Genomic DNA, 288,358 nt, shown 5'->3' on the forward strand with positions numbered 1-288,358 from the left:
TTTTATCACCGAGTAAAATCTCATATGTCACTCATTTTACGTCTAATCTCTACCATCCATGAGCATTCCTTAGGTTTTGAGCACTCAAAGCTCCCCGATGTTTGAATTTTTGCAGTAATTAAAGAAGATCATTTGAATGGATTTTTAACATCAAAAGGTCTACCATAAGAGACAGAAAATGTGTAAGGGTATATGAAGAAAAATTCCACATATCTTTCCTTTCTCAATGTGGTATTGATCACCCAAATGAAATCATGGGTGTCTTACCAGATTGGAAATGTGAAAATCAATGTTAAAAACCATCCATGCAGGGGTTTGGGGGTATTATTTTTTCTAGCGGCTACAACCACCCTCCAAAAATTTTCCTTTGCTTTGTTTTGGAGCCTCCCTCTTCAAAATATTAGCAACATGTCTCGCACTGCTCATGTACTTGTGTTTTTATTTGAAGTTATCTTTCACTTGACAACTTGCATTTACTAACCCATCTTGTTTTCTGAGCACAAGCTGACCCCGTGACTTGGTTCACATTCGGTTCTTGCATTTTCTTGGAAAATTGCGCAATCCTATATGGAAACCAGCCTTGCTCTCGGGAATTGCATAGAGGAGCTTGGAAGTCATCCCTACTCTCCAGAAATGCATAGATAATTCTGGCAGAGAACCTTGCTTAGAGAATTTCCATAGAACATCTAGACATCGGGCTTTAACTCACGAATTACGTAGATGTAGCTGGAAGCTTGTCTTTAGCTGGGAAATTATGTAGAGCATGAGAGGCAACCAGAGCCACTCAACCTAGGAATTGCACAGAAGCATCCCTCAGGTTGTTGTCTGATGCATGTAACAACAAGTTGTCTGGTTCCCTCCAAAACTGAACAATATTCCCATGCATGCATGGCAGCCCTTTCTCAAAAAAGAAAAAAGCATCCCCAAAAAATAGGGATCTAATTTTATCACTGGGAGTTACATGTAAAGTAAATTTTAGAAACATCCCACCAAGTGTCACTTTTTCCTAGATTTGTGGCATGCACATCATAAACCTTAAATATACCAAATCTATTTAAACAATTCCCCATAGCTCATTCTACACATTCAAACTTGGAGCTCTAATATTCTTGAAGCTTCTAGGAACCTTCAACACAGTCAGAATAGATTTTCTGGGTAAGTTTTTCTTTTCAAGTCTTTTGCTGTTTTTTTCTACCGCTTTTATTTCCTTGGCTTGTGTGAGTGTTGTTTTGCATTTTTTACTGAAAAATGATGGCATTTTGGTTTTTTTTAACTTGTAGAAGTTTTTTTTCAAGTTTTGCATTGTCTTTCCTAAGTTTTCCTGCATAATATCATTTTTTCACTAACGGTCGTCGTTGCAGCGACCCTCTCCACCATCTTCGTTGTTCGTCGGTTTCACTGATTCATGCATTGGTTTTGATTGCATGCATAATAATTCAGTCCTATCTACACCATCCTTTCCTTTTTCTTTCATATCTACTTGTTTTGAAGTCACCCTTGAGTAGATATGGGCTACCTTATCTTAGATCTTGCTTTCACCGGCATGCTTTGCGTATTCCTGAACTCAAGGATCAGCCTTGGCCCCAAGAATTGCATAGAGGCTTCCTGTCACTAGCCTTCATCTATTCTCTACGCTATTCTGGGAGTTAGTTCCCAGTCTTGCCTAGTGGGATTGTGAAATGCGCAGTCCTAGCCAGCAGGCAAGCCAGAGTGAACTACGCATTGAACAGTTCCAGTCCACAATCAACCCCACTGGAATGCGCTCTGTGCAGATCTAATTAGAAGCAAGCTCACTGGTAGCTAGGAATACAAAATGCACAGTTCCAGCTGACAGTCCCTGGCCTCTCCAAGTCACCACTATGAAATATTTCCCATCAGTCACTCGGTTCGTTGCATGATCGATCCGTGAAGTGAATTGTGTTTTTGAAACTGACATTTGTTTGTCGTGAGTGTCCGCTTTGTCTCTAGGTACATCAGTCATTGAGCATTTTCTTAACAATATAGGCTTCATGGTTTCCAATAGAGCTGGATCAAAGGACACTATAGAGAGCAGCACTAGAGACATGGTTGAATATGTGCCAATAAACTTACCCATCTATGCAGACATGCAACTGTTTGTAGAGAAGGACATGAAGATCAAATGACAAAAGATAAAGGACATGTTCGCAGGCACTTTCAAGGAATATATGGAAGATTTTCAAGTTTATGTCAACATTCATAAGTCAGGCTTGTACAAGGTTGCATGTAGGTACCCCGCCTTCCCATGCACGGATATCATTCCCTGGGTTGTCTCACATTCTGATACCGAGACGATGACATTGAGCAATGCTAGTGGAACATAGTTTGCCACCTTCAGGACAAAATACTACCATTAGATGTATCACTTGCTGCAATAAGTGAACTACATGGATGCACTTTTCTTCACTCCCAACAACAATGTGAACTCAAAAGATATCTTTAGGCATTTGGTAAAAGAGCCATCAAAGTTCAAGATGACACCCAAATAGGTCTACAAGACGAAGTCACTAAGGAATGCTTACAAACTCTTCGTGATATTCACATGTCGCTTGTATGGTCAAGAGAGCACGAAGACCTTCCTGCAAAGTTGGGTTGTTAGGTTGGATCAGTTGGTAAATGAAGGAAGGCCTTCCAACTAGTCGACATGTTGTCTCTTCAAATAAAAGTGCATGTGTCGAATGCCTATAATCCACCTAAGGATGGACAAGAAAGATTCTATGCGTCTGCATACCTACTTGATGCAATCTCTGCCCAACAATAGTTCCTTGGCATGTGTTAGACATGGACACCATTAGAGGAAGTTGTGAATTTTTATTGCAGGTTGCTCTCTTAGTGTAGCTACCGAGGAGTCATAACGAGGTTGTCTTACCTCTTTATCACCTTGCTGTACAGGATGATATTCAAACAAGACCCATCTTGTATGTCCTAGGAAGCAATGCATGCATTTCTCAAGATTTCATATTGGTTTGCCTCACCCGGTGGCACCTTCATCGGGATGTTTGGAATGGATAAGCCTTCGCATAAGCTACCAAGGTTTGCCATAGACAAGCTGGTTACCCACAGGGTTATCAACAACACTGTACAGGAGGAAGAAGGCACCATGGCCTATTCTTCCTTTGTGGATTGGGTTGTATGAGATATGTACCTTGAAAGATGCAAATGTTGAGACTGAGGACTTCAAGAAGTTCGGGTTCAACACCAAGAGTTTTAATCTATATGATCCTCACTACATATGCAAGAACCATTGTTTGAAGGTGTACTTCCCATGGGTCCATGGGTCATGTCATTGGCTAGAGGAAGGTCCTTAGAGATATTGCTATAACTCATCTAGGCTCAATGAACCAATCATCATGGCTGTAGAATGGAAAGCAACACTGTAGGAAGCAATGCCATAGGAAGAAACAACAACAACAATAGTGAGTAGAAAACCGACACAAGACAAAGGCAAGAGGAAGATTCCTGAGAGTACAGAGGTTGAGAAAAGCTACCAGTTCAAAGAAGATCCACTTGTTGAGAAAGTAGCTTTGGAGATAGATGCAAAGAGGTGACAATGTAACAAGAGAGTAGCACAGAGAAAGAGGGAGAAGAAAATATTGGAAGAGATAGAAAGGAGATTGCAGGATATGGAGAAGAAGTTGAAAGCAAAACAAGAACTCAGGAGGAGAGAGAGTGAAGAAAGGTAGAAACGGGAAAAAGAAGAAGGACAAGGTGCATTGACAGAGAAAACTGTGCATATACAAGTTGAGACAAGAGAGCAGCTAGCAGATGATGAAGAGGGTGAGAATGTATAGGTTCAGGAACTTACTTAGCTGGTTGAGGTAACATACATTGATACGGAACCAGAGCTAGAGGAACAAGAGGTCGATCTCATGTCAAGGGCATCCAAGGTCGTACCACAGTCTTTGCCACCTCTAGAGACACAACCAGTCTTGAGCAAGCACGGAGAATTTGTTCTCCTTGAATATGATCTAGAGATAGATGTGTACAATCTGGCATTCGATGAGTCACAAAAGAGGATTGTATATGGATGAAGAAGGCAGTTCCAAGATTATCATACATCACCTATGCACATAGAAGAAAGGGTGATTGTACGAGATGTTAGAAGATATCCAGTTGTCATGGCCGAGGCTTCTAAGGCTTATGCAGAAGCCACAAGTTCAATGGTCAAGTTATTGATAGAAGAGAATGATCGAATGGCGAAGGACTTGCAAGAGGTCAGGAAAAGAGTAAAGAAGTTCATAGGACACATCATGACAGAGATGAAGAAAGAAATAGTGGTAGAGATATCAACTTTGGAGGTGACCATGTGGACAGTTTATAGAATATTTTTCACCGTGCACAAAGCGATTTTCCATTTATATGGCTTTCAGCAGGAGTGTGCGCATAGAACCCAAACACTAAGAGACATTCACACTACTATTCCACACATGTAAGAATTGAAAATGAGGTACAAGGGAGCCCCTCTTTACTTGCACAAGAAGATGAAGCCATAGGCTAAGATAAGAAAAGCATTGATTCAGATGTTGATACAGAACTATGAGTAGCTTCCTCCACTCATCACTAGCATTGAAGCTTCCTATGCACGGTTGTTCAAGATTCTCGATGTCATAGTGCGAACGCACAAGATCCCTTCCATCGAAACCCTCATCTAGGCCATGAGGAAGAACCAAGTCATGCTGGATATTGATAAGTACATACAATAGTTGATGTGTGTAGCAACCAATGATGACTTGCAGCTCAGCGCAAAGAACATGAGAAGGTACATCAGTGGTCCAACCACACTCAGGATAGTGTTGCACATGCTTTAGGATGAGTTGGATAAAGGTTTCAGAACCATATACCCAAAATCCATGGAGGAAAGGGTCCACTTCAACAAAGATGCCATCAAACAGTATGGGCACACAATAGAGTAGTACCAAGCTTGGTATCAGTTCGTCACTGAAGATCACTACAAGGAGGTTACCAAGTTGGTACTTCCCCAAGACCCCAAGTGATGTTGTTTGTCTTGTTAGGCTAACACAAGCCTATTTTATCCCACATGGGTATATGTGGAAATTTTATTATTGTAGATGTATTGTAAGTGAAATTCCAAGTGTCATTAGTGGAATGTGAACAGTCACTATGTAATATGAAGAGTCATGAGGGTATTCCAAGAGTCAAAGCAGAATGTCAAGGGTCACCCCACCCCTTTCTATATATAAAACCTCATAACTCATAGTATGGGATTTTGGGATGTAGGTTATAACCCCATATAGAAATTACCTGCATATGAATTCTAAAACACAGAAAATAAACAATGCGAGAGCATAACACATAAAACACATATACACGGAGATTTTCCCCTAGATCCCAAAACCGGGACTACCATATTAATTTTTCATTATGTTCCTTTCAATGTTACAATACATATTTATATATGCCGAAGCATCCAATACCATGGACCGAAAACCATTGCATCCAAAACCATGAACTGAAAACCATTGTATCTAAAACCATGTGCGAAAACTATGCACAAAACTATAGGTAGGTCCGCCCAACCTAGTATTGGCCCCCTCAAACCCCCTGGACAGGGGGGCTGCCACCCCCCCTGAGACCCCCCCACTATGCAATCGATGAAATGAAGGGGCTCTACCCCCCCTCTAACCCCCCGGTTAACTACATAGGCTAGTCGTGGAAAGAATATAACACAACCCAACATGGGGAGCCAATATTTTAGCTAGCCATTGCTTAGAGAAGGCTTGCAGAGTATTTTGACAAGCCTTGGCTTCTCCACATTGCAGAGTGAGTACATCTCTTTGGAGGAGCATGCAGTGTTGACTGTAACGTTCCACTATTGGGGCTAGTGGTTGTCAATGGTGTATGTATGGATGGAAATTTCACTTTATATATATAACAAAGCCAACATGTTTTCATGCATATGTTGTTATTGTAGTTGGACTATTCTAGTTTCTTTCGCAATGTATGTTATTTACCTTATGCATTTGTGTATGAACTATTTTGTATATGATTGTATGAATCTTGTTGAAATCGTGTTGTTGGTTTAACCCATCATTTGGGTTGTGGACTATTCTTCTTCCTAGCTTGTGATGTCATTTAGACTATGGGTTCCTTTCAGGCTGCGTACTATTACAAGCTTCTAAGGGACACACTTCATTTTCCCCTATGTGTGTTAGAACCCCCATGCATCTCACTTGACTTGCTGCAAGGTCACACACTTACTTCCAACAAAGATATCACACTTACCTCTGCGCGCTATCGTATTCAAGGCATAGTTTTACTAACCACTACAGGGACTCCTACTCCAAATGGTCTGAGGTCTAGTTGGGACTTGTTACCAGGGAGATCCCCTAACATGTTGGCAGGTCCAGCATTATCAACATATTCCCACTCATAAGCTAATGATTTATTTTGAAAATATTACCTTGTTCTTATGTGTAGAGGTAGAATTAACTATGAGGATTTCTTTTGAAAAGATTACCTTATTCTTGTTTGCAGAGATAGAAATAACTATGATGATTTCTTTTGAAAAGATTATCTTGTTCTTGTGTGGAGAGATAGAAATAACTATGATGATTTCTTTTGAAAATATTACCATGTTCTTGTGCACAAAGTTAGAATTAACTATGTTGATTTCTCTTGAAAATATTACCTTGTTCTTGTGCACAAAGATAGAATTCACTATGATGATTTCTTTTGAAATGATTACCTTGTTCTTGTGCAAAAAGGTAGAATTAAATATGATGATTTCTTTTGAAAATATTACATTGTTCTTGTTCATAGAGGGGGAATTAACTTTGATGATTCTTTTGAAAAGATTACCTTGTTCTTGTGCGTAGAGGTAGAACTAACTATGATGATTTCCTTTGAAAATATTACATTATTCTTGTGCATAGAGATAGAATTTTCCCATAATGATTTATTTTGTTATATTACCTTGGTTCTAGTGCCCAAAGCTAGAATTTAACTAATAATTGAAATAACATTGGTTAACTTTTATTAAATCAAATAATATATTCCAAGTAAAAAATTATGGTATTCTCAATTAATAATTACTATAGTTCATTAACTAGGGATATTTCAATAAACTTTCATATATTTAATAATGGAAGTAAATAGACATAGTTTTGTATAATGCATTTGAAGGATAGACAAAAAGGATGGTTGAATTTTGTAGTACTATAATAACAATAATAGTCATAGTTCATGTTGGTAAACATGGTTTTATATTGAAAGGAACAAGTGTGTTGACACCCATGGTTTTGCAATAGAAAAAATATAACTAGGAATTATTACCATGGTTTTGTGGGTTTACATCTATAGTTTTATGTTTTGTTAAATACATTAATAATATGATTTGCAATAGTAGTTATAGTATTGCATGTGTTAAAGGAAAAGTTATTATTTTGTAATTGACCATTCATTTAAAAATAAAAAGGTTAGTTGTGGTTATGAGTTTTACTTTATTTATGTAATTGAAAGGATGTGATTTCATGCCAAGAGGTATAATTATTGGTAAATATTGAATCCTTGAGATAGAGAGATCCGAATTCTCTCACATTGTATTTGGATGAAAAACTATAATTTTTGGGGTTTTTATAATTGATATGTCAAGTAATCATGACACCAGAGTTTTACTGATGATAGTGGTTAAAGGGATGAAGTCATGACTAGAGTAGTTTTAAACTAATTTCTTTTCCAGAAATTGAATGGTGGTTTATAACTAATACTATTGTAGGTGAGGAGATCATTATATATAACAATTTTTACATGCAGAGTGGAAAATTTCTAGATGCATATTTACAAAGGGAAACTTGCAAGTTACTGAGATATGTTGCTGAATTATGATGATTTGAAAATGGTGATACAAGAAGGGAAAAGAGGTTTTTGTGGTAAGTAGTCATATCATGCGGATATTGTACTCTAAGACCTATTGGGTAATGTGTTTGAGAAACATGACGACGTGTCTAATGTATAGGACTCTAGTTAATAATCTTTGAATGAAATAATATGTTTTTCTTGTAAAGTCTCTTCAATGGAAAAGGGATGGACTCCCTTGTTTCCATTTAGTGAGGGATGAACTTCCTCACGAAATGTTTAGTATTTTTTTTGTTGGTTTTTCCCTTTGGGGTTTCTAGGGTAATATTAGTGTTCATTTTTGCATTTTCCTAATTGGTTGTCTTGATAATATTGTCACCTTGCATTACATTGTAAATTATATCATTCATCACGTTTTTAATAAGGCCTCATTAATTGAGCATTGTTAATGATGCAAAGATGCAACAAAACACATTATGTTAACAAGTTACACTAATGATTATTCCTTTACGCAATTTACTCTACCATTTCTATGGTTACTTCACTTAATGATTGTGATTACATTATTTGATTATTAGATTAAAAGTATGTGATAAGTCATTCATGGGATCCTACATGTTAGTAAAACATGTAAAAAATTAATCCTATATATTTTGTAAGAGGTATACCAAGGGATGCTACGGTGTGGTTCCTCCTATTATATTTTAAAACACCAAGATAAGTAACTCGATTGGCTGATCTAGATTTATGCAGGAACAAAATGAAATACAGATTCAAACCAAAAGATAGAGATATAATGAGACATAATTTCAATTAATAAAATAACAACTGTTGAAAACTATTTACATACATAAGAGAAACGAACTAGCTTAGGCAATGGTAGCTTATCTCTAAGGAGAGATGTGATGGAAACATGTCTTTTAAACTGTGTTACAATGAGGGTAGCATGCCATTGTATCAGAAAGAAACAATGGAAAGCCCTAAACAATAAAAAACCTAGCCCTAAGAGATGAAGCGCCAAAAGTTTTGTGAGTCCCTTTAGGGTTAATTGGTACATCAACTTCTCGGCATCGTAAATTTAGCATATGATCTTGGTTTGATGCGTGTGATACCTTGTTATAAATATCTATCCAAGAAAAAAAATCAACTACAAACCCCTATTACAAGCCATGGGTTTTCCCGTTTCCAAAATAACATCATTTAGGGCCTCAAAATGGATCCCAAAGTTCAGGACCCAAAAAAACAACCAAAAATAGTAAATTCTGCTATAAATTAGGAAACTAAATGAAAATAGTGTTGGGGTTCCAAGTGGAATAGGTGGGTGGCCACCAATATCCACCTAGATCAGTCCTCCCACCTTAAGAAGCAATGGTCCCCATTGCATTGAGTGCCTCCATGAGATGGGAAGCTTCTGTTGAACTTGGTCTCGTGTGAGCCACTTGCCTTGGTGCTGGAGCTCATTCACTTCGAAAACTTGATATAGTTGGATCCTCCATTGGCGAATTTTGTTTATTTTTTTTTCCATGATCCAATTAGTCATGGTCTGTTCAATAAAATCTGGGTTGAGCTCTATTGGCGTCAGCTACTCAACAATGTCTAATGTGTCTAGAAATGGTGGAAAGTATGGCCAAAGGCAGTCTACATTGAGCATTGGGTGTAGTCCAAGGAATGGGGGAATGATAGGCTTGAAAGTATTGTCAACCACAACCTTGATGATGGTGTAAGTCCCATATTAAAGTCGTTAAAGCTTTCAATGGGTTTTGGTAAGGCGTTCTTTTAGAAAATGCAACCAAACTTTGTCGCCCACTTGAAACTTATGTGGAACCTAATACTAATGATGACATTATTTGTACTTAACATTGGATTTATCCAGGATGTCATGAACTTGGTAGTAGATGTGTTGGATGTGTTGGATTTATCAACTTCATACTAAACATGTCCATATTTTTTTTGTGTAGTTGCAAGAGGCACAACAAAATCAAGGTGACATAATGGTTTAAATCCCATGCCCACTTGAAAGGGGTTATGGCCAATAAATCTATGGATGGATCTATTATAGTTGTGCTACACATAGGGAAGACTCTTATCCCATGTTCTCAAATGCTTGGAGTTGTACATGCATATTATGTGCACTATCATCTTATTGACAACCTCTATCTAGCCATCAATATGAGGATGGAATGTAGTGAAATTGGTGATCTTAGTGTCAAGCAACGACTAGAGGCTCGACCACAATGTGCTCAGGAACCTACTATCCTGATATGATATAATGGTTTTTGTGATCCCAAAATGTACCCACACTAGTTTTCAGAGGAGTTTCACAGTGTATTTTGCTGTGATGCTCTTCTTGAAAGCCATCAATATAGCCATCTTATAAAATGTATCAACTACCACAAAAAGACAGTCATTACCATGCTTGGTAGAAGGAAGGCCAAACATATAGTGCATGGAAATGGGTTTGGGTGGTCGACTAGGAGTAGGTAGAGGAGTATACATGCCTTTCTTCTTAAGGGTTGGCTTGACGATAGTAAAGGAAGTGTAGGATCTGATATATTTTCCAACATCCTATTAGATATTTGGCCAATAAAAATAGTTCTGCAGTACTACCACTTTCTTTGCTATGTCAAAATGTCCTACAACTAGATTGTCATGTGCCTCCCAAATCATCTTGGCTCACTCACTTGAAGGAACACAAAGGTGTCCTAGATGGCATAAAAGTACATCATGGAGGAGGTGGAAGTGTGGAACTTTCTTGCCATCTATCAACATCTGCTATGTGGTGGTGAATTATGGATGATTTTTATAAAGTTATGGCCATCCAAAAATATTGTACCCACAAGAGTCAGGAGCAATCGTTAGTGCTACTACCGTGGCTGACTAGGGAAATATAAAACATTATTGGTGCTTCCCTTCTTATCCTTAACGTTCAAATGAAATTGTTGCAATTATGTGGACTGTTTTTTATGGAAGTCGTTTTGCAACTTCCCTCGTGCCTATATAAACTAAAGATGTTAGTGATCTATGTGGATGATCGTCTCCTTCCCCAGAATGTAATGTTTCCACTAATGGAAATCCTGTCCAGTCTTGCCCAGTGGGATTGTGCAATACATAGTCCCAGCCAGTAGGCAAGCTAGACTGAACTACACATTGCATAGTTCTAGTCCACAGTCAACCCCAGTGGAATGAAATTTGTGCAGATCCAATTAGAAGCAAGCTCACTGGCAGCTGGGACTACAAAATGCATAGTTCCAACTGACAGTCCCTAGCCTCTCAGATTCACCATTATGAAAATTTCCCAACAGTCACTCGGTTCGTTGCATGATCGATCCATGAAGTGAATTGTGTTTTTTAAACTGACATTTGTTTGTCGTAAGTGTCTGCTTTGTCTCTAGATACATAATTCATTGAGCATTTTCTTAGCAATATAGGCATCATGGTTTCCAAGAGAGTTGGATCAAAGGACACTATAGAGAGCAGCACTAGATACATGGTTGAACATGTGCCAATAATCTTACTCGTCTATGCAGGCACGCAGCTGTTTGTAGAGGACATGAATATCAAACGAAAAAAGATAAAGGACATGTTTGCAGGAACTTTCAAGGGATATATGGTAGATTTTCAAGTTTGTGTCAACATTCATAAGTCAGGCTTGTACAAGGTTGCATGCAGGTACCCCACCTTCCCATGCACGGATATCATTCCTTGGCTTGTCTCACATACTAATACTGAGATGATGACATCGAGCAACACCAGTGGAACATAGCTTTCCACCTTCAGGACAAAAGACTACCATCAGATGTATCACTTGTTGCAGTGAGTGAACTACATGCATGCACTTTTCTTCACTCCCAACAACAATGTGAACTCAAAAGATATCTTTAAGCATTTGGTAAAAGAGCCATCAAAGTTCAAGACGACACCCAAACAGGTCTACAAGATGAAGTTACTAAGGAATACTTACAAACTCTTCATGATATTCGCATGTCTCTTGTATGGTCAAGAGAGCACGAAGACCTTCCTGCAGAGTTGGGTTGTTAGGTTGGATCAGTTGGTAAATGAAGGAAGGCCTTTCAACTAGTCAGACATGTTGGCTCTTTAGCTAAAAGTGCATGTTTTGAATCCCTAGAATCCACCTAAGGATGGATATGTCTACATACCTACTTGATGCAATATCTACCCAACAACAGTTCCTTGGCATGGGTTAGACATGGACACCATCAGGGGAAGCTGTGAATTTTTATTGCAGGTTGCTCTCTTAGTGCAACTACCGATGAGTCATAATGAGGTTGTCTTACCTCTTTATCACCCCACTGTACAAGATGATATTTGAACAAGACCCATCTTGTATGTCCCAGGAAGTGATGTAGGCATTTCTCAAGATTGCAAATTGGTATGCCTCACCCAGTGGCACCTTCATCAGCATGTTTGGAATGGATAAGCCTTCACATGAGCTACCAAGGTTTGCCACAGATAAGTTGGTTATCCACAGGGTTATCAACAACACTGTACAGGAGGAAGAAGGCACCATGGCCTACTCTTCCTTTGTGGATTGGGTTTTACAAGATATGTATGTTGAAAGATGCAAATTTTGAGATCGAGGACTTCAAGAAATTTGGGTTCAACACCAAGAGCTTTAATATGTATGATCCTCACTACATATGCAAGAACCATTGTGTGAAGGTGTAATTCCCATGGGTCCACGGGGGATGTCATTGGCTAGAGGAAGATCCTTGGAGATATTGCTATAACTCCTCTAGGCTCAATCAACCAGTCAGCATGGCTGTAAAATGGAAAGCAACACTACAGGAAGTAGTGCCATAGGAAGCAACAACAACAACAGTAGTGAGTAGAAAATTGACACAAGAAAAATTCAAGAGGAAGATTCCTGAGAGCGCAGAGGCTGAGAAAAGCTACCAGTTCAAAGAAGATCCACTTGTTGAGAGAGTAGCTTTGGAGATAGATGCAAAGAGGTGACAACGCAACAAGAAAGTAGTGCAAAGAGAGAGGAAGAAGAAAATATTGGAAGAGACAGAAAGGAGATTGTAGGAGATGGAGAAAAAGTTGAAAGCAGAACAAGAACTCAGGAGGACAGAGAGTGAAGAAAGGTAGAAATGAGAAAAAGAAGAAGGGCAAGGTGCATTGACAGAGCAAACTACACAGATACAAGTTGAGACAATAGAGCAACTAGCAGATGATGAAGAGGGTGAGAAGGTGTAGGTTCGGGAACTTGCTCAGCTGGTTGAGTTGTTGGTTGAGGTAACATACATCGATACAGAACTAGAGCTAGAGGAATAATACATTGATCTCATGTCAAGGGCATCAAAGATTGTACCATAGTCTTTGCCACCTCCAGAACCACAACCAGTCTTGAGCGAGCAAGGAGAATTTGTTCTCCTTGAATATGATCTAGAGATAGATGTGTACAATCTAACATTCGACAAGTCACAAAAAAGGATTATATATGCACGAAGAAGGCAACTCCTAGATGATCATACATCACCTATACACATAGAAGAAAGGGTGATTGTACCAGATGTTAGAAGACATCTAGTTGTCATGGTTGAGGCTTCTAAGGCTTATGCAGAAGCCACAAGTTCAATGGTCAAGTTCTTGATAGAAGAGAATGATCGAATGGCGAAGGACTTGCAAGAGGCCAGGCAAAGAGCAAAGAAGTTCATAGGACCCACCATGACAGAGATGAAGAAAGAAATAGTGGTAGAGATATCAACTTTGAAGGCGACCATGTGGATAGTTTATAGAAGATTTTTCACCATGCACGAAGTGGTTGTCCATTTATATGGCTTTCAGTAGGAGTGCGCGCATAGAACCCAAACACTCAAAGACATTCACACTACTATTACGCATTTTTTTATAACCTATTTTGTATATGATTGTATGAATCCTGTTGAAATTGTGTTGTTGGTTTAACCCATCACTTTGGATTGTGGACTATTCTTCTTTCTAGCTTGTGATGTCATTTAGATTGTGTGTTCCTTTCAGGCTGCATACTATTACAAGCTTCTAAAGGACACACTTCATTTTCCCCTATGTGTGTTAGAACCCCCATGCATCTCACTTGACTTGTTGCAAGGTCACACACTTACTTCCAACAAAGATATCACACTTACCTGTGCGCACTATCGTAGTCAAGGCATAGCTTTACTACCCATTGCTGGGACTCCTACTCCGAAAGGTCTGAGGTCTAGTTGCAACTTCTTACCAGGGAGATACCCTAACATGTTGCAGGTCTAGCACCGTCAACATATTCCCAATCATAAGCTAATGATTTATTTTGAAAATATTACCTTGTTCTTATGCGTAGAGGTAGAATTAACTATGATGATTTCTTTTGAAAATATTACCTTGTTCTTGTATGCAGAGATAGAAATAACTATGATGATTTCTTTTGAAAAGATTACCTTTTTCTTGTATGTAGAGATATAAATAACTATGATGATTTGTTTTGAAAATATTACCATGTTCTTGTGCACAAAGGTACAATTAACAATGTTCTTGAAAATATTATCTTGTTCTTGTGCACAGATATAGAATTCACTATGATGATTTCTTTTGAAATGATTACCTTGTTCTTGTGCACAAAAGTAGAATTAAATATGATGATTTCTTTTGAAAATATTACCTTGTTCTTGTTCACAGAGGTGGAATTAACTATGATGATTCTTTTGAAAAGATTACCTTGTTCTTGTGCGTAGAGGTAGAACTAACTATGCTGATTTCCTTTGAAAATATTACATTATTCTTGTGCACAGAGGTAGAATTTTCCCATAATGATTTCTTTTGTTATATTTCCATGGTTCTAGTGCCCAAAGCTAGAATTTAACTAATAATTGAAATAACATTATTTAACTTTTATTAAATCAAATAATAAATTCCAAGTAAAAAATTATGGTATTCTCAATTAATAATTACTATAGTTCATTAACTAGGGATATTTCAATAAACTTTCATATATTTAATAATGGAAGTAAATAGACATAGTTTGGTATAATGCATTTGAAGGATAGACAAAAAGGATGGTTGAATTTTGTACTATTATAATAACAATAATAGTCATAGTTCATGTTTGTAAACATGGTTTTATATTGAAAGGAACAAGTGTGTTGATACCCATGGTTTTGCAATAGAAAAAGATAACTAGGAATTATTACCATGGTTTTGTGGGTTTACATCCATAGTTTTATGTTTTGTTAAATACATTAATAATATGATTTGCAATAGTAGTTATAGTATTGCATGTTTTAAAGGAAAAAAAGTTATTATTTTGTAATTGACTACTCATTTAAAAGTAAAAAGGTTAGCTATGGTTATGAATTTTACTTTTATTTATGTAATTGAAAGGATGTGATTTCATGCCAAGAGCTATAATTACTGGTAAATATTGAATCCTTCAGATAGAGAGATCTGGATTCTCTCACATTGTATTTGGATGAAAAGCTATAATTTTTGGGGTTTTTATAATTGATATTTCAAGTAATCATGACACCAGAGTTTTACTGATGATAGTGGTTAAAGGGATGAAGTCATGACTAGAGTAGTTTTAAGCTAATTTCCTTTCCATAAATTGAACGGTGGTTTATAACTAATACTATTGTAGGTGAGGAGATCATTATATATAACTATTTTTATATGCAGAGTGGAAAATTTCTAGATGCATATTTACAATGGGAAACTTGCATGTTATTGAGATATGTTGTTGAATTATGATGACTTGGAATTGGTGATGCTAGAAGGGAAAGGAGGTTTTTGTGGTAAATAGGCATATCATGAGGATATTGTACTCTAAGAACTATTGGGCAATGTGTTTGAGAAACATGACGACGTGTCTAATTTATAGGACTCTAGTTAATAATGTCTGAATGAAATAATATGTTTTTCTTATAAAGTCTCTCCAATGGAAAAGGGATGGACTCCCTCGTTTCCATTTAGTGAGGGATGAACTTCCTCACGAAATGTTTAGTAAAATATATTTATGTCGGTTTTTCCCTTTGGCGTTTCCAGGGTAATATTAGTGTTCATTTGTGCGTTTTCCTAATTGGTTGTCTTGATAATATTGTCACCCTGCATTACATTGTAAATTATATCATTCATCATGTTTTTAATAAGCCCTCTTTAATTGAACATTGTTAATGATGCAAAGATGCAACAAAACACATTATGTTAACAAGTTACACTAATGATTATTCCTCTATGCAATTTACTCTACCATTTATATGGTTACTTCACTTAATGATTGTGATTACATTATTTGATTATTAGATTAAAAGTATGTGATAAGTCATTCATAGGATCCTACACGTTGGTAAAACATGTAAAAAAATTAATCCTATATATTTTGTAAGAGGTATACCAAGGGATGCTACAGTGTGGTTGCTACTATTATATTTTAAAACACCAAGATAAGTAACTCAATTGGCTAATCTAGATTTATGAAGGAACAAAATGAAATACAAATTCAAACCAAAAGATAGAGATATAATGAGACATAATTTCAATTAATAAAATAACAACTATTGAAAACTATTTACATACATAAGAGAAATGAACTAGCTTAGGCGATGGTAGCTTATCTCTAAGGAGAGATGTGATGGAAACATGTCTTTTGAATTGTGTTACAATTAGGCTAGCAGGCCTTTTTATCAGCAATAAACAATTTAAAGCCCTAAACAATCAAATACCTAGCCCTAAGAGATGAAGCGCCAAAAGTTTTGTGAGTCCCTTTAGGGTTAATTAGTACATGAACTTCTCGGGGTCGTAAATTTTTCATATGATATTGGTTTGACTCGTATGATACCTTATTATAAATATCTATCCAAGGGAAAAAAAATCAACTACAAACCCCTATTACAAGCCATGGGTTTTCCTGTTTTCCAAAATAACATCGTTTAGGGCCTCAAAATGGATCCAAAAGTTTAGGACCCAAAAAAACAGCCAAGATTAGTAAATTCTGCTATAAATTAGGAAACTAAATGAAAATAGCATTGGAGTCATAAGTGGAATAGGTTGGTGGCCACCAATATCCACCTAGATCAGTCCTCCCACCTTAAGAAGCAATGGTCCCCATTGCATTGAGTGCCTCCATGAGATGGGAAGCTTTTGTTGAACTTGGTCTCGTGTGAGCCACTTGCCTTGGTGGAGGAGCTCATTCGCTTTGACAACTTGATATAGTTGGATCCTCCATTGGCAAATGTTAATTTTTTTTTTCCATGATCCAATTAGTCATGGTCTGTTTAATGAAATCTGGGTTGAGCTCTATTGGTGTCAACTGCTCAGCAATGTCTAATGTGTCTAGAAATAGTGGAAAGTATGGCTGAAGGTAGTCTTTATTGAACATTGGGTGCAAGCCAAGGAATGGGGGAATGATAAGCTTGAAAGTGTTGTCAACCACAAACTTGGTGATGGTGTAAGTCCCATATTAAAGTCGTTAAAGCTTTTGATGGGTTCTGGTAAGGCGTTCTTTTAGAAAATGCAACCAAACTTTGTCACCCACTTGAAACTTATGTGGAACTTGATACTAATGATGACATTGTTTGTACTTAGCATTGGATTTATCTAGGATGTCATGAACTTGGTAGTAGATTGTTGGATGTGTTGGCTTTATCAACTTCAGACTAAACATGTGCATATTTTTCTGTGTAGTTGCAAGATGCATAACAAAATCAATGTGACAAAATGGCTTAAATCCCATGCCCACTTGAAAGGGGTTATGGCTAGTAAATCTATGGATAGCTCTGTTATAGTTGTGCTACACATAGGGAAGACTCTCATCCCATGTTCCCAAATGCTTGGAGATGTACATGCATATTATGTGCACTATCATCCTATTGACAACCTCTATCTGGCCATTAGTATGAGGATGGAATGTAGTGAAATTGGTGATCTTAGTGTTAAACAACGACTAGAGGCTCGGCTAGAATGTGCTCAGGAACCTGCTATCCTGATATGATATAATGGTTTTTGTGATCCCAAAATGTACCCACACTCATTTTAAGAAGAGTTTCACGGTGTCTTTTGTTGTGATGCTCTTCTTGAAAGCCATCAATATAGTCATCTTATCAAATGTATCAACGACCACAAAAACACAGTCATTACCATGCTTGGTAGAAGGAAGGCCAAACATATAATGCATGGAAATGGGTTTGGGTGGTCGACTAGGAGTAGGTAGAAAAGTATACATGCCTTTCTTCTTAAGGGTTGGCTTGACGATAATACAGGAAGTGTAGGATCTGATATATTTTCCAACATCCTATTGGATATTTGGCCGATAAAAATACTTCTGCAGTACTACCACTTTCTTCTCTATGTCAAAATATCCTACAACTAGACTATGGTGTGCCTCCCAAATCATCTTGGCTCACTCACTTGAAGGAACACAAAGGTGTCCCAGATAGCATAACAGTACATCATGGAGGAGGTGGAAGTGTGGAACTTGCTTGCCATCTATCAACATCTGGTATGTGGTCGTGAATTATGGATGATTTTTATAAAGTTGTGGTCATCCAAAAATATCGTACCCACAAGAGTCAGGAACAATGGTTAGCGCCACAATCGGTGGCTGACTAAGGAAATATGAAACATTATTCGTGCTTCCCTTATTATACTTAATGGTCAAATGAAATGCTTGCAATTATGTGGATTGTTTTTTATGGAAGTCATTTTGCAACTTCCCTTGTGCCTATATAAACTAAAGAGGTCAGTGATCTATGTGGATGATTGTCTCCTTCCCTAGAATGTAATGTTTCCACTAATGGAAATACTGCATGATGGAATACATCTCTTTATTATTGGCAGGGTATTTCTGAATTGTATAAGAGAGTGTCTCACTGTGATAGGCCACTGAATTCCCTTGCAAGGTGAGAACTACACCAATGGTGTAGTCAGATGCATCTGTTTCATTTTCAAATGGTTGTTGTAGGTCTGATAATGTGAGTACTAGTACAAAGCAAAGGTGATGCTTCATCTTAGTGAATTCCTTATGGTTGGACTTGGACTAGAACAAATTAAATTTTTCGTAGCACTTAGTAACTTGACTCAAAGGCCAAGTAGTATGAGAGAATCCCAACATAAAACTTCGATAGAAATTGGCAAGGCCCACAAAGTTTCAAAGATTTGTTAGAGTGGTTGAGCTTGGCCAGCCTTGAATGACTTGGATCTTAGCCATATCCACATACACACCTTGCTCATCAATGATGTAACCTAGATATTTAACCTAATTCATGCTAAAGGTGCATTTCTCTAAGTTGGCACATAGTTTGTGTTGTCACAAGGTTTGAAGAACATGTCGAATATGTTGCAAGTTCTCTTCCCAAATATTGTTGAAGATGAGGATGTCGTCTAGATATACAACCATGAATGAGTTGGTGAAGGGCTTCAAGATGTCATCCATTAGCCTCATAAATTTTGCATGGGAATTTTTCAACCCGAATGGCATGTTAAACCACTAAAAAATGCCCTCCTTGGATTTGAAAGCAGTCTTCCATACATTTGTGGGTTTTATTGGAAGTTGGTGATAACCAAACTTTAATATAATCTTGTTGAAGTAATTGGCCCCCTTGAGCTGGTCAAGAAGGTTATTAATCCATAGGATTGGATAATTGTTCCTCACAGTGATTTTATTTAGTGCTTGATAATAAATGAAAAGTCTCTAGGTCTCATCCTTCTTTATTATGAGTACAATTGGGCTCCCACAAGGTGAGGAACTTGGTCAAATTTTCCCCTTTTGTAGAAAGTCCTAGATATGTCACTTGATTTCTCCATTTTCTGGAAGAGAGCAACAATATATAACCCCATTAGGTAGAGGTGCTCCAAGACTTAGATCGATCAAATGGTTGACCTAGAAATGCAAAGGTACCTCTATGGGTGAGGAGAAGCTGTCATTATATTCTTCCACAACCTTATCCACTTGCTTCGATTTTCTGGAGGAAACCTTCCCAGGGGCTATGGATGTGGCCATAATCTTCCCTTATTTTTAGAGGGAATCCGAAAGAAAAAAATATTCCCATTCTAGGAGATGATCTTACTGCATTGCTTAGCAGAGATCAAAGAAATGGTGGTAGGTGGGCTACCTCCAGTATCCTATATAGCTTACTACCAAAAGTAATAATGATAATGTGAGACCTGGACTCATACATAACATGAAACATCCACAAGTGTGGTTTGCCTATTCGTACATCACAAACTTCAAGGGGAGCAACATCACACAATTCCTCATCCATGAAGGGCTTGATGTTGTAGGGAAGGTGGCACTATTGTCCAACGCAGATTTATCACCCTCAGTGGAGCCATTTGATGGCGTACAGGTATGGTTGTGGTGTTGTCAGTAGGACCAACCACTTCATCACCTTATTTGAGATGAGAGTTTTTTACTTCCACTATTCACAATGAGCTATAGTGATTAAACATTCACCCACATCTATGAGTAAAAGAGACTCTCACCCTCCTTTGGCTCTTCGAGCTCAATTTTCTTGACCTTGGTGGTGGCAACAGTGGAACTAGGTTCAACATCAATAATTTTTTTCCCCTTGTCATTCCTCTTCTCAACTTTTGTCTTAGAGTCCAAACATGCATATGAATATAGAGGTTTTAGCTTAGTTTCCAATGACTGCGTAGCATGACATTCCATTGTGTTGTGGATGGGGTTCTTGTGGAACATACGCTACTTTCTGGTCTTCTTCTTTACCTTCATGGTGCTATTATTTTCTTGTGGTTTTAATGGGTTATGTTGGGTCACTCCACCTTAGCTTTGTCCCTTCTTTTGTGGTTTGGAGGTGCCTTTTCCCTGCCTCAAATTCACAGATCCAAAGTCTGGATTCTTTTGTTTAAAATTTTTCTTGATCATCACAACATATTGGTATGTTCTGCCAAGTAGGGAGATGTCGAGGAACTCCATTTCTTCTTGGAATCATTTGTGCACACAACCACGATACTTGAGTATCAAATACTGCTCAAAATCCTTGATACCCAAATTCATGCATAGAGTATGGAAAATGTTTGTGAATTTCGGCACATCTTGGTCCCTTCTTTTCTATAGTGAGGTCCACTTTATGTACTTATATTCATAGCTTTCGAAAGGGTAATAATGTTCTTTGACATAATATTGAAAAAAATTCCAAGAGAGTGTGGCTTAAAATAGTGAGGGTTTCTCCTCATCCCTATGCTCATAGTAAGTTTCCCACTACTTCTTGACATGGGGGGTGGCTTTTAGGAGTAGAAAAGTAATATTTTACCTATTGGAAAAATTATGGACTGAAAAATATCCCTCTAGCATATTTAATCATTTATCAAGGGCATTTGCGTCTATTATACCTTCAAATATAGAGGTGTCAAAGTTAACTTGTACCTTAAAGGGGGAAGCGCTTCCAAAGTGATTACTGGATGAAGATGATTTGCTCACTGATACCCATAGAAGGATTTGGGAAAAAGTGTCCATCATGTCATTCCTTTGTCTCTCCAGGGCTTCTTCAAGCAATATTTTGAGAGGATCTCTTGCTCCCTCATATTTTTTTTTCTTCTACCATGGCAGGGTGTCAGGGATGGGGAAGCTAGTCTTGCAAGGGTTCAACCAGTTCAACTCCTAAATCTTTATACCATGACCTCATTGGGGACATACACAGAAAAATAGAGAATGATTAGACTGGTATGATACCACTAACCCAGATTTATGCAGCAAAAAAATGAAATGTAGATTCAAACCAAAACACAAAGATACAACGAAACATAATTTCAATTAATTAAATAACAACTGTTGAAAATTGTCTCCATACATAAGAGAAACAAACTAGATTGGGCGATAGTATCTTATATCTAAGGATAGATGTGATAGCTGCATACCTTCTAAATTGTGTTACAGTGGGGCTCACAGGCCTTTTTATCATCAAGAAACAATGGAAAACCTTAAACATCCAAAAAAATAACCCTAGGAGATGAAGCACAAAAATTTTTGTGGTCCTCATTGGGAAAAGTTGGTACATCAACTTCTTGGGGTTATAAATTTGGCATATGATACTTGTTTATGCATACAATACCTTGTTAGAAATATTTATCCTAGGAAAACAATTTTTAACTACAAACCCAACTTGTAGGCAATGGGCTTTCCTTTTTTCCTAAAACATGTCATTTAGGGACTCAAAATGGCTCTGGAAGTTCACGACCTGAAAAACTGCCAAAAATAGTAAATTATGCTAGAAATTAGGAAAATGAAAGGAAATAGTGTTGGAGGTCCAAGTGAAATAGGCGGGTAGCCACCAATATCCACCTAGATCAATCCTCCCCCATTTGGAAGCAATGGTCCCCATTGCATTAAGTGCCTCCATGAGATGGGGAAGCTTCTATTGAACTTGGCCCCGGGTGAGCCACTTGCCTTGGTGTAGGAGTTGGTTGGATTTGACAAACCGATATCGTTGGATCCTATGTTACAAGTTTTCTTAATTTGTGTTTCTATGATCCGATCAGTCTTGGCCTATTCAGTGTAATCTGGGTTGAGCTTTGTTGTGTCAGCTTCTCAACAATGTTTGATGTGTCCAACAATAGTGGAAAGTACGGTTGAAGGTAGTCCACATTGAAAAATTGGGCGTAGGCGAAGCAATGGGGAAATGTTAATATAGAAAGAATTGTCACCTAATGCCTTGGTTATGGTGTAAGTCCCACATCAGAGTGGTCAAAGATTTCGATGGCCCCAGTATGGTGTTCCTTCTGCAAATGCATCCAAACTTTTTGGCCGACTTGAAACTTATGTGGCACCTGATGTTGATCATGAATTTGTTTGTACTTCACACTAGACTTATACATGATTTCATGAACCTACTCATGGATGTGTTGGATGTTTTTAATAAACCTGGTCACTTAATCAGCTTCATACTGAACATGTGCAAATTATATCTAAGCAGGCTCAAGAGGCATTACAACATGAATGGGACATAATGGTTTAAATCCCATGCCTAATTGGAAGGGGTTGTGGTGAGACGAGCTATGGAGACCTTTTTTTATAGCTATGCCACACATAGGGAAGACTCCCATCCCATGTTCATGGATTCTTGGAGTTGTACATGTGTAGTATGTGCATTATCATCTTGTTGACAACTTTTGTCTATCCATCAGTCTGAGGATGAAATGCAGTATACTTGGCGAGCATAGTGTCCTACAATGACTAGAGGTTTGACTAGAATCTTCTCAGGAACATTTTATCCCAATTTGATATAATGGTATGTGGGATCCCAAAATGTACCCACACTTCTTCAAAGAAGTGTTTGGTAATGTCTTTTGCTATGCTGCTCTCCTTGCAAGCCACCAAAATAGCCATCTTATAAAATATATCAATGACCACAATTACAAAATCATTACCATGCTTGGTAGAAGGAAGGCCAAACATATAGTTCGTGGAGATGGATTCCCAAAGCCAGCTAGGAGTAGAAATAGGAGTATGCAAGGCTTGTTTCTTAATGGTTGGCTTGGAAATGGCACAAACGGTGCAGTATCTAATATATTTTCCAACATCTTATTGGATATTTGGCCCATAAAACTACTTCTACAGTACCACCACTTTCTTCTCTACGCCAAAGTGTCCTGTAACTCCACTGTAGTGCACCTCCCAAGTCATCTTCACTCTCTCACTTGAAGGACCATAAAGGTGTCCTGGATAGTGTAATAGTGCATTTTAGAGGTGTAAGTCTAAAAATTTCTTTCCCTCCATCAACATATGCTATGTGGTGGATAATTCTAGATCATTTTTGTAAATTTATAGCCATTAAGAAGTCTCATGCCCACAAGAGTTGATAACAATGGTTAGCACCACAAATGGTGGCCAACTGATGCAATATACAACATTATTGGTGCTTCCCTTCTTATACTTAATGTTCAAATTAAATTGTTATAAGTATGTGGACCATTTCTGACGCTAGTATTTCTACAACTTCACTTGTTTCTGTATAAATTGAAGAGGTCGGTGATCTGTGTGGATGTTCGTCTCCTTCCCCATAATGCGATGTTTCCACTACCAGCAAGCCTGCATGATAGAATACATCTATTTATCATAGGTGGGGTGTTTTGAATTTTATTTGAGAGTGCCTTACTGTGAAAGGACACTAGATGCGCTTGCTAGGAGAGAACTACACCAATGGCATAGTTGGAGGCCTCTATTTCAATTTAAAATGGTTGTTATAGGTCTCAAAATGTGAGTATTGGTGCATAGAAAAGGCGATGTTTCAGCTCAATGAATACCTTCTGTTGGGACTTTGAAAATAAAAAAAATTATTTTGTTCCACCCTTAGTAACTTGACTCGAAGGCCAAGTGATATTATAGAATCCCAACATGAACCTTCGATTGAAATTGGCAAGGCCTAAAAAGTTGTGAAGCTCTATTAGAGTGTTCAAGGTTGGCCAGTCCCAAATGAATTGGATCTTAGCCGGATCCACATGCACACCTTGATCATCAATGATGTAAGCCAGACATTGGACTTGGTTCATGCCAAAGGTGAATTTCTTAGAGTTGGAACATAGTTTGTGTTGTCATAGTGTTTGAAGGACCTGTCAAATATATTTCATGTGTTGTTGCCAATTATTGCTAAAGATGAGGATGTCATTCAGATATACAACCATGAATGAGTTGGTGAAGGGTCACAAGATGTCATCCATTAGCCTCATAAAATTTAAAGGGTCACCACTCAAAAAGGGCCTCCTTGGATTTGAAGGTGGTCTTCCATACTTTTGTGTGTTCTATTGGAACCTGGTGATAGCCAAACTTCAAATCAATCTCGTTGAAGTACTTGTCCCCCTTGAGCTGGTTAACAAGGTCAATTATATGTGGGATTGGATACCTATTCCTGATAGTGATTTTATTTAGTTCCCAATAATCAATGTAGAGTCTCTTGGTCTCATCCTTGTTCTATACGAGTACAATTTGGCTCCCACAAGGTGAGGAATTTGGTTGGATGTGCCCCTTTCATAGCAACTCCTGGATTTTTCACTTTATTTATTCATTTTCTAGAAGAGAGTTGCGTAAATCATCCCATTAAGTAGAGGTGCTCTGGGATTCATATCAATTGTATGCTTGACCTAACAGTGCAAAGGTACCCATGTAGGTGAGGAGAAGATGTCTTTGTATTCTTCCATGACCTTATCAACCTAATTTTTTTATGTGGAGGAACCCTTCATGGGGGCCATGGATGTGGCCACAATCTTCCCTTACGTTGAGAGTGAATTAGGAAAAAATACAAAATTCCTGGTCTGTGAGATGATATTACTGCATTTCTTAACAAAGATTAAAGAAATGGTGGTAGGTAGGGCTACCTCCGGTATCCTGTATACCTTAGTTCCCAAAGTAATAATAACATTGTGGGGCCTGGATTCATACACAAAATGATGCATCCACAAGTGTGATTGGCTTAATAAGACATCACTAAATTCTTTGGGAGAAACATCACACAATGCCTCATTTATGAAGGGATTGATGTTATAGGGGTGACACCACTATTGGATTACGCAGATATCTCTCCCTTGGTGGAGCCATCTGATTTTGTATGGGTATGGGTGTGGTTTTTTTGGTAGGCCCAACCATTTCACAACCTTAGTTGAGATGAGGTTGTTTTGACTTCCGCTATCGACATTGAAAGATATAATCCATTTTCTCACAACTGGAACTGCGCCGAAAGAGTACTCCGTCCAGCAGAAGAAGGAATTGGTGGTGCACACGGCAGATTTTTCTGTCATTGCGGGGCAGCTATATAAGATGGGAAATGATGAGATACTGCGAAGGTATGTACCTGAATTTGAACGAAGACATATCCTTGTGGACACGCATGGGGGCACTGCAGGAGGACACTATGTAGGGAGAGCGACCATGCAATAGATTCTTTGCCTAGGGTTGTGGTGGCCGATCCTTCATCAGGATTAAAAAGCACATTGCAAGGCCTGTGATGTATGTCAAAGAACAGGTAAACCATCGTGGAGGGACGAGATGTCTTTGAATCTACAAATGATGCTATAGCCCTTTGAAAAGTGGGCGATCGACTTCGTAGGACCTATCAAACCTCAAGGAAAAATGGGTGTGAGATACATTATCACTGCGACAGAGTACCTAACTCATTAGGCAGAAGCACAACTAGTAAAAGATTGCATTGCTGCCACAACCACAAAGTTTCTGTTTGAACACGTATTGACACAATTTGGATGTCCAAAGATCTTGATGAGCGATCACAGTACACATTTCCTGAATGAAACAATCAGCGCGCTGACATAAGAGTTTCAGGTGTTTCACCAGAAAAGCAAAACATATCACCCACAAGCCAATGGGACAGTAGAAGCATTTAATAAAATACTAGAGACTGCGCAGACCAAAGTATGCAACGTGCAGCGAAGTGATTGGGACCTACACGTACCTATAGTATTATGGGCTTATGGGACAACATGCAAGAAACTAATGGGACAGACACCTTTTCGGTTGGTCTATGGAGTGGAAGCTGTAATGCTAATGGAGTATATCATCCCTAGTCTACGCATAGCAGCGCTCACTGGTATGACGAACTGTGGAGCCCTGGAGGATAGGCTCGTGCAGTTCAAGAAACTCAAAGAGGAATGGTTTTTTTCTAGATTCCATCAGCAGGTACAAAAGCAGCGTGAAAAGGCCGGGCACGATTGACATATTAAGTTGCACACCTTCAAGGTGAACGATTTGGTGTTACTATATGATAGTAATTTTGATAAATTCCTGGGAAAAGTCAAAATGCATTGGATGGGACCGTATGTTATTAAGGAGGTCACAGATGGAGGTGTAGTGCAGTTGGTAAAGCTAAATGGAGAACCATTCCCAGGAAAAGTGATTGGTAGTCGGTTGAAGCCATACATGGGTGGCTTGAGTGTTTGACTGGCCGACAGAAGCATAGTCTTAGCACTCCAAACAGCTGAAAGGGGGTGCGAGACTATAAACAGATGCAGGGGATGCAGGAGCAAATATAGGGAAGCAGTTCAGAAATCGTGGTCTCTGAACAATGTGTGCAGGAGATTCAGTAGGTAGCCGCTTAGTGCGCTACCGACCTTGTAGCAGTCCAAGCAAAGTTGGGCGGTCTCCGCATGAAGATCTCTGCACCGATAGAGTGACTCGAGGGAGAGTCACGATGTTTTTGTTAGGGGCCTATTGGGCACGGGATCCCCCTAAGGCAAGTTTTGGGGTTTAAAGCCCAAGTTTTGACTGAGTCTGATGTAAAGACTCTGTGATTTGTGGGCGCAGAGTGCGAAGTTGTAATTAAGTCATAGGGTTATTGCCCTTACTTTTGTAATGTAATGTTGGCTTGAGAATTCTACCCATGGTTCGTGGACCATGGGATTGTATAAATAGAGCGAGGCTCTAAGTGTAAAGAGACATCAAAGGAATCGAAGATAGAAGATCTAATGATGAATCATTGAGTCTAAGGGTAAAGTCAAGTCTTTGGGTAGTAAAGTAGGAGAAGACTCTACAACTGAGTGCGCAGAGGCCTAGTAGTCCGCAACTAAGTGTGCGGACTCCTGCAACTGAGTGCATAGGGCAGGTTGAGTCTGTAACTGATTGAAGCATTAATAAAGAGAAGTTTTACATTATTTCTGTGTATCATTTTCTATTTTATGCATTGAAGTATATTATGTATTAATTCCAAGTTACTATTTATTTGTTGCGCGAACTCATATGAATGTATTAAATAAGTGAATATGAGATAAAGTATCTGTTTACGCGAAGATAAATAATTGTTATAAGAAGATAAGTAGGATCTACGGTGTAACTTGAGGAAATAGTGTAGATCACTGCTTTGGCAATGCGAAAGCTCCTCAGCCCCTGGTTATGGCTGCGTGAAGGCAAGTATAACAGAGCGCGAAGGCCACATAGGTCAGGAAAGTGCGCGAAGTGACCTGTGCAAAGGTATTCCCAGTTGGACTAAATCGACCCCTCAGACATGTCAAGGGTGCGGAAACTTGGTTCTAGCATCCCCCCATACTGCTTTGGGTGAGACCTCAGTCTGCGCTTCGCGAGCTTTTGTCGAAAGGGCCAGTAGTACAAGGATTTGTTTGGCTAAATAACTCTAAACCTGGGTCAGGCCCACTCAAGCCAACAATATTGGTGGTGGCAATATTGGCACTAGGTTCTGCATCAATAATATTCTTCCCCTTGTCGTTCCTCTTGTCATTTTGTAGCTCAGAGTCTGAACATGCATTTGGATTGAAAGGTTTTACCTCAGCGATCAGTGACTGCTTAGTGCAACACTCATTTGTGTTGTGGGTTTATCTCTTATGAAACTCAAACCACTTTTAGGTGTCCTTCTTCACCTTTGTGGCACTATTCATTACTTTTGGCTTTAATGGGTTGCCTTGGGTTTCTCCACCTTGGCTATGTCCTTTGTTCTATGATTGGAAGGTGTTTTTTACTTGCTTCAGATTTGCAGATCCAATGTTTCGATTTTTTTATTAAACTTTTTCTCGATCCTCATAACATATCATTATGATGTGCTAAGCAAGGAGATGTCTAGGAACTCGATTTCTTCTTGGATGTATTTTTGCAGACAACCACGGCACTTGAGTATCCGATTCCACTCAAAATCCTTAATACCTAACTTCGTGCATAGGATATGGAAAATGTTTGTTAGCTTCGACACATCTTGGTCCCTTCCCTGCTGCAGTGAGGTCCACTTTATGTGCTTTCCTTCATAGCTTCCGATAGGGTATTATTGTTCCTTGATGGCATCTAGGAAAGAATTCCAAGAGGTTGTGGCTAAAAATAGTGAGGGTTTCTCCTTACCTCTTTGCTCACAAAAAAATTTCCCACCAACCCTTGACATGGGGGGTGGATTTGAGTGAAAAAGTAATAATTCCCTATCAAAAAAATTATGGAGGAGAAAACATCCCTCCAGTAGATATAGCCATCTATCTAGGGCATCTGTGTCAATTTTGCCTTCAAATATAGGGATGTAAAAGTTAACTTGTACCTTAATGGGGGAAACACCTCCAAAGTAACTACTAGATGAAGATGATTTTCCCACTGATATCTGCTAAAGGATTTGGGAAAGATTGCCCATTATCTCTTTCCTTTATCGCTTGAGGGCTTCTTAAAAAAATATTTTGAAAGGATATCTTGCTCCCTTGCCTTTCATTTCTTCCAACATGGGAGGTCGTCGGGGTCGGTGAGGCCGGTCTTACAAGGGTTCAACCAGTTCAAGTCCCAACTCCTTATGTCCTGACCTCGTTGGGGACATGCATAGAAAAAAACAAAGAGAATATTGATTTGATACCACTAATCTAGATTTATGTAGGAATGAAATGAAATAGAGATTCAAAATAAAACACAGATATATAATGAAACATAATTTCAAATAATAAAATAACAACTACTGAAAATTGTTTATGTACATAAGAGAAACAAACTAGCTTAGGCCATGGTAGCTTATCTCTGAGGACAGATGTGATGGCTACATGCCTTCTAAATTGTGTTAGAAGGAGGGTTGTAGTCCTTTTTATAATCAAGAAACAAGGGAAAACCCTAAACATCCAAAAACATAACCCTAGGAGATGAAGCATGAAATGTTCTATGGGACTCGTTGGGGTTAGTTGGTACATAAACTTCCTTGGGTCGTAACTTTGGCATACGAACTCTGTTTTATGTGTATGATACGTCATTATAAATATCTATCAAAGGAAAAAAAAATTCTACTGCAAATCGCTATGGTGGGATTTGGTTTTTCTTGTTTTCCAAAAAAGTATTGTTTGGGGCCTCAAAACAACTTTGGAATTTCAAGACCTAAAAAACTCACAAAAATAGTAAAGTGTGCTAGAAATTAAGAAACTAAAAGGAAATATTGTTGGGGGTTTAAGTGGAATAGGTAGGTGGCCATCAATATCCACTTAGATCATTGGTGGTCTAAGATGTTTTAAGAATTTGTGTACCAGCATAATTTATGTTTATATGCACAAGATGGGAATGAGTTATAAGTATCTAGTTGATATATGGTCATTTGATAAAAAGGTCTAATTTCTATTATGAATTATTTCTATATAAATATTTTGGGTAAAGTAGTAGATATTCCAATTATAGTATATATAAAGTTACCATGGTTATGGGATAACACCCAAGAGGAAACCTTCAAGTTAATCCTTAACAACATGTAGTTCCTGCTTATGTAAAAAAAACTTGAAATGAAAAATGTTGCAGAAACCTAGAAACTAGGATTCATGCAATTTAGTTCCTTTTGAAACAAGGTTCCTGCTTTGCCAAGAACTGGATAAAGGGTATCATATTGGTATGTAAATGAGTAAATACAAATTAGATTTTATGGGTGTTAGCTATCAATAACTGGAACAATGAAGCATAATCATGCAAGGAAAAAATACAAGACAAAGTAAGATATTTGAAATATATACATGCATATTATTTTCTTTAAAAAAAACCATAATATTAAAATTTCTGTATAAAGCTAGTGATATTAATAGGTATACAAGCATCTATCCTATTTTTTCTAATGAACATAGTAAGTTTTGTTCGTAAAATATCATCTATCTGTTTATATGGATATATGAAAAAATAATTTAAATCAAATAAGAACTAAAACCATTGGGAACTAGGCATTTCTTTTATATCAAAATAATATAGAAAGTATTTTTATATCAAGAATGATAATAAACTTCACTCAACCTCAGCTAAGAAAAATTAGCAGTATAGGGAAAACTCAGGTTTTATAAAAAAACCTAAAGAATACAAGAATTAAAATTGTGGTTTAATAAGAAGTAGTTGCGGACTTGTCTACCGAGATATATACATATAAAAGTTTTTAGACGTAGAAGTAAACCAGTTGTTACACAACATTTTTTCACTGTCTGTGTACTCCCCATTCCTTGATCCTGGAGGACCTCTACAGTGAACCCCGCATGCTTTGACTTCATGAAGAAACTCCCATTATGTCCCTGTTCATGAGCAGATCATTTCCCTTTTGCACCATTTCCCCTGAAACTTTTGTTTTGCCCAGTTTACAAGGTCGACGTTAATGGCCTTTGTCTCTCCCATGCCGATCAGTGCGACTGAGCTGTGTTCCAGTTGCACAGGTCTTGTTATAGAAACTTTTTTAAATTAGAGCTGAAGCTTCCAGCTCTAGAAGGTTCATAACAAAATTCAGGTAAATGGTTTGGATGGATGGGGTCGAGAATGACAGTTTGGGCTCCTTTCCGCTATAATGATGGAACTACCTCAAGGGATAAGTCCTTCTCCCATGAGAAGAGGATCCATCTCCCATCCATATTTCCTATATAAACCTCCCTTCTTCCCAAGCACAAGCTAGTTAGAGTGTTGGCTGAGTGTGAGTATACTATTTTGATTAGACAAGCAAGATATTACTAGTTGTAGCCATCTAGTCCTGTGAGGGAAAAGTGTGTTTGGTTTGGAGTGAATTCTAAAGGGAAGAGCCTTTAAACTATTATTGTTTGAAGCTATCATGGAATGCTAGAAGAAGTGTGTGGGAACTTGGTCTTGTCAGAGGAAGACTGCGACATCAAGACGAATGGTTGTAATCTTTCTTTGATATTAATATATGCAACTATCGATTGATTTCCTACATGTTTTTTAATATTACATATTTGTGTCTTGATGCTTCCTAACTCATTAAGTAGGTTGAATTGCAATTTGTCTATTATTATGTTTGTGTGTTGTTGTTGTTTACTTGTTTTAAGAGCTTGAACAAGGAAGCAAGAGATTGCTGGAGCGAGCAAGCGAGGACATTGTCCAGTAGGATAAGCAACCAAGAGATAGGCCCTCTTGATTGATTCTAACCTAAGGAAATCTTCCATAGAATGTATCTGTTGTGGCTAGATCCATTATCAAGCTAGAGGAATTTGTTCATGTCCGCACTTATAATTTTACTTCACCACAAATTGGCAACTCCACTGGGGAGATCCCATCTTTCGTTTGTTTTGGATTTCATGATTTTGTGAGAACTTTGCTAGTTTCATGTTTTCCCTTTGGTTCTGTTTCTTTTCTCCTACTTACTGGCCTAAGTCTAAAATTCATAGTAGCAGATCTGGTTTATGTTTTGATTTTTTATTTATTTTTCCTTTGTTCCCTCGGATAGCGCGTTTAGTCGGCTGACAGTCGCGCCGACTAGCACGAATTGTGGAGGAATAGTCGCACCAACCCACCTCTAGTGCTTGTTGTCAGTTAGGCAGTCACGTCAATCTCTGTAAGTGAAGATTGGGGCCGGACCCCAATCTTGCCTAGTGTGTTATGCTCTTGTGTTTTTGACCTCGTGAGCCCTTTTCACTATTTTCACCCTGATTAGGAAGCTACTTTTCATTTGGTTTTTCTTCCTTGTTGGCTTGTCATCTTGTTGTCCCATTGATCGAGCCATTGAATGGCTAGCGACATTAGGGCATCTAGCTAGTCGTCCATTTAGCAGCGTGTGGACTCATCAAGTCTGGTTGTGGGTGTGTTTTCTCCTTGAATTTGCTTTTGGTCCCCCTTACGACTTTGACCTCTTTTTGCACAAGTTTAAAAAAGTTTTGTTTGCTAGTGTGAACGTCTTTTTCTGGCATAGATTGCTTTGTTGGTCTTGTGTTTCGTAAAGTCGGTGTTTCATTGATCTGGATGAACTTCTCTTTTCATGTTTGCATCTGCTTGAAGAGCTCATAGTCTTGAAATTTTTTCATTGAAAGATTGTATGTGAAGAGTTTGTTTCGTTGTTTCATGAGAAAATATGAAATTCTAGTTTGTTGCATCATTATGATTTGCATCTCTTAAAAAACTAGAATTTCATCAGCATTTGAAAAAGGAAAATAAATTTTCTCATTTCGAAAGGACTGATAGATAAGTGCTTGTCAGGAAATTAGGAATTGGAATGCATTTTTTATTAGTTTATTTTTTTAAAAAGTGAAGTAGTGAAAGATCATTTCATTTTCAGTTGCTTGATTGTTTGCATTTGATTGAGTAGTTTCTACCCTCTCTAATGTAGGTATTTCATTGAATTGAAAGGGTCTTGTCCCATTTAGTTGCATTTTAGGCTTTTCGAGTAGCATCACTAAGACCTGAAAACTGAAACTTAACTCAAGATAAACTCTAAAATGAATTCAATTAACCTAAGGTGCATGTGACATTAACGATCATATCTAGAAGGTCTAGGCTAGAGACGTGTTCCCGCGTCTGTAAACCTAGTAGCTGTCATTAGCTTTGGCATTAGATAATTCTAGCATGGATTTATGCTCCCCATACCATCGAGTATATAATGGGAGACCCCACTAGGCTACGATCCTTTTATCGTTAGGAAGCTGAGTCAGCCTCCTTGCGAGCATGATACACCAAACACAACATTTAGGGAGATTGCCTGCTCATACTTCTTGGTTCACCAGGAGGTATTCTCCAGTTCACGGTTGCCTGGTAATCCTGTTTACCTAAATCATCCAGAGTAGTCATTTGATCTTTTTGACTCATTAAACTTTAAAGATCATTTGAGCACTTGTCCTTTATAGCTCGTTTCCAATTGAAAGTGATAGAGTCATCTTCATTTCTTTCTCGACTCTTTAAAAATGAAAGAACATCAGTGTTTTATGCATCTTAATAATTCATTGCCCATGATCCAAAACATCCTATTCGTCTTTTTGACTGAATCGCAAGTTCCCTTAAAAGGACATTTTAGAACCTTGAAGTTACTTGTTCTATTGACTAAGACAAGGTCATCATGGATGAACCATCTGGTTCACCTAATTCCTCTTCCTCTCCTCCATCTGAAAGATTGTCTGAGGAGCTATTTCTTGAGTTACCAGAGTCACTTAAGGACCAAAATGTTGAACTCGTAATTTTTTTGAGTGTTCAACCCTTGTCATCTCATCCTCCACCTACTTTCGATTCAGGGTCATCTGCTGATCTTGGCCGGGAATCTCTGGATAATCCCGTTCGAACTCCAGAGAACTCATCGACCACTAACAGTCAGCTTGGATTGGTTATCTATCCTCGAAACCCTCTATTTGGCATTGCTGAGATATCAATGCTGCGTCCTTACAGTCTGTATGACCAAACAAGCGTTCCTTTGGAACTATCCCCCAGTACACGTTCAGCCATTCATCATCGTTTGCTTTCAAACATGGAACCTGAAGGCGATGCCCCAGTCACTTCTGCGGATGAGTCTGAAGTTTCTACTCTACACACTGTTGAGGGGGAAGAATTGTAGTTACAGTTCCCTCCCTAGGGTTTCCCTTATTCAAAAGGTATTCCTGCCAGTTTTCCACTCGGCTATGTGTCTTTGGGACACTTAGTTTCAGGGACACCTAGTGCCTCATCACTTTACCATAATTCTATTTGGGCATCAGGCGTCAAGACTATGTCAGTTTCGTTCATCACAAACAAGACTTCCCAACCAATTGTTACTTCAGTCCCGGTGCAACCCACTCGAACACTCTTCTACCATCGATCCCAGTTACATGTTAGTCACAATCGGTAGTTTCAAAGATTATCTCTTCTAGTTTTTCTGTCCCAATAGTCAGTAGCCAGATTGTGCCACTACTTAGGGGGAAGAACTTGAATGTCTCTATGATGTCAAGTGCCACTAATGTGAGTGGCTCACAAGCTCACATGCTTGATATAAACCAACCCTCTTCTGGTATTATTTATAACCTTGCTGACCCTACTAGATCAAGCAATGTCTAGTACCAACAGGTCCAGAATCTTGGTGGTCCATCTGGATCGAGCAATGTTCAGTATCAGCAGCCCTATGGGGCTCAAGTCCAATACCAAAATCCTTACGTTCCATATGGTTCTCAAGGATTGGTTAATCAACCTTACACCCTCCAACCTGGGCAGTACATCCAGCCTGGCTACGGCTAGATTGAGTTTGGTAATTCCCAGGCACTGTTCAAGCACCCTTGCAACAGTAATGACAACTTTTGCAACAACCAGGGTAGCCTTTGTTACCACAAGGGAAACCTTTGTTGCAGCAAGGGAAAATTATCCCGCAGAAAGGTCACTTGCAACAACCGCAAGGTCAGCCCTTTCAACATTTGTAGTAGGTTGCGTAGTAGTAGATGCAATATGCTTTGCATACCTTTCAAACCATACCCTCGCAGGGCCAACCTATGCAGCCCCAGGGACAAATTTTGCAACCACAAGGTCATCCCTTGCAACAACAAAACTAACCCAGGCAGAAACAACCCTTGTATACATATCAACAAGGTCAACCCTTGCAGGGATAAGGTCAAGGTAAAATCCTGTAGCAGCAGGTGCATAATCCTCTTGTCTAGGGTCAATAGGTTCGGAATCCTACCGGTCAAGGGCACCAGGGACAAAACCCCTACGTCCAAGGGCAACAAGTGTATCAACCTTATGCCCAAGGACTAAAGGTCCATAACTGTCATGTTTAGGGACAATAAGCCCAACAACCCTATGTTCTAGGACAACAGGTCCCATACCCATATGTCCAAGGTCAACAGGCTCAGCAGCCTTTTAACCCATATGTTGCCTATCAGTAACCTGTGCATGGACAATTTTAAGGTATTCAAGGTCAGAATCCTCCCTATGGTTAAGGTAATCCACAATGGGGGTAGATTCAGATTCCATATGGCCAAAATCCCCCACTGTGGGGCCAAAATCCTTACCAGCAAGGATGGGCTCCTCCATATGGGCCCGCTTATCGACCTCCCATGCCTTTTAACACGCAATTACCTTTCTTGGCTACACTTGAGTTGTGAGATGTATCATGCCTTACGAATGATCCAATCCTTCATTCGCTGTACTGGCCTTTGGTGCCATCCAAGATACCAAGTGATTGCCCAAAGTTTAATGGAAAAGCTAAAGAAGATCCTTAGGCCCATGTGATGACATATCACCTTTGGTGCTCGTCGAACTCGTGCATGAATGATTCTATTCATCTTTGTCTTTTCCAACGAACCCTCATGGGTGCCGCAGCAAAATGGTACATCGAGCTACCTCGAAGTACTTTCCATGACTTCAATTTGTTAGCCATGGATTTCCTCACACATTTTCAGCTACTGGTTCGTTATGAAATTGGCACCTATTTGCTCACATCGCTTAAGCAAGACACTGCGACACACATCTTTGATCATATCCATGAATGGAGACATAGGTGTCACTTGATCAAGTTCGAGATAGCCGATCAGTTGCTCACTGAATGGTTTACCAAATCATTCGTAGCCCCAATTTCTCACGATATAGCTATGGGTGGATGTGTCACTGAAGAGCAAGCCATTGCCTGTGCCAAATACTTGGATTTGGTTTACTCTCATTCTGGCATCCTATACGAATTATTACCCAATGCTCTATGGCCATCATCCTATCCCGCAGCATCAAAGTCACCAACTATTCCTCCCGTTGATGGAGTTATTGGTTCAGTATCCCAGACCCCAGCTAAAACTTCTTCCAAACAGAAGTCAATCTTGAATGCTGCTCCTAATAATTCATCTCAAAATCTATGCGGCCCTGGTAAAACCTTAGAGGTCCATGATGTGTAGTCTACCACAGTGGAAAAATCCTTGAAAGGAAAAAAAAGGGCAAAGGAAAAGCTAAAGCTGATGCCCCAAAATAGGGTCCTCCCAAATCATTTGTTGGCAAATCTTTGCAATGGAAACCTAAGTATCCCTACCTCATTTGCGAGGAGGATCACTATACTAAGGATTGTCCACGATGATCCGAAGTTAGTTGCCTACTCAAAGGGACCCCTGTTGTCCTTAAAGAGCCATTTCCATCTCAGCAGACTCAAATGGTAGACCAACCCCGATCTGCTTCCTCTAGATCTCAAGTGTTCATGATGAGCACGCCCATTAATGTGGCTACCCAATCGAAAGATTATCAAACTCCAGCTCCAGCAGTTGGGAAAGAAAAATAAGTTGCTCCTTCTTCTTCCACCTTGAATTCTGGCCCTCTACAAATCAAGCACCCTAACCCTGATTCCGCTACTCGGCCGCCCTCTCGAGGTGTGCTACGGAAATCCTCATATAATCCCAATGCCCGAGCCACTCAACACTATAATATTGTTGAGGATTTGGCTCAGGCACCATCAGCCATGTCAGCTCTCAAGGTACTCCAAAGCTACCCATCACAACAGAAATCTTTGTTATCAGCTATCGGGGGCATCAATCCCACCTATTCTAATTTGATCTGTTTCGATCTAGAGAACCATGTTCTGAGGCTCCCCCATCAGATTGCCTTTCTTATTTAGGTAATCATTAACGAGAAGACCATCCATCGCACTGTCATAGATGAAGGTGCTTCCACATACATCATGTCAACTTCATGTTGGAAGGCTATTGGTTCCCCTGCACTGAACCAATCTCCAAACACATTGGAAGCTTTTGATGGGTATGATTCATGACCCTTCGGTGTCTTACCTAACCTTTCCATCACACTGGAAGGTAAGACAGTGCAAGTTGAAGTTGGACTCATGCCATGCATGTCGTGGCCTCCTCTATTTTTCGCATGATATATTTTCCCCATCAAGGGAATATTGTCACTGTTGATCAGCTGTCTTTCTTTGCTTCTTCCTCCTCGGATGGCAACGTTTTGTATGTCAAGCACTTTGGTGCTCCCTATGAGAGTGTGGGGTCAGGACTCTCCAAAGATTCTACATTAATGGGATTTTTTCCACTCCCACCTCCTCATGTTGCCTCTGCCAACATGGTCTCGGTCAAATCTGATCCCTGGGTCATACCTGCACTAGATCTTGTTGATGCTTGGGGAGAGGTCATGCCGCTTAGTATCACCAAAGTCAATTATGTGGAAATTGTTTTGGCTTCGAACTCTGCATCCTCTGATTCTCATATGCCGAATACCTCTCTCGATATGTATTCTCAATCCCCCTGGCTTGGCACTTTGGAATCATCCAATCCCAACTGAGACCTTCCTCATCGATGAAGGTATCATGGAATTCATGTCTCTCAAGGAACCACCATGGATCGATACCCATCATTGCTCCTCATTCCTACCTCACCCAACGGTGATGTTTACCGCTTTCGAAGAGTCCTCTTCTCCATTTCCACTACCGACTGTTACTCATGAAGTATGGTTGGAGGGAAATTTGAGTAATATTACCCAAATGATAGCGATCGACATTTCTATCAAACCCGGTGTCATTGAACATGTTCATATTGGGGTATCTTGTTCTCTGGATGAGATCAAGACATATACTTGTCTATTTCAGGAATTTAGTGATGTGTTTGCATGGTCTTATGAAGAAATTCCTATCATCAATCGTAGCATTGTGGTGCATGAAATACCAATGTATCCGCACGCGAAGCCCGTTCGCCAACGGCTTCACCTAGTGCACCCTAGGAAGGTCGCTACTATTAAGGGTGAAGTTGAAAAGCTTCTCAAAGTTGGGTTCATCTATCCCATCCCCCTTATAGACTGGGTGTCCAATATTGTCCCGGTGACTAAAAAACAAGGCACGATCCGTGTTTGCGTGGATTATTGAGATCTTAATCGTGCTTGTCCTAAAGACAACTATCCTACTCCCTTCATTGATCAAATCATTGATGAATGTGCCGAGAGTGAGATCTTTTCCTTTATGGATGGTTTTTTTGGTTATAACCAAATCAATATCACACCGGCCGACCAAGAGAAGATAACCTTTATTTTCCCATGGGGTACGTTCACATACGAGAAGCTCCCTTTCGGCCTCAAAAATGTTGGAGCCACATTTCAACAGGAAATGTCTGTTGCATTTCATGATATTCGAAACATTGTCTAGCCTTACTTGGATGACCTTCCTGACCATTCTTGTAAGCACCAAGACCACCCAGACCATCTTCGACAGATTTTTCTATGCTGCAGACAATATAACATTTGGTTAAATCCACACAAATGTGTTTTCAGCGTGGAATCAGGATGACTCCTCGACTTTGTCGTCTCCAAGGAGGGAATTCATATGGATTCATTAAAAGTCGAGGCCATTGTAAATTTACCCCCTCCATCTTCACTACACCAACTCTAGAGCCTACAAGGAAAGGCGAACTTTCTCTATTGTTTTATACCCAACTATGCTGGGCTAGCCACAAGATTTACCTAGTTGCTTAAATAAGGAACGCCCTTTGCATGGGACGAGGTGGCCCAAAAATCTTTTGATGATATTAAGGCCATCCTCATAAATGCTCCTTTGTTGCATCCACTAGACTATTATTGAGATTACTTCCTTTACCTAGCCGTATCCCCTAGCACCATTGCTATGGTGTTGGTTCAAGACGATGACAAAAGCGACGAACATGTGATCTACTACCTTAGTTGGAATCTCCTCAACACTGAAACGCATTATTCACATGTCAATAAGTTGGCTTTGGTTACAGTTCAGGCTATTCAATGTTTTCGGCACTATATTCCTTTACGTACAACTATAGTGATTTTTGAATGCAACCCTATGACCTATATTCTAACTCGTCAGTTGCTAGGAGGCAAGTATTCTAAATGGTTCATTATCCTGCAAGAATTCGATTTGGTCTTCACTACGGCCAAATCTAAGAAGTCACTTGTTTTCGTTGAATTGATTTGTTCCCTTCCCTCGAAAGCTCTCCCTACTGGTGCACGTGAAAAATTCCCAGATGAGACCCTTTTCCTGATTAGCACCCTTGATCCATGGTATGGTGATATCATCGTGTATCTCCAAACCTCTATGTTCTAGTCTGTGTTGACCAAGGATGATCGTCAAAGGATTCGACATCATTACCAACCCTACCGTATTATTGGTGATACTTTATACTGCGTCGGCATCAATTCTGTCCTTTATCGATGCCTCACAATCGAGGAAGATGAAAGAGCTCTCTATGATTGCCACTCAGGGGCATGTGGTGGTCATATGTCTGGTTATGCTACAGATCAGAAAATCCTTCGCGCTGGTTATTTCTAGTCATCTATCTTCAAAGACTGCATTCTTATTGTCAACAAGTGCCACAAATGCCAAATTTACCAATGCAAGATGGGCGCCCCACCCGCTCATCTACACCCCGTCATTACCGTTGATCCCTTTGCCAAATGGGGCATCAATTATATGACATGTAACCCTCGTTCAGCCGGGGGGGCATGGATATATTATCGTCACTGAGGATTATTTCACCAAATGGGCTGAAGCGATGCCTACATATTCGGTAGATGGTAAGACGACAACTCAATTCCTTTTTAACCATGTTATTTCCAAGTTCGGTGTACCCCAAGCCATCGTCACAAACCATGGCTCCCATTTCAAAGATTACATGATGGTAGAACTGACATCTACATTGGGCTTGTGCCACGATGGCTCGACTCCATATTACCCTTAGGCAAATGGCCAAGTTGAAGCCGTGAATAAGGTTTTGGTCACCATGCTTCAATGTACTATTGGGATGCACAAGTCAAATTGGCATCTCATGCTTTTTCAGCTCTGTGGGCCTACCGAACTTCAACCAAAAACGCAACTGGTTTCACACCATTCCAGCTGGTCTATGGTCTAGAATTAGCATTGCCGATCAAATGTGAGATTCCTTCGCTCAAGTTAGCTATTGAAATCCTCCCCAAAACATCACCTCAAGAGGAATGCATCTTATATTTAGAATGACAGGATGAGACTCGGTGTCTCGTTTCCTTGGTCATCCAAGCACAAAAGAAATGGGTCAAATCCCATTTCGATCAATCAGTATCCCCTCGCACTTTCTCTGAGGCTGATTTGGTCCTGCTATACGACCAAGCTAATGATAAGCTGGGGGCAGGCAAGTTCGAACCTATGTGGCATGGGCCCTATATTGTAAAACATGTTTTGTAGAAAGGAGCCTATAAGCTTATTGATTATGAAGGAAATCCTCTCGATAAGTCTCGAAACGGGCTTTACCTCAAAAAGTACTATGCTGAGGACATATTGCATGGTTACTTATGTACATTAGTGTGTGATTCATTTTTGTACAGCATGGTTTTTTGTGATAGTTTTCAAGCAAATTTCCTGTTTATTATGCTTTTATTGCTTTGCAGATGTCTGCAACTCCTCACATTGGTTTTGCCGATGGTGCTTGCCAAAGTACTCGGAACATATCATCCACAAAATGGGCTATCAACCACCCTAACGGTGAGTTGATTGACCTTGAAGGTATCTGCCTAGGTCATACAACCAACAACATTGTTGAATACAGTGCGGTCATCAAACTGCTGTCAGAAGCCATCGCTCTGGGCACTAGAGAATTGGTTGTCAACCTGGATTCACATCTTGTCATCCTTCAACTCAACGGGCAATATTCTGTCAGGAACCCTCAATATTACGAATGTATCTCTGCATTTGTCCATTGGAAAGACATTTTGATTATATTACATATCATCATATTCCTAGACGTATGAATACATTGACAAACGCATTAGCTAATTACGTGTTGGATAGACATTTACGAAACATGTGAAAGATAACACAAACCATTTGTACCATAATAGACAGGAAAATACAGGAAAATATAAACGTATATATATATATATGAGAATGTTTGATACATCAGAACCCAAAAAATAATATGTGTGTCTATAATAACATTGGTGGCTCGCAGGCCTTGTACATCTGTGGCACATAGGCCTCAAAAAATATGTAAGTACCGGACCTAGGAACTACTCGGCATGGTGGTCATGATAGCACGAGACAACTCATGAAACACGACTCAGTAATCACCGGAACTGATCTGACACTCCCACTGTGAGCCGTTGTACCGCTGAGGCATCTCTCCTATCCGAGCATACTCCGAGATACCATGAGTCAACCCCTCGAGGTTCCTCGCAATCTCCTCCTCGTTATCACTCCCTTCCTAATAAGGGGCGACATCATCAATAGGACGGGGGACGTGCTTAGCTATCGGGGACATCCCAGCTGGCAACTCTGGTCCAACATCTGTATAGACAATAGAAATGTTATAAGCATGCATATACCAAAAAAAAAAACATCAAAATGAAAAATTTTATTTGAACCTTCATCATCGAAGTCCTCTCCATCTCGTAAGGGATTATCTAGGTCTCCACGGAAATCAGTGTCGATGTATGGCTAGTCCTCCATGATGATCTTTTGTCATCGTAGCCATGAGAAGAATGCCAGTCGGTATGACATATGATGACCCCCAGTGATCCTGGGCATCAAACGACTCCAGCGGGCCATCCGCGAATCGCATGGTGTAGGAGGATCAACCTCAATCAATTGATACTAGAATAGTGGCACTCATTCCAAGAAGAAAGTCACAAGCAATGATACAAATCCAAATTGCTTCAGATTCCCCACCTTGGCCTTGGACAACTGGCGCTTAATATTCATCTTCATGGCCTCTGCCCAGTTGAAGATCGTAGGAGCTGTGCAGTCAATAACATAAAGGAACTTCGACTTGTTAGTCTCATGTTCTGCCTGGGACCCCACCACTCTATTGATAGTCAATAGAAGCACCCTCAGTGTCAAATCCCACACACTGGAAATTTCTATCTTCCCACTCTTGGATTTCAGGGCCTCAGGACAATGTTCGGCAAGCAGGGAAGATATGCTTGCCCTGACCGGACGTGACCCATACAAGTTCACTAGCTCACCTCTGTGAGATAGTCCAGTGATGAAGTAGATATCTGAAGTTGTCAACTCCAGCTCTTGGTTCCCAATGACAAAAATCTCGCAATTGATGTCCCAAAGGCTTATCAAGTATCGAAGCAACTCAGGCTGGGACCGCATCCCTAGTGTAAGGAAAAATTTGAGGAACCCACAAGCCCTCAAAGCCTCCAGGCAATTTGGATCCTTCAATGCCTAGGTCTCAACATATTCATGTTCTCTTTCCTTCGAATCCACCATTTTTGGCAATTTCTCTCTTGCAAAAGCCATTTATTTGAGTTAATCATCAATTTTGGCACATAAAATTCAAGCTTTAACGGTCATCTTTTTAAGAAAGATGATTTTTCCCTATCCATGGTGCCGACGCACCTATTTTAGAAACATTTTCACTTGTCGGCGTGAATGGTTATTCAAATAACCCTCAGCTGGCGCGATCCCGTGCCTAGAAATCGCGTCGACCGAGGGCGAAATTTTTTCTCAAAAACCTCCCTAAAAAATGGCTAAAAATAGAAATGAATGGCATGAAAATGGATCTCAGGGCTTCGGTTGTTACCTGGAACTGACGGCTCATTGATTGACCTCCAAAATCTCCCATAATCTGCTCTAGAAAAACTAGGGCAACATTGGGCAAAAAGTCTTCACTGCAAAGGTGAAATGGTAAATGGTAAAAATATATTTACTTTTCCCCTTTTTTTATTCATTTTTCATGAAAATATCAGGTTCTGTAAATATTTTTGACCTATTTTGCCTCAAGGTCTCGATAATACACTTTTCCTTGCTTGTGTAGCGACAGGTTATGGATGTTAGACAATGACGATGAGTCACATTTCAACTCTTTTCTTGACTCGTTAAACTCATATGAAAAGATTGCCAAGTATTTTTCCCTTTTTGACTGGTTAAAGAGAATGAAAATGGGGGGTCCACTTTCAGCTCTTTTTTAACCCTTTAAAAGCAAAAATATGGTCAAGCCTTTGTCATTTCGAACTCATTAATGGATGAAAAACATCGTGCACCCAGTATAAGTTTACCCCTTTTTTGGGCCGGGAGGCACTATTTATGAAAAAGTTACTCCTTGACTGAAATGGTAAAACAGTTCTCTAAAGTATTGTTTTCTACCTTTTTGGGCTTGAGAGACATAAATGTACGAAAAGGGACCACGAGGAGTTTTCTTTTATGTGTCTTTTTCAAACTCTCTAAACATGAAAAAGATACCGAGTTTCACCTTTGTCGAACTTGTTAAACTATTAAACGACATCAGATTCATCACCAAGACAAACACGAGCTTCTCCTTCCTAGGGCTTGTTAAACTTAATAGGTTGGATTCATCCGAAGGATGAACTTACAGTGCAAGCATATGCTATCCCCTTCAAGCTTGTGATTAAAAAGTAATTGGGGTACTCGCCAGAAATGGTGGGGGAAAATTTGGAAATCTATCAAGTCATGTCTATAGCTTACCCTTGAACATGACACTCTTTGCGTCGTGTCGGGTTGGGACATCCTCCTTTTCATCGTTGACCTTCATTGGTTTGGGCCATTCATTTTTTGCCTTCCATTTGATCTCTACCATGTCATTATGAACACCGATCCCATGTATCCAAAAGCTGCCAAACTTCCAGTTGTGTCGCTGATATGTTCAAGAGTTGTCCTTTTGCAATTACACTTACCTCTAATTCTCTGTATCATCCAAAATCATTTTACATCCTCTCGTCTCACATTGATGATGTGGGATTCATTATGGCCCTCCTTCGACACAGTTGCTTTCCATCAACTTCAACTCATTATCTGGGAAGCTAACCAAGAGACTCCCTTCCAGTAACTTAGAGCTTGCATGCCCTAATGGCAAGTTCTTCGCACTCAACAACAAGTTCACATCATTGGCTTTCGATAGATTGATTTCACAAGTGTTTGATTTCAGTTCTTGTATTCACATTCCATGAATTGTGCTGATAGTACCTTGAGGGACATCGTCATTATTGGTGGTTTCTCTCGCGCTTGTTAACGGTTTATATCATTGACTGGTAATCAAGTGACTTTCTAGCATTTTCGACGTTAACAAATCTATTCGCATGCTAGGATCTGTACTTTGATTGGGTCATGTTGGAGTGCAAGACCCTACACTCAGATCACAAAAGTCTAGGTTGCGAACTGATGTGACATGGTTATGATTATATCCATATCTCTTTCAGATGGCTGGATGCGATCAGACCATGAGTTATCATATATGATCCTCTTTAACGGATGGTTGTGCCCATACCTGGATCCATTTACATGATCATTCTCTGGATGGCTGCATCCATGCCACGATTCATGTATCATTTGACAGAGATCTCAATTTATGTATATGTATCTGTACTTACTTTCAGGTTTTCTGATGGAAAACTAGTTCCTCACACTAATTTATAAAGAATTTCATCCCTCACTCCGATTCGGCCTTCATGCTTTAGGGGCCATATGTTACACATCATTTTGTCACTGTCCCTATACTCCCCATTCCTCGATCCTGGAGGACCTCTACAGTGAACCCCGCATGCTTTTCCTTCATGAAGAAACTCCCATTATGTCCCTCTTCATGAGCAGATCATTTCCCTTTTGCACCATTTCCCCTGAAACTTCTGTTTTGCCCAGTTTACAAGGCCGGCGCTAATGACCTTTGTCTCCCCCATGCCGATGTGCAGAGATTAGCACTATTCCCTCCACCAATCGGTGCGATTGAGCTATGTTCAAGTCGCGTCGATCCTGTTATGGAAAGTTTTTTAAATTAGAGCTAAAGCTTCCAGCTCTAGAAGCTTCGTAACAAAAGTCTAGTAAATGGTTTGGTCAGATGGGGTTGAGGATGACAGTTTGGGCTCATTTCCCCTATAATGATGGAACTACCTCAAGGGATAAGTCCTTCTCCCATGAGAAGATGATCCATCTCCCATCCATATTTCCTATATAAACCTCCCTTCTTCCCAAGCACAAGCTAGTTAGAGTGTTGGCTGAGTGTGAGTATACTATTTTGGTTAGAAAAGCAAGCTATTACTAGTTGTAGCCATCTAGTTGTGTGAGGGAGAAGTGTGTTTGGTTTGGAGTGAAGTCTAAAGGGAAGAGCCTTCAAACTGTTGTTTTCTGAAGTCATCATGGAATGCTAGCAAAAGTGTGTGGGAACCTAGTCTTGTGAGAGGAAGACTATGACGTCAAGACAAATGGTTGTAATATTTCTTTGATATTAATATATGCAACTATCAATTGATTTCCTAAATGTTTTTTAATATTACATATTTGTGTCTTGATGCTTCTTGACTCATTAAGTAGTTTGAATTGCAATTTTTCTATTTTTATGTTTTTGTGTTGTTGTTGTTGACTTGTTTTAGGAGCTTGAAGAAGGAAGTGAGAGATTGCTGGAGCGAGCAAGCGAGGACATCATCAAGAAGGATAAGTGACCAAGAGGTAGGCCCTCTTGATTGATTCTAACCTAAGGAAATCTTCCATAGAATGTATTTGTTGTGGCTAGACCCATTATCAGGCTAGAGCAATTCATTCATGTCCGCACTTATAATTTTACTTCACCACACTAGCCCAAGCTTGTATTTTCCCTAGTGGGCCTGATCTGAACAATTTTTTGATAATGACCCAACATCAGAATAGGGAGAAGAAAATAAGTGATAGGTAAATAGGTACCCAAAGAGCATATGAATATGAAACAAAATAACACTTTTCCTCTAAAAACTCCCAATATGGAGATGTGTACTAACCTGCAACCCATGGGGATAAATGACTATGATTAGATACATAATTTAATAGAGGAGAAAAATTGAAGAAAAGCCTAAGACCAAATAAGAGGGTTTCCATTAAATCAATTTACTTGAGAAGGTATTAGACAATGACGAAGAATATTTTCCTTGTAGAAATTCCATTATTGTCAGGAAGAAGGGTTTTAACCTAACCCTAGAATTATAAACTATAATGAGGAAAGAGAAGAATATGAGTAACCATTATTTAGGATATCTCACCCGTTAGAGTAGGTGAAATGAGGCCGCAACCCAGAACTTGTAAAAAAGAAGGATGATAAGATTTATTATCAATATTATATGACATAAGGTCTATCAAAGTGGAAAGAGAAAGGATTTACCCTTTTAGTTTTTTTTTAAATAATAAGAGATGTCTTGGGTTATACCTGAAATTGGTGTAAAACCTAGCGCCTGGAAGTCATGGTTGAAAACACCTAATTGAAGCCTATTCAAGTAAACATAGAAACTAGTTAGTGGGAGAAATTTCAATTTTCGATAATAGAAAACATAAAACCCCAAATTATAAATAAATGTCATAAAAAGTCATAGATATTACCTAAGAACAAAAAAATAATAATAATGGAAGAGAGAAATCTCGATGAAACTACCAGAGGATCCCTGCTGGTGGATGCACTAAAGCCATATCCTAAAGTTAGAAGTTGAATACGATAACACTATATTAGGGACAGAGTAATCCTTTGGAATCAATTCTCTCCCCATAATCCTAGACCTACATCTTCACACATAAATTATGAGTCTGAATAATTGCAACAATGAAAAATTAAGGAGGAATGATGACAACATCCTCCATAAATAACTCAAGAAAAGCTCAAAACGGACTATTACCTAGGGAGAAAGACCTGCCACTGTAAGCCAGACCATTTATTTAACTCTAATAAAAATTTCCAATAAGGATAGAACCTCATATGGATAAGGTATAGCCATAAGAAGAAACACCAGAAGAAAGTTACAACCTCTAGACTATCATTTTTTCTCGCAGAGTGTTATGCAAAGAAATTCTAGAACACAAATGATGGTGGAGACAAAGAAGAGTGGGGGGGGAGGGGGGGTGTAGCTACCCTAACCACCTGACGAAAGAAATGACCACCATTAGACCCTTCAACATAGATACTGACCGTTCTTGCTTTGGAAGATCACATGGCCAAGTGAAGTGTCTCAACCAAGCCACGTTATTAGGGATGTACGCCTATCATGGTGTAAACAAGCCCATAGAATTGGGTTTTTACGTGGAAACTATAGGATCTAAAATACATGCATTACTGTAAAAAAATATAACCATAGTGATAAATATTATAATTCTAAGGTTTAAAAACTATAAATAATCCCAAGTCATAATAATAAATAACCATAGCTTGGAAATATTACTAAGAGGGGGGGTGAATCAGTATTATGAGATCAATAATTTTTTATTTCCTAAACAGATTTATATACGCTACTTCTGTGAAGTGAACTAGTGCGTACACACTACTGTGATTAGTGAAACCAGTGTATACCCAGAGAACTTGATTTAGTTGATTTATCATGTGTTCATCTATAACTAGTGCATCAGTAACTTATTAAACAATGCAGTAAAAATAGAATAAACCACCACACATAAGCAACACACATGAACACCAAGATTCAAGGTGGAAACCCAATGTGGGTGAAAACCACCTACTACTGTCATCTCTGTCTTATTTTAATAATAAGAAAATATGTTTACAATCTTGTACTAGTGTAGACTCATACCAGTACGTAGGCACCCACCTACAGAAGGCTACAACCTTCTCTTATTTTCTAGCTTCTATTGGAAGGGAGCTACAACCCCCTGGTTGAAGGGAAAATACCCCTAGGGTCCTTTGCGCTAAGACTCTACCAGACTGAAAATTGCTTATTCAAAGAAACACACACACACAGCCATCATTTTTACTTTTAAGCAAATGCTAACGTTAAGGGTACGTACCTAAGGTCCTACGTTCGAGAAGACCTTAAGGGTCCAAACCCTTCTTGGAGTTCCCTTCTTCTTTCTTTGACCTGCAAGACAAACAAATCAAAGAACACAACAGTACATGTACAGATACTTATGTATAAATCATCTTTATGCTATCAAGTTAGTTATAAAAAATCTTTAAGTAACCACTTTCATAAGAATTCAACACAAGAATCTCATAAGCATAAAGAAAGATTATTCGGGAACAAAGACGTGTTTCTTTATATATAAAGGCAAGTAAAGTACATATATCAGAAAGATATCACCTGAACACCTTCAGCAGGCTCCAAGCAAGCTTCCTCCCGGATTCGTTCCAGCCTCAAGCCTCCAACAAGAGCTCCTTCCAAGTCCTACTCAATGATGATATCAAGGATGAATGATCACCAATACACATGGAAACAAGGGTTTCCTATGCAAAAGGGGGAAAGTGCAGAATGCACCAAGGACTTCAGACCTGGTCTAAGGGAAAAATCTCAGCATAATAATCTTGCTCTCCTTTCTCTCTCTCCCCTTGGCCTTCCCTTTGATGTCTTTTTATACCCTCTCCAAAGTAGTTTTTTAGTTAGGAGTTGGTTGGGAACAGTTGGGCCACGGGCACTAACAGGTGATCCAGCAGGTAAACCCGCGATCTCCGCCTGAAAAAGAGGAATTTATTATTTTTTTAAGTGTTTTAATAGATACACGCGGGTTGGGTATAACATACCCACGTGTACATGCGTTTAACTCAGGGCAATGTCGCGTATAGGGAATAAAACACTGTTTTTTAAATTTTTGGACCAGGTCTGGAAGGATGGGTTGCCCTAGGCCATAAGTGCAGCATCACAAACCATAAGAGTGAGATTTGGAGCTATAACAGATGCCCCCTAATGTATGAGGTCAGAAGGGGAACATGATGGCCGAAATATATTAAGTAAGTACAAGGAAAGGAACTCTACCGAAAAACCGAGGAGGACTTCACCAGAATTCAGCCTGCCAAGCCACCGAAAGGAGATCAGAAAGAAACACTGTTTGAGGCGGGCATACCCATGCTCAGGAAAAGTAAAGCATGTCCGCATATCAAGTACAAGCGGATCCACTAAGTATACAAGTATAAATGACTGGAAGATACATAATGGATCATCTGATCATAATGCATAAGTACATGTCTGAATATCACATATAAAACTGTCAATGATGCTGAAAGATGCAACGGATCACTGATATCAAAGACTGATCCCAAAAGGTACCAACTGAACATGATGGAATAGGATGGTACTACACTGCAAACTCAGGTGCCAGCATATAGAATGTTGCCATGACTGACTGCAACATATAAGGTGGAGTGGTATCAACTAGCAGCAACAGGAGCAACTGTCGAGTGAACCAATGAATGCTGATACAACCTGAGGTCTTCACCGACCGCCGTGGTACATTTCTACACCATGGGAATAAATGATCTGAAGTCGACCATGTGAGAAATCGTTTGATTACCGGTCATTGAGGTATACCGTTAACAAACGCGAGACTACTCACCGATAATGATAATGAGCGTCAAGGTACCCAGTACAATCTAACAACTGTGAATAAATGAGCTGAAGTCGAACACCTACAAGAATCTATCGATCAGGAGACAATGATGGTTTCCCACTGTCGATAGCGAGGAATCTGCCACTAATGACTGCAAACCCCAAGGTACTGCCAAATGGACTCTAGATCTTTGCCCCAGAGCAATGAGTCGGAGTCGATAGGGAAAGATCTGCTAGAAGGAAGGCATTAAGGCATCCTTCATCAATCTAGCGCGAATGTAACCCGTAGGCCAATAATGTGGAAGGAATCGGACGAAAAAGATGTAGTAACCCAACCGAAGTACGTTTCCGGCGTACACAAGATGTGGCTAGTGCACGGCAGAAACCCTATGAACCAACCAATAATGAAAGCCGACACAGAGGCGAGGTATCCACCGATAGGGTCAAATGGAAACCAAGGTACTGCACGAATCCCAATGTGTGATAATGTATGCTGATGTCGAACACAAGGGAAACCACTCAGTCAAAGACCCATGATACTGATCGATGCTGAGCACAAGGTGACCTATCAATAATGAAAATAGGGCCAGGGTGCGGCTCTAGGCCTGTCCTCAGAGCAAGGTGTCGTCATCGATAAGGACAAGACCCGCCAGCAAGAAGTCAATGGGGACCTTCTCAAACCGGCACGAGTAAAGGACCAATATAACTGATGTGATGATAGACATGACACTGACACCCAGGGATGGCCGACTGAAAAATGAGTCAAGAGACACCGCAGAAAGGCCAACTCAGGCTAACTTCCCTTGAACAAAAGCATGACTCAATGTGACTATATGGCAGCATATAATGAATCTGTATAAGTTCGTCATGCAGAAGGCACGAATGAACCCTCCATATGATTGGAAGAGATAACCAATCGGGGGAGGACTGACTCGATAACAAGGTTATGGCATACCTAAGTCAAACTAAATCCCACCCATGCGGAGGAGACTTTGTTTTGAGTGCTTTGTTCAAGGGCGACACGATTGACTCTAGCTGCCAACAATAAATGGAAATAATGTCCCTGTTCTCGCTCTTTTTGGAATATTTAATTTTTTTGTCTTTTTCTGATAAGCCGGAAAAAGAATAAAAGAATGCTATAGTACAGTGGAAAGAACGAGTGTCGGTGAAACAGATGATCTAGTTCCTGGGAAAGGAACGTTCCTATGCTCAATGCAGGGAGGTGAAAAACTGGTCAGTGACACTCAGAGGTAAGTTCCTTCCACGGATTTTGGTATGTCAAGCTGCAGAAGTCAAGGGTATGCAAGGTTGATTTTGCAGACGTCATGGTCAAAAGTTGGCTCAAACACGAGTCCAAGTGAAGCCGACTATAGGCCAAAAGGTGCAAATGGTCAACATGCAATGCAGAAGTACAACTCAACACACATAGGAGCCTCTAGGGTATAAGGCCAGAACGAAGCGAAGAAGCAAAGAGGAATGAGTCTTCAACGCATAAGTCATGGTGGGACTACAGAGGACTCCCGAACCTAAGGACAAAAATCTGCATGAGTGCCAAGCGACAAAAAGGGTACTAACTAGGGCACCCATGATAAGGTAGGCTCTACCACACAAGTCATGATACTTCTAAGCAATGAGAAGGTTCCGCACCATAACTTGGTGGGGTCGATCCTAAGGCAAAATGGGAAAGGAAACTGATAAATGCACAATGCAGGCGGAAAAACCTAACCTATATGCCAGTTTCGAGAACCAATACCTGTCATAACAGACCAACCATAAACTTCCAAAGGAGAAATCTTCCAAGTTCTGTAAACATAAATAGGAACACTAGACACGAAGTTAATACATCCCACATATAAACTTCATATAAGATCTTTGTGTTATAGAATACAAAACTTGAAAATGCGTACCTCATATATACAATATGGTACAGGGACCCACGCAGCCTTGCGGCTTACGCATAATAGTTCTGCTGAACAAACCCCTTGCAGGGTTCAGGCCAAGGGCTCCTTTGGTAGTCATAACTCATGGCTTCGAAGAGTTCCTCCTGTGCAGGCAAAACAAGATCTGAGAAATCATGAGAACTACAAGGATCAAAAGAGGGTATTAAAGGGTCCCATGTCCCTATAGGAAGAATCTCTTGGTCAACTGTCGGGACCAAGTCCCAAGAAGGAGAATAATAAGTCAAAGGATCCTTCTTAGAAGCAATTGAACATTGAGGATTCAATGCCACATAATTGACCCGTGGTGGGGTAGAGTCTACTTGAACACTTGGAACAAACCAAGGGGCATTCTGCAGTAAAGTCGAATTAGGGTGGTGATTATCAGATGCAAGCTGATCAATAGTGACAATATTCCCGTTATGAGGAAAGCACATTACTCGAAAGAGTGAAGACACCACAACATTCATAGCATAGACATAATAACGCCCAAGTAGCATATTAAAGTCTAAAGGGCTATCAACCACCATCATATCGATTAAGACAGTCTTCCCACCTAAAGTGATAGGCACTTGAGGGAGAACCCCCATAGATTCACCAGGCCTTCTATCATAGGCTAACAATTGACTCTGAGCTGTCAACAACTTTGGGGAACCCAAAGCTTTCCAAGTCAAAGAGGATATAATACTTGTAGAGGATCCTTCATCCACCATACATCGATAGACATTTGTGGAATTAACTCTGACCTTTATTTGGAAAGGTGCAGCGGAAGGAAGACGAGGCTCAACAAGACTATCCCAATCAAAGGAAACACTCTTAGAACTTGGAGGGGGAACATTTGGAGAAACCGGAATGCCCCCTATACTAGAAGACTCTATACTAGAGATCAAACAGACTCTTTTGTTAGGCACTTCACCCCCCAAAAGAGGAGTGTAATCGGCCAGCGATTGCACTGGCTCTACCACATTTTCAACGAACGGTTGATGGGATTGATGAGAAACCATATCAGATCTAGGAGCAGAAGTACTTTCAGACTCGGACCATATCTTTTGAACCTCTGGAATACCAGGGCATAAATGAGTAAGATGGTCTCCCTTGCATATCTTACAAGGGAACTTAGGTTTAAAACTTCTACGTCCAGGTTTCTTATCAACCTCCATTCCGCCAACATGACTAGCAGTGGTTTGCGGAGAGTCCTGAACATGACTTGCAGAGGTCGGTGACTCTTTGCTAGTATGACTCGCAGTGACTAGACTCATGCCCCCAGCATGACTTGCAGCGGCTGAAGACTCATCTCCAACATGACTAGCAGAGGTTGAGGATGAAGTGCTAGTGTGACTTGCAGTGACTAGACTTGTGCCCCCAGCATGACTTGCAGCGGCTGAAGACTCATCCCCAACATGACTTGCAGAGGTTGAAGATGAAGTGCTAGAATTATTCTTCTTCTTTGACTTCCTCTTTCTCTTCTTTTTAGATTTCTTGTGACAAGAAGGAGGAGAAGAAGGAACCCCAGATTTCTCTTTGACAGAAGATGAACAATTAGCACCCATGTGATGCCCTTGAAATAAAGCATTCATCTGAGAAGCTTCAAAAGCATTTGGAATATTCGGAGTGGACCACAGCCAAACGGGTAGTCCAACATTCAACCCAGGAATATTCAAAGTGGCCATCAAGGGAGTACCAACGTTTCCAAAGAAAGGAAAAGCACAAGGATCCCCTTTTGGAAGGGTACCTTGGTTGGTTTCCCCAGGAATACTGGCCATATTAAATTGATCCAAACACCCTTTCCCTTGCGGGAATATAGAAATAACTCTTCAAAGAATATGGATAAGCAATCAAAACCTTTTCCCTTGAGGAGGCAACTCCACAACTTCTGAAAGAACGCCCAAAAGCCTTTCAAGATCGGTAGAGTTGTAAGCTAGTCACTCAGACCACAAAGTCCAAATGTGACTAGACAAAAATACCTAAAGCCAACTATATACAAGGAGCAAAGAGCACCCACTAGAAAGTCCCTAAAGATATTAGCCAGTCAAACAACTTCCAAGTATTTCCGCTCCGGGTGATGAGGACCGGACACCAAAATACAAGAAAGTGGAGTTAGGGGCCTTCCGAAGATAGTCTGGGATAATGACGGCCCAGTCCTATCAGCGAAGGTAACAGAGGAAGTTACGCTGACCTCCTAACAACAGCCTGCGCCGGTGCAAGCCCCCAAGCTTCGCAAGGGTGCCCTCTAGTAGTACTGTCGAGAGTGATGCAACGTCAACCTCAGGTGCCACAGGATTCCCCTCCGCAGCCACCTGTGTAGTTCCCTAGGAAGAGCAACTATGGGTACCAACTCGTCGCAGAAGCCAGGCGGAACAGTCGTGAGGTAAGTTCGGACAAGTAGGAGAGGGGGTATTTCTCTTCCCTGTCTTCACAGACCCTCGTGCTTAACTCCCAGATCCGGAGCTTTCCTGGTCTTCCTAACGCTATTGGATTTACTCTCGTTAATCAGACTCTTATGTTTGACGTTTTATGTGGCCTTGGAGAGTTAACTCTCCACTCGCCTAATCCAAGGCCCTAAAATCCTAAACTTGTTGGTGTAATAACTAAAACAAAAAGTTCTAGTGGATTTTAATTAAGCGCTTGATTTTATTAGGCTGTTCTTTAAGTCACAAGGTAATGGAAGTGAAACTAGTGGTGTTTTTTGACGCAAAAGAAGTTAATAAAACTTAGCTACATGCACATGCACTTTTGTTTTTCGATGAAAAGTAATCTCTACAGGGTTCAGAGGAAAAATAAAACAAAGTTTTTTGCTTTCTTTTCAGACTCCACACTCACAAAAGCTAACAAAGCTATGTATGCATAAAAAGGGATGCAAGTCTATCCTAATGCAACAACTATATGTGAATGCAAGATTCAAAGACTACTCTAAAAACAAAGAAGGAAAGTTGCTGCTTTACCAAATTTTGTCTTGCCACTAAAATGCTTAGATAGAAGATGATGTGTTACCAATCATTTCGTCCAAACAATAAAAACAAGTTTTAAGATAAAAACAAAGCACTTTCACTTCGCAAAAAGGAAATCAAATGGAAAGCAAGTTTAAGAAAGCGAAACTCAAAACTTTCAAAAGATTTTCTTTCAATCAAACCAAAAAGTCTTTTTCAAAGGAAAGCTCTCAAAAACTGACACCAATGATTGATAAACAAGCAACCAAACACTTTTGTGAATTGACACCTTTCAAATGATGAAAACTCAACAAAAATAAAATGTGTTCGAAATCGCTTTTGACAATCAAAAGCAGCAATGAAAGTCCAAAATATCAAAAGACAAGTTTCAAGAAAATGGTAAGAAACAACTTTCCCGAAACGAAGGAGCAAATGGTCATAAAAATGATTTCGTTAAGCAAACAAAAAGTGTCATGAAAGCAAAAATGGACACAAAGATTGAACCCAATCTTCCCACTCTGCCGAAACAGGGCAATCAAGATTCTTAAACAGAAATCTTGTGTGTCAAAAATCAATGACGCTTGCAATCAACGAAAAACAAGACTAGTACTCCTTATAACTAGAGAGAGTTCAGAACAAGATGCCCCCTATTAAACAGAGAACTGTCACTGGGAATTGACTGCTTTAAACTGACCCAAACCACCAGATAGACATTCAGCAAAAAGAAAAATTATAAATCTTGAAAATTATGGAATATACGCGCCTGCAATTATTTGCAGAATGCATGTATACGCGACTGTAACTAAGGAAACCTGCGTATACGCGGGTTCACTTAGTGAAACTTGCGTATATACGCTTCTGTAATCCAGACAAAGAGCGTATCTGAAGTCTTTCAAGAAAAATAAAAAAAACACAGACTGAAAAACTGGAAAAGCTTGGATTTCAAGAAAAGATCAGACAGTCAGAGCCAACAAACAGAGGGGCTGAGCCTTGATTGGCTTGAAGACTACCCAAACTAGGAACAACAAGAGTGTTGTCCCCAGTGGAGTCGCCAATTCTGGTTGAAGGGAAAATACCCCTAGGGTCCTTTGGGCTAAGACTCTACCAGACTGAAAATTGCTTATTCAAAGAAACACACACACACAGCCATCATTTTTACTTTTAAGCAAATGCTAACGTTAAGGGTACGTACCTAAGGTCCTACGTTCGAGAAGACCTTAAGGGTCCAAACCCTTCTTGGAGTTCCCTTCTTCTTTCTTTGACCTGCAAGACAAACAAATCAAAGAACACAACAGTACATGTACAGATACTTATGTATAAATCATCTTTATGCTATCAAGTTAGTTATAAAAAATCTTTAAGTAACCACTTTCATAAGAATTCAACACAAGAATCTCATAAGCATAAAGAAAGATTATTCGGGAACAAAGACGTGTTTCTTTATATATAAAGGCAAATAAAGTACATATATCGGAAAGATATCACCTGAACACCTTCAGCAGGCTCCAAGCAAGCTTCCTCCCGGATTCGTTCCAGCCTCAAGCCTCCAACAAGAGCTCCTTCCAAGTCCTACTCAATGATGATATCAAGGATGAATGATCACCAATACACATGGAAACAAGGGTTTCCTATGCAAAAGGGGGAAAGTGCAGAATGCACCAAGGACTTCAGACCTGGTCTAAGGGAAAAATCTCAGCATAATAATCTTGCTCTCCTTTCTCTCTCTCCCCTTGGCCTTCCCTTTGATGTTTTTTTATACCCTCTCCAAAGTAGTTTTTTAGTTAGGAGTTGGTTGGGAACAGTTGGGCCACGGGCACTAACAGGTGATCCAGCAGGTAAACCCGCGATCTCCGCCCGAAAAAGAGGAATTTATTATTTTTTTAAGTGTTTTAATAGGTACACGCGGGTTGGGTATAACAGACCCGCGTGTACACGCGTTTAACTCAGGGTAATGTCGCGTATAGGGAATAAAACACTGTTTTTTAAATTTTTGGACCAGGTCTGGAAGGATGGGTTGCCCTAGGCCATAAGTGCAACATCACAAACCATAAGAGTGAGATTTGGAGCTATAACACCCCCTAGCTCTTGTACTAGCCAAATTGTTTACTAGTATGTAGGTACTGACCTACAGAAGGCTACAACCTTCTCTCTCTTCCTCCAGGGACGACGATTCATAAATTTTCAGACTGGATGCTCCTGGTACACATCAATACACATGAAGGCCTCGTTTCATCAAATTTCATACTGAACTCATCAGAACATTCAAACTGCATCAACCAATAATCAGTTAATCTGAACAGTCAGATCACTGTCACCAAAACACTGTGTTGAACCTAGAAACCTGCATCATCATTCAAAACTAGCTACAACCTCAAAAATCATACATCAGAATATATACGCTACTTTACTGAACCCAACCTGCGTGTATACACTACTTCCTTTAATCAAAACTTCGTTTACCTTCAAAACTATTGAGACATAAAAATTTTGAATAAAGTTTGTACCAATCAACAATATACTTAACATATACTATCAATTTACAGAGCTTTACATAGGCAGTAGCAGAGATCACCCTTCTCACTTATACAATCAAACAATCAGATATCATACTCCTTATGCATTCAGTTTTTCATTCAGATCTAAGAAGACTTCATTGACAGACAACAGTAAAACAACAGAACTAATCAGATAGATCAGTCAGACCTGAAGAAAGGGTTTTTCCTTTGTATGCCCTACTTGGAAGACTAGAACTTGCATGTACACACGCTTTTACTGAGATGAACCAGCCTACATATCTACAAATATTAGCTCATAACTTCACTATTATTTCGGACTTCAGAAAAACCCAGATCATGATATTTGAAGAATAAAATAAGTGTACACAATTAGATCTGGCCCAACCAATATCAAATCATTCAATGATAAGTCAATTCAGGTCTCATGATCTTGATCCAACATTGAATTCAAGGTGCACAAAATATTTTAGATCAAATCACCAACATAGCCCCTGCAACATAAAATATACTTCAGATAGAAGTATTCCTTAGAAACCCTTTTTCTTTTCACACCTTGGCCTAATGATCTTCTCCTCCTTATATAGTTTTAGGTCTTTCTCAATACCTCGAACAAAAACCACTTAGGACCAATACCTTGGACCAAATACCTCGGACCAAATACCTTGGACCAAAACCTTGATTTTCCAACCTGTACGCGCTTTTCCTCTTGTGAGAGTGCGTGTATATGTATACACTCTTTTTGTTCTGTGTACCAACGTGTATATGTCATTTTGACTAAGTGGACCTGCGTATACTTCTTAAACTACTTTACATCAACCTTTTCCTTCACCTTCTTTATTCTGATCAGTAGACCTTAGTTCCATCTTCCTGTTCTTCTGTACCACTGCCCTGTTACCTCTGAATATTCCTGTTGTACTGTGAGTTTCCTTTTATCAAAACTGAATTGACCTGTGAGTGAGTTTCCATCAAGGACAACACTTGTATCATAATGCCAACAATCTCCCCCTTTGGACTTGATGGCAACCATGATGGTGTTGATTACTACAAGTTGTAGAAACTGTTAGAGATAACATGCAACACCAAAATACTCTCCCCCTTTGACATCAAGGGCAAAGGGCGGACCAAGCAACTTTCCTCCTTTGATATACATTATGTTGTCCATACTCCCCTTGAGTACATGCCGAGTTTGCAGAGATATGATTCAAAGGAATAACATGACTCTATAACTCAACTAAGTGAGTATGACCTCCTTATGACCAATGACTCATACATACATCAATTTGACTCATCCACCCAACCAAGTGGGGATATACCAATTGTTTATACATGACAAAAATACAACAAATATTACATCATCCATCCCATGCAAAGTGGGGATACAAATTACATCATTTGTCCAATAGGACTCATTCAAATATAGACTATGACAAAAGAAGTCATATCACACCCTATGACTTAAACAACAAATCATAGTTGAATTCAACAACCAAAATGCCAACAATGCAGAATGTGTGTGAAGGCTAATGCTCCCCCTGAACCTGTGCTACCTGTGCATTGTCAACAAGTCATTCATCAAGGCATCTTTGTCAATCAGATAAAAATCAATGAACAAAGCATATCGTCGGAATGTAATCATTAATATCAGACAAAGCACCCATATCAGAGTGCGACCCACTGCCTTTCTATCAGAAAACATATACGCTCCTTCAGCCACAGAAACCAACATGTATACGCGAATATACTTCATGAAACCCGTGTATAATAACCTTCCTCTAAAAAATGGATTTAATAGCAGGATGATGCAGCAACTACTCCCAGCTTTTGTCTAAGATATTCAAATGTTTCTCTGGGAAGTGGTTTAGTGAATATATCAGCAACATGTTCTTTGGAGGGAACATACTCCAATTTAACCTTTTGTTCAAGCACTTGTTCTTGTAGAAAATGGTACTTAATGGGTATGTGCTTGGTCTTGGAGTCCATGACTAGATTTTTTGAAACACTGATGGCACTTGTATTATCACATAGAATGGAGATGGGTAGAGTACATGTGATCTAAATGTCTTTCAATGTTTACATCATCCAAAGTAGTTGTGTGTCACAAGATGCAACAACCACATATTCTGCTTCAACTGTAGATAAGGCAATCAAACTTTGTTTCTTGTTGAACCATGACACTAACCGAGAAACCATATAGAATGCACCTCCACTAGTGCTCTTTCGATCATCAACATTTCCTTCCCAATATGCATCTACATATGCATGAAGAGTAAGGTGTACATCTTTAAGATACCATAGTCCAAAGTCCTGAGTTCCTTGAATATATTTGAAAATTCTTTTGACTGCTTGGAGATGTGATTCCTTTGGATTTGCTTGGAACCTTCCAACAATTCCTACTACATGCATGATATCAGGTCTGGTACCTGTTAGATAAAGAAAACTTCCAATAATAGATCTATAAGTTGGTTGGTTTATTGCTCGTGATTCATCATTAGAACTGAGACTGCATCATGTTACCAGTGGAGTACATACTAGTTTAGAATCTTCCATTCCATACTTCTTCAAGATCTGCTTGAGATATTTGGTTTGTGAAAGAAAGATACCATCTTTGGTTTGCTGTACTTGTAGACCAAGAAAATAAGTAATTTCACCAAGTAAGGACATTTCAAATTCTTTTTGCATTACTAATGAAACATTTTGATTCATGGATTCTTCATTGCTACCAAAAATGATATCATCAACATAAACAACAATAATTAGTAGTTTATCATTTTCAACCTTTTGTGTATAAATTGCTATCAGTAGAACCTTTTGTGAAACCTTGTTGTTGTAGATATTTCTCAAGGCAGTAATACCAAGGCCTTGGAGCCTGTTTCATACCATAAATAGCCTTTTTAAGCTTGCATACGAGTTTTACATCATTTCCAAGAATGAATCCTTCTAGCTGTTCAATATAAGCTTCTTCTTCTAAGTCTCCATTAAGGAAGGCTGATTTTACATCCATTTGATATACTTTGAATTTTCGAAAACTAGAAAGAGCAAGAAACATCCTTATGGCTTCAAGTCTAGCAATAGGTGCAAAATTTTCTTCAAAATATATACCTTCTTGTTGAGCATACCCTTTACAAAGAAGTTTGGCCTTGTTTCTAATAACTTCTCCATTTTATTCAGCTTGTTCTTAAATATCTATTTTGTTTCTATAACATTTTTATCATGAGGTCTAGGAACTAACTCCCAAGTATCATTCTTTTCAATTTGGTCAAGTTCTTCATCTATGGCCTTGACCCAACATTCATATTTGTAGGCTTCATTTACATTCCGAGGTTTGGTGGAATATAGTAATGCTAGATAGCTTGAGGTCCTTGTAAGAGTTCTTCTTGTTTGTACACCAACCCCCTTTTCTCCTAGAATTTGAGATTCTGGATGATTCTTCTAAACATACCTGGATGGAGTCTTTTCCTTATCTGTTGTATCTTCTTCTGGTGCTTCATTGGTTTCTTCTTCTATATCATTTTGATTTGACCCAGGAAAGCATTCCCCAACTTCCCCACTATCATATTCCTCTGTTGATTTCATTTGTTTTGGATTTCTGCATGCTTCAATTACAACATCAATGCTTTCAACAATTTTCCTAAGTATTTTATTATAACATTTGTATCCTTTACTTCTAGATGAATAACCAAGAATAATTCCTTCGTCTGCTCTAGGTTCAAACTTACAAAGTTTTTCATCAGTCCTTTTGATAAAACATTTGCTTCCAAAAACTCTAAAGTGTTTTATAGTAGGAGGCTTACCATACCAAAGTTCATATGGAGTTTGATTGCTATTTACCTGAACATTCACTTTGTTGAGAATAGTTACGGCAGCAAATGCAGCTTCACCCTAGAAGGTTGCAGGAGTTCTAGATTCATCTAGCATATCTCAAGCCATTTGTTGAATTGTTCTATTCATCCTTTCTACCACACCATTTTGCTGAGGAGTTCTTGTGATGGAGAATTGCATTTTTATTCCATGTTGTTCACAAAAGTAAAAGAATTCATCTGATATGTATTCTCCCCCTCAATCAGATATGAGATATTTGATTTTTTGATCTGATTCATTTTCAACTAAAGCTTTGAAGGCTTTAAAATTTTCAAATGCTTCATCTTTGTGCTTTAGTAGACCTATCCAACACATCCTGGAAAAATCATCAATAAATAAAATATTCTTCTCCACGAGGTGACTTTTTCCTTGTTGGTCCACATAAATCAGTATGGATGAGTTCAAGAGGTTTACTTGTTGACCCTTCTTTTTCAATGAAGTGAAATCTGGTTTGCTTACTCATTTGACATGGTTTTCATATGGTATATTTTGGGATGTTGATATCTGGAAGATCACGAACTGCCTTGAGCCTGCATGTTTTTCTTAATTGAGAAAAACATAGATGTCCCAATCTTATATGCCATAGCCAGTTTTCATCTATTTTTCTTAGATAACATTGTTGTTGTCCTCCTTTAAGTATATATAAGTTGTTTGGAGTTCTTGTACCCTTGATCACAATCTTTCCTATATCAAGCTCACGAACCACACATCCGTTTGATCAAAATACCAATTCATTTCCTTAATCACACATTTGACTGACACTCAACAGATTATGATTTAAACCATATACATACATGATATTTCCAGCTTTAACCTTTTATTTCAAGAAAACAAAGCCTTTACCTTTAATGATAGCAGGAGTGTCATTTCCAAATGAGACATTCTTTTCTTTTTCTAAAGCATTATATGAATGCAGTTTCTCTTTATCACCTGTCATGTGTTTGGAGCATCCACTGTCAATGTACCACTGATTTTCTTGTCCTTTTGCATACAGAGCTATGCCACATCTTTCTGATTGAGATTCCTTTCTTCTCCATATCTTGGGATTTAATGGTGTTTTCTCCTTTTGAAGTGTTGGCCGAAATTTGCTCCTACATTCAGATTATTCATGACCAAAGTTGTTACAAATCGAACATTCTATTTCATTTTCAAGAGGAAAAAAGTTATTATAGGAACTTTTCTTGATTCTTGTCACACTCCTCTGATTTCATGCTTCTCTAGTCATGATGGTTTTGTAAGCAACACATTGAGTAGCCTTGTGCCCAAAGTTATGACATGAAAAACATTGCCCATTAAAGAAATTTATGTGATCATAGTATCTTTTGGTATTGTTTACCTGTTGATTGTGGCTTCTACTAATATTCATCCTTGGAGTAAATTGAGTATGATTTACATCATGAGTAATTTTAGATTTTTGTTGACGATTTACATACTATTCACTGGTCTTTGCTACATCAAGATAGCTTCTGGTGGAGGTTGATGGCTTCTATGATTGAGATGAATCTTCAGTATATCCAAGACCCTTCCTTATTAGAGGAGAACGTTGAACTGATGATTTCATTTAAAGTTTCTGATCCTTTAGAAAATCTAAGGTTAAGAGATTTTGTCTTCTCAAGATCTTTTCTTAGACCAACAATTTCACATTCTAGATTTTCATTGTGTTTTTCTCTTTCGGCAAGTTGGTGTGTCAAAGTATCTATGATCATATTCTTTATTCTACACAGATTTTGAGTTTAGTGATTTCTTCAAGAAAGTCTTCCTCTTCTAATGCATCCAAAAATCATCATTGTCATAAGCCATGAGTAGTCTATAATCTTGTTCAGTTTCATCTTCATCACTATTAGATAAACCATCACTATCTTCATGCGTATAGTAACTCCTTCTATTCACAACCTGTTTTCTATTGCCTTTTTCATATTCCTTCCCTTTTTCATATTTATCTTTATGAGGCAATTTGGCAGCATAGTGACCAACTCTACCACAAGAAAAGCATTTGAAAGGTAGCTTACCTCTGAATCTTCCCGAACCCTATTGAAGCTTCTTGACAAAATTTACCTCTTCTTCTTCTTAAATGTGTCCTGATTCATTGTCCTCTTCCTTGTCTTTTCCCTTTGTTGATGCTTTAAATGTGACTTCTCTCATATCTGATGGACCTCCTTTTGTCATTTCAAAGGTAGTTAGGATTCCATGAAGTTGAGTCACAGTGATAGTCTGAAGATCCTATTTTTCTTCTATGGCAGACACTTTTGACTCAAATTTAGAAGACAAAGATCTCAAAATTTTCTCAACTAAAGTAACTTCTTTATCTCTTCACCCAGATTCTTCATTCAATTAACAATCTCATCTATACGTAAAAAGTAACTAGAAACACTTTCATCACTATGCATCTTAAGAGTTTCATACTGAATTCTGAGAGTTTGAAGCATAGCACGTTTTACTTGAGAGTCTCCTTCGTAGCTTTGAATGATTTTGTCCCATATCTCTTTGGTTGTTTTGAGTTGCATGACTTTGACAAATTCTGACTCTGACAGACTTCCCAATAACATATTAACAAATTTGGCATTGGTTTTGTATAAATTCTTACCTGCAGAGTCTCTAGGAATTGTTGCTGGAAATTGATATCCTCCTTCCACAATTTCCCAAACATCGGCTCCAAGCTGTTATCACTCAAAAATTTCTCAAGGTTAAAGAATGAAATCACCAAGGTAATCACAAACCTACTTTTGAGATCAGGATCTATCCTTCCTAATCTCAAAGAGGGCTCTCTCTTTTTTATTTAACTTTGTTTAGTTATTTGATTTTAGGCTAGTTATGATTTTTCTTGGGTTTTGATTTGAATTTGGGTGGTGGGATCACTTACTTAGATGAGTATATGAATGTCTATTTTCCATTGGGGTATGGAGTCAATCAGTCTTTGAAAACAAAACAACAACAAACCATAAAGAAAATGTTATAGGGCAAGATAAGTGAGCAATATCATATCTCAAAGGCTGGATGGTGAAATGATTTCCAATCAGGATCAAGGAGCAGTTAAGGATTCCTTAAACTGGATTATGAAGAGAAATGCAAGAGGTCAACCGGGATGGGAGAGCAATTAAGGGTTCTCAAATCCAGATATCAGAAGAAAACATATAAATGATCAACTGTGCAAAAACATAGTGTACTTAAACAAGTTCTATGTTATATTTCCACTTTAATTCATTTAAGTTTGGATAACATTTAAGTTTATGAAACACTTAGAAAAAGAACATAAACAAGATGAAATTTGTACTTCACTGAGATAGCTCAACACATGAATCCTGTAAAGAAGTTTCTTTATAACTTGTCATGTCTGTCAACTAAAAATTGGTACAATAACCCTTAGGTAGTAGATCATTTAGCTATATCAATATTCAGAAATCCACACCCAATACTTCAAACTATGAAGTATTTATAAAAAAATTATTACAATATATCTTGTTAACTGACTAGGATTTATTCTAGGAATAACATATCTGGATGTTAAAAGGTAGTGACACCTTTCAACTAACTGAAAATTGTCCCTATTTTACTTGATAGTTGTTATTTATCTATTTCTTTTATGCTGGTTTGTCTCTCACGCTTTCTTCTTCCTCTATCTTTTAACTGTAGTAAATCTTTCACCTGACTGCTCTGTCACCTGCTTTCATTTTTACCTTTTACTGTAAATCTTACTCACTCTTTCATGCTTCTGTGTTTTTAGTAAAAATTATTTTTACTAAAAGACACATGTAGAATAAAAAATGTTTCTTGGAGAGTAGTTTGTAAAAATATTTTGCTGTGCTGGTGAAAATGATTTCATCTCTATTTTAACATTTACTTTGTAAATTGTTTCCTTCTACTTTGCTATTGTATTAAACTTGATTTTCTCTTTGTACACAAAAATCCTGATCAATGAAGCCTTTGAATACATTTCTTGAGAATTCAAAGCAAACAGGTTTTGTGACTAGTGTCAAACCTTGTTTGTCCAATCTCTTGGCCTTGTTAATTACTTGCAAAATACAACAATTGTCAATAAGAACACAGGTTGGAAGGGAGTTGATAATGGCTTAAGGGAACAGGGAAGTCTGTGGATAGAGTTCGAAGCATGTTCGGGAGGTAATCAGCAGTTAAATTTGGTTGCAGAGGCTCAGGGTGGCATAGGAAGGCTTAGGCAGCTTTCACAGTGCGAATAAGCAAAAAAAGTGAAAATGAGCATCTTCGGCCTTTTAACCGGCAATGGTTAGAATTTTGACACGGTAATTATAAATGAACAGTGAGTGGTTTTGGCTTTTGGCAGGGAGGCAGTTTCGGGGGCCATTGCACCACTTTTGGCATTCGAGCGGTATTTCCACGAGAGCACACGAGTTCGCTTGGAACTGCCATGTAGCCAGAAAAGGGCTCAAGAAAAATAGCGAATCTCGCGTGCTCTTGAGTAGATAAAGGTCGGAGAGAGGATGAGCATGATATGGATGCACACCGTCAGATCTAGAAGTGGGTGATCAAAGGGCTATCGCACGGTGGAGTTGCGAGGGCTAAATGGGGGAGTAGGGTTGGGTTTAATTAAAATGAAATGTAATTAATTAAAGAGTAATCATAGGATTTAACACATTGTGATGGGTTAATAAAATGCAGGACCGAGGAATAAATAAATTAGGGATATAAGTTAAAAGGGTATCAGGGAGCGTTTATTAACCACACCCAAGGTGGTGGGTTAAAGGGTTTTATGTCGGGGAAACATGACATGGTGAAGTTAATTAAATAATGTGAGGGGGGGAAACAAAACTTAGGATAAAGGGTCTTTATGGATTTTTTATGGGTATTTAGGGAAATTATTAAGGGGGAAGGTGATTTTTTCCATGGGAAATGGGTTTCACACTAGGGAAAACAGGTTTTGTGTAGGGAAATGACCTTTGGAGGGTAATTTACTAGGGAAATGTGTGAAACCAAAGGGTAAGGGTCAAAATGAAGGGAAAAGGGTACTTTTATAAGTCATGAGGGGAAAATGGGGAAATTAGTAAATACGTATGTGGGGGAGGGGAATTAAATGTGGGAAAGTTAACCAAATCAACTTGTGAACATCTTTTCACATTCATAACTGCTCCTGCAAACTGAAACATACGATTAAACATGGTAAATGTGTTTATGCTTTGACAACCTTGTACTTCTGCAACCTTTCTTGTACCTACCCTTTGCTTATCCTAAAAAATTTTCTTCACTTTATTGGGTGCATTTAAACTAGTAGACCCTTTCTTTCCTTTTCTTTTAACAAATAAACTATCTAATTCTAACCTTATAACTTCCAATGGCTCAGATTAAGCTTATGAGCACATTTTTATTTCTCTACCTAACTACTGATCTGCCAAGGTTAAACAGTTTGGCCAGATTTTTATTCTCTATCTATAAACATGAAATTTAAAGCATGAATTAGTCAAGATTAAGCTATTTGACAATCATGGGCTATGGCATTTATGACAAGCTGCATACAACAATTATTTTGCACATAAAAGTAAAAGCAGTGACACTTGAATTTACACACTTTCATGATCTGTTTTTGTTTGGGATTCATATTTTTATTTTATTTTATTTTATTTTTTTTAATTTTTTTTGTCCTTTAATTATTTCTTTTAGGACATACCCTCTTTACATTTTTTAATTTTTAATATGGAAAACATTTGTAGAAAAGAAAAGGTATGTACAACATTTCAAGACTTAACATAGTCAATTCAAAATTATGATCCCTATTATTATAGGAACCTAACAATGGCTCCACATGGGGATGGCATCTCCTTGTGAGATGTCAAGAACACCATCAACTAGTGGCTTGATCCATTGGGCCAATACCAAGCTTGCACATACTTTGTTATATAATCTCTGTGACTGAAAATCTTGAACTAAAATCTTAACCTTTTCTGCAAATTGAAATCTAACACATGTTGTACTGAAATTTGATCTGAAATAAACTTGCTGCTGAAAAACTGAATTTAATCAAACTAAAATCCTACCTATTTACTCTAATCAGCTTTCCACATACTGGTTAGGTAAAATGAAACAACCAATGCAACCATTCAAGCATCATATACATTGGTGGATTTTGCTGCTTGTGCTTGTTTGAGATTAAAACTGAAGTTCTACAACCCAATATAACCTTGTCAACAAATGAGAAGATAAGGAAATACCTGATTTCCTTTGTTGACTCTAAAAACTGTGCAAAAGGATCTTCCAAAATATATACACTATTGTTCAACTGACTTAAGCAACTGCAAAATTGTTCTGGATGGCCTCCATGCCATGAAACTGAAATGTCATTCTTATCTTTATCCCCCTGCAGATTTTCAAACAACCTTTGTGATGATATTTCTACTGATCTAAATCTTTGACTGATGAAACCTTTATCATCTTGATCCTGAATCACATAGTTAGTTAATGAAGAAAAATTTTGATTGCATTCATTATCCAACATATCGACATTTTGATCATAAAATACCTAGAAGGATTGCTGAAACTTATTGCTCATAGGTTTGAATGGAACTTCATAGATTTCTACAAGCTGCTCATCCTTTTCTTTAGAGATTTTATAGCACATTTCCTTTAAAAACTGAAATGAAGCAAAACAAAGTGGTATAGAACTTTCCTGTGTCATTTGATCAAGTGTTTCAATGAAATTTGATAATTGTAATTGTGAAACCAAAGAATCCTGATTAAGATTTTCATTGTCTTCTTTGTTGTCAATATCAATACCTAAAGACTGCTGATTTTTTATTGCTGTAAAGTTTTCTCTGATGAACTGAAATGAAGCTAAACAAAGAGGCAAAGAACCTTCACTTATTTCCAAATTTTCTGCACTTCCTTTCTCATTCTCATATCTAATATGTATAGGCTGATCACTATATTTAATTTGCTGAAACTGAATTTCCTCATCCTCCAAACTAGTTTTTGATTGCTCTGTAAAGCTAGCTTGAGTTCGAAGAACATAATTATCATCATATTGATCATACTTAGGCAAATCATTAAAAGAAGGAATGTCATCAAACATACACATTAAATCAATAGATTCATCTTCCACATTTTCTGATCTATGCTAGTTGGAATTAGCAAGAATTTGTTCATGGCTATCAACCTCTTCTTTTTGTGAAATAAATGTGTCATGGTGATCTTGCACAAAAAAATTATCTTGCATGGTGATCTTCTGTATCATTTCCTCTATTTTTCTTACCAAAATGTCGAGTTTTACCTCTGCAATGTTGTTCTTCTCTGCTTTTGCTTTCAAATTTTTCTTTTTAATCAGCAGATGAACTTCTACATTTACTGCAATGTTCTGCATCTTTTCAAGAGTTGTTGGGTTTCTTTCTCTTAGCTGAAATTGTATTTCTGGATCAAATGCTTTTGGATAATGCAAGAGAGCTGAATCAAGAGGAGGTCTTATATTTGATGGCATTGAATAATAGATTTGATTAAATCTGTCAGAAAATTGTTGTATTGTTTCATTTGGTTTTCTTTTCAATTGATTATATTCTTCTATGATCACAAAAAGATTGACTTTGATTATCCATCTATCAAGAAAAGATTTGACAAATTGTTGGAAATTTTAGATGTTGCAGTAGGTAGATTCTTGAACCAACTCTTTACTCTACTTTGCAAAGAAAGAGAAAAAATTCTGACTCTAACATCATCTTCATCAATATCAAATAGGTCCATATAATTCTCAAAGCCTTGAATATGTTTTTGGGTAGTGATACTATTCTCTCCATCAAAATTGGGGAGATATTTGTAATAGTTATTAGGGAAATCATGGAGTATAGGAGGTAACATGAGGGGCTTATATCTATCAGGAACTTTACAAGGTATAGGAATATGTACAGGGATTGTAAGATTAGTCTTGATTGTTTGAGGCTTCTCAATTAGAAAATGATCATCATAAGATTCAGAAGAAAGCTACTCAAATGGATAAGGAGAATTTATATTTACAATATTCAAAGGAAAATAATAAAAAATTAATCTAAGATATTCTCTAAAATACAATATACATTGAAAAACCTTCTTGATGAGAAAGAACATGATGTCTTGGATAACAATCCAAGTTAGAAGCCTGATCTTCCCATATTGTTCTTTCAGGTTCATTCCTCCAGTGGAGTCTTGATTGTGAATTGATTTGGAGATGGAATCGATAAGTGGATGATTTTAACCTTTGTGTGTTTGATCCCTGTCCACCATCATAGATCAAATCTAGTCTTTGTATAATCTTTCTGAAGAAAATGTTCTCTTCCCCATTATGGTAACCATTATATTATCACTCATAAATTTCTCAAGGTTAAAGAAAGAAATCACCGAGGTAACCACAAACCTACTTTTGAGATCAGGATCTAGCCTTCCTAATCTTAGAGAGGGCTCTCTCTTTTTTATTTAACTTTGTTTAGTTATTTGATTTTAGGCTAGTTATGATTGTGCTTGGGTTTTGATTTGAATTTGGGTGGTGGGATCACTTACTTAGATGAATAGATGAATGTTTATTTTCCATTGGGCTATGGAGTCAATCAGGCTTCGAAAAAATAATAGCAACAAATCATAAAGAAAATTTTATAGGGCAAGAGAGGTGAGCAATATCAGATCTCAAAGGCTGGATGGTGAAATAATTTCCAATCAGGATCAAGGAGAAGTTAAGGATTCCTTAAACTGGATTATGAAGAGAAATGCAAGAGGTCAATCGGGATGGGAGAGCAATTAAGGGTTCTCAAATCCAGATATCAGAAGAAAACATATAAATGATCAACTGTGCAAAACAGAGTGTACTTAAATAAGTTCTAAGTTATATTCCCAGTTTAATTCATCCAAATTTGGATAACATTTAAGTTTATGAAACACTTAGCAAAAGAACATAAACAATATGAAATTTGTACTTCACTGAGATAGCTCAACACATGAATCCTGTAAATAAGTTTCTTTATAACTTGTCCTGTATGTCAATTGGAAATTGGTACAATAACCCTTAGGTAGTAGATTAGTCAACTATATAAATATCTAGAAATCCACACCCAATACTTCGATTTGTGAAGTATTTATACAAAAATTATTACAAAATATCCTATCAACTGACTAGGATTTATTCTAGGAATAAAATATCTAGATGCTAAAAGGTAGTGACACCTTTCAATTGACTAAAAAATGTCCCTATTTTACTTGATAGTTGTTATCTATCTATTTCTTTTATGATGGTTTGTCTCTCACGCTTTATTCTTCCTCTATCTTTTAACAGTAGTAAATCTTTCACTTGACTGCTCTGTCACCTACTTTCATTTTTACCTTTTACTGTAAATCTTACTCTCTTTCATGCTTCTGTGTTTTTAATAAAAAATATTTTTACTAAAAGACACATGTAGAATACTAAATGTTTCTTGGAGAGTAGTTTGTAAAAATCTTTTGTTGTGCTGGTGAAAATGATTTCATCTTTGTTTTAACATTTACTGTGTAAATTGTTTCCTTCTACTCTGTTGCTATATTAAACTTGATTTTCTCTTTGTACACAAAACTCCTGCTCAATGAAGCCTTTGAATACACTTCCTGAGAATCCGGAATAAACAGGTTTTGTTACTAGTGTCAAAACTTGTTTGTCCAATCTCCTAGCCTTGTTAATTACCTGTAAAACACAACAATTGTTAATAAGAACACAGGTTGGCAGGGAGGTGATAATGGCTTCAGGGAACAGGGAAGTCTGTGGATGGAATCCGGAGCATGTTCGGGAGGTAATCAGTGGTCAAATTTGGTTGCAGAGGCTCAGGGTGGCACAGGAAGGCTTAGGCAGCTTTCACAGTGCGAAATGAGCGAAAAGAGTGAAAATGAGCATCTTTGGCCATTTAACTAGAAACGGTTAGAATTTTGGTGTGGAAATTATAAATGAATAGTAAGTGGTTTTGGCCTTTGGCGGGGAGGCAGTTTTGGGGGCCATCGCATCGCTTTTGGCAGTCGAGCGGTATTTCCCCGAGAGCACGCAAGTTCGCCTGGAACTGCCACGTAGCCAAAAAGGGCCCGATTAAAACCACAAATCTCACATGCTCTCAAGATGATAAAGGTTAGAGAGGGGATGAGCGTGATATGGATGCGCGCCATCAGATCTGGAAGTGGGTGATTGGAGGGCTATCGCGCGGCGGAGTTGTGAGGGCTGAATGGGGGAGTGCAGTCGGGTTTAATTAAAATGAAATGTAATTAATTAAAGAGTAATTGTGGGATTTAACACATTGCGATGCGTTAATAAAATGCAGGACCCGGGAATAAATACGTTAGGGATATAAGTTAAAAGGGTATTGGGGAGGGTTTATTAACCACACCTAGGGTGGTGGGTTAAAGGGTTTTATGTCAAGGAAATATGACATGGTGGAGTTAATTAAATAATGTGGGGGGAAACAAAACTTAGGATAAAGGGTCTTTATGGGTTTTTTATGGGTATTTATGGAAATTATTAAGGGGGAAGGTGGATTTTTCCATGGGAAATGGGTTTCACACTAGGGAAAAGGGGGTTTGGGTAGGGAAATGACATTTGGAGGGTAATTTACTAGGCAAATGTGTGAAACCAAGGTGTAAGGGTCAAAATGAAGGGAAAATGGTACTTTTATAAGACATGAGGGGAAAATGGGGAAATTAGTAAATAAGTATGTTGGGGGGAAATGAAATGAGGGGGAATTAACCAAATAAACTTGTGAACATCCTTTCACTTTCATAACTGCTCCTGCACACTGGAACATAGGATTAAGGATGATAAACGTGCTTATGCTTTAACAACCTTGTACTTTTGCAACCTTTTTTGTACTCACCCTTTGCTTATCCTAACATTTTTTCTTCACTTTATTAGGTGCACTTAAACTAGCAGACCCTTTCTTTCCTTTTCTTTTGACAAGTAAACTATCTAATTCTAACCTTATAACTTCCAATGGCTTGGATTAAGCTTATGAGCACATTTTTATTTCTCTACCTAACTACTGATTTGCCAAGGTTAAACAATTTGGCCAGATTTTTATTTTCTATCTATAAACATGAAATTTAAAGCATGAATTAGTCAAGATTAAGCTATTTGAATATCATGGGTTGTGGCATTTATGACAAGCTGCACACAACCATTATTTTGCACATAAAAGTAAAAGCAGTGGCACTTTAATTTGCACACTTTCATGATCCGTTTTTGTTTTGGGTTCATATTTTTTTTTCTTTTTTTCTTTTTTCTTTTTGTCCTTTGATTATTTCTTTTAGGACATACCCTCTTTACATTTTTTAATTTTTAATATGGAAAACATTTGCAGAAAAGCAAAGGTATGTACAATATTACAAGACTTAACATAGTCAATCCAAAATTATGATCCCTATTATTATAGGAACCTAACACAGGCGATTGTAGATAGGCTCTAGTTCTTATTTTCCAATATACTAAGTTGCTCCCATTGAAGATTGGTCGTCTGATGGATCCCATGCCTTTATGATTATTCATCTTGAAATACCTTCCTTCAAGCGATCAAGCTTCTTCTGAAGGACCTTGCTCTGATACCAATTATTGGATATAATACTGAGAGGGGGGTGAATCAATATTATCATATCAATAATTTTTCATTTCCCAAATAGATTTATATACGCTACTTCTGTGAAGTGAACTAGCTTGTACACTCTACTATGATTAGTGAAACCAACGTATACCTAGAGAACTTGATTTAGTTAATTTATCATGTGTTGATATATAACCAATGCATCAGTAACTTATTAAACAATGCTGAAAAAGATAATAAACCATCACACATAAGAAACACACATGAACACCAAGATTTAAGATGGAAACCCAATGTGGGTGAAAACCACCTGCTGCTGTCATCTCTGTCTTCTTTTAATAATAAGAAAATTTGTTTACAATCTTGTATTAGTGCAGACTCATACCAGTATGTAGGCACCCACCTCCAGAAGGCTACAACCTTTTCTCATTTCCCAGATTCTATTGGAAGGGAGCTACAACCCCCTATCTCTTGTACTATCCAAATTGTTTACTAGTACGTAGGCATCGACCTACAGAAGGCTATGGCCTTCTCTCTCTTCCTCCAGGGACCACGATTCATAAATTTTCAAACTGGATGCTCCTGGTACACAACAATCCAGATGAAGGCCTCGTTTCATCAAATTTCATACTGGACCCATGAAAACATTCAAACTGCATCAACCAATAATCAGTTAATATTAACAGTGAGATCATTGTCACCAGAACATTGTGCTGAACACAGAAACCTGCATCATCATTCAGAACTAGCTACAACCTAAAAAATCATACATTAGAATGCATACACTACTTTACTGAACCCATCAGAATGTATACACTACTTTACTGAACCCAACCTGCATATATATGCTACTTCCTTTAATCAAACCTTCATTTACCTTCAAAACTGTTGAGACATAAAACTTCTGAATCAAGTCTGTACCAACCAACAATATATTGAACATCTATTGTCAATTTACAGAGCTTTACATAAGCAGTAGTAGAGATCACCCTTCTCACTTATACAGTAAAACAATCGGATATCATACTCCTTATGCATTCAGTTTTTTCATTTAGATCTAAGAAGACTTCATTGATAGACAATAGTAAAACAACATAACTAATCAGATATATCAGTCAGACCTGAAGAAAGGGCTTTTCCTTTGTATACGCTACTTGGAAGAGTAGAACTTGCGTGTACATGCACTTTTACCGAGATGAACTAGCGTACAAATATTCAAATATTAACTCATAACTTCACTTCTATTCCAGAATTCAGACAAACCCAGATCATGATATTTAAAGAATAAAATAGGTGTACACAATTAAATCTGGCCTAACCAATATCAGATCATTCAAGGATAAATCATTTCAGGTCTCATGATCCTCATCCAACATTGAATTCAAGGTGCACAAAATATTTCAGATCAAATCACCAACATATCCCTTGCAACATAAAATATACTTCAGATAGAAGTATTCCTTAGAAACCCTTTTTCTTTTCATACCTTGGCCTAATGATCTTCTCCTCATTATATAGTTTTAGGTCTTTCTCAATACCTCAGACCAGAACAACTTAGGACCAATACCTTTGACCAAATACCTCGGACCAATACCTCAAACCAAATACCTCAGACCAAATACCTTAGACCAAAACCTTGATTTTCCAACCTGTACGCATTTTTCCTCTTGCGAGAGTGCGTGTACACGTATACACTTTTTTTTTCTATGTACCAACATGTATATTCCGTTTTGACTAAGTGGACCTACGTATACTTCTTAAACTACTTTACATCAACCTTTTCCTTCACCTTCTTTATTATGATCAGTAGACCTTAGTGCCATCTTCTTGTTCTTCTGTACCACTGCCCTGTTACTTTTGAATATTCCTATTGTAGTGTGAGTTTCCTTTTATCAAAACTGAATTGACATGTGAGTGAGTTTCCATCAAGGACAACGCTTGTATCATAATGCCAACATAGGGATGTACACCTATCATGGTGTAAACAGGCCCATACAATTGTGTTTTTACATGGAAACTCTAGGGTCTAAAATATATGCATTACTGTAAAAAAAAATAACCATAGTGATAAATATTCTAATTCTAAGGTTTAAAAACTATAAATAATACCAAGTCATAAGAATAAACAACCATAGCGTGTTGATAACCCAAGGGTGTTAGTGTAAACATGTTATGGTATTGGCTTATAAAGAGGGTTCATTAATATTATATGTTTATATATATGTACGATAGCCTTGTAAAATGACATCAAATATTTAAAAACAACCCTTTTTAGGATCAATTAATGAGCATGGGGGATCAATGATCAAGAAGGTTTTGTAAATCCATGCAACAATAAATACTGATTTAAGATAAATTAGGTGTGGTTTCCTTAGCAATATATATCTCTTACACCTTCATAGTAAGAAAATTATTGAAATAATTGAATCGAATGTTTTCAAGCGAGTGAAATTGTGATCATCATAGAGGGAGAATCATAAAGGAAGGAAATTTGGTATAGAATGTTTTTCATACACTCATTTTCTCATGACATAATGAGACTAATGAACTGATAAAAAGAATATAGATTAAGAAAAAAATATTATGATGTATTTATTTAATGGAATTTCAAGATACATGACATATGTATCAAAGTTGTAGGTTATAATACTGCAACCTATGAGCCCAATCAAATTCGGATTTGGACATAGTAAATGCTTCTTATATGATTAGGAATAAAATAATTTTTGTGTTACACAACAAGGGAAGAGACAAGCAAATGAGTAATCTACTATAAATAATTGTTATGATTTTACTAAGTGGATAAGTTTGTAAATATATTGACTGATTGTCGTATACCTACCCATAGAGGTATGTTGGGCATCAGAGAGTGCAAGCATTTTTCTAACAAATCAATTGAGTAGTAATATATTATATAGCTAGTGAACTCTACTCCATAATTGTTTGTATATTGAGGAGATAAAGAAGTTAATAATATATGAAATCAAGAGAAAACACTTACATATCCAAGCCAAGAAATGCATACATGATTATATGTGTAAGGTAAAAATTGTAGAATTACCTATCTTACTCTGTTAAAGAGTTAGTAACAGTAGATAGATATGTTCAAGAGATAAGTTGGGATGTTTACATATGAAACTATACCTGAAAAGTCTGAAATTACATGTATGATAGTTACCTGTTAGTGTGCAAGATGTAGCATATGTTGATGAATTTATGGATGCAGTGTATTACATGTAGTATAATGTACATGAATAACCCTTTGTTGTACATTTAATATTCGTAAGATATTTTTAACTTGCAGAAAACTACTTGTGGTATATAACTTATAGGATTGATAGGCATAGATGTCTTATATTAGATATCTACTACAACCTATATTGAAGGGAGGTAAGAAAACATTAAGAGGATAATCATGGTATTAAAATATAAAATACCCAAGAGTTACACTAAAATACTCTTAGAGAGTAGTTATAGAAGTTTATGGGTACAGGTAGTCCATGACTACCTCTTTGCGCAAATCCGACTTAGAAAGGATTCCCAAGCACTAGATTTTGACTAAATGATTTAGAGAAGAAGAAAGAAATAAGGAAAGTAAAAAGGGTGAGGGAAATACTTACTAGAAAGATAAGAAATTACTAACTCCAATGAAAGAGTAATCTTGTATGTTCATGACTAAAGAGAAATAAGAAGTAATTTGCAAAGGGGCAAAGCTTACAATAAATGCTATCAAACACTGAGACCTTCCAAAATCAAACATAAATAATATAACAATTATCATATTTAAGTATGTATATCTTGGGTGAAATATATTAGAGAATAGCTATGGAATCCGAAATATTTACAAATTACATGCTTATATACTCAAGAGTTAAATCAAATGAAAAATCACATCACATATGCTAAGAAGTTCTGGTAACCTTCACTATAAATAATTTGATTTGAGATTTGTTATTGAATCGAAGGGTAACAAAGAGTATATATAGAATAAAAGGTATACTAGACACTATTAAGGTATGTATATACCAATTGGAAAAGTTCTTAGAAGAAGAGCTGAGAACCCTATAGTATACAAAATAAAATATAGCACAAAATATGATGTACTCAAACAAGTTTGTCTGGGCATACTCAATGTTAAAATTTGTTAAAACTTGTTTATATATACAAAACATCTATATTGAGGAAAAAACATATACTAACAGCATAACTCAAGTATGAGTATTCTAAGTGATATAACATATGGCTACAAATAAACTACCATGGATGATATGAGTAGGCCCAAGGTTTCATAATTGTTGAGACCTATGGAAGAATTAATGAACTAAGAAAGATTCTCAATTATAACATCTCCTCATGGTGGAAACCATAGGAAAAGTGTTACATTTGTACAATAGTTAAGAATATTGGTAAGAACCATCAAAATAGGGATTATAATAAGAACTAATGATATATAAAATCATTTGAAAGTCGTAACATTTCTTTTGTTGAGAAATGGAAACAAGAAATTCCAGTTTAATTTGTCCTTGAATTAAACTGAGAATTAAAATCAAATTCTATTCTCATAGCAACTTGTAAATAGTTAATTATGTTTGATTAACTTAGTTAGATTAGGAATTTCAAGTTGGAAATCTTTCTGTAGTCATGTATATGTTCTCCCTAAGTTTTAGGGGTCTAGTATGAGTTTAAATTGAGTTGGAAATTAGATCACTCAGTTTACTGAGTTATGTTCAGTTAAATTAGTTCCAAACTATTTGAGGAACTAATAGAGGACTACTTTAGTTAACTAAATATTCCCTCATGAGAAACTCATGCATGTTAGTTTAGAGAAAGACCCAGTTGAGACTAGAGTGCAGGGACAATATACTATCAGTTGCATTATTTACTGAAGTGCCAATATCATGCATGCATCAGAGATTGATCCTATGTTTTGATTGCGCAATTTTGGAAAAATGAATTCCCTTTAAATACAGGTTATTCATCCTAGGACCTATGTAAGAGATTAGGGGCTTGGAGACCTGCAAAATTGGCTAAGTGTTAGCCAAGAGCTAGATTGTGAGCTGAGAGAGTTGAGCATGCTTTTGTGGAATTGTTCTAGTGAGAACAAGACTTGTATCTTCACTCATATTTCTGATATATGTAATACATATAGCGAGGTTTTGAGTAGTGGATTTCCTAAAATACATCTTGTGTTATCTGCCATTGATTTATCTTCTTCTTTCTCATATTATTTTCATCGATATATTGGCTTCCGCTGGTTGAAAATTGAAGTAGATTCTTGTCCTGTGCTTTAGTACATTGCCTGAGCTTGTGAATCTATAGTATTTTCTACATGCTATCAGATCTGAGAATAGTATGCTAGATTAGATTTCAAATTTTTGAGTTTTGGGTTATAGGTGAAATTCGAATTTTCAATACATACTTTAGGATCGGCAGCTTGCATTCTACGGTTTGCATCTCAAGTATGCCTTGGAAAACAACTCAAATTTTATAGCCTAGAGGGACCAAATAGAGGTTGTGGTAGAGGATAATGGCTTGAAGGAATTCGTTGATCAAGAAATTCCTAATTCAGCAGCATCAGATGCTCAGAATTTCGTTGAATGGAAGAAGTGTGTGGTGAAAGCGAGGTATATAATCCTTGAGAGAGTTCGAGACCACATTGTCTCGAGTCTCCATGGCAAGGGAACTCCGTATGCTATGTGGAAAACATTGACGGACTTGTATCATAATAGTAGTGACCAAAGAAAATTAGCACTGAAGGACAAACTTCGAAAAATCAAAATGGAGAAAGGCGAGACGATTCCAAAATACTTGACTGAGTTCACTCAGTGTGGTGATGAACTTGGAAGTGTTGGAATCATGGTTTCCGAGGATGATATGGTGAGTCTTGCTATTCTAGGACTCCCAAAGAGTTGGCATAGTTATCATGACTCTGTTAATGGTCGGGAGAAGCTGCTGGATTAGGAACAACTATGGTTAGATTTGATGCAAGAGGAGATTAGGAGGAACACCAGGGATGACTCTTCATCAAGGACTAATGATGAAGAGAAATATGCCTTAGCGATTAAGGTGAAGAAGGGAAAAGGGAAAGATTCCCATTCCAAATCGGATTGTTATCATGGAGGTAAGAAGAAATACATGATGAAAGTTAAGTTCTTTTGTTCACATGAGTTGGGCCATTTTGCTACAAATTGTCCACTCAAGAAGTCCAAGAAGAAGTCCTCGGGAGGAGCGACCGGTGAGGCTTTGGCCTCTAAATTTGAATTAGACTTTTCCCCTATTTCATGCATGGTGTCATTAATGATGGGAAGTGTGCGGTACTTAGACAGTGGAGCTCCATTCCACATGACTAGAGACAAAGAGTTATTCAGTGACTTGGAGGAGAAAGATCTCTAGATGCATATCGAGATGGGTGATGACAGGAAGTATAATGTTACTAGATTGGGCACGATTACTTTTTAGAGGGAGTATGGGGCTCCACTCACCTTGAATAATGTTATGTATGTTCCTAGGATGAAGAAGAACTTGGTATTCATTTCCATGCTTGAGGATAGAGGCTATGTTGTGATCTTCTCGAAAGGAAAGGCGTTCCTTCAACACATAGCCACAGGTAAAATAAAGAAGATAAGGATTCAGGTGAATAATCTCTATAAGCTAGAGGTAGAGGAGTATGTTGCTTTGAGCACAAAAGTAGAAAGGGTCCAAAGCCGAGACGTTGGCAAGTTGTTGCACAGGTGATTGAGCCACTTGCATCATGGGGCTTTGAAGATATTGCAGCAGATCTCTACCAGTCTTCCCAAAGGTAGGTTTGAGAAAGTTGACACATGCAAGGGGTGTACTTTGGGAAAATACACCAATTCTTCTTCTCACGACAAAGACAGTCGAGCAGAGGCTATTCTAGAGAGAGTACATTCAAATGTGTGTGGACCATTCTCAATAGCATCCACAACCAAACATAGGTATTATGTTATATTTTTTTATGACTATTCTTGTAAATGTTGGATATTTTTCATGTAGAAAGAGGATCAAACTTTCAAAAAGTTTTGTGAGTTTAAAGTATTCGTGGAGAAATTGTCGGGAAAGAAGGTTAAATCTCTATGGAGTGATAATGGTGCTAAGTATGTCTCAAACAAGTTTAAGAACATCTATGCAGTGGAAGGGATTAAAAGGGAGTTGACGACACCCCATAACCCTCAGCAGAATGGGGTGGTCAAGAGGAAGAATAGAAGCATAGTAGGGAAAGTGAGGGAAATGTTGCATGATCAGGTCCTACCACTACACTTGTGGGCTAAGGCATGCAACACAATGGTTTATGTTCAGAAATGTAGCCCACATGAGATACTTGAGATGAAGTCACCAAAGGAGGCTTATTTCGGTAAGAGGCCAGATGTTGGTCACTTTAGGATTTCTGGGTCATCTGTATATTTCCATGTGACTAAAGATGCAAAGAAGAAACTTGAGTCGACAACAGAGTTGGGGATATTTGTGGGGTACAATGATGCACCTCACAACTATCAAGTGTATTTGTCGACCAGCAGGATGACAATGGTTTGCAGGGATGTCAGATTCGATGAGGAGAAGGCCATGGGAGTTTCCCTTGAGAGGGAGCTTGAGAGGTAGCTTCAGCTACATGCAGATGAGGAGCCTCATATTGATGTGGAGTAGCCACATGCATAGGATCTGAGAGTGGAGACATCCACTTAGGAAAATTCTTCCTAAGAGGGAAGAGAGTGCACCAGAGGTTGACATATTTTTGGATGATGCACGAGAGAATGTGGGAGAACCCACTTCTCAGCACAAGTAGAGGAGGTCACCTGAGAGGTACATTGGATACATGGATCTTATGGGCAAATGTGTTGTGATAGATCCATCTTCCTTTAAGGAAGAAGTGTAATAACAAGTTTAGGTTGATGCCATGGTGGAGGAGTATGACTCCATAGTTTGTAACAGTGTTTTGGATGTGGTCCTGATACTGGAGGACAAGTCAATGGTGAGATCCCATTGGTTTTACAAGGTAAAGAAATCTACAGATGGTAGTCTAGAGAAGAATAAGGCTAGATTTATGGCCCGTGGCTTTTCACAGGTAGAGGGGATGGACTATGATGAGACCTTTGCTCCTATTGCAAGGTACTCGTCAATTAGATCTATATTGGCACTATCAACGCAGATGGGTTGGAAGATACATCAGATGGATTTTCAAAGAAAAGAAAACATGATAGTATAAGTAATTGGAGGTTGTGAAGGAGTTGCTAATTCAAAATTATTGTTTCAAAGCATTAGAGTGATGAAAATTTGGGATAGAATATCACAATATTTTATAATTGAGAGAAAAATCAGTCTCAAAAAATAAAAATAAATGACAAAGAAAGAAAAGCATTTTGAGACTCTTAGGTTAAAAATGGCAGTGATGATGGCATCTTGGTTACACCAAGACACCAGATAAGCATGAAATCACTTAGAAGTAGTGTTACAAATACTCATAGAAATACCAGTTTTATGCTAAATTTAGTAAGTGTGAATTTAATCAAGTCCAGAGCCAATGTTGAGAACATGGAATTCCATAAGGAATTGCAATGGACCCTAAAAAGGTGAAATAAATCCTTGATTGACATATACTTGAAAGATGTGGTGCACATCAGTTATTTATGACGTTACAAATTCATATTATAGATTTTTTGAAGGTTTCACTAATTTTCCTATTTTATAACATCTTCACAAAAGAAAAGAGTTAAGTTTTCCTGGAACCAAAATGAAAATAAAGTTTTGATTGGTTGGAATGGTTTATTACTGCAACTTCTATACTTACATATTGATTTAACTTGATGCAATAGGATAAACATGAAGGATTTCAACTAGATTCCCTGGAGAAACCCACCAGAATTGTAAAAGTTTAAGGATGAGTGATGAAACCATAACTATGAGGAGAAATTCTCTTAACTTGATTTTTGATAGTTTGATGTATTTTCTTAAAAGATTTGAAAACATGCCATAAGATGATGAATGACAATATAAGTATGATAAAAATGTAAAAGATGAAATAGTGCCGAGTTGCATTTTCAGTAAAAAGATATCAAATAATGAGATGTTAGATGCATACAATAAAGAATGTGCACGCATAAAGACTGGGGAATTTTTTGTCATAACATGAGTCAGATGAATAATAGTGGGTATTGGAAAAAATGTGACCAAGAATAGGTTGACAACTAGTTGGGGAGCCAATGAAATCATTCTATGTAATCTTGATGAATCAAGGCTATGAAAAAGAAGGTGTTGATAGGAGATTGGCACAAGTGACACATATGCCTATTGACATGCATGTTGTGCCAACGTGGTAAACTTGCACTAGGTAGCGGTGTGTTACCAATTAGTGGTTTCCTAGATAAGTGTTCTAAAAATATTAATTATGACTCTTTGATCGTAGGAACATCTGATGTATTGTTGAATGTTTAGTTAAGTGCATGATATGAATATGTACCTATGAGACTAAAGGAAGGAATGATTATGTTTGAGAAAATTTTACTAACATGATGCATGTTGAGATAACTGATATGCATAGGGGTGCATAGGGAAAAGACCCCATGGTTGTTTCACACAAGAAAAATGCATGCAACCTCCATACACCTTAACCAACAATCTGTAATGCAAAAGTAAATGGAAACTCCAAGGAGTGAGTTTGGGGAAGATAAATGGATGATATGTGTGTGGGGGGGGGGGAGGTAGTTATGCATGTCTTTGTTGTTGCAATTTTATTTCTGTCTTTTGTTGACCTTGATGATGACCATGCTACTTCTTGTTTTTTCCTTTGTGTTGCTATGGTGGTTTCCTTTGTTTTTTCCTTATGTGGTTTGGTATTGATGGTTATTGGGTGAGAGGAAGGAAAAAGAAAAGGGGCTCTAGAAGGATATCTAAATAAGAAACCCAACCAAAAATGCAAGGCCTTGATCAACCTTATGTATAAAATAAATTTTAGAAGGGGGATAGAAGAAAATGACAGAGTAACTAAAGTGGAAATGATTGAGTCCACTTGAACAAAACAGATATTGATATAATAGCCATGAAAATGATAATGCATGAATGATGTATATTTGATATTGTGAAATCAAGATAAAAGCACAATGATGTTGTTTGATGTGACAAATTATTAGTTGCAAGCTATCATAAGTAGCAAAGTAAGTAATTAATCCTTAAAAATATTATTATCACTATGTGAATGGTATAAAAATGTAATTGTTAATTATCATGTCGTGAGATTGCAAAGTGAAGTCATTTAATGAATTCCATGTCACTTAGAATATCCATTGGATAAGAATACAAATTGACTTATTATTTTTAATTACTATTGATGATGTGTTTATATTAATATTTTTTACCCTTTTTGGGTGCATGAATAAAAATTTGATAGTGTACTCTTAGCATGAATGAAGAAAGGTCGGAATTGAATATGAATTTGAAACAAGAGTGAGCTTGAATCCGAAACCAAATCATTGTCAAGTTAATGTGAAACAGATGCATTTCAGCATGAGGAGGCTACCAAGGAAATGAAAGAAATTTTTTTAAAACATTTCCTTCACTTTTTAGAAGTGATAAAGGCAAAGGAAACACCGAATATGATGTTTAATTCAAGTGGGGGGGGGGGGGGGGGGGGGGGGGGGGGGGGTGGGGTTGGGGTGGGGGGCAGGTGGGGTGGGGGTGGGAGAGAGATGTGAAACCCCTGGTGAAATTTATTTTTCATACATTATTATTTATATTTACTTGTAAATATTGTGGAAGTATTGGCTATGGGGCCAAGACTAAAGTTGAATGACAGATTTAAATATTAATATATTGTTATGAATGAAATATTGTTATTCTACTTATTGTTTATTTTAAAATATAAAAGGAGCCACCACATGAGTAGTTAGGTTCCCAACTGTTAAGAAGTAGTTATGAATAAATTGTCTCCTAAGAAAGGAAAAATTTCCAGTGACAATTGTCATAGTTAAAAAAATAAAAAAATAAAAAAATCCTCTGTCTTTAAAAATATTCCTACCACCATAATGAACATGATAGGAGAGAAAGGTCATGGGTGGAAAAATAGGAAAAGAGATTGTGGGAGAAAAAAGGAAATCAAAGAATTGAGGTTCTAGTGGGAGAGAAAGACTAGACCTGAATCAAAAAAAGATTTTCAACCTAGATATAGTAAGATGTTGTTATGGCTTGAGGAGGAAATTTGTGAAAGAGACTAGTTTGGTTCTTGGTCGAAGGGTTTCTTGAGATTGGTGGTGGGGGGGGGGGGGGATTGAAGAGGTGATAATTTACTATTTTGAAGGAGTGTGGTTGGCCCTATTATATTTTCAAGCACTCCGATAAGTACTTGGATTTTTTGTTTATGATATTTTAAAAATTTGTTTACTAGGATCATTTATCTTTATATGAACAATAAGGGAATGAGTAATAAGTATCTAGTCGATATATGGTCACTTGACAAAAAGGTATAATTTCTATTATGAATTACGAGATAACACCCAAGAAGAGACCTTTTGGCTAATCCTTAACAACATGTAGTTCCTACTTATGTAACAAAACATTAAAGGCACAAAAGTTACAGAAACCAAGAGTCATGCAATTTAGTTCATTATGCAACAAGTTATTTCTTGATCAAGAACTGAATAATAGGTCTGATATTCATATGTAGATGATTAAATATGAACAAGTGTGTTAGAGTTTACCAGTGCTCTATATAGATAACTGGAACAATATATTGATGCATAATTATGTAAGGATAGAATACAAGAAAAAGTAAGACATTGGAAATATATACATGCATAGTGTTTTCTTTAAACAAATAATAAGATTAAGAGATTTGTATAGAGATAGTGATATTAATAAGTATCCAAGCATCTATCCTCTTTTTCTAAAGAACATTGACTTATGTTGGTAAAATATCATCTAAATGTTTATATGTATATATGTGAAAGAAATTAAAAAAATAAGAAGTAAAATCATTGGGAACTAAGCATTTATTTTATATCACAAGAACGTAGAAAGTATTTTCATATCATGACTAATAATAAAATTCACTGAACCTTAGCCAAGAAAAAGTAGCAATACAGGGAAATATTAGGTTTGGTAAAAAACCCTAATGAACACATGAATTAAAATTATGGTTCAAATAGAAGTAGCCACACACTTTGCTACCGAAATATATACATATAAAAAATTTCTAGAAGTAGAGGTAAACCACCCTAAGAATGGTTTGGCCATAATGGGCCTAATTTCAATAATTCAATGATAATGGCCCTACATCAGAAGAGGGGAAAATACAAGTGATAGGTAAATAGGTACCTGAAGAACAGTCCATAATAATAATAATAATAATAATAATAATAATAATAATAATAATAATAATAATAATAACAACAACAACTACTACAACTTAACACTTTTCCTCTCAAAAACCCCAATATGGAGACGTGGAATAACATACAACCCAAGGGGATAAATGAAAATGATTAGATACAAAATTAAATAGAGAATATAAAAATTCAAGAAAATCCCGGGACAAAATAAAAGGGTTTCCATTAAATTAATTTACTTGAGAAGGAATTAGACGACAACCAAAAATCTTGGCCCTACAACAATTCCATTCTTGTTAGTAAGAAGGGGTTAACCTAACTCTAGAATTATAATTAAAATGTAGAAAGATAATAATACGAGTACATATTAGTTAGGGTATCTCTCTGTTTAGGGCAGGTGAAACGAGGTTGCGACCCATAACCTGGAAAAGGGAAAAATAATAATAGTTACTAGCAATATTATGCGATATAAGGTCTAACGTAATGGAAAGAGAGGATTTATCCTTTTGGATTTTTTTCTAAAATGATAAGAGATGTCTTGGGTTATACTTGAAATTGGTGTAAAACACATCTCCTAGAAGTTATGGTTGAAAACACCCAATTCGAGCCTATTCAAGTAAACAAAGAAACTAGTAAGCCAGGGATATTTCTTTTGTCAAGAATAGCGAACATAAAACCCCCAATTATAAATAAATATCATAGCAGTTATAGAGATAACCTAAGAAGAAAATAATAATATTAATCAAGAGGGAAAACCTGGTGAAACTACCTAAGGAGCCCTATTGGTGGATGAACTAAAGCAATTTCCTAAAATTGGAAGTTCAATACGATAACCCTATATCAGAGATAGAGTAATCCTTTGGAATAAAATTTCTCCCCAAAACCTGGGACTTGCATCATCACAAAGGAATCATCAATCTAAATAATTGCAACAATGAAAACTAAATGAGGAAGGAGGAAAAAATCCTTTGTCAATAAGTTAAGAAACATTTGCAGAAGCCTGTTACCTAGCTAGAAATGCCTCATCAACACCACAATGCACATAATTTATTTCACTCTAATAGAATTTTTTAGTAAGGATAGAACCTTGTTTGGAGAATCTCCAGCCATAAGAAAAAACACTAGAAGAAATTTATAACCTCTAAACATCCATTTTTCCTCTCAGAGCATCGAGTCATGAAATTCTAGAATGCAAATGATGGTAGAGATGGAGAAGAGTGGAGGGGGGTGCAGTTACCCTAACCTCCCGACCAAATAAAAATGACCACCACTGGATCCTTCAACATAGAACTCAGTTTTTCATGCTCTAGCAAATCACATAGCTAGGTGAAGTGTCTTAATTAACCCATGTTGCTAGGTATGTACTCCTGTGAGGGTGTAAACATGCCCATGGAACCAGGGTTTTACATGGAAACTCTAAGGTTTGAAACATATGCATTACCATAACAAAACAAATAAACCATAATAATAAATGTTTGAATGCTAAGGTTTTAAAATTATAAATAATCCTAAGTCATAAGAACAAACAACCATAGCACCTTGATGACCCATGGGTGTTAAAATATGGATGTTATGGTATTGACTTATGAAAAGGGGTCATTGATACAATATGTTAATATATATATGTACTATAGCCCTACAACATGACATTGGGTATTTAAAAACACTCTTGTTATGACCATTTAATGACCATGGGGGATCAATTATCAAGAAAGTTTTGTAAATTCATGCAATAATAGATACATACTTAAGGAACATAAATTAGGTGTGTGTTCCATAGTAGGATATATATCTTACACCTCAATAGTAACACAATAATTTAAAAAAATGAATCGAAATTTTTCTAGCGAGTGAAATTGTGATGATGATAGATGGATCATAAAGGGAAAACCATGAAGGAAAGGACTTCAGTATATAATGATTTTAATACACTTGTTTTCTCATGACACAATGAGACTAATAATTTGATAAAAAGAATATAACTGAAGAAAAAAAATATTATGTATTTATTTAAAGGAATTTCAAGGTATATGACATTGATATATGTTGATCGGTGTATATCAACCACATTTACTAATATGGTTGTGCCAGGTTTTATAACATTTTGGTTTACAATATAGGGTTTATAATATTTGGTTTAATATTAAGCTTTATAATATTGGGCTTTAAATATTTGGGTTTATAAAAATGGGTTTAATATTAGGGTGTATAATATTATGATTTAAATATTAGGCTTAAAGTTTAGGTTTATAGTATATAAGATTTAATATATTGGGTTTATAATATAGTGTTTAATGTGGGTTTATAATATAGTGTTTAATAATAAAATGACTTATAATATTACAAAATTAGTCAACCATATTTACTAATGTGGTTGACTATGTTCAACTATGGTTGACAATGTTTAATAGTCAACACTCTTAAAATTTGGTTAAACTTAATAGTCTATGAATACCATTTATTAATATTAATAATTAAACATGTTTTGATGTCATAATAATACATAAATCTATCCAACATTGTATGGATAAACATTGTGGCAATGTTACATTGCATTGCAATTTCTCCAATGTCACAATGCAACATTGTAAAATTATTCAGCCACATTTACTAATGTGCTTGTGCATGTGCTTGATATGTTGGAAATACTTGGGGGGGGGGGGGGGTTGAATCAATATTCCTTAGCAATTAGCACTTTTAAATATTTTCAGAGCATTATTTAATCTTCAATTATTATTAATTTTTATGTAGTAATAACAATAAATAAAAGAACACAGTAGGCACAATAATTTTAGGTGGAAAACACCCTCCAGGTCAAAAATCACCTAACACTTTTCTAATAAATTCTTTAATCTTCAACCCCAAATGAAATGAAAGTAACAACTTCCTAGAATTCTAGAAAATAATTATTATCCAACTCCCACTGGAAGGATGCCCCAATGCCCTGGTTTCTTTAGCAATCAACTGAATAGATTCCCCAACACCCTAGACAAACCTACCACTCTGAAGTGTTCACAGGCTCGAACCTGTAGGTGACTTCATGCACCAACCTAGCACCTCCCTGCCACCCTATAATGACTAAAATGAGACAAGAGTGTGGATTCCCGTACCAGGGACAATGATCCATGATACAATATGATTTACAATGATTTTGACTGAACACCCAATCACACTATGACCTACAACCCAACCATGGCATCATCCCAACAAAGACTCCTATACCTCCCAATAATGTATTTTTGACTCTAGGCAGATTGACTCTTTTACAATAATGACTCTTCCAAAGATGACACTTTTACAAATGACTCTTTTACAACTTTACAATGATGACTCTTGGCCTTAACACTTCTTCACGATATATGGATGGTTGTCATGTCTTCAAAGGATGTCCCACTGCAATGCTTCATTTGATTTGATATTTATGCTCTTGAATTCTTGCTTGAAGTTGTACTTGAATCTTCTTCTACTTTCATGAAAAATTTTCTCGGTAAAACCAATCCCATAATAAAACAAAATACCCTTCAACTTACCTCTACCTACAAAACACATATAAGTGCATAATAATGAATAAATACAAATTAAACTTACAATGCATACCTGAAGTGTTCTTGTGAATTTTTTTGTTGACTTGTTGCAACAGTAGACAAAGACTCCCACTCTTGATATAGGCTTAGACTCTATGCAGGACTATATCCAAAACTAACCTAAAGATATATACAATAAGAATTGATGACAGACCCTCGACTTGTGACGGACCAATTTCTAAGTACAACAATAGAGACCATTCTATCAACTATGAAAAGACAAGTAACGTGAACATAAAACATCATATAGATTTAGCAGACTTGGTGTAGCATGAAGAATATGTAGCCTCAAATGTGTAGTATCAAGAATAGGACATCTGAAATGTGGTATCAAAACTAACTATGACATATAGAGACATAGAAATATAACCGAGACCCTGTATATACTTACATTGTCCTGCAAAAACATATGTCAGAGATGATACTCATATTTCAAATGTAAACACTAATCATACATACCTTGTTTTAGGACACTTACCCTTGACTATTGATGTGTGGCCCTTACTACAGCGATCCTTGAATGAATGCTTTTTCTTTCCTTCTAGGATATCGATATTGAATCTATTGTATCTACGTAATTTTAGATCTCTAGGTTCTAAAATTGCATCCTGTGGTAGCTCTCTGAGTCCCATTTCCAACCTCATAGGTTTGATCAATATGGGATTCTTCAAGGCAGAGTTATGCCCAATCTCCCATGATGACCTGATTATAGACTAGTTTAGTAGAGCGAACTTATACGAAGTGTGATGTGTCATTGTTGCGACGTTCGGCCCTAAACATGCTACTCAAAAATCTGAATTCCATCCCCTTTTAGTGACTATTTACGAAATTTGAATGCAATTATCATAGAGAAAGTTATGATGATTTTCCCAACATCACCTGTTTGACATGGAATTCAGGAGCCTGCAAAAACCCTAACTTACTCAGATCATATCTTCGCAAATATAGTAAATCAAGGTTTGAAATTTAGTCACGAGGTGCATCAAGATTTCATCTCAATTGGGTTTTAATTTCGGATTATTAAGCTTCGCAGAAAAAATGTTATAGAGACAATTCCACGATGACCTATTTTAAGCCAAAAAATCCCCACAAGAGGAGGATATGAGGGTCATTATTTATATGATTGTCTTGAGTTGAGAGGGTCCTCAATAAGTGAACATTGGAGCAATTTTAGGAGAAAAAACAAAATTTATTAATTATTGACTATTCAATGACCGAAACCAATTATGAGTGCCATGACACAACCCCATAGAGTTTTAGCCCACTAACTAGGGTTACTAACTTCAAACATGAATGTCTATCAAACCGTGAAGAATTACTTGGCATGCCATATATCAATGGAAACTTATCGACGAGTAGAATCGATCTAGAAGATACTTGACGCAAAATAGAGTAATTTTTCATGTCAAAATTCCCATGCAAGATCGAGGTATCCCCTAGTGCTACTTGGGTTGACATCAATGACAACCATTGATAAAAAATCTCCCCTTTTGGCATTGATGGCAACACAAGTACTCCCCTGCGATCATGACACATCTTCATACAGCCTTTTCTCCCCCTTTTTCATCAATCAAAAAGGGTAACTCCCCTTGAAAAACTATCATCCTACGAACCTATACACACTTCCACTCCCCCTTTATACTTAGTTAGATAAGAGAAAAATTCTAATGAGAACTTGGGAGAATCCCAAGATTTTGGAAAAGATACTCAAATGCTTCACGAGGTAATGGTTTGGTAAAGATATCAGCAATTTTTTCCTTTGTGCCAACATATTCAAGCTTGATATTCTTTTCAGTGACCTTCTCTCTAACGAAATGATATTTAATCGGAATGTGGTTAGTTTTGGAATGCATCACAACATTCTTGGAGATACTAATGGTGTTGGTGTTACTGCAAAAGATGGCAATAGTCTCATCAAACTTGACTTGAAGATCTTGCAAAGTTTGCTTCATCTAGAGAACTTGTGTACAACAAGTTGTTGACGCGATATATTCTACTTCTGTTGTGGATAACGAGATTGAAGATTTATTTTTACTTAACCATGAAACAAGACAACCACCTAGATAGAATGCTACTCCACTAGTACTCTTACGATCATCAACACTTCCTGCCCAATCTTCATCTATATAATCTTGGATAACCAGATCATTTCCTTTGGGATACCATAGATCATGTTCCGTTATGCCCTTATGATATCAAAGAATTATTTTGACGGCAATAATATGGGATTCTTTTGGTGCTACTTGGAATCTTACTACTTTTCCAACTGCCTACATCACATTAGGCCGGGAGGCTATCACATATAGGAGACTACCAATCATGGATCTATACAACCTTTGGTCCACATCCTTTGACGAATCTTCTAAGCTTAACTTGCAACCTATTATCATGGGGGTAAGGACTGGCTTGCAACCTTCCATCTGGAATTTTTTGACCATTTCCTTGATGTACTTAGTTTGATATATGAATATTCCTTTATCCTACTGAGAAATCTGAAGCCCCAAAAAGTATGTCAGCTCTCCAAGCATAAACATTTCAAACTCACTTTATTTTTGTGGTAGAGTCTTTACTTAATTTTCATCACTGCTTCCAAAGATTATATCATCCACATATACTTTGATAATTGTTAGGTTATCTCGATCCACTTTCACATAAAGATTGATGTCAACACTTCCTTTCTTGAATCCTTGTTGATGTAGATATCCGTCAAGACGAGCATACCAAGCCCTAGGAGCTTGCTTGAGACCATATAGATCCTTCTTTAATCTGCAGACATAATCTTATTTGTTAGAGAGCAGAAAACCTTTGGGTTGTTCAATGTAAACTTCTTCCTCCAATTCACCATTTAGAAAAGCTAACTTAACATCCATTTGGTAGACCTTGATTTTTCTCGAGCAAGCATAAGCGAGAAACATCCTGATAGCTTCCATTATGGAAACAGGAGAAAATGTTTCTTCAAAAATGATTCCTTCAACCTATGCATATCCTTTGCAGACTAATCTTGCCTTGTTCCTGGTAACCTGTAATCCTTCAATTACTTTTCTCCCCCTGAACTTGTAATGAAACTGCCATCTTGTTCAAACTACCTTCCTGTCAATCATAGACATGTGCCATATACTTCTGCATAGACTCCTCCTCTACAAACATTAAGGATTCAACAACCCAGATTGTTCAAAATAATGAGTCACCTAATGGGCCATCTTGACTTGAGTCATTATCTAAAGCAACTGCAAATTCCTCATGACCTTTTCCTTTTACAAATCCTTAAAGCATAACTGCTGAAACCTTGTTATTTTATTTGTCTTTTTGTACCTGTTTCCTTTTCCAGACCTTGTTATTCCTACAATCTCGAGCCATGTGCCCATAGTTATGACACTTGAAGCATTCAATGTTTTCCACAGGTGATGCCATATGATATCTGCAACTGCGAGCGATATGGCCATAGTGATGGAATTTTAAACATTCAATGTTTGGCCCATTTAGGACGTATTCTCTTTTGACAAAATCATCATGGAACCTATCTCGTGATCCTGCAAACTTACTTCTAGGGTTTTGCAGATAATGATTGTAGCTGTCAAAAACTTCACAATTCCTAGCCATATGTCCATAGTTAGCACATAAAAAATAATAACCATTAAATCAATGTGCGTACATGAACGGTTCATTCAGATGCAATGGTCCTTGATAGTTGTACCTGTCAATAACTTTACATCCTTGGCCATATGTCCATATTTAGCACATGAAAAACAATAACCATTAAATAAATGAACATACCTAGAAGATTCTTCATTCTTCTTTAGAAGCGGTGTTGTAGTTTGTTGTGGTCCTCTGTTCTTGATTGCTTTGGTATTTTTCTTTGGAGTTGAAACATTTTTCTTTGGCTTTTCACTTTGATCAACTTCCTTCTTAGAATCATCATTCAAAGATGTGGAGCTTGTACCTTCATCAACTGGAGCTTTACCATCTTTAATTTCCTTCATTTTTTCTTCTTCATCTGTCTTATCTTGTAAGTGTTCTTTTTGCAATCCCTTGAGTTTGTTGATCTCATCACGGGTTGCATCAAGTTCTTCTTTCTTTTGAGAAATACCTTCTTGAAACCATATTTTCAAGGTTTTCCTTCCTTTTTCTGCCCCCTCAACCTGTAGCTTGAGAAGAGTGGTCTTCTCTACTTTTCTGTTGAGAACCTGTATTTGTTCCTTCTATTTCTCATTTTCAATCCTGTGCCTGCTTATTTATACTGAAGATGTTTCTAATTCCTTTTTCTTTTGGTCAACAATAGATATGTATCTTTGATCAGATTCCTTCCTTTCAATTACTACTTCTTGCATCTATTGTGTGATCTTGCTAATCTCTACAAACGTTGTGCTAAGTTCTTGTTGCTTCTATTGGACTTCTCTCTTGATTTCTCATGTCACTATATTCTTGATTTCTTCCAATTGAGTTCTAAAACTACTAATCATCTTCTCAGATTCTTTATTTTCTTTGATGAGTTCTTTTGTTGTCTTCAATTCTGCTTCCAAAAGTCTTGTCTTTTCCTTTTGACTTTTGAGTTACTTATCACCTTGATCACTTGATTTTGAAACTCTGTTTTACACATTTCTCGCATTTCTTCATCATAATCAAAAGGATCCTAATTTTCAATAACATCTTGACCTAATTGCTTTGTTGAATAGATATTATGAAGCTTCTTCCAAATAGCTTTAGTTGTTGAACATTGACCAACTTTTGTTTTCACAGAATTTGGCAAAACATTCAAAATTACATTCATGGCCTTTGAATGGTACCTTTTAGCTTCGTTGGTAGATGTGTCTCCAGAAACAATTGATTCACACACTTCATGTGCCTGCAAATGTACTTCCATCCTAGTTTCCCATATCCAGTAATTATCTACATCAAAATTAGGGGTTGATACACAATACTCACTTTCTTTATATTTTGTTATACCTATACCTTCCTTTGAAATCCTTGTGACTTTCTTCTTTGAATTTCCCATCTCTATGCTCTAAAAGCTGACTTCCAACGGTTAAGCTATTAACGAGGGAACCAAGCTCTAAAACCAATTGTTGGAAATACTGAGAAGGAGGCGAATAAGTATTTCTTATCAATTAGCACTTTTAAATCATTTTAGAGCATAAGTTAATCTTCAATTATTATTAGTGTTTATGTAGTAATAACAGTAAATAAAAGAACACATTAAGCACAAGAATTTTAGGTGGAAAACCCCCTCCGGGTGAAAAACCACATAACACTTTTCTAATAAATTCTTTAATCTTCAGCCCGAACTGAAATGAAAGCAACAACTTCCTAGAATTCTAGAAAATCATTCTTCTCCAACTCCCATTAGAAGGATGCCCCAACGTGTTGTTTTCTTTAGTAATCAACTGAATGGATGCCCCAACACCCTAGACCAACCTACCACCCTGAAGTGTTCACAGGATCCAACCTGTAGGCAACTTCATGCACCAGCCTAGCACCTCCTTACCACCCTATAATTACTGAAATGATACGAGAGTGTGGATTCCCATACCAAGGACAATGATCCATATTGCAATATGATTTGCAATGATTTTGACCGAACACCCAATCACACTATGACCTGCAACCCAACCATGACATCAGCCCAACAAAGACTCCTATACCTCCCAATAATGTCTTTTCGACTCTACGCAGATTGACTCTTTTACAATAATGACTCTTCCAATTATGACACTTTTACAAATGACTCTTTTACAAATTTACAATGATGACTCGTGGCCTTGAGACTTCTTCACAATATAAGGATGGTTGTCATGTATTCAAAGGATGTCTCACTACAATGCTTCCTTTGATTTGATATTTTTGCTCTTGAATTATTGCTTGAAGTTGTACTAGAATCTTCTTTTACATGCATGCAAAATTTTCCCGGCAAAACTAATCCCAAAACAAAACAAAATGCCCTTCAACTTACCTCTTCTCACAAAGCACATGTAAGTGCATAATAATGAATATTACAAATTAAACTTATAATGCGTACCTGAAGTGTGTTTGTCACCTTTTGTTGTTGACTTATTGCAGTAATAAACAAAGACTCCCACTCTTGATATAAGCCTGGACTCTATGCAAGACTATATCCAAAACTCACCTAAAGATATATACAATAAAAGCTGATGACAGACCCTAGACTTGTGATGGACCAAGTTCTAAGTACAACAAAAAAGACCATTCTATTAACTATGAAAATACAAGTAACATGAACTTACAACATCATATAGATTTAGTAGACTTGGTGTAACATCAAGAATTCATAGCATCAAATATGTAGTATTAAGAATATGACATCCGAAATGTGGTATCAAAACTAACTGTGACATATAGAGACTGTTAGGCCCCTATACTGCTAGTGTAACCCCTTATTGTTATTAGTACAACCCCCTTATTATATCATTGTGCCCATGTAGTCCCCATATTGTTATTTTTGTGCCCCATAGAAGCCCACTATTGTTATTATTGTGCCCTTACATTATTATTGTTATATCGGCTCTAATTATATTATGACCCCTTAGACTCCTATATATAGAAAGGAGGTCTTGTTATTTGTATCATCCAAGAATTATTCATTTGTGTAATGTAAAGGAGGTTTCCCCCTCAAAGAGGCTTATTTCTAAGGCGTTGATCTATCTTTTCTATCTTTTTGTGAGCTGGTTTCATAACATTTGGTATCAAAGCTTTGGATTCTAGGGTTTCACTGCTCCAAATAGGTCATCATGGAATTTTCACTATAATTGTTTTTCTGTGACATTTCAAAAGCTGAAAAAAAACCCATTTGAGACAAAAACCCATTGAATCTCGGGTCGGAAGTTTAGATCTTGTCTCACTATACTTTTGGAGATATGATCAGAGGCAGTTAGGGTTATTGCAAGCTCCAAAATTTCATTAACAAGTCATCGTGGAATTTTCACTATAAAACTTTTGCGAAAAAATTTCAGAAGCTAAAAAAAATATCCATTTGGGAAGAATTCAGTCTTAACCTTGGCTCCAAATTTCAAATCTAGTATCGCTATATTTTGGGATATATAATCTGAGGAATTTAGGGTTTGTGCAGGCCCCTGAATTTCATTCCAAACAGGTCACCTTGGGAAAATTGTCATAACTTTCACTCTGAGCATCAGATTGAATTTCCATAAGAAGTCACAGAAAGAGGATGGACTTTAGTTGTTTGGGTATCATTTTCAGAACCTAAGCTTGAAACAGTGACCACATCGTACAAGTTCGCTCTACTGAACTTGTCTATACTCAGGTCATCGTGGGACATTTGGCATAACCCTTCATTGGTGAATCGAATATTGATCAGACTTGCAGGGTTAGAAAGAGGACTCAGAGGGATATTACAGGCCAAAATTGTAGAACCTAAAGATCTGAAATTACAGAGTTACAGTCATTTCAAGATCGAGCTCCTAAAATCAAGAAAAAACGATATGAGGAGGTTTGATAGAAAGGATCCGGTAAATTGGATACTACAGATGGAGAAATATTTTGATCTACATGGTGTACCATTGTTACAAAAGGTAGGTATTGCATCTTCATATTTAGAACTAGATCAATTTTTATGGTATAAAGGGCTTTGTTCTCGTAAACCACTTGTTATGTGGTCAATTTTCACAGAGGAAATGATAACACATTATGAGGATACAAAGAGAAACACCTTATTTAGACAATTGATAAATCTAAAGAAATAATGTTCAATGGTAGAGCACATTGAGGACTTTCAAAAATTGAATATAAGGGAAAATGATATTCCAGAGAAGCAGAGAATTGATGTCTCCAGAGGGGCTTTAAAGGATAACATTCAACATGAGGTTCATCTTTGGGAACCCAATTCATTGGAGAGGGCATTCAGGTTGGAAAGAAAAGTGGAAAGCAAAATTATGGCAATAAGGAAGTCTACCCCTCACAACTATAAAGATGGAAGTGTTTTTTCTCTTAGCCTTCCACAACCTACAAGGTTGACACCACAACAATTGGAAGAGAAAAGAGCAAAAGGGCTTTGTTACAATTGTGATAACAAATACATTAAAGGTCATAAGTGTGATGAGAAGAAATTATTTTACATTGATTCTGAAGAGGAGGAAGAAAAGGATCAAGAAACATCAAAATAAGAGGATATACACTAGGAACCAACCCCAGAGAAAGAAGAAATGAATCCAACCATATATTGTAAAGCATTGGCAAGAATTACCACTCCTCAAACTCTCAAGATAGAAGGACATATTAGGAAGAAAAAGGTTCAAGAAGTGAAATATCACATCGAGAAAGAAGAAATGAATCCTAGAACACATATTTCATTAAATTTGGAATTAAATAGTTGATCTGGGATTTCAAATAACCATAAAAATCAATTCTAGTGATGTCCTTGTAATATTTTTTTTCCAATTTTAATGAAATATCTGTTCTAGAATATCTTGTAATGCATTGGTCGGAATTACCACTCCTCAAACTATCAAGATAGAAGGACATATCAAGAAGAAAAATGTTCAAGAAATGAAAGATCACATCGAGCATCAAGAAATGAATCTGGCCATATCTTGTAATGCATTGGAAGAAATTACCATTCAAACTCCCAAGATAGAAGGACATATCAAGAATAAAAGTTTCAAGTAGTGAAAGATCAAATCAAGCATCAAGAACACGTTCTCCAACTTTTAAAGGATAACACCACTTTGGTGCAGAATCGAATGAAACAAGAGGCAGATCAACATTGTAGTGAAAGAAGTTTTGATGTAGGCAAATGGATATTTTTATGGCTACATCTCAAGCAAGATATTGATGAAAAGGAAACGTTGGCAATACTAAATGCACTTAAGAAATGGAAACCTTACCTAATGGGAAGACACTTCAAGGTAAAACTGGATCATGATAGTCTGAAATACTTTTTAGAACAAAGCTTATCTTTAGAAAAAAAGAAAAAATGGGTCACAAATATGTTAGGTTATGATGTTGAAATCATCTACAAAAAAGGGAAGCAAAATGTTGTTGCAGATGCACTCTCAAGAAAGGATGAGGATGTGGAAGCATTGTTTTGTGCTATTTCTATTATCCAGCCAGATTGGATAAACGAAGCAAGGGATGAATGGAAGAATGAGGAAGAAGTGTGGCCACTCATTCAAAAGTTGCAGAAGATCCCAATTCAAACAATATTGCTAGAACTTGACGAGGAAGGAAAAATATTATTGGAACCTAGAGTAGTCACATAAACAAGAACCCAATAGCTACGAAATTGATTAATTTCAGAGTATCTCATCAAGTGGAAGAACTTACCCGCTGAAGATTCCACATGGGAGGACAAGAATTTTATACAAAAGTATAAAGAACTACTCAAGCGTTGAGGACAACACTTTTTGAAGGAGAGGGGCATGTTAGGTCCCTATACTACTAGTGTAACCCATTATTGTTATTAGTACAACCCCCTTATTATAGTGTTGTGCCCATGTAGTCCCCATATTGTTATTATTGTGCCCTTACATTATTATTAGTATGTTGACTTTGATTATAGTATGACCGCTTAGATTCCTATATATAGAAAGGAGGTCTTGTCATTTGTATCATCCAAGAATTATTCATTTGTGTAATGTAAAGGAGGTTTCCCCCTTGAAGAGGCTTATTTCTAAGGCATTGATCTATCTTTTCTATCTTTTTGTGAGTTGGTTTCATAACAGAGACATAAAGATATAACCTAGACCATGTATATACTTACGTTGTCCTGCAAAAACATATGCTAAAGATGATACTCATATTTCAAATGTAGAGACTAACCATACATACCTTGCTGTATGAGACTTACCCTTGACTGTTGATGTGTGGTCCTTACAGCAGTGATCCTTGAATGCATGCATTTTCTTGCCTTCTAGGAGCTCAATATTACATCTGTTATATCTATGTACTTTTGGATCTCTAGGGTTTCAAATTTTGTCTTATGGTATTCATATGAGTCCTCTTTCAAACCCCACAGGTATGATAGATATTGGATTCTTCAAGAAAGAGTTATGCCCAATCTCCCATGATGACCTGATTAGAGACTGGTTCAGTATATCGAACTTGTACGAAGTGCCACATGTCACTGTTGTTACCTTCGGCCTTGAAAATGCTAGTCAATAAACTATAGTCCATCCTCTTTCTATGACTATTTACAAAATTTCAATCCAATGCTCAGAAAGAAATTTATTATGATTTTCCCAACATCACATGTTTGACATGGAATTCGGGAGCTTGCAAAAACCCTAAATTCCTCAAATCATATATCTGAAAATATAGCGAACCAAGATCTGAAATTCAGTCAAGAGGTTCATCACAATTTCAGATCAAATGATTTTTAATTTCATCTTTTGTAGCTTTGCAAAAAAAAAGTTATAGTGAAATAGCCACGATGACCTATTTTAAGCCACAAAATCCCCATAAGAGCAAGATATGAGGGTCATTATTTATATGAATGTCTTGAGTTGGAGGGTCCTTAACATGTGGACATTGGAGGGATTTTAGGAGCAAAAAAAACATTTATTAATTATTGACTATTCAATGACCACAACCAATTATGAGTGCCATGCCACAACCCCATAGGGTTTTAGCCCACTAATTGGGGTTACTAACTTCAAACATTAATATCTCTCAAATCGTGAAGAATTACTCAGCGTGCCATATATCAACGGAATGATATCGATGAGTAGAATCCGTATAGAAGATCCTTGACTCAGAATAGAGTAAGTTGTCAAGTCAAAATTCCCATGCAAGATCGGCGTAGCCCTTGGTGCTGCTTGGGTTGACATCAATGACAACCACTGATCAACAAGATATACGTTGACTAATGTAAATCAAGCACATTTATTAATGTGGTTGTACTAGGGTTTATAAAATTTGGGTTTATAATATTTTTGTTTATAATATATGGTGTTTAATATATAGGGTTTAAAATATTAGGTTTAATATATTATGGTTTAATATACATAATTTATAATATATAAGCTTTTAATATTGGCGTTTATAATATTGTGTTTAAAATATATGGTATTTAATATATAGGGTTTGATATATTGGGTTCATAATATTAGGGTTTGAAATATTTTGGTTTAATATATTACATTTTATAATATTATGGTTTAATATTAGGTTTTATAATATTAAGGTTTAATATATTAGGATTTAATATATAAGGTTTATAATATTGGGTTTAGTATTAGGGTTTATAATATTAGGATTTAATATTATGGTTAAATTCACTACCATATACTTAATAATTATTAATGTGGTTGATATAAGCATATTGGAGTATATAAACCACATTTTCTAATGTGGTTGTGCTAGTTTCTATAATAATTGAGTCTAAATTAACAAAGTAAATGTTTTCTCTGCACATAGATTTTACCTTTTAGGAGTATTTTTCATTTATGTAATTAGTTATTGGATTGATTTCAAGTTGGTAAAATTTCATTTTTTCTTCAAAGATCTTCATCCTCGGAACATTTTTCTTCAATTTTGCATTTTTTCTTTAATTATTTCATTTATGTAAATGTATCAACCATTATGTTGAGATGTAATATGTTCTTTCATAGAAAATAATTTTTTATCAATATGTGGGGGGCAGGGCCGGGGGGAGGGAGTGTAGTTATCCTAACCGCCCGACCAAATAAAAATGACCACCGCCAGATTCTTCAATATAGATCTCAATTTTTCGTGCTCTGGCAAATCACATGGTCAAGTGAAGTGTCTTAACTGGTCCATGTTGATAGGTATGTACTCCTGCCAAGGTGTAAACATACCCATGGGACCAGGTTTTTACATGGAAACTCTAAGGTTTGAAACCTATGCATTAACATAATAAACGAATAAACCACAACAATAAATGTTCGAATGTTAAGGTTTAAAATTATAAATAATCCTAAGTATAACAAAAATAACCCATAGCACCCTGATGGCCCATGGGTGTTAAAATAGGGATGTTATGGTATCAACTTATGAAAATGGGTTATTGATACAATATGTTTATATATATGTACTATAGCCCTATAACATGACATTGAATATTTAAAAACAACCCGTTTTATGACTATTTAATGACCATGGGGATCAATGATCAAGAAGGTTTTGTAAATTCATGCAATAATAGATAAAGACTTAAGGAACATAAATTAGGTGTGGGTTCCTTAGTAGGATACATATCTTACACCTCAATAGTAACACAATAATTTAAAGAAATGAATCGAAATTTCTCTAGTGAGTGAAATTGTGATGATTATAGACGGTTCATAAAGGGAGAACCATGAAGGAAAGAACTTCAGTATATAATGCTTTTAATACACTTGTTTTATCATGACATAATGAGACTAATAATTTGATAAAAAGAATATAATTTATATATATATCTATCTATCTATATATAGATAGTTAAAGGAATTTTAAGGTATATGACATTGATATATGTAGATGAGTGTATATCAACCACATTTACTAATATAGTTGTGATAGGTTTTATAACATTTGGGTTTATAATATTAGGGTTTATAATATTATAATTTAATATAGTAGGCTTTAAGTTTAGGGTCTATAATATATAAGATTTAATATATTGGGTTTATAATATAGTGTTTAATAATAAAATGGTTTATAATATTACAAAATTAGTCAACCATATTTACTAATGTGGTTGACTATGTTTAGCTATGGTTGACAATGTTTGATAGTCAACACTTTTAAAATTTGGTTAAACTTAATCATCTATGAATATTATTTATTAATATTAATAATTGAACATGTTGTGATGTCAAAATGATACATAAATCTATCCAATATTGTATGGATAAACATTGTGGCAATGTTATAGTACATTGCAATTTCTCCAATGTTGCAATGCAACATTGTAAAATTATTTAGCCATATTTACTAATGTGGTTGTGCATGTGCTTGATATATGTTAATGTAAATCAATCACATATATTAATTTGGTTGTGCTAGGGTTTATAACATTTGGGTTTTTAATATTTCGGTTTAATATTTGTGTTTAGAATATAGGGTATTTAATATATAGGATTTAAAATATTAGGTTTAATATACATAATTTATAATATAAAGGATTTTAATATTGGAGCTTATAATATTGTGTTTATAATATATGGTATTTAATATATAGGGTTTGATATATTAGCTTTATAATATTAGGGTTTGCAATATTTTGGTTTAATATATTAGGGTTTATAATATTATTGTTTAATATTAGGGTTTATAATATTAAGGTTTAATATATTAGGATTTAATATATAAGGTTTATAATACTGGGTTTAATATTAGGATTTAATATTATGGTTAAATCCCTACCATATACCTAATCGTTATTAATGTGGTTGATATATTCCTATTGGAGTATATAAACCACATTTTCTAATGTGGTTGTGCTAGTTTCTATAATAATTGAGTCTAAATTAACAGAGTAAATGTTTTCTCTGCACATAGATTTTATCTTTTAGGAGTATTTTTCATTTATGTAATTAGTTATTAGATTGATTTCAAATTGGTAAAATTTCATTTTTTTTCAAAGGTCTTCATCATACAAACATTTTTCTTCAATTTTCCATTTATTCTTTAATTATTTCATTTATGTCAATGTATCAACTATTATGTTGATATGTAATATATTCTTGCATAGACAATAATTTTGTATCCATATGTTTTATTTTATGTAATAAATTGGCATAATACCGCTCCTACCAAGGGTAATAAACTTGTTTCAACCAACATCATTAGGTAATTATAGGGTAATGGGTTCTTATTTTAACTCTTGGTTTATCTAAACTATTTCAACTTTCTTCCTAAATGTTTTAGAGAGTAGCTTCCTCAATTTATAACTTTATATTTGATTTTTTTGCATTTTTAATGCATAAAACAAGCCCACTTATTATTTGTTTATTCAAAAAAGAGTTCAAATCATAACTACAATAAAAAAATGTCTTGCAATTATCATGCAATGAAAAGCACAAATGAAATTCACACTATCTAATCCCATGGAAGGGTCAAAAAATAATTGACATGAAACAAAAGAGATATAGATAGGAGGGAGAATATTTCAGTAACTACTATCATCGTTAATTTGAAGGTAAACTCTGAGGATTGAGGATGGCCTACATATCATTAAGATCTTCCAACTCCATGTCAAATTTGATGTAAAATGAATGGAAAGAATGAAAATATTAGGGATAGTATGCTAACAACTATTATTTGCATACAAACCAAGGGAAAACTTTTGGGACCATCCATAGCCTACAAATTGCAAAGATTTAACATTATTTACATCAAGTTGTTAGCATGTGAAACATAAGTGAGAAATAACAAAATTAATGTTGTAAATAACACTGAGAGGGGGGTGAATCAATATTATCAAATCAATTATTTTATTTCCCAAACAGATTTATATATGCTACTTCAGTGAAGTGAACTAGCATGTACATGTGACCATGATTAAAGAAACCAGCGTATATGCAGAGAACTTGTGATTTAGACAGTTTTTCATGTGTTGAGCTTAAACCAGTATATCAGAGATTTATTAGACAGTGCAGTAAAAGCAGAATAAAGCATCACACATACGAAACACACATGAACACCAATATTTAAGGTGGAAACCCAATGTGGGTGAAAACCACCTGCTGTTGTCCATCTTCTTTTAATAATAAGAAAATTTGTTTACAACATTGTACTGGTGTAGACTCATACCAGTACGCAGGCTTCTACCTGCAGAAGGTTACAACCTTCTCTTGTTCTCCAGCTTCTACTGGAAGGGAGCTACAACTCCCTAGCTCTTGTACTAGACGATATGTTTACTAGTACGTAGGCACCGACCTACATAAGGCTATGGCCTTATTTCTTCCTCTAGGGACCACGTTTCATAAATTTTCAGATTGGATGCTCCTGGTACACAACAATACACATGAAGGCCTTGTTTCATCCAATTTTCATATTGGGCCCATCAACAACATTGAAGCTTAGAATAAATCATCATTGCAATACAACCATCAACTACATCTGCATCAACCAATCACTGAAACTCAATCATCACTCTCTAAATCAACCAAACTCAATCAATCACTAACAACCTCTAAACCTCTAACACAACTGAATCAACCATCAACTTCAACAAATCCACTGGAACAGATAGATCACTGTAACTAGTACACAGATCTGAACCCAGAATACTACATCATCATTTAGAACCAATTGTAACCTCAAAAACATGCATCAGAGTGTATACGCAACTTGGAACAGCTAAACCAGCATGTATACGCAACTTCATCAAAGCGAACCAGCGTATAGATCTGCAAATACTTACTTATAACTTCGTTGCACTTCCCGACTTCAAACATACCCAGATCATCAAATATAAAGGATAAAACATGTGTTAGCAATCAGATCTAGTCCATCAAATCACATAACGATTAGTCATTATGATCCTGATCCATCATTAGATCTTATCCATCATCACTGAAGAAAATCACAATCAATCAATCTGAACACTGTCACCAGAATGCAGTCACCAGAACATAAAGCAAAACCCAAAACTCTACATCAACAACCAAAACCAAATGTAACTTCAAACATCATAGTTCATAAGGTATACGCTGCTTCGATGTGTCGAATCAGTGTGTATACGTGCTTTTACCATAGCGGAACAACATACATATCTGCAGATGCTAACTTAAAACTTCACAGACATTCCAAACTTTAGTCATACCGAGATCATATCATTTACATAATAAAACATGTGTCAGTATTTAGATCTAGATTGTCCTTGATCAAACCACATAATGATAATACATTTGAGGCTTTATGATCTCAATCCCTCAACCATCATCAACCACAAGGGTGCATCCTTAAATCAGATCAAGCAACACATCAGAAGCTCATAACTTGCATATATGATCTAACACTTCAAAAGATATTCAATACTTGCACACCTGGCCTAATGATCTTCTCCTCCTTATATACTCTTAGGCCTTTCTCAATACCTTGGACCAAAACTACTTAGGATCAATACCTTGGACCAAATACCTCGGATCAAATACCTTGGACCAATACCTTGGATCAAAATACCTTGGACCAAATACCTCGGACCAAAAACTTGGTTTTCCAACATGTACACGGTTTTCCTGCTGTGAAAGTGCGTGTATACGTTATACGCTACTTTTGTTCTGTTAAACCACGTGTATACACGCCTTGGACAAATTGAACCAACGTATACCTCTCTTTCTTCATTCTTTGGAGTCTGATCTGTAATCATTTACTATTGACCTATTGTACTATGAACTTTGATATGAGTGAGTTACCATCAAGGACAACACCTGTATCATAATGCCTACAATCTTCCTGTTTGGACTTAATGGCAACAACAACACCAAGACACTCTCCCCCTTTGACATCAAGGGCAAAGGGAAGACCAATATATTCTCTCCCCTATGTTGTTCATGCTCCCCCTGAGTACATGCTAAATTGTCTGATTGAGCTCCCCTTTGTACATGCTGAGATGCACTGAAAAATGTCCATGCTCCCCCTGATCACAAGCAGAGTCTGCAAAAGTATTCTCCAAAAGAGTAACATGACTCTATAACTCAACTATGTGAGTATGACCTTCCTATCACCAATGACTCATACATACATTCATCTCCCAACCAAGTGGGGATATACCAATTTTTTATACATGACAGAAATATAATTACATCATCCATCTTATGCAAAGTGGGGATACAAATTACATCATTTGTCCAATAGGACTCATTCAAATGTATGAGAAGACATATCACATCCTAGACTTTTACATGACTTAAGCAACAAAAGGTATAAATATCTAAAGCCATAGCTAGACTCAGCAACCATAATGCCAAAAATGTAGAATGCGAGTGAAGGTTAATGCTCCCCCTGAACCTGTGCTACCTGTGCATTGTTAACAAGTCAATGATCAAGGCATCTTTCCCAGTTAGATAAAAATTAATGAATAAAGCATATCAATAGACTATGATCATCAAAATCAAATAGAGCACCCATATCAGAGCCTGCCCCACTATTTTTCTTGTCTGAAAAACATATACGCTCCTTGTCCCACAAAAACTCGCGTGTGTACACGAATCAAATTCATGAAACATGCGTATAATAACCTTTCTGTGGAAAATTTAGATTTAACAGTAGGATGATGCAGAAACTACTCCCAGCTTTTGTCTGAGATATTCAAATGTTTCTCTAGGTAGTGGTTTAGTGAATATATCAGCAACATGTTCTTTGGAGGGAACATACTCCAATTTGACTTTTTGTTCAGGCACTTGTTCACGTAGAAAATGGTATTTGATGGGTATATGCTTGGTCTTGCAGTGCATGACTGGATTCTTTGAAATACTGATGGCACTTGTATTATCACATAGAATGGAGATGGGTGGAGTATATGTGATTTGAATGTCTTGCAAGGTTTGCATCATCCAAAGTAGTTGTGTGCAGCAAGATGCAGCAGCCACATATTCTGCTTCAGTTGTAGATAAAGCAATTGAACTTTGTTTCTTGCTGAACCAAGACACTAACCTAGAACCCATATAGAATGCACCACCACTAGTGCTTTTTCTGTCATCAACACTTCCTACCCAATCTGCATCTGTATATGCATGAAGAGTAAGATCTGCATCTCTAGGATACCATAAACCAAAGTCCTGAGTTCCTTGAAGATATTTGAAAATTCTTTTGACTACCTGAAGGTGTGATTCCTTTGGATATGATTGGAATATTCCAACTATTCCTACTGCATGCATGATGTCAGGTCGGGTACCTGTTAGATAAAGCAGATTGTTAATCATGGATCTGTAAGTTGGTTGATGTACTGTTGCTGATTCATCATTTGAGCTGAGACTGCATCCTGTTACCATTGGGGTACATACAGGTTTAGAATCTTCCATTCCGTACCTTTTCAAGATCTGTTTGAGATATTTGGTTTGTGAAAGAAAAATACCATCTTTATTTTGTTGAACTTGTAGACCAAGAAAATAGGTAAGTTCACTAAGCAAGGACATTTCAAATTCTTGTTGAATTACTGAAGCAAAATTCTGACTTATGGATTCTTCATTGCTACCAAAAATGATATCATCAACATAAACAAGAATAATTAGCAATTTATCAGTTTCAATTTTTGTATATAGATTGCTATTTGTTGAACCTTTTGTAAAACCTTGCTGGTGTAGATATTTATCGAGGCTGTAATACTAGGCCCTTGGAGCCTGTTTCAGACCATAGAGGGCATTTCTGAGTCTGCATACAAGTTTTCCATTATTTCCAAGAATGAATCCTTTTGGATGTTCAATATAAACTTCTTCTTCTAAATCTCCATTCAGGAAGGCTGATTTTACATCCATTTGGTATACTTTGAATTTTTGAAAGCTAGAAAGAGCAAGAAACATCCTTATGGCTTCAAGTCTAGCAACAGGTGCAAAAGTTTCTTCAAAATCTATACCTTCTTGTTCAGCATACCCTTTACAAACAAGCCTAGTCTTGTTTCTAATGACTTCTCCATTTTCATTCAACTTGTTTTTGAATATCCATTTAGTTCCTATAATATTTTTATCATGAGGTCTAGGAACTAATTCCCAAGTATCATTTTTTTCAATTTTCTCAAGTTCTTCATCCATGGCCTTGACCCAACATTCATCTTCGCATGCTTCTTACATTTTTAGGTTCAGTGGAGGATAGTAATGCTAGATAGCTTCAGGTCCCTGTAATAGTTCTTCTTGTCTATACACCTACCTCTTTTTCCCTTAAAATTTGAGTTCCTGGATGATTTTTCTGAACATACCAGGACATAATCTTTTCTTCTACCATTATCTCTTCTTCTGGTGCTTCATTGGTTTCTTCTTCAATATGATTTTCATTTGATGTGGGAAAATAATTCCCATTTTCTTCATTGTCATAATCTTCTGTTGATTTTATCTATTTTGATTTTTGCATGCTTCATCAACTACAACATCAATGCTTTCAACAATTTTTCCAAGTCTTTTATTATAACATTTATACCCTTTACTTCTAGAATAATAACCAAGAAGAATACCTTCATCTGCTCTGGGTTCAAACTTACCAAGGTTTTCATCAATCCTTTTGATATAACATTTGCTTCCAAAAACTTTAAAGTATTTTACAGTAGGAGTCTTACCATACCAAAGTTCATGTGGAGTTTGAGTGTTGTTTACCTAAACATTTGCTTGGTTGATAATAGTTACGTCAGCGAATGTAGCTTCACCCCAGAAGGTTGCAAGAGTTCCAGATTCATCTAGCATAGCTTGAGCCATTTGTTGAACCGTTCTATTCATTCTTTCAACCACACCATTTTGTTGAGGAGTCCTTGCGGTGGAGAATTGCCTTTTTATTTCATGTTGTTCACAAAATTCAAAGAATTCATCTGAGGTAAATTCCCCTCCTCAATTAGATCTGAGGAATTTGATTGTTCGATCTGATTCATTTTCAACCAAAGCTTTGAAGGCTTGGAACTTTTCAAAAGCTTCATCTTTATGCTTGAGAATACCTATCTAGCACATTATGGAAAAATCATCAATGAACAAAATAAAGTATTCTTCTCCACGAGGTGACTTTTTTGTTGACGGTCCACATAAATCAGTATGGACAAGTTCAAGAGGCTTACTAGCTGACCCTTCCTTTTCCATGAGGTGAACTCTGGTTTGCTTATCGTTTTGACATGGTTTGCATATTGTATTTTCTAGGATGCTGATATCTGGAAGATCAAAAACAGCCTTGAATCTGTGTGATTTTCTTATTTGAGAAAAGCTTAGATTCCCAATCTTCTATGCCACAGCCAATTTTCATCATTTTTTCTTAGATAACACTGTTGTCATCCTCCCTTGAGTATGTATAAGTTGTTTGAAGTTCTTGTACCTTTGATCACGGTCTCTCTTGTATCAAGCTCACAAACAACACATCCGTTTGATCGAAACGCCACTTCATTTCCTTGATCACACATTTGACTGACACTCAACAGGTTATGCTTTAAACCGTCTACATACATAACATTTCCAGCTTTAACCTTTTCTTTCAAGAAAACATAGCCTTTACCTTTTATGATAGCAGGAGTGTCATTTCCAAATGAGACATTTTTTTCCTTTTCTAAGGCATTATATGAGTGAAGATTTTCTTTGTCACTTGTCATGTGTTTTGAGCATCCATTGTCGATGTACCACTGATTTTCTTGTCCTTCTACATACAAGGCTATACCACATCTTTCTGTTTGAGATTCTTTCCTTCTCCATATCTTGGGATTTAATGGAGTTTTCTCCTTTTGAGATGTTTGCCAAAATTTTCTCCTGCATTCAAATTCTTCATGACGAAAGTTGTTACAGATTGAGCATTCTATTTCATTTTCAAGAAGAGAAAAGTTATTATAGGAACTTTTCTTGATCCCTGTTACATTCCTTTGATTTAATGCTTCTCTAGTCATGATGGTTTTGTAAGGAACACATTGAGTAGATTTATGTCCAAAATTATGACACGAAAAACATTGCCCATTAAAGAAGTTCCTGCGACAATTGAATCTATTGACCTGGTGATTGTAGTTTCTATTGATATTCATCTTTGGAGAAAATTGAGTATGATTTACCTAAGGTTGGTTGTGGCTTCTTTTCATCCTTGGAGTAAATTGAGTCTGATTTACCTGGTGATCTGATTTATGCCTTTGCTGATGATTGTCATACTGTTCACTGGTCTTTGTTGCATCAAGATAGGTTTTGGTGGAGGTTGACGGCTTCTATGTTTGAGATGCTTCTTCAATATATCCAAGACCTGTCTTTATCAAAGGAGAATGCTGAACTTTGATAATTTCATTTAAATTTTTTGATCCTTTAGCAAATCTAAGATTAAGAGATTTCGTTTTCTCAAGATCCTTTCTTAGACCCACAATTTCAAATTCTAGTTTTTCATTGTGTTTTTCTTTTTCAGCAAGTTGGTATGTTAAGGTATCTATAATCATATTCTTTTCTTCTAAATAGATTTTTTGTTTAGATATTTCTTCATGAAGGCCTTCCTCTTCTAAAGCATCCCAAAAATTATCATCGTCATAAGCCATGAGAAGTCTGTAATCTTATCCAGTTTCATCTTCATCACTATTAGATAAACCATCACTATCTTCATGAGTATAGTAACTCCTTGTATTCACAACTTGTTTTCTATTCCCCTTTGCATATTACTTTTATTTTTCAAATTTATCTTTATGAGGACATCTAGTAGCATAATGACTGACTCTGCCACAATAAAATCATTTGAAGGGTAACTTACCTCTAAACCTTCCAGAATCCCACTGAAGATTTTTGACAAAGTTTACCTCATCTTCTTCTTCTGAAATATGTCCTGATTCATTGTGTTCTTCCTTTCCTTTTGCTGAAGCTTTGAATGCGGCTTCTCTCATATCTGTTGGTCCTCCTTTTCTCATCTCAAAGGTAGTTACGATTCCGTGAAGCTGCGTCATAGTGATATTCTGTAGATCCTATGTTTATTCTATGGAAGACACTTTGGATTCAAATTTAGTAGACAAGGATCTCAAAACTTTCTCAACTAAGGTAACTTCCTTAATTTCTTCACCCAAATTCTTCATACAATTGACAACCTCATCTATATGTAGGAAGTAACTAGCTATGCTTTCATCACTATGCATCTTAAGAGTTTCATATTGAATTCTGAGAGTTTAAAGCTTAGCACGTTTTACCTAAGAGTCTCCTTCGTAGCTTAGAACGATTTTGTCCCATATTTCTTTGGCTAATTTGAGCTGCATGTCTTTGACAAACTCTGATTGTGACAGACTTCCCAATAAAGTATTGGCCGCTTTGGCATTGGTTTCACATTGCTTTTTACCTGCCGTATCTGTAGGAATTGTTGTTGGAAATGTATATTCTCCTTCCACAATTTCCCAGACATCCATTCCAAGCGATTGTAGATAGGTTGTGGTTCTTATTTTCCAATAAACAAGTTTCTCTCATTGAAGATTGGCGGTCTAATGGATCCCATGCTTTCTTGATTAGTCATGTTGATGGATCTCCCTTCAAGTGATCAAGCTTCTTCTAAAGGACATGCTCTGATACTAATTGTAGGAAATAATACTAAGAGGGGGGTGAATCAGTATTATTAGATCAATTATTTTATTTTCCAAATAGATTTATATACACTACTTCAATGAAGTTAACTAGCGTGTACATGTGATTGTGCTTAAAGAAACCAACGTATATGCAAAGAACTTAGGATTTAGATAGTTTATCATGTGTTGAGCTTAAACCAATATATCAGATATTTATTATATTGTCCAGTAAAAGAAGAATAAAGAATCACACATAAGCAACACACATGAACACCAAGATTTAAGGTGGAAACCCAATGTGGGTGAAAACCACCTACTCCTGTCGTCTTTGTCTTCTTTTAATAATAAGAAAATCTATTTACAACATTGTACTGGTGTAGACTCATACCAGTACGTAGGCTTCTACCCACAGAAGGTTACAACCTTCTCTCGTTCTATAGCTTCTACTAGAAGGGAGCTACAACCCCCTAGCTCTTGTACTAGCCGATATGTTTACTAGTACGTAGGCGCCGACCTACAAAAGGCTACAACCTTCTTTCTTCCTCCAAGGACCACGTTTCATAAATTTTTAGACTAGATGCTCATGGTACACAGCAATACACATGAAGGCCTTGTTTCATCCAATTTTCATGTTGGGTCCATCAACAACATTGAAGATTAGAATCAATCATCATTGCAATACAACCACCAACTACATCTGCATCAACCAATCACTAAAACTCAATCAATCACTAACAACCTCTGAACCTCTGACGCAACTGAATCAACCATCAACTTCAACAAATCCACTAGAACAGATAGATCACTGTAACCAGTACACAGATCTAAACCCAGAATATTGCATCATCATTCAGAACCAGCTGTAACCTCATAAACATGCATCAAAGTGTATATGCAACTTGGAACATCTGAACCAGCGTGTATACACAACTTCATCAAAGCGAACCAGCATATAGATCTGCAAATACTTACTTATAACTTCATTGCTCTTCTCGACTTTAGACATACCCAGATCATCAAATATAAAGGATAAAACATGTGTTAGAAATTAGATCTAGCCCATCAGATCACATAATGATTAGTAATTATGATCCTAATCCATCATTAGATCTCATCCATCATCACTGAAGCAAATCACAATCAATCAATCTGAACACTGTCACCAGAATGTAGTCACCAGAACATAAAGAAAAACCCAGAACTCTGCATCAACAACCAGAACCAACTGTAACTTCAAACATCATAGTTCATAAGGTATATGCTACTTCGATGTGTTGAACCAATGTGTATATGCACTTTTACCAAAGTGAAACAACGTACATATCTGCAAATGCTAACTTAAAACTTCATAGACATTCCAGACTTCAGTCATACCCAGATCATATCATTTACAGAATAAAACATGCGTCAGTATTCATATCTAGACTGTCCATGATCAAACCACATAATGATAATACATTTAAGGCTTTATGATCCCAACCCATCAACCATCATCAACCACAAGGGTGCATCCTTAGATTAGATTAGACAACGCATTAGAAGCTCATAACCTGCATATATGATATAACACTTCAGAAGATATTCAATACTTGCACACCTAGCCTAATGATCTTCTCCTCCTTATATACTCTTAGGCCTTTCTTAATACCTTGGACCAAAACTACTTAGGATCAATACCTTGGACCAAATACCTCGGATCAAATACCTTGGATCAAAATACCTTGGACCAAATACATTAGATCAAATACCTTGGACCAATGCCTTGGATCAAAATACCTTGGACCAAATACCTTAGACCAAAAACTTGGTTTTCCAACATGTACGTACTTTTCCTCTTGTGAAAGTGCGTGTATAAGTTATACACTACTTTTGTTATGTTAAACCACGTGTATTGTTTAGTTCGAATTGATGATGTCAATTAGAGTTTAATTTAATGTCAACCCGGGAAGGTAAACTTAGAAGTGCTTATCTAAAATATATAGATTTAGAAGGATTCCTAATTTGTCCAAGATCTTAAAGTCCCCTTACAAGAACATATTCATTAAGACCTCTTTCAATAACTAATCAAACCTAGATCTAACAATTGTTTGAGATCTATGGTTCTCTTACAAGAACATATTCTACAAGATCTCTTTCAACGTTAGAACATCTAATAAGAACTTAAAAGCCTAGATCTAATAATTGTTTGAAATCTTATGGTTCTCTTACAAGAACACTTTCAAATAAGACTCTTCCAATATTAGAATATTTAACAAAAACTCGAAAACTGAAATCAAACAAAAACATAAAATAAATTATACCTAAAATAAACAAATAAGCATGCAAGTGAGGCCATGGGGGCCCTCCATAACTCCACAAGCACACCACTTCAATGGAGACTCAGGTGTAGAAGCAAAATTGAAGTATGATCCTTTATTTCAAAATCTCCATTACAAACCAACTCTAAGATTACAACTCTAAGCTTCTAAGATTACATACTCCAAAATTCTAAGATTACAAAAACTTCAAGATTACAAATGGAGGAGATTGTCTCCTATTTATACAATGGGATGAGTAACAAACTCATAATGATGATCCACTAATCTCTCTTTAGTTCCATTCATCTCTCAACCATCTAGACACATAACCCCCTTTTGTCCTTGATCTTCTCCATGAGATCATGATCTTCTCCATGAGGTTTATCTCTTCAAATTCGAATTTGATCATTCAAGGCCACATAAAGGTGTCTTGGAAGCTTCCTTGGTACCTACACATGTCACAAAAACAACCCACTTTCCATATATAAAGTAAAATATATTATTTTCTAATATTTAATCAAGAATTTCTCTTAAAAATGCTAAAAAATAAATAATATTTGGAAAATATAAATGAGACCCATTAATGGTGAATAATAGTGAAAATGAAGTGACATGGTGGTGAATAATGGGTGATATAATGGAAACATAGGTGAAAAATGTATGGTAATGAGTGATATTTGTATGACATTTTGAAGCCCAAACATGTATACATGCCTTGGAAAAAGTGAACCAACGTATACCTCTCTTTCTTCATTCTTTGGAGTCTAATCTGTATTCCTTTTTTGTTGACCTGCTGTACTATGAACTTTCATCTGAGTGAGTTGCCATCAAGGACAACACCTGTATCATAATGCCAACAATTATAATATAATAGTCCACTTGATAAATTATAAAATGTTACAACCAAAAAGTATTAAGGGAGCTAATAGAGAATGCTTAATATCTAAGCCTAGATCTAGAGAGTATGAAGAACTTGGCCAACAATGGCTTCTTTATTCACATAATAAGATAGATTACACTACAAGAAAAAGGATACAACATATGAATTTAGGATTTATATTTTACAAATTAAGATGCATATTCATCTCCAAGTGACCATTTGTATCCCAAGTGACTCTTCACTTTCCATCATTCTTTAAAAAAAAATAAAAAATCATGGTCCCCAAAATAAGAGGATATAGATATATATACAATAAAATATTCAAAATGATAAATATCATTCATTGATGTGTATGTGACCCATAAGTGTTTCCTTTAGTACCTCCAAGCCAAACAATAGCTTTGGGCACTAATCTACCTCCTTATAGATTCTCTCTTTGCCTTAAAAGTTGTGCATTCACGACTACTTTCTTTTTTCTTTAGTTTTCTTGATTGGAGGTTGTTCCATGTTTCATCCCCTTCACTGATTCTCCATATTTGAATTATATGTCTTCTTTGAAAGTTCCATATGCATTCCCTTATGCGTTGTTTTAGATTTATATTATTCCGCATTTTCCAATTAACGCTCTTCCCTTATACATGTTGTGTAAATTTGTAACTAAAATCCTTTGGTGTAGATCTTTGATATCTTTTTGACTTGACACTTCTCGGGCAATAATGGATTTTATTGTGTTATTGTTAAAATACATAATTTGACACAAGGAAAATATAATAAACACTTAATGAAATTATTTATAAGTTCCCTTCATTAAAGGCATGATCTCTAAAAATATATGGTGTCTTAAATAGAGTGAAAGTATGTGTGTTGTTAAGTTATCAAAAAGTTTTATCACTTCACACATATGATTATCCAATGGTTTTAGTCATGCCTTTTAACAAAATAGTTTTCTTCCTTATATTCTCATTAATCTTTCTAATAAATATCGATATAATACACTTAAAGGCATGTTATTAATTATGTTGTGATCCTTCACTTAAGGGAATGTTATTAATTATGTTGTGATCCTTCCTAGGGTGCAATAGGGGCATATGAGCCCATCAAAGATAGAGTATAATAAGTATGGTGGTCATTTAATGCAATGTGAATTAGGTCTATAATATTAGCTATTGTTAAATAATTCTCCATTAGGTAGTTATCATTTAATTAATTAATATGTCCTTATTAAAGAAGATACACTAGGTAGTTCAATCATTTGATAGCTATAATGAGTGTGTATGAAAACATTATTATATTGGAGCTTAGCTCATTAGGGTATTGTCCTCTCAATAGGGAAAAATGATAGGAATTGGTCCTTTTGTACAAGAATCACTATATGATGTTTCCCCACCTCAACAGTATTTTAATTCATTATGTAAAATATGTTTTATTTTAATTATTTATGTTGCTCGCAATTCATTTTTAAGATAAATGAACATTAGAAGTGCTATTAAAGCACTTTGTAAGACACATATGAGAAAAAAATATATATTTCTTTTAATTTAATATGTAAAAGAAATTTTCTTTGAATCCTTGGTTATATTGTTTGCAATTCATTTTTAAGATAAGTGAACAATAGAAGTGGCATTAAAGAACTTTGTAAGGCACATTGGAGAAAAAAATTATGTTTGTTTTTTCTATTAGTTGGATCCATGAATGACTTACATTTTGAGAAATTATTTATAGAATTTACATAAACTAATTACATATCTATATTCTCATTGAAGAAATATGTGATGTCAAAAAAAGATTGATTCAATTGGAGCTTCTATGAGTGAGATATTGTAGTTTGAAATATATTATCATTTTAGGGATTTTCGGTGATCATTGCATGTATTCAAGATTAGATATACCTTGATAGAGCTCACATATTGCAACTAGACTTGTGTGATTTGATATAGAATTTATAGGGATTTGATTTGGTATATTATATTATATATTTTGAATCAATATTTAGGGAACTATAGACCTTGTAAATTTCGACACCACACACTAGAAAAAACTAAAGAATAACATGTAAGTGTATTTAGGAGGCAATGATCAACTAAGAGAACCATCTAAAATCTTAAGGAGACATTGGATAACATCATCATCGATGAGGAATAGAATCATGTTATCATTGAGGAATATATACAAGAAATATTCTCCTATAAGGATTTAGAACAAAACTAAGGAAATATAAGAGCACATGGTGCTTACCAATTTCCATAATGCTTCTTCTATAGTAGTAGATTTTCTTTTGAAGCCACCCGTTTTTGAGAAAATTTTAAGGATGGAAAATTATCTTAAAGCTTAGAAAGCTTGGTGAATCTCACTAGTCCCTAATGTGAAAAATGTAAAATGTGTGTTGATATCCTTGAAAATATATTCAATTTTCTTATGATTTTAAATATAGTATCTATAAAATTTTGGTGATATTAAAGGCAAAATAATTACAGGCTATAAAATTTTGGTGAAACATCTTTATAAAAAATCAAAATTGGATATATATATATATATATATATATTTAGAAAAATCATGGAAAATTAACCCACCTGTGAATATTAGCCCCTAAAGTTTTCCTTGATTCTTTCACAACTCTATAGAGGATTTTTTTTCTTTGGATGGTTCTATTTATTTGGATCCATGTGAGCATGTTGGTGATTTGGAGAAAAACACTCAATAAATTGTGTAGCTCTAATATCATCAATGAGGAGTGACCATGAGCACTAGTACTTAGGTAATGAACTTGCTGAATTACTTCAACATTGAGGCAAACAATTGTACATGGGACCCTGTTTAGGCTTAGACTACTTCAGTGTTATAGTTAGCTCCCTATAAGGGACCCTGCTTTATGGATGAACCCGTTATGGGCACACTTCTTAGATCACTTCACTCTCAATATTTAGGGTATCACTTATACATGGCACCTCGGATTTTGATGTATATCACATATACAAGAATTAAGGACAATGCTTCTTAAAGTAGGATGGAACAATGGGATCCTCCCTAGGGATGAATAGGGGACTATGGACCCATTAGTGATAAGAGTAGTATATGTATGGTGGTGATTTAATGTATCACAAAGTAAGTCCATGGTGTTATTTATTATTAAATAAGACCCTCTTATGTAGTTAGGATTCGATACATATAATGTTCCCTCATTAAAGAAGGCCCCCTAGGTAGCTAGCACATGGGAACTATAAATAATAATGAATTCCACCTTACCGAGAATGTATGAGATTGATATGATATTGAAGTTTTTCTGATTGGGAGGTTTTCCCATTGAAGATGCAAGTGAACATGGGTCGATCCTTCCATAAAATAATTATTTTATGGTGTTATCCTACCTCAATGTTATTTTTATTAATGAAATAAATGATATTTTCTACTAATTCTTGGTTATAATGCTTTTGATTTATTTTTGGCATTAAGGAATATTACTAATTCTACTTGTCTTAAACAAAAGTTTTAAAATATTTCTACATCAAATAAAAACGTAATTCAAGGAACTATCATTAAGAATTCAAATGTATAATTCTTGAAATTCATGCCATAATATTCCTAAGTTTTCCAATAATGTTTATGTCAAAGTATTTTTGTAATTTTCATAAATATCTCGCATCAATTTAAGAGCCATGGTGATGGTAAAGGAATGAGGTATGGTTCTTCATTTCTATGAATGTTTATACAAATGTGTTTGAATGAGCACCTTTCCTTCATTAGTTTTGTCTTCTTGCCCTACTTTCCTCCATGCACTCCTAGCTACAGTATCTTCATCCCTTGGACTAGTATTTCTTTTCTTGCTTCTCTATCTCCCTAATCTGAGCTCTTCTTTCTAATCACTCTTATCTTCTCCTTCTCTACTATTATAAATCCACCCTTTTTCTATTTTTATCTCATTCCCCCCTTATTCTCATCCCCACTCCATTCATGGGTTTATGTTTTTATCTAATCAATATCCATACACATCAATCCAATTTCCATGAACAACATCTTGATTTGAAGTGGAATTCTAGCCAACAATATTCCTTCAGGGCCAATTTCAAAATTCCTCTCCATACTATTGAAATATTCACTACATTTAATGGTAAATTTGATCAAGTATCCTTCTTTGACTTGCCTAAACCAAAATTCAATTGTTGTGTTCCATTTTTCTAGGACATTTAGCTTAGCAATTTTTTCTTACCTCCAACACTATTTCTTTGGGTCACAATACAATATTAGTCGCTTCCTATCTCTTTATCCACTCTTGAAGCAAACAAGGAAGCCTAGTAAATAAAATTTCATGCATATCTAAACATATGTACTCGTGCTTCCATATTTTGGTGTACATTTGGAGATTTCTAGTCTCCTTCCATGTAAACTCCTCATCTTTCTAAGAAAACCATTCGTATATCTCCTTTCTTAATGGCTTCCATGTCATAGCCTTATTCTTTGAACAATAACTTAACAATTTAGGTCTAGAAAATAGAGCCAATTGTTGGTGCAACGATTCAAACCCAATGTCTGAATACCTTGGGAAAAAAATACCTTATAATCACTATAATTTTCAATCTCTAAGATTTGGAGGTCTCTCCCAAGATTCTCACAAGAGTTGTAGGAATAGAGGAGCAGAGTTCTTCATGCAAATACACTAGCATTATACTTCTACCCATTCATGATAGAGCCTATGTGAGAAATATTGGATAGAACTTCCTTAGGAAAAAAGTTACCTAAACATATAGTATTTGATTCAGCCATAAAGATGCATCCAACACCTCATGATCTCATTCAAACAATAGATTTGTAGTAATATTCACATAAAGAGCCATATTAAAGAATCCATTAATACACCATATAAAGCACTCAACATGACACAAAACACTCACAAGAGAATAATAAAATAAGAAATTTCATCAAGTTCATTCATAGAATAAATCTTTACATCACATATATTGGCCTTAAGCCTCCATCCATATGCACAGACCTGGAAAGTACAACTTAGAGCTCTCATACTCAAATATTTTTCTCCCCAAAATAACTCCCTCCCTTACAATCTTTACATGCTTTTAAAGTGTGACATTTTTAGACCAACCCTAATTTTCAATAGGTTAGTTGCAAAAATAGTTACAATTACAAAATCCCACATAAGTTTGTTAAAATAGTTGGTGTGATATTCCAACATCAATTTAATTCATGTCAGTGAATCTATCTAGTGAAAAACCTTTTTTTTTTTTTCCAGCACATCTTGTGTGCAACCCAATTCTCATGCACACAATATTGATACATTTCTTCAAAGGCATCCTTATCTTGGTGCCAACACAAACTTAAGAAGGATATATATTGGTTCATTACATATGACATGTTTCAACTCCATGTTAAGCACTAAAGTAATGATACATCTCCCTAATATAAAGGAAATATCAATGTAATAATAAACTTTTAATTTCAAGTGTGTGTTGTGTGTGTGCATAAAGTTGAAATGTAAATATTTACACCTTGGTTCAAAATGTGAGAGAGGTGTGTTTTTGTTATTTAGTCTTAGTTTGGCTATGGACTTCAATAGAAGGAAATCTTGTTGCAAGAACATGGCAAGCACTTTTAAATTAGAAATCGAACAATTAAATGGCACAAAGATTGAGTTATGGAAGTTTAAGATGGAGAACTTATCATAAATCAAAATTATGGGTTTTAATATGTATAGCCAACTAGTTATGCTTATAGGCGTATCTATATTGGAAATGGAGTTCAAGAATATAGGATTTTTAATAATAAAAAATATGTGGACAACATTTAATGATATCCAAATATTCTTCATTTTTGCCAAAAATGGAGGGATGATATCAAACTCTAACCTTAATCTTGACAATTATTTCATTATTGTTCCATTTTTTCCTCTGTAGTTTTAAATATTTTTAGTTATGCCCAAGTGACCAACTAGTTTCAAATAGACATTTGTAATATTCCATATTTACAAATGTTGTCCACATTGCATCTTTATATCACTCCCATTGCATTTTGCAATTTAGAAGATGTTGTGACCAAATGTGAGAGTAAGAGTCGGCATGTGGCGGATGGAAATAACTCCCTATAGACATTATTATTGGAGTAAAAAGTGGTTGGATACGGTTGAACCCAAATGCAATATGAGCAATGAGGAACTCATGATTGGCCTTCAATATGTTCTTCAAGCATTGAAGGTTTAAATTTTTGGTTAAATCTTCAGGTTTTTTATTTTAGTGTAAAAATTTGCTTTTGAATAATTGAGATTTTAATAATATTTTTTTAGAAATTTTAAGTCTAATACTTTCATACTAAACTTTTGTTTTTTTTAATATATTTATGATTAACTCATTCAATTTCACTTTGATATTTTTTTAAATTAATATCTCATATCAATTATGAAAAAGCTACACATCTACGTTTATATAATAAAATATGTATTAATTAATATATTTAATAGTACTATGTTAAAATTTAATTTAATATTATTAAATTATTTTTTAAATAATTAAAAATTAACTCCATATTGAACAAGCATTTTCTTTGTCCTAAATGTTAAAAAACACTTTTTCGCTTTTTCATACCAACAAGATACCTTTCAATCATATGCACATGGATGGCTACCACAGTGGATAACAATAGACATCTCATTGACACACTAATTCAATATGCACATGGATGGCTACCACAGTGGAGAATAATAGACATCTCATTGACACACTAATTCAATACACAACCACATTACATATAATTTATACGTTAGTTTTTTTTTTTTTAAGATATCGAAACCCACATTTGAAGATTATGTTCCATCAACAGTCTCATGCATTTGAATTGCTTTATATTGATTGCTATTTATTATTATTGCATGTCCACCTACCGTGCTGCTCCTCCATTCATGATCATGAAGCACTCAAGAGTACAAAGTGCACACCATCGTAATTTAGTGGTATGCATTCAACATACGTGTAATCACCTTTGTGGACAGATTTGTAGTTGCGACTTCATCTCTGCTGCAATCTTCCGCTATATAACAAATGATATTCGGCGTCGAATTCGCAGGCCCTGGACTCTCGTCTCATTTCTATTCACCAGATTGAGCATGAGAGTCGGCATGTACTTCCGCTCTGCATATATATGTAAATATAAATGCACACATGGTGATATAGATCTCATGTATTTGTCCAACGTAACCGGCAACAATTCCGTGTATATAGAAACATATATACAATTTATATATGTATGAAGAGCTGCCGTTTGCGTTGGACAAAATATCTGAGACCCGAATATCAAGTGAGACACAGGAAGAAGAGAGCACAACCAACGTGCGATTCTAGGAAACAGGTAACAAACAATTTTATTCTGGATGAATCTATTTTCGATGATTGCCAATGTCAGGGTTTCGAATCTGGAGATAGCTAAAGTACTCATTTCATTTTAAATCTTTGTGAAGTTGTGGTTGATTAATCAGAGTTTTCTAAGAAATTGTGAAGTTCTGGTTGATTAATGAGAGTTTTCTGGGTTTTTTTAATTTACTAGTCTTATTGAAAGTTTATTCGATAATAGATTTTATTATTGAATTCTATTTCCAATATATTTATTAGGCATCTTTAAATTGATTATAAATTTTCAAAATATTCTAAAATCAGACAAACATGAACGAAGTACAGTTGAGCTCGCCATTCCCAAAAATCCACAATCAACTGAAGCTCAAGGATATATACCATGAAAATCTTCGAAAATTCTCATTAATCTATTCTCAGTTATCTACTCATTTCTTGTTGTACCATATCAGAATCCCAATGCCCTCATGAAGCATAACACACATTAGGAAAATGCAACATTTCAGCAGAAGCTCGGCGTTTGTTAAAGATGGGACTCCGTGGGCATTGCAGAGGATGTTGAGGAGGATAAGTATTAGAGCTGCAATCTGTCAGGTATCTAACTTCATGTATCTATACATAGTCGAGATTTTATTCATGTTTATGACAGATTTGGATTTTGACTTATCTGCGCAGCCACATACTGCGCGATTTCTCAGCTACGTACGTAAATAAAATGTACGTGCGGCAAAAAGTTGCATCTCACAAAAGAGATTTCTTCCATATATTCTCATTAGCCCTTGTAATAAATATCAACATAATACGATTGAAAGCATGTTACTAATTATGTTGCGATTCTCCCCAGGGGTGTCAGAGGGGCATATGAGTCCAGAGAATAAGTAAAGTGGTCATTTAATGAATCAGGTTTACAAGGTTAGATATTATTAAATAAGTTCTTATTAAGTAGTTATTATTTAATTAATTAATATGCTTTTATTAAAGAAGATCTATTAGATAGTTTAAGCATTTCATATAAATAAAGATAGTGTATTCCTTATTGAGCATGCATGTGAATATTATTATATTACAACTTATCCCATTAAAAGGTCATCCTCTCAAAAGGGAAAAATAATAGGAACTTATCTCATTAAAAGGTCATCCTCTAAGACGGGAAAAATAATAGGAATTGATCTTTTAGTAAGAGGATCATTATATGATGTCTCTCTTCGAGGGTATTTTAATTCAGTATGTAAAATATATTTTTTGTAATTTTTTTGTTATATTACTCGCAATTTATTTTTAAGAGAAATGGACATTAGAAGTGGTATTAGAACACTCTATAAGGTGTATTTAAGAAAAAAATTCTACATGTTTTTTTATTAATTGAATCTATGAGTGACTTACATTAGTATTTAAGAATTTTTCTATAAAATTTAAATAAACTAATTACATATCTATATTTTCTGTGAAGACATATGTGATTTCAAAAAGAGATCAATTCAATTAGAGTTTAGATAAGTGAAATATTGTCGAACTTTTGAAATATGTTATTTTTTTAGGTTTTTTTGGTGATCATTGCATGTATTCAAGAGTAGAGATGTTATGATATAGCTCACATATTGCAACTATATTGGTGTGATTTGATATAGAAGTTTTATGGATTTGATTTGGTATATTTGATTATATATTTCTAATCAATATTTAAAGAGCTATACCCCTTGTAAATTTCTACACCACACCTTACCTAAACTAAAGAATGACCATGTAAGCATATTTAGGAAGCAATGAACCAATAAAAAGAAATATCTAAAATATTAAAGTTACACTGGATAATATCATCATTAATGAGGAGTAGAATCATATCATTAATGAGCAATATACACAAGAAATATTCTCCTAGAATGTTTTAGAAGAAGCTTGTGAACATTGGTATAAGGTTGTCATTTATGGGAAGGGAACTACTCCAAACTTATGTTTGATGACTCTTTTCCACCATATGAATAGAACAACATTAAGTAAATATAAGAGAACATGCTTCTTACCAATTTCTAGCATGCTTCTTCTACAATAGTATATTTCCTTTTGGAGCTATCCTTTTACAACTCTACAAAGGATTTGTTTTCTTTGGATGGTTCTATTTATTTCGATCTATGTGACCATGGGGGGGATTTTGAGAAAAAACACTAAATGAATTGTGTAGCTTTAATTTCATCAATTATGAGTTAACATGAGCATTAGCAACTAGATAATGAGATTCTTAAATTACTTCAACATTGAGGCCAACAATTGTACATAGGACCTTGGTTCTTTAGACTATTTCAGTGTTGTAGTTAGCTCCCTATATGGGACCCTAGTTTATGGATGAACCCTTGGAGGGAGCCTGGAGATGTCATACCTCATTTTTCCCAACAGCTTAATTCCTTTTCAATTTTTCATGCTTCACTCTTTTCAAGTATGCTAATCTTATGCTTCTCCTAGCCATATATTTTCTAGATTTCTTTAATAAACCTAATTTAAACTTTTTCTTTCACTTCCTTCTCTTTCTAGATGTTCTCACTATACAATATAGATAACTTCAAAAAAAATATTGCTAGTAAAAAACCTTAGCTATGAACTGTTTTCTTATTTGTTCATTTATCTTTCCTCCTTAAGAACATCCTCAATAAATGTGCTCAATATATCTTGAATTGCCTTATAATAATTAACATGATTTCTTAGAGAATTTATCTCCTTCTTGATGCCTTCAACCTCATTCTTTCTAGCCTTGGCCTTGTCAATGATCACATGTGAAATTTCTATCCCAAATAATAACAAATCATTGGGTGTAGCTATCTTAATATTTGGCAAAGGTTCTTCTATAGTGCACAAAATAGAAATATCCACGTGCACTCTTTCCCTTCTTTAGATTCTCTTTAAGATGGATTGCTTATGTTGATTATAAACAATAGATGTTGTTCCTACCACCTCTTCTAGGGAATTTGGAATAGGTTGATCACCCCATGATAATGCATTCAGAAGAATGAATTTGTATAGTGTATAATTTCTCCATCGCTAGTTCCTTGTGTTGATCACTTTCTTTAGGACCTACCTTTTAATATCTAGTCCAATCAATTAAATCACTAGGTGGTACTATGGTTGTTGATTTTCCACGATCTTGGGTCTAGGATAGAATGTTAAAATATTTGACTCTACCAAACTAAGAATATCAACGATACTACTTTGCACAACGGAATATAAACAATAGTAAATCACACATGCACAAAATATAGACAAATTTTTACATTTTTCAACCCAACTTCATTATATTAAACAACATATAATACAACAATCTAGGGCTCTCATACTAGGGATAGTGGCCCTCATACATTCACTGATAAAAGAATACAATCTGGGCCTTAGTGTCGGTACATTGACGACCAATCTGCCCTCAACAAGATACTCTAACCATCTAGATGATGTAGTTGACTCTCTCATCTCCTCTCAGTCGTACCTTGTACCTACCTGGTCCTTCGGCTCTCGATCTACAACTACTGCCTCTATCAATGATCTAAGTCCATCTGACCACTAAACCTCGGCTATCCAATCTTCTCACTAGTTGTGACTTAGTCCATCAAGGGCACAACACATCAAGACTCCTGTCAAATTGTTCACAGCTCCACTTGTGAACAAATCTCAACTTCCCACCACTACTCCTCAACTACTCAAGGACTTCCACCCATTATAGTCTTCTTGAGCTACTCCAATGAAGATTAACATAGGGCATGAAGGGATGCCACCTATCATTGCAAGATGTCCATCTCCCACAATGAACACGAGCTATGAGGACTACCCATCATTTGTTGTATAATTCATTCTCCACACACAAGTCTATGGCACCACAACTGCTCCTCCAGTTCATCAACCCTTGAGATCAACAAATTCCTCTCTCACAACCATCTAGGTCCATGAAGATGGTGCACACTAAGCTCCAACTTGGGCACTATCATGTTGTCCTCCAGCAGACCATAAATGCCCAATCCACATTCACACTTGGTCCACTCTCATGCTACCCTCTAACAGTCCATGAGTGTCCAATACACATTGTAGCATCTACACCTAGTTAGGGCATCTTCACACCTAGGAGACCCTTACACACAGTTGCCCAAAGACTTCTATGCATCCGTCCTTTTCTCTACAATAGAGGAACTATTGCAAAAATCTAGGCTCCAAACTTCACTGTGAAACTGCCCATTGGTTAGGTCTTATAACATGCCACGTCAACCCTACCTCCTTGGCTTCCACAAGTTGCAACAATTATGTCCACACTGGGACACCTACATCACTCCATAGTGGGATCTGCTCCTAGATGGAGTTCCTTCATGCCCAAGGCAATTGCAACAAATGGCTCCCAACAACCTACAATGTAGACTGGTCCAAAACTGATCCTGAAGTAGGATCCAACACTCATTAAGTTGCTCCAATTATGTTTGCAAATCACTTCCTTTGACTATTCTGGTTAGGGAAATTGTTCATACTGCAACATCCCTTGACACCTCACATAATAGTCCTTAAACAACCCTCAAGGACTGTGACATACCTTCATAAGAACCCTCTTCCTCCATGTTGTTGATAGGGGCACACTTCAGCCCTGAAACACTCCATGCAAGGGCTATTCTATGGGATTAGGGCCTATGGGATACCACAGGTGAGTCCTTGTACCCACGACTTACCCAAACAGAGGTTGTTTTCCTTAAATTTATACCCAAACAAACCTGTATTTGAGGTCACCCAACTCGACCTTTACAACAACGTTACTCAACCTCCTTCCAGAAACTCGGTCCCTTTTCTTAGCCCATAAAATAGTCCCTAACACTTTGCTTCTCTAGCCTTCTCTTGTCGTGGCTCTCATAGGGATAGTCCTCATCCAACGAGCTCTCTTTCTTTAGTGTGTTGCCCAAAAATGGATGAGTTAAATTTTCCTCCAACACCTTCTATTTATACACCAATAGAAGGGCTCCATGAATTGATGAAGAGACATGTCTCTTGGATGAATTCCACAAACCTACATGACTTTGACTATCCATAATTAATTGTCAACTTCAAAAATTCATATCTCAAGTTCTAGAGCTCCGATTTGGGTGATTTTCAAAGCATTGGAATCGGCATGCCAAGATCTATCACCTCAAATTTTCTCATGATCAAATTCTTCATGGTTTTGGACCAAATACCAATGGGTGAAAAACCCCATACTTGGGTTCCAAGCCGACAAGCCTACTTGTGGCGCTTTTCCGTCCAAACCCTAAACACTAGGGCTTGGAGTACCTCCCAAGCTACAAAAATCAACAATGGTATGTTGATCCCATCTCTAGAATGGATTCCACACTACTAGTTCTTGTTGCTCACTTGTTGGAATCTCACTAGTTCCTAGTCCTTTCATAACTACTTTATGTTGCAAGATTTCTTCCTCTCTCTTCTTCTCTTTTTCTTCTTAATTTTTTTTATTGCAACCTCTCCTTTTCCTTTTTATTTGATTCTTTCTATTTATAACTCTATTATTCCTTATATTTATTTTTTGTCATCCTAAAGTAACTTTTGTTCTTCCTATTTTTTATTATTTCTTCTTCAAGATTTCCTTTTAACTCATCCTCCTACTTTTTATTTTCTCTATTTTCCTTTAATTATTTCTTCCTCTTCTAAGCTTCTAAGGCTTCCATTTTCTTCTCTAGATCTATATATGTAACTTCTCCCTCTTTCCTCTTCCTTAGCTCTTTTCTTTCTTTCTTCTTTAATTTCTCCCCCTTCCTCTCAACATCTTTCCTTAGCCAAATACACTCAATTCTTCTTGATTCTTTAATCCTTTAATTAATTCCCTCCCTCTTGAATAATCCCATAGTTATCGCCTCCATTTGTTCATTAATATATAGAGTGTTAAATAATACTAAAAAACAATGTTCTTGAGTTAATTACACTCCATTATAATCCTTAAAATTTTCAAAAGGTAATTCATCTTCCTAGCACTTATGAGAGTATGGACAAGATAAACATAATAGATTACAATGTTTGGCCACCAGTACTTGAGGATAATGTATCATATATTGTCCAAATGGAACCTATAATCAAGGAGATAAATTTTCTTGTCATTAATGCTTTGGGTCTGTTAATAAATCATGGACTAGATTAAGATTATGAGTAATAAAAATATTTTTATTCACCTCTTTCAACAATGAAGCATTGTAGCCTGCTCCATATGATATCTCACCTAGAGTAACTCTATCCCATACATAATTCAACAAAATATGAGGCACTATAGTTACATTATTAATCCTAAAGTAAGTACTCCATATTAAAGGTACCAATTACCAATACAATTGATTTATTTCTTTACATCCTCCATTATCCTTGGACATTCGCTACAAAAAAAGATATAATATAATGGAGATAGGAAAAATTCAGAAATGGCTAAATATAACTTTTTATTCTTATTATTTCATATAATATAAATATATGCATGCATAGGAGATTTTGAAATATGACAATTGAGGCTAACATTTGAAAATATATTAAAAGTACACACTACACACAATAAGTAAGAAGCCATGTAGAAACTATGAACACCATTGGTCTTTGTCTTTTCCTTTTGTGCCCTTTCAGCAATAAAATTCAAATTATTAGATAAAATAGTATCTCAATTGGATAAGCTACCTATAACCCACTATGTAAGCTAAAGGAACCTAAGCATCTAAAAAATTCCCATAGTTTCTCTCTCCATGAGATACATGTAACATGTATGGTTCCCTTAAATTGGTAATAGGATAATTACCATATGCCTTGTGGAAGGATGTTACAATTTTTTTCCACCAACTTGCCAAAAATCCTTCCACATCATGTTCATTACCTAAACCATCCAATAAAAGGTTAATTATATGAAATTCAAGTTAAATAATTTATAATATTTCTCCACATCCTCGGCTAGAAAAGAGCCCACACATTGGGCCTTCTCATTCATAATCATGCTCTTCTTCAAATTTTTGTGATTAATAATGATCCATTCAAGGTCCTCAAAACAAGGCATAATGGGGGAACTTCCTACAATAGAGAACACATGAGATCTTCTTATTTTGAACATCATGTCATCCATTTTTGTGATTACAAGATTGTTGTGGGGAATTATCTTCAAGGAACCTTCTAAATGAAACTTTTGATACAAATCATTCCATGCTTAAGGGGGGATTTGTGCCTTGATGTGAGCTCCCATATAATTGTATACAGGTCATGACCAAATCTCCTTATGAATAATTATTTGAATGAGGTGCTATCGGATGAGTTTAGCATCACGCTACGTTTTGATTTTGTGCACTATGACATTTGGGTCGATACCTGACATTTCCTCATATGTCCAAGAAAAGACATCTGTGAACTCACAAAAAATGGCTCAATAAATCTTGACTTTAGATGAAGTGCAAGATGCTTCGATCTATAAATTTTTGACAATTTCTAGTTTAATCGAAACATCGAGGGGAATGGTTTCTTTGATATTCGAAAGGTTCTTTTCAGATTCGATCTCATGAATGGAAATGAAATTCGTAAAGGGTTCGATAAAATTAGGTAGGTATACACCACTGAGATTATCTTGAATGGTATCTAGGAAGGAGGAACGGTGATGATTTTTGTCCCATGGCGCACTGTCTGACATCATGATCTCCATGATGTTTTCGTCAGTAGAGAATGTACGCAAGAATGGATCAAAGGGCGTGCCATAATCCAGTGATCGATATACCCAATTAATCGAAGAGAAAGTATGGGTCGCACAAGTCTAGTATATGGATTTGTAATCTTTCCCAACCAATGGGGCTAAGCGACATTCAGTTGCCAAAAGCTTTGATGCCAATTTTATCAAGGAAAATCCATGGATCGGTCAAGATCTTAGATGATGATATCATGTTGATATAAGTAACCGAAGTGGAGGAGATGAGAAGGGGAGGGGGTAGGAGCAAAAAAGTTTGCATAAGTAATGAATCCTTCAATAAATCAACTCCAATATGTTGATAGGAATGTAGGGCTTCCCCTATGAGAGGGACACTTCCAGTAACATTGGAATCAAAGGCGAAAGAGTATAGTTGATCTATGGCCACGATCCCACCTTTATGAGGAAAGGCGGTTATGTAGAAGTAAGTTGAAATTGTGACAACCATAGCATAAACCCATGTACATCCTATTAAAATATTATAATCCAAAGGTCTGTCAATAACTTCTACTTCAACAGAGATGGATTTTCGCCCTAATTCCACTTGGAGGGAGTTCAAAATCCCACAAGGTTTGTATTTCCTTCCATCAAAGGCTTTTAATGTGGTGGTCAATTAACTTAGTTGGGGTGAACCAATCACCTTTGAGCAAGACAAGGACATGATGCAAATCGAGGCTCCCTCGTCGACAATAGAATGATGAATGTTCTTACCATGGAAAATGACCTAGATCATAAAATCAAACTGAGTTGGAAATCGAGGGGTATAGCTTTCATGAGAGAAAACCACTAGGTTGGAATCCAACATAATACAAAAGAGGGAAACTAATGTGTTTCCTATCACTAGTAAAATGTGAAATGGTGGTGACTAATAATGAGAGGCGCCTAACTTCTTGTGTAGCAAAAGAAGAAATCCATGGTTGTCCACCACGCACCTGAAAATCTATTGGATAGACTGCACGACACCCATCATATCTCTGAGAGTAGGTAAGCTAACTCTCTATTGCAACCCCATGGGGGGGCATCATGGAAATGGAGAAAATCCTCCCCTCTCCTGGATAGGCCAACGATAAAATATATGACCTCACAGGGCCTATACCACACGTCAAGACTGACATGGAAACCCAGCTCCTGGACACTCCAAGGGTGGATTAGATGGGTCAATAAGATAGAGTGTTCCTTCAAGGATGTAGCCTCCTCATAGTACTTTATGAGGCCTACATTCCTCAAAAGTGCTTGGGTCTTTGCTTTAATAAGGCAAGGGTATAAATCCATCTCCCTCTCATGGGCCTCCCATGGTTGGACCACATTGTATTGGTCTACCATTTTTTCCTTCTCCCTCTAATGACGTATTTTCTACATGATTGACATATTAAATACATCACCCTCATACATAAAATAAAATAAAAAATATTAAATGAAAAATGTATTTATAAATACTGAAACATAACTTTCAATTTAAAAGAGAAATATCCCCGGTGCACCCGAAAAACAATAATGCACCAGCTCTGGTGCACTATCAAACCCAATTGCATCAAATACAATGTGTACATACGTATGACACACCATTGTTAGTTTACATATTTAAATTTTTATCGTGATGCATCTCAAACTTATGCACCGATGTGCATGTATAACCTTTTCACACTGGTACGAAATGTTCAAGTTATCGAACGCCCAAAGATATATTTTTTAATATTATTTTTTTGGTGTGTTTGGTATATATAAATGCATCGGGCATAAACTAAAAATATACGCATTAATGTATAATTTATAGCCTTTCCTAGTGTGTTTTCATTTACTAAATGCACCACTTAGATACATAAGAAGTTTTAATTTTTTCTTCATGGATAATGAAACAATTTGACTTTTTTTTCAATGGTAATTATAAATAAAAGTTGAATTAATAAATATTTTATGGCTATGAACTAAATGATAAATAATGTTATGGTGATTAAGAGGCGTTTGCGAATTTCTACAAGACTTGGTGATGCTTTTTTATTTCCTATTTAGCTTATGTAAAATAAATATCTATTTTTATGTATTTATAAATAAATTATTTAAAGTAGAGATATATTTATCATTGTGAACGTGATGTAATATTAACTAGGAGAAATATGAAAACATGAATTTTAGTGACTATCTTGTGATAAGCATGTGGGAAAAATAATATTTCCTCAGTTGTTCATTAAGAAATAATCAAATATATTATTTTTCGAAAGTTTAAATCTAATATAGTTTGATTTTTATATTATTTAGCTCATATTTATTATTAAAAAAGTTAAATTTAAACAATTACAATAGAAAATAAAGAACCAAAATAGCACCAAAATGTTATATCTTTATTACTAGAAAAAAATTCGCTTGCCTCTTTAAGGGAGAACTTCCAATAGAGCAAATCTCCAACTACAAGTAACTTCACAAGCCTTATTTTACATTTCTTGATCCTCATCTTTAGAGAGAGAAATTTCTAATTTAAATTGGTAAGAGTTGCTATAAATATTAAATTTAAATTGCTTGAAAATCTCATAACTTTAGTGATAAATTAAATTTTATAAAAATAGAATTTTTTAAGTTATATTAAATCTAAATTAATTATAAACAATTCTGACTTAAGTTTTTTAAATTTAGCAATAAATTAAACTTTATAAACCAATATCGAATTGGTTAAATTGTATTTTTGAATCATTTACTATTAATAATATTTTATATTAAAAATTGAATGAGCTACACATTTTTGTCTTAATAAGAACTAACTAAATTATTTTACCTTTAATTATTTTTTCCTTGAGTATTGAAATATTTTACTAATTAAGTTGGAATGAATATGAATGAATTATCTAAGCAATAGAAAAATATTTAAATTGTAATTTTACAATCATAGTTTCAACCATACTAAAATTTGTAATTTATAAAAATATCTTTGCATTCTTTTTTAAGTAAGTCATTTTGCATGCAATTTCATATATAAAATTTTGATATGAGTTCACCAATACATATTCTATAATAAATATTATTTCATAAAAATAAGCATCGTGATGATAACCATGTAACAAACATAAATATCATCTAAGATACACATTCAAATTCACTACCATAATCTAAGTATATACACCTCTAACACATATAAACGTCATTAGCTAGCACACAAATCTAATAATCTAATAGGGCATCATGATCATGATCACATCTAAGAAATCACAAACATTGTAAACTAACATCATCACCACACACATCCTCAAATTAATTTACATCTCATGTCAAATAACTGCTAGCACATACACATCTATCTGCAAGCACATTAAATGGATGATACAACAAACAAGTCAAATAACTGCAATCAAATATCTGATACAACAAACGTAGTAGTCCTAGCTTAGTCTATAGTAGAAGATGATGGATGGTCAACTATTGCCTCAATGTCTGTTGAACTTTGAGGTGGAGGAGGTGGCTGGTCTGCAATAGAAGATGATGGATGGTAAATTACTTCCTCAACGTCTATTGAACTCTAAGATGAAGGAGGAGGTGGTTAGCCTGCTCTGTTAGGAGAAACATAAGGCACATCCTCTAGCTCTGGAATCTCATCATCAGGTGAATGGCAAGGAGGTCTACTATCAGAAGAATCACCAATGCCCTAACCATGATACAATGGGTTAGTACTACCAGAAGCATCATGATCACCACTCTCATTATCCTTATTTAATGGGGTAGCACTATGTGAAGGCTCATTTGACATATTTGACATTGCATGCCCTTCATCCCTCATCACTACCAGTCGCCTACTAGCTCCGATGATATTGATGCATAAGAGTCATAATCTCATGCAAATAGTCTCTCAAGAGATCCATGAACCTAGGATTTGTGTTGATGTCTCAAGCCCTTGCAAGGAAAACTCCCTTCTCAACTAAAAATCTATACAATTTGTCGTAATAGTCCAACCTAAATCCCATACTATCCCTATAGGCCTTGATTCCCATGCCCACCTGAGGATGTGCCTCAACCTCTTGGGCCTCACCCATATCCTCATCTACTCCATCTGGTGGGGGAGGAGGCATGTCCCCAAGGAATATGTTGATGACTACAAAATACATAGCACATGACAATAATTAGACAATTTCATTAAACGAATTTAATCAAACAAGCTAAATAATGTGCTAGAATAAATTTTATTCTAATTAGTTAAAACAATAAAAATGAAACTAGACTAATTTAAATAAAACACTAATATTACTTCTATCATCTACAGGCCCATCCGTTGTGAAGAGGATGTTGGGATATTGTCTTCATTCAATACCCATGTATGGAAATCACAACAAGATAAATGCATGGTCATCGTCATTGGCGTGTAGTGCTAATACCTAGGTGGAAATCCTAGTTGGATACTCCCGCAAGCCCCTCTTGGGCATCATTCGGCCCCACATGTGCATCCATACCTCAGTCATCGACCTAGGGGGGTGATGGTCAAATGTAGTCCTTGTCTCTGGAAACCTCTTAGAAAATAAACAAAAAATCTCTGAAGCAAAAGATAAGCTCATCCTCCCATGTATCATCGCATGACATCTATCTAAATCCATAAAAAATTACCTCAAAAAAATGGCATACCATCTGATACATCATGGCGCCTAAATCAAGAATCAACATAATACAAAAGAGGTCAACTAATTTGTTCTCCATCACTAGTAAAGTGTGCAATTGTGGTCACTAATAATGAGAGGCACCTAACCCCCTATGTAGCGAAATAATAAATCCATGGTTCTCCACTGCGCACCTAAAAATCTGTTGGACAGACTGCATGAGGCCCAACATATCTATGAGGGTAGGCAAGTTGACTCTTTGTTGCAATCCCATAAGGGGACGTCAGGGAACTGGGAAAAATCATTCCCTCTCTTGGAGAGTCCAATGATAAAATATATGACCTCCTCATAGGGCCTATGCACACCTCAATATCGACATGGAAACCCTACTCCTGGACCACTCTACGGGCGAATCAGATGGGCCAATAAGATAGAGTGCACCTTCAGGGATGTAGCCTCCTCATATTACTCCAAGAGGGCTACATTCCTCAAGAGTGCTCTGGTTTCTTCTCTAATAGGGAGAGGGTATAAATCCCTCTCCCTCTCACAATCCTCTCATGGTTGGACCACATTGTATTAGTCCAACATTTTCTCCTCCTTCTATTGTTGCTCCCTCTCCTGACGTATCCACTACATGATTGACATATAAAATACATTAACCTCATACATAAAACAAAAAAAATTATTAAATGAAAAGTGTATTTATAAATATGGAAACATAACTTTCAAGTTTAAAAAAAAAGGCCCCCGGTGTGCCCAAAAACCAATAATGCACCAACTCCAGTGCACTATCAAACACAAACGCACCAGATACAGTGCGTACATATGTATGACACACCATTGTTAGTTCACATATTTAAATTTTCATTGTGGTGCGTCTCAAACTTATGCACCGGTATTCATGTATAACCTTTTCACACTGAATGAAATGTTCATGTTATTGAATGCACATAGCTATATTTTTAATATTATTTTTGTAGTGTGTTTGGTAAATATAAATGCATCAGGCATAACCTAAAAATATACGCACCAAACAAAAATTTATAGCTTTTCCCAGTGTGTTTTCATTTACTAAACACATCGCAAAACTAACATTGTGTTAGGTTCACGCATTTGAGGATGGTGTACCTGTAAATTTACAGGGTGCGCTACTACCGGCGAGAGACGAAGTTGTCAAGTGCACTACACAGGAAAAAAATAAAAAACAGTGGATTTTTTTATCTAATTTGCAATTCTAATTCAGTAAAAAAATAAATTAGAGAGAAACATAGACATTACCTGGACATTTTTTCATCGGGGAGGCATTGTTGACAGGTAATTAAGAAAAAAAAAATCACCACTGTTTGAGAAAATTAGAAAGACACACGCTTAGGATGGTATGGAAATATGGTGAGAAAGAGAAGCATCGACATCAGGGTGCTTGCATGAGGGAAGAGTGGCATTGGTGTTTCATATCTCTACAACACTGGAGATGGAAAAAATGAAAATTACAACTTGGAGGTTTTTTTTATTTAACCCTCTTCCAGTGTGTTATTATAACCACATCGGTGCATTAGATATCCAAGAGCACAACTTTTTTCTTTTAAATTAAAAATACTATAGCAATTCTCTTGTTAAGATTTCATGGGCATTCTAATACATGTACCGTACTAGTGCTTTATTAGACTATAGCACCACATTTGCTTTTAAATCAAAAACTGCCTAGTGGTTCTCTTTAGAAGATGCATTGGGGCATTTTAATACATGAACAACACCGGTGCTTCATTGGAATATAGGACCACATTGTTTTGAAAATTAAAAACTATAGCAGTGCTCCTTCTATGTATGCACTGGGGCATTTGACTACAAGAAGGGCATTGGTGCTATCAAGTAGTATATGCACCAATGCTCTTCATTATTTAGTACACCATCTTGTTTAACTTTATAAAAATAAGTCTTCCACAGTGCACCATGTTCTATTCGGCATCGATGCTTATATGGAAAGTAAAGCACCAATGCGTTTGTATATTGTAGAAGCATCATCAAAAAATCATCCACTAAAACATACGCCCACCCACCTCTACTACAAATGGATTTTTGGGCTATTTTTATAGGGACTTCTACAAAATCCTCTGTTAGGTATTTTCCTTGTAGTGGAAGGTTTCAGACCCCAATTTCTCGAAATGAGTTTCGTCGGTAAAAACTAGATTGTTAGATGATTCCTCCACTTTTTCCACTATGAAATCATTGAGTTGCATTACAAACAATATAATGATCCAATCTGGATCAAGAGGGGTCTTGGAATCAAAGGTTCTTTGAGTAGCTAGTCTAGAATTCTCCCACTAAGCTAAACTGTGACAATCATGGTGCTTTCCCATAACTTAGTGTAACACTCCAATATCAAATATATTGACCTTGATACTCATTCGAGATATGGTAGCTAATGGTGTTTTTTGTATCTAATACCAAACACATTGATATTGATATCTGTTCAAGATTTGGTTGCAGATGGTTTTTTTGCGTCACTTAGTCTCCTAATAAACAACAAGCTATGGTTATCTTCACCAAATCCACCACAATGGCAATGTTTTTCAGCTTCGTAACTTATTAAGGATGTAGGAAGTTGTCATCAAGGGGGAATGTTAGTTGATGATGAATTTTGGACTTGCATTATTTTAAATTTTCTAATGTAATATTTTTTGATACAATATTATGGTTATTCATGTTCATGGGGCTTTGAATAAATGATTTTTGGGTGTACTATTCTTTTTCCATGGGAAAAAAACATAATTTTTCATTATCAAAATGAACAATTACATTCTATAGATTCATATTATGCATGCATTCCTTGCCTAATGAGGTTGACCAACTGAGAAAATAGGAGTTTCTTTTTTTAATAGAGCATCCTGTTCTTATCAACTCTATAAATAAACATAAAAAAATCCCCTTTTGAGGGCCCATACATCACACAAGTTTCCAATATTTTCAAAAATTTACAAAATTTTCATTTCATATGATGTAACTGCAAAATCTATGTAGTTGTACTGGTGGCCCTCACTGAAATGTTGCAAATCCTGTTGAGACATAATTCTTAATCTATGATGAGATCCCGAGAGGTCATCATCAATAAAAGGCCTATGGTAAAATTCAAAATGTTCACCTTCACAATCTTACTAGATTAACCACTGGCCATAAGCTTGGCGATTACCCTCCTTAGACAAGGCATCCATAAACCTATTATGCTCCATGTATATGTGGCATACAAAACTGTTGGAAATAATACTGAGAGGGGGGGTGAATCAGTATTATCAAATCAATAAAACTTTTTCATTTCCATACTAAGATACATATACGCTACTTCAGTTAATAGAACCAGCGTGTATATGCGACTGTGTCTAATGCAACTAGCATATATCCAGAATACTTATGATTCAGTTACTCCATTAAATGTTGATCTTTAGTTAGTGCATCAGAACTTAATTAACCATATGAACAGTAAGCAGGTGCAGTAAAATAGAATAGATCATCACACACAAGAAGCACACATGAACACCATGATGTAAGGTGGAAACCCAATGTGGGTGAAAACCACCTGCTGCAATATGTCTCTATCTTCTTTCAATTAGAAACTTATTTTTACAATGATTTTGTACTGGTGCAGTCCTTTACCAATACGCAGGCTACAACCTATAGAGGGCTACAACCCTCTCTCGTTTTCCAGACTCTCCTGGATGGGAGCTACAACCCCCTTTGCTCTTGTACTAGCCGATCCATTTACTAGTACGTAGGTTCCTGCCTACTGAATGCTCCAATCTTCACTCGTTCTCCAGCTACTACTGGAAGGGAGCTACCACCCCTTTAGCTCTTGTACTAGTTGATGTACTAGTATGTAGGCGACGGCCTACAATCTCCTCCCTTTTAGCTCTTGTACTAGTACGTAGGTGCCGGCCTACAATCTCCTTTCATCCTCCAGGGACCACATTTCATACATTTTCAGACTGGATACTCCTGAAGCACAACACTATAATCTGAAGGCCACGTTTCATCCAATTTTCATACTGGACCCATCAATATCATTGAAGCACAAAACAATCAATACTAGCATTATCAATCTCTAAATCACTGAAACACTGAAACCCTGTCAACAACATAGTCACCAGAACAAAGAGCAGACAACAGAACTCTGCAATAACATTCATACCCAACTGCAACTTCAAATATTATACTTCATAATGTATACACTACTATGATGAACCAAACTCGCATACATAGGCACTTTCACCAAAGCCAACCCGCGTACAGATCTATACATATTCAATCATGACTTGCAGCTATTTCAAACTTAAGTTATACCCAGTTCAGAACATTACATGTGTTAGTATACAGATCTAGAATAAGCATAATCAACCATAAAGAGATAGTTCATTTCAAACCATTTGATCCCAATCTATCCTTAGATCTTGTTCTCCATCAACCGGTGAGATTCCTCCTTAGCTCAGATCAAGCAATGCATCATAAACCCATAACCTACATACTAGATCTCATACTTCATCAGATATTCAAGACTTTTTCCATACCCTTGCCTAATGATCTTCTTCTCCTTTTATAGTCTTAGGCCTTACTCAATACCATGGTCCAAAACCATAACAAATCAATACCATGGACCCAATACTTGGGATCAACAATTCTGACGAGATACCATGGTCCAAAACCATAGGTCCAAATACCAAGGACTTAATACCATGGACCAAAACCCAATGTACGTGCCTTCCCTTGCATGAAAGTGTATGTATACGCATACGCACCTTTTGATCTATGATCCCGCGTGTATACACGACTTTGATAAGAGGAACCTACGTATACCTTATTTTCTTCATTCTTTGTAGTCTGATCATCAACTCTTTGCTACTGACCTGCTGCACTATGATCTGTCATTTGTGTGATTTGCCATCAAGGACAACACTTGTCTCATAATGCCAACAATATCCCCCTTTGGACTTGATGGCAAAGCTAACTTGTCATACAAAGAACTGTCACCTCATTCCTTTGAGCTGTCCTACATCCCATGTATTCTGTCACATCTGATATCTCTTATGTAGATTCATCTAGTTATATATAAGTGAGTTGTTCTTCTACGAGTGGGTTGCCATCAAGTACAACACATGCATCATAATGCCAACAAAAACAAAAGGTCAAATGAATCTTTTATTTTAATAACCTCTTTGAGCAAAGGCAACAAAATTTGACAGTGGCATCTCTGGATTCCTTTTAGCCAACTGATGACCAAAATGGAGTCATCAAATATTTGTAGGTCGTAACACCCTTTTTCAATTGCAAATAATAATAGTAGTGTCAAAAACATAAGCTCGACATAGTTATTGGTTCCCTCCCCCAGGCCATTTGAAAAGAAGATCTGTGAGAATTTGTGAGATTTGAAATAACACCCCCTGAGACATTCTCTCCCCTAGGATGCCTCGTCAAAGAAATCCCATGGCTTTGAGTAGTCAATTTCTTTAGCATTAATGATATTAGAGTGAGGATCCTCCCTTTTGTGGCAATTGGATGTACTATTAAGCCACTCCTTGATGTTATTAGCCATAGTCTCACCTACCTAATCAACATAACAAGTTATAATCATTTTGTTACAACTTTTACACCATACTAAATTGTAAAGCACCTAACCACTCTCAATAGAATTATTAATTATATACATTTTTCTTTTTTTCTTATGTAAAAAGAATATCAAAATTGAACCATCTAATTTTATAGGATTGGAGCTTTTTTATTTTATGACCTATCCTTCTATATTTTGTTTTATTGACATTTTAGTAGTATTTTTTACACCATTTTATTATTACTCACTCTAATTATTAATTATTAGATGTTTTGTTTCTTTCGAGGAGGAATCTAATGAATTTTAGTTATTTAAAACATTTTTCTAATGCACAAATGAATTTAATGCTCCAAAAAATCCATGGGACCCTAAAATATTATACATAACGCAAAGAAATCCTTTCCAAATTTTGATTTTTTTTAAATGTATTTATAGTTTGTAAACAATTATTAAGGTTAAAATATCGATTTCAAGTAATTCCCATATTCATCATAAAAAATAAATTAATTTTAAACTATTATATGGAGTTCAGATATTTGTCCCATGGAAACTATAACTTTTCCGATTGAACAAAAAAGAAAGAGATGTAACTGCATTATTATAGATCCATCTTAACCATGATCTTATCAGGTGAGAGGGATTAAAAGAAAGATTTTACTACATTACTATAGATCTTAAGCATGATTTTATCAAGTGAGAGAGATCAAAACTCTTGAGTTGCAAACCTCTTTTAGAGTGTAAAATTTGAAAAAGGGTTTATATCTCAAAATATATGAGCTCTTTGGACACTTTGTGTACACACACACCATGTACAATTTTTTAATGTATCAATAGATTCAATGCTTTGAAAGTTCCCTTTGGCACTTGAATTGTGTAGACTACACAACTTAAACTTACATTTCCACCAAATCTTTACTAGATTTTAAACAAAATTTACTATAAAATATACCTAAAAGAAACCAACTTGTAGAATAATAATAATACTTGAAATTAATTGTCTATATAATATATACATAGTTTTTTTTTAAACTTATATAATATAATATATAATTCTTAACCCTATATATATATATATATACATATATATATAATTCACATTGATATATTTTACTTAATATGGGAATTGAAATGTTTTATTTATGAATCACATTATCTCATTAAACTGTTTTTTTGTTATTTAATATATTTTGAAATATACATCAATATTATCTAACATAATATATTAAAATATTTTATGTATCACGGACATTATTTTATTACTATTATTATTATTAATTGAATGAATTACACATTCACATCACTGATTTTTTTTTACTTTCAATTATATTCTTTTTAGACATTAAATTTTTTTTAATTATGATTACCGTTAAAATAATGGTTTATATTGAAATATATTAGTTAACATACATAATTTATTTAATTATTTTTAAATATATTTAAAAAGCATAAGAATTATAGGTAAAAATATAAGTTGTTTTTTTTTTTTATTTATTTATTTATTTATAAAATTATGTTAATTAATATATACATCAAAATATTTTATTTGTCTAACCCAACAAACATGAGAAAACATAAAGAGATGGATGTGTAAGTTTGTATGTGTGTCTCTTCCCTTTAAAATAAAAAAATATTTTTAAATAGAAAAATAATGTTAGATATAATAAAAAAAAATGAATATGATGTAAAGTAATTAGGAGTAAAAAAATCATAAATATTTCAGCTGTACCTTTGTTCCCTTTAAAATAAAAATAAAAATTATGTTCTAAATAGAAAAATAATGCTTGCTATAATAAAAAAAAAAAAAATGAATCTTATACTTTTCAAAAATATTTCAAGAATATATTTATATAAACTATTTGAAAATTTATGTTAACTAATTTATGTCTATCAACTTCATATATATTTATGTATAGAAAAAAATTTATTAAAATAAAATATTTTAATATCTATATATATATATATATATATATATATATATATATATATATATATATATTATAAATAAAATATTTTAATATGAATTAATATTGACATATACTTAAAAATACATTAATAATAAAAAAAATCATTTTAATTTGGATGTACATGTTATGTAAAATATTTTAATGTCAATTATGTATATGTTATATATCATTTTTTTTAAATTATGTATATATCATGAAAAAATTAAGTTTTTATGGTTAAAACTTTTATTTGGTCCTATATATACTTTATTTAGTATTTAAAAATACAATTTAAATAATGAAATTTTGCACTCTAAAAAAATTTGTACATGAAGTAATTTGATCCCTCTCTCCTCATAGTATGGATCTATACTGGTTTTAAAAGACGCACATGTCAACTTGAGGTTGAACACACAAAGAATTGCACCTCCCTTACAGCCTCTTAGGACAACAACTACTTCATACAGAGAGATATAAGTTATGGACATGCCTATTTTCTAGCAATATTAAACCATATTAAATGCTAGAATTTTTGGCAAAAATCAAGTAAAATAATTTTTAGTTACATCATATTCATGTATTGTTTAAAATCTACTTTTAAATGCATAAATAAATTCACCACCCTAAAAAAGCTATGATAACACTTAAATTATAAGAGATTAACAAATTAAACTTATTATTCAAACAAATTCCAACCAAAAACTTAAAAAAAAAAAAAAACAAAAAAAAATATAACAGTTAACCTGCGGACATTTACATAAATATATATCCACGTGTGTACATATGCATGCAATTGCCCTGTGCTGCAAATTATGACACTCAAATGGTAAAACGAGGCTCTGTTACACAGAAAAAAGTAATCCAGCAAGGCTGTTTTACACATGGAATAGAGTATTATCAGGCAGCAGCACGGGTAACGAATAAACAATTTTGTCATATATACTGAATGGATAAATGTCTGGGTTTCTAATCTGAGATAGTCCAAATTACTCGTTACTGGTTGCACTTGCAGATGGTCGAACATTTTCTCACAAATAGTTCGTTCCTATAACGGACAGTCAGGCTCAGAAATTTTGGGTTTTTTTAGATTAAAGTAAATGCAGTAGTCCACTAATTATGTTTTTTTTGTTTGTTTTGTAAGTTATAGAAATTCAGGTTATATTTTAAAAAAATCTGGCAGAAATTTTTGTAAATCCAAGTGAAAGGTGTCCTATAGTTCTTGATGGCTGTGAATTCATTTCCACCATCAAAAACATGATTCAAATACTGCCTCTACAAGATTTTTTGAAATTTGTTCTCTCGAAATTCTCACCACTTTTAACATTCCTCAGCCTCCCTAAACTCTCCAAAGTAAATAAAATAAAATTCCCAATAATTTAATATAAATGTGAATATATATTGTTGATATATTCAATTATATATATTTAATTAGTAAAACTCAATAAATAAATAATTTATTTTATATTAATTCAATAATATATATAATATATTCTTAATTTTAATAAATTATTTTTCTACAAATAATTTTATTCACATTTATTTCTCTCATGTCATTGGTTATCAATTTGAGAACCCTCTTGTTTCAGTGTTATGTACGTACGAAAAACAATGAAATTCACCCACAGTTCCCTTCAGTGTTATGTACGAAGAATAATGAAATTCACCCACAGTTCTTCATTAGTCAGACAAACTACTAATTTAACAAGGCAGTGGAGTAGTGGAATGAGTCCAAATAACGAGACAGTAACCTTATACGAAATGAATTGGATCATCCCCACGGCAACCCACTCGTCTACGAACAATTTTTAAATGGCATTTTAAAATATGCGGTGGTATTTAATATAGGATGTTAATATTATATATGGTTGGTTTAATAATTGAGTTATGATAGATTTTTTGACTTGAATATTTTATTTATAATTTATAAATATTAGTTTGATCATTTTATTTGAGAATTTGCATATTATTAATATATTTGTATGGCATTTTTTAAAATTTAACTCTCATTAAAGTTGAACCTTTTCCCGCCTTAATAAAGGTTCAAATTTGTCATACAAAAATAATATAACACCATCTCCCTAAAAAAAATTACTTATTCTTTATCAACAAATAATTAGCAAAGTCTACAAGCCAGTGTATGTTGGAACGGTCAGGGCGGTCGGTTTACACGCCCCCGGGCCGGTATCGAGTCTTGTGGAGGTTGTGCCAGCAGCATATTTGGGCCACGGCCATATGTACTATGTACAATTGTGACATATATAGCTTCTTCAGTGGGGCCCCGCCTCCCCTGCAAAAAAAATAATTAGCAAAGTCTCAAAACAATTATTTTAAAAAATTTAAAAAATATTTTTAATAATTTATTTATATCATACTTTTGTGATGGTAAAAATCACATGAAATTTTTTTAATCGAGTTCTGAATCATCCATTATGGTCAATGGTTAGGATTAAGAATTTAATGATTATTATATTTTTTCAAATGATGGATATGAATCATGACCAGATTTAAAGTTAAGCATTTATTACTTGATTTTGGAATTTAAATGTTCAAAACATCTTTATGTTTATTTATTTTTATTTAAATTATTATGCAATTATATAAACTAAGGCCCGAATGTGTTACTCACTGCAGTCCTGCAAACTATATCCATCAAATTTGATAGAATCACTTATATAGTTTTTTCTCGATTATAAATTAACTCTGTAATGTATGTTTATGATGGTGTGGCAATATACATCAAGAACTTATTCCAAACTTCATGTATAAGGAGTAGGTATATATTAACTAGCCTAGATTCATCTAACTTATGATTCATCATGGGCCTAGAGGGATCAAATCCATAGAAATGTAAACATTTTCTTAAATTACTAATCCAAATTTATTAAATTTAAGAATATTAGTATTATAATATATTAATATTAATATTAGATTTAATAATAATAATATTGTTGGAAGTGATGCTTCCACGTCATGTATAGTTGTCGTTGTGAGTCTCTAGGTGTCAATCTAGAAGTAGTCAGTTTCCCATGTGTGGGTTGTAGTCATGATCTAGATGTGTCGAAGCCGGTGTGTTATGTCCTATATATATGTAACTATTGTGATGAATAAGATCATAGTGTGATTTGTGTGTGCACAATCTCTCTTTGCTCCTCTCACAGTTTCTATCATGGTATCAGAGTGCATCTAACCCTGACTCTCTCATGAGAGGGCTCAAGAACATGGAAAGATCTGAGAGTTGATCCATATGATTAGTGTGTAGATAATAAGAGTAGATTATTGCATTCTATTTCTTTTGTGTTTTGTGTTAGATTTCTGTGTGTTGTGTGAATTTCTTGCCATCAAATAGTACCAGATCGAGACATTTCTCTTCTCCGGAGAATTGGGTGACACCTTCATTCTCAACATTGTGTATCTAGAAATACCTTTTGTTGCGGTCATCATCAGTTAATGATTGATCTCGTGGAAGTGGACAAGGGCTCGCTACTTGTATATTAATCTCTCTCTTAGCCAATTTCAAGCACATGAGTTGAGCATTTGCGACGTGCGACGAGGTGGTGGAAAAATATTGGTTTAAGGCGACGAGCCAGCATGTGAGACGAGCAAGGCATTCGGTTAAATGCGCCCGGGCAAACGTATGACGATGAGTTGCGACGAGCCATTGGGAGAGTTGAAAAACTGAAAATCAGAAAATAGACTAAGTATGGGGACATGTGACGAGCTTATAAGAAGTGTCGGAACACTGACGAGTCGGTGGGCCGACGTGTGGACCGATGAGTTGGATGAACTGGCACATTTTTTATATTTTATGTGGCAACTTTTATGGTCAGTTTCGGTAGGTCGACCCACCTTACCTCTTGAAGGACACATATATATTGGAGGGCGAGGTGCAGGCGGACCGAGGACCGCAGTATCGAGCTGAGGACAGAAAACACAGGTTTTGGGTGCATTCTCAGCGAGTGAGCTGTAGGTGAGGCAACCTTGCCCATGAGAGAGCTGCAGGAGGGGCGCGTCTGAACATTAGAATTTCTGAAGGAAGGTTTGAACGAGGTTCTGAACGAAGGTCCGAACGAAGTTTTGAAGGAAGGTTTGAACAAGGTTTTGAACGAAGGTCCGAATGAAGTTTTGAACAAAGGTCTGAAAAAGGTTATGAACGAAGGTCCAAACGAAGTTCTGAATGAAGTTCTGAATGAAGTTTTGAATGAAGGCCGAATGGAAGTTCTAAATGATGGGTTCAAACGGAAGTCTGAACAACGGGTCCAAACAGAAGTCTAAATGACGGGTCCGAATGAAAGTCTGAATGATGGGTCCGAACGGATGTCTGAATGATGGACTGAACAAAGGGTTGAACAAAGGTCTAAATGACAAGCTGAACAATAGGTTGAACAGAGCAAGGGCGTTGCTGAATGGAAGGGCAACCCGGGGTGTGCAACCCTGAACGATCAGGCCGAATTATTGATTTTGGCAGAATTGTTAAGGTGAATCTTGGGGTTGCCTCGCAAAGGCTTCATATGTAAAAATACTTGTAAAAGTGTATTATTATTTTTTTAGCAGACTCTAACTAGGGAGTTGGCCCTCCCATTTAAAGAAGATTTATCCGATGTGCATATTTATATAATAATGATGATGAATGTTATTTCCGTTGTGTAAAATGATGAATTCTTAGTGTAATTGAAGAAAAATAACTTAGTGTTGAATGTTAGCACAACCCGTACTCATTAGTATTGGAGAAAATAAATTGGATAGCAGTGTCGCACCTGCCTATATGCGATTGAAAGACCACCATTGGGATAGGGGCTGACAAGTGGTATCAGAGGCCATTTGGAAAAAAACAAGTTGAAGTTGATCCCACTACACTTCGTGAGAGATGGTATCAGAGGCTTGATTCAGAGAATCGAGTTTTGAAGATTGGAGTGTTACTACTGCACTTCATGACTGGTTTAGATGAGGTGAAGCAATGTTCTTGGGCCAAGCTGAACAACAAGACATGGAAAGTTGGGAAGAATGCCAAGGGAGGCTCTTGCTGACTTATACAGGTTTAAGTTGATGAAGGAAGAGAACCCACAAATTCGAGATGAACTTGAGGTCTTGGAAAGGAATGTTGAAGATGAACTTCTTCGACTTGGTTGGGCAATGGAGTGGGATGTAGCTGCAGATTGTGATGATGAAAGAGAGGAAGTCGTGATATATGAGGATGTTGCATCTATGACAATGATGGAGGAAGAACTTGAGGCACTTCCAATTTCTCAAGTTGGACCAAGATTGTACCTATTGCAAACATTGATGTATGAAGGCACTCACATGGAGGAGCCTCATGATGAAGTAAGTATTCCTATTACTTCTATTTCATTAGAGATTTTGGAGGATGGGCCATATGCAGTGAAGGGAAAAGATGGTTTTCTGATGTGATGGACAACCTTACCATGGATTTCTACGATGAGACCTTAGGTGGAGAAGCAAAGACCATTGATTATTGCAGAGCTTGTTGGGGTTCTTTGTGACCTTATGGTAGAAGGTGAAAATTCCTGTGACAAGGGAGGAACGTGATGATCATTATAGATGATGGCTCATGCTTTAGCCATATGGAGAATTAGCTAAGTGCCGGACATGACTTATGGACAGATTGGAGAAAGGGAACACTTGAGTTTTGAGGATATGATACTTGGGTGGACTTCTTCATGGCTGAGACCAAGAGGCAGTCTTGGAGGACCTTTAATGGGAAGCGATGATGGGAGGAACCTATGTAATATGACATAATATGATACATGGTTTGAGTGACTGAGTGCACTAAATCTGATTGAGGACTAAGATGAGATGAACAATGTTGTGATGGGTCTAATTAGCTAGATAACATGAGCAGCTTGAGTCATGGACATTGAGTTGGATATATGGAGCACGACAGACACTATGCAGGGACATTATGCAGGTGTACTTATATAGATATGTCACTTATGGGAATCCAATGAGGATTACCAAGGCAGTGATATTGTGTGGATGGATGTGCTAATGTGACATGGAGATATTTTACTTATGAGCTGATGGGGATGTTATGCACATTTGCACAACAAGGCCATGGACTAGTTGGATTTGTGAGAATACTATGGGAGTATGCATACTAAATGGAGAGCAGAGGCATCATGTAGTGACCTTTGAGGCCAAGACATGTATGCTTGTCGAGATGTTGGATGGAGATGATTCATGGAGCTCATGATGACTTGAGATTGTTGCAGCCATTGGAGGCTTCATATTATAGTGGTCTTGGAGTATCGGATGCATTGAGGACCTGAGGTCAGTGGTTTCCATGATTTTGATGTAGTATGGGATGCATACTTTTGAGCACATTTATGGGTGTGCTCGGGAGAGTGACTTGATGGGGATGATTAAGATGAGACACTTTGGAGTTGATGGAGTTGCAATGATATTGATGCCTTGGTGGCAACACTTGGGTATGGGTTGAGCTGAGATTTAACCTCTTTTGATATACATGGAGACTGATGGGTTTATGACCATGGGCAACACATGGACGATGAGACAAGTGTATACTTGTCTTTTGACAGACTTGAGGGATGGCATATTACAGATGTGATGGAGGTTGCTTCATGGACCTGGATGTGGCACATTGAGAGCTGGTTTGATGAGAGAATCTCTTCATTTTGAGGAGATGGATCTTACATACTTATATGGATGATGATGTTTGGAAAGATGCGACTGATTGAAATGAAGCACATTGATGCCAACATCATGGACAACATGTTACAGACGAGATGGAGACTGCTTCATGGACCTGAGCATGGCTTACTTACATTTTGATGGAGATGGGATGGATTCTTGATCAAGTTGATGTTGTGACAGGATGTTGAGAGAAACGACTGATGATGGCATGAGGAGGTGCATTCTCATGGGTTGAGCGTGATAGTTAGATTAGCTACCCAATTAGTTTGAGTCATGGGTGTTAGCAGTGTACTAAGATATGTTTGAGTTGAGTTGGAGTATCATGGCAGCAGTTCGCATGATGATGATACATGATGGGGTCAAACACAATATATGTTGCAGTAATGGCATGTAGTTAAGTTGGAGGTACAAAACCTTCCACGACGGGACAAAATGTAGATGTGCAACAAATGTGGATTGATGATCATGGATTGAGGAGACTTCCTGTTTATGGAGACATAGACCTTGGTGGTTTATGTGATATTGGAGTAGAGATGGGCAACATGGACATTTTGGGGATGTTGGAGCTAGAAACACTTTGCGATGATGTATGATGGTGTTGTTGAGGACAACAACCATTTAAAGTGGGGGAGCATGTCACACCCACGAGCTGAGCATTTGCGATGTGCAATGGGGCGGTGGAAAAATCTCGGTTAAAAGTGACGAGCTAGCATGTGCAACGAGCGAGGAATTTGGTTAAACACACTCAGGAAAACGTGAAACAACGAGTGGCGACGAGCCATTGGGAGAGTTGAAAAAATAAAAATCAGAAAATTGACTAAGTATGGGGATGTACGATGAGTTTATAAGAAGTGTTGGAAAACTAACGAGTCGGTGGGCCGACATGCGGAGCGACGAGTTGGGTGAACTGACACATATTTTATATTTTATGTGGCGACCTTTATGGTCGGCCTAGGTACTGACCCACCTTACCTCTTTAAGGACACATATATATTGGAGGGCGAGTTGGAGGGATAAGGCATCAAGAATTTTGATCCAAAGCAAGTTCAAAACATAAGTTGGATGAGATAAGGAGAAAGGCGAACAAGGAGGGCGAGGTGCAGGCAAACTGAGGGTCGCAGTACTGAGCCGAGGAAACAAAAAACTCAGGTTTCGGGTGCATTCTTGGCAGGTGAGCTGCAGGTAGGGAAACCTTGCCCGTGGGAGATCTACAGGAGTGGTGCGTCTAAACAAAGTTATGAACAAGGTTCTAAACAAAATTCTGAACGAGGTTCTGAACAAAGGTCTAAACGAAGTTCTAAACAAGGTTCTGAATGAGGTTCTGAAGGAAGTTCTGAACAAAGGTTTGAACGAGGTTCTGAACGAATGTCCGAATGAAGTTTTGAACGAAGGTCTAAAAAATTTCTGAATGAAAGTCGTATGAAAGTTTGAATGAAGGTCAAAGGGAAGTTCTGAATGATGGGTTCGAATGAAAGTCTGAACAACAAGTCCGAACGGAAGTCTGAACGATAGGTCCGAACGGAATTTTGAATGACGGGTCTTAATGAAGGTTTGAATGACAGGCCTAACGAAGGGTTGAACGAAGGTCTGAATGACAATTGAATGATAGGCTGAATGGAGCAAGGGTGCTGCTGAACGGAAGGGCGACCTGGGGTGGGCGACCCTGAACGATCAGGCTGAATTTCTGATTTTGGAAAAATTGTTAAGGTGAATCTTAGGGTTTCCACTTTCCTCGCAAAGGCTGCATATGTAAAAATACTTGTAAAAGTGTATTATTATTATTTGGGCAGACTCTAACCAGGGAGTTGCCCCTCCCATTTAAAGAAGATTTATCCACTGTGCGTATTTATATGATGATGATGATGAATGTTATTTCCGTTGTGTAAAATGATGAATGGTTAGTGTAATTGAATAAAAATAAAAAAGTGTTGAATGTTAGGCATAGCCCGTACTCATTAATATTGGTGAAAAGAAATTGGGTAGCGGTGCCGCACTTGCCTATGTGTAGTTGAAAGACCACCACCAGGATAGGGGCATGACAGCCAGAGTGTGGCTAGCCACGAGGCACGGGACAAAGGGCATGAAGTTCTTAACCAAGCCATTTGTAATTCTTGGGCTTTTTGTTATGCTGACAAGATCCATAGATCTATTATCTGTGTGCTTTGAGCTACAAAGGTCGCTAATTTCATGAAAAGAAACTTCGTCCACAATGATACACGCATGTAGGTTCTCACGTGGTGTGCATTTGATTGGATCGACTTGCTGAAGAGTTCTACTATATAAAACTAATGTCCCTGGTTTGCTGTGAGAAGAGGATGCCACTACATATCCTGAATGGAAAGCAACAAATGGTGTGCTTAGTTGAGCACGCAATTTCTGAGATATTTCTACATTGGATTCCAAACCTATCTTTACCCTAACTATATTCAATGGGACAATCAATACAAACACCTGGACAAGGAAGGATGTGGAGAGCCGATTTCCAACAAATACATATATGCAAATTTTGGACTCAAATCTGAATTCCGATAGAATAGCATTGCAATTAGTACACCATCTTAATTCAAAGGATCAAGTTGCCGCAAGAAAGAGGTCGATGTATGTCTAGTTTGAACAGAGATCGTTCAATCAGTGAGGAGTTAAGTTGGAAGGTCAATAACATAATGATCATCATTAAAGGTTCTCATGAAAAGGAGAAGAAAACATATGTGTTTGCCTTGGGTGACAAGAGGAGGTACAATGTTAACCCATTCATATTATGACAACATCCAGCTAATAATTTCGAGTTCATGAACATTCTTCAACGGTATTACAAAGAATGAAACTTGATCTCTTAAGCATTAACCTAGCTTCATGGTTGTCGGCAACATCTATAGGATATCTACATCTAGAGGGGATCAATGTCCATTACAATGAGTTCAATGATAGATGCTATGTGCCTTGGCAGTGCAGGATGTAAGTGTAAATCCACACATACTTTACAAGAAAAAGGGTGTATGGAAATGGCATGAAAATATCATGCAAGTGACCGAAATTGATGCATACAATTCAGTTTTGTTGAAGCAGATGGGAAATCCGACGTGTTCAATGCTCAGATTTTATATAGGCCTCCCAGTGATGAATTAAAATGACTATGGTGGCAAAGGATGTCTTCTGAGGGCTTATAGTGGGTCAATGTTTTAATATGTATTTTGGGTCTCCTTTTAGGGTTTTATATGTAAAGTTATCTTAATTTTATTGTAATTATATAAAATACCAGTTAATGAATAGAAAAACATCCTTCAAGTTGATGGTTCTCAATGTTCTTTGGTGCCGAGAGAACACATCATTGACTTGGTTATGTTGAGTATGTTATATGTTAATGTGTCTTGTTATTCTTCGGTGCTTCAAGAACATTAGTTATATGTTTTCTTCATATGTATGAAAGTGTATATGTCAAAAATGTTAGTTGTATGATGGATTGTTGGATAAACTTAGTACATAGACAACTTACCTATATAACTAGAAGTATGTATTTCGATGCATACTACTAGGATGGAAGCATGTCCATAGAGATATTTAGTATCTAGGCTATTCTTCGAGGTAGTTCAGAAGCGTCAATTGTACAAAGTTCGTCAATGATGGTCAGAGACAGTTATGTTTTAAATGGAGGTCAAGTGGCAGCTCGAAGATGTGGTGGTGAAGAAAGAGCAATGTTTGCGAAATTCCAGAGTGGATGTGAGTGTTGATGAAGACCAATGAGACAGATATCATATTGTTGTTGTAATATGCGTTTTCAATGTTTCCCTGTAAGAATTAAGGGAGGGTGTTGGAATTAATGCTTCCATGTCATGTATAGTTGTCATTGTGAGTCCCTAGGTGTCAATCTAGAAGTAGTCAGTTTCTTATGTGTGAGTTGTAGTCATGATCTAGATGTGTCAAAGTCAGTGTGTTATGTCATATATATATGTAATTGTTGTGATAAATAAGATCATAGTGTGTTTTGTTTGTGCACATTCTCTCTTTCGTCATCTCTCAATTTCTATCAAATACCAATATTAATCTTAACATAAACATGATTGAAAATAATTTCCTTGTTACTCACTTGTACTATGAGTTGGTTTTTTTTCTAAATAATATTTTACTGGGTCTTTGAACTTGGAGAATAGAAAAAATGGAGTTTAGGGTTTCAGTGGAGGGTTGCATCGGGAGCGATGAAGGGTAGCAAGTAGCATCATACGAATGGTGATTAATGGCAGGAATGTGCCAACACATGGCCCCTACATGGCAGCAATGGATTCACCTGGGAAACAATGCTAGTTGGAAACAAAGAAGGATAACCCACACGGTTTCAAGGAAAAGGCTTTATTATTTTATGTTTTTTTCTCATTATGGTTACCCTTAGCAGCCCCTTATAAGGAGATCAACAATAGGGGTAGTTACAACTATCACTTTCTCCTTCATACAATAGAAATGGTCAACCTAAGGGATTGTGTTGACCTAGAGCCTGAGCCGAAAGACATCCTATATGTTTGGTGCTTGGAGCCCACTTAGAAAAATCTAGCCAAGGTGATTCTTCAAGCTAGATCCCCAACTAGCAAAATGGGAGTCACGATGCTAGATTTGAACTTTGAGGGTGGTTTAGGGTTTCTAGATGAGGGAAAACCCTACGCTTCAAAGGTGGTCTGTTGGGTTTCTAACATCGATCTATTAGGCAACTGCATTGAATTTTGCAGATCAATCTTAGGGAAGTCAATGGAGACACTGATAAGTTCAAAAAACCCCTCGGTGTTTCTAGGTTCTGGAATTTTCTCGGGAGGGTTGGAAGACATAGTCATAAGCAGTGGCCTTAGGGGGAATGAGGGGCTAAAGTCATGTTTATTTGAGGATCTACTGCCAAATTATTTGGGTATAGGTCAAATATTGAAGAGAGCCCATGCATGTAAATTACTAGTGAGTTAGAAGGCAATCGAGACTCCCAAACCCTTTCTGATTCTCAGTCTGGAAGGGGTGACAGGAGAGGGGTTTATTCAAGAGATTTTAGCTCTGAAGGAAGAAGTAGTACAAAACCTATCCGTAAGCAATGCGAAGAAACATGCTTTTCATCCCTCTACATATTTTCGAGGCTACAAGAATGAAGGTTTTATGGGGTTTGGCTCTTTGGATGTGGGGGAGTGGTTCTAAAATACTGTTCAAGAAGTGGAGGGGAAGATTATATAACCTGGGGATTTTATCTCTCGAAGTGTGTCAGCAGAGGAGTGGTTAGGGCCACTTCCTGAGGAAGAGAACCATGTGCAGGAGGGGCAGTCAATTTCAGTATCAGCCAAGAATGGACATAATACCAGATCGAAGAGAAAGAATGGGAAATTTATAAGGAAAAAATAGAATTCCAAAATCTGGTTCTCGGGTTCAATATCCAGATAGATAAGGCTATGGAAGCCTCGAAACTAATCCTGTTGGAAGAGAAAATGGAAAACACTACTGAGAAAAGTACATATCATAATGGATCGCCAAGGCATGGTTTGGGGCTCTGGATAATCAGGTAGAAGTGATCATATTGGAAAGGGGATGGTTCATGGTTAGATTCAATAAGGGTGAGACTTTGGAATGGGTACTGGAGTGCAACTGGTGCTTTTGGATAGCGCTAATCTCAAGAAATGGAATCCCCTCTTTGATGCTCAAAGATAAAAATTACAAGAGATACATGTTTGGGTTCAGCTTCCAACTTTTCCCCCGCATCTCTAGACGGAGGACATTTTCAAAGCCATAGGTAACACATTGGGTCTTTTCCTGTAGGCAAACATGTCATTAGTGGAGACAAAGAATAGGAATGTGCCTTGAATTTTGGTAAGAATGGACCTAAGGGAGGGTTTGGGTGAAAAAATATAACTTTAGCTTCAAGGGTATTCTTGTTCTCACATTATTAACTATGAGAAGCTTCCCTTCAGATGTCATCAATGCCATAAACATGGACATCTAGTGTGTGATTTCCCCCTAGGATTTAGAAGGAGAAGAAGGAAAAGGGGTGAGCTAGGGACACATGGTTAGACACATGTCGAAGAGGAGGCCAATGCACAGACAGAGGAGATAGGGAATCAACAGGATGGGGTTCAAGTGCCGATGGAGGTACAAGAGGAACAAAATGTGAGGTCAGGGATACAAATTTTTCCAGAGCAGAAACATCATCAGGAGGCTCAGGATGAGGTTGAATCCATCGATCCAGTGCCCTAATAGATTGGTACTTATTCTCATCCCCTCTCCTCTTTAACTGATTATCTTCAATCTTTGTTAAATGTTATCTTAGTCCTTCCAGGCTTTTATGATGGAAGCTCCTATTATCAGTAGTGTGCCTTGCTTCCTGGAGAGTATAATTACCTCTATCCCAACTCTAAAATTAGCTAAGGCCTCTCTGTCTGGCCCTAAGATTTCTTCAGTCCCTTTGAACTCCTTAGAGAAACCTCACTATAACCTGCCTCCTCAGGAAAAGAGGGACCTTCCTTTAGAGTCTGTAGGAGGGCTGGGGCATCCAAGAGTCCTCATTGCCTTGGAAGACTCGAGGCAGGAAGTCAAACTTATCTAAGGCTCAGTTAAAAGAAAAATTGGATATTTCTTATGGAAAACAATTATCCCTTGAAAGGCTTCTTAGAGCAGCGCAAGCCCTTGTCATGGTTACCAAATGATTATTTTGTATTTCAATTGTCGTGCATTTTATAGAACCCGAAAGAAGCTAGCTTTAAAAGTTCTATTTAAAAATTATTGTCCTGACATTATTATGCTTCAATAAACACTTGGAGCAGGTGAGATCGTTTTGAATTCCCTTAGTAAAATGATGTTGGGCTTGTCCTTTGTGACTGCTGATGCAAAAGGAATATTCGGAGGCCTCACTTTGGGATTCATAGATAGTAGTATGAGTATGTTAAATTCTTTGGGATCAGAATTAGTTTTGGGGGTTGAGGTCTACTCATAAAATCTATGCTCAAAACTATCTTTCATCAACATTTACGGGTGATCTCAAGACACGACCTCTTTTTGGAACAACCCACTTTATAAATCTTTCATGAAAAACCCCAATTTGGTGGTGGGGGTGGCTTTCAACTTTTCGTTGGGAATGTCTGAGACTTGGGGTCCTTTGGCCCAATTCGATCCTATGGCTAATTTATTTTCGAATGAAATTTGGATAGGGAAGCTTATTGATGTAAACCTGATAAAATTTAGACCTACCTGGAGGAATAGGTGTGCGGGGGAACCCAAGGTGGCGAAGAGATTGGTGGCGAAAGAGGACATGGTTAATAAATTCCCCTTTTTCAAGCAGTGGGTTGGATCAGGAGGGGAATCAAACCATTTTCCCATCCTCCTGGAGCTGAAAGGGACTAGTAGGAAGCCTGGTTCACCCTTTAAATTCAACCCTACTTGGCTCAAAGAGCTTAGTTACAACAAATTAGTCAAAGCCACCTGGAGGCCTCTGGATCAGAACAAGGATTCATCTTTAGCCCAATCTTTCATGGAAAACCTTAAAATAATGAAACAGGAAATGATAAACTAGGCTAAAGAAAAAAATATAAGGGATGAAGCTGAATTAAAAATTATTGGTGAAGAATTAGAATCCTTGGAAAGTCTAGAAGTGGATGGGTATGAGACTAAGGAGAAGAGGGAAAGGATCAAAAAGTTGGAATCTAGAAGAAGAAATATTCTTAATGATATTGAAGAACAATGGAGACTCAAAAGTAGAGCAATTTGGCTTTCAGCTAGGGATGAGAACTCAATTTTTTTTCAAAACTATGCAGAGGGAAGGAAAAATATAAACATTATTTGGGAAATGAACTGGGAAGATGGGGGAAATATAAAAATCTTTTGATGAGCTGGAAACTCTAGGAAGATATCACTTCAAAGACCTGTTCAGAGCCCTAGAAGAAGCTTCAATTGCATAAGTCATCTAGGTGGTTTAATTGTTCCCTAGATACGTGGAGGAAGAATAAAATGAGCTGCTTGTGGTTCGAGTCTCAAAAGGTGAAGTTTAAGGGGTAATTAAATCTATGTAGAAAGACAAGAGTCCGGGGCTAGATGGTTGGACAGTGGAATTCTTCCAACCTTTCTTTGAGCTAAGTGGGGAAGAGCTTACTCAGGTGGTGGAGGAATCTAAGATCATAAGTTATGTTTATGAACCTTTCAACTCTACCTTTCTAGCTTTAATCCCTAAAATTGATGACCCTTCATCCTTTGAATATTTTAGGCCTATTTCACTTTATAACTGTATCTATAAAATCATTGCCAAAATTATTTCTATTCACCTTAAACCAATCATCTCTAGAAATATTTCAAAGGAACAATTTGGGTTTCTTGATGGCAAACAGGTCCATGAAGCCATAGGGGTAGCTCAGGAATCAATGCATAGTATAAAGAGGAGCAAATGAAAATGTATGATAGTTAAAATTGATCTCTCAAAGGCATATGACAAAATTAGTTGGTTATATTTATGTCTTCTGCTAGCACACCTAGGTTTTGGTATCAACTTCATCAACTAGGTCATGGGATGCATTTCAAATGTGAGCTTTGTTGTTCTTATCAATGGTGCAGAATCCCCTTTTTTCCATAGTCAGAGAGGGCTTAGACAAAGTTACCCTTTGTCTCCTCTACTCATTTTTACTTGCAGCAGAAGGTCTAAGCTAGCTAATTATTGCCACTAAATGAAGAGGTGAGTTAAAAGGAATCAAAGTAGAAATAAATTTGTTTATCACTCATCTACTATTTGTTGATGACATCCTTCTGTTCAGTGATGGAACTAGGAGCGATATTCAACAATTGAAACTCTCTCTTGATTTGTTTCTCAAAGCTACCAGGATGTGTATTAATGCTTAAAAATCCTCAATAGTTCACGAAGGCTTTTCGGTGAATGAGGTAAACAAAATCCTCTCGATACTCCCCTTTGAAGCAAATCCCATGATGGATAGCTTTAAATATCTGGGGTTCCATCTCAAGCTAGATACCTATAGGAAACATGAATGGAATTCGTTGTTGGAAAAAAGTTAAAATTGTATTAAACATTGGAATTTTAAGTGGCTTTCGAGAGTTGGTAGACTGGTATTAATCAAATCAGTTCTTATTTCTATTTTGGTCTATTGGTTCGCTCTCACCTGGGTTCTAAAAGGCATTATTTCCCAGCAGCAAAATCAGGGTGGGGGTTATTATCAATGGATAATCTGTGGACAACTGTGGTGAAAAGGAAATATATTGATCCGGTCCCTATTGATGAATGAATGCGTAGGATAGATAAAAAAAACCCTTAAACACATCAATAATTTGGAAGGAAATTGTAGACTCCTTTAGTATCGTGGAATATGGACTTGCTTGGCACATTGGAAATGGAGAAAAGATCATAATAGGAATTGACCCATGGGTTAGATGTAGTAAGGGTTTTGTTATTTCTAGGGAGATAATGGATTTGCTAAAAAACCAAGGTTTTTAGTTCCTGAATTAGATTGTGAAAGTTGAACTATCAACGAATTGGCATTAGGGATGGAAAACTACCGAGGATCTCCACTTAAGCCCCAATGGGGAGATGAGTGGAAGAACTATATTAGAGAATTACAATTCATAAATGTCAAGATAAGGGATTGTCTAGATGAGCTTCGATGGGTACACACTCTTATAGGTGAATACTCCCCAAAGTACGAATATAGTTATCTAATGGTTAGAAGAGCATGAGGGGTGGAGGCTTGGTGGTGCAAAGTTTCATGGAAATTGAAAAGCCCAACGAAGTCAAGACTATTTTTCTAGTGCATCCTTAAGAACAAAGTTCCCACATGGGATAACCTGCAGAAGTGAAACAAACATGGACTTGGTTGATGCATTTTATGCAAAAACTCAAAAGAATTAGTTGCTCATTTATTCTTAAGTTTTCCTTTCATCGTCAAAATTTGGGAGACCGCGTTGAGTTTACTAGGGATAAGATTAAGATGGAATGGGGAAAGTATGTTGGAAGCCTCGCAAAAATGGTGGAATTCAGTATCAAATGATAGCCTAAGAAACAACCCTCTGATAATCTCTTGGGGTATATGGATGACAAGGAACACAGGCATTTTTCAGGACCTCTCAACATCACCCTTTCCAATTGCGACAGAGTGTGCTTCTATTTATTCTTTAATTCCCTTATCTTCTCCAAACCATACTACTATGATCATTAGAGAATAACATATTAGATCAAATGAGAATAACATATTAGATCAAATATACCATGGTCATACTTTGATGGCACTTCTGATGCACAAAACAAATGTGGGCCAGGGTTGGTTATTCACATCAATGAACACAAAATTTTCAAAGTTTCTATTGGCCTTGGCTTGGGAACTAAGAATTATGCAAAACTACAATCCTTGTAATACTTATTGTGTTGGCTTAAACATTTGGGGATTAGATCAGTCCAAATATTTGGTGACTCATTAAATGCTATAAAATGGTTTAATGAAGTGCAAAGATGTCAAATGACTCATTAAATGTTATAAAATGGTTTAATGAAGTGAAAGGATGTCAAAATCATATTTTAATTCCACTCATAGAAGAAATTTTATTATCTAAAATATAAAATTTAAGTGGCTTTAAACATTGGAATTTTAAGTGGCTTTCGAGAGTTGGTAGACTAGCATTAATCAAATCGGTTCTTATTTCTATTTATCGGTTCTTATTTCTATTTATGTCTATTGGTTCGCTCTCACTTGGGTTTTAAAAGGCATCATTTCCCAAATAAGGAATTTGTGTGGCCACTTTCAATGGGTTGGTTCAAAGGAGGATGTAGCACTTCCTTAGGTAGCCTGGGACAAAATTACTTGCCCAAAGGCTTGGGGAGGTTAGGGTATAAAGGATCTCCCATCTTTTGCAACATCTCTGGCAGCAAAATCGGGGTGGCAGTTATTATCAATGGATAATCTGTGGACAACTATGGTGAAAAGGAAATATATTGATATGATCCCTATTGATGAATTGATGTGTAGGATAGATTAAAAAACCCTTAAACACATCAATAATTTGGAAGGCAGCTGAAGTCTCCTTCAGTGTCGTGGAAAATGGACTTTCTTGGTAAGTTGGAAATGGAGAAAATATCAGAATAGGAATCGACCCATGGGTGGGATGTAGTGAGGGTTTTGTTCTTTCTAGGGAGATAATGGATTTTCTCAAAAACCAAGGTTTTTTGTTCCTGAATTAGATTGTGAAAGTTGAACTATCAATGAATTGGCATCAGGGATGGAAAACTACTGAGGATCTCCACTTAGAGCCCCAATGGGGAGATGAGTGGCAGAACTATATTAGAGAATTACAATGCACAAATGTCAGGATAAGGGATCGTCTAGATGAGCTTCGATGGGTACACACTCTTCCACGTCAATACTCCCCAAAGTACAAATATAGTTATCTAATGGTTAGAATAGCATGGGGGGTGCAGGCTTGGTGGTGAAAGTTGTCATGGAAATTGAAAAGCCCAACGAAGTCAAGACTGTTTTTCTGGTGCATCCTTAAGAACAAAGTTCCCACATGGGATAACCTACAGAAGAAAAACAAACATGGACCAGGTTGATGCATTTTATGCAAAAACTCAAAAGAATCAGTTGGCCATTTATTCTTATGTGTTCCTTTCATCATCAAAATTTGGGAGACCACATTGAGTTTAATGGGGATAAGATTAAGATGGAATGGGGCAAGTATTTTGGAAACGTCACAACACTAGTGGAATTCAGTATCAGATGATAGCTTAAGAAACATCCTTATGATCATCTCTTGGGGTATATGGATGGCAAGGAACACAAACATTTTTTAGGACCTCTCAACATCACCCTCTCCGATTGCGGAAAAGTGTGCTTCTATTCATGCTTTAATTCCCTTGTCTTCTCCAAACCATACCAGTAGGATCATTAGAGAAGAAGATATCAGATTAGATATACCAGTGGCATACTTTGATGGTGCTTCTGATGCACAAAACAAATGTGGGCAAGGGCTAGTTATTCAGATCAATGAACAAAAAAATTTCAAAGCTTTAATTGGCCTTGGCTTGGGAATTAAGAATTATGCAGAACTACAATCCTTGTAATACTTATTGTGTTGACTTAAACATTTGGGGATTAGATCAGGCCAAATATTTTGTGACTCATTAAATGTTATAAAATGGTTTAATGAAGTGCAAAGATGTCAAAATCATATTTTGTTTCCACCCATAAAAGAAGTTTTTCAATTAAAAATGGGTTTCGATTTTATACCTGTTTGCCACATATACAAGGAGCGGAACTCAGAGGTAGACCTCCTTTCTAAGGAAGGTTTGCAACAGGTTTTGGGAAAATGGCATATAACATAAATAGAGGAAGGAATGATCCATGTGTCGGATCAGCAACCATACAACAGATGATCTATTTTGTCTGACAGTTACTCTTTTACTATCTTATTATGTTTTATGAGATTAATTGGTTATTGGACAATTTATTGATACCTCACACATTTTATTCATACATGGTTTTTACTGGATACAAATGGTTTTGTAAGAACATGTTTCTTTGTAAGGGTAGTTTTCTCCAATAATGGGGAGGCCCAGAAAAGGGACATAGATATTTAGTTATTGTGTTGCCTTAAACATTTGGGGATTAAATCAGTCCAAATATTTGGTGACTCACTAAATGTTATAAAATGGTTTAATGAAGTGAAAATATGTCAACTGACTCATTAAATGTTATAAAATGGTTTAATGAAGTGAAAAGATTTCAAAATCATATTTTAATTCCACTCATAGAAGAAAATTTTCAATTAAAAATGGTTTTTAATTTTATATCCGTTTGCCAAATATACAAGAAGCGGAACTCAGAGGCTGACCTCCTTTCTAAGGAAGGTTTGCAATAGGAACAAAAATAGAGGAAGGAAGGATTCGTGTGTCAGATTTGACAATTTACGGATACATAGGACATTTTATTCATTATTCATACATGGTTTTTATTGGATACAAATTTTTTTGTAAGAACATGTTTTTTGTAAGGGTCGTTTTCTCCAATAAAAGAAAAGCCATAAAGGGGACATAGATATTTTGGACATAAATACTTTTTATGTATGGACCTGAGTAGTTTGTAGCTATGCTCAGTTCCTTCATGGTGGATTCAAAGTTTACAGAATGCTTAATTGAATCTACACATTCTACACATGTAACTTTTTATTGTGTTAATAAAAAGTTCAATTTTTCCTCTGAAAAAAACACAAACATGATAAAAAAAATTATAATAAAACTATACCAAATTAATATTTTCAAATATTTATGTCTTCAAATATTTTAATATATGTATAAAATATGTGTTGAACTATATCGTAGTTTTTTAATTTATATGGTTATTTTTATTTTTGTTTTGACGGGGCATTAATTTTTTTATTTTTATTTTTATTGTATTAGATTCGTGACATACTTACACATCCTTTTATACTGGGTTGTAGAATGCACTTGTCGATGCAATAATTTGTTTTATTTTTATTATCATTATATGGTAGTCATGACATACTTACACATCATCATATACTGGGTTGTAGAATGCAACTCTCGGTACAAAAATCATGGTGTAAAACTTAGATAATGCGGACTAATTTTATTCTGAAAATTATTTAATTTTCTTTCTAAATTAAAATACATTTTTAAATTTTTATTTTTTTTAAATTAAAAATATATTTCTGATTTCTTTGCTTTCATATGTTTCAACCGATCAAAAACTTATAATATTATCTTTTCTAAATAAATAAAAATTGGTTTTCTTTAACTACAATATTCTAATAATTATTTAATTTTGCAAAACATTATAATAAACTACAAAAAAATCTAATATATTTTTAAAAATTAACTATTATTGAAAAATTTCATAGAAATTGATTTTTATACTTCATGTTATTTGAGGATTTTCCATAGCCACCATGTGTAATTACAATTAAGAAAATACATTAATTCATGAATTAGTAAAACCTAAATTAATTGAATTCTAAACCTTAACACTAACTTGGATTCAATGTTTTTATTTTAATTTAGCTATATTTAACTTAAACAACAAAGACTAACTATTATATAGAGCACTTGTTAAAATCTCAATACTTTCTTAAATTGTAAAATAAAGTCCAAAATTTTAAAATTTGGAACAAATTTGATGGGCTTTTCATAAACACAAGACTTATCTAGTTTTAAAAAATCATGTCATTCATGAGGATGTTGGGATCAAGTAGAATTATTAAGATATTTTTGATAGTAAATATAAATTTATAAATTAATTTTCTCAAGTATAATATTTTTTATATATATGATAAATTCATAAAAGCTCAACTCAACTATTAAATGTTTTGTTTTTTTTTTAATTTTATTATATAATTTTTAATAAAATTTTGATTTTTTTTTTACACATATGATAAATTCATAAAAAATTAACTCAACTTACTATATAACTTTTAATAAAACTATGATTTTTTATTATGATTTTTTTACATATATAATAAATTCATAAAAGCTTAACTCAATTTACTATATAATTTTTAATATAACTGTGATTTTTTTATTATATGTGAAAATATAAATAAATACATTCCTTAAAACACATTCAAATTGTAATCTAATATAAATATAATATAACATTGAATACATGTTATTGGTATATTTAGCCATGTAAATCCATATCTATATAATATTTAATATATTATTATCAAAATTTCAATACTTTCCTAAATCATATTTATATAATATTTAATGTGTTTATTATCAAAATCTCAATACTTTCCTAGGACATAAAATAAGGTCGAACATTTTAAAATTTGAAGCAAATGCTAGGCTTTTCATAAACACAAGACTTCTCTAACTTTAAGAAATCATGTCATTCATGTGGATGTGGGCTTTAGATAGAATGTCTAAGATGTTTTTGATAATAAATTTATTGATTAAATTTTTCACGCTGTAAAATATTTTTTAATATAGGATAATTTTATAAAAGCTAAATTTAAGTATTAGATGTTTTGGTTTTTGTTGAAATTTTACTACATAATTTTTGGTAATGTTATTATTTTTTATTATCTAAAATATGTCTGTGAAAGTATAAATAGATTTATCACCTAAAATATATTCTATTTTTGGTAATGTTATTATTTTTATTATCTAAAATATGTCTGTGAAAGTATAAATAGATTTATCACCTAAAATATATTCAAATAGTATATAGTACAAATGAGATATTTCTTTCTTATTAATCAATATATTATTAAAATGTTTAGACCATTTTTTGTTACCTTGATTTAGAGGAATTTGAAACTTGAATTGCATTGTTCATGTAATACTTGATAACATTGTGATCACCAATTAACCTTTAACCTACCTTTATTGGCTAATTTAGACTACAATTTTAATTGAAATATTCTATTTTATATATATATATGTTTATTAATAATATTTTTTCTAATATTCTTTTCCACTAATTATATCTATTCAACATATTAGGAAGTAAAAATCAACCATCTATAAAATAATAAATTCATGTGTATGTGTGTGTTAACTTCAAATTAAACACCAAAGGAATTATATTTCTCTCTCGTAATTTCATATTACAAATTGTAAAAATAATCTCTCTACACAATAATAATAATATTATCTGCATCATTTCAAATTGAGTATAAGTTTTTAACAAACCTCTAGTTAGTCATAGTTCTAATTACACTAAAAAAAAGGGCAAAAAGATAAAATGTAATTGGCATCACAAATATACTTTTCTATTTAAAATCCTATTAGTTCCACTCTTTGTTCACCTATCACTTATGATCCATCCAAGGGAAGTCCATAGTGTCTCACCTACCTTTTTTAACCTCATACATCATGACCCTGGATTATTTTTTTATAGTTTGGTACTTGACTCTGCTACGAGTCAATTCTAAGTGTTCTCTTCCCTTGGACATCGTGTCTTCCTTCATGCCAATTTTAGCTAACGCATTCCAAAAGTTAAGTGATATCTTGTTTCTCATTCCCATTTATAACGATGAACCCTGGATGGAATAAAGAGAATCATCATTGCTCTTTGCTTTCGGTGGCCCTCTTGTTGTTTAAATTCAACACTCTATCATAGCACATTCAAGTGTACCTTATGATAGTTATAACTTTCAGTATTCAATTGAAGACTCTATGGGTGGAGTAGTGTTTTTTAGCCACCACTTTGAACATTTTAGTTATTTTCATAGTTATAGGAATGTTCCCATCAAAACTTCCTTTTACTCTCACTAGCACCCCAAAGGGTGATGCATATTTCTACTTCAACTTATAGGTCCCATGGAACCTCAAACAAGATCACTCGCAATCTTGTAACTCATTATAATTAAATTTATTGATCATGATCACAAACATGGGACATGCCCGCCTCATTCATATATTCTATATATATCTTTCTAATAAGAATGTTTTATAGGTAGTCTCTTCTCCATCCTGTAGAGGTCACCCTTATTTCCTTAATTTCCTACTCTCTGATGACATTGTCATAAGTAGTGTGCACTATAGAAAACAATTATGTATTTTGATTATATATCTACTCCTAACCTCATACATTAAGGAGAAATTATTATCACCTGAAAATTGCTTACACATTGTAATTGGTGATCAACAAATTTTTCATTAATTCATTAGGAAATAAGTTCCATAAGGCTATTAGTTAGAAGACCTAAAATCATGTGCTTAACTTTATAAAATGGATTTTTCTCATTTGCGCAAATCCACATTTCATCTTTTGCATAGATTCACATGATTGTTTCTTAAACATACATGTAAATCCAAAGACCTAACATATCTGCATTGAAAGGCATGGTAAATCTCACCAAAATGGGGCAGTGACAAGTATAAACTAAAAATAGGAAGGTTAAAGGTTGAACCCAATTTATGGAGAGGTACTTAGACTCCAAGACTCCATCATATTCATCCCAAATGTGAAATAACATCCACTACCATTCAATGAGACAACCACCAAGAATGCTTGGAAAGAATCTATAAATACCAATTTTGGGTGACCAATTTTAGAAGGAGAAGAAGTACATTGTCATGTTTCCAAAATCTAGTTGAAATTCTCTCAAATTTCCAAGCTTGACTGCATACACATTGTGAACTTGTAAGCTTTAATTTTTGAAAGACTTGGATAGCTTCTTAGAAGGAGGACAGAGAGCTAGAAAAAGAAGGACAAAAGGACCTTTCTATGGAGTGTATGAGAGGGCTCATACTTCTTGATGATCTGAAAATGGAATGTACTTGTTTAAGGGTGCAAGGTATCCATTTCCCATAATTTCAAATGTGAGTTATACACTCCAAGTGACCTCTAAAAATGTGAAAACTTCTTATTTCTTATACAGAGATAGACTGTAGGGGCATTCACTGGACATGTCACCTCTAAAGAGAGGATGAGTTCCAGAGGCTATTTGGCCCTCTACAGGCTCTGCCTAAAGAAATAATGAAGTAAACACTTAGAAGTCATTGACATACACATACTTGAAGTTTGATGTCTTGCGGAATAAAACAAATAACTTTCTGCAGCTAAATAGGTGATTATGTGTGTATGCAAGTTATGTATATTTGTTGTTTAACACTTTATATTAGTTTTTTTTTTAGCATATCATCTTCAACAAATAAAGACATCAAAATGATGAAGCAGTTCACCCCTCCTGGGCTACATCTGTGGGACCGAGCCTCTCAAACTAGGCTTGTCCTCTTGTATTAAAAATGCTACAAAGGCTAATACAAGAATATGAGTGTCTCAAAAGACAGATCTGACTGTAAATACAAAATCAGAAGATAGGAATTAGCTAAACATGCTCTTTCCCAAGCACTAAATAGTGAAATTGTACCTTATACAGTACTTTCCCCAATTGGCCCTAGTGGCCCTTTAAACGTGCATGGAGAATTTCGAGGTGAAGATGACCTCAATTGGTTCTGAAACCTCTGCCATTAGACTCAGAAGGTCGAAAATAGTAGACATAAGCTTTTGAATCACCAAAAATGGATGAACATAGCCCCCAAACAGCTCAAGCACTGAAATGGCCCTAGTGGCCCTGAAAGCTTCCCTGAAGCTAAATAGTGAGAAGAATGCCTCAACAGGAAAAATGAGCTGTAGAAATGGATTCAGAATACTGAAAACCTTCAGGAATGACCTTCGTTCCACATTCACTAGCTGCACAATTCCCAATGCAGCTCCCAAACTGATTTGGCCTTAGTGGCTCTTGGAACTTTCCTAAAGAAAAATCACCTGCAAACGACCTCAGATGGTTGTGAAACCTATGCCAATGGATTTAGAAGGTCGAAGAGACCCAAAATCAAAAAAAAATCGTCCAAAAAGGACTTTCCTAGCCAAAGTTATGGCCATTTACTCCCAACTACTAGTTTGTCCTAGAAAGACTCTAACTAACTTTAGTTGGAGCCAGTTAGGGCTGCCAAATATGGTGGGCCCACCCAAATCTGACGCTCCGCCAAAAACTCTGCCAGTCTGACCGCCGGTTACGGGTTGTAGTTAGTGTGCATGTGAACGTTTAATGGGTTTCGCAGTTCTGTGCATTGAATAGCGCGCAACATCGTTTGATAACAGTTGTTAGAACTGTAGTGGGGCCGCGTTTACCGTTTAATGTGAACACGTTCCACGCATTAAATTTAACATAACTTATTTCCCACCGGTGGTTATGGTTTATAGCCCAGGGTTTTGGGAATTGTGGTCGCATGGACTGGGGCTGGCCCCCTTCGGACCCTGCCCAATACCAAACCAAACCTTTCTTCAATTCGTTCCACATAAATTTCAAATTCGACCCCTGGGGTGTGTCGGTAAAGCGAGGCATTTGTGGAGAGCAGGTAGTGGGTTCAACCCTAAGAAATGCCACAATTTTGGAAATGCGCCCATAATACTTGCTAACGTCACCCTGGCCATTTTGCTGCCTCCAGGCCTGCCATGTGACAGCCTGCCATGCGTCACCCTGGCCATTTTGCTGCCTCCGGGCCTGCCACGTGGCAGCCTGCCATTCGCTGCCCAAAATAGAATATTCCAAAAAGTATTTTATGGAATATTCTTCTATTTTAATTTTTTTGAAAAAATTCAAAATTCAATGTTATTGGGCATTTCTTCTTTTTAGCATAACTTTCTCATACGACGACCGTTTTCTGAATCGTACACAGTGCCAGAATCAGGAAGACAAGCTCTATCCAGTCATTTAGGTTCAAACCAGTTCTGAGCACTTTCATTTTTGACCATTTTACAGCACTTGGTCCTGAGCTCCTAATCACTTGAATTCATTCTCCTTAGTGCCTCTTTTTTATATCATTGTCACTTCAATCAATTATTAATAAAATAGTGTTGCTTCCCATTATTCTTTGTGTTCATTGTATTTGTCACTTGTTTTCTTTTTTCCAAATGGTAGAATTGAGCAAATTTTTATTTTTAGTTTATGTTCTAACCTTTAATTGTTATATTGTGTAGGTTTCAATTTTGGCACAAGAAAAAAAATTTGGTACCTCAAAACTATAAATTCCAAACAACAATTATTCAAAACAACTAAGGATATATCTACTCTCATGGTTGGCCAAAAAATTTAGTTATCATCTAGAAAATAGTAAATACACTACTAGCCACTAGTGATTACTTATAACTCATCTCCAAAAATATATTGCTGACACCTTTCACAATTGTCTTTCACACCTTCCAAAATTGTATTTCTAAATCAACTATCCTCAAACACTTCCACAAACATAATAATTTCATTTGCTTTGAGCCAACTAAAATTTAACTTCAAAATCTTGTTACTCCTCTCATATCAATATAGGAATTTGCTTTGAGCCAACTAAAATTTTAACTTCAAAATCTTGCTACTCCTATCATATCAATATGGAAATTATAAACATTGAAAAATCATAATAATGTTCATAAAAGAAATGACGAAAAATTTAATCAATATTAAAAATTCATTATTGAATAGTTTAGCCCTCTCCTCTTTTTCAGTGTCTTTAAATTTTTTATTTATTTAAAATATCAAATCGCTTATATATTATATTTTAATATTTTTTCAATTTCAATTTTAATATTTTTCTTAACTATTTTATTCATTTTTCCTAACAAATTATATTTAACATTAATTTTTATTATATTCTAAATATTTACCTTTCTAATTTTTCTATTATAATTTTAATCTTGTATAACCATAAAATATTGAACAATTCAAAATTTTATATATAATTTATTTTCAAAAAAATGAAACAGCCTATAACTTTTTCCTTAAATAATTAAAAAAATATTATTTTTAATAAAAAATTAAAATCAAAATCCTAAAAAATAGAATATATACATTTTAGTAAAGTTAACCATGGGAGAATATCCTTGTAACATAAACCAAGGAATACACTTTGATAAAGCATACATAATTGTGGACGGATGAAGATACAAATAAATACACACTTAATTTAATGAGAGAATATCCTTGTGGCATAAACCAAGGAATACATATTGATAAAGCAGAGATAATTGTGGACGAATGGAGATAATATTCATTATACACTTAATTTGATGATACATTTCCTTGAATGGGAATATATTTCAATTTATTTGAAAATCCAATTATAGAAGTTTTCATTTGAATTTTTTTAATCTGATTATAAATTTTGAAGAATATTTAAAAATTGGATGGGTAAGAATAAAGTGAAAGATATTATACATTTAATTTGATGATACATTTCATTGAATGAGAATATATTTCAATTTACTTTGAAAAATCCAATTATAGAGTTTTTCATTTGCCTTTTTTTAATATGATTATAAAATCCAATTATAGAGTTTTTCATTTGCTTTTTTTTAATATGATTATAAATTATAAATTTTGAAGAATATTTTAAAATTGGATGGATAAGAATATATTGAAGGATAGCCTTCCTGTATCCTATTTGAAATACTTTGCAGGTGAAAATGATTTGCTCGATCAATAACAACAATCAAATTCTTGTAAATATGGTCGGTGAGTATAATCAAATTCTTTTGAAGTTGGTGATTGAGATTGAACATATAAAAACTATATGCCCATTTGGTAATGCTTTGCTTTACCGGCCTATCTATCTCCAGCTGTAGGTGAATATGATTTGCTCAATCAGTGAGAACAATCAAATTCTTGTGAAGATGGTCAGTGGGTATTGTCAAATTCTTGTGAAGTTGTTGAGTACAAACCAAACCAGACCGGCAATTCAATACTCATTAGCCATAGGGATATTCGCTGCAATTTCTTTCGTTGGGATGTGTAATAAGGCAGAGATAATTGTCCACGAATTTAGAAAATATTTTTGAAGCAGTAGAAAATATTTTCTGAAGTTTGTCAGTCAGTATATCTCCAGTCCTAGCAAAAATAATTTTGTCAGTCAGTAAGTACAATTAAATTCAGTGAGTGCGTAAAATCAAATTCTTGTCAAGCTAGTCATGAGTGTCATCTAATTCTTCTGAAGTTGGTGAGTGAGATTGAACATACAAACCAAACCCGACCAACAATTCAATATTCATTAATTATAGGTATGTTCGCTACAATTTATTCTCTAGGAATATATAATATAATGTTTATATTAATTTATTGGAGCAGTATAATGGGTAATTATTATTAAGTATTATATAAATTGACAAATAAATATTATATAATTGTTTGTATGAAGTATTATATATGTATGAGATTTTCTTGTTTGTGGGACAAGGGACTTACATTTTATATCAATTTGACTACCAAAGTTTACTAAGGTATAGTGTTTTAGGAGAAAACACAAACTCTTAACCTTTTTTTTATTTGTTTAAAATAATTATATATATAATTTATTATTGGTTGAATGTTCATGATTGATCCCAAGAAAGTCGAGAAGGAAGGGTTTCTTTGCGAGGGCAATGGCATCGATACGACCTTCCTTGCGTCTCCACAACTTCTAGTGAATCCATAAACCAACAGCGTGAATCCACACCCATACGATTATCACTGTCTTATGCTGCGCCGCTGAAAGTAGGGTTTTCTTATTCCTTGCTTAAGATAGGGCTTCTTAGAAGCTCGAAGGTGTCGTGGCCCCTCTCACGGAGCTAATAGCTCGTAATTTGATTGGCCTTAATAGTCTAGCTCTGACTCTCAGACGCGTGCAATCATGCCCTCAACGGAGTGCTCTGTGCCAAGGCTATGATGGAGATCGAAACGCCGTCCCTTTGGAGATAGAGAAGCCGCTGCAAAGTTATGCAGGAAAATACCCTGCCCTGAGCATGGATTAGATCGGGGCTATAATGGAATAGATCGAAGCCTCCACAAGAAAATGATAGATGGGTTAAATGAATCTGAGCTGATATCAATAACATGGCAATAGCCTCGGGAAAAAATGGAGACTAGGGTTTTGTCGACGGCGCTGTCTTCAGCAACTCTCGTGCCGCACCAGAGTGCCTTTGAAAATTTCTCTGCCCCCTTTTAGGTTCAAATCACACAGATCTCAGGCAAGACCATTCTGCAATGGGTATACCCTTCAGATCTGGTGCAGAATCTCAAGGTAAAACTGAAACGCCGAATCGTGATCCCCTCTGCCCTTCAGAGACTTATATTTCAAGGTAAACAACTCGATGATCCTCTTCCCCTCTCTTCTTACAGCGTAAAAAGAAATAGCTCTTTAGTGTTTTCCCTTCGTTTGAGAGGTGGCGCTGCAGGTCAATCTTCTTCTGCTCCTCCTTTCTCCTACAAAGCTGTAGTACACTCTGAGATTCCCATTTCCCTTGAGACTCCCAAACCCAAGCCTTTTCTGGTTGAAAAGTTAGAGGAGGTTCCCTCTGTTGAGATCTCCCACCCTGGCCATCATTTGCAGATTCAAAGGGCTTTGGCCACGCTCTAAGGACCTCTATGATTGGATCCATGACAACTGGACTCACCATTGCAAGGTCTGCTTCTGCTCAAAAGGATATTTTATAGTTTTGTTTGACAATCTTAAGCACTATGAACAGGCCTTAGAAGAAGGTCCTTGGTTTATGGGTACAACAGGACTCTTCTTAACTCCATGGTTCCCAAATTTTGACCCAGCATCTGCAGTCATCACCAAAGCACCTGTCTGGATCAGACTTCCAAACTTTCCAGCTCACCTATGGCATTTATCAGTTTTTAGAAGCATAGGCAACACCTTGGGCAGCTTTTTAATGGGAGACTCCTGGCGAGAACATCAAGGTCTCTACACATATGCTAGAATATGTGTGAAGCTAGATCTAAGAAAGCGACTACCAGATCAAATAATACTCAAGATCAATGACTTTGTTTGGACCCAGAACCTGGATTACGAAAACACTGCCTTCCGCTGCCGCCACTGTCACCTAACAGGGCACCTGCAGAATTCTTGCCCATCGCTCCCTGCAAAATCGAAAAAGGGCAACTTTGCAAAGACCAAACCCAAGCATTGGACCCCTTGTTCTCCACCACCAGCAGTGACTTCTGATTCCTCAAGCTCGAAAGATGAGGAGAGTGATGCAAAACTAGACCAGGCGCCTCAGACGATGGATCCGTCCACTGATACTCCTGCGCACACCACTGTCACAGCAATCTCCCAGAAACGCGTCCATGAGACCTCCTCTTCTGAATCAGATAAGGAGATCCCCCTGTTGGAGAACTCCAGTCTTCAAGTTGTTTTAGCTCATACTCCCTAGGATGGCTGGATAAAAGTCAATAAAAAGAAAGGGAAAAAACATCGTGTTGAGAACTCTGCCCCTGTGGGGTAAAAGTCAGTTTTTTGCTCTCAAGTTAATTGTTGTAGCTCCGTGAATGGTTCACCCCTTCTCCGGGACCGAGGTTGATAGTTTCATCATTTCCGGTCGGCCGATTTCTTGTCTCTCTTGATTGTACTATATTTTACTCAATAGAAATAGTTTAATTTTACTGAGAAAAAATAATAATTTATTATTGGTTTTTTGAGATCATATTAATTTAGATTGATATTAGATTTAAATAAAAGAATCAATTTTTTTATTATTTAAATTTTTTAATATTTATTTTTTATATTAAAAAATAATTAATATTAAAAAGTTACATATCAAGAAAATAATTTTGATATATTTTCTAGATGAATTTAAGTTGGTGAATGGTGGACTTGTATTATTTTAATTTTTTTAATGTAATTTCATTGAACTTAAAATTAAATAATTATTAAAATAAAAAATTGTATTTATCAATTTAGTGTCTAGCTTAATAATAACTTTAAAATTAAATAGTTATTATTATTATAATTTTTTTAATATATGCTCATGGGGTGACGGTAAATAGTGGTAGGGTGTCCATATTTTTTCTTTGCTTATGTCTGTAGTAGTCTTTGTATCTACTCCTCTTGTAGCTTTTTCCCTTCAAGACTCGGTGTTTCTTCAATTGTGATGGGAGTAGCAGAGGATGTTTTAGGTTTCCCACTTAAAGTGATTCTGGAACTCTTTCTTTTTGTGTAAACAATATACTATTTAGGCATGCTCACCTTGGGATTGGTAGGGCTACTTAGGCTTGCCAAGGTAGCTACAATTTCTTTTTCTTCTTCTTCGAAGGTGTCTGTCCTCTTCTGCTTTGAAATGCTAGCTATTGCCTCCCCTTTTCTCTTCTTGGATATAAACTTCTTTGGTTTACTGAGCTCTGTTTAGGCCTCTAAAAATTCCTACTTATCCATGTCTACGAGGTCAACCTAATGAATTAGATGATGTAGGTCCTCTGGTGTATCTGTGACAATTAATTTGATCAAACCATGATGAGCTAAATAATTGTGTTTACCTTCCTTTACCTTGGCACTTGTTTCTTTCAGGGACTATAGGAGTAAAAATGGGATACTTAGTATCTCAGTGACCAGAAGGTGGGTCTAGAACCTCAAATGGTACAATAATCTGAACTGACATGCATAAACTATACTTATTATTCCCTCACACAAGATATATTTAAGGATGTGATAAGGCACTTCATCCCAATGATTAGGAGAACTTTCTTTCCTTATCTCATTCTTGTCTTTATCAAGTTGTTTATTTGGAAAGAAAAATGCCCTCGTAGTAGTGATGGCTTCCTTCCTTTCGTCCTTGTTCCAATGTAGCCTCTTAGGGAGGGTTGTGATTATGCTAATGGAATCCTTATTGATTTAAATCACTAGCCCTTTAACTGTAATGAAAAGTTCTTGTCCTTTAGGGTTTTGTAGGTTCATGGAAAACTCCATATCTACCTCATCATCAAAACCTCTAATTTTATCAAAGAAGCCCAGCCACTAAAAATTCTCAAGTATGGTGACAATATTAAGGTATTGGTGGATTCTACTAGTGTGAGTGGGCTCTCTCCTATTGAAAATACCCCTCATTTTACCTCACAAAGCTCTTTCAAATAGGTTTTGGAGTTCAATTTTAGTTCCTTCAAAGCTCTTTCAAATAGGTCGGGATATTAGTTCCTTATGTGGGAAAAAAAGAAAGGTGTTGTGCCCATGCTACTATAGGAGACATAGTTTCTTGTTGCATCACTTCTCGAGGGTGCTTATTTTTTCTGAATCGGTACGAGTAGCGCAAACTTATCTTACCATTTCTATTAGACCAAGCATCAAAGCATGAAGAAAACTAGTAAACCCTTCCTTTCTTATACTTCACAGCTTAGACATGAAAATAAATATCTAAATTGGATTAGTGCCTTAGTTAAACACAAAACAGACTTACACTAACTCAAACAATTTTATGGCAAGAATCTAAATGGTAATTTTTGGATCACCAACCACTATAGCATATGCAGGGAGCTTTGTGAATGATTATCGCTGTGAAATTGTGTTCATGTAGCAAACCTTGTAGCAGTTCTTTAGCACTCTATGGCTTGTAGCTTCTTGTAGGTTTCTGCAACCTATAGCTTCCAAACCCTGTAGTTTCCTGTAGCACTTGGATTACTTGTGATAGCTCTTATGACTTCTTGCAAGTAAAGTTTCAATGGGAAAACTTGCTATTTGCTTAAGTCTTTCGTGACTTGAGTGAGGTTATAAATGAGAATTCAGGTGGCGGAGATATGCACACTAAGTTATCCCACCAACTTACACAATTCCCAACATGACCCTTGATCGTATGCCCCCACCTTAACCATCCATCATGAAAGATAACAACTGCCTTTTTAAAATATTGCTTGTTTGTCTTATTTGTTCCTCACATGTGGGAAGAGACTTTCGATAAAGGTGATTGTTGACTGTTAGTTTGGCTTAGGTTGTTGTCAGTTAGGTCATCTTATTTGAACCATGTTTCTACACTAAAATTTATTTTCTCCTATGCTTAAATGCATTCAAAGAGAGATTTTATGGGTACCATACCTTATGGTTACCTTTATGGGTGCTATATGCTTCTTTCTATCATTGTTGGAGGTGTCTCTAAGTGCTAGGTGCAATGGGAAACCTATCCTATAGTATCCTACAGGGGATCCTATAGTTTCTCAAGATTCCTTCATCAATTCCTAGAGTGTTTTCATGAATTTGTTTAGTTGCTGAAGGGTGAAGTCTCCTCAAAGGTTTATTTGTATGGTGAACAAATTGGGCCTGTAGGGTTTTTGTAGCCTGTTACAGGATTGTGTAGTCTCTGTAACAGGCACTGAGGCCTATCTTGCTCAATGAAAAATACTTTATGAAGAGGCATTATGGCTCGATAATTCATGGGATTGGAGGAAATGGTGACAGAGTGGGTTTTTAGATTGAATGTGATCGAAAAATTTAAAGAAGTGGGCTGGTATAGGGTGAAATGAGGTGAACATCAGGGGAGAAACCTAGTTGTGATGCTTGATAATAGAAATACCAATTGTCAAGGTTCTCTTGGGATTCTTTCATGTACTAGATGCTCAAATTTGTTTGAATTTGTAGCCTTTTTTTTTCAAACTGGTCCTCGTAGTAGTTCTAAACTTTCATGTAGTAGTTCAAGAAAGTTGGAAAAAACTCATGGAAAGGAGATGATATGAGATGGGTGATGTTGTGGGTGATTAAAATAAATGGAAGATGGTATAGGGATGCCATTTTGGTTCTTTTTGGAGCGACTGTGTTGATGAATTGGACTTTGGTGTAGGCTGGTCCTTCTAAGTTGACCAGATTCATTGTATCCTTGTTGTACCTTTACAAAAACCAATGTAAGATACCAAAATTCTCTTTTTTCTTTTTCTTTTCTTTTTTTTCCCTTTTTTCTTGTCTTTTTATCTTTTTTATTTTCTCTTCTTCTCTTTTTTTGGTTTTATTAGTTGCCTCATGCAGGTTTTCATCCAGTGAACCTGTTTCAAGCACCATGGAATAAGTTTTCATCTAGAGTTTTATTGTTTTTTTATTTTTATTCAAACTTAATAACTACCTCATAGAGGCTTTAAGCCATAGGAGTGGTGGGGTGTGAAGGATTTTATCTTCCTATAGTCTCCTCAAATATCATTACTTGATTACTAAAAAGGGCCTCAAAGGTCCCTATGGACAAGGAAGGAGGATCATTGTTAGCTGAAAACAATTGTCTACTAATAGAAGTGGGGGTTTTTGGTAGAAATTTTCATGTCTTGTCCCTAATTCTTTGAGGCATAAAAGAAAGAAATTATGAGAAATAAATAGTTTTTTTTTTTATTTTCTGAAAGGGTGTTAATTTGTTTTTTTCTTTTTGCAAAAGACAAAATGAAAGAAAGAGAAAATCAACTAAAGAAAAGGCAATACACACTTTGACACCTCCCTGACAATGACGGAAAAAGGTGATGCCCCCGAGTATTGCAACAACAATGTTGCAACTGATAAGGTTTTGATCTTTAATTATCAACCCAAGGTTCATACAAAATTAAGAGGTTTTGGCATTGTATGTGCAACAAACACTATCTTCTTCTTTTGTCAATTCTTATGTAGGTGGAAATTATTTGAATGAAGGTTAGATGCATGGAGAGAAAGTTAAGTTGTTAACCAAGCTATGTTACAAGAAAATAGATTTACATAGGTGAATTTCAGAAAAGGAAATGGCACACACATATATGCTACCTGCAATGAATGAAAACACACACTTGTTGGAAATAAAGAACTAAGCATTAAAACCCTAAACTATAGAAAAAAGAAGTACTCAGAAAATAATTGACAAAGGCATCTATGGAAAAAAAATTGATGTCCCTATACTTCTAAGTTTCATAATCAATGTCCCATAGGTGTTGTAATACATCAAGGAGGTCAAACCAAGTGTGTATTGTGAATCTAAGTGAGAAAAGACAGCTAGTTATAAGCTACTATAGGAGTCTTTGTTTTGCTACAGGAGACAGTCCAAAGAACATGTAAACCAGTTAGAATGAAAATATGAGATGAGGAAGGGAGGTGGAAATGCTAGGAAATGTTATCATTCAACTTATAAAAGCTCAAGGAAACTTGATTCAAGCTTAACCCTTATGAAATCAGTTTATGTGTGTCTCTCGTAGCCATGAAACTAGTTGTGCAACAAAATAGTGAATAGCAAAATCTAGAATAGCAATAGAAATGAAATAGATAAAGTGTTGAAATTCCATTAGTAAGTGCTACAATTGATAATAGTTACGAATATAACTTATAATGAGGATTTTTTCAAAGAACCTCCTATTTATCCATGCACAAAATCCATGAAAATGTAACTCCCATCATTTCTAAATTTGCAAACTAAACAAATGCAAAACATAATACCAACAAAATTACATGGATCTTTGAAGCTCCTAAGGTGGGCCCAGCCCAAGGATGCTCAAATTCCTTAAAGGATAACCAAGCTAAGGGTTGGAATAAAACATTACTTCCATTAATTCAAAATTTGTTCTTACATTATAAGACTACAAAACTTGCTCAAGAACACAAAAATCCTAATCTTACTTTCTACTTCTTCCTTCTTTTCTCTCTATCTCTACTGGGCTAACTCTATCCTCTTATTTATACAAAAAGTGGGGAGTATCCTCCTTGAGAAGAAGGTTTTATTTCCCTCCAAAAAGTCCTAAAAAGGGGGATATTTTTCCTAGTTCACTTAGCAACAACATGAGGGGGCATTAAATGCCCTGAACCAGTTGAGTTTAGGCCTTCCTATGACAAGGAACAAGTCCCTTAAATCTTTCCATTGCTAGATCTCTTGGAATCTACTCAATATCTCTTTAAATACTATACAATAAACATGTTAAGGAACATAAAATATGAAAACCACATTGAACTCTTCTAAGAACCCATTAAACTAGGAAAATATATCATTAAGTGCAAAAGGTGGGTTTAAACATAGTTTTATGTGCTTAGGAGTGGACTAGTGGACCTTATATTTACCTATTTTGGAGGCCCATCACAGAAAATTGGACAATGGAAAATGAATTCCAAGTGGATAGCGTGTATATCTTTGCATCAGACCAAGGAAGAGTTCATTGAAAATGGGGTCTTGTCCTAATTTGGAACCCATATTTTGTGAACCATTTCAGATTTTGGAAAGAGTGGAACTAGTGTCTTATAGATTGGCCTTACCACCCACAGTGAAAGCACATTATCCTTTTCATAATTATTTTCTTAAGAAGTATGTACGTGAGACTAATCATGTGATTGGTTGGTCTATGATACAAGTGGAATCTGATGGAGAATTCCAAATAAAACCATTGTGCATCCTATATCGTAGGTAGACCATGCTTAGAAATCTAGCAATATAGTAAGTGAAAGTGCAATGGAAACACTTTTGACCAAATGAAGTAACTTGGGAGTTGGTAGATCAAATGAGGATGCTCTACCAATTTTTGTTTAGTGTAAAACGGATATAAGGGTTGTAAATATTAAGCTCAGTAATTATTTTTGTTTTCTACACTGAGGATGGTGTTCTCTTAATGGGTTTTGGTTTGTAACAACCCTTTTCATTTCACCCCATATATGTAAATATGACTCAGTCAGAGAAAAAATGGGATCCACAGCTATCAAACACAATTGATTTTGAACACATGAAAATTAATGTAAAATTAATTGGCGTCTAATTGAAGGAGTGGGAAAAATGGATCCAAATTCTAAGTGGAAGTACCTATTGCATGTTGTGAGCAGGTCATAGCTAGATGCATTGAATTTTCCTAACACCTGGTTAACCAACCTAATGATTGGAACAAACAGAAATTATGAGATGGGATTGGACGGTATGGGCACAGGATAGGACCCAACCCAAATCCCCTTGTGGATAGAGGTTAGATGGTGACATTAGAATAATGGGAACATACCATGGAAAAGGAAGAAAATAAGGGTAAGTGTGTCAAGAGAAGAGAGAACGTGAGAAAACAAAAGAGTAGAGAGCACTTTCTCAGTTAGGGGTGACAACAAAGTAGAGAGCTGAAGAGAAGCGAGAACCCTCTCTATGAAGAGAAGTGTCACAAATTTGAATGCAAGGGACTACTAGAGAAAAAGCATGAAGTGGCATTAGAGTTATGAATGATCTCAGTTCTTGGTGATTTGGGATGATACTCCCTGTATTGATGTGTTTTTAGGCCACTGTACTTCCTATTTAATCTTGTGTGGTCAATGGGAAGATTAGTTGATGACAAAATCATTGTGGTGCTTGTTGTATGGTTATTGAACCACTTGGAAAGGATAATATGATCTAGTGTGGTGCTTGTTCGAAGAGTTTTTAAACCAACTATACAATGGCATGCAAATCCTTGTGGTGCTTGTTAGAAAATACAGTTGTGAAACCACCTAAACAATGAATTCAATCTCCTAGAACTGATAAAGAACTCCTCTGGACATTGGGTGAATCCATTTGATTGAAGCCAGAGAGTAAGTGATTCATTGTGGTTCTTACTACCAAAGAGCAGTTGTTAAACCAGTAGGATATTCAAATCCATCGTGGGTGTTTACCAAGCTTTGGTGTGAATTTTCCTTTAGCAAGAATCCCCTCAAAATTTGGATCCAAGTCAAGGGTGGTTAATTGTAAGAAAGTTAGGGTGCAAATGACCTATGGTTGGGTAAAGAGTTGAACTCCCTCCTTAAGTTACCAACCATAACAATGTAAACTTTGAAACGGGAACTGATACGACTACCCGTTTCGTTGAGGTATCAAAAAAGTCAACCGATTTTGAAAAATGGTGATGCATAATACATATATTTTTTTTTTTAGCAGTATATTTTTGACACTTTATATTTTCTTATGTATCAAATATAAATATCTGTTTTTAAATGTTAGTGATTTTCATGTTGTTTTTGAAATGTGTTGATGCAGCATCAACCCCTTTTTTTAGAGGGCTTATTTTTGACACTCTATATTTTCTAATGTATTAATTGTTGATATTTTATTTTAAATGTTACATTTTTTTACACTTTAAATTTTTTGATATCCAATTATTTTTTAAATGTTGATTACTTAACAAATTTTGTATTTGTCTTATTTCTCTTTTTTAAATGTTGATTACTTAAAAATGAAAAAATTAACAACAATAACAACAACATAACTAAATAAATCTTGTAAATGATAAAAATTTGAAAAAAAATAAAAAATAACTAGTAAAATGCAACAATTTTAAAAAACTATTAAAAAAACTTTAATAAATAAATAAAAAGAAATAAATAATAATTCTAAATTAATTTAAAAACAAAAATAAAAACAAACCAAAAAAAAAAACTGTTAAAATTAAATTTTAAATTTAAAAAAAAAATTAAAAAAATATAATAAACATAAAAAAACAAAAACAAAAAACAAAAAACGAAAACAAAAACAAAAAAACAGACAAAAAAAAAAAAAAAAAAAAAAAAAAAAATTATAATTAATTAAAAATTTAGAACATTAATGTTAAAATCTTAAAAAAATAATTATGAAAAAAATGTTGAAGAAAATGGAGGGAGGCCCTGAAATCCGATTCTGAGAATCAGATTTCAGCCCTGCCCACTTAAAAAATAATAATAATAATAAAAACAATTTTTTTTTTCAAGTGGATGAGGTTGAATTCCGATTATCAGAATTGGATCTGATTCTCAAAATCACATTTCAACCCCGCCCACTTAAAAAAGAATTATATATATATATATATATATATATTAAGTGGGCATGGCTAAAATCGATTCTCACAATCGTATTTCAACCCCACCCTCCAATTTTTTTTATTTTTTATTTTTTTGACGTTTTTAAAATAAATTTTCTTTTTCTTAGATTTTAATATTAATGTTTTACAAATTTTAATTAATTATGTTTTTTTAATTTGATTTTTTTTGTTTTTGTTTTTATGTTTATTATATTTTTTTAAATTTTTAAATTTAATTTTAATAGTTTATTAATTTTTTTTAGTTTGTTTTTATTTATTTCTTTAAATTATTTAAAATCGTTTTATTTTTTTGGTTTTTTTTTGTTTAATTTTCTAGTTTTTTTTAATAGTTTTTTAAAATTGTTGTATTTTTATTTATTTATTTTTATAGTTTTTATAAAAATAAATAAATAAAAATAAAAAACGATTTTTTATGGTTTACAATATAATTTTAATTTTTTTTAATTTTTTATGTTTTTCTTAATTATTTATTTCTTTGTATTTTTTTTTATATTTTAATTCTTATTTTTTATGGGTTATTTTTTTTTAACATTTTTATGATTGATTTTTTTGTCTTTTTTATATATTTGATTTTTTTGTCTCTTTTTTTTTTAATTTTATGTTATTTTTTAGATATATATTTTTATTTACTTTTTGTTATTTTTTTAACCTTTTTTGTTTTTTTTTTATTGTTTTTATTTTTTCTTTTATTTTTAAATTTATGTTTTCATTATTCTTTTCAAATTTAAATGTTTTTTGGAGCTGTGATAAAATCTTTTATGCCATTTTTTTCAAAATGTTGAAAATTTATCTTGAAAAAAAAACAAACAAACAGATGTTTTTTCAACATCAACACATCAACACTTTTCGTTTTAAGGATTTTTTGCACAATTTTTGCACAAAACATTGGTTTTCATTGCCATTTTTAAAAGATGTTGAAAATTTACCCTAGAAAAAAAAGTGTTATTCAAACATCAACACATTTCATTTTCGAGTTGATTTTTCATTTTTTCGTGGATTTTTTGGCTAGAGTTCTTGTTTTGAGTTTATAGTTCCCATTTCAAAGTTTACATTATTCCATCTTAACATAAGTTTATTGAAATTTTTTATTGACCTATAAATTATGATGTCATATGAATGTAAATGTTTGGTATGAGCTCATTAATATGCATGAATGTTATTGATTGCTTGGCTGGTACAGGACTTTAGTTATGCTCATATTTTTTATTCTATTCTACATGCTAAGAATTGGAAAATTGACTAAACAATGTGACTCGGGTTATGATTATGATAAATAAGCTAAATTGTGAAATGTATTCTTGCATCTTATCTGATAGTATTGGTTATGAAGCCATGGAATTGTAGCTGAAATTGTTCTTGAGTTGTATGGGGACTTGCGGTGTTCCCTATTAGCTTCTGGATCGACTAGATCTCCAAACTGAGTTAACAGGCCAATGTTATAGCTTTAGAGTTTGGCAAGAAATACCTAACTAGGATAACATGACATGGCCTAGGATGACATGGCATGAGATGATGTGGCCTGAGATTGTTGGGCTACTAATGTGTCCTTATCATTATCTCTTTTTGACGCCTATTTCATCCATTTCTACCATTCTTTATCACGTCATTTATCATAATTTATCATATAAATCCATTTTATAACTATTTATGCTCTTTTTTATGAGAGATTTTTCGGCGTAAATCATAAGATCTATCATTTGTTGACGCGTTTCGAACCAACTAGTGTGGTTCATCGTCAGGACAAGTTGAAGAACCAGATCCAGCTTTGCATGATAAATAGCTTGAGCAGAGCCTCCAACAGCTAACTAGGCCAACAGCTAAATTGGACTAGGGACCTTACCTCTAAATATATAAATAATTTAATTTAATTGGAAGTTAGTTATAATAACCTTACCTCTAAATAAATATAAAAAAAAAAAAAAATGATTTAATTGGTTATTATCTATTTAATAAATACATAGAAAAGACATGAGATATCATGCTGTAGACCGGAAATTTGGAGCTCTGTGAAGAAATGGCCATCGCCGAGTTTTTCTCCTGCGCAGGTAATGATTCCACAGTCACTGCGGACGCTGGCGGTGGCGCTGCAGGGCTGGCCACAGCCATTACCTCCCACTGGACCAGCCTCAAGAGCGTGAGCTCTGATGTTCATCGATCTGCTGGCACGGGTTTAACCATGCGACCACACACCTGGAAAATATCTGAAGCAGCAGATTACCCTCACCCAAACCATTATTTGCTGGACGGGTCAGATGTATCAGAGACGGATCTGGAAGAGAAGCTCGCCAAGAGGCTTGAGATCAGAAGTCTGCACACAAAAACGGTTTTCGGGTTCAGAATCCATCTCGGAGGCGGACAACCGTCAGGTTTTGGCTTTACCACTCATGCCAACATTGTCTCTCTCCTCGCGTCGGCTGCATGCAAGGACGGGGACCTGAGGGCTGCAGATCCGACTCATCACATAACCGCCTGGCCTAAACTCAGCAGATTTAGGACGGATCTACCTGATTTGAGCCTCAATCTTTGCAGATCTAGGTCGGATCTAACAGTCCAAGAACCCAGGAGGCAGATAGGAGGGTATTCGCATCGAGTCAACAGAGGGTTTGCAGACCGCATCATGCAAACGGGAGATCGCCTCATCAGGAGCCCTGATCGGGGAAACCCATCAGATCGGGCCAAATATTGCAGATCCGGGGTGGATCTATCCATTATGCCCAGATCCAGGCAGAAGACAGGTGAAAACTCGCCAGATCCAGAAATCAAATCCGTTAAATCGGACTTGGTCAAGGCAGACTCAGCGGATTTGAAGCAAATCTTCATTAGATCAACAGAAGGCAGACACGTTTGTGTGCAGATCCGGGAACGGATGAATGTATTGGAGGTTAAAAAAGAGATCCAGGACAAACTGGGAATTCCAGCTGCATTCCAAAACCTATTATTTTCAGGGCTCTGCCTACAGGATCAACATACACTCCAGCACTATAAGGTTGTAAAGGACTCAACCATCATCCTCAACCTACGACTGCGAGGTGGATCCAAGGGAGCTTCCTCAAAACCTACAGGTACCTATCGCGATGCAGCCAAAGGGAAAGAACCTCTAAAAGGAAAAGAACCCATAGCGGCTAATGAACCTCCAGGGCAGTATATCGTGGATCAATCGCCAGAGAGCCCCTCTATCTCCATGGATTTACCAGAGGTAAATTACCTATTCTCAGATTTAAAAAAAAATGCTGTTATTTGTAGATTTAACGGCTTTTGGCCCAGAACTGATGCATTATACCAATGGATCCACACGGCTTGGACAAAAAACTGCCAAATACACCTATGCTCCAAGGGTTTCTTCGTAGTAATTTTCCATTTAGAAGAAGAAAAGGAAAAAATTCTCAATCAAGGGCCATGGTTCTGGGGCAGTGCTGGACTCTTTGTTACCCCATGGTTCCCAGAGTTTGATGCCAACACTATGGTGGTATCAAGGATGCCAGTATGGGTTAGGCTGCATAATCTCCCGTTACATTTTTGGCATTCCAAGACCTTAATAATTATTGGGAATACCCTCGGGAAAATGTTAAAGATTGATGCAGAGAGACATATAAAGGGAATCTTTACTTTTGCCAGAATATGTGTCGAGGTAGATCTTAGCCAAGGATTACCTGAAAGCATCATTCTGAACTTCAACAACTCACAGTGGAAACAATCCTTGGATTATGAGAATACAGCCTTCAGATGCAGGGGATGTCAACAAACAGGTCATCTGTACAATGCATGCAAAAGCCTCAACAAGAGCAAGACACAACAAAGGAAGCCCAAAGGATGGCAGAATATAGATGACGTCATAAAGAAGAGAGTTCCGGAAAAGAAAGCCCCTCCGATATCAGAAGACGAAGAATCAGAAGCAGAAGAGGATGACACCATCATAGAGGAAGCTGAAACAGGGAATCAGAAGGAAAATATATCAGACAACAAGGCCCCACAGTTTCATCCAAATCAGGCAGAGAAGATAAACGATGACCAGAACATGGGAGGGATAAAGCGGCATCACCAATCAGACACATCAGATTCAGACAAGGAATCAGGCTTGCAGAAAGCTGAAACACAGTTAGTCATAGCCTCGATCGAGCCCACTCAAGGAGAGTGGCGCAAGGTCGAGAAGAAAAAAGGAAGAAAAACCTGAATTTTCAGTTTTTCTTGCTTTCACTATTTTCCTTCTCTCTCACTCTATTCCTTTCTCATCATTTTTTGCACGTTAGTCATATAACGTTGCGTCGGGTGCCTCGGCACTGGAGCCCAATGGGCAGCTTACGGAAATGCATCATGCATCTGCAATTGTAACTTTTCTTTTTTTAATAAAAAGTTACAGATTTTTTCCACTGGAAAAAAAATACATAGAAAATATAAATAATGTAATAAAACGTATGATTAACTATATATAGAGATTAAAAATTGGTTATTAAGTTAAAAAATATAAAAATAAATAAATAAATAAATAAATAAATAAATAAATAAATATATATATATATATATATATATATATATATATATATATATATATATATATATATATATATATATATATATATATATATATATATATATATATTAAATAAATAACTAAAAATAAAACTATATATTAAAAAAATAAAATAAAAAATAAAAAATAAAAAATAAATCATAAAATATTAGAACAAAATAATATTAAGTTAAAAAAATAAATAAATAAATAAAAATTAATAATAATAATATAAAAATAAATAAATAATGAAAATGTAAAAATAAATAAAAATATATATATACATTGGGATAAAATAATATTAAGTAAAAAAAAATAATAATAAAAATAAAAATAAAATAAAATAAAAATTAATTAATTAATTAACTGAAAATATATAAATAAACAAATATTAACTTGTAAATAAAAATAAAAATAAATAAAATCATATAAAAACTTGAAAAAACTAATTTAAAATAAAATTAAAAATAAAAAGAGGAGACAAGAAACAGGGGGAGGGGGGAGGAGGAGGGGCGGAAAGGAAGAAAGTGACTAGGAAAAGAGAGCAAGGACCCAACATCTACTAATCTTCCAGCCATCTTCCCTATTGAGATTGCTCGACCTCCTTTCAATCTCGAGAGCTTCCCTAAATTTCCGATGATGGAACTGTGAAACTCTAGCAATGAGGCTAGCCTCCTCAATACAAACATGATGATTGGTTTTTTCTGCATGCTCAGCTAAAGCCGAGGACTTTGATATCCTATGCTTAAGGTCAGTTGCATGCTCACTAATCCTTTGATTGATGGAGCAACCCGTCTCACCAATATAGGGGGTCCCACAGGAACAAGGGATAATATACACCCCTTTCAGATCCTTAGGATCAATAGGATCCTTTGCTGATCTAAGGGACATACAAATGGTGTTAAGGGGTCTAAAGGTAACAGGGACACTATGCATCTTGAGAATCCTTGCAATCTTATCAGTGGTCCCCTGAACAAACGGAAGATGGACACCTGGAATCTCCTTTGGTTACCTTTTAGTAAGAGAATTCTTAGCAGCTTTTAGGAAAGCCTTCTGTCCCATGTATCTACTATAACCATTCTCAGCAAAGACATCCAGGAGATAGGATTTTTCTTTCTCAAAACTCTTTTTATCTGAGATCCTTAAGGCCCTAGTAGCAAGGGTATCGAGAACCCCCATCTTCTGAGCTGGGAAATGGTGGGAACTAGCATGAAGATACTACTCTGTGTGCGTTTTCTTTTGAAAAACTTGATGGGAGAGGGAACCATCACTATTCTTAGAAATAAGAATATCAAGGAAAGGGAGGCACCCATCAACTTCATACTCTTTAGTGAACTTAATGGTCGAGGATTGATTGTTGAGATGATCGAAGAAGAGATCTAATTCCTCTTGGCCATGAGACTAGATAACATTGGTGTCATCCACCTACCTTTTCCAAAGCTTGGGCAGGAGATGGGAAGAGTTAAGAGCCTTGGACTCAAAATCTTCCATAAAAATATTAGCAACGATAGGGGATAAGGGTGAGCCCATGGCAACCCCATAGGTTTTCTCAAAGAACTCTCCCTCAAAACTAAAAAAGGTGGAAGTGAGGCTCAAAGAACTCTTGTTAAGGTTATTAATCTTTCTAGTTTCTCCTTTCCCCCTTCGGTTTTTAAAGTTTTGGGTAAGGGATTAAATTTTGCCTTAGCTCCTAGGAAGATTCGTATAGATGATATCATTTGTGACATAGAGTTTGGGATCAGAGGTTTACCTGATAAAATCAAGGACACAATCAGGCAGGATTGTGTGGTTGTCTTAAGAAAGGCTAAGCCCCCTAAGAGCAACCTGAGTAAGGAAGAATCATTAGCCCTCAGATCCTTAAACCAAAACAAAGATATCATTGTTCTAAAGGCAGACAAGGGTGGAGCTGCCGTCATTCTTAACAGGGTTGATTACCACAGTAAGATGTTAGATCATCTTCATAATAGTGGTAGCTATAAAAAGCTTCCCAAAAACCCTTTAAAAAAGGTTGCAAGGAAGGTGGCTCTTACCATTAAGTCCAGTAGCTCAGTGAGTTCCCTGCACCATAAACTCATTGAAAGCAACCCTATCACTCCCAGGATCTATGGTCTCCCAAAAATTCACAAGGAAGGAGCTCCATTAAGGCCCATTGTCAACACCATTGGAGGTCCTACCTACCTTCTTGCTAAGTTCCTTGCGTTAAGGCTTAAGCCCTTAGTTGGTCGTACGGAGTCCTTCATGAAAAACTCTGCTTCCTTTATTAATGAACTCAAGGACATTAAGATTGACCCTAGGGACATTCTTGTTAGTTTTGATGTTGTTTCCCTGTACACTTGCATCCCTATTAATGAGGCCTTGGAGGTTATCAACTACCTAACAGATCCTGACACTGCTCGGTTAGTTGAGATCTGCCTCACTTCCACCTTTTTCAGTTTTGAGGGATAGTTCTTTGAGCAAACTTGTGGGGTTGCCATGTGCTCACCCCTATCCCCTGTCGTTACTAATATTTTTATGGAATATTTTGAGTCCAAGGCTCTTAACTCTTCCCGTCTCCCACCTAAGCTTTGGAAAAGGTATGTGGATGACACCAATGTTATTTGGTCTCACGGCCAAGAGGAATTAGATCTCTTCTTCGATCATCTCAACAATCAATCTTCAGCCATTAAGTTCACTAAAGAGTAGGAAGTTGATGGGTGCCTCCCTTTCCTTGATATTTTTATTTCTAAGAATAGTGATGGTTCCCTCTCCCATTAGGTTTTTCGAAAGAAAACACACACGGAGTAGTATCTTCATGCTAGTTCCCACCATTTCCCAGCTTAGAAGATGGGGGTTCTCAATACCCTTGCTACTAGGGCCTTAAGGATCTCAGATAAAAAGAGTTTTGAGAATGGTTATAGTAGATACATGGGACAGAAGGCTTTCCTAAAAGCTGCCAAGAATTCTCTTGCTAAAAGGGAACCAAAGGAGCGGATTCCAGGTGTCCATCTTCTGTTTGTTCAGGGGACCACTGATAAGATTGCAAGGATTCTCAAGATGCATAGTGTCCTTGTTACCTTTAGACCCCTTAACACCATTCGTATGTCCCTCAGATCAGCAAAGGATCCTATTGATCCTAAGGATATGAAAGGGGTGTATATTATCCCTTGTTCCTGTGGGACCCCCTATATTGGTGAGACGGGTCGCTCCATCAATCAAAGGATTAGTGAGCACGCAGCTGACCTTAAGCATAGGAGATCAAAGTCTGCAGCTTTAGCTGAGCATGCGAAAAAACCAATCATCATGTTTGTATTGAGGAGGCTAGCGTCATTGCTAGAGTTTCATAGTTCCATCATCAGAAAATTATGGAAGTTCTAGAGATTGAAAAGAGGCCGATCAATCTCAATAGAGAAGATGGCTGGAAGATCAATAGATGTTGGGTCCCTTCTCTCTCTCCCTAGTCACTTTCTCCCTTTCCGCCCCTCCTCCTCCCCCCTCCCCTTGTTTCTTGTCTCCTCTTTTTATTTTTATTTTTATTTTAAGTTAGTTTTTTCGAGTTTTTATATGATTTTATTTATTTTTATTTTTATTTACAAATTAATATTTATTTATTTATATGTTTTTTAATTAATTAATTTTTTTTATTTTTTTTTACTTAATATTATTTTATCCCTATATCCTATATATATATATATATATATATATATATATATATATATATATATATATATATATATATATATATATATATATTTATATATATATAACTTATATCTAATATATATATATATATATATATATATATTTTATATTATTATATATATATATATATCTATATCTATATATATATATATATATATATATATATAAAACAACCAATTTTTAATCTCTATATATAGTTAATCATACGTTTTATTACATTATTTATATTTTCTATGTATTTGTTAAATTAGTTAGTAACTCTATAAATAGTTAATTATACGGTTTTTTTTTTTCTAATTTTTTCTATATTTATTAAATAGTTAATAACCAATTAAATTAAATTATTTTTATATTTATTTAGAGGTAAGGTTATTATAACTAACTTCCAATTAAATTAAATTATTTATATATTTAGAGGTAAGGTCCCTAGTCCAATTTAGCCATTGGCCTAGTTAGCTGTTGGAGGCTATGCTCAAGCTATTTATCATGCAAAGCTGGATCTGGTTCTTCAACTTGTCCTGACGATGAACCACACTAGTTGGTTCGAAACGCGTCGACAAATGATAGATCTTGTGATTTACGCCGAAAAATCTCTCATAAACCTGATATGGATCACAGAAGCCTCAACTCAACTATTTATGCTCTTATGGATAAATATTATTTTTCTCCTTTATTTTTAATAAATTGATGATTATTATGTGTGATTTTACCAATGACGGTTTATTAATGAATTTGTTGTAACATCACTCATGATTTTAGCCTCCAAGATCTTTTCCAGATTGCAAATTTGATCTCCAACTCATAATTAAATATTCCAACTTAGAAATTCACTCGAATAATAAGTGATGGTTTTTCATTGGATGTTTCAGACAAATGAAGGAGAATCTGGAAAATCTGCAAGATGGGTTTTGTCCAGAACGGACCAAATTAGATTTTGTTAAGCAGTTTTCCAAAATTATGTCTGTATTAAGAGAAAAGGAAGGTTCTTCGAAGATGATTTTCTCATATTTGTTGTTGCGGTCGTTTTCCAAATTCTTCCAGTTGCAATACCAAATTCGACTTGTTCCTGCTGAATGTTGATGAAAATATCTTTCAGATATGATCTTGCTGATCAATTTATTTTGTATAATCCAACTTTGTAATGGAAATCATTTTTTAATCAGCTGTGTTGTAACTTCCCTTTGCTCTCTGTGTATTTAAATGAAAACAGAGATCAAAGGAAGGGGGGGAGAATAGAGAGGAGGAAACTTCTTGCCTTTTTACTTCAATTGTAATTTTAATATACAGAGCATGATTTTGAAGGACACATCATGTTGTAATGATATTTGTATTTGATGAATAATACATAATTTGTGTTGCTATTCATTGGTGATATTATGAAGTAGTCAAGCAGTAGTCACTAGCGGCTTGGGCCCAGTCACTGGTGGATTTCACTGTTGTTCCTTGTGTTATATTTTTACTTTTCTTTTACTGCAAGTTTAATTATTTTGTTTTACAGCTTTACGATTGATTTACTTTCATCAATGTGGAGTTTGTGTATTCATTTCATTAATTCTTAATTCTATCGATTCATTCCATCTATTTATGTTGTGGATTGATTTAATTATTAGATAAGAATCATTTCTTGTTAATTGAAAGCCAGAATTGATTAGATCAGGTGCTTTATTTCTATGCAGTAGTTTAGATTTAGCTGAAAGAGCTCTGTTATTGCTATGATGCACTCGGTTGATGTAATCGCAATTAGAATCTCTTGATTAAAATTGAGTCTTGGTTTTGATTAAGATTGAGTTTTGATGTTTGAATGAGTTAATTTCCTTGAATTTATAAGTTGGTAGTTTATGGTTTGATCCGTTTACTCTTGTATTGAAATTGATAAGTTATCTTAAAGCATTACTCTCTATAGATATAACAATTTCCATCACTTGCACATTTTTTGTACACTCTTGAAACAAAAATACTTACCCAGGTTGATAATTAATGTGAGGCGATTAGGAGTTCTAAAAGACACCTTATATGCACCCAACATTTTGGCACTGTTGCCAGGTATAGTGTTACTAGTTTGCAGAAGTGATGTATGCTTGATATTTGTCGCTGGGAAAGAATTGGGTATTAAAAACGGAAGGTAAGAACCTACGTATGAGTAAGTAAAGTGCTTCCTCCCTTGCTTGCTTTTCAGCATAATTGCGTAGGAATTGAAGTAGAAATAAAAGTTTGATGTTTGTTTGTTGTGAAAGAAATGGGTATTAAAAACAGAAGGTAAGAACCTGCATACGAGTAAGTAAAGTGCTTGCTCATGTTCCCACTTTTTAGCAAATTTGTGTAGGAATTAAAGTAGAAATAAATGTTTGAAATTCTATGTGAATGACTAAGAAAACAAAAAAGGGTAGAAATTTTGAAAAGCAAATCTCATGATTTCACTTAAGTGGTGATGTAAGCACCACCCATTTCACTAACCAATTGACAGGAACATTTGAAGGAGGAGCCTCAAAGAAACACATCAATAACATCTTCTATCATGGTAAGAAATGGCTCACATTTCTACTTTTGAATTCCCTATCAAAAATAAAGGAGAAAAATAGTATTTATCCATAAGAGCATAAATAATTATAAAATGGAATTATATGATAAATTATAATAAAGGACATGATAAAGAATGGTAGAAATGGATGAAATAGGCGTCAAAAAGTGATAATAATAAGGACAAATTAGTAGCCCAACAAAGATGACATGACCTAGGATGATATGCATAGGATGAAATGTCCTGGGATAACATGGCATGGGGTTATGTGGCGATGATGTGGACCAGTGTACCCTAATCTCAGATGTTGGACCTAGAACCTTAGACCTCAGTGTTTTCTACTTGAGGTTGGAGTAGAGGGAAGACCAAGAACCTGATTTCAATATGACATGGCTTGGTGGGCTCCACATTGAGCATAAAAGTATGGTAAATGGAGGTCATGGGTCTTAGACCTTAAACCTCAGCATTTGCACATAATGTTGGAATGGATGTGAGGTGTGGAACCCCAATGTCAAATCCCCAAGATGACATGGACCATTAGGCTCCACCTCGGGCACCAAGCATAGTGAAGGGGAATGACAAGTCTTGGACCTCAAACTGTAGCATTACAACTATGGTTGGAATAAAGAGAATATATGAGATTTAGCTCCAAGGAATCAATATGATGGAGGTTTTGGTGTGGGAACCCTACCCATAGAGAGACTGCCCACTGCTCATTTCTTGTTACTTGTTACATCTTGTAGCTAAGAACATGGAATAATTGCCATGTTAACATAACATGGACCAAGCACTGTGGGCCATGTAGGGATGACACATTAGGTTCATGCTAGCTTAATGGAGTTGATGTGGGTGCCACATGGGCAATGTTATGACATGGCCTCTTTTAAGAGGCCAAACTTTGAATAGGCATAAACTTTGATCTGGAACTTAGATTCACGTAAATTTTATATCATCATAAAACTCTAAATGAGCTTATTACAATGGAAATGTAAAAATTAAAATTATGCAGACTCACAAAAATTAATTTTTTCCTTGGGGATCAAGTCTAAAACACAACACCTCCCACAACCTGAGTATCCTTAAGGGGGTAGGTGGAAGGGAGGGTGGTCAAATTAATCAATATATTCCAGTTGTGAGTTTTTACCCCACCAAATCACCTTTCTTTATTAAGATATTATTTATGCTTGAAGAAAACGCTGCATGATTTTTTTTTTAAATGACCTCTTTTACAAAATTGCTTTCTTTCTTTGTAAATGACCATGGAATACTATATCAATGTCCATCACTATTTGAATTAATTGAATTTTACATTTCATGATTGGATTCCTCAATGTCATACTAATTTTAACAAGTTTTATCATGTCACTCCTTCCATCTAATATTCTCCATAATGTTTTAGTTACATTCTTCCTCATATCCATTGTATTGAATAAATAAGTTATTTGTAGGTGCTCATAGTAGGGAAACCTACTAAATTGTATAGGATAAGTTTTCATTCCTTGTGGAAGCCCATTAATGCCTTGACGACCTTTATGAAACATAAATGAAATTACAACAATAAATGTTAGATGTCATAAACATAATTCAATACAAACAAAAATTGTAAAAAATTATATATTATACATAGACTAGTTATTACCTTGGTTATTGCCATTATATTCCACCTTCCATAGATAAGGTGTCATTCTATGTGGTTTTATTCTACTCTCCTTCCCATTGAAAATGTGTTTTTTGGTAGTTCAATACCTATGGTACTTAGGGAGGAATTACCTATCCTCATCAAACACTTCTTTTCTTAAACTTCTTGAACATGAGATTGCATCTCAGGGCCACAAACTGGACATGCAAATTTACCCTTTGTTTAAAGACCTACAAGATATGCATTAATGTCAATATTAATTTATACCGAGGAATTATTTTAAAAACATGCACGCTATTTTCATAAAATTATATACTATTAAAATGAAATAGTACATTACATACCACAAAACGTTGTTAGCCCTTGGGCATCATGAATTTCCATCAAAGTATTCCATGGAATTAAAATTGATTTTTCCATATTGGTCCAAAGACATCATACATAGTGATGCTATCCCATAACTTTAGTACCTCATCAATAACAGGCTCAATGTCATACTAATTTTAACAAGTTTTATCATGTCACTCCTTCCATCTAAGATTCTCCACAATGTTTTAGTTACATTCTTGCTCATATCCATTGTATTGAATAAATAAGTTATTTGTAGGTGCTCATAGTAGGGAAACCCACTAAATTATATAGGATAAGTTTTCATTCCTTGTGGAAGCCCATTAATGCCTTGACGACCTTTATGAAACATAAATGAAATTACAACAATAATTGTTAGATGTCATAAACATAATTCAATACAAATAAAAATTGTAAAAAATTACATATTATACATAGACTAGTTATTACCTTGGTTATTTCCATTATATCCACCTTCCGTAGATAAGGTGTCATTCTATGTGGTTTTAGTCTACTCTCCTCCTTCCCATTGAAAATGTGTTTTTTGGTAGTTCAATACCTATGGTACTTAGGGAGGAATTACCTATCCTCATCAAACACTTCCTTTCTTAAACTTCTTGAACAATGAGATTGCATCCCAGGGCCACAAACTAGACATGCAAATTTACCCTTTGTTTAAAGACCTACAAGATATGCATTAATGTCAATATTAATTTATACCAAGGAATTATTTTAAAAACATGCACACTATTTTCATAAAATTATATACTATTAAAGTGAAATAGTACAACACATACCACAAAAAGTTGTTAGCCCTTGGGCATCATGAATTTCCATCTAAGTATTCCATGGAATTAAAATTGATTTTTCCATATTGGTCTAAAGACATCATACATAGTGATGCTAGCCCATAACTTTAGTACCTCATCAATAAGAGGCTCAATATATACATTCATATGTTTAACTTGGTACTTACCTAATTGATTGAATTAAATACACACAATGAATATTTTGTGCATGTGTGTAGTACACATAATGACTACATTGTGTGTGTGTGTGTGTGTGTGTGTGTGTGTGTGTGTGTGTGTGTGTGTGTAAAATTAGAAATTATGCTACAAACAAGATAGGTGAAATTTTATATTCAAAAAATATTGTAAAAAAATACCTAGAACAATCATCATTGACATTGTGTGCTCCTTCTTTATTAAAATCCAAGGAGGAAAGTTATTTAAAAAAAATAAAAATGCCACATGGAGTAAATAAAGTTTACCTCTCCAAATGGATTGACATCATCAGCGACCATTGAAAGCCTAACATTACGAGGTTCTTCTTTAAAAATTGACCATGTTTGTTTGATATTCGTGAATGCATATATTCCAAGTGATAATAAAGGGGAACTATATTATGGTTGTCATTTCATAAAGAAATTGGGAAACATACTTCCAATATTTGTAAACATTTTGTTAAATGATTAGTATGCGTCCTCCAACTTTTTTCACTATGTCAAAATCCATTGTTGCAATTAGGGAAAGGGAAAAGGCTTGAGAAATCAGAAAGCGCATGTGATTTTTAGTGTTATTTTTGTGTTATTTTAACATATCCCTTAGTTCTTATATATTTTCCATGTCCCTTTAAGATTCAAAGTGGATACACAAATGATTGATTTTCCTAGAAACAATGGTTAATTTTTAGATTAATAATAATAGTAAGTTCACCATCTTGGAAAGAAAGCATTACAATCATAATAATATTTTCAAACAAGCCTCACAAAAAGATATGGAAACCAAATCATTAGTATATTGCTCGTCATGACTTGGATGATAATAACTGCTCAAATCCTTCATAAGATATCATGATTTAGGTTATGGTCATGGTAGGTCTCTAGATTTTTGTACTACTTAAGAATTGTTGAGTTGTCATCCAATGTTGTGTAAAGAAGATAAAATAGCAAAATTTCATATGGGTTCACCACTTATGTTTTTCTCAAACATCTTTAAAACAAGATCAGAATGGTGGAACATATGTGTATAACTCAAATTCAAGTAAATTACAAAGAATTTCAAAGTCATAAATGTAAAAATACATATTTTAACCCCTCTCTCAATTTTAACCTCTATTTCCATAATGAGGTAGTTATAGAATCCACCATTGGAGGATATTTTTTAACAAATGAATTATAGCTATCAAGGGAATCTAATATACCTTTGTATTCATCATCAAAAAAGAATGTAAAATAGCCTTTATTTATTTTCATTAAGGTTTAACAATAAAAGTCTAGCATACCCATATTCATTAGGGGAATTTTGAGTTTTAAAATGAGCCTCCTAAGAAAAATGTACAACCAAAATAAACTTTATAAGAACCAATAGGATTAAAGATGATGATATCAACCATGGGGGATGACTCACCAATTTTGGAGCAAAAAATTAAAAAGATTAAAAAATAATAAATAATAAAACTACTTTTTCAACTCGTAACTTCAACTTATCTCCCTAAGGTTTTACTTAAATTTCGAGCAGGAGCACTCGTTGGATGCAAAATTTAATTCCTCATCCAAGGATTACCCATGTTGCATACTTTGGATGGACCCTGCTACATGAAAAATGAGAAATTCATGAAAAAATGTGATTGCAATCACGTTTTTCATGTATTTCTAATTTTTCATGTAGTAGGGTCCATTGAAAGTATGCAACATAGGTACTTGCTGGATGAGGAATCACATTTTTCATCCAACAAGTGTTTCCACTCGAAATTTGAGTAAACCCATAGGGAGATAAGTTGAAAATACAAGTTTTTTTTTTCCACTGGAAAAATCGTAATCTTTCATTAACTTGAAAAATTACATATTGTAGAGGCACTATGCATATGCTATAGAGTCTGTCTGCCTTTTGAGGGCTCAGTATATGGTCTAATATATCTGTTAATATAACCAAAATCATCACACATGATGTTCGTTGTTGTTCTATTTATATATACATATTGCCACGCAGGGCTTCTGAAAAGTGGTGTTGTCAACTATATACAAAAAGCTGTTCAAAAAATATCATTATCCTGTTTTGTATCTCATGGGCTAGTTTCCCTATGATAATGTGGATCTATATAAAGTTGAAAATATGAGTTGAAAATATAGTTTTTTCTTTTTTCCCTCTAAAATTTGATTATGTAATCTAATATTATTTTATTATTTCCACTATTATTTTATAATTTCCTTAGGAGGCCTATTTTAGACCTCAAAATTCCCGTAATGATCCTAAATTATTGTTTCAAGCAATGACAACCCCAAAAGTTATAACAACTCAACATACAAGCTTAACTACTTAAGTCTATTTCCAAATAGCCTATCAAACATGGGTTTGGGGTTGTTAAAAGATATGCCATACTAGAACCAATTATACACAATGGATCAACATCCATTTTCATTCATCTTCCTATGAAAACCATTCATATGGGCTAAGGAATAACAATTTAGGGTTTAGTCCATCATAGTGTTGCAAAACAATTCAAGGGTGTGCAATTTTATAGTGAAGGCAAGCATGTCTCATTAAGAAGGTGTGTGTATTCCTCCTTATTATTTCAACATGCAATCTCATGGACTCGGCATGCATTTTTCAACTTAAGGCATGTATTTTACTCAATACCCTATTCTCATGTAATTCCATAAGGTCAACATCAAATTCAAAGACAAGGAGTGCATTTTTCTTCCGAGGGTGTGCATTTTGCATCATGCCCTGTTTTCATGCATTTTTGTATATGCATTCTTGTCTTTATGCATTTTTATGATTTTTTTTCATGGAAGTATGTCATAATACATTCCATACTAGCATCATCATTTCATACTGGATTAACATTCATTTTGAATATTCTTCTCTTGAATACAATCCATATGGCTAAGGAAGAATAAATTCAGAATTACATCATTATAGGTTTGCATATAATGTCAAGGGTGTGAATTTTTGTAGTGCAGGCATGCATTTATCTTTGGAAAGGTTTGCATGTTATTCCTTAACATGTACAATAACCATTCCATGCATTCAACTTTCATTTTTCCTTAACAAGGGGTTCATTTTACAACATGCCCTGTTTTTATGCCAAAAACACATCATTTCCATTTTGAGTGTGCATTTTCTTCTTAAGGAATGCATTATTCAATAACCTATATATCCATCATCTCATAAAACAAAATAACCATTTGGAGTGCATTTCTCTTAAGTTTCCATGCATTTTAGGAAGCAAAATTTAAACAATTTACCATATTTGTCCTCCAACACAATTTTTGGTATTTTTGCACAATTTTAACTTTCCAATTGCACAAAAAAATGTATAGGAGAATGTACAACTTTTATACAACCTTGTATCTCATGATATTTCCTATAGTCTTACAAAATGAAATATTATTATGTATTCTACATTCACAAAGAAGTTTGTTCTTACATCCAAACATTCAACCCCAACTTTCAGCATGCTTAAACATGCAAGCAATACATATGAAATTCACCAAGTTCCCCAAGTACAACAACTATGAGAAACATCCTACCATGATCTTTCATTATCCAACATATCGTAATGTGCACACACACACACACACACAATCAACAAATCTAGTAAAGCTAGTATGCAAGTGTACCTACATAAATCCCCTTCTCATCATACTTTTGACACTAGTTGCATCATATCCCCATTATGATGCCCTTGTACAAGTGGAAATTGCACCCCCATGTGGCACACTAAAGTGCTAATGCACATATTAAGCCCCTTAGCAAGAATAATAAGCCTCAGTGAGAATTTTTAGTACCCCAAGTGGGCATAATTAAGCCCTTAGGGGATAAATGCACCCACGAGATGAGAATTTTGTTGAAATTTCATGACAAGTTTCCATGTTTCCATAGTGGTTTAGTAGACGTGTTTTTCGAAAATTTGATGAAATGATGTGACCGATGGGAAATACAAGATTAAGTGTAAGAAAAAGAATTATTGAGTAAAAGTTTAAGATATATCAAAATTTAATATTTTGACCTAATATCAATCAAAATTTCATGTGTGTCGAACCACAGTATGTGTTGAAACCATTGTACTGGACCCTTTTGTCATTTTATTGATCGCACTACTAAAGCTACCACAATGATTATGAATATTTGGTTCAAATCATAGCATGCCCTTATATTTGGTATATTTAAATTACAATAATGCATTATTGGATAGATCATAATCATGAATTTAATTTTTTATAGGCTTATATGAAGCCCCTCATGGAGTTTTTAAGAGTTTTAACAATTGCACATGGATTTCTTTGATGTTGGAAAGGAGTTATGAAGTCATATTGTATAATTATTTTCCTTTATAATAATTATTTTTAAATAAAAACATTTTAGAAGGAAAAAATGAAATCATTAAAATAGTATACACAGTTATACATGTTTACACTTCTCCTCCGAATTTAATTATTCCATTTGTTAATTTGTTAGTGTGTATATTTACCTAGAAAATCCTGTAGTTAACCTAGTATGTTCAACTTATGAAATATTTAGAAACAACATTGCTCGAAAACATAATTCAGGGTATTATGAACATGTTTTATTTTATTTATTAATCCTTAATGAAAATGATTGGAGGATGTTGTGTAATCCTAAATCTAGGTTACAACTTATGTTGACACCTAATCATTGGGATTGGGTTAATATATGTAAAATAGTGTAAATAGAAAATAAGGAGAATAGGGATATGAAGAGACACTAGGAGATGAAGCCCAAGAGCCTCTTCCTCCATGTATATATCTATGATCAACCTTAATGGAAAATCACAATTCAGTTTGAGGAGTTACCTCCTGGCCTGACATGGTATCAGAGCCAGCTCCATTTTTGGCTTCCCTCTCTACCCTTGTAACTCTTACCTGCCAATGTTCTACATATTTTTGTAGAATTGTCAACTTTGTCCTGTAGTTTAAAAAAAAATATTGTCCTTTTCGCCTCCTCATTGTATTTTCTAGTGTTGTCTTCATTTTTTTGGGATACTGGCAAGCAAGAATTACTGGTTGATGTGAGTTGTCATGCTGTCTGGAGGGGTTGTGTGACTCATGTTTCAGATTCAATGGTGTTTTTTTGTGGTAAGCATATTTAGAAGCTTGTCTGTTCAATGATTGATGAATGAATGGTGGTGTTATATGCAAAATTTTTCTTGAGAAGTGAAATCAACTTTTTTTTATGTTAATTAAAAAAACCAAGCTTCATTATGGCACTGGGTGAATGTGTTAAATTTTTTTTGAAACACAAATTGTCAAGGTACCACACCCCCTCCTCCCACATTCATATCTTCAACACCACCAATCCAAATTACCTCCTCCTCCCTGCAACATCATAACTCCCACTACCCGACTCCTAGTTACCAACCCACCATACCACATGTCTCTGTTGCTTGAATGTGGTTGCGTTCTGTGACATCCCATAACTTAGAATATACCACTAAACGATGATTGGTATTACATTGGAGAATTACGTTAATGCCTCCCTTACATATAGCTCTTCTTTCAGTTTCTAATACTGGAATACACTGCATATTGTGTTTCTAGGCCCGAATCTGCCTCACCTCCACATTATCCAACATATAACACAGTGTGACACCACAATACTGCTGCTCGTATAACGTTAGCCTACCACCATACCACGCTTCCATATGAACGTTGATGTTATGTTGAATGCTAGCTCAGTCCATACGTTGACTATTTAATGGTTTTTAACACCACTGCATAATACACTCTAGTTTTTATTACCACTGCATACCACCATGGGATACCATTGTGGCACCACTACATATCACTCCTCTTCCATACCGTATATAATGCATACCTCTACTCCAAAATAATATTATGATTTCATATATCATATACGATTTCTCCTCCTACTTTGACCCTCCAAACTCATGGTTGGTCATTGTCCATATATCACATATCCTCGCTGGTTAATACCTCCCCCATATACTCCCTACCCCAAACACTCCCTCCCCCATATACTCCCTACCCCAAACACTCCCTCCCCCACATACTCCCTCTCCCAAATATACCCTCCCCAAAATATAACTTTGTTTTAATATATCAGAGTGCATTTTTTACACATATTACCACCAGAAGTGAAATTTCTTATAGTATATTGGCAACAGAGTACTTGTTTTACACAGTATACATATTTAAAATGCATTCATTAATATCTATTGTTGGAGTAGTTCTCACGAGAAAAGAGAACTATCATGAATGGTCAAGGAAGATAAAACACACTCTCATTTTCAATGAGTTGTGGAAAGGCATTTGTGTAGGAGAAGGAGATAATGAACTTGCAAAGCCTACCTCAAATAAGGAGATTGGCATTTGGGAAAACAAAAACAGCATGGAATATGCCTTGATTGCAGCATCTATAAATGAAGAGGTGAGTCACCATATTTCATGATTTTTAAATTATTTTGAAGCCTTACAACAGTTGAAGGAACTCTATGACTCACACTCTGAACTTGAAGTTATCCAATCGATTATTAAATTGTTCAGTCTTGAATTGAAAAATGATGAACATCTTGCTTTAGCATCATAAGTAAGATCTATTATGCATGATATCAAAACCATTGGTGTTCAAATAGACATTCCTCTCATAGCTTATGTCAAGGAAATATATCCCACTTATTCAAGTTATCTTGAGTCATTGGAAGCAAGTGGAAACCTGAGGAGCTTACCTTTGACTCCCTTGAGAAGAAATTTGCTGAGAGAGAGAAGGATTTTGGGAAGAACAAAGCTCCTCGGTCTTCTAAATAAGTTGTGTGTCTTTCACATAAAGAGAAAAATCATGCACACGATTCTTCTAAAGGAAGAGGTAGCCGAAGAGGTAGAGGAAGAAGGAATTTTAGAGGTAGAGGGGATAGACAATTCCAAGGAGAAAAGTTTGATCTTCATTGCATATGTTGAAATAGAGATGGACATGATGCATCCACATGTAAGTTTCCTTGGGACAGAATTGAGCAGGAAAGAAATGAAGCCAAAGGTAAAATAAATGACAAAGGGAAAGGTAAAGCACTCGAATTTTCTCACTATTTTGTGGCACATTGTAATATTGGAGTAACTAAAGACTTATTTAATGCTTCACTTGCTTCTTGGAAAAATGATTGGTTGCTTGATTTAGGAGAAAATTTCCACATGAATTTTATAAGATATTTTTTTAAATAATTAACCGACAATGTTGATAGAACTGTATACTTTGTAGACAAGTCAAAACTCAAGCCATCAGGGGTTGGCACAATCAAGCTCAAACTACCTGGTCTTGCGGACTTTGTTCTGCATGATGTTTTATACCTCCGAGAGTTGAGGAGAAAATTGTTGTCTTTGGTCCACATCCGCTAGCAATGACACTCCATTCATATGTTTGATGGCAAGGTTGAGGTTAGGAAAGCATCAAATCACTCACTTTTCATGATGGGGAGAGAAGAAGAAAGACTTACGAAGCTACAAGATACCTCTTCTTGTGTACAAAACTTCATACAGTCTACAATGAAGGTACATTTCCATGAAGACTTTTATGTCATGCTAGATTTGGACACTTGAATTATGACAACCTTTGTATGTTGAAGAAAAGTGGTGTTACTGGTTTGCCTACAATTCTTAGGAAACTTAAGCAATGTGATGCTTGTATATTAGGAAAGCAAAACAAATAGTCTTTTCATGATTCACATTCCAGGGCACATAGAAAACTTGAACTTATTCATTCATAATTATGTGGCCCAATGCATGTTCCTTCTAGAAATGGAAATAAATATATGATGACATTTATTGTTGACTACACCAAAATATGTTGGGTTTATTTATTGAAGAACAAATATGATGCTTTTCAAACATTCAAGAACCTTCATGCATAGATTGAAAATGATGCCCAATCTCATATTGGCTCTATTCACACTAATAATGGAAAAGAATACACTTCAAATGAATTTGAACACTATCTTCACCAACATGAGATCAAATTTCAAACAACTATGCCTTATAATCCCCAACATAATGGAGTAGCTGAAAGAATGAACAAGACAATCTTAAATATGGTACAGTCCATGATGTTTTCAAGAATGTAAAATTGATGTTTTGGGCTGATGCAATTCTATGTGTTGTGTATATAAACAATAGGTGTCCATCTAATTCTATTATAAATAATACTCCTTATGAAATGTGGTATGGCCACATTCCTTCAATAAAGCATATGAGGGTCTTTAGTTCCACCTATTATGCCTTGATACCTAAGGAATAAAGAAAAAAACTTGGTGCAAGGAGTTGTAAGTGTATCTTCTTGGGGTATTCAAATACCTCCAAAGCATACCGTCTCTATAATGAAGTTAATAAGAAGTTTGTAGTGTCTAGAGATGTGATCTTTCTTGAATCTTCCAAGGTTGACAATGTTGTTGAGAGGCAGATTGATTGCTTGGATAGATTCAAACATGCCAAGTCCTTTCAAGAATTTAATAATGGGATTCCACATCTTGAAGGGGGGATTCCTATAATGGATCAATCTATGGAGTTTTCTTCTGAAGCACTCTCTCCCCCACATGAAGCTCCAAACACTAATGACACTTTGAGTGATGTGATTGACAGAATTGGGAGACTCAATCTTGATTTAGCCCCAACTTAGTCAACTGAGCAGCCTGGACCATCTCATAGAGGTCCTCAAAAATGGTTAACAAAGAAACTTGAAAGTGCTCATCTTGATGAGGTTGGAAAGATAAGAACAAGAAATTCAACTAGGAAAAATGGAGGTGATGTAGATGATTCTGATTCACCTATTGATATGGATGTTTCCTATGATTTTGAACTGAATTTTTCTACATGTTTTGAAGCAAATTCCTTCAAAGAAGCATATTCTTATGATGAATGGAAATAATTGATGCAAAAGGAGTATGATGCTTTGATAAAGAATGGCACTTGGAAGTTGGTTGATCCTCCATTGGGAACCAAACCAATAGGATGCATGTGGGTCTATAAGAACAAGTATAAAGTTGATGGCTCACCTGACAAGCAAAAATCTAGGCTTGTTGAAAAAGGTTTTTCATAGATGGAATGGGTTGACTATGAGGAAATATTTTCCCCCACAACAAAATGAAATACCATCTAGGCACTCTTTGCCTTGGTAGCTCAGAACGATTGGAAAGTCCATCAAATGGATGTAAAAACTGCTTTCTTGAATGGAGATCTGAAAGAGAATGTTTTTATGTCCCAACCAGAAGGATTTGTTGTGAAGGGTAAAGAACATAAAGTATGCAAGCTTGTAAAATCCTTGTATGGCCTCAAGCAAGCACCGCTGATCTGAAAATGGAGCACTAAAGGCTTCTTGTCTAGCTTACAAGAACCTCTCCCACTTCCAAAGCTTAAATACTCCCAAGATATTATGATTAACCAAATGCGGAATTACTAATGCTTGAAAATAGGTGTATGCTTATGGTTGTTTTAAAATTAGTTATGTGCTTTAAGTTCACTTGCTTATGCTGATATGAAATACAGATGACAGTAAGTAAAGCAGCAAATAAGCAACATATGCATAGCAGCAAGATGCAGCAATAAAACAACACACATGACAGCAATATTAATTTGGAGTTCACCCAAAACTCTTGGGCTACGTCTCCTTGAGCTCTAGTTAACTCAACTAGGCTCTCTGGGATTATGGCAAGAAATATTTTACAAGCCCCACCCTCAACTCCATTGGTTTACACTGAACCTATGGGTTTAGAATGCCATCTTATCATGTTGGTTGTCTTCACTCTGATGACCGATCTAGGCTTCTCTGGACTCAACTCCTTTAGTCAGTGCTCTAAGCGATCTTGCTCTAGCTTGCACCAACTCCCTCAAAATCCTCTTAACTGTCTCTGGAATGCCTTCTTCTATCTTCAGCCCACTCTGGACACTAGCAATAGCTAATCATTTCGACCCTTTGCTCTTCTACAACTTCACTATGGCATCATGGCCCTTGGAAGTCTGCTTTGAGCTCGGTGGCTCTGAGGTTCTTCCTCCAACCTCTGGTGGCTATGCCTCTGTCAAGCACTCTAGCTCTATGGCGCTGGTGCTCTTGCTCTCGGCTCTAGCTCTGGCTCTTGGCTCTAGCTCTGGCTCTCACGAGCTTCTATCGGCCTCTGTGTGCATCAATGGATCACTCGACTGCCAAGCATCCCTTAGCAACCTTCCAGCGATCTTCAGTAAAAACTCACTGTTGTCAATTGAGCTCTCCGTCAAATGCTACCCTCAATTGTGCTCTCTGGCTTCTTTGAGGTATTCTCTTGGCTTTGCGGCTTCCCCAGCCATTTCTCTGTGTGTCATTACTCCCCTGCGGCTCTGTGGCTTCTCTACGTGTTGTCTATTCGACTGGCCATCTAGCTCTATGGCTCTGTGGCTTCAAATGCATCATTGTCTACCAAAAATGCCTACTTGTAGCGTGGCACAGTGGTCAGGGGACGTTACAGAGGATTCGAGGCCTTCCCTTAGGCGTAAACCTGAAAATGGAGAAAAATCCAATACACGGAGATTTTTTCGAAAACACACTATCGAGCGTGAAATCCAGACTTGAAATTCCATTAAATCACCCCTATAAACCCATTGGGTCTGCCATTTTATCGCAATTCACTATTGCATGGAAAAATGATCAAAAAACCCAATACACGGGAAATACAAAGAAATCTCGTGTTTCTGGACTTCAAATTTTATGCAATCGAGTCCATAATCCCTATCGGGTTTTGCCCTTATCGGCCTATCACTATCGCAAATCACATTAGCCCTGCTATTTGGGATCACCGATCATCAATTTAATTTGGACCTTTGATTGATCCCTGATCAGACGGTCCAGATTGCATTGCATATCGCTCTCGCATCGGCCCTTTGTGTCGGGGATCCCCAATCTCCCAACCACCAATTTAATCCTGGCCATTGATCTCATTTCTGATCCAACAGCTGAGATCGCATGCTGCAAATCACTATCGCTACAGTCCAGGGGTTCTGTACATCATCGATGCCAATCTGCCAATCCAATTCATCGCATATTGCAATCAGCTCCGCTCGGGGTCCCGACATCACATTCATGCCTGCCTCCGACCCGATATGTCGGAAATCAGTGATCGGGGGTCTCTTCCGCCTCCGCTTTAAGTCTTCCCTTTGAACCATTTGCGATGCAATTTCCTTTATAAAGCCTTTTAGGCCATTTTTTGAAGATTTTTCCTCTTTTTCAAAGGAAAAAGGGCAACTTCTTTCTGCGATAACTTCTGCATCCGAGGTCTGTTTTATCCCATTCAAATTGCAGTAGATTCAAAATGAAAATATCTACGCAATGGGACTATTTCCAGGAGAATCCTTAGAATTTCATTTTCCTCTGTGAGGAACACTTAGACTTAGAAGTCTATCCAAAATCCATTTTGGATCAACCGCGAACCTGGTGTGAGAAGTTAATGAAGAATCTTCTGAAACTCAACTTCAAACATTATGATCTTGATGATTCAACTTTGTTTGTCAAGAAAGTTAGAAAAATAGTTGTATATGTTGTGGTGTATGTAGATGATATTTTCATGACAGGGAATAATGAGAGCTGTATTGCATCCATAAAGAAGGAATTGAGGAAAGGCTTTGAAATGAAAAACTTGGGGTATGTTCACTAGTATCTCGGTATTGAAGTAACTCAACATTCAAAGCTTATATTCCTCTCTTAGAAGAAGTACATTGGAGATTTGTTGAACAAGTTTGGCATGGATGAGTGCAATCCTTTGACAACTCCAATGGAACAGAACTTAAATCTCACATCTATTGAAGGAAAAGAATTTTAGGATGCAACAAATTATAGACAGCTTGTAAGAAGTCTCAACTATCTGACTACCACCAGATCATACAATTCATTTGTTTTTGAAATCCTCTCCAGGTTTATGCAAAAGCCTTGTGAGGGACATTGGTCTACTACGAAAAGAGTTCTAAAGTACTTGAAGGGAACTCAATACTTTGGAATTAAGTAGACACAGGTGGATGACTTCAGCTTGATTGGATACTTTGATTCAAACTTTGATGGAGATAAAGAAACTTGGGTATCTACTTCAAGTTATGTTGTGAGTCCTGGATTAGGAGTTGTCTCCTAGAGGTCATGCAAACAATAAGTTCTAGCATATTCCACAATAGAGGCAGAATATGTGGAAGCAACTGAAAATTGTGTGGATTAGGAAAATTTTGGAAGATTTCCAAGTGAAACAAGTGCATTCAACCCTGTTCATGATTGACAACACTTCTATAATAAAGTTGACCAAGAACCCAAAGTTCCATGATCGAACGAAGCACATCAATACAAAATACCATCTAATTCAACATCATGTTGAGGCCAAGACAATCCATTTAAGCCATTGTTCAACAAATGAGAAGATCGCAGACATCTTCACCAAATCACTTTGGAGAGAAAAGTTCAAAAGATTCTGAATGATGCTTGGACTCACCAACAACCCTTCATATTAAGGGGGGGACTGTTGACACCTAATCATTGGTATTGGGTGAATATACGTAAAATGGTGTAAATAGAAAATAAGTAGAATAGGGATATGAAGATACACTAGGAGATTAAGCCCAAGAGTCTCTCCCTCCATGTATATATCTATGATCAACCTTAATGGAAAATCACAATTTAGTTTGAGGAGCTACCTCCTAGCCTGACAACTTACAAGTAGTGTAACTAGGTCATATACCTAAGTATACCTCAAACAACTTGTCATGCTTGGATTCGCATTTGTTATAAGCCATTCCATACCATCATCATCATCACATACTTGATTACATTGCAATTTCAATCTCCTTCCCATGAATATCATTCATGTATGGTTAAGGCTAAAGAACCAATTGGAGTTTACATCATTTTAGGTTTGCACATTATGTCAAGGGAATGCATTTTTATGGTGTAGGTATTCATTTATCCTTATCAAGGTGTGCATGTTCTTCCTTAACATGTAGAAAACCCATTCCATGCATTCAACATGCATTTTCACTTAAGGCCTACATTTTTTTCGTAACATGGCACATATTTTTCTCAATCCCATGCTTTCATATTATGCACTTTAATGGGCCTAATAACCCCCAATGTGACCTTTTATTCCCCCTAAAAAACATAATTAATCCCCTAGGGGCCAAAGGGTCCAAATTCACCCATGAGATGAGAACTTTGCTGGCATTTCATGACAGGCCACCAAATGTCCCTAGTGATATGGTAGACGTGTTTATTGCAAATCATTGAAAAGGAATCATAAGTCCACCAGTAATCATGCATAGTTGGATTTCCAACAAACATTGAGGTGTGAAGAGGAAAAAAACAAAATTTTGATAATTACTTAGTAATTTCGTACGGTATGATCAATTTTATTGATATCGTTGAAAAACCCATTAAACATAGACACCATATCTAGTAGTGAAAGGGCTTGCCACTTCATCCAAATTTTGAAGTAGGTAAGTCTTTACACTTTATTCACCATTTCCCTTTTTAAATATACCATAATAAGGTTGATGTGTTAGTGAATTTCTAGCTTCATGAAGTGCCACTCTTTCTTCTAATGAGAAATCCAACTATGTTATTTATTTCATATTCATAAAATTGGTCTTCATGGTCATGGGATTTCCCCCCATATCATCAAAACCTATGCCTTCATGATTGACCCTTGGTGCATCTAGAATGACGCTTAAGGTTCCTTGTCTTATTTTACCTAGATCTTATCCATCATATCCCATATATATTAATATTTTGGAACCAATGACTCTAGTATGATTTTCAAAAATCACCGAAATGCTATTAATAAATGTATATAAAAGGTGATCTCACTAAAGTTGAGTTGGTCATGAACCTAGCTTCAATATTGGCAATGAAAAATGGTCTTACTTCATGTCTTGTTGGATAATTTATTGGACATTTTCAAAGGCCTCCTCGTTCTCTACCAACTCTCAGTGTAGTTCAGCCATCATCTAAGTGAGCTTATCTTCTTTCTAGCTATCCAATGGAATGATATTCTCTCCCAAGTGTAAAAGCTAAATTGCTAAACTATGTGTTTATCCCAATCTGTTGTAACCATAGTGAGGAATTATTGACATTCTTCAAATCACTTTTTTTGTAATGGTGGTAGTATTTTCAATCTCTTGATGTTCTTCTCTATTTCTATCATCCTCTATTTAAACACATGGACATATTCCTTCAAGTATTAGTTCTCTTCTTGAATTTGAGTATCAATAGCCATTAAGTCTTCCAACCTCTCTTTGCTTCCTTTATCCATGCTAATTAGACAATTTTATGGCTATTGTGTCACTTTAGTGATTCAACTACTATAATACCTTGCAATTTATAAATGGGGGACTTATATCCTACTCGCTTCACCAACATGAATACTATGCAAAATTAAAGTCTTGATCTCTTTTCCCAATATTACTATAGACAGCTCTATATTTAGTGAGGTTACTAGGCCTCTATTCTTAATTAATGTCTAAATGTAACACTAAACTTGCATTTCAAATCGCTACCATGCCTCTGTAGCATGCACATAATAATTAGCTAATAATTCCAATCAATAAACCCATTATTGCTTAGTTAGAAATGTAATTGATTGAAAACACAAACATGCATTCAAATATGATTCATTTCTCTCTTTATGGATAGTTAGTTCTAATTATCACCACCAAAAACAATACACTCCCTCTATTAATGACATGGTTTCCTTCCTGTGATCACCCTCGTTCTCATCTTACCATGGACTCTACTAGCATTTGAAGAAAGGATGATTGATGGTCACTATGCCTAGCCTCCTAGATATTCAACCTACCTGTTACTTACTATATCCATTGAATTGTGTACACATAGGCTTGCTACAACTACATAATTCTCTCATCCCCTTCAATATCACTTATTCAAAATACGAACTCAACTTTGTTGGCATTATGATGCATGTGTTGTACTTGATGGAAACTCACTTGTAGAAGAACAAGTTTATGGTAACTAGATGAATCTACAAGACAGATCAAAGGTGACAGAATGATGGAACAAAGATACATCTACAGGTCAGAGATGACAAAATTATGGATAGACAAAATGCATGGCAGTTGTGTTTACAAGATGTGACAAAATGCAGGGCAGTTTAGAAGAATTAGTTCAGAAGTGATGTATGATTAAAACTCACATTATAACAAGTCTATTCAGAGGTAACAAAGTAATGGCATAGAAGAACAAGATGATGGAACAAAGTACTACATATCAAAATCATTCAATTGAGGAAAAAGAATATTTTCAGGTATGTTAAGTTGTATACGCAGGTTCACTGTACAAAAAGAGCATATACATGCGGGTTCACTATACAAAAAGAGTGTATACGTATGCATGCACTTTCACAAGAGGAAAAGCGTGTATGAGATAAAAAAAAAATAAGGAAATTAAGGTGAAAGAATACTAAGGCTCAATACCATGGTATTAGCCCATAATATTGAGCGGAGTAACGGTTATTTGATCACGTCTAAGAATACCACAGGTTCTAAGTGTTGTTTTGGTCCGAGGTATTGAGAAAGGCTAAAAATATATAAGGAGGATAAGATCAAAGGGCTAAGTGCAAAAGTAATGAATATCTTATGAAGTGTTAGATCAAAAGAAATTATGCATGCTGTTATGGGTTTCTGATGCTTTGCTTGATCTGGACTAAATCTGTACACTAGTTCACCTTGGTGAAGGCGTGTATACACGCTGGTTCGAAGCTTCCAAGTAGCGTATGCAAAAGAAAATCATGTTATTCAGAAATGACTAATCTATCTGATCAGTGCTACTATTTTACTGATGTTTGTAAATGATGTCTCCTTAGATCTGAAAGTAGAATTGAATGAATAAGGAGATTCGGTCTGATTGATTGATTGATTAAGTGAGAAGGGTGATCTTTGCTATTGTCTATATAGACTTCTGTAATTTGACAGTATATCTTCAGAATGTTACTGGTTGATACAGTTTTGATTCAAAAATTTTTATGATTTAGTAATTTTGGAGCTATACACAGGTTTTGTTAATGGAAGTAGTGTATACACGCAGGTTGGCTTCATTGAAGTGGCGTATACATTCTCACACATGATTTTTGAGGTTACAGTTGGTTATGGTTGTTGATGCAGTGTTCTGGGTTTAGATCTATGTACTAGTTACAATGATCTGTCTGTTCCAGTTGATTGGTTGAATTTTGATGAAGGTTTGAATGAATGGTTGATTCAGTTGTGTTAGAGGTTTAATGATTATTTGATGTGTATTAGAGGTTTCAGTGATTCATTCAGTTGATTCAGAGATTGATGGTTGGGCTTCAGTTAGATCAAAGATTGATGATTGGGTTTCAGTGATTGGTTGATGCAGATGTATTTTTTGGATGTATTGTAGTGGTGATTGATTTTGAGCTTCAATGTTGCTGATGGGTCCATTGTGAAAATTTGATGAAACATGGCCTTCATATTGTTTTGTTGGGTACCAAGAATATCCAGTCTGAAAATTTATGAAACGTGGTCCTGGAGGATACTAAGGGTTGGAGCCTTCAATGAGGAAGTCGAAGCTTCCTACCATTAGTGGCTGGTGATTATATCATGGGGTTGGAGCTCCCTTCTAGTAGCAGCTAGAGAACGAGTGAAAGTAGCTACCTTCTGTAGGTGGCGCCTACGTACTGGTAAACATATTGGCTAGTACAAGAGCTAGGGGGTTGTAGCTCCCTTCCAATAAAAGCTGGAGAATGAGAGAAGGTTGTAGCCTTTTGTAGGTGGGTGCTTGCATACTGGTATGAGTCTACACCAGTACAAGATTGTACACAACTTATTATTTATATTAAAAAGAAGACTAACACAACAAAAACAGGTGGTTTTTCTCACGCATTAGGTTTCCACCTTAAATCTTGGTGTTCATGTGTGTTTCTTATGTGTGATTATTCATTATTTTATTATTGCACATGGTTACTATTTAATGTTTAATAAAGTACCGATGCATTGATTAAAGATCAACATATAATGAGTTAACTAAATCATAAGTTCACTGGATATACATTGGTTACCTTAAGAACAATTGCGTGCACATACGAGTTCCCTTCACTGAAGTAGCATATATAAATCTAATTATGAAATGAAAAAGTTATTGATTTGTAAATATTGATTCACCCCCCCCCCCCACAACCCTCAGTATAATTCCCAACAACTTCCACATGGAAGATACTAATGCTACTCATGATCACTGGAATTTAGTGAACTCTCCAAAAGAGCTTAAGACTTTCCCAAATGCACTATTTTCCACTGAATGGATTCCCACTATAGGATTTAATCCATCCTTGAAACTATGCCCATCACAAATAATTTATTTTCTCCCATATTTGCATACAAAACAATTTGTACAGTTTGCAAGTAGCATTCATAAATGTTAAATTCACAAAGGTGTAGTCAATATTTTTCCTATTCTTGGAACCAATTGAGAGTTATACAAAATCATAGAGATAAACTCATTTAATTCTATGATGTACTCATTATAATTGGCACAATCTTTAACTAAAATAGCCAATGCACTTCCTTATTACCAATTCTTTTATCCTAGTTAATGAGAGGTCAACCAAACTAATGTGGAAGCCCACAATATACAGGAATCAACTAGGGAAATGAAGTTGACCAAGTGAGAGAACCAGTTTACCAACCGAAGAGAAATTAAATGATCAAAGAAGAAATTACTACATATCATGTGTATCATAATAGTATGGTCACATATGGCCTATGTGTAGTCTCTTACTCAGTAATTAATGGTCATACATACTCTGAGAAGGTGTAACGGCGTGTGGGAGGAATAAAACACCCAAGCAAGAAGAAATCAATTAAGGGAGATAAAAATCATCCCAACTAGTAAGAATTGGTAAAGATGGAGATGGTATGGTTTATAAGAGGATATGCATTGCCTATGTGAATGCCCAACAACCTTAAGGATATATGTACAACACAATACAAGAGAAAAATTAGAAACTAAGGAGTAGTATCTCTAATTCCTAGATCATTGATCTCTTGGACAACATAGATGGATGGCTTACATCTTTTCGAAAATGGATTTAACCAAATCCATGGACAAAATGACATATGGTAATGAGTTATTAGAACCAAATCAATAGTTAGCTAAATACATTACCAACATCTACGTATTCCTAAATTACTAAATTATAGGATGTGGTTCATTACTACGTGATCATAGCCATTGACATTAGCAAATAAGGGGATTAAGTAATCCACATTAGAATGTTAGTGGCCATTAAAATTAAGATCATCAAGTCATACAGTCTGAAAATTGAAAGTCCCAACTCATTCAATATAATAATGATATATCATGACACATCGAATTATCAAGTTCATAAACAATAATATACTATACATGGAAATTTAAAAAATGTAAAGAAAATATATCAATTAAAACACTCCACTAAGACAGAGACTTTACCTTAATACCTAAATGGGAAAACCATCTTGAAATGTTGTGTTCAGTCTATTTTGAGAATATTTGGTTCAATGCATCTTATGCCTCTCTCTGTGCATCCTCCTCTCTTGGCCAAAAATCCATTTGAGAATGAAGGTATAGGAAGAAATAAGGAGAGTTGGGACTAGGAAGGCCAACAAACATGAACTTTCACTTCTCAGTTCTCGGAGTCTTCTCATCTGCTATTCAATTTTAAAATTTAATTAATGGATTTTTCTTCTCATTTTGTCTTATTCCACATTACTTTGCATTTTATTTTACATAGTTTACTAACACTCATTAATTGTTGAATTAAAAAGTAGGTACTAATTATTACAACCATGCATTAGTTCATATCCATTTCGAATCAACATAGCACCTATAACTTGAAATTGTAGAATCTCAACACAAACAACAATAATAACAACAATACTATATTGGAATTGTTGTCATTGATGTCAAAGGATTAATGTTGTCATTAATTTCATATTACTACGTTAGAAGTATAATAGAAAAAAAGGTGCACATGAAAAAGTAAAAAGTGAAGGGGGGTTTCAAACCAATTGTTTTGAAAACCCATGGTATGTGGAAAAGTGAAATAAAAAGGACATTAATTATTTAATTAATGGGTTTCATGTCCTTTTGAATTATCATGTCCCTTCATTAAGGGTTATGATAAAATATAATAAAATAAAGTATTCATAGAAAGTGTGTGGTTGAAAATGTAGTATTATTTTGAAGTGGATGAGCAAATATTGAATATGATTCCAAAAGAGGAGAGTGTGAAATTGGTTTCAAGTGAGTTTGGAATTTTTCTATGTCTTAATTTCCAGGATGTTATAACTGTGAAAATTTGACAAGGAGAAGTGAGATCTTTGGGTATATGTGGTCAAAATTTATACAATGGTTCATTATAATTTCTAAGATATGCCCTATGAAAGTTTGGGTTCTTGAATGCTCCTGAAATAAGTTTCAAACAAGTTGGTTTGTAATTTTCACTATAAATTATTTTATGGGATTGTTAAAACCATGAATTTTTTAAGAGATGGAGATAATATATCTGGGTATATTTTTTTTATACTTTCTAAGATATGCGTTGTGGAAGTTAGGGTTCCTGAATACTCCTCAATTCAATTTTAAATGGGAAATTTTGGCATTTTCACTATAACTTATTCTCTACAACATTTAAGATCATGAAATTTTGAAGAGATGGAATCGACATATTTGGGTATATGTGATCAAAATTTAAAATATTGATGCGCTATACTATTGGATATATATCTTGTGGAAGTTAGCATTTTTGAATGGTCCTAAAATTAGTTTCAAACAAGTTAGCCTGATATTTTTGTTGTTACTTCGTTTCTAAGACTTTCCAAATTGTGAAATTTTTAGATATTTTGGGAGACATATAGAAGTACTTCAAGTAAAAAATTTAGATTATCTTTTCACTATACTTTCATAGATATGTCTGTAGAAATTAGGGTTTCTAAATTGTCCTGAAATTAGTTTTAAATATATCAGTTTAGCATTTTTTCTGTAACTTCTTTTCTAGGAATTTTCCAACTATGAAAATTTGAGATATATGAGGAGAAATATAGAAGTACCTCAGGTAAAAAATTCCTAATCATATATACAAAATTGGATACATGGCATACTATAAAAGTTCATTCTTAGGAAGATACCAAAAATAGTAAGTTTTGGGAGAGTCACCATAATTTCATTTGGAGATTCAAATTTTGGTTAGACCTAGTGAAGGAAAAACTAGTGAGAAAACCTAGTAAAGGTAGAAGTATTGAGTAGCCCTTATGAAGGTAGAAGTAGCAATCAAACTTGGTGAATATAATTTGAATTTTATCATTTTTTGAAGAATTTAAATCTACTAAAGAAGAGTTGTAATTGAGGGTTATTTCTCAAACAACGGGATTGGTGTATCTTATTAAGTTGTTGCTTAGTGCTGGGGATTGTTGTCTCTAGTAGGTTGGTGCCTATGAATATTTGTAGTGGTGGGGATTGGTATCTCTAGTAGGTTGGTCCCTATGAATATTTCCAACGGTGAGGATTAGTGTCTTTGGTACATTGATGTCTACAAATATATGTAAGAGTCGGATGGTTCCTACTAGGTTTTGTACTAGTGGGGATCATTGTCTTGAGTAGGTTGGTGCCTAAAAAATTTGTAATAGTAGGTTGTTTCCTACAAATAATTATAAAGAGAAGTTTTGTGGTTTTCTTACAAAAAGGTTTCCATAAAAATCTTGTGTTCTATATTCTAAAGTTAGTATATCTAATATGTGATTGTATTATTATGGTTCATTAATGTTTAAATGATTAAAAAGTGTCTCATACTAATACACTTATATTGATTCACCCTGCCTCTAAATATAAATGCGTGGTCAACAACTAGTGTCAAAGTGGGTTCCTTCTAAAATAGTCTAACTATTGGAAGGTAGATATCAAAAGTAGACATGGCATGTTAGGAAGGTTTCTCCACAAACAAATATCCATTGTTCAATGTAACAAAATATGTATTGTAGACCATAAGGGTGCAAACGTATCTAATGTCTTTTGGGTTTGATATTTGGAAATCAGTCGTAATTGGTTATACAACTCCAAAATATCCACCAATAGAATAGGATGGAAAGAAGGATAGTGAACAAAATGAAAAATCCATGAATGTTATATTATGTCGTCTATCAAATCCGAGTTTATATGAAGCAATGAGAAGGTTAAGAAGGAAAATCTCCAAAGCCATAGAAGACGATTCAAGGGTATGAAAATCAAAGATGAAGAAAATGTTGCATCCTATCTCCTCTGTGTGGATGAAATTGTCAACACCATTAAAGAACTTGGTGAAAAAGTTAAATATTTAGTGATTGTGAAAAAAAAATAAGATATTCCTACATGATATTTAATGCCAAAATTTTTTTCATTAAAGAAATTAATGATCTTGACACAGTGAATATGGGCGAATTATATGGGACCCTCATGGTTTGTGAAATGAGAACTAAGAAGGAGAATACATCAAAGTGAGAAGTGTGACACCCCTTTCATTACCCCAAATTTTGTAATGTAATTAAGAACATATAATGTTGGGGTTCCAGCATTGATGCTATGATGTTAAAATACATTATATAATTTAATGTATTTTTCTATTAATAAAAATGCTAGAGCTAAAGAAAGGGGATAACCAACAGATTATGATGCCTTGGGGAGGGGGAAAACTTGACTTAAGAGGAAAAATATACCTTGGGTGAATATTTCCCTTTGATGTGATGGTTAGTCTTCCCAAGAAGCTAAAAGGTTGGGAAGATGAAGGGTCAAGGTGTGATTATAAAAATAAGAGGGAGGACCAATCAAGGGTTTCTCTTCTTGGTTCTTAAGCTTCTAGTTTTTCTCTCTTTTATTAATCTCTCATAGATCTCTCTCTCACACTTAGAAAATCAAATTGGCATGAGAATCGGTTAAAAATTAAGTAATAGGAAATAAATGTGTTGTAGCACTTTTTCTTTGGACTAGATGGCTCTGAGGATTTGTAATGGTCCTAGATATGTGTGGCACATAGAGCATTGAAGAGGGGAGGGTCGATGGAATGTAGATACTTGAGAAGGATTCCCTTGTGATGTGGAAACTTACATGGAATTTCTATGAATGTGAGCCTAGTCAATGATGGAAAGGTTGATCACTGAGGTTTCCTTTGTGTGTGTGTGTGAAGGAGAATGACCTTCACTTTTGGTGTTAAAATATGGTCTGCATCTAAGCGTGTGAAATACCCGTAAGTTAATTTCTCCTCAAGACATTAAGATCTAGCACGGGGATGGCTGGATGTGAGAATAATTATAGCATAACTAAGCCTATGGTTAGGTGGAACGTGGCTCACCCTACTTTAGTTTCCAGTATTTTCTAATTACAATAGATAAAAGTTTATTTATGTGTTAATGATATTTCTAGCATAGATGGTTTACTGAAAGTCAATATTATTTAATTTCTCTTTTCAACAAGTTTATATGTACATACATTTACCCTTTAGAAAATTTATCATGGTTCCAATTTTTATACTATTTGGTTGTGGCTTTTTATATGTATTAAATTTGTAACAACACTAGTTGAGGAAGATTGAATTCCTAAATTCTTCTTTAAATAGGTCATTTTGGCATTTGTACTATAAATTTTGGTGATTCCCTAATTTGGAATCCTTTTTTCTCATTAAAACAACTATTTTTTTGAGTTTTTAACCCTATATAGAAATTACCTACAAACAAATTCTAAAAAACAAAAAATATACAATGGCAAGAAGAATAAATGTACACAAAAACGTTTCTCCTGGAACCCAAAACTCGGAAAACCATATTGATTTTCAATATATTCCATCCAATTTTATAATACATTATATACATGTCAAAGCATTCATAAACCCTCAATTCATTAACCCTAGATTGGAACATAAAATAGTTCCCTTGATCAGATCTACAAAATACCATGTAAAAACAATGCACAAAACCATGGGTGGGTCAGCCCACCATCCTTGGGTCCACACCACATCCTTTGGTCCAACTAACCATACTTAGGTCTACCTAAAAAAAAAATTTGGGGTGCTTCCTTGAACCCCATGCAAGGGAGCTACTGCCCCACTACAAACCCCCTGTAGCCCCTCCATAACACCTAACACAACATAACAATGCATAGGGATAGTGATGCAAATAATATAACACATACTCAACATTTTTCCCAAATATCCTTTATTCTCAATCTCTGATCACTCATATATCTCATTGTTCATGACTACTTGTATACATATATGCATTTTTTCAAGTAATTTATTTCTTTTGCTTGAATTAAGATCAAAGAGTTGTTGAGTATTTTAGTGTGTATGGCTTAGTAGAAATACATGTGTGTGTGTGTGTGTGTGTGTTTTGAAATAAATAAATGTTAGTGACTAATTAGTGTCCAAGGATATCTTGTACATACATGCTGGTTTTTTATGGCCATATCACCTCGGCCAAATGTAAATAGGGCAACTTTCATTATCATATATTTGGCCTTTTCATATTACAAAAGAACCATCACATTAATCAAGTTCAAAGGCTTTTCCACAGGGATTTATTTGTAGTCAAACATGTAAGCCAGGTTTACGTATTGAGAAGCCATAGGAATCGAGTTAATAAAGACACCTGGGCATAGCCAAACACTGAATCAACATCCGAAATTTTGGGTATGCTGGCAAAACTACTCATGCACATGATTCCTCCATATTTGAAGTGTTAGGTTCCTATACCAATAGGAGTCATAATTTTGAATGACTGAGGTTAAGCCTTGTAATATTGTACATACCTTTGCTTTATGCAAATGTTTTCCATATTAAAAAATTAAAAAATGTAAAGAGGGTATGTCCTAAAAGAATAATCAAAGGACAAAAAGAGTAAGAAAATGTCCAAAAAAATGAAAATATATGAACCCCAAAAAACAAAAAGAGACCATGAAAGTGTGCAAGTCAAAATGCCACTAATATTTACTTTTATGCATAATAATGATTTTTTGCAGCTTGTTACTCATGTCACAATCCATGGTAATCAAACTGTTTAATCTTGATTATACCATACTTTCAATTTTATGTTTATAGTTAGAGAATAAAATCTAGCCAAACAGTTTAATCTTGGCAGATCATTAGATAGGTAGAGTAAATAAAAGGAGCTCATCAGTTTAATATGAGCCCTTGGATGATATAGGGGTAGAATTAGATAATTTGGTTTGTAAAAGAAAATGATTTGATAAGGGTTTGCTAGCCTAAATGCTCCCAAATAAAATGAAGAAAAAATGGTAGGATGAGTAAATGGGTAAGTAGTAGAAAGGTTGCAGAAATATCATGTGATTACACAAAATCATTTATGTCATTTTTCTAAATGCATATTTCTAATATGCATAGCAGTAAACAAAGAAAAGACAATGGTTCACAATATGGCTTATTTAACATCTCCTCATTCATTTCACCCCTTTACTTTACTAATTTCCCATAAATAAATTCTAGTACTTAAATCCCACAAGTCAAAGGGGCTCAGAGCATTTCTCTGACTTTTGGAGGGACCGAACCCTCGACTTGATGACTTATGGACAATAAGTACTAGAACCCCCTTCATAAAAAAATCATCTCCCTTCATTTCCCCTGATTTCCCTAATAAAATCACACTTTCCTATGGTTGACATCATTTACCTAGGAAAAGTGAATCACCCCCATGTAAATATTGTTTCACCAAAAAACCCACAAAAAACATTTTATTCTAAGTATTGAAGGTATGAAAAGTGTGCAAACGTGACATTCCACCTTTTTACTTAGAAAAAACCCACTCCGCCCTTTATATTTCATATTAATTTCTAATTGTATTATATAAATTCCCCAAAATCCCATTATCCCGTATTAAATTAATTCCCTATATGAAATACCCCAACCTTTGGTTTTAATAAAAACTAATAGAAATTACCCATACCTCGATATAGTCTCACTTAGTTTGCCTAATCCCGGTAAACTTAAGTTAATCCCGGTATTAATATCACCCAACTCCCTAATCCCTCATTATGACTGGCCTGATCATTTTAAACATCCGATTTATCCCTAAACTAATCTCGAACCACTGTGATTAAATCCCTTGGCCCCCCATCAACTCCCGTCATTTTCCCCCACGTAGCTCTTCAGCCTGACTACCGTTGATCATCAACCCCTCCTTATCCAATGGTGCACAATCATATCGGCTGTGCCCGATGGCTGAATGTTAACCACCTGATAAAGTGGTTTTCCCCGACCCCACAGATGCTACATGTCAAACATTGTATCGCATCAGGTGACCCCTCTCGAATACTGCCCACGCCACAAGAGCGGTGCGATGGCTCTCCAAAACTACTTCCCCCACTTAACCGAAAAACCGTCAACTGTTCATCCGAAATTGAACCCGCCAAAATTAATCATTTTCTCTATAAAAGGCTGCGAAGCCCTCTTTTTCCCTTTTTTTGCGCATTCTCTATGTAAACTTTGTGAACCATTGCAATCCCTGCGAACACCAAATTTACCATTAGACTTCCAAGTTTGCTCCAAAAGACACTTGAGACAACCCAGCTGACCTTTCAATCTGTACCAGGACTATGCCAACCACTGCAGCCACCGAGAACCATCAATTTGAAGCCAATTCACCCAATTTCTAGGTATTTCACCATAGAATACCATTCCCTGTGCAAAATTGAAAGCATTTAGCTTGTTTAAGATTCTTGTTAGGTCCAATTAATTGAAAAATTACTTAAAATCACAAACAGCTATGGCCATAACCCTTTGAAGATTCCAATTTCTATTCTAAACCTCAAAGTGAACCCCCAGAGCCTAATTAAAATCCACAAGAACTGAATTATGGCTACCCCTATTGCCATGGACATTAGACCCATTACCACTCCACATTAGACCTAGACCACCTTCCCCTGGCTAACAAGGATTTCCAAATCAAGGACACAACTTCAATAGAGCTCCTGCTAAAATTCATTGCTTAAGCAAAGACATACACCTGAACCATACAGATGATATTGGCATTTGGGAGTCCAATTTACCCAGATACCAGTTCCCCCAAGTTCATATCTCTCCAAAAATTGTTCATATGTGCTATACATGCTACGTCCCCAGCCATAGAGCCATAATGTCTCATGACCAGAAGGTTCTATTCACTATCACAGCTGAGTCCATTAATGAAATGTTGTAGTTCCAACCAGGGCCAAACCTAACCCCACTTTCAATTGGATACTTTTTAGACTAGTATCCCAAGCTAAGCCCATCAAGATTGGCCCAGTTATTTCAAACCTTCATTAGAGAGGAAAAACACATCCCTAAGGGCCCCCCTCCATATGTATTAGCTATTTTCTCTCAATGGGGTCAGTACATTGTAACCATGATATCATGTGTTTTGGGTTACTTTACCAGTGAATACATTGATGAACTTATTCTTGCTTTCATGTCCATTTATACCCCAGGGAAACCTCCTGCAATCACATATGACTTTGCCAAATTCATAGCCGATAGGATGCATGAGCAGTTCACAAGAATGGGCAATGAGAGAGTATTCAAATACTCCTCTGTATGGTACCAACTATTTTTGTATTATCAGTCGGATAAGTTTCCTTTTACTCTCCAGAAGCTTGACACCAAGGGTCAGCCCAGATCTATCATTTTTGGACCCCACTTTTCCGTGAGTTTATATCCCCATATACATACTCTGACTTCATAGATTCTTTTGTGTATCCAATCATGACTATGCTCACTGGAAATCCTCCACCTAGGATAAGTCCAGAGATAAAAAGAGTCCTTTGGCTTTCCAAGCAAACCAAAGTGGGAGATTGGTACCTTTACCAAAACAACACAGAAATCAGAATATATGGTTGTCTGCTTGCACCATATAAGTTGCCAAGATACCTCCCCATGAGGTTGTTTGCCTTAGAATATTACAGACAAATCATCAATGCAGATGAGGTCAACTTTGTCAATGCCAAGAAGAAGGCCAATTTCAAAATCAAAGACCATTTAGGTCCCTTCATATACAATTCCAGATAGGTAGGGAAAGAGGCAGACTTGGTCCTGCAAAGCTTGAAATTCCAAAGGAGTTTTGTATGGAGATATGACCCTTTAGAATTCATTACCAAGAAAAGGCAAAAGGTCAAGCTAGGACCTTTTATCCACCACCCCATACTAGAAATAGAGGCATATGCCAATCAGACAGAGTGGGTGGAAAATACCTTAGTAGACAGCGACAGCACAAGGGTAGATGTAGAAAATGCTCTGATTGATTTGGAAAAGCAGCTTGATGAGAGCTCTTTTCTGTAGGAACCAGAAGAGCAAGAAAAAGCCATGAGCACCCCTCTAGTCATATAGACTCCTCAGAATGAGAAGAAAATTCCAAAAAGAAATAGAGAGGGATCTTCCACTTCAGGGATGGACACCTCTAATCTGCAGCAGGAAACAAGTCATAGCAAGAGGCAAAGGCTCAATTCGGCCTCTGAACAGGAATATACAGAAGGATCAACACAGGTAACCAACACAAAGGTAGATAGAAGCAGGCCCACAACTCCATCTGAAGACATACAAGAGCCTTCCACATCACAGACTCAGATGTTGGAAAGGCAGCTTAGTGTGGAAGTGTCTTCCTTTAGTAGGCCTGCTCACAAAGACCAAGACATAAAGGACAGGTATAAAGAAATTAAAATGAGGAATGAGAAACTCAAAGCTCAAAATTATGCTCAATACCTAAAGGTCACTCCCACAAATCAAACAAGGCTAATGTCAGCCTTTGACATCAAAGAGGGAAAGATACAGATGTCCTTTATCAAACCTATAGCACAGCAACCCAAGACATCATCAAATTACAAGAGGGTTGACTTTGAAGTGTTGGCAAGGGATATTCATCCCATAGACCAAATAGAATTGCACAAAAAGGTTGGAGAGATGATATACTCCACCCTAACAGGTAAAGCCATAGCTTCCCATCAGCTACAAAACTTAGTAAACAACATCTCAGCACAGTTTTAGTTGGAGAAGGCCTCCTCACAGGCCAAGGATACAAGGATTAAGTCATTGGAAGACTTGGTTATTGAGTTGGGACATGATCCCAAAGATATAAAAGCTACTGAGCAGTTGATAAAGAAGAAGAATGATGATATTGTTGCACTGAAGAAGCAATTGAAAATTCCCCAGCTACAACATCCTCAAACGTTGAAAGTTTTGGAGAGCCAAACCAGACATGAAGAGTTGATGGACTTGGTCCTAAAACTCAATGATAATCTAAAGGAAACAGAGAAGAATTGGATAATTTAATCCAAATGAAACAAACTGACATTGCATCAACTTCTGCAAATGCCATCCCTATAGTGTCTACAGCAGTCCCTTCCATGCTGGCAACTTCACTTGCACCAACAGCTCCACCTGCCACATCATTTCCAGTTATAGCAGAATCTACAACAACAGGTACACCAGGAGAGGATGTAGATAAATTAGTCAAAGCCATGAATGAAATGTCCATCCAATCCACTGAAATGAACAAACTAAGAGAAAAGGTGGCAAGTTTAGAAACTGATTACAAACTTGCCCAAATTATGCAAAAAGAAGAAACTCAGAAGGCCAACAGATGAATGAAAGGGTCAAAGCCTTGGAAAAGGACCTAACATTAGAGAAACCCCTTGGACAGGCCAAGGAACTGTTATGGGCCAATATCATTGACTTCGTCAAGGATATTTGGCCATCTATTCAAGTTATTTTTGAGCAGACAGAACTGATAAAGATAGCTACAGTAGCTATTTAGAAAGTTAAGGAGGAATTGGGTGACATGCCAGAGGATGCCAATAGACTCATCCATTTCCTTAATAGAAAAAATAGATATGAGCTTCAGGAGCTAAATATAGAAGACAGAACTGAAACTATTTTGGAAATAAGAAAGGTTCTTTCCAAGAGGAACCTAATGCTAAACTTGGAGGAAAAGTGCAAGAACATGCAGGTGGCCATTGATAGATTCATGGCCAAATTCCAAATTTTGAGGGAAAAAGGATTGCCCAGTCCATTGGTCATCAATGACAAGCTTATGACACAGCAAGACTATGACAATAGACTCAAGAAGTTGGCTAAAGAACAAGCTAGCACTTCATCTATTAAAGCCTTGCCAACAGGCAAAGTTTTATATAACACTTTTGAGAACCTATTTTTTCTCCAACATGAGGTAAAACACTTATTCATCACCAAGCCCAATTTTTCCAAGTATACTGAAGCTGATGAGATATACCGAAGGATGATGAATGTCAAATTACCTGAGGCAGAATGGTGGGAAAGCATGACTGATTTACTGTGAGAAATTTACAGTAAAAAGTTACTGCACAGTAAAAATAGAGCAGCCAAGTAAATAGATGAAAACATGACAACAGGGTCAAAGAGTATCAGGTGAAAGATAAAATACCACAACAGCAAGCTAGCATAAAGGGCTACAAATCCAACCATAAAAGCCAACAGTACCACATAAAAAGGGACAACATGAAATAGCTCAATAGCTGTCTCTATCTTCTTGCAAGAAGATATTTGTATTTCCTAGATTAAATCTCAAGTATTTTTTGAGATATTTTGTAATAAATTTTGTATAAATACTTCACCATTCAAAGCATGTAGTGTGGATTCTTAGACATTTCTATAGACCTTCTTGATCAAAAGACTGTAAGCTATTGTATCATTGATTGGACCAACAAGCTAGATTAATGAATAAAGACAAGACATTTCACTGCATTCATGTGTAGAGCGAAGTGCAGACAAGTATTTTCTCTTGTATTGTTATCTTTCTTTCAAAGCTTTTACACAATCTTTAATGTATCTGAATTCTGAATGCTATAATATGGAATGATGTCTCAGAATTTGCTTCATTGCACTCTGTTTTAACTATTATGCATTTTAATGTTTTATGCTAATTATCTAAATTAAGGAATTCTTGATTGCTCCTTAGTCTAGGTAGTCTCCCTGTGGTCTATAGCAAAGGATTCTTAATTGCCCTTTGTTCATGATTATCCTCTTTTCCTCATTTTAATCCCAGTCTGAGAATTCTTGAGTGCTCTCTCACTCTAGTTAAGATCATTTCACCCATCTGGCTTAAAGACCTACACTTTACTCTGCTAGTTTTCCCTTTGAACACTCCCTTTAGTGAGTTAATTCCAGTTCTGATGCCTTCCTGTGACTCCATAGCCCAATGGTCCAAAGACATCAATCTATCCATCTGTTTTAAGGATTCCACCATCCAACCATTCAATACAAATCAGAACCCCCTGAACCTTCAAAACTAGCCTAAAATCCCAGCAAACAAAGCTAAATCATATAGAGAGAGCCCTCTCTAAATCATAGGTTGGCTAGAGCCTATACTTAAAAGATTGGTTTGTGGTTACCTCGGTCCTTTCCTTCTTCTGAAAACTTCTAAGGAAAAGTTCTAAGTGATAACACGAAGGTTGTTATCACTTCATTGGATCATTGTTTTATAGCACAGATGACATCTCATATATTGTGACCGAGTGATAGCATCTTGGTTAGTTGTGTCTGTAACATATATACAGAACTAACAGTTATACCAACTTTCGAGATTCCACCATATCATTGGCTCAATACACATGTGTTAGAAACCATGAATAGCAAGAACCATTAACGTGATGTCGAGATTGTTGGTTGGATGTTGATTTCATTTCTATTTTCACCCTTGTTTAGTTCATGAGAAGAATGATTTTTGTTCCTCATTCTATGTTAAGCCTCATGTTTTTGTTTAAATATGTTATTGCTTTGAAGCGCAGTGACAGAGGGAAGACCATATACTATGTTATCATTTTTCCTTATTAATATATATTGCTCTATGTGTTTATTTTCACCATTACATTGTGTTGTTATATTTCATCTAAGTTTAGAAGGTTAATCTTTCACCTATGTTGAATGCTTAAGTGCATAGAGGAACAGGTTGGCCTTAAGTAGGGAGCCAGTCAAGGTACGAATTTGTGCTAGTAATTTTCCTATTCAATATGTATGTAGCTTTATGTTATTTTGTAGCAGTTTGAATTTAGTTGATTTTCATTTCTAGTAAATGTGATATTTCATTTTAAAGTGTACATGTGTTATTTTACTTTCAAGAAAGTGTGATATTTTATTTCCAAGTATGTGTGGTTGCATGATTTATGGTTTTCCTGGCTTAGTAGTTTATGGAATTTGGTAGCTTACTCTCTGAGCAAAAGATGTAGAATCAAATGTTGTATAATTTCCTGAAATATACCTGGTGACATGGAGCTCACCCCTAGAGAAAGATTGGGTGCTTGAGGTGCCATGTAACCATGTTGTGTATTGTCAACAAGTTGATTCTCCCCTTTTGTCACAAATTCCCATGCATTATCTTGCTTAGGTTGTCCAAGTCAATGTGAAGGCTTGTCTCTTGTGCATATAGTGCAAAGAGCATCAAAAGTTTACCAAACCTTATCTAACAATTAAAATGACCCATGTAGCCTAAAATTTCACTGAAATTATCAATAATATAACTACACCATCATTTTTGGCTTCAATTTTGTGGAGGAACTCAAAAGATTCGAGAATCATCACATAATCAATATAAAATATATCAGAGCTAGAAGCGACCGAAAGGGTTTTTAATTACCCCTTTTAGTAACCTAGATCCCAACTATATTTTTGTGTTAGGTCATGCATCAAAACGTCAGAGATAGAAAGAATAAATCTATTAAAATCCCTTGTGGTGTAGTAGGAAACACTCAAACTAACATTTTGGAAAGTGAGAAGGGAAGAAAAAATCCTTTAAAGATCACCTTATTTCTAGATAATGAAGTAGGAAAAACACCAAAGGGAGAAACACCAAAAAGGGAAGATACTACATTGGATGAGAAACTAGTAAGTTCCAAAGTTTCCAATAAGAATCGTGAGTCTCCAAGAAGGGAAAATATGGGCGATGAAGGAGTAAATGGGCGTAGATGATAGGGACATGTTACTTTTTGAATTCCCCATCCAAGACCTTGAGGTGGTGGTCCAAATGAAAAGCATTCCTCTTTTTGACCTTCCAAATTTTCATGGCCTTTCAAAGGAGGATTTGGATACCTTTAAGGTTGTGTTTGATGTTCTTTGTCATAGTTATGATTACTCTATGGATGCTCAAAAATTGAAACTATTTCCTGCAGCTTTGAAATGTACAACCCTTCGTTGGTTTATGGGACTTGGGGGAAATACCATCCAAACTTGGGATGATATGAAGAAAACATATTTAAAAAAGTATCAGGACTATTATAAGGTATGAGATATTGAATATGAAATCTTCAAAATGTCCCAAGAAGAGGATGAAAGTCTAAAGGATTACATGGAATGTTTCCAATATAATCTACAAAGAACAAAACAAAATACCCTGGACCTAGAAACCATACGTATCCTTTTTATTAAAGGTATAAGAGAGGACTATCTTGAAACATGGAGTATGCAATGTTGCTTTGTTATCTTGTGAAGAGATTTGTGACTTGTGCAAGCGATATTCTATGGGGAGGCCAAAATATGGAAAGAGTTATCGAGATGCGATCTCTAGGGTTAGTAGGTCAAGAAAATAAAGGGTCACTAAATATGAGTTGGGGAACCTATTAGATAATTTTAACTGATATCCCCAGCACACCTAGTTCCCAATTAGACACCCTACAAGCTAAAAAGAAGAAGGAAAAGGTGTTATATAGTATTTTGTCACACTCCACGTCTTGTATCCGAAAGTGTCAAAATGACCAAAGTTGTTAGTGTATTCACCATTAAACATGTTTAGAAGCATCCTTGAAGAAAAGAAGAAGACTTTCCTTGAAATAATTCTAAAGAAAATTGTCAAAAAACCTTGTTTCCAAGATCAGCGTGTTTTGCATCACTAGTGACCCGTGCTAGTAACTTGTTGCACTATACTATTCTAGCACTCCCATCGTGGATTTTATCGGAAAAACCTGCGCTGAACCTCTTCAGACAAATTTTCCTAAAGTGGAGGATAATCTTCTCTTACGAGAAGTCTCGAGAATGGCAAGCGAGGTGAAGGTGAATGAGGATTGGAACGAGACCTCCCATTCCTAGTCCTTGATCCTACTTTTATGGATCTTTCCCTTGAGATGTGGAACCTATCCCTCCTTTTATGGATCCTTAACTCCCTCTCCTTCCCTATAAATAAGATCCCTACTATCCACTATTGGTTGGCTATTGATTGGTTGCCTTCCTAATGCTGAACTATGCCAAATGCTACCCATTTTACTAAGGATAAAGGAGTGCTTGAAGGTTAAGCGTAGGACTTGGAAACTCACCTAAAGGAGGCTTCCAACAGGATTAAGTGGTTGTAATTCTCTCTTTACCATATATTAATAATACATTATGTTTTTTCTTTCCATAAATGTGTTAATCGTTGCTCATTTAGTGTAATACTCCTTGATCTGTTACATGGTTTATATTGGAATGAATTTTGCTATGTATGTGTTTTGTGTCTCCACATTATCTTCCTTGCGGGTGTTCATCCATAATGATGAAGAGGATATTGAGCTTGGAAGCGAAAGAATTAGGGATGACACTAACGGATGTTAGCATCATAGTGAGGTAGGTTATCTACCCTCCTTTGTGTTTGCTAGTATAAACTAGAAAATTTTACACATATTTGTCTTCGTTTGTTGCTAGATCCTCCCATAGGGCTAGAGGGATCGTTTATGTCCGCAGAAAGGATTGCCTTCACAAAAAAATGGTGACTCCACTACGGAGCTTATAACCCTTCAATTTTCATTTTTATGTTTGGTCTTTTTTATTAGTTTTTCCAACCTCCTAGTGATCTGTAATTCAGGTTCATTATGGATCCAAATTTTGAGTAGTATGTCCTTTAAAGTGTCAAGTTTGGATATCTCTTTCAATTTATTTTTATTTTCTTAGCTCTTTCTTTCCCAATGCATTTTTTCCATAAACATTCACACTGTCAGCGCTGTTTTTTCCTTTACAGTCATGTTGAAACCCCTCTTAGAATGGGTTTTTACCATTACAATCATATTAATCCATAAAAATTGATAATTTTTAGGGTTTCTACCAGAAATGTCTAGTGTGTCTTGATCTCTGAAGTGTCCTCCTACTCTGTGTGCAAAGGAGTTTCCATTATTTTTGTTGATTTCTTCTTGGTTTGCAAAAGTCCATCCCATTTCTTGAAGTAGTGAAAGTGAATTTTGGTTGAGTCTTTAGGTCTTTGGGTCAATTGAATTTACTATTTGTTGCTTGTATGTGTGGAAGGAATACTGATTTGTTTTTGGTTAAAGCATTATTAGTTCTTTTGAAAACCATAAAAGAAATTGCATTTGCATTTGCTTAGCTTTCATCTCAAGATTTACTTTTCGAAATGCATTAGATAACATTACATTGAAAAGTCATTTTTGGAGATTATCATTGAGCATAGATTACATTGCTTAGTGTTGAAAGTGGAAAAGTGCATTCTCGTTCATTGAAAAGAAAAAGTGAAAAATTCATGTAGGTGCATTTTAGTTGATTGAAATCCATTTTACTTTTGGTGGGTGCATAGAAATAGCGAAAGTGAAAGATCTATTTAGGAAGCTTTGTTTGTTTCATACTTATTTGTTGTATCAATGTTTGAAATTCTTCCTTATGCTAGATAACTTTCATTGAAATGAAAAGAATCATTTTCATATTAGTTGCATCATAGGTGTGTTCAGGTGACATCAATTTTTGAGCCTTGAAACTGAAACTTAATTCAAGATCAACTTTAAAATTTACCTCAATTAACCTAAGGAGCATTTAGAACAATAACGAAAACATTTAGAGGTCTAGGCTAGAGATGTGTTTCAACGTCGTTAAACGTAGGATTTGTCGTTGTTTTCCATCGTTACATCCAGGGGGTGAAATCTCATTCCACGTACATAAGTGTATAGGATTGTTCTCCACATACCTTCATGTATATTGGACGACGCTCCATGCATGAAAAGTATAAAGGAACACTCTCATCGAATGGTTACGCATTAGACAACATTACTATAGACTACATTCCCATGTACCATTGAGTATATTTTGGAAGTCCCCTATAGGTTTTTATCCATCCATAGGTAACCGAGTCTACCACCTTATATACCGTGATACACCGAACACAGTGTTCGGGGAGATTGGCTGTCGTATGTTAAGTCCTTGGTTTTCTAAGGTGTATATTGTAGTTCACAGTTGCTTGGTAAACCTTTATTCCCAGTTACCCCTTTTTGATTTATTTTTTGTTAAGTTCTAAAATTAATTTACCGCAGAACAACATCCTTCCCGTGGAAATACTTCTTAGTTGATCTTAGGTTGAGACTAATGGCAAGAGTTCTTGGGTCCACTAATCAAGGAAACCCCTTTGACGAGAATCATGGTCATTTTCCTTCTTTTGGAATTGTTGGTGCTCCTTATATGGCAACGTTGTCCCTTCCCATATTTACCATTGGTTTGCCAGTTTGGCTATTTTCAACCCCTATGGTTCTAAATGTCCAAACTACTTCTCAACTAGGTTCTCCTCCACCTAAACAATATCAACCTCCCGTTGATCCTAAAGTTGACTCTTTGAATTCTTCGTTTGGTGAAATATTGCAAGCTAGTAACCAAGTGGATCATAAGAAGAAGAAAAGGAAGATTAAGAAGAAGAAAAATAAGCAAGGGGGGAACCAAGAAACCATTTTAATAGATGTGACTAATGTGGAGAAACCTTCCAATCAACCCCGCAAAGTTAAATTCGATTGCATATTTTGTAAGGGTGATCACCTTCTTAGAGATTTTCCTAGTATTCCCAAGGTATTAGAAGTCTGGTCTACAGGCTCACATCGATCTTCGCCATCAGCCTATGGAGATCATGATGGTGACAAACCCTCAACTAGTGATAGTACTTGGTCCATAGGAAAAAGGGTAAAGTCAAATTTCCTTGTAATTTATGTTAATGGAATCATCCTATTCACCTTTGTCCTTATATGGATGAAGCCTCAAAATTGTTGAACAACCATACAACTTCTCAACCTTGTCTTCCAACTAGTTATCGAAAGCTTTCCCCTGATCCTCTGCTCGTTGACCAAGTGATTGATCAAAATTCATCTCTATTCAATGTCACTCTCTCTGAATGTGACTCCCATGAATCCATTCCTGACCAACCATTGGTTGAGGAAATGGTTAACCTAATTCCACCTTCATTCGATCATACCTTTCCTGTAGAGAGTGAAATTTGTACCGCTTAAGTTCTTCTTGTTTCTTCAAATTCCAATGAATTAGGGGGGAAATCTCTCATTCCCATGGTACAGGGAGGTGATCCTCCCATTCCGATAATGCAAGGGGGCAGTTCTACCATTTCTATGGCACCCTGTCCAAGTAGTATGGTCACTTCCTTTGATTGGAGTCGACTGGAAGGATATCGTCTTCCTTCTTACGTGCCCTTTCAAATCACAGTACAAGCTTATAATATACCTGTACCTGTAACAATCATAGATGAAGGTGAATCTGGAAGTATTATGTCCTCAACTACTTGGCAAGATTTACGTTCTCTCTATCGTATTCCCATTACCCAAAATCTGTTGGATTTTAATAGAGGAACCAGTCAACCGTTAGGGATCGTTCCTAAGTTTCCTAATACTTTGGTAGGAAAAGTCATCTATATCAATGTGATGGTTTTCTAAGGCCCTTTGAATTTTAATTTACTCCTTGGTTGTGGCTATGTTTATGTCATCAAAGCTCATGTATCTTCTCTCTTTTGTGTGCTATGTTTCCCGCATGAAGGAATAATCATGGCCATTGATCAACTTTCTTTCGTTGGTCCTAATTTGACTCCTAATCAACCATATTCCCTAAATGGTCCTTGTATGCAAGTGGTATCACCCCTGCCACAAGTTAATTATGTGGCAACCTATTTCATGCCTACATTTATTGATGATCTAGTCAGTGATATAGAGCATCATGTACTGGGGCCATTGGAGTCTGATCTTTCTATTAGATCCCTTGACATGTATCCCTTCTAGAGCGTTGTTCTTCCATATGATGAGAACCTATTGGAAGAAATGGCCTCTTATGGTCCTGTTGAAGGCTCAAAAATCTCTGCCTACAACATTATAAGAAATACCACCTGGTCGGGAACATAGAGAAACTCCTTTTCTATCAAAATGGTGGTTCCGACTCATTAAAATAGGTCCAATTACCTTCTCTCTATCTCCACTGGCTTAAAATATGACTTTCACCTACTAACAGAAAAGAGACATTAGATCAACTCTCTTGTTGATTGACCAAGAAAGTGATCCTTAAGCTAATCCAGGGCTCATCCAAGCCACAACTAAATTTTTCCTCTTTGATAAGAGGACATCTAGAAATGTAGAATTAAATCTATATGTAAACTAATCCTAAAATGCAAACAAAGTAAAAATATCCTAAGCCTATCTCGATTAGGAAGATGTAGATCTAACCCAACCGAGAGAAAAATATTTAAATGATTTGGGATTTAAATATGTCTGCTTAAAATGAATATCAAGCTAATGAAGTAGTTCAATTAACTAATATTATGAATACCAAAACACGTTATGTTCAATATTTATTAACAGAAATAATTAATCAACAACATTTAGGAAGTAGTTCACAGAATGATGATGATTATTAAATCAATAACTTGAATGATTAAACAATAAAATAAGGAAATAGTTCAGAAAATATTATTGTTTGCTAAATCAGAATTAAAAGACTGATTTATGAGTAAATAGCTACTCAAAAATCATAGTTCGGCACACAAGAGAAGAGATAAATAACAACAGATTATTGAAGAAAATTACTCATATCGACAACAGTGCCCAAATATGAATGAAAATGACACATTTCTGCTATTATAAAATGAAACCATTGAAACCATTTCTCTGGCTCTGATCTCCAACAGTCCTTTACAATGCTTGAATTCTGCTCTTAAAACAAGAGTTGCAATAGTGCAAGCTCTGCTCTCCATACATAGTTCAAAATGCAAAAGAAAAATCTCAATAATCCCCAAATCTGAGTTTGATCCTCTCTCTACTTACAGTCTGAAATCCCTATTACAATAGTGCTTTAAGAATTACAAAATTGTAGCAGAGAGAATCCATTTGCTTATTCTACAAACTACTATTTATAATTTACAAAAAGAATTCCAAATAGGACAGTTGTTGAAGAGTAATTTGGCTCCAACATTTTTCATTCGTCCAAATTCTTTTTCTTCTATTGTTGGAGCAATCCATTGATTGAAATTTTCTTTTCCTCGTCTCTTCAACTATTTTTCTGTCAAAACCAATCAAAATTCAAAAACACAAATTCAAATTAAAATACCAAATATGGACATAAAATATCTCCAATTAAAACTTAATAAATAAATAAAAGAACATATGAGCTTTCTATTGATCCCTGTAAATATCTAATTGGTATAGGATAACATAGTTGAATGGATCTGCGTTCATTAGAGGCTATGAGAAAATGAAAGTGCAGAAAATTAAACTCAAAAAATTAATTTTGTTTAAAAATTCGGAGCTTGATCTTCTTCTTAATTTTAGACTCATTAAATGATCAAATATGATTATGAAACCACTTCAGAAATATTTTCAATGATTTAATCTATCCAACAAGTCATTCTGAGCCTTATTTGGCCAAGAAAAACTCGACTTATGAGCTTCCAAAGTTGAAGAATTAAAATTGCCAGAATTCTGGAAAATTTGTTGCCTAGACCAAAAATAGGAATATTTTAATTAAAATCTAATCCTAACTTAAATTACATTTATTTGTTAATTAATATCGGTTTAATTGTAATTACAAACTTAAATTAATTAATTATAAATAGATTAATTATAAACAGAATTTAATTAATTAATTAACTAAAAAATTATTTAAAAGTTTATTAAAATATAATTATATTATAATAAGAATATATATATATGATTAAAATCATATCAACCCAAAATCAAAAACAAACTCATGTGGTATTAAAGTTAATGGAGGAGGTAGGAGAGGTATGTAGGTGAGGTGAAGGGATAAGGAGGTGAGGGTGAGGTAACTGTGACATGGGAAAGATGGAGCAGGAGACTTAAGGAGGTAAAACAAAAACTTTAATAAAAAGTTTAGTCATGGTATAAAACTTAAATCGTAGATTAGAGGAATTATAAATCACAATTTTCGAAATGAGCGCCACATACAAAACGTTGATACATCGATATTCCGATATCGGAAATGAGAGCTTTTTTAAAAATAGGAGGTTTCAAAATCGAAGATTTCAAAATCAAAAGTTTTATTTCGAAAGGGAGGAGGGAAGGTGAAGTGGGGTCCACATGGAATTAAAAAATCTACAAAATGAACTACAATCACTTTGCAATTTTGAGATTTTGGGTTTGGTAATTTCTTTTAAAGTTAGAAACTGGAACAAATTACCGAGATCCTGACAACGCATTTTTTAACTTTTTTACAATTTGGCTGGGTGATTTTGTAGGACCGTTAGTGAAAAATAACAAATTAGTGAAAACTAACTAATTACAAAATATAAAATAATATACATTTTGTACATTTTTTAACCAAGGTGATAAAAATTATTGAACTTTAGATGAGCACCATTTGCAAATCGTGTAACCAAATGAGACGAAACTAGTACTGATGGTAATCTAGTGAAAAGTTGAACTCCATGAAGTGATTAAAATAGAAAGATGATGAAAATGAAAAAAATGGAAAAATTGTAGGATGCTTAACCAAAAGAAAATATCAAAAAGGTGACTTAGCCGAAAACTAATGGAAAGGGTCCCCATTATTTGAAGTAGATAAGTAAAAAGTGGTGGGGGTGTTGGATTTTCACTACAACATTGGCGATACACTCAGAAGAACCGATTATCTCTGGTTAAAGATAATGAATTTTAATTTACTGAAAGGTTAAAAATAATGGAGTTCACATAATCGTCTAACAATAAAATATTTCCATGGGTCCCACTTAAATAGATTAAGAAATATGATTTGAAAAGATAAGTACTAAAAGAAGACTTGAGTAAAAGTCATGAATCCAAATTTGGGAAAATTTTATTTTAATATTACCTCGTATGAGAAATAGAAGAAGGTATAGATAGGCATTTTTTGATAAAGCATATATACATTGTTATAAATGGTATCTCACATCGCTTCATTGCTAGTGCATCTGAACAGTACCCTGACGAAGTTTTCTTTCATTCTATACAAGCCTAGCCCTAATTCCAATGAGCATCCATAGCCCTGATGGGTTTACTTGTATTTCCCATGCTTCTTCTTTTGATCACCCTTTTGATAAGTGCATTTTTTAGATTTTTAGTTTATGATGTATTTGAGTAAAAGAGGTGGGATGGTAGTAGAGACTTATGTTAATGGGTATAATACTTTCACAATGTTGACTCCAAATTATTTCCATGCGATTATCTATCAGAGGCTTTTATAAAGTGGAGGGGTGGGAGGGATTTGTTGAGTTGAACTCAAATCAATAATTTCCTTGAAAAGGCAAACCCTATCACTTGGAAAGTATGTGTGTTCCTCCATGAGAGAGATTAAAGCAAGAGGGTTTTATGGTTCCATAAAGATATACCTTTAATGATAAATGAAGTTCACTGAAATAGATAGAGTAAAGATTTCCCATGTATGCCAACCATTGTTGAGTGAAGAAAAGGTCTTCCACATAAATCATGGTGGAGTTACCAAAATTAAACCAAAACTGAAAGAAAAAGGAAAAGAACTCCAAACTGAAGTAAAAAAGAAGTCAACAAACTCTAAAAATGTAAAAAATGAAGAAAACGAAAGCTAAAAGAAAATTCCAAATTTAAAGAACCAACTCCAACAAGTTTTAACGATACAAATATCTCAACAAAAGAGTAAAAGAAGATAAGCATGTTTATGTTTCTTTTTATATACAGATTTTAGATTTTTTATCATGTGGAGTTATAAGAAATGAGGCTCTCAAAATGGAAAGGGTGAATAGTAGTGTTGAGAGATAATAAGCTAAATGATAAATTTTTGTCTCCTGCGAATCTTCTTGTTTCAAATAAAAACTTGCATGAAAGCATATTAACCATTTTATGATAAAAGCAATGCTCAAGAAACAGAATAAAGGTTTAGAAACTCCCTAGTTTCGCTGATTTGATAAGGACCATTATTGCTTCTCCCAAAAACTTGAAATCAAACCAAACAGAGGAGAATGAGCTCCAAATCTGATCTGGTAGAGGTGTGAAAATTTTATGGAGAGCTACAAAAATAGAGTCTAAGATCAACAAAGACTAAAAAAAAATCAGAACCAAAAGTAAAAAAACCAAAAGCAAGAAAATGAATGAAAGTGGGTGTATGAAACTTACCATTGGAGAATTTCATTTAATCTTACCTAAGAGATATCATTTTCTCCAATAAAATATAAATTCTTCTTTTAATTAGAATTAAAATCATGAAGGAGCTAATTTTTTTTAAATCTCATTGACCCAAAATCATTATTTATTAAATCTAACTAAGGAAAGCAGTAAACTAGAAGAAAACAATGTTTTATGTTCAAGGAATTGGAAATAAACCAAATCCATCAGAAATGAGAATGAAGATATCCTTCTTTATGAATTGCAGCGAGGATTGTTCTCATAATTTTACAAGTTTCATATCGACTCCATGATTTTCATAAATTGTCCAGAATCAAGACCAAGTCCAAAAATGTAATATATATGTGTAGATGGAGAGGTCTTGAAATTTTGTATGCTAAATATAGAGTGATATATCAAAACTCAAATATAAGAGAAATCAAAATGACTTAATCATGTTCCATTACCTTTACCTGTTCCAAATTCCTTTTTTATTGTTGCATTAGCATAGTGATTGCTCAAGAGTGCCTTGAAAAGCAAATGAATATGCTTATTAAAAGATGAAAAAATGTGCATCTAATAATGAGTCAAAGGAAAAAATGTAAGTGAACCACAAGTGATGAAATTTCTGATCAACAAAGCATATTGTCGAGAAGAGTAAAAGAGGCTCATGTGTATACACCATGTAGAATGAATGAATGAATGAATGCTTGGATTTGATGAAATTATGATTAAAATGCATCCAATCTTTTGACCACAATGATAACATGAAAATAGCATATGTATACAAAGATAATCAAACAAGACTTCATGTGAACATAGTGAAAGATCAGAATGAATTGATGAGAGACTTACGAATATTATTTACCCAATATTTTGAAGTTACGAGTTTCTGAGAGAATCAAAGCGAAAGGTAAGAGCTCAAGTTTTCCAAAAATATTAATGAACAAAACTCTGATAAATAAATACTTTGCTTCATAACATTTCTGACGACATCTATTTTCGAAAGTTTAATTAAATTTCACCTCTGATATAAGAATCCTTGGTATTTAGAATATTAAAGGGAAGCAAGATATTGGAATAAAAGTTTTTTGTAACTTTCACAAATAAAACTTACAACAATGATCATGCCCGATAATGGATGCTTTTAAAATGTATAATGTGGGAAATTTGTCTTTCTAGTACATCAAACATTCATGTATCGGAGGTAAAAGTTTCGTAAGAGTTTAAAAAGTAGTTGTGATGAATTTCATTCCGATAATGAGATAATTTGAAGTTTTGTAAAAAATTATTATAAGATCACTTATATTTACCTGAAAATTAAGCTTCTAAGGAAAGGAGTTCGAGTTTTAATAAATATGAGAATAAATTGGGTGTCAATGATATCAAAAACCCTTTTTAATCCAAAATCAAATTACAAAACTTTGAGACCACAAAACTCCAACAAAGATAGTGAAATAGGGGCCATTTCCTTTACTGAGTATAATGGACATGATAGTGGAGGAAAAGGGAATGTGGATCTTGGAGAGGTAAATCTCATAATTTGTTTTAAATGCTTCTAATATAATGCAAATCCAAGAGTCTAATAAGAAGGCAAATTTGAAATTCTTAGGAAAAATCTTAGAAAAATGAAAAGCAAAGGATCAAGATTCCAAAATTCACCAATTTAGAGGCTCTAAGTCCCTTCGGAAGAAAGGAATATGACTAAAGGGAAACCAATTGGCGAGTGTGAAGCAATGGTACAACTCATCTTGGAAATTATAATATTTGGAATAGGCATAGATAAAATCATGGATAAGATCATTTGCTGCAAGCGTTTTGTGTAAATTTTCCTATGTTTGTAGAAAATTTGAGCAATAAAGAGTGTAAGCATTTCATTTCAGTTATGCCGACAAAAAACAAAATATGATTATTAACTCATATCGTTAAAATTAACAAAAATTAATTCACATGGGTCTACACGCATGAGCATATCAGAAGAATAATATCGGCAAAATGATATGGTTGTATCTTTGAAACATCCGATATTCTTACCTTCCGATAGGATTTTATTATGTAATGGCTAAAAATATGACCAAAAAGGGATATCGAAGGTCCTATATCGAAGATTTGATATTGGGTGTGTGAAAGAGTAACAGTCGATCAAAGGTCCCGATATGAAAGTTTCGATATGGATAGCGGGAAGTATATCGAAGATCAGAGGATTGGGAATATCGAAGATCAGTGATCAAGGTATCGGAGATGTATGGACATCATAGTATCGACGAAGTCATCTATCAGAGGATGAGTGGGAAGGTATATCAAAGATCGAAGGATCAGAATAGTAGAGAATGGTGATATGAAGATATCGGAGGTCGGGGATATGAGGATATCGGATGATAGGAGAAAACAGATATCGAAGGATCAAAGGATCAAGATATCAAAGTATTTTGAGTGATGCTTATATGAAAAGTTTCAATATTCAAAAGGTTGATATGCTATGTGAAAATTTTGTGGGGTTGAGCCTTTTATTATTATATTTGTAAAGAAGTGCTTGGCTCAACTTTGCTTTTTAACAAAAAGCCCCTTTAATAGTTATATTAATTATCGGAAATATTAGATCAGAGAATAATTTTAGCGGAGCTTTCAAATGAGAAGATTTATGATATTATAATGTTCTGATATGAATATTCTGATACTATATTAAAGGTCTATCAAGGCTTTAATGAATAGAAGAAATATTAAAGAATCCTCAAATTCTTATGAAACAACGAATACTTCCCTGAACATGTTGCATATATAGAAATGGTTAGTTGCTTTCTTATCTCAATTCTCCAAAATCAAGCCAATGAAGATCTGCAAAAGAAACAAAACATAAATAAGAAATAAACTATGAAAAAGAGATTAACAATAGATGTAGATGAGACTCTAAAATGCATACATGGAAGACAAGAGTGGTGAAAATGAGCCTTTTTATATATACTCGTGAATAATAGATTGCCAAGCCATTGAAGTTCTTTCGAATTTCTTCATACATGATCAATGTGATGAATTTTTACAAAAAAAAATACAATCCAGCGATTCTCGAGTATCTATAATTTGACTACATAAGAGTTTTTGATGTGTTCTAATTCACTTTGCCAGCAAATGAAAGGGGATGATAAAAACTCGGATTCGTTACTTGTTTATTAAAAATATGCAATAATGAAATAAATGAAGACAGAAAAAGAATCTAATCTAAACTAATATATCCCTAATTGCTAACTAAATGGAAGGAAACATGACTAGGTATAGGCATACTTCCAATGTAACCATTCTCTCATTTTAATTCCTGAATGTATGTAAAGGTCGAATGTTAGTGACAAAATTTATACAAATATAATTAAAGTAAGAGAACTAAATCTAAATGCAGAATGTACATTTATTGATAACATACTTAAAAGAAGCAACTTATTTACAATTACCTTCCCTTGAAATGTTCCTTCCAGTGAAATTTCAATTGGATCATAGAATTCTGGATAGATTTTCATTAATGGTTGGGAGAGGTTCAAAAGAGGGGATAACAGGCCAAATTGTGGAAATTATTTTTTAAATACGATGGCCTACAAAAAAAAATTAGTCTTATGTACATATGTTAAGCTATTAATAATCTTCTGTGAAGGAAAACTTTCCAAATGTCTTTTAAATGAGTCAATGAAATATGGATGGAAGTCGGATACATTTAATATAAGATCGTTCATTGAATTAGGTAGATGGTCATATTGTGAAAATACACTCTCTTGTTGGAACTACTTTTGGGAAGAAGGAAACAATTGATATGAGATGAACATCAATTGGAATTGGAAAAGTAATAGTTCTTTATGTTCATTATTATGATTTGAAACCTCATGTTCCCATTCAGGCAATGCATTACTTGAGTGTTCAATACTAAACTGTTCAATATGCCAGCATAAGATATCTAAAAACTGAAAAATGAAAACAGAAAAGAAATATGAAATTAAACAAAATAAATTAAGGAAAAATAATAAAATTAAATCATAATTTACATTATTGTTACAACACAATTGGAATTGATTTAAAACAATTTCCCCCTAACAAGCATTGGCCAAAATAATAAAATATGAAGGATCATTAGCATCAACTTATGGAAGAGGAAATGATTCTGGACCAAGAACAAGTGTAAGAGCTTGATGATCATATGAATTGTAAATTGGAAAAGACTCTTGAATGTTGAAATCATGAAGATCATTTTTTTGATTGAGAATGAGAATTAGTTGGAACAATTTCTGAGTTAGAGTGTTCTTCATTCCCACATATGATTGATCTTTGATCATGAGGATTCAATTGAGAAGAAGACAAATCAACATCCTCAATGTCAAAATAATTATCATAAATAACTTCATGAATTTCATTGAAATTTTCTTCATTCCCATATGACAAATCAAAACAAGAATGAAAATTAAGCTCAAGTTCATCAATATTGGAAGAATGATCAATAAATAATTCTTTATCCTGATAAAAACTAATAGGGAATTTATTTGGATCAACCTCTCTACTTTCTAGAACAATATTAATGCAATGAGAAGGAAAATTACTATCAGAAAAAATATCGGGATAAAGGGAAAAATGTGAATTTGAAGAAATGAATCTGAAATATTCTTTGTTTGTATTTTCTTCAATACAAATTTCAAATTTAAGATCATTCAATTGACTAATTGTGCTTTCTTGAAGAATATTGTTTGGTTGCCCTGAATTTTGTACTTGATCAACATGATCAAATTCAGAAATTTCTGTGGAAGATTGCATATTATTGAAAACTTGAATTTTTGCCTGTACTTGCTAATCTATAATCTAATTTTCTAAATTTAATTCATAGTGATTTTTTGATTTCAACGCAATGTTTTCTCCAAGATTGTTTCTAGTATCTTCTTGCATTTGAATAGTAAAATTTTCCAAGCTTTGTGATTGAGATTCACTGACATATGAAGGTGAATCCTAATCATTATTAATACTATATGAAGTGTGCACTAAATGAAGGAATTGATCATACATGGTAGAGGCAACTTCATCATGATTAGTCTACACCTCCATATTGGAATTCTCAATTATGTTAATAAAATTTGAAGATGATCGATCAAAGCTTGTAATAATTCCACGTGGATTTTGAATGGGAGGAAGAGAGTAAATATATTCAAACCAATCTAATAATTCATCTTCCGAAGGTTTATTTTCAATTTTAAATCTCAAACAATTTAAACAAAATCTAATGGTAAAATCAATAAAAGACTCATTTTTGAACCTTCATATATCTTCAATTTCGTCACATACCTGTTCATAGTCATAGCCATCAAACTCACAAAGGAAAATTGTAATAAACTGATCCCAGTTGTGAATTGAGGCAATTGGAAGAGATTGACACCAACTTCTGGATTTTCCCAAGAATGTAAGAGTAAAAATCCTACATAAAATACCTTCATCAATTCCTTGAAAATTAGAATTTGTAAATTTTTGAATAAATTGAAAGGCATGATCAAAAGCAGAAGCATTCCTCTTACCATTAAACTTTACCTAAGACAACAGTCTTACTATTTCTGGTGGAGTATTGGTAGATGCACATCCAGATATACAACTTAAAATGAGAAGTTTAAGAGGAGCCATTGTGATTAAATAAAAATTTAGAATACAAAAACTCCAATAGACAACAAGTTTCAGGCCCTCCTTCTAGCACCAAAAATGTTGAAGGCTCAAAAAAATCTACCTACAACATTATAATGAAGACAATCCAGTCGGGAACTTAGAGCAGCTCCTTTTCCGTTGAAATGGTGGTTCCAATTGGTTAAACTAGGTCCAATTCCCTTCTCTTTATCTCCATCGGCTTAAAATATGGCTTTCACCTACCAATAGAGAAGAGACATCAAAGCAGATCTCTTGTTGATTGAGCAAGAAAGTGATCCTTAAGCTAATATGGGGCTCAACCAAGCCACAACCAAAGTTTGCCTCTTTGATAAGAGGACTTCTAGATATGTAGAATTAAATCTAAATGCAAACAAAGTAAAAAGATCCTAAGTCTATCTTGATTAGGAAGATGTAGATCTAAACCAACCGAGAGGGAAATATTTCAATTATTTGGGATTTAAATATGTCTGACTTAAAATCAATATCAAGATAAAGAAGTATTTCAATTAACTAATATTATGAATACCAAAACACATTATGTTCATAGATTTATTAACAGAAATAATTAATCAACAAAATTTAAGAAGTAGTTCACAAAATGATGATGATTATTAAATCATTATCTTGAATTATTAAACAATAATATAAGGAAATAGTTCACAAAATATTACTATTTGTTAAATCGGAATTAAAAAAGTAATTTCTGAGTAAATAGTTACTCATAAATCATAGTTTAGCACACAAGAGCAGAGATAAATAACAACAAATTGTTGAGGATTATTACTCATATCTACAATAGTGCACAAATATGAATGAAAATGACACATTTTTTCTATTATAAAATGAAACTAGTATTAAAACAATAGTATTTTAAATACCAATTTATTGAAACCATTTCTCTGGCACTGATCTCCAATAGTGCTTTACAATGCTTGAATTATGTTGTTAAAATAGGAGTTTCAATACTGCAAGTTCTGCTCTCCATACATAGTTTAGAGTGCAAAAGAAAAAATCCCAATAATCCCGAGATCTGAGTTTGATCCTCTCTCTACCTACAACTTGAAATCCCTATTACAATAGTGCTTTAAGCATTACAAAATTGCAGCAAAGAGAAGCCATTTGCTCATTCTACAAACTACTATTTATAATTTACAAAAAGAATTCCAAATATGTGATTTGTTGAAGAGTAATTTTTCTCCAATAATTTTCATTTGTCCAAATTCATTTTCTTCTAATGCTGGAGTAATCTCATTGCTTGAAATTTTCTTTTCCTCATCTCTTCAAGTGTTTTTCTGTCAAAACCAATCAAAATTCAAAAATACAAATTAAAATTATAATAACCAATATGGAAATAAAATATCTACAATTAAAACTTAAATAAATAAAAGAACATTTGAGATTTCTATTGATCCCTGTAAAGATCTAATTGGTCAAGGAGAACATAGTTGAATGGATATGCGTTCAATAGAGGCTATGAGCAAATGAAAGTGCAGAAAATTAAACTCAAAAAAATAATTTTGTTTAAAACTTGATATTCTGCTTAATTTAGACTCGTTAAATAATCAAATTAGATTATGAAACTATTTTAGAAATATTCTCCATGATTTTATCTATCCAAAGAGCCATTATGAGCCTTATTTGGCCTAGTAAAACTCAACTTATGAGCTTCCAAAGTTGAAGAATTAAATCTGCCAAAATTCTAGAAAATTTGTTGCCTTGGCCAAAAATAGGAAATTATTAATTAAAATCTAATCCTAAATTACAATTACAATTATTTGTTAATTAATACTGATTTAATTGTAATTACAAACTTAAATTAATCAATTACATCCTAATTATAAATAGAACTTAATTAATTAATTAATTAAAAAAAATGATTTAAAAGTTAATTAAAATATAATTATATTATATTAATATTACAATTAAATTATATTATGGGCCTGGAGTATACCCTAAAACTGCTTCTGCTTGGCTAAGAGCTCACCTTTCCCTGACGTAAGGAGACAGGTTAATTATATGTTGACAGTGGTGGACCGGCTAACATGTCAGGAGATCTCCCCAGTAAGAAGTCCCAACTAGACCTCAGACCATTTGGAGTAGGAGTCCTAGCAGTGGGTAGTAAAGTTATTCCTTGACTGCAATAGCGGGCAAAGGTAAGCAAGATATCCTTTTTGAAAGCAAGTGTGAGACCTTGCAGCGAGTCAAGAGAGATGCATGGGGAGGTTCTAACACACGGAGGGGAAAAAAAAGTGTGCCCCTTAGAAGCCCGTAATAATACGTAGCCTAAAAGGAACACACAAGTTGAATGACATCACAAACTAGAAAGTAGAATAGTCAACAACCCAAAGTGATGTGTTAAACCAAAAACATGCTTCAATAAGATTCATATAATCACATACAGAATAGGTCATACATCAATGTGTAAGTAAAACTACATACATTGCTAAAGTAACCAGAATAATTGAACTACAATAACAACATATGCATGAAATGTGTTGGCTCTGTTATATTCTATAAAGTGAAAGTTCCATCCATACATATAACCATGATAACCACTCACCCCAATAGTGGAACTTTACAGTCAACACCGCTTGCTCCTCCAAAGAGATGTGATTTCTCTACACTGTGGAGAAGCCAAGGCTCATCACAATACTCTCCAAGTCCTCTCAAAGCAATGCCTAGCAAAAGCTTGGCTCCGAAAAGCCTTTTCTATGAGTTATGAGGTTCTACTTATAACGAAGGGTGGGGTGACCCTTGACATTCCCCTTTGTGACTCTTAGACTACCCTCATGACTCTTTACATTACATATGATTGTTTCTATTCCACTAATGACACTTTGAATTTCACTTTACACCATGTTTACAAAATGGTAAATTTTTCACATATACCCATGTGGGACAAAATTGGCTTGAGTGAGCCAGACAAGACAACGCTAAGACTCGAATGACTGTGGAAAGACCATCTCATCAACCTTCTCTGCATGATCCTTGGTGACAAACTGATACCATGCTTGATAGTGTGAAATGGTGTCCGTGTACTCTTTGATGAAGTCCTTCTGGAAATTATCTCTTGCCTCCATTGCTTCCAAGTACATTGTCCTGGAAGCTCGGTCCAACTCATACTATAACATGCACAGCCTATTCTTGAGCATGTCCAGACCGACGATGTACATCCACATGTTATATGTGTTGGTGGTCATGAGCATCAACTAATCGAAGTACGCATCGAGCTCCATTCTAGCTTAGTTCTTCTCTTTGGCCTTGGTGAGCATACCAATCGACAGGGTGCCATACTTCCTCACCACGACATCCAAAATCTTGTACAAACGTGCATACAAATCCTCAATGCTAGTGATGAGTGATTGTAGTTCCTCATAGTTTTGAATCTAACTCCGGATGTGTGCTTTGTCCAACTCCACATGTGGCTTCATCATTTTGTGAAATTCAAGTAGGGATCCCTTGTAACTCATTTCCCATGTTTTTACATGATCAACTATGGCATGTATGTCTGCTATTGTTTGTGCTATCTTGGTGTAGTGCTATTGATAATGATGTAGGTGGAAACCTGCCTTGTACACGGTGATGAAACTATCATATAGTCTCTGCGTGACTGTCTCAAGAGCCAATACTTTAGCAAGTATGGCCATATTCATCTCTACTCTAGTGGATCCTATTGATTGTTCCTCTCTCTACTCCTCTGCTTTCAATTTCTTAGCCATGCACTCATTTTATTCTATGAAGAACCTAACACTCAAGCTAGTGGCTTCGGCATAAGCCTTTGTAGCATCAGCCAAGGAAGTTGGATGTCTCCGTACATCTGACGCAATCACCCGTTCTTCCAAGTGCACTAGGTGATGCATGCTCATCCAATGTGTGTGCTCTACATGCTTGTACAACTCTGTGTTGTGACTCATCAAAGGTTATGTTATACATTTTTGTTCCCGGATGGTCCAAAAGGAGAATGGTATCCCCTTGTTCACTCAGGACTTGCTCTATTGTTGGATTTGGTGAAGCCTGTGGAGTGACCTTGGCTACTATTAGCATGATGTCGGTATCCTAAACATGTTTTAGATGCTCCACCTCAATGTCCATTTTTTCTACTATATATTCACCTTGTAGAGCAAGTTCCTATTCCTATGACTACTCACCGTGTTCCTCATCTGCTGATGGTTTAGAGTCTTCAACTTGTATTGGTGTATCTTGCATTGTCTACACGCCTTGCACTTCCTCCTATTCTGGTCCCTGTTCTTGTTCATGCTCATGTTGTGCTTACTTCTCTCTTCTGCATAGCTCTTGTTCTTCCGTGAGCTTCTACTAGACTTCCTACAACATCCTCTCAGTGTTATAGACATTTGGTCACTGCAACCCCAATCATAAATGTCCATAAACCAAGGGCTCCTAAGTCCCTAAAAGTGTTGTTCCAACCCCTAAAAGAACAAGGTCAACTGATTACATCATCTCCCAGAAGTTCTCCATGAAAAACTACTCAGAACTGGTCAAAATTGGACCATCTCACCTGCTCCATGGTCAAAGTGCGCTGCATCCCACCTAAATACACATGGGAGGTGCGATGCACACTAAAAAGCCATTCTATGGGGTGCGATGGGCGAGAGTGGACAAATGGCAGGGTCAATCTGTGAGGTGGAGGATCATGGAATCTTCCAGAAACTTCTCCTGTGACACTTTCCTCTCTGCATTCACCCAGGGATGAGTAAGAGATCATCAATCTCCAAGTGGAATCAAGAACTATCAGAGAGAGGACACTAATCAAATCTCAAAAGCTGACTCACCCCCCTTGCAAACATCTATATATGGATCCCTCATCCCAGAGATCCAGAGGCTGGAATTTTGTATCTTGTAAGGAAGTGCTGCTGGTTTCTTGGTGTAACATCATAGTGTTGGGTGATCTAAGCTTTTCATGAGGTGAAGAAGGGCTTTCTTGCTGAGAGGATGACGTTGGGTCAGAAAAATTGGTTGTAATCCTCTTTGCTATTCTTGATTATTAATAAAGCTATTCAAGTTTTCCTCCACATTCTTGTATGATTGATGATATATGCATTTGTGTGGTCAATATATATCTGGTCCTATATTGTTTATGATAGTAGATCTCCGTTCATGGATAGTGTTATGTTGCTTTGATTCTACAGGTGCTCTTTGAAGCTGGGTAGATGAGGAAGCGAGTGGAAAAGATCTATCAGAAGGGAGAGGAATCAAGCAAGGAACCAAACGCAAGACAGAGGTTGGTCTCCTTCTTTCCCCTCTTATCTACTTCTCATAAAGGAAAATGAAAGTGGTTTTAGTTTGTTTGTTTCTAAGGTAGCTACCAGCCTTAGTGGGACTAGCAGTTCTGCATAGACACTAGATTTCCTGATAACAAAATGGCGACTCCGCTGGGGAGTGAATAGATTTTTTGTTTGTCTATATTTGTTTGCTTTATAAACTTACAGACGGAGCCTGAAGTCAAGCCAGCTAGCCTTCGAACTGCATTTTCTATGCAAGTGAAAAGTAGATCAATGTTGCTTCAGTCTATCTTCGGGTTTTGTTTATGAACTGAATAATCGATTTACAAACTCTCTAATTGCCCTTGTGGTGACTCTAGTAACCTCCTTATATCTACCCCTGTGATTTATTTATTGATTACCACTTGCTAAGCTTAAATTCCTAAACTGTGCTACAAACTGTGATCAAGAACTGGATCAAAAGTCTCGCACTGTACCATCGCACCCTCTCTTCAAGGATATCAGTATGCATCGCACTTCCCATGTGCTATAGGTGGGATGCATACTAGAATCCCTGTGTAACAGGTGCGCTGATCAGAAAGGGCTAATTTTGCCTTCAGACTTTGGTTTTTTCACTCTTTTCAGCTCTATTCAAGAGTTTTGTTGTCTGTAGTCAGTATAACTCTATTGGAAACCCCCTTCCTTGCCATTATTCCACCTCCATTGTGCAAAGAACTGTAAATGTTTTTATGTATTGTGAGCCATTTTTAGTTCTCTTTTAGAAAGAAGTAGCGTAATTCAACTGTCGTTTCTTGATCTGGAAGTGTCGCAAGTGTCGTTTTCAGTCATAGAAGAGAATCCAATTGTTCTTGATAGTCGATTACACTGTTACTCTTGTATTTGATTTGGATTAATAGTTTTTCAAGTGTCAAAAGCAAGTTTTCAATTCCCAATAACAAAGTGTCGTCATTGTCTTCATTTTGTCTTGAAAAGAAACTTGTTAGTAATGTCGCTTTGAAAAATAATTCAGATTTGCGCTTAGCTTTCTTTTTATCATTCACACATTAAGAAGGCTGAAAACAAATACATGCATGTGCATTTTCATTTAGACTGTTTGTTGGTTTGATTTAGGACAGTGCATATAGTGTGTGCTCTCTGCTCTATGTTGAAAGAATATCGTCTCTCTTTCCTTAGTAGCTAGGATTTTCATTGCAAAAAAGAAGATTAAACGATTGTTTATCATCTTAGAATGCATTTTAGGAATTGCATATCTACATCATGCGGTGAACCTGAAAGGAAAATTTCTTAAGCAAGATCAACTGTAAAATAAATTTAATGAATCTAAAAATGCTTTGGAACCTAACGCACAACATTTAGAAGTCTAGGCTAGAGACGTATTCCAGCATCGTAAAGCCTGGTAATTGTTGTTTTCATTGCTGGTTGGGTGATTCCTCCACTTTGAGACGATAAGTGCCAGTACGTACTTGTGCTCCCATGTACCGTCGAGTATATATTGGGAGACCACAATAGGCTTTATCCTTTATCCATAGGAAGCCGTGTCTGTCGCCCTATCAATCGCAATACACTGAACACACCATTCGGGAAGATTGACTGCCGTACCGTAAAAAGTATTATGCAGTTTTACGATTGGTTTGGTAATCCCTCTGTCTAGATTTCCAGAGTAGTCTCTTTCATTCCTTTTCATACTCCTTAAAGGAAAAGGTCCATCTGAGCACTTGTCACTTCAAGCTCATTAAAAATCGAAGGCGACTAGAGTCATCTTTTTTTTTTCTCGACTCTTAAAAATTGAAAAAACAAGTTGTGTCAAAGCATCTAAAATTTATTTTAATCAGAATAAACATCACCTTTCCTACATTGGTCTTAGGTTAAGAAAAATGGAGTCCACCAACCAAGGATTTCCCCTTGGAGGAAATCCTAGTCCTTTCTCCTCTTCAGGAGATGTTGGTGCACCCCATATGGCCACATTGTCGCTTCCAAGATTGAAAATCAGCTTGCCGTATGGCTCTTCTCGACCTCTGTTGTTCAGAACACCGTGATTCCTGAACAATCAAATCAACAACTAAACGATACCAGAGTTACCCCCCAACCTTCTACCTTGTCTAATTCTCCCTCTCCTCCTTCCTCTTCGCTTGATGAAGCTGGTAAAGCCAAAAATCAAGTAACTGAGAAGAAGAAGGAGAAGAAGAAGAAAGAGAAGAAGAAAAAGGAGCCAAAGGCGAAAAGGGGCAACCAGGCACCATCTAGCAAAAATCCACACACTACACCGTCCAGGCCTAAATCGCCATGTGTCATTTGCAAAGGAGACCACTATCATCGAGATTGTCCTTGCATCCCTCAGATCTTAAGGGACTGGTCTCCTCGTTTGCATAATTCGTTGTCATCAACCTCTGACGATCATGTTGAGGATACACCGTCAACTAGTGAAAGTGAAGTCCCTGGACAAAAAGGAAAATGTAAATTTCCTTGTAAACTGTGTGAAGGCGATCACATCGTCCACCGTTGTCCCTTCTTAGATGAGGCTAAAAGAGTTTTGGAGGACCATCCGATTTCACCGTTACAGCTTCCTCCTGGATATAAGAAACTCTTGCCGAATCCGTCACTAGTTGAAAATCCGGCTGACATGCCATTGTGGTCAGCTGAAGCGTCTATCATTGAAGATGAACCCTCTGAATCCACACCAGACGAAAGTCAAAAGTTCGAGGTGGCAATTGACCCGGTCTTTCCTTCAGAAGGTCCATCTTCAGATGATACAGTCATTAGAGAGAACAAGAATGACACCGTTCAAATTCTCTTCGTAAGCATAGACTCTGACGAACATGGGGGCAGTCTACCCGTTCCTTTACCGTAGGAAGGAAGTTCATCAGAGTCGTATCCGGCCGTCTATTCGGTCCCACCTCCAAGCAACCTAGTTGTTTCCTTTGATTGGAATCTACTAGGCAGACCCCGTTTACCGGCTAGTGTACCATTTTGAATCATTGCTAAAATATATAGAATGGTCATGGCCAGTACCATCATAGATGAAGGGGCTTCTGTGAGTATCCTATCCTCAACTGCTTGGAAAGCACTTGGTTCGCCATCGCTTTTGCCTGAAATGAGAAATATAATAGGCTTTGACAAAGGAACCAGTTGACCGTTAGGGATCCTTCCCAATGTGCCGATAACATTGAGAAGGAAAACCATTCACATGAACGTAATGGTAGTCCAAGGACCCCTGGATAATAATCTACTCCTTGGATGCGACTATATTTATTGCATGGGAGCCATTGTCTCCTCACTCTTTAGAGTAATGTGTTTTCCGCATGAAGGAAGAGTGGTCAAGCTCGTAGACCAGCTTTCATTCCACGGTTCACACATAGCAAATAGTCAAATACCATCCTTGAATGGTCTTTTCACACAAGGAATGTCTCATCAATCCCCAGTCCATCCACCTGATGAGCGCGAGTGATTCGGAGGACATGACTGAAACCCAGGGGGCATGCACCCTTGCCTGTTTCGACAAGAAAACCTTGGGTATAGGGTAGGTTTCCGTGAAGGATATATGACTAGTTTATGAGATTAGACTAGAATAAGATTCCTTCGTCAAATTTATGTGAGTGGAGCCAGTTGTGCCACTCACCTTTGTTTATTTCGGTAGACATCGCCGAGGAAGTGTTTTGTCTGAAGTGTGGATAGAACAGTCTTTGGTAACCTGGAAATTTTTCGCTATACCCGGGGGCATGCAAACCTTTTGGCGTACAAGCGAAGAGCGACCATTTATTTTTTAAATTTGTCGGTCCTCTAACCCTTTAAACTCGTAGGATTGGTCATTTCCTAACTTGCATAAAGAAAGGATGCGGGGCAAATCTTTGAAAAAATGCCATTTTAGATGAGACATCCTTATTATACGACTGGATCGAGCAATTTTAACGTGGAATTCAAGCTCGTTAAAAAATAAACATAAGCAATGAGCAAACGTTCCTCGAGAGTTTAAGCTCATTAAAAAATGAACCAATCTCCAGTAAATAACCATCGTGAATGCATTATCATCAGCCTTTGAAGCCTTGGTCATGTTCTCATCATCACCTCCACTCTGTATTGGCCGATCATTCACCTCCATTTGATTGTTTACCCCTTTTAAGGAACAGCTGCGAAGAGTGATCCTGTTATTTAGAATCTGAACTCGGATATTCCACAGTTTTCATCTTTGCTTTGTCGACGTTTCGAGCCTAGACCAAGACTCATCATCAGGACTTGCTTTACAAAGGATAGAGACAGTACAGATAAATAAGGTTAGGTTGAGATGTCAATTCAGAGAGCCGACCAGCCTAATGATTTGAATAAACTAAATTTTTTAATATTTTAATAACAGTCCTAATATATTAAGCTCTTTTTAATTTGTTATGACAATCCTAATATATTAAAGCTCTTTTTAATTTATTTATTTTTAAGGCTTTTTTTAATTTATTTATTATACAAGGATATGACTTTTAAAGTTTAAGTGAATTATTTGTGTAAAAATTATTTTTTAATAATATAACCTAATGGTTATGATTTAATTAATTTTAACTTATAGTAATTTTGATTAGTTAGATATCATTTTTTGGGATTCAACTGCGTTAAGTAAGTCATTCAAACGTATGACCATTTCCATGAGAGGTAGTCGTAACTGACTAATTTCTCATGATTTTTGAATAGTTCACTTAGCACTCATTGCATCGGGTGATGCTCACAGGGGTGAAGAAGTGGGATTGAAACTAGTGAAATGTGGAGAACGAATCACATAGCATCAATCATCACTTCCGGGGCTTGCACCCGGTAACCAGGACTTCCCAGGAGGTCACCCATCCCAGAACTCCTCTGGCTCAAGCGCGCTTAACTGTGGAGTTTTTCCCCACAATCAAGCCCACTTAGCTTGCTACCCCATTTGCAAAACCTTAGCAAGTATTGTGCCTCATGAACCATTCAAGTAGAGATCCCTTGACTCTTTTTGAATTTTAAGTATGGGGGATTTACGCAGTGCATTATATTAGATATCATTTTTTGGGATTCAACTGCGTTAAGTAAGTCATTCAAACGTATGACCATTTCCATGAGAGGTAGTCGTAACTGACTAATTTCTCATGATTTTTGAATAGTTCACTTAGCACTCATTGCATCGGGTGATGCTCACAGGGGTGAAGAAGTGGGATTGAAACTAGTGAAATGTGGAGAACGAATCACATAGCATCAATCATCACTTCCGGGGCTTGCACCCGGTAACCAGGACTTCCCAGGAGGTCACCCATCCCAGAACTCCTCTGGCTCAAGCGCGCTTAACTGTGGAGTTTTTCCCCACAATCAAGCCCACTTAGCTTGCTACCCCATTTGCAAAACCTTAGCAAGTATTGTGCCTCATGAACCATTCAAGTAGAGATCCCTTGACTCTTTTTGAATTTTAAGTATGGGGGATTTACGCAGTGCATTATATTAGATATCATTTTTTGGGATTCAACTGCGTTAAGTAAGTCATTCAAACGTATGACCATTTCCATGAGAGGTAGTCGTAACTGACTAATTTCTCATGATTTTTGAATAGTTCACTTAGCACTCATTGCATCGGGTGATGCTCACAGGGGTGAAGAAGTGGGATTGAAACTAGTGAAATGTGGAGAACGAATCACATAGCATCAATCATCACTTCCGGGGCTTGCACCCGGTAACCAGGACTTCCCAGGAGGTCACCCATCCCAGAACTCCTCTGGCTCAAGCGCGCTTAACTGTGGAGTTTTTCCCCACAATCAAGCCCACTTAGCTTGCTACCCCATTTGCAAAACCTTAGCAAGTATTGTGCCTCATGAACCATTCAAGTAGAGATCCCTTGACTCTTTTTGAATTTTAAGTATGGGGGATTTACGCAGTGCATTATATTAGATATCATTTTTTGGGATTCAACTGCGTTAAGTAAGTCATTCAAACGTATGACCATTTCCATGAGAGGTAGTCGTAACTGACTAATTTCTCATGATTTTTGAATAGTTCACTTAGCACTCATTGCATCGGGTGATGCTCACAGGGGTGAAGAAGTGGGATTGAAACTAGTGAAATGTGGAGAACGAATCACATAGCATCAATCATCACTTCCGGGGCTTGCACCCGGTAACCAGGACTTCCCAGGAGGTCACCCATCCCAGAACTCCTCTGGCTCAAGCGCGCTTAACTGTGGAGTTTTTCCCCACAATCAAGCCCACTTAGCTTGCTACCCCATTTGCAAAACCTTAGCAAGTATTGTGCCTCATGAACCATTCAAGTAGAGATCCCTTGACTCTTTTTGAATTTTAAGTATGGGGGATTTACGCAGTGCATTATATTAGATATCATTTTTTGGGATTCAACTGCGTTAAGTAAGTCATTCAAACGTATGACCATTTCCATGAGAGGTAGTCGTAACTGACTAATTTCTCATGATTTTTGAATAGTTCACTTAGCACTCATTGCATCGGGTGATGCTCACAGGGGTGAAGAAGTGGGATTGAAACTAGTGAAATGTGGAGAACGAATCACATAGCATCAATCATCACTTCCGGGGCTTGCACCCGGTAACCAGGACTTCCCAGGAGGTCACCCATCCCAGAACTCCTCTGGCTCAAGCGCGCTTAACTGTGGAGTTTTTCCCCACAATCAAGCCCACTTAGCTTGCTACCCCATTTGCAAAACCTTAGCAAGTATTGTGCCTCATGAACCATTCAAGTAGAGATCCCTTGACTCTTTTTGAATTTTAAGTATGGGGGATTTACGCAGTGCATTATATTAGATATCATTTTTTGGGATTCAACTGCGTTAAGTAAGTCATTCAAACGTATGACCATTTCCATGAGAGGTAGTCGTAACTGACTAATTTCTCATGATTTTTGAATAGTTCACTTAGCACTCATTGCATCGGGTGATGCTCACAGGGGTGAAGAAGTGGGATTGAAACTAGTGAAATGTGGAGAACGAATCACATAGCATCAATCATCACTTCCGGGGCTTGCACCCGGTAACCAGGACTTCCCAGGAGGTCACCCATCCCAGAACTCCTCTCGGTCAAGCGCGCTTAACTGTGGAGTTTTTCCCCACAATCAAGCCCACTTAGCTTGCTACCCCATTTGCAAAACCTTAGCAAGTATTGTGCCTCATGAACCATTCAAGTAGAGATCCCTTGACTCTTTTTGAATTTTAAGTATGGGGGATTTACGGAGTGCATTATATTAGATATCATTTTTTGGGATTCAACTGCGTTAAGTAAGTCATTCAAACGTATGACCATTTCCATGAGAGGTAGTCGTAACTGACTAATTTCTCATGATTTTTGAATAGTTCACTTAGCACTCATTGCATCGGGTGATGCACACAGGGGTGAAGAAGTGGGATTGAAACTAGTGAAATGTGGAGAACGAATCACATAGCATCAATCATCACTTCTGGGGCTTGCACCCGGTAACCAGGACTTCCCAGGAGGTCACCCATCCCAGAACTCCTCTGGCTCAAGCGCGCTTAACTGTGGAGTTTTTCTCCACAATCAAGCCCACTTAGCTTGCTACCCCATTTGCAAAACCTTAGCAAGTATTGTGCCTCATGAACCATTCAAGTAGAGATCCCTTGACTCTTTTTGAATTTTAAGTATGGGGGATTTACGCAGTGCATTATATTAGATATCATTTTTTGGGATTCAACTGCGTTAAGTAAGTCATTCAAATGTATGACCATTTCCATGAGAGGTAGTCGTAACTGACTAATTTCTCATGATTTTTGAATAGTTCACTTAGCACTCATTGCATCGGGTGATGCTCACAGGGGTGAAGAAGTGGGATTGAAACTAGTGAAATGTGGAGAACGAATCACATAGCATCAATCATCACTTCCGGGGCTTGCACCCGGTAACCAGGACTTCCCAGGAGGTCACCCATCCCAGAACTCCTCTGGCTCAAGCGCGCTTAACTGTGGAGTTTTTCCCCACAATCAAGCCCACTTAGCTTGCTACCCCATTTGATTAGTTTTTTTGCAAGATTCTAGTTACTTAGGAGGTTAATGTATTAGGTTTATATGTTTGTTAATGAATGCCTAAAAGTTTTTATGGTTATGATGATTTTTAATATTTTAATATTCATTTAATTTATTAATTTATTAATTAATTTTTTTATTATTATTATTATTTAGGATAAATTAAAGTTCTTTTAATATTATATATTATATATGTATATAAATTATTATATAGTAATTGTTTGCTTGATTATGTATTAAGTTTTGTATCTAATTGTAATTTCATGATAATTTTGATTATTTTGGTTTATTTCTATTTAATTTTGATTATTTTGGTTTATTTTTATTTAATTTTATTTAATTCTAGCATGTTTCTTAATTTCATAGGAAAAAGATGAATTATTAAAGCTGAGTTACTAAATTAATAAAGGCAAGATAGTCAAGATTTTTGGAAGGAGAGTTGCTGAATTAATATAAAGAAGGGAGGGCAAGGAGAAACAGGGAGGGCTAATTTAATCCCTGGGGGTGAGGAGAGAGGTCCAATTCTTACTAATTTCCAAGCCCCCATCCCTGTTGAGGTTATGAGGGTGTTTTATGATCTCAAGAGCTTCTCGAACTTTTCGCTTGAAATAGTGTTTTTCATTCGCAATGACTTTAGTGTTTTCAAGGCATATATGGTGGTTAGTTTTACCTGCATGTTCTGCCAAGGCTGAGGAACGGATTCTTTCCCTACGGATATCTGCACTATGCTCTTTTAGCCTGATACTGATTGATCTACCTGTTTCCCCAATATATTGTTCCCCACAGGAACAGTCGATAATATAAACCCCTTTTTGCTGGAGATGTTCTGGGATGTCTTTTACTGATTTCATTCTTTGTCTAATAGTTGTCAAGGGTTTGAATGAGGTTCTGATATTCTTTTTTGAGAGGATTTTGGCTATTTTGTCGGTTACACCTTGAATATACGGAAGGTAGGCGCTAGTGGTTGGGGAATTGTTAGTTTTGTTTTTATTGTTTCCAGTTTTGGCTTTTTGAATGGCTTTGAAGATATCTTTTTTATTATATCCTAGTTTAGAAAAAGCTCTTTTTAAGTAAGAGATTTCTTCCTCAGTGTGGCTTTCATCCGAAATTCTACAGGCTTTAGTGAAGAGGGTTTGAAGAACCCCCATTTTTTGGGCTGGGTGGTGGTGGGAATCTGCATGGAGATAGTTATCAGTATGTGCCTTTTTCCTGAACACTTTGTGACCTATAGAACCATCTTTGTTTCTAATGAGGAGGATGTCCAGGAAAGAGATGCAATTATTCTCTTCAATTTCCATAGTGAATTTGATGTCCTTGGAAATGCTATTGAGATGGTTTAAAAAGTTTTTAAGTTCGACCTCACCATGGGGCCAATCCACACTGGTGTCATCCACAAACCTAATCCAAAACTTAGGTTTTAACGGGTAGGTGTCAAGAGCCTTCTTTTCAAACTTTTCCATGAAGAGATTAGCTACAATAGGTGAAAGGGGTGATCCCATGGCCACTCCTGATGTTTGCTCAAAAATCTCCCCTTGGAAGGTGAAGAAGGTGGACCGCAGACAAATTTCAGCTAATCTTGCAGTTTGTGGGTCAGCCACCTCTTTCACAACTTGTACTGCTTCATCTAAGGGAATTTTAGTGAACAGCTGGACAACATCAAAACTGACGATTTTATCATCCGGATCTATCTTAGCGTTTTTAATGAATTCAACATATTGGTTAGAGTCTTTTATGTAAGAACTAGTCTTGCCCACTAATGGAGCTAGTTTTCTAGCGACATACTTTGCTAATTCGTAAGTGGGTGATCCTATAGTATTAACTATAGGTCTCAAGGGGACATCTGTTTTATGAATTTTGGGGGCTCCATACCTGGAATTAGTTGCTACCCGAATTTATCACTCGTTCCTCAAAAAACGAGTCTCCTTTAAGCTCTTTCCAATTGACTCGTAAAATATGAAAAGATTGTTGAGTAATTGGCCTCTCCAGCTCGTTAAAGTGACGGGAAGTGCTATCCCTCCTTTAGATTTTAATCTTTTTGGACCTGAGGGATTATTACACAAAAGATCGAGCGCTTGTTTTGTTCGGCTCGTTAAAATTACCGAAAATTCATCCCTTTTGTATTATTTTATACTTTTTCGGACTTAAGGGATTATATGACGAAAAAAGATTGTTGGAGTTTTTCTTTACGTCCCTTTCAAACTCTCTAAAAATGAAAAGGACCGAGTTATCTTTGTCGTTAAACTCGTTAAAACCGAATAGCGACAAACTTGTCCATACAGACAAGAACAAGTTTCACTGTCGCTAGGTTCGTTAAAACATAGCGATGGGTTTGCCCGAAGGGAAAATTATAGAACAAGCATATGTTATCCTCCTCAAGATTGACAAAAATAAAGAGGTACTGGTCAGCAATGACTAGGGAAAAATTGGGAAGAAAACTTGAAGAAACTTTATTGGTAGCAAGTCGCTCTTGAACACGACACTTTCACTCTGCATCCGAGTCGGGTTGGGTTGTTCCGTTCACTGGTCATATCACCATTGGTCCATCACACCATCCATATTTGGGGTTAATGCTACCAATCCATCATGTCAGTGTCACTGATATGTTCAAGAGAAGTCGCTCAGAGAATTCACCTATGTCTCATCCACTGCAATACATTTATGCTCCATTCTTTCATGACCGCCATCCTGAACCTTATGTCATCAGATCGTTTTCACCACCATTAAAATCATTTGCTCCATTCCGTGTCACTGATGTGGGATTCACTAAGGCCCTCCTATGACGAATCGCTTCTTGTCGACATTAGCTCATTATCCAGGAATTCAATCTAGGAACAACCCTTTCAGTACTTTGAAGCTTGCATGCCTCAATGGCAAGTTTCTCACTTCCGGTGACAGGTTTACATCAATGACCTTCGACCGAAAGATTTTGTGTGGTGTTCGATGCCAAGTCCCTTATTCACACCACGTGAATTGTATTGTAGTACCTTGAGGGTCATCATCATTATCGGTGATTCCTCTCGCGCCTGTTAATAGCTTACATAATTGGCTGGTAATCAGGTGATGTATTTCCATGTTCGACTCCAGAACATCTCTCACATGGATCGACTTGTACTTTGAGTGAAGATCAAATGAGATTGAAGACCCCGGATCTAGTTTCATCCATCCAGGCTGTGATATATGTTCAGGAAAATAAAGACATCAAATGTACATCATTGCTGCACAGATAATCATCCAATCCAAGGGATGATGGCTCTACCAGAATCATCAGTCTACACTCAGACGATTGTCTGTCTTATGTACATGAAAATGAATTTATAAAGTTAAGCATGGGAATGGCCGCCTCGGCTAGATCATGAACATGTTATGAAGTCAATGTATTGTATTGTATCTTATTACAGGTCGCCTTCCAGCTTGAAAAAACTTCGGATCCTCATGATAAAGCATTTCACCCAACATCAAAAGATTAACGACCTCATGCTTTAGGGGGCAACTGTTATAGACATTTTTTGGCACTGCAACCCCAATCATAAATGTCCATAAACCAAGGGCTCCTAAGTCCCTAAAAGTGTTGTTCCAACCCCTAAAAGAACAAGGTCAACTGATTACATCATCTCCCAAAAGTTCTCCATGAAAAACTACTCAAAACTGGTCAAAATTGGACCATCTCACCTACTCCATGGTCAAAGTGTGCTGCATCCCACCTAAATGCACACGGGAGGTGTGATGCATACTGAAAAGCCCTTCTATGGGGTGCGATGGGCGAGAGTGGACAAATGGCAGGGTCAATCTGTGAGGTGGAGGATCATGGTATCTTCCAGAAACTTCTCCTATGACACTTGCCTCTCTGCATTTGCCCGAGGATGAGTAAGAGATCATCAATCTCCAAGTGGAATCAAGAACTATCAGAGAGAGGACACTAATCAAATCTCAAAAGCTGACTCACCCCCCTTGCAAACATCTATATATGGATCCCTCATCCCAGAGATCCAGAGGCTGGAATTTTGTATCTTATAAGGAAGTGCTACTGGTTTCTTGGTGTAACATCATAGTGTTGGGTGATCTAAGCTTTTCATGAGGTGAAGAAGGGCTTTCTTGCTGAGAGGATGACGCTGGGTCAGAACAATTGGTTGTAATCCTCTTTGCTATTCTTGATTATTAATAAATCCATTCAAGTTTTCCTCCACATTCTTGTATGATTGATGATATATGCATTTGTGTGGTCAATATATATCTGGTCCTATATTGTTTATGATAGTAGATCTTTGTTCTTGGATAGTGTTATGCTGCTTTGATTCTACATGTGCTCTTTGAAGCTGGGTAGATGAGGAAGCGAGTGGAAAAGATCTATCAGAAGGGAGAGGAATCAAGCAAGGAACCAAACGCAAGATAGAGGTTGGTCTCCTTCTTTCCCCTCTTATCTACTTCCCATAATGGAAAATGAAAGTGGTTTTAGTTTGTTTGTTTCTAAGGTAGCTACCAGCCTTAGTGGGACTAGAAGTTTTACATAGACACTAGATTTCCCGATAACACTCAGTATATTCCATCCTTTGCTTCTCTCTCTTTCTTTGGGAAATCCTCCTATCGCCTCTTTGCGTCTATCTCCAAAGCTACTTTTTCCACAAGTGGGTCTTCCTTAAACTTGTAACTTTGCTCTGTATCTATTCCTTTGGAAATCTTCCTCCTGCCTTTGTCTTGTAGAGGTTTTCTTCTTACTATTTTCATTGTTGTTGCTCCCTGTGGTGTTGCTAGCCAGTCCACTACAATGCTAGCTAGTTCATTGAGTGTGGAGGAGTTGTAACAATATATCCATGTGTCTTCCTCTAGCCAATGACACAACTCATGGATCCAAGGATAGTACATTATTGCATAGTGGCCCCTGCATAAACCATGTGGGTCATATGGGTTGAAACTCCTTGTGCCGAACTTAAACTTCTTGAAGTCTTCCACTTCAGCATCTGCTTCTTTCAAACTCCCATATGCATACAATTCAATTCGCACAGCAAGTGTGGACCGTGGTGCCTTCTTCTTCTTGTGCAATCTAGCTAACAACCCTATCGAGATGTGGTATGCAACCTCCTGCATGACCAACTTGTTTGTGGCAAACCTTGGCAACAAATGTGGATCTTTCTCCGCATTGTACATTCTGATGAAGGTTCCCTCGGGTGAGGCATACCAATATGCAATAATCACGGGCAAGCTCATTAACCCATGTTCAATAACGTGCCCAATACTGCTCTCAGCTGTGTCTTTTGATCCTTCATTCTTGGAAGCCATTGAACCTATATAGATGAGAGACTAATGAAAAGTTGTGGTACCTGGAGACAAAGAAACACTCATGGAAAGAAAAAATCAGTTGAAAACCAAAAGAAACTTGAGGACTGACATGCAACACACCTAGTTGACTACTTGGGAATGTTATGCAGTTTTGTCTCAGAGAGGCTGGGAGACTAACAACTAAAAATGTGCAAACCATAGTCCAGGCTACTAGTGAGTTAACTATCTACTAAAACTGCGTAGAGCACAATTCAACTTGGCTTGCTGGGTACTGGAACTGCACAATGTGCAGTTTCAATCAGCATGACTGCTGCCTGGGAAAAATGCACTGCACAATCATGGGGGCCCACTGGGGCACTATCTCCCAAAAATGCATAGATCATAAACTAGGAAGCTAATGGGAGGCAAGCTCTGCGCAATTTCGGGGAGCAAGATAGAGCCTTCCATCCCAGAAATGCACAGTGCAAGTTGGGCAAGGCAAGGTCCGGGCCAAGACAGCTCAGAACTACCGTCGGGCAATCGAAAATCACTAAGGACAGAAAGCATGTGCAAGCTAGTGTGGACTTGAGTGAAATAAACATGCATGTAGTTCAAGCAAGTGCAAAAATCAATCAATCGACAAAACCAAGAAGCTCAAGAGGCAAGTCACCGAAATGGCGGCTATGAGTGCAGAAATTATGCGTGTGACTAAGGAAGGTAATGAAAAACTTGAAACAACACTTCTAAAAGCTAAAATGGATTGAAACACTAGTGGTCATTCAGTAAAATCAAGGAAACAACACTCATACAAGCCGAAAACTAAAAAGCGATTGAAAAAGCGGCAAAAGGCATGAAAAGGAAAACTTACCTGGAAAAGTTGCACCAACCATGCCGAAGGTTCCTAGATTTCTTGGAAATGCCAAAGATCCAAGATCAAATGTGAAGAATGAGATCTGAGGCATTGATTAAATAGATTTGGTGAAGTTACGGTTTATGATGTGCATGCCACAAATCTAGGAAAAAGTGACACTTGACGGGAAGTTTCTAAAAATGGTTTTGCATGTAATTCCTGCTACTAAAAACAATTACCTAAAATCTAGGGATTTTTTTTCGCATTTTTTTTCTTTTTGCTTTTTCTGGAATAGCTTCCAAGCATGCAAAGAAGAATTGTGTAGTTCTGGAGGGAACTGGACAACCTATCAGCACATGCAACGAATAGTAAGTGAGGGAGAGCTTCTGCATTGTTTCTGGACTGAGGGACCTTGGCTGACTAACCAGCTCTGCACATTTTTCTAGAGCAATGATGCTAGGCTACAATGCGCATTTCTAGAAGGCAGTTCAGCTTACCAGTTATGTGCAATTCCAGAGAACAATGCATTTGGCTTGGCTGCTCTACGCATTTCTAGAAGACAATGCAGCTGGGTCAGTTTCTGCGCAATTCCTGTAGGAAATACAACTGGATGAATATGCACAAATTTTCATAGAAATGTCAGCTGGCCTCCTACATGAAATTTCCAGAGAAATGCTGCCTAGCTTTCTCTGCACAATTTCTAAGTGCAGGGTAGATGCTAGGCTACTCTGTGCATTTTTAGAGAGGAAGACAAGTTGCTTTCCATATTTGTGCAGTTTGGCCTGACAGCTAGTTGACCGGATGTGGACCAAGTGTTGGGTGTGCTTATGGTTGACCGACGGGAAAAGTGAGTTGTACACAAGAAATGAAATGATAGATGAACTCAAATAAGCACAAGTACCTAATTAATGCAGGATACCTGCAATGATTTCGAGGAGGGAGGCTCCAAAATGAAGCGAAGGAGAAATTTCCGAGGGTGGTTGTAGAAGCTACAACGTTGGTGACACACAGGTAGAACTCCAGCTCTCTATATGGACCTTGTTCGTGAAAAGCGAGTCTAACTCCTCTGGAATTATTTTTTGATTCTTTGATCGTCATGGCTTCAACACTAAGCTTGAGTTAAATATCTAGTTCCTTACCATTCTCTTGATCGATCAACACATATTCCAAGACAAGTCAAGTCAGTTGTTTCAATTGGGGATGAGTGGTATATTGGTACACATGTAATAAATATGTTAGAGTCTTAGTTTCATCTCTAGTGTTTCTCTGCTGCCAACATGCCTAGATAGTACCCTGACGGAGTCACACAGGGACACAAGCATCACTCCCTTTCCAGCAAGCCTGGTCAGTACACCGACAGTGTTACTTGCATCACCTTTCTACGTAGGAAGCCTTTCTCTTCTTTCACCTTATTTATTTTCCATTTTTCTTTTTTTCATTTTCAAAGAATTGTGCATAGGCACTTATTTATTTCAGAGGTAGAAGCGGGATCTCGACTTATTGAGAGTAGAAGAGGTTGTCCCTTTAGAGAATTATTTTATATATACCTCTGACACTACTTGTTAAGGTTTTCGCCCTCACCTTACTCTACTTGACTGAGTTGACAAGGGTTAACCCAAAAGAACCAATTAGAGTAGGTGGTACTATTTAAAGTGAAAGTGTTGTGTTTTAACCAAGACTCACTTGAACAAAACATATTTTCCATGAGGGTATCATCGACTAAAGACAAAAATTCCTTTCATAAAGAGAGAGGACAACAGATAACCAAGTGTTAATATCAGTACAAGTCCTCTTGTACTTTTCCTTTCTTGTCTCGATAGCCACACATGGTTTCATGCAAAACTAAACCTATAGGTGAAATACAAGCAAACAAACAGAAAGCAAAGGGAAGAAATAAATGAAATCAAAGAAAGAAAACAAAGTAAGCAAACAAGCAACACAAAAAATAAAAAAAGAAAGCATGCAAACAAAGAAGAACATGAAAGAAAACACTACTCCTACTCCTAAGCTAAACAGTGCATGGGCTGACTCACATGAAGTGATATTTCCATTGCATCCATCGGTGCATTGGTTCACCCATGTTGGTGAAGGCGTGGTCTATGAGAATACTAAATGTGTAAACCAATAAACATGAAAGATATAACAGTGAAGACCAACATACTCCGAGTTTAAAAATATCCGTAGAAAAGAAAGTAATAAAATCACAAGACATGCACTCTACGCATGTATCATGGTCATGTTTCACACTACATGTAGATGAAAAACATGTACACTCTTTTAATCATGAAAAATGAGAAAACTTGAGGAAACAAGACAACTTACGCTCAGCAAGAGTGATTTCTCTGTAGGATTCCTCCAATGCATGAGAGATGGGATCATGTGATTCAAGTGGAGGATGTGAATTTTGTGAAGCATATTGATCTTCAATGAAAATAGGTGAGCGATGATGAGACTTGGGTGTTTCAACAAATTTCTGATCTAGAGTGGAATCGATCTCAAGATGGAAAAGGGCCCGACATAACCATCAGCTCGGGCTGAAGTGCCTCGCCATCTTGTGGGGTTTCCACTTCATCAATAGGTACATCATCGAAGACAGGTGGTTTAGAAAGATCAACAGTGGATGAGTCATCATCATGATTAAATGAAGGATAAAAGAGATCACGACAACCATGATCAGAAAATTCGATATGTTTATCGACATCCTCATGGTCTGATGAATTGTACAGAGGGGTTGATGAGAAACATGAATGTTCACCCTCTGCATTTTTAGAAATGACAAATGAAATATTAAGTGGGTTCTCAAACATAGATGTGTCCTCTCCGCTAAGCAATGAAATACTGGCATCCGATGTATTATGAGAATGATTGGAAGGAGATGCATCTGGGAATGTATCCTCACACGAAAAATCAACAATGTGAGAATTATGGATTTGAGACTTCTGCGATTAGTGTTCTTTGTGGTTGTATCTTCCGGATTCATCGCATCTGTTGTTTAAGTGTATCGACGTTTCGAACCAGCCTCTGTGGTTCATCATCAGGATGAGAATTTATTAAAGAAGTCAGAGATGGGATTTGGTGAATAAATAGGTGTAGATGAGAGTGCAGGACCGACAAGATTTAAATAAGAGTGGTTTATTAATTAGGTTTAAGATGAAAAAAAATTTATTTTTAATTTTTATAACTATAATATTTCTAATATCAATTATCTTTTTATTTATTTGAAATGTGTTTAAATATCATGATTTCCGTTATGAATGGACTTATTATCTTATTTGTAAAATGTTTATTTATATTTATTATGTTTTTGATATATTTATTATGTTCTTGATATATATTTATTATGTTCTTAATATATATATATTTATTTATATTTATTATGTTCTTGATATATTTATTATGTTTCTTAGAATAGTGATGTTTTGTTTATTAAACTAATTCCAAGAACTAGATCTAATGTATTAAGATGTGTATGTTTCTTGATTTAATTTATTAAGATATATATCTATATTTTGATTTATTATATGTTATGTTTTGATCTAATAAATTATTATCTTGTGATCTATACATGTATATATTGATTTAATAAGTATTTTTATTTTGTTTTATTTCTTTATATCCATAAATATTGGTGTGTGTTAATGTATTAGGGTATGTATATATTGATTGTTAAGGTATGATATATATGTATATTTTGGTCTTATGTTTTGTTTTGTTGTATTGTGATGTATATTTATTGATTTAATTTGAATTATGATTTTGTTATAATTACCTATATTGTTGTGAATATGAAAGTTTAGTAAATTTCTTTTTATACCTATTTTTATGTGTATTGGTTGATTTAATATAAATGTATGTCTTTATTAATTTAATATTGTTACGATGTATATGTCTTTATTGGTTGTTTAATGTTGTTATGATATATGTGTCTTTATTGTGATTCATATATCTTTATTAATTTTAATATCTTTATGATATATATTAAGATATATATATATTTCTAGGTTGATTTAATATGTTATGATGTGTATATCTTTATTAATTTAATATTGTTATGATATAAATAATATTTAATATATATAGGATTTTATAATGGAAATTAAATTAATGATGATGTGGAAATTAAATTAATTGGATGGTGAAGGGTCTATTGCATTATGAAGGTAAGGGAAATAGATCAGACACAGGGATGAAAGGGGATGGAAAGAGGGGACTAGGAAGAGGTGGAATCCTTTATTATTGTGGGAATCCAATTGTCGCTTATCTTCCAACCGTCGTCGCGATTTAGGTTATCCGGGTGTTTTCGTATTTCAATAGCTTCTCTGAATTTCCTATGGTGGTAATGTTCAATTTTGGCCATGACACAAGAGTCTTCGATGCAAATGTGGTGATTGGTTTTGCTTGAGTGTTCAACTAAGGCTGAGGTTTTGGAGCGGTTATGGTTAATATCCGCAGCATGCTCTTGAATTCTTGTTAATATAGATCGCCCAGTTTCCCCAATGTATGACTTTCCGCATGAACAAGGGACCAAGTAGACCCCTTTGTGGTGCTTAGGGTCAATAGGATCTTTCACTGATTTAAGGCATCTACTGATTGTTTTCAGAGGTTTGAATGTGGTTTTTATTTTATTCTTTCCTAAGATATGAGCTATTTTATCAGTGGTGCCTAGAATGTAAGGGAGGTGAACTGTACCAGCATAATCATCCCTATGATGCTTGTTCATGGGATTTTCAATTTTCTTGAAAGCCTTGATCCCTTGGTGTCTCTTGTATCCATTCTTCTTGAAGACTTTTAAGAGGTGGTTCTTTTCTTGCTCAAAATTATCATGATCTGAGATACGAATTGCTCTTGTTGCTAAGGTGTTTAGAACCCCAAGTTTCTGAGCAGGATGGTGGTGAGAATTAGCATGTAGGTAGTGTTCGGTGTGAGATTTTTTGCGATAGACTTGGTGAGAGATAGTGCCATCTTGGTTCCTTTTGATGAGGATGTCAAGAAAGGGAAGACAACCATTTTCTTCTATTTCCATGGTGAACTTGATGGAATCTGACTGGCTGTTTAGGTGTTCCAGAAATTCGTTTAGTTTTTCTTTTCCATGAGGCCAAATGACATAAGTGTCATCAACAAATCTTTTCCACAGTTTAGGTTTTAGGGGGGCAGACTCAATGGCCTTGGTTTCAAAATGTTCCATGAATAAATTGGCAATGATGGGAGACAGGGGGGATCCCATGGCCACACCACATGTTTGTTCATATATTTCATCTTTGAAGCTAAAAAAGGTGGATCTTAAGCAGACTTCAACCAATTTAGCTGTGTTGGCATCAGTGATTTTGTGTACAACTTCCATGGCTTCGTTTATAGGAATGTTGGTGTAAAGGGCTTTTACATCAAAGCTCACTAAGATGTCGTCTTGGTCTAGCTTTATGGGTTTGATTTCGTTAATGAAATGGTAGGAATCTTTGACAAAGGAGCTGGTATTTCCTACCAATGGTTTAAGCTTTTTAGCTAGATGCTTTGCGAGGTGGTAAGTGGGGCCACCAATAGTGTTGACAATGGGCCTAATGGGTATCCCTTCTTTGTGAATTTTAGGGGCCCCATAAATCCTAGGGGTGTAGGGATTGGTTTCAATGAGATTCTTCATGTTGTGCTCATTGCTTGCTTTCACCAAGTTATTGACATTCCTGGAAATCTTCTTTATGGGATTTTTCTTCAATTTGATGTAGCAACCGCTGTTGTTTAAATGGTCTAGCATCTTCTCATTGTAGTCTTCAGTGTTCATTATAACTGTCGCACCCGTTTGTCTGCTTTTAGGACCACAATGTCTGGGTTTTGGTTTAAAGTTTTGAGAGCCATGTATTCTTGTTTTGATATATTGCTTTTGGGAGGCTTGGCTTTTCTGAGTATTATGGAACAATCTTGTCTGATGACCTCTTTAATGCTGTCAGGCAAGTCTTTAATCCCATACTCTATATTGCATACGATATCATCTTTGGGGATGGTGTGCGGCGCTATTGCAAAATTCAGGCCTTTTTCGAGCAAACCTATAGTGACTTCATCAATATACGTGTTGGAGAGGTTTATTCCAAAGATGTCAGGGAAAATCGGATGAGATGCAGAGAGAAGGAGTTCATCCTTCACCATGGGTTGTAAAGTTATGCCTTTACTGTGATAACACATAGAGGTAAGCAAGATATCAATTTTGGAAGCAAGTGTACAACCTTGCAACGAGTCAAGAGAGATGCATGGGAAGGTTCTAACACACGGAGGGAAAAAAGAGTGTGCCCCTTAGAAGCTTGTAATAGTACGCAGCCTGAAAGGAACACACGAGCTGAATGACATCACAAACTGGAAAGTAGAATAGTCGAAAATCCAAAGTGATGTGTTAAGCCAACAACATGCTTCAATAAGATTCATACAATCACATACAAAATAGTCCACACATCAATGCATAAGTAAAACTACATACATTGCTAAAGTAACCAAAATAGTCTAACTACAATAACAACATATGTATGAAACGTGTTGGCTCTATTATATTATATAAAGTGAAATTTACATCCATACATACAACCATGAAAACCACTCACCCCAATAGTGTAACTTTACAGTCAACGCCGCCTGCTCCTCCAAAGAGATGTGCTCACTCTACACTGTTGAGAAGCCAAGGCTTGTCACAATACTCTCCAAGCCCTCTCAAAGAAATTCCTAGCAAAAGCTTGGCTCCAAAAATCCTTTTCTATGAGTTATGAGGTTCTATTTATAAAAAAAGGTGGGGTGACCCTTGATATTCCCCTTTTTGACTCTTGGACTACCCTCGTGACTCTTTACATTACATATTTCTATTTGTATTCCACTAATGACACTTCAAATTTCACTTTACATCATGTTTACAAAATGGTAAATTTTTCACATATACCCATGTGAGACAAAATTGGCTTGAGTCAACCAAACAAGACAACAACAAGACTCAGATGACTATGGAAAGACCAGCTCATCAGCCTTCTCTCTATGATCCTCGGTGATGAACAGATACCATGCTTGATAGTGTGTGTTGTCCCTTAGGAAACCAATTTCTAGGCTGTGGAGAAATTGTGCTTAAGACATTAAATTTTGTTATGCATGTCACTTATTTGTATAATGTATCTTCATTTGAAGGGTCTAAAGGACCTGACCTTAAACCCTTAATATTTAGCTGATATGAAAGTCTCAAGATGCCATGTGATGCTGAATATAAATGCTGTGTGAAGAATATTTTGGGAAATTAAAGACAGTATGCCGCGTTTGATAGAAACTATTATCTGTAACTTATAAGAAATATAGAGAAAGGAGTATTAAATATGGGAGCGCTACTTTAAGGAATTTTAACTTTATTCACAGAAGCAAACAAAGACCTACAGCTTCATTACCATATTTAAATAGAGGAAGAGACATAATGACACATAATAGAGAAATTACAAAATCATACCCAACACTGTATGGAAAACTCCTAATTCTTTCATTAATCATCAGTCTATCAAGTACAAAATAGTATAGTCTTCAGATTCTTCAAAATTCATACCTTTCTTCTATAATTTCTAGTCTTTTTATACATCACAAGACAGTTGGTGACTACCAAAACTGTCAAACTACTCTACTACTTTCTAACTGTCTAGAGTAAGAAGTCATTTCAGAACATTACATTGGAGGGTAAAAGACACCTCATTTTCCTCAGGAAATAAGATAACATAAAGTAAAAAGGAATTAAACTATGATTGGTGATTGTTGATCACTGTTCGAATCTGTGGCTTGAGTAGGTGGTCCTGCTGGTGTATCTTTGGTCTACTCTATCATCCATTCTTTGCATTTTCTCCACAATGGTACATTTGACTTTGGTGCTTCTTCCAATTTGTCGAGTGTTATTCTGCATGTTGTAATCCTACTATAAGTAGGCTTATCTGTAAACAAATTCTTCACCATCCATAGAAGCTTAAAATCTTTATTAAGGTAATTCACAATAGTGGCTCCCTTCAATACTATTGTCTTTTCATGAGTGTTGTCAACTTTGCTTTTTGCCTCAACTAGCAAAGTCTCATATGTTTTCCATGGAAACAAGTTTCCTTGTAGATCCCAGCAAGAGGGAAGCCTAGCTCTAACCCTTTTATCAAACAAGATGTTAAACTTGGAAACTGCTTCCTTTATCTCCTTTATCTTCTTCTCAGCAGTATTTCTATAAATATTTCTGACAATCATCTTGTTAAAATCTATTGCACATAGCATTTTGTCTGGCATGTCATGTTCCTTTAGTTCTGAAGCAGACTTAGAATTAATAAAATCTATCATTCTCTTTGCAAACTTTGATCTGTCTAAATATTTCTGCTTATTTTGCATAACCACACTTTCCATGTCTCGGATAATTGCTTTCTCATTAGAGATAATAACAAGGAATTCCTAGATGCCTCTGATAATTTCAATGATTTCATCCCATAGAATCTCCCTGGCTTGAATTAAGGACATATTGCCCTTCATTTTCTCCTTCAGTCTTTTAATTTCCTCTTCAGCCCTTAGAAGATCTTCTCTGTACTTCTTTGTGTTTTCCTTTCCATTCTCTCTTCTTCTTTGCTCAAATTCAATAACTTACAGGTTGTTTCTAATTCCCTTTGTGCTTTCTTCACATCATGCTTAGCCATTTTTAACTCTATTCCCAACTATAATACTTGTGCTACTGGATCCTCTGTATTGGTTGGCATTACTATTGTATAGACGTGAGTATCTACCTGTTGTTGCAGCTTATCCAAAGATTCTTTAAGTAAATAAACTTCTTCAGTTTTCTACAATACATCCTATAAGAACTTCTCCTTTTCATTTTCAACTTCAGCTAACCCTATAGCAATGGGATGCTCTCCTGTAGGTAGATTCAATTTATTCTTTAAAACCCAAATCTCTAACTTAGCAGATTGAAACAATTTTTGTATTGCAGGTTGATCCTCATGGTTGACACCTATTTTTAAAATCATACTCTTTAATTCATCTACCGGAGCATTTAGAGTCTTGGAGTTGGCTTTCTCCAACTTCAATTGTTGAATTACTTTATTTAACATTTTCTCTACATTAATAGCAGTTGCATTTGTTTTATGTAAATAATTTACAATTAATTACCCAATTTGCATGTGCAAATTGATCTTGTCAAGCATTGGAAGCTTATGAGTATCAATATTCAAATTAACAGTTTTGAAATTACTGGTGGACTCAACTGACATTTTAGTAGGATGAGAGAAAGCAATTTTAAGTTGACCTTTCTCCAAATCCAAGGCAGATAACAATCTAGTTTGCTCAGGAACAACTTGAGACTCAGCTTGAGCCTCCATATTTAACTTCACTTTCTAGTTTCTCTCAGCTATTTGAGCAAACATACTTTGAATCAAAGGAACCTGATCATGAACAGGTTCTCTAGAGGATGGAGAAGCTAGTGCACCCTTTGTTTCTCCCAATTGAATTACTAAACTAGGTTGTGCTGAAGACATTTCATCTAGAAGTTTAGTCCTTTTTGCTGCTTCTGATTCTTCTTCATCCAAATCAATAACATCTTCTCTAGCCCTCTTGACACCTTTTTCTAAAATACTAGGGGTTTCAATCTCTATCCCCTGGGTGTTTTGTAAACCTCCATTTGCCATTTTCTCTGTTTTTGGTCTACTCTCATGCACAAAGGCTGAATATCCATTCTCCAACCTCCTCTTTGAAATAATTTGATGAGGGTCATAAGCCCACTCAACCACCTGTAAAAGACACATGTCATTCAATAATTTCTCAACCTCTTGAGCAGCATGTCTAGTGTTCACAATGAAGGGTCCTACTACTCTGGGAAATTTAAAGAAATAGCCTTTCTTCTACGGAACAAAATGGACCTGATCCACATCCAAGCTATGTCTAATAAATTCAAGAGCAAAAAGCCTCATTGGAACAAATTTCGGTAACCTATATGGTTTGATAGAGGCTCCATAAAGTCCAATCTCTGCATGTTCTTCAAATATGAACCAGTCTCCACACCTCACATATTTACTCCATTGAAGGAATTCTTGAGCTTTAGGAAGGAATGTTGGGGGCAAGGCTCCATTCAAGATCTTGTAGGCCACTGGAAGGAATAGAGAAGTGAATTCAAACAAGCCACCATCTCTTGGATCACCCCTTATCAGGTTTGTCCAGAATACCATTGATTGCTTCTTTTTATTTATGTCAACAATATTTAGTCCCAAACCAGTAAAATGTTCAGCATTCTGATACAGAAATAAATAAGTAATAACTGAAGGAAACTTAAAGGACCCAGTAAGAGGCAAAGTCATGAATTGAGTATTGATAGTCTCTACCCAAAATGTTGGAATATCTAGTACTACTTCTGGTTTCATCATTAAAGAGAAAAATCCCAGCACTGCTTTATCAACCTGCCTAGAGTCTTCCTTCCCTAGAATTTTAGAAATTACTTGTAAGATTGGTCTTATATCTACTGCAAAGATGTCTAAAGAGAATAGATTTCCATCTAGAGAGAATAGTACAGATTTAGGAGCTAGGAATGAAGTAGCATAAGAAAGTTCCTGGGATGATAGCTTATCATAATATGAGACCAAAGACTTGTGTGGTCTAAAATGCGGATGTAAATTAGAGTTTAATTTAATGTCAACTCGGGGAGGTAAACTTAGAAGTGCTTATCTAAAATATATAGATCTAGAAAGATTCCTAATTTGTCCGAGATCATAAAGTCCCCTTACAGGAACATATTCATTAAGATCTCTTTCAATAACTAATCAAGCCTAGATCTAACAATTGTTTGAGATCTATGATTCTCTTACAAGAACATATTCTACAAGATCTTCTCCAAAATTAGATCATCTAATTAGAACTTAAAAGCGGAAATGAAGTAAACCTAGATCTAATCATTGTATGAGATCTTATGGTTCTTTTACAAAAACACTTTCAAATAAGATCCTTCCACTATTAGAACATTTAATAAAACTTGAAAGCTGAAATCAAACAAAAACATAAAGTAAATTATAAACAAATAAGCATGCAAGTGAGGCCATGGGGGCCCTCCATAACTCCACAAGCACACCACTTCAATGGAGACTCAGATGTAGAAGTGAAATTGAAGTATGATCCTTTATTTCAAAATCTCCATTACAAACCAACTCTAATATTACAACTCTAAGCTTACATACTCCAAAATTCTAAGATTACAAAAACTTCCAGATTACAAATGGAGGAGATTGTACTCCTATTTATACAATGGGATGAGTAACAAACTCATAATGATCATCCACTACTCTCTCTTTAGTTCCATAAATCTCGCAACCATTTTTAACTACTTTCCCATTATTACAAAATATGATCCCTTTGAATCCTCCACAAATCTCTCTCATATCTTGGATAAGATATGCCAACCAAATCCTCCATGATTTTCTCCTTAGGAATTGGATAAGATATGCCAACCAAATCCTCCATGATGTTCTCCTTAGGAATAGGATAAGATATGCCAACCAAATTCTCCTTAATATAGTGGAGGAGATATGGATAAGTCTCTTGGAATTAATTCTTCACATATTTCCTACATATCACAAAACTCACATATTCTTGAGATATATAAAAATATGTATATTTTCTAATATTTAATCATAAATTCACTTGTAATACAAAAATGAATAAAATGGAAAATAAGAAGGTGAAACCCAAATGCACTTATGAAAATGATATGATAAAAGGTTAATGGGATGATGAAATGTAAGGAATAGTGAAGAAAAAGGTGGATGAAAATATGACATTTCTGAGTCCCAACAAGACTCTTCAATAAAGGTGGTGTAAGTTCTAGATACAGGGTAATTCAAAGGTTGGTGAATTAATTGAGAGTTTACTTGGAAAACACTCTCCCCAGACTAATTCATTACAAAACACTTCTTGGGGTACATTGCTAAGGCTAACCACTGAATGAATTCAGGGAACAAGTGAGTCTTTGGGATAAACGCTGCTAAAACACCTGACCTAACAATTGCCATGAATATAGGAGACTTTTATGGTTCTAAGTGACTTCTTGATATAGTGAAAGGTGCTTAATTGTGCAGAGGCTATAAAAAATATCACGTTCAACGCCCATTAATGGGGTATGGATGATTGAGGAAGAAATTACTTGTTTGGCCATGGTGTCTGTAGATGAAAATTACTGATGACAGTTGTTGATGACCATTGCTGACTCAGAATGCTGAACTGGAGGGGAGGCTGCTCGTTACCGAAAGAAAATGACTAATGCAACAGGGTTTTTTACTTTTCTTTTATATATGGTAATCCAAATGGAGGGAAACCTACAATTAATGTAACGAATTAATGGAGTGGCAGATGAGGTGACGGGGTACAGTGGGTGAGGTGGACGGTAATGAATGGGAGTGATGGATGACATGGAGGAGGTGAGGTGGAGTGAAACGATGTGGGTGGTCCGCTACGGGGGTAGGGAGTGTATGAGAGGTTCATCAGGCTTGAACCCTCACAACAATCATGGGTCTTAGATCTTGGTAAACCATGTTGACGTCATGGTCAATTGTGGGGGTTGAGCCTGAATTATAATTCATGCTCATTGTTCCCCCACAGAGCGCTTTGCCCGCCTCCTAAGCTATCATTTGATCACACTTCATAGAACCACTCGAGTTTTAGCAGATGGGTCGGGCCCACTTTATATTGCTTTGAATGTCACCGATAGCATAAATCAAATCACTACTTCAGACTTTCAAATTCTCTTTTGATTTTTCAAAACTTTAAACATAATATTTTATTTTTTTTCTATTTTTGTGATAATATTAAAAATAAAATTCAAATGACAATGGATGCTACAACATCTGGCTCCACTTGGGGATAGTGCTTTTACCATAGAAGCACTAAGAACCATAGATTAGTGCCTTCACCTCGGGCATGGAGTCATATATTTCTTTGCCAAATTTAATTCTATGGAAACTATACAATGAATATACTCCAGTATCTAGAATGACAATGTATTCGTGATTCAGAGTTGGAAATAATGATTGAGGTACTGCCCATTGACAGGTAGCTATAAAGTTTCACCATCAAGATTCTTCCAGAAGAATTTATTATTTTCCCTTACTTCTATAATCCTGAATGGGCCATACCAGAGAGGATCAAACTTCCCATGTTTTCCCTTATCCTCTCTCCTAGTATCCCACCTTAACACCAGGTCTCCAGCTTTAAAATCAATTTCTTTAGCTTTTCTGTCAAAAATACCCTTCATTTTTTATTGATACATAATCAAATTATCTCTTACCTTATCTATGCTTTCATTTAACTCCACTACCTTATGCATCCTTCTTATTAGAGCATTGGGTTCTTCTTTTGCCTCTTAAATCATTGCAATCACAGGCTTCACAAGCTGACTAGGAAACAAAGCTTGAGTTCCATACACTAACTCGAAAGGTGATTTGCCTGTAGACCTTTTTGTAGTCACTCAGACAGCCCAAAGAGAAAACTTTAATTTTGAATCCCAGTCTTTCTGATTCTCTACAATGTTTTTTTTAAGAATTTTCACCAATGTTTTGTTGGTGGATTCAGCCAATCCATTCCCCTGAGGATGATAAGCTATTGAATGAGATAAAATGACATTATATTTCTGACAAAAAGCAACAAACTTAATTGAACTGAACACTTGAGCATTATCAGTTATGATTTTGACAAGGCACCCAAATCTACTGAAAATGTTTTCCTCTAAAAACTTCATCACCACTTGGTCATTTGCCTTTTTTGTAGGTACAACTTCTACCCACTTGGTGAAATAATCAATGGCTGTAAGAACCCATTTGTGATGTCCACTCGAAGGTAGATTAATTTCTCCAATGAAGTCTATCCCCCATTGTCTAAATGGTTCTTCTATGAAGACTGGGATCAATGGAAATGGGGCTAACCTCTTTTTCTCAGCAAAAAGCTGACACTTCTGACAGCTTCTGACAAACTTATATATATCACCAAATAAGGTGGGCCAATAAAAGCCTACCTGGAGAATTTTGTGTGCAGTAACCTTCCAACTGTAATGCCCACCACATAACCTTTCATGATAATCCTTAATCATCTCTATAGATTCATCTTTTGTCAAACATAGCAATAAAATTCCCACAGGATCTTTCCAATACAATCTACCCTCCACAATCACATATGGTTGTGCCTTGATTTTTAATGCTCTATATCTTGTTCTATCCAATGACTGGGGACAAGAAAGAAAACATAAATAATGAACTATGTGCTTATACCATTCTGAGCATAAAAATTTATATCAGATCTTCATACCTGGATTTGATTTTTCTTCACCCTCTTTAATTATTTCTTCATTTACAGGTGTTAATAATTTGATTCCCAGTGCCTGAAAGTTTGACTCTGTCAACATCTTCACCAATCCATGCCCTTTGACTAGTTTGGTTGGCTTTATGTCTAGGTCATATTCTTGGATCTTAGCTATCTATTTTCCTCTTTTACCTTCCATGTCACTATGGACTAAGACATCCTTCACTGCAGCATTTGGCACATAGGAAATGATCTGTGACTATAACACATAAGTCCTGAAGGCTTTTAGGGCTTTTACCAAGGCATATACCTACTTTTCAAGAATATTGTATTTGAGTTCAGCATCTCTGAGAACCTTACTAAAGAAAGCAATTGTCTTCTCTTTTCCTTCATCATTTTTCTGTAACAAAACAACATCTATTGAACTGGGTGATGCAAATGAAAATATTTTAAAGGGCCTTTGATAATCAAGACTAATCAAAACTAGAGCTGCTTGTAATGCTTCTTTGATCTTGGAAAATGACTCCCTGGCCTCCTTGGTCCAATGTACTTCATTTTCCTTCTTCAACATATTAGTAATCTCTTTCACAATTTCAGCATAATTGGACACAAATCTCCTTTAAAAAATTATTTTTCCCAGAAATTTTTTAACATATTTCTTACTTCTGGGTAGGGGTATTTTTTGTACAGCTTGCACCCTTGCTAGATCTATCTTTACTCCATCTCTTGAAACAATGTGTCCCAACAATTTGCCTTCTTCTAGAGAAAAAATAGACTTCTTAGGATTCAAAGAAAGCCCATATTTTCTGCACTTCTCGAAAGTCTTTTTAAGATGTTCCAAATTCTCCTCATATGACTTAGAGAAACCAGTGATATCATCCAAGTATATTACTACAAACTTATCACCCACAAATGCAATGTCCATAGCGCTCTGGAATGTTTCACCTGCATTCATTAACCCAAAGGGCATTCGAGCATACATGAAGGTTCCCCAAGGAGTTGTGAATGCAGTCTTCTTTTGATCTTCTTTATCAACAGCCACCTGATTATATCTGGAGAACCCATCAAGCATTGACATTTTGAATGATCTAGTTACCTTCTGCAGCACATGATCCATTTCAGGTAATGGATATTTATCTTTTAAGGAAGCTCTATTCAAATTTCTAAAATCCACACATAACCTTATTTCTCCATTTTTCTTCCTTACAGGTACTAAATTGGCCACCCAATCAGAGTATCGGAGTGGAACTATTATCTTGGCATCAAGAAACTTCTTAAATTCTTTTTCAATCGATGGCAAAAGCAAAGGGTTGATCTGCCTGAGTTTCTTCTTAAATGGTTTAATCCCTTCTTTCACGGGAATCTTGTGCTAAATGATGTTCACATCATATGTCTTGAGATCCTTATAGGACCAGGCAAAAACATTAGTGTACTTCTTGAAAAGCTCAATATACCTTTCTTTATAATCAAATGGAACTCCCTTAAACAATTTGACTAACTTGGGCTCCTTCTGGGTTCCAATGTTGTAATCTTGGATCTGTTCATCCTATGAAACTTTCTCTGAACTAACAGCTACATCATTAGAATTAAAAAGTCTTTCAAGAGGGACAAGTCCTCTTGGAAGAATATTATCTTTCAATTGAATGATTTTCTGATTAGCTATAGAATTTTTAAAATCACTTACTTCTGCACCTTCCGTTACTTCATCCCCATCTTGATCAATTTCGGTGCCTTGAAAGTCTTCAATCATTGTCAAGAATTCCTTAATCTGTTGATCATCCTTAAAAACCTGCCAGTGCTTTATGTTATATGGAACAGATGGTTTGTGCTTCATTTCGACCTCATATCTCAGTCTTGGATTTATATGAGGCTTAAAGGTATTGGCTGCCACAACCAAGGAGTCTGCTAACCTATTCCCATCTCTTGGAATGAACTGTATGTTAAAAGCCTCAAAGAAATTCTTGACTAAATTCAAAACTTCATTTCTATATGCCCTAAGCCTAGGGTGTTTTGTTTGACGATGATTTTTTATCTGCTTTATAATCAATTCTAAATCTCCAAAAATAGAAATAGACCGAATCCCCATTTGTTTTATTTTTTGAAGAGCAATGATTAAGGATTCATTACATTGTTAGTTGCCTCAAAATCTAATTTAAAAGAAAACGGGATCATGTTACCTCCAAGTGTAATTAATAGAAAACCAACACATGTTCTGTCCTTAGAGTAAGCATCATCAAAGAACCACTTCCATACCCCTTCTATTTGCAGCTCTGTATTTACACATGCTAAAGTGAGTTGCCTCTGATTATCTTGAGCCAATTCTGCATTATCATGCAACATGAAACAAGAAAAGTCATATTTTTCTTGGTTGTGCACAGGTGAATTACTTGCTATGTTCTTTGTAATTGTTTTAACAAACCTTGTTTCTCTGTACAGCCTTCTCTCCTCTCCACCAAAAACTAGTATGATAGCATAAGTAAAATCCAACTTCAGGGCTCCTCCCAATTTAGTCCCCCATGACCTAGATAGTAGCTTTCCAAACCTAGCAGGTATATCTACTACTACTACATCCATTACTAAGCTTCTAGCTGGGATTTGGGCTAACAACACCACCATATCCTTAATGACACCGAGACACTTGACTTTATTTGAATCAAAAGAATATAGGTCTCTGTAAGGCTTATTAACTTGTAAATTCAACTGTTTCATTACTGATAGTGGCATAAGGTTGTGTGAAGCTCCAGAATCAAGCATACAATTATGCAAGATGAAGTCATAAATCAATAAAGAAATGTAAAAAGGGGGTGTTGAATAATCTACCTCCTCCAAATGTGGGCCAAAAACAACTATTCGTTTATCTTCTTGTAGATTCACAGTGTCATTTACATTCATATTCTGGGACAAGTTGATAAACTCAGCAATCTCCCTTTTATAAACTGGTGTCTTGACCAACTCTGTGAGAGGTACCTGAATTTTAATTTTTTTCCAATTCTTTAGTGAGACTAAATGCATGGACCTGTTTAGTATTTTTTTCTATTTCTTCTTCACTTTTCCTCATAACTAGAATTTATTCTGGAATGGAAACGATTTTTTCTAAAGGAATTTTATCAGTTTTATCCTGCGAAGACTCACCTTGACGCATCTGAGTTTTATGATTTGTACTCTGTTGTTGTTTTCCTTTATTCAACTGTTTTGCAACCTGTGCTTCCTGTGGAGTTTCCTTTTGTAAGGGAGCAGGAACTCGCTCCTCACCTTAATTTTCCTAAACTCTAGATCTTTTTCTTGATCTCAAGTCATATTTCTTATGCAATTCTACCTGTATAAAATCAATAAATTTCTTCCAGTACTCATCAATTTCATTTTCATCATAAGTGGCATCTACTTCAATATATTCTTCTCCTTCAACACCTAGTTCATCTTCATCCCTTGCATACAATGTAGAAATATGATCATCATGATCTTTAGAACACCCTTCTGATATTTCACCAAGATCTGCCTCTAAGTAAAGTGGTGCTTGAACTTAATCTTGGTCTTTTCTTTCCTTTTGCAAAATCTGCAAAGCTTGTCTTCTATATTAGGGATTAAAGTTTCTGTTTTGTTGTGCTTACCTTTGAGAATTTTTACTCTCCAATTCCAATTTAATCAATTTTCTAAACAAATTTTTAATCACCTTGTTCATATCCTCTAATGTTTGACTTTGAGAGGATTCCTCTTTGTCCTTTCCCTTATCTTGGGTAGGTTTTACCTTTGGTGCTTTGCCTGTAGCCACCAGATTTGCTTCTATTTCTAGGGCATCAATTGGAATCTGGTCAAGGGTTGTGGATCTTCTCTCCCTTAATGTAAATCCAAAATCTGATTCAAATTCCCCTGCAAAAGTTATTTTTGCACCAGGAGGAGGGGGCTTGATCTCCATTGGAAGATTGTTGTAAAGCTTATTAAACCTTTTGATGAACTCAATAATTCTTTCATCAAATTTTCTTTTAATAGAATTGAATTATGTAAGTGAATACCCATGATCACGCTTCTCTCCCCATATTTAGGTGAATTGGTGCTCTATCTCTTCCTGTGTAGGGATAGAGTTATTAGCAAGCCCTTTAAACTACTTTCTTACTTCACCATCTAAGGATTACACAAAAAGTCTTAAAACAACATCCAAACGTTCAACATTGAGATTTTCTGCAAAATTACAAAACACTGCTGTATGCTTCTTTGTTGTTTGTTCATCTTCCCCTGAGAAATGAGGAAGAATTTTTAGGTATTCTTGAGGCATTGGATTCAATTGTTGAGGCAACTGAATAGGTGCATACCTATTCAACAAGAATGCAGGTGCTGCCATGTTTGCACCTAAACTTACTGAACCTTGAGTACTAGCAAATGTAGAACCTGTCTGAGGGGTAAATGGAGTATGAAAAGGGGGTAATGTAGATATAGGTTCAGGTTGAACAACTATAGCAGATATATTTTTAAATACTGAAAAAGAAACAGACTCTAAAGATTGTTCTTGGCAGTTGCATTCTTCAAATAAAGTGGATGTAAAAGGTAATTCTTGATCAAGAAAAGGTGAATCTTTGGATGAAATATGTGCAGAACTGCTGCCATGTGTAGATAGTGTAGGACTTGGTTTAAATGGAGTTTTCCGCTTTCCAACCCTCTTGGAAACTAATCTCTCAGCGTCTAAAAGGACTTCAGCTTTCTGCTGCGAGGTATCTGACCTCATATGAGGCATTTTTGAAGCCAGAGTTGTTACTCTTGTTCAATACAGCCAAATATTTCCTACTCACTAAACAACTAGAGGAAAATATTAAAAAACTAGGGAAAAACATTCTTGCCTTCGTTCCCCGGCAACAGCGCCAATTAATGTTGTCCCTTAAGAAACCAATTTCTAGGCTATCGAGCAATTGTGCCTAAGACATTAAATTTTGTTATGCATGTCACTTATTTGTATAATGTATCTTCATTCGAAGGGTCTAAAGGACCTGACCTTAAACCCTTAATATTTAGCTGATATGAAAGTCTCAAGATGCCATGTGATGCTAAATATAAATGTTGTGTGAAGAATATTTTGAGAAATTAAAGACAATATGCTGTGTTTGACAGAAACTATTATTTGTAACTTAGAAGAAATATAGAGAAAGGAGTTTTAAATATGGGAGTGCTATTTTAAGGAATTTTAACTTTATTCACATAAGAAAACAAATACCTACAGCTTCATTACCATATTTAAAGAGAGGAAGAGACATAATGACACATAATAGAGAAATTACAAAATCATACCCAACACTATATGGAAAACTCCTAATTCTTTCATTACTCATCAGTCTATCAATTACAAAATAGTATAGTCTTCAGATTCTTAAAAATTCGGACCTTTCTTATATAATTTTACCTCTTTTTATACATCACGAGACAGTTGGTAACTACCAAAACTGTCAACCTACTTAACTACTTTCTAACTGCCTAAACTAAAAATTCATTTTAGAACATTACATTGGAGGGTAAAAGACACCTCATTTTCCTCAAGAAATAAGATAACATAAAGTAAAAAGGAATTCAACTATGATTGGTGATTGCTGATCACTGTTCGAATCTGTCACTTGAGTAGGTGGTCCTGCTGGTGTATCTTTTGTCTGCTCTATCATCCATTCTTTTCATTTTCTCCACAATGGTACATTTGACTTTGGTGCTTCTTCCAATTTGTCGAGTACTATTTTGCATGCTGTAATACTACTATAAGTAGGCTTATCTATAAACAAAGTCTTCACCATCCATAGAATCTTGAAATCTTTATTAAGGTAATTCACAATATTGGCTCCCTTCAATACTGTTGTCTTTTCATGAGTGTTGTCAACTTTTTTTTTTGCCTCAACTAGCAAAGTCTCATATGTTTTTCATGGCAGCAAGTTTCCTTGTAGATCCCAACAAGAGGGAAGCCTAGATCTAACCCTTTTATCAAACAGGATGTTAAACTTGGAAACTACTTCCTTTACCTCATTTATCTTGTTCTCAGCAGTATTTCTGTAAATAATTCTAACAATCATCTTGTTAAAATCTATTGCACATAGCGTTTTGTCTGGCATGTCATGTTCCTTTAGTTTTGAAGCAAACTTAGAATTAATAAAATCTATCATTCTCTTTGCAAACTTTGATCTATCTAAATCTTTCTGCTTATTTTTCATAACCACACTTTCCATGTCTCAAACAATTTCTTTCTCATCAGAGATAATAACAAGGAACTCCCATATGCCCCTGATAATTTCAATGATTTCATCCCATAGAATCTCCCTAGCTTGAATTAAGGACATATTTCCCTTCATTTTCTCCTTCAGTCTTTTAATTTCCTCTTCAGCCCTTAGAAGATCTTCTCTGTACTTCTTTGTGTTTTCCTTTTCCATTCTTGCTTCTTCTTCGCTCAAATTCAATAACTTACAAGTTGTTTCTAATTCCCTTTGTGCTTTCTTCACATCATGCTCAACCATTTTTAACTCTGTTCCCAACTGTAATACCTGTGCTGTTCGATCCTCTGTATTGGCAGGAATTAATATTGTACATACATGAGTATCTACCTGTTGTTGAAGCTTATCCAAAGATTCTTTAAGTAAAGAAACTTCTTTAGTTTTCTGCAATACATCTTGTAACAGCTTCTCCTTTTCATTTTCAACTTCAACTATCCCTGCAGCAATGGGATGCTCTGATGTAGGAAAATTCAATTTCTTCTTTAAAACCCCAATATTTGACTTAGCATATTGCAACAATTTTTGTATTGTAGGTTGATCCTTAGGGTTGACACCTATCTTTACAATGATCTTCTTTAATTCATCTACCTGAGCACTCAGAGCCCTGGAGTTGTCTTTCTCCAACTTCAATTGTTGAATTACTTTATTTAACATTTTCTCTGCTTTAATAGCAGCTGCATTTGTTTTATGTAAATCATTTACAATCAATTTCCCAGTTTGCATGTGCAAATTGATCTTGTCAAGCATTGGAATCTTATGAGTATCAACAATCAAATTAACAGTTTTGAAATTACTGGTGGACCCAACTGACATTTCAATAGGATGAGAGAAAGCAATTTTAAGTTGACTTTTCTCCAAATCCATAATAGATAACAATCTGGTTTGCTCAGGAACAACTTGAGACTCAGCTTGAGCCTCCATATTTAACTTCACTTTCTGGTTTCTCTCATCTACTTGAGCAAACATACTTTGAATCATAGGAACCCGATCATGAACAAGTTCTCTGGAGGATGGAGAAGTTGGTGCACCCTCTGTTTCTCCCTATTGAATTACTAAACCAGGTTGTGCTGAAGACATTTCATCCAGAAGTTTAATCCTTTTTGTTGCTTCTAATTCTTCTTCATCCAAATCAATAAGATCTTCTCTAGCCCTCTTGACACCTTTTTTCGAAATACTAGGGGTTTCAATCTCTGTCCCCTGTTTGTTCTGTAAACCTCCATTTTCCATTGTCTCAGTTTCTTGTCTACTCTCATGCACAAAGGATGAATATCCATTCTCCAACCTCCTCTTTGAAATAATTTTATGACAGTCATAAGCCCACTCAACCACCTGTAAAAGACACATGTCATTCAATAATTTCTCAACCTCTTGAGAAGCTTGTCTAGTGTTCACAATGAAGGGTCCTACTGCTCTGGGAAATTTAAAGAAATAGCCTTTCTTCATAGGAACGAAATGGACCTGATCCACATTCAAGCTCTGTCTGATAAATTCAAGAGCAAAAAGCCTCATTGGCACAAATTTCGGTAACCTATATGGTTTGATAGAGGCTCCATAAAGTCTGATCTCTGCATGTTCTTCAAATATGAGCCAGTCTCCACACCTCACATCTTTACTCAATTGAAGGAATTCATGAGCTTTAGGAAGGAATGTTGGGGGCAAGGCTCCATTCAAGATCTTGTAGGCCACTGGAAGGAATAGAGAAGTGAATTCAAACAAGCTGCCATCTCCTAGATCACCCCTTATCAGGTTTGTCCAAAATACCACTGATTGCTTCTTCTTATTTATGTTAACAAAATTTAGTCCCAAACCAGTAAAATATTAAGCATTTTGATACAGAAATAAATAAGTAATAACTGAAGGAAACTTAAAGGACCAGTAAGAGGCAAAGTCATGAATTGAGTATTTATAATCTCTACCCAAAATGTTGGAATATCTAGTACTACTTCTGGTTTCATCATTAAAGAGAAAAATCCCAGCACTGCTTTATCAACTTGCCTGGAGTCTTCCTTCCCCGAAATTTTAGAAATTACTTGTAAGACTGGTCTTATATCTATTGCAAATATGTCTAAAGAGAACAGATTTCCATCTAGAGAGAATTGTCCAAATTTAGGAGCTAGGAATGAGGTAGCATAAGAAAGTTCCTAGGATGGCAGGTTATCATAATATGAGACCAAAGACTCTTCAGTAAAGGTGGTGTATGTTCCAGATACAGGTTAATTCAAAGCATTGTGAATTAATTGAGAGGTTACTTGGAAAACACTCTCCCCAGACTGATTCATTACAAAACACTTCTTGGGGTACATTGTTGAGGCTAACCACTGAATGAATTTAGGGAACAAGTGAGTCTTTGGGACAAACACTGCTAAAACACCTGACCTAACCATTGCCATGAATATAGGAGACTTTTTATGGTTCAGAGTGACTTCTTGATATAGTGAAAGGTGCTTAATTGTGCAGAGGGTATCAGAAATATCACGTTCAACATCCATTAACGGGGTATGGATGACTGAGGAAGAACTTACTTGTTTGGCCATGGTGTTTGTAGATGATAGTTGCTGATGATAGTTGCTGACTCGGAATGCTAAACTGGAGGGGAGGTTGCTCGTTACTGAAAGAAAATGACTAATGCAATGGGGTTTTTTACTTTTCTTTTATATATGGTAAGCCAAACATAGGGAAACCTATAATTAATGTAACGAATTAATGGAGTGGCAGATGAGGTGATGGGGTATGGTGGGTGAGGTGGACGGTAATGAATGGGAGTGACGGATGACGTGGAGGAGGTGAGGTGGAGTGAAACGGTGTGGGTGGCCCGCTACGGGGTAGGGAGTGTACGGGAGGTTCATCAGGCTTGAACCCCCACAGCAATCACGGGCCGTAGATCTTGGTCAACCGTGTTGACATCATGGTCAACTTTAGGGGTTGAGCCTAAATCATAATTCGTGCTCATTGTTCCCCCACAAAGAGCTTTGCCCGCATCCTAAGCTTTCATTTGATCACACTTCACAGAACCGTTCAAGTTTTAATAGATGGGTCGGGCCCACTTTATATTGCTTTGAATGCCGCCCATAACATAAATCAAATCACTACTTCGGACTTTCAAATTCTCTTTCTATTTTTCAAAAATTTAAACATAATATTTGATTTTTTTTATTTTGTGATAATATAAAAAATAAAATTCAAATGACAATGGATGCTACAATAGTGTGCAATGGTGTTTTGTACTCTTTGATGAAGTCCTTCTGAAAATGAAATCTTGACTCCATTGCTTCTAGGTATATTGTCTTGGAAGCTCGATCCAACTCATCCTATAACATGCACAACTTAGTCTTGAGCATGGTCGAACCAGTGATGTACATCCACATGTTATCTGCGTTGACTTGCAAATCTGCGCTGGTGGCCATGAACATCAACTGATTAAAGTATGCATCGAGATCCAGTTTGACTTGTTTTTCTCTCTGGCCTCGGTGAGTGTACCAATTGAAGGGGCACCATACTTCCTCACCATGAAATCCAAACTACTGTACAACTGTGTATACGAAGCCTCAATACTAGTGATGAGTGATGGGAGTTCCTCATAGTTCCAGATCTGACTCTGAATGCATGGTTTTTCCAACTCCACCTATGGCTTCATCATCTTGTGCAAGTGAAGTGGAGCTCCCTTGTACCTCATGTTGGAAATAATACTGAGAGGGGGGGGGTGAATCAGTATTATCAGATCAGATAAAACTTTTCAATTTCATACTCAAAAACATATACGCGACTTCAGTTAAGTGAACCCGCGTGTACACGCGACTGTGTCTAATGCAACTAGCGTATATACAGAGATCTTATGATTCAATTAATCTTATCTTCAGTAAATTAACAGTAAACAGGTGCAGTATAACAGAACAGATCATCACACAAATGCCACACACATGAACACCATGATATAAGGTGGAAACCCAATGTGGGTGAAAACCACCTGCTGCAATTTGTCTCTTTCTTCTTTAATGAGAACTTCTTTTACAATGTACTGGTGCAGTCCTTTACCAGCACGCAGGCTACAACCTGCAGAGGGCTACAACCCTCTTAGCTCTTGTACTAGCCGATCCATTTACTAGTACGTAGGTGCCTACCTACAGAATGCTTCTTTACTCGTTTTCCAGCTGCTAGTGGAAGGGAGCTACAACCCCCTGGCTCTTGTACTGGCTGATATGTTTACCAGTACGTAGGTGCCGGCCTACGATCTACCCGGGACCACGTTTCATACATTTTCATACTGGATCCATAAGACAATCATCATTGTAGTACAACCTGCATCATTAATCACTGAAACACCCAATTCTGAATCACTGTAACCCTGTCAACAATAACCAGACAATCATAGCAACAACCAGATCCAGCTCCATATTCAAATATCATACTTCACATTGTATACGCTACTTGGATGACCCCAACCTGCGTGTATACGCACTTTTACCAAAACCAACTCGCGTACAGATCTATAAATTCAACCTTAAAACTCTGCAGCTATATCAGACATCAAAACATACCCAGATCATAATAATAAACATGCGTCAGTAGATCTAGTCTATCCAGAGTCAAACCATATGAAGATAATCATTCCAAGCCTTGAGATCTCGTTCCATCATTCATCATCCTCCACATGGGTGAAACCTTGGTTCAGATCACCAACCCATAACCAGCACTTGGATCACACACTTTCTCAGATCTTCATCACTCACACTTGCACACTTTGGCCTAGTGATCTTCTCCTTATATAGCCTTAGGCCTTGCTCAATACCAAGAGCCAAAACCATAGTAACACAATACCATCAACCTCAAAACTAGGGATCAACACGTCCGTCGAGACGCCATGGTCCAAAACCATAGGCACAACTTCCAAGGACTAACTGCCACTGACCAAAGGTACGTTTTCATATGTACGCGCTTTTACTGAAGCCAACCTGCGTGTACACGCTGATTCTCCTTGCTGAACCTGCGTATATCTCTTTCTTGTCCTGTTGTACTGAGATCTGTCCACTAGTTAAGTTGTCATCACCTGTACCAGTCTCTGAGCACCTGTACCAACCTCTGAGTGAGTTGCCATCAAGGACAACACTTGAATCATAATGCCAACAATCTCCCCCTTTGGACTTGATGGCAACCACCACACCAAGTCACTCTCCCCCTTTGACATCAAGGGCAAAGGGTGGACCAAGATATTCTCTTCCTTGGTATACCTTCTGCTGTCCATACTGCTGTCCATACTCCCCCTGAGTACATGCTGAAATCTCCAAATGTGCTCCCCCTTTGTGTATGCCAAAGTGTACCAATCTATCCATCCTGCTCTTGCTGAATTGTGCTGTTCATGCTCCCCTTGACTGTAGGCAAGATCTGCAAAAGATGTTCTTCAAGAAGAACAAAGACTTATACATCATAGAAGACCTTCCTATCACCAAAAGACTCAACATACATTCATCACCCAACCTAGTGGGGATATACCAATATTGACTCATCCACCTAACCATGTGAAGATACATGATAATACATGAACATTTCATCATTCATCCCAGGCATAGTGGGGAAACCAACATAGGCCGTTACATGACCTTGACATCATAAAAGAGATACATGACATAGTGATGAAATATCTAGACCAAGACTTATGAAAGCCACCAACAGCATCATGATCTGTACCATAAGCATCAGCCTGCAATACCATTCCTAAACAGTAAGATGTATCATTTAGCTTCATAGACTTTATCAACACCTTCTAACCATAATGCCAACAATGCATTATTCGAAGAATATTCTCCCCCTGAGTGTAAGCCAACCATGTCTGAACCATTTCCTGAGTCTGTTCTGCTCCCCCTGAGCCTGAGCCAACCATGACTGAACCTGGGTCTGTTCTGTTGCCCTTTCTCCATATACACGACTTTGCAGCCTGTAACTCGCGTATATACACGACTTGTCTTCATGAAACTTGCGTATGAGAATCAGAACACTGAAGTTCTATACCTTCAGCTCCCCCTGAGTCTGTTATGTCTGTGCTGTGCTGAGTACCCTGTGTTGTGCCACATCTTTCTGACTGAACTTCCTTCTTCTTCCATATCTTCACGCATGTTGATGATTTCTTCTTATCATGAGCTTTGTTCCTGCAATCTCTTGCTTTATGTCCAAACTTGTTACATGCATAGCATCTTACATGTTTCATATTCCTCTTGTAGCAATCAGCAGCTTTGTGGCCAAACATATTGCAAGAAAAGCAATATCTATTAAAGTATCTTGAATGTGATGATCTTTCTGCATGATGGTCTTGAAACCTTCTTCTTCTACATATGGCTGCAACATGTCCAAGATTATGACATACAAAACATTCAACATTATTCAGTGGAGGAAATAATCGTCTATCACGTCCATAGTTAGGAGTAGAGAATCTTCCTTGAGGAATTTCTTTCCTTGGTTGTTCCTTTTTGGGCATTTCAGATTTCTCATTAGAGTTTCTTGCCTCACCTTGTGAACTAGATTCACCTTCAACATATTCATGAAAACCAAGACCAGTCTTGATAGCAGGAGATCTTTGACTACTAAGAATATCATCCAAGACTTTAGAGCTATCTTGAAATCGTAAAAGCTTATCCTTTTCTTCTAATTTGCTTTTCAAGATATTTACCTCAACTTGATGTTGTTCTTCTTTTTCAAGACATTGCTTCTTCAAGGTCTCTTCAACTTTCCTTCCTTCATCCAACTGATGCCTTAGTTTGAGGATCTCGTTTTCTTGCTCTTTATTCAGTGCTAGCAGCATTTCTCGAACTCTGGAGGCACATTCCAACTGTTCTTCTAATCTGATGATTTCTTCTTTGAGGGCATTCTCCCTTTTGCTAGGTAGATCTTGTTGATCTATGATTTGATCTGACGCTTCATTTGCTTGTCCATCTTCAATCTGAGGTGCTTCAGGATCTGAATACTTGCTTCCACACAACGACAGGTTGTCATTGTTCTTTTGAGCTGTCTTCTTCTTCTGACGTGCTTTCTTCCCCATTGTTCTACGAATCTCCTTCAAGCGATCAAGCTTCTCTGAAGGACCTGCTCTGATACCAATTGTTGGAAATAATACTGAGAGGGGGGGGTGAATCAGTATTATCAGATCAGATAAAACTTTTCAATTTCATACTCAGAAACATATACGCGACTTCAGTTAAGTGAACCCGCGTGTACACGCGACTGTGTCTAATGCAACTAGCGTATATACAGAGATCTTATGATTCAGTTAATCTTATCTTCAGTAAATTAACAGTAAACAGGTGCAGTATAACAGAACAGATCATCACACAAATGCCACACACATGAACACCATGATATAAGGTGGAAACCCAATGTGGGTGAAAACCACCTGCTGCAATTTGTCTCTTTCTTCTTTAATGAGAACTTCTTTTACAATGTACTGGTGCAGTCCTTTACCAGCACGCAGGCTACAACCTGCAGAGGGCTACAACCCTCTTAGCTCTTGTACTAGCCGATCCATTTACTAGTACGTAGGTGCCTACCTACAGAATGCTTCTTTACTCGTTTTCCAGCTGCTAGTGGAAGGGAGCTACAACCCCCTGGCTCTTGTACTGGCTGATATGTTTACCAGTACGTAGGTGCCGGCCTACGATCTACCCGGGACCACGTTTCATACATTTTCATACTGGATCCATAAGACAATCATCATTGTAGTACAACCTGCATCATTAATCACTGAAACACCCAATTCTGAATCACTGTAACCCTGTCAACAATAACCAGACAATCATAGCAACAACCAGATCCAGCTCCATATTCAAATATCATACTTCACATTGTATACGCTACTTGGATGACCCCAACCTGCGTGTATACGCACTTTTACCAAAACCAACTCGCGTACAGATCTATAAATTCAACCTTAAAACTCTGCAGCTATATCAGACATCAAAACATACCCAGATCATAATAATAAACATGCGTCAGTAGATCTAGTCTATCCAGAGTCAAACCATATGAAGATAATCATTCCAAGCCTTGAGATCTCGTTCCATCATTCATCATCCTCCACATGGGTGAAACCTTGGTTCAGATCACCAACCCATAACCAGCACTTGGATCACACACTTTCTCAGATCTTCATCACTCACACTTGCACACTTTGGCCTAGTGATCTTCTCCTTATATAGCCTTAGGCCTTGCTCAATACCAAGAGCCAAAACCATAGTAACACAATACCATCAACCTCAAAACTAGGGATCAACACGTCCGTCGAGACGCCATGGTCCAAAACCATAGGCACAACTTCCAAGGACTAACTGCCACTGACCAAAGGTACGTTTTCATATGTACGCGCTTTTACTGAAGCCAACCTGCGTGTACACGCTGATTCTCCTTGCTGAACCTGCGTATATCTCTTTCTTGTCCTGCTGTACTGAGATCTGTC

This window comes from Pinus tabuliformis, chromosome 9 (genome assembly GCF_031772625.1).
Source record: "Pinus tabuliformis cultivar Carrire ecotype Pingquan chromosome 9, CPIR1, whole genome shotgun sequence".
NCBI classification, from domain to species: domain Eukaryota; kingdom Viridiplantae; phylum Streptophyta; class Pinopsida; order Pinales; family Pinaceae; genus Pinus; species Pinus tabuliformis.